General features: G+C 35.9%; 27 protein-coding genes, 1 non-coding gene and 2 pseudogenes across 35 annotated transcripts; 19 read left to right on the top strand and 11 right to left on the bottom strand.

Moving 5' to 3' along the window:
* Positions 1-4,402: 4,402 nt before the first annotated feature.
* On the top strand, positions 4,403-5,834 carry LOC141825435 (UPF0426 protein At1g28150, chloroplastic). 2 transcript variants are annotated; one of them, XR_012601509.1, is made up of 4 exons: positions 4,403-4,519; positions 4,609-4,734; positions 4,801-5,064; positions 5,560-5,834. XR_012601509.1 is itself a non-coding variant. In XM_074712819.1 (3 exons), exons 1-3 carry the CDS (start codon positions 4,481-4,483, stop codon positions 4,981-4,983), a joined length of 348 nt encoding a protein of 115 aa, XP_074568920.1. In that variant the 5' UTR covers positions 4,403-4,480; the 3' UTR covers positions 4,984-5,201. The 2 variants fall into 2 exon arrangements, 1 of the variants encoding a protein (XP_074568920.1); XM_074712819.1 differs by lacking the exon at positions 5,560-5,834 and having other exon boundaries at positions 4,801-5,201.
* An 8,220-nt stretch (positions 5,835-14,054) lies between these two features.
* LOC141824123 (uncharacterized) lies at positions 14,055-19,080 on the top strand. Its single transcript, XM_074711358.1, has 7 exons — positions 14,055-15,583; positions 16,494-16,584; positions 16,691-16,848; positions 16,941-16,992; positions 17,081-17,163; positions 17,266-17,359; positions 18,174-19,080. Exons 1-7 carry the CDS (start codon positions 14,198-14,200, stop codon positions 18,695-18,697), a joined length of 2,388 nt encoding a protein of 795 aa, XP_074567459.1. The 5' UTR covers positions 14,055-14,197; the 3' UTR covers positions 18,698-19,080.
* A 6,070-nt stretch (positions 19,081-25,150) lies between these two features.
* LOC141825161 (ABC transporter G family member 28-like) lies at positions 25,151-35,310 on the top strand (annotated as a pseudogene).
* A 942-nt stretch (positions 35,311-36,252) lies between these two features.
* LOC141824615 (uncharacterized) lies at positions 36,253-39,997 on the top strand. Of its 3 annotated transcripts, none has more exons than XM_074711934.1 (8): positions 36,253-36,626; positions 36,729-36,825; positions 36,908-37,023; positions 37,387-37,431; positions 38,208-38,233; positions 39,203-39,338; positions 39,427-39,559; positions 39,646-39,997. In XM_074711934.1, the coding sequence occupies exons 1-7, from the start codon at positions 36,269-36,271 to the stop codon at positions 39,528-39,530; spliced, it is 882 nt and encodes a 293-aa protein (XP_074568035.1). In that variant the 5' UTR covers positions 36,253-36,268; the 3' UTR covers positions 39,531-39,559; positions 39,646-39,997. The 3 variants fall into 3 exon arrangements, with proteins under 3 accessions (XP_074568035.1, XP_074568033.1, XP_074568034.1); XM_074711932.1 differs by having other exon boundaries at positions 39,643-39,997; XM_074711933.1 differs by having other exon boundaries at positions 39,627-39,997.
* Positions 39,998-40,746: 749 nt separating this feature from the next.
* On the bottom strand, positions 40,747-42,534 carry LOC141825000 (WAT1-related protein At4g08300-like). Of its 3 annotated transcripts, none has more exons than XM_074712361.1 (7): positions 42,329-42,534; positions 42,192-42,254; positions 41,992-42,108; positions 41,692-41,920; positions 41,455-41,613; positions 41,211-41,362; positions 40,747-41,104 (listed from the first exon to the last, which is right to left on the bottom strand). In XM_074712361.1, exons 1-7 carry the CDS (start codon positions 42,532-42,534, stop codon positions 40,906-40,908), a joined length of 1,125 nt encoding a protein of 374 aa, XP_074568462.1. In that variant the 3' UTR covers positions 40,747-40,905. The 3 variants fall into 3 exon arrangements, with proteins under 3 accessions (XP_074568462.1, XP_074568463.1, XP_074568464.1); XM_074712362.1 differs by having other exon boundaries at positions 41,692-41,926; positions 42,329-42,533; XM_074712363.1 differs by having other exon boundaries at positions 41,692-41,896; positions 42,329-42,533.
* A 7,547-nt stretch (positions 42,535-50,081) lies between these two features.
* On the top strand, positions 50,082-52,268 carry LOC141824755 (protein PSK SIMULATOR 1-like). Its single transcript, XM_074712088.1, has 2 exons — positions 50,082-50,439; positions 50,546-52,268. The coding sequence occupies exon 2, from the start codon at positions 50,602-50,604 to the stop codon at positions 52,261-52,263; it is 1,662 nt and encodes a 553-aa protein (XP_074568189.1). The 5' UTR covers positions 50,082-50,439; positions 50,546-50,601; the 3' UTR covers positions 52,264-52,268.
* A 4,428-nt stretch (positions 52,269-56,696) lies between these two features.
* On the bottom strand, positions 56,697-66,012 carry LOC141824717 (signal peptidase complex subunit 3B-like). Of its 2 annotated transcripts, XM_074712045.1 has the most exons (7): positions 65,924-66,012; positions 65,674-65,825; positions 64,676-64,723; positions 63,814-63,876; positions 58,578-58,631; positions 57,529-57,615; positions 56,697-56,946 (listed from the first exon to the last, which is right to left on the bottom strand). In XM_074712045.1, the coding sequence occupies exons 2-7, from the start codon at positions 65,797-65,799 to the stop codon at positions 56,821-56,823; spliced, it is 504 nt and encodes a 167-aa protein (XP_074568146.1). In that variant the 5' UTR covers positions 65,800-65,825; positions 65,924-66,012; the 3' UTR covers positions 56,697-56,820. The 2 variants fall into 2 exon arrangements, with proteins under 2 accessions (XP_074568146.1, XP_074568147.1); XM_074712046.1 differs by having other exon boundaries at positions 65,674-66,011.
* A 2,431-nt stretch (positions 66,013-68,443) lies between these two features.
* On the top strand, positions 68,444-70,348 carry LOC141822687 (protein SOSEKI 3-like). Its single transcript, XM_074710017.1, has 5 exons — positions 68,444-68,639; positions 68,719-68,788; positions 68,848-68,963; positions 69,071-69,839; positions 69,929-70,348. The coding sequence occupies exons 1-5, from the start codon at positions 68,444-68,446 to the stop codon at positions 70,191-70,193; spliced, it is 1,416 nt and encodes a 471-aa protein (XP_074566118.1). The 3' UTR covers positions 70,194-70,348.
* Positions 70,349-75,584: 5,236 nt separating this feature from the next.
* On the top strand, positions 75,585-79,125 carry LOC141824239 (ACT domain-containing protein ACR6-like). Its single transcript, XM_074711487.1, has 7 exons — positions 75,585-75,733; positions 76,173-76,218; positions 76,343-76,457; positions 76,560-76,627; positions 77,108-77,704; positions 77,904-78,008; positions 78,130-79,125. The coding sequence occupies exons 1-7, from the start codon at positions 75,660-75,662 to the stop codon at positions 78,442-78,444; spliced, it is 1,320 nt and encodes a 439-aa protein (XP_074567588.1). The 5' UTR covers positions 75,585-75,659; the 3' UTR covers positions 78,445-79,125.
* Positions 79,126-80,936: 1,811 nt separating this feature from the next.
* On the bottom strand, positions 80,937-85,244 carry LOC141822842 (uncharacterized). The gene is made up of 4 exons (XM_074710152.1): positions 84,888-85,244; positions 83,270-83,341; positions 81,363-81,452; positions 80,937-81,241 (listed from the first exon to the last, which is right to left on the bottom strand). The coding sequence occupies exons 1-4, from the start codon at positions 85,242-85,244 to the stop codon at positions 81,074-81,076; spliced, it is 687 nt and encodes a 228-aa protein (XP_074566253.1). The 3' UTR covers positions 80,937-81,073.
* A 2,683-nt stretch (positions 85,245-87,927) lies between these two features.
* LOC141823886 (protein MICRORCHIDIA 7-like) lies at positions 87,928-110,924 on the top strand. The gene is made up of 20 exons (XM_074711086.1): positions 87,928-88,353; positions 89,139-89,216; positions 89,303-89,337; positions 89,416-89,494; positions 90,371-90,463; positions 90,561-90,645; positions 94,095-94,170; positions 96,089-96,214; positions 97,807-97,905; positions 98,083-98,184; positions 99,700-99,861; positions 99,955-100,050; positions 103,386-103,437; positions 103,516-103,627; positions 103,799-103,869; positions 104,038-104,504; positions 108,654-108,760; positions 108,840-108,915; positions 110,014-110,136; positions 110,514-110,924. Exons 1-20 carry the CDS (start codon positions 87,975-87,977, stop codon positions 110,562-110,564), a joined length of 2,469 nt encoding a protein of 822 aa, XP_074567187.1. The 5' UTR covers positions 87,928-87,974; the 3' UTR covers positions 110,565-110,924.
* A 1,974-nt stretch (positions 110,925-112,898) lies between these two features.
* LOC141825100 (DNA polymerase epsilon subunit B) lies at positions 112,899-117,015 on the top strand. Its single transcript, XM_074712492.1, has 13 exons — positions 112,899-113,091; positions 113,182-113,359; positions 113,505-113,658; positions 113,760-113,891; positions 114,622-114,699; positions 115,201-115,305; positions 115,372-115,452; positions 115,534-115,664; positions 115,805-115,899; positions 116,043-116,142; positions 116,319-116,433; positions 116,511-116,621; positions 116,694-117,015. Exons 1-13 carry the CDS (start codon positions 112,923-112,925, stop codon positions 116,838-116,840), a joined length of 1,596 nt encoding a protein of 531 aa, XP_074568593.1. The 5' UTR covers positions 112,899-112,922; the 3' UTR covers positions 116,841-117,015.
* Positions 117,016-122,189: 5,174 nt separating this feature from the next.
* LOC141824762 (isocitrate dehydrogenase [NAD] regulatory subunit 1, mitochondrial-like) lies at positions 122,190-124,632 on the top strand. The gene is made up of 4 exons (XM_074712098.1): positions 122,190-122,690; positions 122,990-123,229; positions 124,105-124,183; positions 124,304-124,632. Exons 1-4 carry the CDS (start codon positions 122,190-122,192, stop codon positions 124,591-124,593), a joined length of 1,110 nt encoding a protein of 369 aa, XP_074568199.1. The 3' UTR covers positions 124,594-124,632.
* Positions 124,633-125,774: 1,142 nt separating this feature from the next.
* LOC141825668 (uncharacterized) lies at positions 125,775-126,847 on the top strand. Its single transcript, XM_074713053.1, has one exon. It carries the CDS (start codon positions 125,794-125,796, stop codon positions 126,613-126,615), a length of 822 nt encoding a protein of 273 aa, XP_074569154.1. The 5' UTR covers positions 125,775-125,793; the 3' UTR covers positions 126,616-126,847.
* Positions 126,848-129,786: 2,939 nt separating this feature from the next.
* Positions 129,787-130,662, top strand: LOC141824319 (uncharacterized). Its single transcript, XM_074711581.1, has 2 exons — positions 129,787-130,227; positions 130,303-130,662. Exons 1-2 carry the CDS (start codon positions 129,818-129,820, stop codon positions 130,424-130,426), a joined length of 534 nt encoding a protein of 177 aa, XP_074567682.1. The 5' UTR covers positions 129,787-129,817; the 3' UTR covers positions 130,427-130,662.
* Positions 130,663-132,131: 1,469 nt separating this feature from the next.
* On the top strand, positions 132,132-136,512 carry LOC141824318 (uncharacterized; annotated as a pseudogene).
* Positions 136,513-139,112: 2,600 nt separating this feature from the next.
* Positions 139,113-145,367, bottom strand: LOC141824558 (uncharacterized). The gene is given in 12 exon segments (XM_074711866.1): positions 139,113-139,548; positions 139,629-139,719; positions 140,443-140,471; positions 140,473-140,502; positions 141,388-141,503; positions 143,576-143,659; positions 143,736-143,883; positions 143,960-144,105; positions 144,437-144,556; positions 144,720-144,764; positions 145,110-145,154; positions 145,223-145,367. Coding segments are annotated over 12 exon segments (1,197 nt in total). The 5' UTR covers positions 145,338-145,367; the 3' UTR covers positions 139,113-139,320.
* Positions 145,368-145,663: 296 nt separating this feature from the next.
* Positions 145,664-159,296, top strand: LOC141824044 (26S proteasome non-ATPase regulatory subunit 6). Its single transcript, XM_074711276.1, has 8 exons — positions 145,664-145,886; positions 146,020-146,134; positions 148,742-148,832; positions 148,923-149,068; positions 149,144-149,363; positions 149,437-149,545; positions 150,224-150,392; positions 158,922-159,296. The coding sequence occupies exons 1-8, from the start codon at positions 145,751-145,753 to the stop codon at positions 159,094-159,096; spliced, it is 1,161 nt and encodes a 386-aa protein (XP_074567377.1). The 5' UTR covers positions 145,664-145,750; the 3' UTR covers positions 159,097-159,296.
* A 1,946-nt stretch (positions 159,297-161,242) lies between these two features.
* LOC141824056 (CMP-sialic acid transporter 5-like) lies at positions 161,243-170,598 on the bottom strand. Its single transcript, XM_074711288.1, has 16 exons — positions 170,393-170,598; positions 169,696-169,953; positions 169,268-169,384; positions 167,609-167,665; positions 165,911-165,988; positions 165,735-165,779; positions 165,053-165,112; positions 164,720-164,842; positions 164,062-164,139; positions 163,840-163,909; positions 163,100-163,207; positions 162,851-162,984; positions 162,700-162,776; positions 162,484-162,532; positions 162,344-162,406; positions 161,243-161,646 (listed from the first exon to the last, which is right to left on the bottom strand). The coding sequence occupies exons 2-15, from the start codon at positions 169,864-169,866 to the stop codon at positions 162,356-162,358; spliced, it is 1,218 nt and encodes a 405-aa protein (XP_074567389.1). The 5' UTR covers positions 169,867-169,953; positions 170,393-170,598; the 3' UTR covers positions 161,243-161,646; positions 162,344-162,355.
* Positions 170,599-173,105: 2,507 nt separating this feature from the next.
* On the top strand, positions 173,106-188,937 carry LOC141824068 (putative E3 ubiquitin-protein ligase ARI8). Its single transcript, XM_074711301.1, has 15 exons — positions 173,106-173,600; positions 174,795-174,919; positions 175,835-175,937; positions 176,077-176,167; positions 179,972-180,144; positions 180,301-180,405; positions 180,495-180,583; positions 183,332-183,439; positions 183,530-183,620; positions 183,718-183,807; positions 186,563-186,610; positions 187,342-187,413; positions 187,494-187,593; positions 187,674-187,800; positions 188,252-188,937. Exons 1-15 carry the CDS (start codon positions 173,439-173,441, stop codon positions 188,529-188,531), a joined length of 1,764 nt encoding a protein of 587 aa, XP_074567402.1. The 5' UTR covers positions 173,106-173,438; the 3' UTR covers positions 188,532-188,937.
* A 1,813-nt stretch (positions 188,938-190,750) lies between these two features.
* LOC141825204 (B-box zinc finger protein 24-like) lies at positions 190,751-191,723 on the bottom strand. Its single transcript, XM_074712589.1, has 3 exons — positions 191,483-191,723; positions 191,094-191,390; positions 190,751-191,011 (listed from the first exon to the last, which is right to left on the bottom strand). The coding sequence occupies exons 1-3, from the start codon at positions 191,663-191,665 to the stop codon at positions 190,766-190,768; spliced, it is 726 nt and encodes a 241-aa protein (XP_074568690.1). The 5' UTR covers positions 191,666-191,723; the 3' UTR covers positions 190,751-190,765.
* Positions 191,724-192,814: 1,091 nt separating this feature from the next.
* Positions 192,815-196,211, bottom strand: LOC141824481 (B-box zinc finger protein 22-like). The gene is made up of 3 exons (XM_074711778.1): positions 195,865-196,211; positions 195,523-195,792; positions 192,815-193,420 (listed from the first exon to the last, which is right to left on the bottom strand). The coding sequence occupies exons 2-3, from the start codon at positions 195,736-195,738 to the stop codon at positions 193,022-193,024; spliced, it is 615 nt and encodes a 204-aa protein (XP_074567879.1). The 5' UTR covers positions 195,739-195,792; positions 195,865-196,211; the 3' UTR covers positions 192,815-193,021.
* A 13,564-nt stretch (positions 196,212-209,775) lies between these two features.
* LOC141822688 (uncharacterized) lies at positions 209,776-218,430 on the top strand. Its single transcript, XM_074710018.1, has 9 exons — positions 209,776-210,150; positions 210,831-210,974; positions 211,065-211,202; positions 211,355-211,513; positions 213,829-213,921; positions 214,758-214,874; positions 215,027-215,101; positions 216,345-216,562; positions 216,834-218,430. The coding sequence occupies exons 1-9, from the start codon at positions 209,797-209,799 to the stop codon at positions 217,738-217,740; spliced, it is 2,205 nt and encodes a 734-aa protein (XP_074566119.1). The 5' UTR covers positions 209,776-209,796; the 3' UTR covers positions 217,741-218,430.
* A 1,256-nt stretch (positions 218,431-219,686) lies between these two features.
* Positions 219,687-219,759, bottom strand: TRNAR-UCU (transfer RNA arginine (anticodon UCU)). The gene has a single exon. It is a non-coding gene; the product is annotated as a tRNA-Arg (tRNA).
* A 2,137-nt stretch (positions 219,760-221,896) lies between these two features.
* LOC141824363 (fatty acid amide hydrolase-like) lies at positions 221,897-226,467 on the top strand. The gene is made up of 20 exons (XM_074711634.1): positions 221,897-222,073; positions 222,174-222,283; positions 222,345-222,405; positions 222,479-222,666; positions 222,766-222,895; positions 223,378-223,455; positions 223,523-223,670; positions 223,806-223,918; positions 223,996-224,071; positions 224,145-224,216; positions 224,307-224,355; positions 224,440-224,511; positions 224,648-224,728; positions 224,828-224,931; positions 225,017-225,109; positions 225,409-225,477; positions 225,569-225,633; positions 225,733-225,794; positions 225,856-225,951; positions 226,158-226,467. Exons 1-20 carry the CDS (start codon positions 221,974-221,976, stop codon positions 226,218-226,220), a joined length of 1,830 nt encoding a protein of 609 aa, XP_074567735.1. The 5' UTR covers positions 221,897-221,973; the 3' UTR covers positions 226,221-226,467.
* Positions 226,468-228,054: 1,587 nt separating this feature from the next.
* On the top strand, positions 228,055-233,613 carry LOC141824761 (uncharacterized). Its single transcript, XM_074712097.1, has 3 exons — positions 228,055-228,302; positions 228,902-229,399; positions 233,164-233,613. The coding sequence occupies exons 1-3, from the start codon at positions 228,096-228,098 to the stop codon at positions 233,344-233,346; spliced, it is 888 nt and encodes a 295-aa protein (XP_074568198.1). The 5' UTR covers positions 228,055-228,095; the 3' UTR covers positions 233,347-233,613.
* A 1,187-nt stretch (positions 233,614-234,800) lies between these two features.
* On the top strand, positions 234,801-237,423 carry LOC141824774 (putative carbohydrate esterase At4g34215). Its single transcript, XM_074712112.1, has 2 exons — positions 234,801-235,389; positions 236,726-237,423. The coding sequence occupies exons 1-2, from the start codon at positions 234,874-234,876 to the stop codon at positions 236,921-236,923; spliced, it is 714 nt and encodes a 237-aa protein (XP_074568213.1). The 5' UTR covers positions 234,801-234,873; the 3' UTR covers positions 236,924-237,423.
* Positions 237,424-238,608: 1,185 nt separating this feature from the next.
* Positions 238,609-248,064, bottom strand: LOC141824378 (RNA pseudouridine synthase 7). Of its 2 annotated transcripts, none has more exons than XM_074711652.1 (12): positions 247,854-248,064; positions 247,701-247,761; positions 247,549-247,615; positions 247,221-247,321; positions 246,853-246,940; positions 245,676-245,754; positions 245,428-245,510; positions 245,168-245,233; positions 244,602-244,658; positions 244,066-244,191; positions 241,360-241,595; positions 238,609-239,039 (listed from the first exon to the last, which is right to left on the bottom strand). In XM_074711652.1, the coding sequence occupies exons 1-12, from the start codon at positions 247,972-247,974 to the stop codon at positions 238,937-238,939; spliced, it is 1,188 nt and encodes a 395-aa protein (XP_074567753.1). In that variant the 5' UTR covers positions 247,975-248,064; the 3' UTR covers positions 238,609-238,936. The 2 variants fall into 2 exon arrangements, with proteins under 2 accessions (XP_074567753.1, XP_074567754.1); XM_074711653.1 differs by having other exon boundaries at positions 247,549-247,626; positions 247,718-247,761; positions 247,854-248,062.
* Positions 248,065-251,460: 3,396 nt separating this feature from the next.
* On the bottom strand, positions 251,461-251,976 carry LOC141822721 (uncharacterized). The gene has a single exon (XM_074710055.1). The coding sequence runs from the start codon at positions 251,898-251,900 to the stop codon at positions 251,694-251,696; it is 207 nt and encodes a 68-aa protein (XP_074566156.1). The 5' UTR covers positions 251,901-251,976; the 3' UTR covers positions 251,461-251,693.
* Positions 251,977-253,306: 1,330 nt separating this feature from the next.
* On the bottom strand, positions 253,307-265,718 carry LOC141823341 (agamous-like MADS-box protein MADS4). The gene is made up of 8 exons (XM_074710612.1): positions 265,534-265,718; positions 259,818-259,896; positions 254,419-254,480; positions 254,229-254,328; positions 254,007-254,048; positions 253,872-253,913; positions 253,537-253,682; positions 253,307-253,391 (listed from the first exon to the last, which is right to left on the bottom strand). The coding sequence occupies exons 1-8, from the start codon at positions 265,716-265,718 to the stop codon at positions 253,307-253,309; spliced, it is 741 nt and encodes a 246-aa protein (XP_074566713.1).
* Between the last annotated feature and the right edge of the window lie 2,421 nt (positions 265,719-268,139).

Genomic DNA, 268,139 nt, shown 5'->3' with positions numbered 1-268,139 from the left:
AGACCATCTGTAAAAAGATAAGTCGAAAAACTATAATTTTAAATTCTTCAAGCTAATTACACCTCCATTTAAAAAAACTATGTTCGTAAATCAGCATATATAGTCATATTTAAAACTTACATCCATGAATCCTTTATGATGAGCTCTCCATTGGTTCCATATGTTAGGACATATATGATCAATTTTATTATCGATCGAGGCATACGAGATCACTTATTCTTTCTCTCTCGATATATATCTTCGGACACATGCCATTAGAGAATATAATGTCGTGTGAGATCGCGATCAAAAGTAATCCCCTCTTGTATATTTTCATTTCATATCGACCATTTTTAATTTATTGATGGATTAACTCTAAAAAGGTCTTAATTAACAACCATCACTATCTATCCCTAAAACTTAGCTAATGAATTAGTTACCCAAAGCCACGCATATGAAATTAAAATTTATTATGCACGTCAAAAAGATAAACAAACTACATGTTCTCGTGCATTAGTAAACACTTCTCAAATTCTTAAATTATTGCCTCTAAAATTATTAAACTCTCATAACATGCATCTTGTATGTATCAATGATTGCTCGTAGGACATATTTGAGTTGGTTACAACGGAACAGAGTTGCAAAAATGAGCAAGGGTTCGAAAATGGACAAGGGTTCGAATATCTGCGAAGCCGATGCGCAAATCTCTGTCGTGGTCAACTACAACTTTTTGATTTGTCTCATCACAGATTGGTTATAACGAAGTATCGATCTGGTCAGGATGATGAATTTCACCTTTTGCAAAAATTGTATGTGTTAATGATTAGGGGACACTGACACTATTTTTTACAAATTCAATCTAAGGTATTAATTGAGAAAGAGAGATATTAAAAAAAAAGTTAGTAACAATAAAATATATTTAAATATAAATAAAATCATAGAATAGAGGATGGAAGTGCATAAGAGGCATTCATTTTTTTCCCAAATCATAGAGGGACATCCCATTTTAAATTTTTTATTCAAATGATATTCTATCCTACGGTTATTTGTATATAATTGCTCAATTATTTTAAGTATTATTTAATAATATTATCTATCATCTAAATCTTAAATTAATCAACGTATTATAATAACTACGATTTTATAGTTGTTACATATATTATAATAATTATAATTTTGTAATTGTTACCATATGAATTCCTATTATTAACAATTATAAAATTATAATTATTACAATGTAAATTTTTATCATTCACATTGTAGCAGTTATAAAATCGTAACTGCTATAACGTGAATTTCTATCAATGTTAAGTAGATTAAGTATGTATTAAAGTAATTATTAAATCATTATTAGAGTGCACTGATCAATTTAAAATTTATGAATACTATTTGAGAGCAATTAGATAATTATATATAGTTAAATAATAAAATAGAATTTTTTTGATGAAAAAAATGCTGTCCATGAATAAATATATATATTTTTATTTTTGCCCAGATTATATTGTGCGGCACAGAAGGCGTACTGCACATGAGCTCGTGTCGGCAGTTGATTGGACGTTTGCATGGACAAGCACATGTCCTGCCCCCAATGTGTGGAGGGAGCTAAATGGCAGGGATGGGGCTAAAAATGCCCAGCTGGGCGGGCACGTGACGCGGGCACAATGATTGACCGAGGCGAGGCAGGGCAAGCCTGTTCCCGTGAGCCCCTTTGGTTGCTTGCGGCGCTGGCAGCTTGGCGCCGAGCGAGTCGCACTGCTGGAGCGATCGCCAGGCCGCGCTAGCTGCTGACAGCTGCTGAGTTTCTGCCCCTATCTTTCTTTCTCGCTACACGCGCCACCCAATAATTGTACCCAACTCACTGGGACTTCATGACGGGGTCGGTGGGTCCGCAGCCCACTCTTTCGCATCGCCGTAATTACTAATAGCGTATTAAAATAATTATTATAATTTGCTTACAATTATTAAATAAAAAATAATATTATACTTATATGGGGTTTTAATTTTGTTTAATTAACTTTAAATAATTTTGATTAAATTAGTAAAAAACATATTTTAATATAATAATTTAAGTTGAGCTAATTTATTTCAATAAGGTGTAACAATATATGTTGTAGCAAAGATTTGAATAGAATTATGTATCCTTTTGACAAAAATAATAATATGGGACGTCTTTTTAATTTTGATGATTTACAATGGCTCAATCAACGCGAATTTAACTTGATCGAGACGGATGGAGGGCTACCGGTCAAGTTCGATCGGCTAATGTTGGCTTATGTATGGTATGGAAGATAAGGCTCTGCAAAAGTTGTCCCAAAGGTCCCCTCCCCTCTCCTCCCTTATGGTATTATAAGAAGTACATTTGTAGGTTGTGGCAAGAGTTGATGCCCACTTAATTGTTTAGAGCTCATCGTATGTAACGATTCATCTACCAATTTACTTGGTTAAATATTTTTTTTACTAATTTTGATTTATTATTTATGTTATTAGAGAAATAAATACCTTATTGGCAAATTTGTGGTTTTGATGACAAGCCGGTGGATTGGCCATTCAATTAGTTGTCTAAGGTTGATATAGATTAAAGCAAGCGTTCGATTCTCCTTAAAATAAATTGGAAAGTACAGATAAGTCTTGTCAGATAGTCCAATGTTATAAAAATTTCAAACTCCAAAAGTATAATATGCTCTGGTGAGATTTAAATTTTTATTGTTTAAGAAGTCTGTTTCATCTCTTACCATCACACGATAGCCCGGGGCCCTACTTATCAATTATTATTATTATTATTTGATAATTTAAATATTCAACTCTTACTATCTAATTAATCATGAAGATGACCGATGATCCCACATAAATTTTTCATTGATCACTAGAGTAAATCGAAAAGCGCAGATGGACTCCACGAAAATTTCTCACTCATCAATTGTTGAACTTACAAATCTTACTCAATTTCGTGGACCTTTCTAAGCAGGAACTTTAGTAGTTTCTGTGTAAGGCAGAGGGTGGTGGCCGAGATGGGGCGTGGAGAGACCAAGGGGGCTAAGGAGCCACTTGACCGAGAGACTTGGAGAGGATGAGCGATTGAGGAACTGAATTATCTGAGAGCTAGACTGTTGGGTTATCGAGCTATTGAGTAGTCGAGTATCGAGTGGCTGAAAGTTGGAGTGGCGAGTGCTGGAGTGGCTGAGAGTTGGCGTGGTCGAGTGGCCAAGTGCTGGTCTATTTTGTGTTGACTATTGACTTTTGACTCGACACATCAAGTTACTCCCCTGACTATCCCTATCATGTAAAACTAATTAAAATTCGCCATATCAGATAGAGATATATCAAATAGTTTAATTTTATTTGCTAATTTTATATTCATTAGATAAATCAAATTTATATGATTTTTTTTTTACAAAATAGATCATTCATATCCCACTCATCATTTTTTTAATTCTTGATGTATATAACTCTTACTCATGTGATCTGATTAATTCTAGAGGTAATTGACTTTATCTTATACAAATTTTATACCGACTATCAAGGTAAATCGGGAAGTACAAATCAGTCTTGGCGGACAATCCAATATCATAAAAATTTCAAACTTCGTAGGTGTAATATGCTCTGGGTGAGATTTAAATTTTTATTATGTAGGAAGCTCGTCTCATCTCTTACAATCACACCATAGCCCGGGACCCTACTTATCAATTATTATTATTATTTGATAATTTAAATATTCAACTCTTACTATCTAATTAATCCTGAAGATGATCGATCTGATCTCACATAAATTTTTCATTGATTACTAGAGTAAATCAGAAAGTACAGATGGGCTCCACAAAAATTTCTCACTCATCAATTGTTGAATTTACAAATCTTACTCAATTTATTACTTAATTGATCAGGGAACATGATTATATTTTGCATTTATTATTATTGAGTTTAGAGAAAATTAAAATAAGAAAAACATGATAGTTTTTTAGGAACGAAGATGAGTGACAAAAATAGTTTTGTCTTTCAATTTAAAATGAAATTTAAATTCAAAATAAGAAATTAGAGGAGCTTTGATTGCTAGCAAACAAGGGGCACTGCACTGCCCCTCCCCTTGCTTTCGCCTTGGCGGAGCTTCTTGGGCCTGCTCATTTGGGCCAATTTGGTGGGCCTTTCTAAGCCCATGACAATAAATACTAATTAATTAAATAAATAATTTTAAATAAATAAAAAATATATATACATTCAATTTATTAATATTCATAAATAATTTATAAATAATTCGTGAATAATACTTATGAATCATATTTTTCATAAAAAAATTACAGTATAAAATTTATTAATTAACTAAATAAATTTAAAATTATAAAAGTTTTTAATAATTAAATGCAACCCCGAATAATTTTAACCTCGATTTGAGCCCAACAGGCCCAAATCAGCATCGTTTAAAAATCTTCCCCCAATTTCCACTGCGTCGTTGGATAACGGCAGGAGGAAGTGAGGGAGAAGCGAACACGAAGATCAAATCTCGCTCATGGCTCTCCTCCTCAGCTCAATCCTCCTCCCCGCCAAGGTAAAACCAAGATGTTTGCTTCGGGTTCGAGCTTTTCGTGATCTTCGATCTCGTATCCATCCCGAAGTTTCCTTTTTTTTTGTTTGCAGTGGCAGAATAGATTTCCATCTCCTTCAACGATTTCTGCCATGGAGAGGCGGCGGATGAAGCCTTCGTTCTCCGTCAAGGCCTTCGTGAATCCCTTGGACGATCCCATTCTCAAGCAAGTCTTCAAGGTAACGATTCCGTCTCGCCCTCAAGGTGTTCGCTTTATTGTCTCAGCTAGTTTAGGGTTGGGTTAGGAGCCGGTGGCGTTCGTGGGCGGGGTGTTCGCGGGCCTCCTGCGGCTCGATTTGAACGAGGAGCCGCTCCGGGAGTGGATCGCCAAGACCGTCGAGGTCGCCGGGATCGACGCCGAGGTCGACGCCCAGGGGAATGCGGCGGAGGCGGACGACGAGGCTCCTCAGCAGATCGAGATCGAGTGAGGTTATGTGTGGACACTGAAAATGAACGAATGAATGCTTGATGGTAGAGTGAAGTGGTTCAAGTGCAAATCTCTTCCATAGGTACGTAGATTGTGGTAAATCTCTTCAGAAATTTAATAACAAGTTTATATGCACAAATGCACATTCTAGAGACGCAAGAAGAATTTTTTTTTTTTCCGAATTGCCAGAACATCAAGAGAGAAGAATAAGAAAGCTATTGAGGTAGAAAACAATACAAAGGCCTCATATGAAATGAACTTAAGAGTTTGCTAGAGGTGAGAATTTTCCATAGACTACTATTGGCCTTGTAAAATAAGGCATAAGCTTCACTATTTCTTATTATTGTTCATGACTTTTTTTTTTTTCACTTCTTGATAAGAATTTAAGAATTCCCTTGTTAGATATGTCATAGCTAGAAGATTTCTATATGAGCTAGAGTGAAGGCTATTTGTCAAGATAAGACATGTTCATGGAGGATAGTTGCAAGGGGGGGGGGGGGGGGGGGGGGGGATTGAGTTCATGCTTATGGATGATTAGAATAAACTTGCTTGCACTTTTACAATTATTACATCACAGGTGGAAGGGCAATTTGTGTCATCAAATAATTACAAACCAAAGATAATACAAAGAGAGATGCAATCAAGGTTTGGGGGTGTATGTATCATGCTAAAAGTTATATGTATCTTATATGAAGGTTTTAGAAAAGGTAGTGGGTGATTTCGAAAAGGCTTATGGTTATCTCCTAAGATGAATTGTGTTAATTAGTTTGAATGATGCTATTTCGTATGTACTTTCTCAAACTAATTGGAATTAACCTAACACATTTGCGTGGCAAATATTTTGAAGGATTATTCTTGATGGTCTTTCTAGCAGATGGGAACAAACTCATTCTTGTAGGATTTGCAATTACTAAAGTTGATTATGAGTTTGCTTACAAGTGGTTCCTTCGACACTTGAAAAGATTCCTAATAGTTGACCCAACCCAATGAACATTGTCTTGGTTAGACATCGTGGGATTCTATCGGTGGTGATCACAGTTTACCTAGAGGCCAACCATGCATACATATTATTTCTTATTGGATATTGGGATCTCAACGGACCAATACGGTTTTGTAGAAAAATCGTAGTGCCATCAATCGATGAAAGTCAAAATTGACTTCAAAATTGAAATCTACATTTCGCGTAGATAGATCTAGATTATTAATTTGTTCAAAATCGATTAAGGGTGAATGAGAAATTAATTGTTCAAAGTCAGTCCAAAACAACATTAATTGTTAATTAATGTTATATAATGAAGTGCATGAAAAATAGTCTCACATCGAAAAAATTCAGTGGGATTCCTTTTCTTATTAATGTTGTTGTGTTAATGGAGTTAATACAAAAGCTCATGGGATCTCTTCTCTTCGCACCTGTGAGCCCACGGCCCGCCACGCGCACAATGGGCGCTTTATTGACGCACTTTACACTTTGCACTTTGTACGTACGCGTTATCGCGAGAAGTTTAAATTTATGCTCCAGAGGACACGGCAGTGCCTACGTGGCATTCGGGTGACGTGTCAGACTCACATGTGATGTGACAGTGCCTGTGTGGCATCCACGTGGGCATGAAGAGATGACTGGACTGTTGATTGGGCGAATGAATGATAACCGTTGATCAAAGAGGTGTGATGGATCGCATGTGATGCGATTTGGAGTGTTGGATCGCGAAGAGTCGTGATCTGACTGTTGGTGATGACGCTTGATCTGAAGCGTCAGATCGAATGGATCATTGGATCTAGATATGACGGCTGATGATGAAAAGGGGATCTGAATGATTACAACCCTTTAGATCGAATGAGATTAAAAGGGCTATCTGAAGTGTTACAACCTTCTAGATCGAACAACCTAGATCGATCTTGTCCAAAGGTCACAGTCACTCACTAAAATGTAATTTACCATCCCTCCAGATACTGGAATCATCATCGAATCAATTCATCATTTAAGCATTCATTTCATCTTGAGCATTCAGAGTCAAAAAAAGTTTATGAAAAGGTTCGCTGGTCTCGGAATTTGAAATACTACTATTTCGAAACGTCGTCGTTGTATCTTGGAAAATGAATTGTTGCTATCTGTAAGCACCTATAACGGAACAATATCATTTTATAGAGATAATGTTGAATATTAGCATTGACAATCCGATATCAGTTTGCATCCTTCTCGGTAGCTATCGACCAACATTTTTATCATTTGTCTTGTAACATGGTTACTAATACACATGATCAAATTGCCTTGGGGTCCTTTTTGGGTGCAACTAGAGTAGACATGTCCATTTAGTATGATTGAGTTTGGTAGAGCATGCTAGAGAGGCATAAAAGGCGTATGAATGATTATAAGATGAAGATGCTATAAAATAGACAAATGTACACTTCCCTAAATGAAGATATACTCTGCTTATTATTAAATTGTTCACAAAGTTTGAATGTTTTGTTTTCTCAAGGATGCTCAAGAACATGATAAAATTATTTAGCGTTTGCCAAAGGGGGAGAGAAGATTGATAAGTCAGCCCAAATTCAATTGATTTACAAAGTGAGGTCATTGGATGCCTTGATTCTAAGGTTACATGAGTCATGTTAGGCATGCATGTTTATGTTGTCAACTCGACCGTTTTACAAGCCTAGCACAATAAGGACTTTGTTGATTAGTGGAAAATTTTCATTAGATCGAATCAGTTAATTTAAGAATTAGATATCTAGATTATTAAAAAAATAATAATTTTGGTTAGCATAATTTCAGATGTGCCATGTTGAGGTAGATTATGAATGGCCTAATTAACTTATTCTCACTATTTTTGAATTAAGTTTGGAAGGACATGTTTCACGTGGGAGGAAATGAAGTCGGCCGTTGCCTTCAACTATTCCGCTGTCTATTTATTAATCAACAACTTTCGAAGAAGATAGATTTGCAACACTTTTAGAAACATTAATTATTCACCTTTTTTTGTTTTTGTTTGTTATTTGTTTTATGTTTAGGTTTGTTGGTTAGATGGGTAGGCATTTTGTCTTAGCCCTCACTTCCCTATCAACCACGTTAATGACGGATTGGCCTACTTATGCCTATTAACACTTCTTAGAAACGCCGTGTCATTTAAGGGAGCTAGAGTCGATGGGTAGACTAGAATAACATATTAGTCGGCAAAAAATTAAAAGAATGTCTTATTATATATATATGTTTTATTGAAAATGTTTTTATTTTAGTACTATTTTAAGAATTATGATGTAATGTGTTAAAATAAATTATTATTTTTAATTTAATTTTATATAAAAAAAAATTATTAACTTGGTTGATATTATTTAAATTTGATCAGTATCATTTTTAAAAAGTTAAAATTATTATAGGGTGATTGCTATAAGACGACTAGCAATCAATTCGTGGTAGCAATCGGTGTGAATCCAGGACTGTAAATAAGTTGAACGTTTATGAATAAATGTGATGTTTGATTTGTCAAGAGTTTATTTATGATCAATTAAATAAATAAATTTAAATAATTTATTAAATTAAATAAATAAATTTGAACATATATATATATATATATATAATTTATTAATAAAATTTTTATTAATATATTAAATAAATAAATTTAAAATATCAAAATTTTAAATAATCAAATAAATTTGAATTAAAAGTTAAAAAAATCAGTTTAAATTAAATTTGAATCAAATTTAAATTCATAAAAAAATAATTAAATTAAATTTGAATAATTATTTTAATGATTTATAAAAAAGTAATTAAGTTTAAGTTGTTGGAATCAAGTTTAAATTCATAAAAAAATAATTAAATTAATTTTGAATAATTATTTCAATCACTTATAAGTTCCTGTTGGGGCTCTCAAGTCGCTGCTAGAGCAGAATGTCTGAGAGTTAGCTGGAGAAGAAAGAAAAGTTATTTCCTTCCCATTGCAAAATACAAACGTATAATTTACTTCAATGTTTACTTAATTGTGGAGTTCGGTTGCTTTTAGAAATATTCCTCTCTTCTTTTTTCCCCCCTTTTTTCCCTTTTTTTTAAAGTTTGACCATGGAATAATTTGTAACTTGTCTGCCGAAGCAATTGACTGGAGCATGCCAAAGTTGACGCCTTGACGGCCGGTTGCGTTTTCAAACCTGCACTTCCTACTCAATTGACTTTCTACGCCCTAAAGTTAAATTTGTACTAATCTGAAAAATAATATAGAAATAATATTATTTTATTATTATTTTAAATTTATAATTAGATCGTTAAAAATTTTACTTTTAAAATTTAAGAATTAAATTATAATATTAAATATAAAAAAATTTAAAATAAAAAAAATTATGTACTTACTAGATGTGCCAGATTTTAAAATTTTTTTATATTTAATATTATAACTCAATCTCTAACCTCTAAACATAACATCCTATATGGTTTAATTGTAAGTAAATAAAAATAATTATAAAACGAAGAATCCTGACTAAGTGGACTATCAATAATTTTAATATTCGATAGTGTCTCACATTAAATTGACCCCTACGAGATTACTTACCTCGAAAGTGATATTGGGTTAACGATCAGATAACATTAGGAGTACGGTCCAACGATTATCACCCTCGACGCCACTGGCATAGCTAGTACTAGGTTGCACTGGGCTCCAGCCCAGTGCAACCCAATAATTTTTAATTTAATATATTAAATTAAAATTTAAAAAAAATAAAATACTTTAGTTCAACCCTACTAATTGTTGAGTTGTAAGGGTGTAAACATAATCATACATCTAAAACACATGGAAAAGATCATGAGTTTAAAATGATGAAAGATATCTCCATTGGCATGAAACCTTTTGGGTTGAGTCCAAGAATAAAACCATGAGGGCTTAGGTCCAAAGTGGACAATATCATACCATTGTGGAAATATTTTAATTTCATCAGTTCTAACAAGTGGTATCAGAGCGAGGCCGCTCTTCACCGGACTAACTGCTAGAAGAGTCATGATCCAGATCTAACCATGTGGGTTGGACCTTAAACAAAGGAAATGATTGCTCCCGTGTCTCAATCAAGAGGATCAGACACCAGACAGGAAGTCCTAGTAGGTCGGATGGACCAAGGGGTAAAAAGTGGATTAAGGATTCGGCCATCAAAAGGAGGATTTCTGTAAAACACATGAAAAAGATCATGAGTTTAAAAGAATGGAAAATATCTCCATTAACTTGAAGCCTTTTGAGTTGAGCCCAAGAATAAACTCACGGGGGCTTAGGTTTAAAGTGGACAATATCATGTCATTGTGGAGATATTTTGATTTCATCGATTCTAACACTAATTAGCCCATAACAGTTGAGGATTTTGATTACGTCATTGCTTAATGCATCGTCTTGCTCGTGCGGCTCGCCAACGAGCAACACTTTGCTTGTGCAATCGTCCACACGACCTGCCTAGGACTCGCATGGTAGCTTACTTGGACCTTCCACCTCTGTAGTTATATAAGACTATGTGAAGATATGTGAAAATATGATTTTTCTTCTCTTGCGTGAAGGTTAATCCTCTTCTTCTTCTAGCTCTTTTGCTCTCTCGCACACATGCAAGTTTCGCACCACAACCTATCACTGGCTTGACTGTTGGAGGGGTCAAGCCGACAATGCCGCCCTCAGCTGATAAACTTTGATTCGTAGGACACTAGGAGCAGATCCATCGATCGAAGAAACGATACCATCATGATTATGAAGGAAAAGGAAGAGGAGAAGCTCAAGCGAACGAACAAAGACACCATTAGAAACATAAGGCAAAAGCAATAAAATTAACGACACAAGATGGTTCCAATTAAAGACTTTAGAGAACACAACATATAAGTCACCTTTTAAATTAAGCAAGTTTAATTTCATGTAGCAATTTTAGTCAAAAAAAAATATTATATGAATCTAAATGAATCAAAATATTAAAAGTTTCATAACATTTTTAGAGCAAATAATAATTTTAATCAAAATTATTACATATACTTAAATAGATAAAAATAAATAATAAAGATTTATAATGACTCTAGAGCTCAAGAAGATGGTCTTTAAAATTATATAAGTTAAGATCAATATAATAATTTTGATCAAAATTATTATATAAATTTAAAATAATTAAATTTTTAAAAAGAAAAGCATATGATAATTCCAAAAGCTCTTTATCTTAAACCGTCAAATTAGAAAAATAAAAATATAGAATGAATTAACAAAGGCTAAAGTGAAAACAACAAAAGATTCATTTTGAAAATTATTCATTTAAGTTTATATAATAATTTTGATCCAATTGAAATCTTTATTTCAAAACTGCTTCTATAATTTTGTTTAAAAAAATTCAGATATCCTGTTCATGCGATCTGATTATTTCAAAACTTTTTAACCACTAGATAAATCCAAAAAGTATAGATTGATCCTAATAGGCAATCCAACGTCATCAATGTTTCGAACTCGATAAACATTTAAAAATATCCAATGTGAAATTAAAATCATTATTACATGAGAAACAATCTACCTTTTACACCATAATTCGTAGACTTTTTTTTTTATAAAAGATCAAATTCATCATTTCAGCAGTTTACACAATCGATCCTACAATCATCTTTAAATCAGAAGCTACAGTTAATCACAATGGAGAAATGTATTATCTCAACTTCATCAAAATTCGCTCTTATCCACTTTTAATTTTACTCCGTCATTCTACCTTCTTGCTGAACTCCAAAATTATTTGTATGAAACAATAGAAGTTTACAAGGAGACAAAAATATAAAATACTTCAGGAATAAAAATATGAAATGTCGTCGCTGTCTGAAAATACTTTTTTTTTAAAAAAAACAAAAAAAAAAAGCTTGGAAAAACAAATCCCTCGTGCTCGGACTCGTCATTAGGATGCTGCCGGCTTAACAACTTGCAATGGTCGGCTCTTGACTTTTCTTAAATTAAAATTAAAATTGGAACAATGCCATTAATTGACGGGAATGATGCTACATATTATTTTAAATATATATTTTTTGATATTAATTAATGTTGGTCGGTCATTGCTTATGTTTGATCAAAAGCTAATCGTCATTGCTTATGTTTAAATATTGAAAGGATTATTATATATATTTTTAATAATCTAGATATTCAAATTTTTAAATCGATTAATTCCAAAATTTTACATTGATACTGAAGTTTCCATTCATTAGCAAAAAATGTTGAGAATTTACATGAAAATCTCAAGTGGCGCAAAGAAGAAAGTTAGAATTTTACCACCCGTTGGAACGGTTTCATAGCCAAATTTGTAATATGAAATTTTAAATGTGCAATTTAGTAAAATGAAATAGTAAAGCACTTCACTTCAGCAGTTTTACACGGTTGGCCTCATGATTATCTGTGAGAAGACAAATCAAGAAGTTACAGTTGATTACGGGAGGACATTGTCTCAGCTTCATCGAGATTCGACTCTTGTCCAATTCAATAAGTCTATTCCATAATGACCAACTCAACTATGCCCCGAAGACAATTAAATGTTGAATTTTTTTCCATCTTGTTTTATATTTGTAAGTGTTGTTTTTTTCCCTTTGTTTTTAAAAACTTTTGCTAGGTTTAAGCATAAAATAATTAAAAGTTTCAAATAAACAAGAGCAATATGTTTTTATTTTCAGAAATACATAGGGTGAATGTGTACTCAAGTAACTCAATCATTTTGCTAGGAGTAACACTATATAGGTCGAACTATATTCATTGCGTCTTATTCACCATATTCTTTTGGCTAGGACTGTAAATGAATTGAACGTTTGTAAATAAGTTTGGTGTTCGACTCAGTAAGAGTTTGTTTGTGTTCATTTAATATATATAAGATCAATTAAATAAATAAGTTTAAATAACTCATTAAACTAAACAAACAATTTTGAACACATATGAGTTTAGCTTGTTAATATTCATGAACAATATTTGTAAATTTTTTTTAAATGAACAAATAAATTTATATTATCAAGTTCAATAACTAACTAAATAAGTTTAAAATGTAAAAACTCAAACAATCAAACAAGCTTGAATTGTGAGCTCAATAAAATCTAAATGCACCAAGCTCAAGCCAAGCTTAAATCAAGCTTAAGCTCATAAAACAAATCAAGTCAAACTTGAATAATCATTTCAAAAGCTTAATTTTTATTTTAGATTTATTTTGACTTAACTTGACTACTATCAAACAAACTTGAACATCTTAAAGCTTGGTTCAGCTCGACTTGTTTACCGTCTTACTTTTGGCTACCAAGGTGTGCTTCACCTCGATATCCAACCTAACTAAGAATCCACAACTGCATCGCCTTAAAAAGTCAAATCTCTTGCATTTGCTTGTGTTTAAATATGATGCAAACATGTAATAGTCGTAGGGCTGTAAGTGAATCAAACATTCATAAAGTAAGTTTGATATTCTATAGAGTAGGAATTTGCATATGTTCATTCAATATATAGAAGATTAATTATATAAATAAGTTTGAATAATTTATTAAATTAAATAAAAATTTTGAACAAATATGTTTAGTTTGTTAATATTGATGAATAAAGATTGAAAAATTATTTACAAATAATATTCATAAATAATATTTATAAATCATATTCATCAATAATTTTTTTATTAAATTTATAAATAGATAAATAAACTCTCAAAATAAATAAATAAACTTGTAATATCAAATTTATTAACCAACTAAATAAATTTAAAAATTTAAAAAATTTAAATAATCAAATAAGTTTAAATTGATAATTCCAATACATAAAAAATTAAATTAAATCTGAATAATTATTTTAACAACTTAATTTATTCTATGCTCAATTTGTCTCGATATAATTATATTATTAAATAAATTTAAATAATATAAAATTTAATTCGACTTAATTCGTTTAACATTATTTCAGGAAAATGAATATTAGATATAAGCATTTATGTATTTACCACCTTTAAAAATATGTTTTTGGAGGAAAAATATTTAATCTTAAAAAATAAAAAAGTTTAAAAATAAATAAAAAAAAAAGAAAGACAGAAGGAAAGAGAGATAAAAGGAAACCACGAGGATTCCTCCGTCGTCCACAACTACGACCTCAGCTGACAACGAACCAGCAACTTCATATCGCCCCTCCTCCCTCTCTCTCTCTCTCTCTCTCTCTCTCTCTCGTCACGGCACCGCCGGCGCTGCTTCTTTTCCGCCTCTCGTCCTGGTGGCCCGGCGCTGACATGCCGGCATGATGCACTACAGCGCGGCGGTAGAGGGGGGAATCGAAGAGGAGGAGGAAGAAGAAGAGTTCCACGAGTCCTTGGACCGCATCCTCTCCTCCTGCTCCTCCGCCTCCGCCTCTGACGACGACGCGGATCGTCGCCGCCGCCACAGCTCTAGCTCCCTCCCGCCGCTCTCCTCTCTCGACATCTGGACCTCCGTGCCCGCCCCTGTCGCCGAGCGCCGCGTGCTCCTTTTCCAGCGCCTCGGCCTCGCTGGCGATCGCTCCCTCGATCGTTTCGATGACTCCCCCCCTGAGTCTGCCGCCTTCGGGATGATCCGATCCGTATCAGATGGCTCCGCCGAATCCTCGTCTGTAAGCAAACCCGATTCCGATCCCATTCGCCGGCCGTGCCGACACCACAATCAGAGGTCGATCAATTTGCCTGTTTCCCACGTGCCCACGGACCACCACGAGGTCTCCGAGGGCGACGTAAGCAGCTGCGGCGGAGACGGCGGGGAGCTCGGATGCCTGATCAAGAACCTCGACAACGGGAGGGAGTTGGTGGTGAATGGATTAGGGAAGGATGGGATGTGGAACAAGTTAAAGGAGGTAGGGACGGGGCGGCAGCTGAGTATGGATGAGTTCGAGAACTGGGCCGGTCGGTCGCCCATCGTTCAAGAGCTGATGAGACGACAGAACGTGGAGGAGGCCGCCTCCGGCCGTGCGCCGAGTGGTGATGTGGTGCCCAAGGAAGTGAAGAGGCCAAAGAAGAAAGGGGGATGGTTGACGAGCATCAGGAATGTGGCAGGGGCTGCGCTAGGTGGAGGGGACCTTAAGGATCGCCGGAGTAGGAGTACTGATGTATCGCAATCATCGGATACGGAAGCCAGGAGGCTGAGCTCTGCGACGGATGATAACCAGGAGAGGGCGCGTGGTCTCGACCCTCGAGTCAAGGTCCGGCAGCATGGGAAGTCCCACAAGGAGCTCACCGGACTGTACTTGAGCCAATCGATTCAAGCGCATAATGGTTCCATCTGGAGCATCAAGTTCAGCTTGGATGGTCGGTACTTGGCCAGTGCAGGAGAGGACCGTGTCATCCACGTATGGGAAGTCTCTGAAATTTCTGCAAAGGGATTTTGTTTGCTGAAAGCATCAGAGGAGAATGAGACACTGAATCCATTTGCTTTGGCAATCAGTAGTTACCCAACAGATCCAGGACTAGGGTTGGCTAGCGGAGAAGCAAATCACTGGGAAAAGAAGAGAAGAGCGAAGATGCCTGGTAGCCAGAGATCCGTTAGCTCCGACCCTCTTATAATGCCAGGGCAGGTGTTTTCTTTGTCAGAGAAGCCTGTGTGCTCCTTCAGAGGCCACTTGGATGATGTCCTTGATCTCTCTTGGTCAAGATCACAGGTAAAACTTGGTGAAATCACTACAATTTTTCATGTGCTAACTGAATCTTCAATTGGGAGATAAAGCAATGGGGCTTGCCTGCGAGATGGATAAGTTGATTGAAAATCAAACATTGTAGAGTTCATTTTAATAAACGGTTCAAACTTAAAATTACTTTTAGAAAGCATGGATAAATTAGTAAGAAATGCACATACTTATGTAGCCTCTATAAGTGGAAATATGCTGTTTCAGACATATATCTATAAGAAACAGAGTTTTTTTTCCTTGTAGCATCTAAAAATTATAATTCTAGAGCAGAAAAATGTTTTTCTGAATGAACTAGGATTCTTTTCTGATGTATGCTTTTGAATATGAGGTTCTATTCATATTTCAAGTCTACTTGAACAGTGCTATTGTAGTATGATTGATTTAATTTTCTAGTATCAAGCAATGACAAAGGTGTTTAGGCCTTTGTCCCTTGCCAAATTAATAACGCTTGCTCACATACTTATGTAGCCTCTATAAATGGAAATATGCTGTTTCAGACATATATCTATAAGAAACAGAGTGTTTTTTTCTTGTAGCATCTAAAAATTATAATTCTAGAGCAGAAAACTGTGTTTCTGAATGAACTAGGATTCTTTCCTGATGTATGCTTTTGCATATGAGGTTCTATTCATATTTCAAGTCTACTTGAACAGTGCTATTGTAGTATGATTGATTTAATTTTCTAGTATCAAGCAATGACAAAGGGGTTTAGGGCTTTGTCCCTTGCCAAATTAATAACGCTTGCTCAATTCCTTCTTCTTATCATCTTTACTTGGATGCATGAAATAATAATGTCAGAAATGGAGTTGAGTTGATTAAATTGGTTTGGGCATTTGATGCACTTAAACATGTTGATCATATTATTCCTTTGTTTGCTTTTCAGTATCTCCTTTCATCTTCAATGGACAAAACAGTTCGACTGTGGCACTTGTCTAGTGTTTCCTGCTTAAAAACATTTACACACAGTGACTATGGTAAGTTTAACTTGACTCCTAACTTGTTTATGGGTTTCCCTCTTCTTGTATGCTATTGCTGTTCTAGCCAATGCCTTCATGGTCTTTTTCAATTGTATCGATACAGTGACTTGCATCCAGTTCAATCCTATTGATGACAGATACTTCATTAGTGGGTCGCTGGATGAGAAAGTCCGAATATGGAGTATTCCTGACCGGCAAATAGTGGACTGGAATGATTTGCATGAGATGGTCACTGCTGCTTGCTACACCCCTGATGGGCAGGTCTTTTGATAGACACCAAATTGCCTACCTTGATTTAAGCATGACTCCGTTGAATTTTATGTCTAACTTTAGTAGTCTCTTTACCATTGAAGGGTGCTCTAGTTGGTTCGCACAATGGGAGCTGCCACTCGTATGATACATCTGGTATTGAGAATCGAGATAAACTCCCCTCATACATTATCTTTCTGTTTTATATGATCTCTTTGATGACATGATCTCCTACTGTATTTAGGTAACAAGCTTCTCCAAAAATGTCATATTGATTTGCAAAACAAGAAAAAGAAGTCCAGACACAAAAAAATTACTGGATTCCAGGTAATTACATGAAAACACTTCACATTTTAAAGATGTGGATCCTTATCTTATTTTAATTACCTTTACTGTGTGATCATCTTTTCTCACCAGCCTTGTTAACAGTTTGCTCCAGGGAGTTCCTCAAAGGTGCTTGTTACATCTGCAGATTCACGTGTGCGGGTCATTGATAGCAATGAACTAGTACACAAATTCAAAGGTTTGAGATTTCTCTTTAAAAACTTACATGATGCTTTTACTAGCTGAAAATGTGCTGATTTCTTTTTGAGGATGACGCCAAACAATATGCATTTCACAAGTATTGACGAAATGCCTTTTTTTATATGTTCTTATATGAGAATTTCGACATGCTCATAGGCGCAGATCTCCCTACTTATCTATCTTTTCAGAACATTGTGTGTCAGCTTGGTAGTATATAAAATAATAACCAGTCAAGAGGGACATCTGCAAAGTTCATTTCAGTCATATTTCTTTTCATTACTTCAATTAAGATGCCTTTTGTATTTCTAGTTAACCTTGTAATCAAATGACTTGTAAATCAAATATGTTTATGTTCTTGATAAGAATAATATTTTAATAATTTGGATAATAGAAATGACAGGTGATACGACTCTACTTTTCAACTACAAAAGAAGTCTTCGATATTGAACATTTTCTTGCAATTTGCTTGATTATTGAAATGAATGTTTAAAAACAAGGAATCTACCCGAAGGGCGGCACACCTTTAAGATATATCAATTCCCAGCTATATAGGAGACTCATATCTGTCATCTGTGGAACTTAGAAATAGCTGTGATTAAAATGAAATGCCAATTTTATAAAAATTTAAAATTTTGGACAAATTTCTTGCTTTTTTCCTTAAGCCAAGAAGTCCTATCACTGTGTTTCTTTTTCCTATATGCCAAATATTCTATCATAGCCCAATGAAAGTCTCAGTCTAGATGTTGATGTGATCTAGTACTGTCTTGCCGATTGCTATCCAGTTTATCGATGTTTTGCTATATTTTTTTCAGGGTTTCGCAATACAAGCAGCCAAATCGCAGCGTACTGGGCTGCTAACGGAAAATATGTTATCTGTGCTAGTGAGGACTCTCATGTATACCTATGGGGATGTGATGAAGATTCAAGGTCTAGGAAATGTAAAACTGCTGAATCTGTCACAGAAACTTACGAGTACTTCCGTTGCCAGGGTGTCACAGTGGCTGTGCCTTGGCCAGGCTCAAAAACCAGAGGGCTGGTCAGGAATCTCTCGAATAAGCAGCAGAATGAACTAGTCGGAGATTCTTATATTCTACCTCCTGTTTACCCAAGCAATGCCAGGCTTATTACAAACCAAACTCCCTTCAACGACAAGGTTTCTGCAACTTGGCCTGAGGAGCTCGTGGTCAATAAACAGACACCCCAAAGTAATGGACTTCTTTTCGGCCGGCAATCACCAACTCAAAGCAGATCAGCCTGGGGCCTGGTGATGGTTGCAGCAAGTCGAAGTGGTGAAATTAGAATCTTTCAAAATTTTGGAACTCCATTTCAAATGTAAATTGATTGTTTCGCAGAGAATGGAGGCAGCTCCATCAAAGATTGTGGCTTAAGAGCATTGCCACTTGACCTTCCACATCCCCAGATTGATGCTGCAGCGAATGAAGGGATTGAATTGGAAGAGAATGAAGCCAAAGTCAGGTGGTAATCATGGATATATACAACATTGCGACGATCGTAAACTGTACATGAACAGACAGCCAAGATGGTCACTGGGTCTGATCACTTCTCATTGGTATTTTTGTTTTAATTTTCAATCCTTTTTTTTTTGTCAATTTAATCATGTCTTAGGGGCCACGTTCTAAACTGCCCCCATTTTTTCTTTTACATGTTGCTGTAAGAACAGAAAATTAAACTAAATATTGATAAATGATAACTGGAATTGACAGAGGGCTTCTTCATTAGAGGCAAATTTTTTGTTTGGTTGATTGAGATTACATGTGGTTTAAATGTAGTTGGTTATGAATGTGGTCTATATGTATCATATCGCAAAATTTCTTCCAAATACATGAAACATACAGCCTGATGCAGTACCACTTCAAGTCTAGAAGAGCCCTAACACACACAATATTGTTCCGGTCGAGCCCTACCGGCCCTTGTGCCGCCTTATCGTCGTCAACTCCATCATCGATAAGGCCATATCATTTCCATATGGCTAGTGATCCTGAAGAAATGTAGGACAGTTCCGCGAAATTGGCTAGAAAATACTAAAATGTTTTGGAACTTTAAGTTCTGTTTGTTGTTGATACTTGATCATTAATTCTATTGCTCTACTTGTTTGTTTGATTCCCTCGCCTAGATGCTCAAGTAACAATGTGATATACAAACTTTTAATATGAATCTAATCGTAATATATTCTAGATGAGATTTGAATCTTCGTCGTCTAAAAAATTGCGTATAACTTTTTACTATCGCACTATAATCTTGGGGTCCATGATATATATTTAAATCAAATATAGTGGTCATTTGGTACTTTCTTTTTAATTTAATGGTTATTATTTTAAGAAACATGAACACATTGTACTATTATACGTGTGTATAAGGTGTGGAATTTCAAGTTAATCATGGAACTTTTTATATAGAAGAAAGAGAATGTGATCCAACTTGAGTTGACCTCGATCAACGGATAATGGTGAATAACAAATTGTTATAAATTACAAATATATTAAAATAACTTTAATCAAAGTTAGATCACTCAATTTGGTCAAAATTATTCTAAAATGATATAATTTTAATTAAAGTTATGTTAAAGTGGTCTAATTTTAATTAAAACTACTTCAAAATGAAGCATTAAGAAATATTTCAAATATTAAATTATAAATTAGAGATTATTTTAATATAATTTTTTTAAAAATAAACGCTCTTTTAATGATATAAATAATAATTAGGGACATATTTTTATGTGATAGAACTAAGTCATTCGATTCTTTAGCACACTTCTACGCTTATATTTGATTCCACTTGATGATTTTTTTTTAAAAGAAAGTATTCATGATACGGCAAGCTAAACCCTCAACTTTTTTATAATTTCAATTTATTTTTTAATAAATAAATTAGTTATTTAGGAGTCTCCTCCTAGCGATGAGACGGGATGTCAATTTGGATGGATCCAATGAATTCTGAAATAAAATATGAAATAAAATATTATTAAAAAATTTAACTTAAAATATTAAATTCAAATCCGATAATCTGACCAACCCAAAAAATCTGAATAATCTGAAGAAATTTTTTTTACTATTTTTCTTGATAATTCTTCATTTTTATCTTAATATTTTATTATTAACATACTAATATTACATACATCTTAATTTTTAAAATAAAATTTATTTTCAATTTAAAGGATGCTAAAAAGTCTCGCAAATCCTAAATCCTAAGAGATCAATAAAATTTAATTTAATCAAAAAAATCTCACAAATCCTAAATCCGAGTCAATTTAAATTCGAATCTGATCCAAATTTAATCTAATCCAAAACCATCAATCCAAACTTGAAAATTCTCAATCTTAACTTGATTTTTTTAGAATTGATTTAGATTGGATCCATTTTTTTTATACCTCTAGAATGAGGCCTATGAAGTTCCTTAGGATTTAGTGTGGTAGTAAAAGACATGATGTATTCCTACGACGATTGAATTAAGGACGATGTTGGATTATATTGTCATGTCAGAAGTTATCAATCATCATGCTTTTTGAATTTATTTGATGGACAAAATATAACACCAAACTATTCATCTCGGGATTAATCAATTGGCAAGAACCGGGATACTTGATTAAAAAATAAAAATAAAATAAAATAAAATGAGGCCTATCCAACTCGATTGATGAGATCCAGAATATAACTCAACAACTAGGTGACTCAATTCACACGCCTAGTGTTAATAAATTTCGGCTATATATTAAAGAATAAAAAGGATAATATATATATTTTATTTTATTGAGTCAAAACTTTTCTTCTGCATAAAAGTGGAATCTGCGACCTTAGCGGTCTTACACGATCGGTCCCACGACCATTTGTGAGGAGGTAAATTGGAAAACTGGAGTTGGTCATGACGCAGGAGGGTATTGCCTGACTTCGCCAGGATTTGAACTTGAGTCAAAACTCAAAGAATATCAAAGAAGCACGCAATAATATTGAAGGATTAATCAACTTGATCGATAAAGGACTGATAATTAATTGCTTGGGTAAAGAATAACAAATGTCATACTATTCTAAAAAAAAAATGGAATTTGTCTAATCCCGGGCTGATACCATAATAATTTTATCATCTGTCAAAGTAAATAAAAAAAATCCAAAAATTCTAATGAACTTTGAAATTGATCCCGATCATCTTAACAACCCTACATGGTTGGCCCCACCATCATAACAAATGTCATACTAGCCCGAGAGTATGGTGCAACGATAGAATCATGCATTTAGAGTACTACATTTTGATTGTGGATATCTATTGTAGATGGCCTCAACTTGAGGCCAATGAAAATTATTTAAGAATTTATTTTGATGACTAATGAAAATTTTATAGGGAGCCAAATCAAAATCATAATAATATTAATTAAATATAGTTATTTAGTGATAACTATTTTGTAATAATAATTATTCAGTGACGTATAGTTATAGTAATGTAGTAGCGTATAAATATTTTAAATAATAAAAAAGATTAGTTTGAGATAAATCTATCATTACAACTTGTAATATCTCTTTTTAAAAAAAACATTTAAAAGAGCACCTCAATATTTTTAATATTGAAATATCCTTTTAATTAATGCTATTACAGTAACTATAAAATAGTTACTACACTATAAGAAAATCACCATATACCCACAATAAAATTTAACTACGTATATATAATTAATTAGGATGAAATGCCAAATTGTTTTTCTTAATTTAACCAAAGGAATTAAAAATTAGAATATAATTTGGGAAGATTATCATAAGTTGTATGAATCTACTTTAAAAAATTAGCACATAAACACATTTTATGTCATTTGATTCATATTTATTGCATGTTTTACATTCCTTTATTGGTAAACATGTCATTTGGTTAATAGCCTCATATTTGGATAATAAGCATGTATATTTTGCTTTATGCAGACATACAGCCTTAAATTAAATGACTGTAATTTCAAATGTAACATTCCTGATTTGTACGGTGACAAGTATAAAGTTTAGGGGGAGAGGATTCTCCTTCATTTAGGGTGGCTAGATATTAATTATGCTATAAGATAGATTAATCACTTGCTGTTACTGATATCAACATTCTCGATGAGACTGATCTTTATGAAAAATAGGAGCGATCTAGTTGCCTTAGTGTGTTGTTCATAAGATTAAGATCTCTAATGCTATTTGTGGTTCAATTGATCAGTATGACAATGTTAGGACTTTATTGAAGGCTATTGATGAAAATTTGAGTCTTCAAACAAAGCAGTGGCACCCTAACCATAAAATTCTTATTCTTGAAGCTTATCAGTGTCTAGTTGTGCATGAGCACATTATGTAAATGAGGGATATTGCAACTCGGTTAAAGTGTTGATTTGAATGCATGTATTATCGAGCAAATCAAATGCATAAATTATCTATAAAATATAATTTTATATACTTATAATGATTTTTCGTCGAACTTGTTCTTTATGCTCGTCGTCTGAAGAATTATTACAACAAACGAACAATCCTTCTGGTTGCACAAATCAAAATCCCTTCGGCGATGGATGTTCCTCCTCCGAAGAGATTTTCGCAAGACACGTAGCCTCCAAAAATTTCTGCAGCATTTCCTCACACTATTCTTCTCTTTTTTCACTTGGACGCAATGATCGAATAAAGCATTTTTAAAGGCAAAAGAACCAACCCCCACATCTGCACAACGTGTAGACGTGAGCGGTTATCACGTTTGCACGTTGTGCAGATGTGACTCCAATATAAAGAAGCTCTAGCTAGGTTCTTTCTTTGTACATTACATTCTTAATATTCTTCTACATCAGTATAGATCCTTTAAGATATTCTACAACACACATAAAGATAAATGGTTAATCAATAAACTTACAACCATATGTGTTCAGGAGAGTTGATTAACGTTGGAAGTGAGAGAGAATATACATCTGAACTGTTGGGTTTTAATGCGAAAAATAAACACAAGCACAGTGGAAAACGAAATCCATCAGAGATCCATGCGAATATTTTCTCTTGTTGTGCATAATTTTTGCGAATTTGGAGAGTAAAGTCGATATAAGCGCGATGAATGTGTGCGCGCCTCTATGGTATCCATGCAAGCATAGTCGATGCTCGTCTCACGAGTAAGATTGGAGTATCACATAACCCACGCCGTAGTACTAGCTACTATTTATAATTGAGATTGAACCCTAACTTTTATGGTTGACACGATCTTATCATATAAGATCGTGTTCAAAAAACACTCAACTTCCAAGTCTTATCTAATAAGACACTTTCATGCATATCCAAAATACAAACGAAAATACAAACGTAGGTATTAAAATTGTGGACTTTATTAAAACTTAAATCCTCACATTAGATTAGCTCATTAACCCAATATGTTTAAGATCCATTTTGATTAACTCATTAATCCAACAAGTTTATGCCCACATTATTTTAATCGTGTTAAAATAAAACAAATTCCAAAATCGACACGCTCTGTGTGTGACCGAATAGGTTCTCGTAACATTGATAGTGACTTTAACATCTCATTTTAAAGACATAAACAATGAGTGACATTTAGCAATGCATCATGGCTACCCAAGTGACGAAAATGTCGTAGACTCGACCTAACCTGTCTATGACTACTTTATTATATAACTTAGTCTTTTTGTCCATGACATCTATATTAATTTCCGAGGCATAAGAATGTGTCATTCTTTCATCAATTTATGTGTTTCTTGATCTCTAAGTAGGCTTGCTTAACCAAATAAGTTCAATATCTCATATTGACTTATTTGAACATGATCATGCCTTTTAATAGTTCTACTTAATCAAAGGGTCCACAGACATCACTTCCATTATATGAAAGAAACAAATTTCATCTACATCACTTACATCCCTTTGCATAACTTATTGTATGCCCAGTGAATGACTTTATAATCAACTTTATTACAAGTGATGTTTGTCGATACTAAATTACACAACTCCTTATGTAGGGAACCATAGTGACTTCAGGTGAGATGACTGTTTATACCAATAGTCATTATGAGAATGTTTATGACACTCATATAACAATTTATGAAACATCTTATGGCGGGTCATTAAGTATATATTTTCTAATATATACCTATGTATTAACTTAATATCTCATATCTATGACTTGTGAAATTAAGTTATCAGTTAACTTACATGCTAGTCTCAATGCATTAATATTGTCCTTGCATATTAATATTTAATTAAGAATAATTAAGAGTAGTGTTTTTATATATTTATAGTCTCTCACAATTAATTCAAATAATTGATATTTCATAGAACAAAATCTATCACTTTAAGACATTATTCTATTTATAAATTTGCACATATATAAAGTAAACATAATAAATACAAATATTGCCTTTTTATTAAAATATGATACAAAAATATCAAAATCATCATCTCCTGATTGGCTCTTAGAGCTTACACTAACATGAACAGTTAAGGAAAGAACAAAATTCAAGTCAAAATATAAGGAAAAAGGCAAAATTCCTATTCAACCTGAAATTAAAAAAGAATCTAAGAGTTTTTTTTCTTGTAAAAAGAAAGGGCACACAAAGAAGAAGGATTATAAAAAAAATTCCAGAATTGGTTTTAGAAGAAAGCTAATCTCATAATTCTCATCCCGTTTGTTTGTTGCCATTACTCCAATTTTTTTAAAAAATATATAACATGGATGGTCAAATCATTCAAGTAGTACCACTGCTCTAATATTTGAGAATTTAAATATCTATACCTATGCCACTAATTCTAATCTTTTTCTTGATGAAGCCTGTCCATTGGGTGCATATTGCCCACTAGCCACCTTCAATGTAACTACAGGTCTTTGTGATCCGTAAGTTGATTGTGATTGTATTCCTTTACTGATCTTCATTTTTATGGTGAAAATGGAATATTATATAGTTTATTTTTGTGCAGATACCAATACCAGCTTCCATCTGGGGAAACAGATCATAGTTGTGGTGGCGCAGACATCTGGGCTGATGTTGATCATAGTAGTGATCTATTCTGCCCAGCAGGTTACTTCTGTCCGAGCACTGTATTGAAAAACAACTGTAGCAGTGGGTATTTTTCATATCCTTCATGCACAATGTTTTATTTGCACTGTTATCATAATGTGCAGTATATGTAATAGGTATTGATGTTTAATGATCTTCTAATTAAGGACTAAAATATTGTTTCGTACTGCAGTTTTGACCTTTGAAGGGAACCATTAGTTTCAGTGCCATGTAATATCAGTACTCGGCACCATTCTAAGCATTCTAAGATCAACTTAATTGGATTTTAATTCTAGAATTACATTCTAGTTAGTTTGTTTAGCTCCAAAAATAACCGTACACCAATATTAACATAAATGTAACAAGTATCTTAGTTAACCATTGAGATTTGGCTTGAACTGAGACAATTGAAACTAGAATAGGTATACCGTATACGTATAGAATACAGATATGAGTTGGTCTTGATCTGACACAATTTAACTAGAATAGGTGTAAGTATAGAATATAGATACACCCCAGGTTCTAGGACTCTAGCATTACTCCCCGTTTCTGTAGTTGGCGCTTCATTTGATGCATCTGCTCTTCCCTTCCCCTCTCTTTATAGTGTCTCAGCTTCTATATGTCATGGGAAGAGAATATTCTTATTTATGTGGCACTATCTGTTGGTGCTTCTTCTCTTTTCCTCCCCTCTTTTAGAGTCAACTCATACTAACATACAGAATCGAAGGATGAGATAGAAAAGGGAATATTCTTGTCTCGGTCAATTTCTGGTAGTACTAGCAGAGACAAGCGTGTTTGGTTGGTACCATTGAAATTGTATCGGTATGGGTGGCATTGACACAGTGATATTTATTCATATTGGCATAATATCAGTATCAGTCTCCAACTAGAATGATAGGTTTTGATCATGATGGCCAATACACTGCTTGTACTTGAGTATAAATGACTTTCCACCATGTTTCAGAAGAAACTCACTGTGCTTATGTTTTGCCTCACTTCCTTCAGCATTATGTATCGAGCTTTTTGTTTAATAATTGGAGGAAATGTGATTTTGTATCAGTTGTAAAAACCTTATATATTCGTAAATTAGAGTGAATTTTGACTCATATCCATTGTGTGAAACAAAGTAAGAAGATAACAGAGAATAGTCCTGAATTCCTGATTGTCTTTTGTTCACCTAGTTTTTTAAATCTGCATTAGTTCTTGCTATTTCGCTACAACTGATTTTGTGTTTGCATTTTACAGGCACTATTGCCGTATGGGGTCTACCTATGAAACAAGTAAATATCAAATTGTTGCTGTTCAAAATTTTCACACATTTCTAGAAAATAATTTACTGATATCGGTACTGCATTACTTGATATGCATATTTTCATTTTTTCCCATATTATATAGGTCATGTTCCTGAAAGTTGTTGATGGATAGCAATCTTAACTTATTTTCTAAGTGTAATTTGACAAAATAACTACAGCATTTGTTTTCTGAGCATCTATTGTTAACCTAAGAAAGATAAAACACTTCATTTTACTTAAGTTAAAGTGTCATTATAAAATTAAAGTTAATATTCCTTTTCTAGAGAGATAAAATTGGACCTTTGGATGTCATATTATATAATCGAGAAAATCAATCTAAAGCTCAGACTAGTTAGTATACTCAAGCATAAATAAGATTTGAAGTTAGAACCATGGTACTGTGAGGATAATCAATTTTAAGAGGCCTGATATATTTCTCTGTTACAATTGTTAGAATACATCAAAGCACCTAGATGCTGTAGAAGTAATAAGCCAAAGAACAAAAAGAACAGAGTTACAAGAACAATGAAGAAAGCAAGATCAAACAAGAAACAAGTTTTAGGTGGTTTGACAATCTTACCTACATACACGACCTCAAGGAGAGATTCTTATTATTTTTTGGTCAAAAGTACATCACAGTGTCACTACAATATGATGCATCACCAAATGGTTTTTACTTATGCTCTCAAAGATCAATCAGGATGTATGCAATATGGGATCATGTAATCGATGAATCTTAAAGTCATATCCCGTATACGACTTATTTAGCTTCTAGAATGTTGAGGTTGGGATCACTAGATCAGTTCTGCAGAGCTCAGTTCAGCTACCATCTTGTAGGATTGGCTAATCACCTAGCTGATTCTATTGAACACCTAGCAGGTTGGTAAGGCACCAGATTTGGCCAACTGAAGCAAAACTTGCCCAATGCACTTCTAATGAGTTCACCCAGGAACTTGATCCTTGAAACATTAGCATGATGGGTCATTCCAAATCAATTATTTTTATCAGATGTCAAGTGTATGTGGAAATTTTATTTTACTAGATCTCCATGCTCCGATGCTTCTCTACTTCTGTGCATGATAATGCAACATGCTTCTATAGATATGCTTTTATGCATATAATTATATGGATATTATGTCATTTCTTGAACAAAGTTAACTAACAGCTTTATTGTAGGTTGCTTCAAGTCTAGCTCATGCGATGCAAATTCCGATAATCAAGATATCACAATTTTTGGTGCTTTAGTGATGGTATGTTGTTTATTAGGCAAGCAAGTGATTTGGGTATATTCTTGTCTTCATATTTGGCCTTTAAACCTCTGTCTCTATCAACCGTGTGATGATATGACTAACTCTAAAGCCTTTTGTCTCATTCTCCATTTGAAAATAGCTTTGATAATCTATAGTATTTTCATTTCTCGACTGTTTGGGCTGATCCTTTACATTCCAAATGACCCAATGCAAGTGATTCCTTTAGTATACTTGTGGCTATATATTTTGTATTAATTTTGTTTTCATTATCAATGGTGCCTGCAAGAGTGCCTTATTGACTATTTTTCATTTCACAAGAAGATTAAGTCATCGAACATTGTTGATAATGTACTTCTACCATATGTCACTAGGTACGCAATAGAAAACTCATGATATTTTCCCATTTGTTAGCAATACAATAGACACAATAAAGCATTATAAATTAGGAGTAAATTAATTGTCTTGTTTTGGAATGCATTGCGATGAGTTAGGTTGTTGCAACAGAATAATTGCCTTGTTTTGGATTGCACTGGAATGAGTTAGGTTATTGCAACAGAAATGGATCAGTATAAAATTAGATCAGTTAACCAAAAGACATATTGCACATTATCCATTTTATCCTAATGTTCCATTATTGTCTGATTTATTGCTTATGAAACCTGGAGTGTGCATTACAAAGTGGATTCTTATATTGTACTATTCTGACCAGTTAGCAATTTACTTTTCTTGAATAGAATCTGATATACTTTATCTAGATACATATGTTAATGTTATCTAAGCACTTGCTTCTCTACACTAAGATACACAGCTAGTTCAATAGGAGTAACTTGTGGAATCGGTATCTTCTAGTCTATTCAATCCCTCCAATTTAGTACATTTACTAGGTAGAATCATTGAATTCCATTAGTGTTTGAGTTAAATCTAATGTAGGTTTGTTTGGGATTGGGTATCAAATTTTGGTGATAAAGTATGTGCCTCCCACACATACCTTGTGTTGATTGTTTACAAATTAGTTCCAAAAGTTAGTTTCTTATTAGCAATTAGTAACCCTAAGTTCTTAACCTTGCTAGATATTGGGGATGACCTTTTTGTTTTCTAAAAGGATTATTCTCTCATATAACTTTTTTATAAACGAATCATGAGACACACACAACTCATTTAACAACCTAGTTACTTAAATGGGCTTGGTAGGGTTGACCTGAGTAACCTTATCAGGTTCCAATCATGAATCTTGGCTCATTCATAGTTACATATATTATTTACCCTTTGTTTTGGATTTTCAGATGTTTGGTCACAAATGTAGGCTGAAAAAAGGTAACACAAATTGGTAGAGGAAAAAATTAGTATACATTTACAAATAATATCAAAGGAAAAAAAAACAAAAATGCAACCATTAGATTTAAACTGTATACATTTAAAGGGTTTAGTCATTTGCAATGATTAGTTCACCACAATTTTTCTTTCTTTTTTAAATTCAAAGCCATTGGAGTGGTAATCGTCTGCTTGGTGATTTTCTTTTTACAGAAATTGAAAATTGCTGTTCCAGTTGAAAACAAAAATGCAACCATTAGATTTAAACTGATACTCTAACCTAGAAAATGTTGTTTGCTTCAAGTTTAAAAGGGTTTAGTCATTTGCAATGATTAGTTCACCACAATTTTTCTTTCTTTTTCAAACATACACATTATATGCCATTGGAGTTAAAGAATTAAACATGTCTAATCGTCTGCTTGGTGATTTTCTTTTTACAGAAATTGAAAATTGGACTAATTTTTAGCTTCCAGTTGTGCGATCCACTTTTTCTTTACAGTGTTCTTTTGTGAGACAAACTGTAAATGCATGAATTTATGATATATTTTTCACAATGATATTCCTTTTTCTTTGAAGAAGAGCTAAACAGCTTTACTTGATTACTATCTCTTAGTCATAGTTCCTTTCTGACAACTGTAGGTTGCTTTAATTTTGCTGTTGTTGATAATATACAATTTCTCTGACCACATTCTCTCTTACCGGGAAAGAAGACGAGCTGAATCCAGGGAAGCTGCTGCCAAGGTTGCTAGACAAGCTGTGCATGCTCGTGAAAGGTGGAAAGCTGCAAAAAATGTTGCAATCAAGCATGCAGTTGATATCCAAAGACAGATATCTGGGACATTTTCACATAAAAGATCCAATGAACTTCAAGAGCCACAAAATGTTGTTGATATATCTAGGCGGTCTTCCGATGTATCAACATCAGAGATTGAGGAAATAGCTATTCTTCATAATGTGGCAAATTCATCAGAAAAGAACTCTGAGAAAGCTGAAGGTCACCATTCAAATACTGTGGGCAAAACCCCTAAGAAGAACACGATTAAAGAAAAATTTAAACATACTCGTACCCAAATTTTCAAGTATGCATATAGTGAAATTGAAAAAGAGAAAGTTGAACAACAGGAAAAGAAGTTGACCTTCTCAGGAGTAATCTCAATGGCAACGATGAATGAAGTCAGAACAAGACCACGTATAGAGATTGCTTTCGAGAATCTAACGTTAATTCTTAAGAGAAGCAAGAAGCAACTTCTGAAGAGTGTAACTGGGAAATTTATTCCTGGCCATGTAACTGCAATCATGGGTCCATCTGGTGCAGGGAAAACTACTTTTCTTAATGCTTTGGCTGGAAAAATATCTGGATGTCAAACAACAGGACTAGTTTTGATAAATGGAAAGGTTGAACCTATCCAATCATACAAAAAGATTATTGGCTTTGTGCCACAAGATGATATTGTTCATGGAAACCTGACAGTGGAGGAAAATCTTTGGTTCAGTGCTAACTGCAGGTAAGAGATAGACATAATGGAAAATAGGTAATTGAGCTAGTGAAAATTATCGCCTGCAATCTCATGAGCTACATTTAATGTCAAAATCTTTCTCTTTATGCTAGTTAGAACATGACTTTTATATTTAAAGATGTGCATTTATGGGAATATGATATGTCATTGTCATAATCAGAAGTCTGAATAACTATTGTAACTGACTGAAGCCTTTATACTCGTGCTTAAAGGCTGCTAGATCTTGTCAAGCATATCCACTTATCTTTTGCATTTTATTATCTCTTTTTTTCTTTTTTTTTTTGCATGCCTATGTCTAATGTTGCATGTATAAAATATTCTCGGACTTATTGATTCAAAAGTTGATCTACTCTATGTTTTAACACCTACATTCTACTTATCTTCATACTATTTCACTATGTTACTTGAACTTGGGTAACTATGCAACATGGGTGTAGATCCAAGTATCTGACACTACTACCATATCTAAAGCTTTTTACGCGTGATCAATAGAAATAATGAATGTCAACTTGAAGAATCAGTGTTTGTGTTGGTATCCGACCCTGTACAACATAGATTAACATCCAAGTACCAAGGCTATTTCATATGTCAGATAGATTGCATATATTCCTTGCATGTTTGTTGCTTCTTATTGAGATAAATACCAGCATTTTGGTTATGGAAACTATTCATTTGATTGAAAAAGCAAACATATTTACTGTTAATTAGTGCTTTCCATTACCCTCGCACTAGATTCCTAACTTGTCTTGGGTGCATGCTAACTAGCTTCAATCTTTGCTTAGTCAATTCATGAAAGTGTTCACATATTGTATTTTCTTTCTATTTAATAATTTTTATTTGGAAGGTTAAAGTCTCTTCTTTTTCTTTTTCTAATTGTATCATGACTTGTTTGGTTGATATATGTATGTCTTTGCCAAATAAAGAGCTCAGTACACCAATTACCAATGTAACATTTGTTTTTCCTTGTTAGACTTTCTGCAGAAATGCCAAAAGTTAATAAAGTTCTAATTGTCGAACGAACAATTGAGTCTTTGGGTTTGCAAGCTGTACGAAGTTCCTTGGTTGGAACAGTGGAGAAGCGTGGAATATCTGGTGGTCAACGAAAGCGAGTAAATGTGGGGTTAGAGATGGTCATGGAACCATCTCTTTTGATACTCGATGAACCAACATCTGGTCTGGACAGTACTTCATCTCTTCTTCTCATGAGAGCTCTTCGTCGTGAGGCACTTGAAGGGGTAAACATCAGCATGGTGGTCCACCAGCCCAGGTTCGTGCGAGAAAAATAGTGGTGCTAGAGCATGGTTTTAGTTTTCATCACTTATTGTTTCAAAGCATTTCTAGTAAAATCAATTGTGTAAGTTACATATAAGATTTATAAATGCATACAACATCATCATCGATCTTAAAACTGCCATACATCTTTGCAAGATTCAAATACTAGTCTGATATCATTTTTGACACTGGTTGATTTGTGTAAAGTTGTTGATAGATTATAGTCTTTAACTCATAATTTAAAATTTTGTTCTGGTTGTCATTGGTGATATGCACTGTTCTTCTTGTGTATCGAAACCAAAACCATGGAAAAGGGTAAAAATTACATGTTTCTCTTGTGTGGCTTATTTCAACTGTCCCACCCCATGTATTGTCTAGACTGGGTGATGCAATTCAGCCATTATGGAGCCAAACTATGTTAAACCTTGCATTTAACCTGAATTAATCCTAATTTACATCCTATTCTAAATAATTACTCAATTAAACATATAATTTGGATTTTTAACCAAATTATAAACAATTATGCACTCCATGACATCTTCTAGGCTCCAGAATGCTCTACTACTGGGAAGAGCCATAGTTGCTGCATTCACTAAAAATCATTCAAAAAATCCATTAGAAAAGGTTTGCTCGATGTTTGATTCCATGGAGAAGCTCTTGAGAGCTTCATTTATCGTTCATTGTGTTTTGAAAGGATTGTAATCTAACTTTTTTCTAGCATTTAGAAGATTTTTTAAAAATTATAAACTACAAATTTCACTTCCTCTTGATAGTTAGGCTAGGAAAAATTTGGAATTGAAACAGAAAAATTGTTGAATAATAGTGGATAGTACTCTGATCTGACTTTAGACCTTGAAGCTTCAATATTTACCACAACTTTATGGAAAGAATATCTAAGTATCCAACTTGATTTGGGAAGTTTAACTGTCATTTGTAATTTTAATAATAGTTCTGTAAAAAAAATCTAATTTTAATGTAGTTTCACTAATTGTTAATTCCTCTGAATTTAAAATTTTAAAAGTCATGCATTGTGATTATTTTCCATGAGAATAATGTGACTATTATATTTGGTGTTTCAGCTATACATTATTCAACATGTTCGATGATCTAATACTTTTGGCAAAAGGTGGTTTAGTTGCATATCAAGGGCCAGTTAAGAACATTGAAGAATACTTTGCAGGCCTAGAGATTAATGTTCCTGATCGTGTCAATCCTCCAGACTACTTTATTGATATTCTAGAGGGTATGGTAAAGTTGAGCACAAGTACAGGTATTAAATCTAGCCAGCTGCCAGTGATATGGATGTTACATAACGGGTATCCAGTACCCCCTGATATGAAAAATGAGCTCAATTCTGTCCATTCATCATTTAGAGATGGAGCAAACTCTGTTAACAGTGGCTCAGATGAGGTATCTGGTGCAATTGACTTTTGGGGAGGTGTAAAAGGTGCATTAGGAGAAAAGAAAGAACACTTGGAGAATGTTTTTTCAAAATCCAAAGATTTAGCAAACCGAAGAACTCCTGGTAAACTTTACCAGTACAAGTATTATCTTGGAAGGTAATTTCTTATCATTGAATAAAGTTCATGTGTTAGATTTATCATGAGCACAAGTTACTCACAATAATGCTGTAAGTTGTGATGGAGCATGGACTGCACTTGTGACTACAGGGTATCCAAGCAGCGATTGCGCGAAGCTACAGCCCAAGCTGTGGATTACTTGATCCTTGGTCTAGCTGGAGTTTGCTTAGGAATACTTTCTAAAGCGAACGACTCAAATTTAGGAGCGGCTAGTTACACGTACACTATTATAGCTACTTGTAAGTTGAATATAATTATCACTTCTTTGAACTATCATTTGTGAGTAAATAAAGTAGCCTTAAAATTTACAGACCATGATCACAGTTATTGGCTTTAATTTGGTAATATAGGAGTACAGTTCGAATTTTTAGTATACTCCTAAAGGATAAGGAAGAACATACAACTTCACCTTATAAGATGTAGAATTGATAATATTCACGTTTGTATTTTGTTTTATGGTTGTTGAACAACTATAGTGAACATTTATTTTAATGTGAAGCATTGGGGGAAAATGCTTGGATTGGAACCATTTTAAGGTGTATATGCTGATCATTAATGTGAAATTTACCATTGTCAATCATACATTTCTTTTAGCATGTGGAACTATTTTGAAAATAAAAATTAACTATCGTCTAGCTTGCCGAACTGTCTGCTAAATTAGTAAGTGAAAAAAAACCCATTTTTCACTATAAACTGTAATTAGTTGAGCTTTGTTTACTCTGTTGCAGCTCTCTTAGGTCAGATTGGTGCTTTAAGGTCATTTTCACTTGAAAAGCTGCAGTATTTGAGAGAGAAAGATCTGGAATGAGTTCACTTGCTTATTTTCTTGCAAGAGATACGATTGACCATTTCAATATTGTAGTCAAGCCAGTTGTGTATCTCTCAATGTTCTATTTCTTCAGCAACCCCAGGTCGACATTTGCAGACAACTATATCATTATGCTTGCCCTTCTCTATTGTGTGACTGGTATTGGATATACTTTTGCCATCTGTTTCCAACCTGGTTCTGCCCAACTGGTGCGCGTTTGCCATTTACTAATCTTGTTCTTTTAAATAATTTTATCTTTAACACAAAGCAACATTGATCATGCAGTGGTCTGCTCTTCTTCCTGTTGTGTTAACTTTGATAGCCACTCAACGGCGAAATTCACAAATACTAGCAAGTTTATGCTACCCGAAGTGGGCCTTGGAAGCTTTTGTCATTGTGAATGCAAAAAGGTATGTGCCTCATAGGAAGCCACAATAAACAAAACTCAATTTGGGAGAGATAACAGCCATACTTGTCACCTCTTCTCTACTCTCACTTTCTCTTGAGTGACTTCCAAACCAGTTCCTAATGAATTTTATAAATCAGTTGGAATATCCCTGATGCTCACCTATTCTACAGAATTGAGAAAGATATTGATTGTAAGCAATCAGAAGTCGTAAATGTAGAAAGAACTTGTAAATATGTTACATTGTCTTCCAACTGAAGTCATCAGTCTGTGGCCTACCGTCCATATCATACCAAAACATCAAACCTTGATTATTATGATTAACACTACTGCTGCTCTTCGTTGCAGGTACGACGGCGTGTGGCTTATTACGCGGTGTGGAGTACTTCAAAATTTTAACTACGACATCAATCATTGGGGGCTTTGCTTAGGCGTCCTCTTTCTATATGGTTTCACTTTCCGCTGCATTGCGTTCGTTTGCATGGTGTTGCTGAACAAGAAATGAGGAAGAAAGCTTCTCTACTTCTCCCCAATTCATCAGTGTACATGAGCTCATTAGCATAGAAGATGCTATAGTACATGTATCTATACGATAGCATTGTAGTCAAAAGAAGTAAATCGTCGTAAGAAGGCTCATTTTAATTCTTTAACAGAACCAGTGTGCTGTTGCAACTGATTTCACTTGAGTACATAGTAGACTACAATCGGTTGCATTTTGGATGGTTATAGGCTCTACAAATTCTGTAGATTGAAACCTCATAGACTCAAAGGTGTCTTACATGTTTGTTTATTTGCTAATTAATTTATCGAAAATATGTAATTTGGACTTTCGTTTTCATGAAAATATTTCAACTTTTAGTTTTCATATTCGATTGCCCTAATTGATGATGGTGGATATTCTTTAGTAAAAATAGAAAGATAAAAGAGTTATCTCGAATATAGTTGAATTGATTAGTGCGGGATAGATTTATTGAGGTGGACAAAGTTGAATCTCAATGAAGTAGATAATGTCCTTTTTTATAATGGTCAATTATAATTTTTCAATTTACTTTTTCATGATTATAGAATCGATTATGTGAAATTATTAAAGTGACGGATTCTAATAAAAAAAAGATGAAAGAGTTCTTCCACTTAAAAGAAAAAGATTCCTAAAATGAGTAGGATAAGGCTACACGCATATGCCATTGTTTAATTTTTTTGAACAATGTTAATGAATAATGAATATAAATATGTATTAATAAAAAAATTAATATAATAGATGAGTGATATATGGGTTATATATATTTTTAAAAAATAATATATATTAACATAATACCGATGTATTAAATTGGTATAAAAAAAATCGTGGAATTATCGTTTTCCATTTTCAGCTAGCGCAGATATTTTAGCCGATGTAGCAACGGCGATGAGTTAAAAGAACACACGCGACGGCTGAAGTATCGTTACCACTTTTATTTAGGTCAATGAGAGGGACGTTTCGTGTTGTCGCTCCGCTCTTTGCCGCTTCTTACGCCGCTTCCTCTCGTCTATTGCCGGTTCTTGCTCCTTTCCTGCCACGAAACCCTCCCTCACCTCTCCGCCGCTTGCTGTCGGCCTTGCCGCCGATGTCGAATCACTCGCCGGCAGCGACTCCTCCCTCCGCAGCCGGTTCCCTTCTAGAGTCTTCCTCGTTTAAGAAGCAGTTCGATGATTTCCGCGTCCAGCTTGAGGAGTCGGGCAATGTTCGGGAACGCATCCGGGCGGTCGTGATGGAGGTCGAGGCCGCTGTCCGGATAATGCATTCCAGTCTTCTCCTCGTCCATCACACAGTTCCCAACTCAGGTTCACTTTATCCACTGTGTGCATTAATCTTTGTTTTCTCTTTTTCCAGTAGGATTTGGAAGTGTTTCTGAAGATTTTTTTTATGGCTTTGTTGAGTTGCAGAAGTATTGGACAAGGCTAGGGCTCAGATCGAAGTGTTGAAGGGAGTGTTCCATAAGCTTACTGATATTCTGCGTGATTGCCCCGGACAATATTACAGGTGAGAAGATTCTTTTTGCCTTTGGTATTGCTCTTTCGTGTCTCATTTGAACGCCTAAAATGGGGCTTTAATTTAATGTTAGGTATCACGGTGATTGGAGAAGTGAGACACAAACGTCAGTATCACTCATCGCATTCCTGCATTGGTTGGAAACTGGCAATCTTCTTGTACATGCGGAAGCTGAGAAGAAACTTGGATGTGAGGCTTCTAATGTGATTCTATCTGATGACCATCCTTTCTGACATTCAATATTTTAGATTCTTGTGTTGTTGCAATGAAAAAATATGAGTTAACAGTTGAGACTAGAATTCCCTTGATGCTACTGCATATCAAAATTGTTTGTGGCAATTTATACAACACATTAAAGAAAAAAGGAAACAATTGTAGCATCTAGTGTATAAATCGACTAAAAAATTGATAGAAATAGCTTTTTTATGAACTATGATGAATATAGGAGTGCTACCACTGCCAATTTTTCTGTTTTATGTTTATCTGGTTTACAATTATTCATTATGCATGAAAATTTCTGATGTTTTGCATATGCTGTGTGCTTTTGTGTAGTGGACAAATCAGAATTTGGTCTGGACGTTGAAGATTATCTTATAGGTTAGTTTACTTTCATGACATAGTCTGCACATGTTTTCTTGCAGTTTGGTTATCTACATGCATGCAAGTTATACTGTTATAGGAACTTTCCTTTTAACCTAGCAACACAAGATGATCACACATGACTCTAGAATCTTTTCTCTCTATTTCATCTGTCCACTTTTTATGAATATCTTTTGTTTTTATGATAATACTTGTGTTTGATCAAATTTTTATTTTGATGCTTTTGGATAATGCTCCATCTGACTAGTGTGGTTGATAAGTGTGCATAAAGTAGCATCATTTGATGATGATTTTATCATGGTACAATACCTGCAATGTAGCATATGAATTATAGTTATCTTGTTTCAGTGAAGAAGTTAAAATAGATTTTTTGCTCATTTTGGTCTCCATATTCAAAGAAGATGAGGATGAGATGATGTAGGTCTCTGTCCAAATTTGTGAAACTGTTCCATTCAGTTGGGAATTAAGGTCAAAGTTCATGAGGTCAGATCTTAAAAAAGTGGAAGCTGTGACTTTCCAGAGATGCACCAAACATTGGCCATACAACTTTGGTTTGTTAAGAAAGGGCAGGAAACAAAAACTGCAAATGAGTTATTTATCTACTGATCATAGAAAATTACAGTTTCACATGATGGTTTATAATCTATTTGTTGCACATATGTTTATTTGTTTTGATCTGTGTTTTTACATGCTCTTGGTCAATTATGAATTTGTGTAAAAAGCTGACATATCCATCATACTCACACCCATTTTCCCATTTTTCATTGTTGCAGGATTATGTTTCATGTCCAATGAATTGGTAAAAATTCCTTTCCTTTGATTCAGTGAACTATATGCCTCATAGAACATTATTAATATTTTGAACTTTTATTCATATGAATGTTTTATGGGTTGTGGGTTTAGGCTTGCATTGGATGTTTTAGGTATAGGGTAGAGGGTTAAGTCCTAGATATTCCATGTAAGTTGTCTGTTGATATTAACATCAATGCAGTAATATTCTCCTCACATTAGCATAGTAAACATAATTAGTCTGTCTTCTTGAGTGAGGTTTTTCGTTGCAATCACTCTAAAGAAAAGGTCTATTCGCAGTCTGCTACATCCAAAAGAGGGTCGATCAAACTGTGCCATACATCTTCCCTTCAGATTTACTTGTCTTCTACTTGATATACTTGTACCCTATGAGACACTTTCTTCCAGTGCAATATCTGGCACAAAGTCTTTAGCAAGGGAATCCTCTTCTCCTTGACTACGATTCCCTGTCTATCAATGTGTGACCTCCATGCTGACCTCCAATGGTCGCTCTAGAACCCTTGTCAAGTGCTTTGCTTCTCTCCATCATCAGTCCCCCGGTCTGCTATGAACATCGCCTCAAGGAGAACTCATCCAAGAGATTGCCATTTGTGGTGTCACCTCATCCTCTGCTAGTATTACATTTCTGTTCTAATAATGGTCATGTCTTAGCTGTTATGGTCTTGTTTTATTAGTTATATCTTCTTCTTTTTGGTTAGACCTTTTGCAGTTTATTTAAACAACCTAGGCAAAATAGTTCCTATGCTCTAGTTTGAGAGGTAGTCATTTGATATATATATATATATATATATATATATATATTTTGTGTCAACATTCTACAAATTCCATTATCAATCAAGTGGATGGTTTGTGAGCAAAAGATGCAACTGAATTGAACTTTTGGAGTATTTTGCTCACCTTCAGTTAATTTTGTGTGTTGAGATGAATTTCAAGTACTGACATATTTATTCTACCTTAGCCAAGATATGTGGTCAACCAAGTTACTGCTGGGAATTATGATTGCCCAAGGAAGGTGCTTATGTTCTTAACTGATCTTCATGCTGCTTTTAGAATGCTTAACCTGCGAAATGACTTTTTGCGGAAGAAATTTGATGGTAGGTTCCTTGTTTCTAAACATTAGACATTTTCCTTCTGGAAATATAATTCCATGCATTTTCACTTAATCTTTAATGTTTTTGGCAGGAATGAAGTATGATTTAAGAAGAGTCGAAGAGGTTTACTACGATGTGAAGATCAGAGGACTGGGAGCTGAGGACTCGATACCGGAGCAGAACACCCAAACTTGATAGGCAAGTGAAAATGAAGCTGCTTAAAAGTGAGCATACTCAATCATTTCAACTTGTTCAAGTTCATGTTTCAGATGTTTGTATTTTGATAAACAGAGGTTGTTTTGGGCAGAAGAGCAAGGAATTACCTTTCTGGAGTTCTGAAAGAACCATTCGATGAGCAGAATCATCTCTGGGTCAAATCTAGTTCAAACTGTTACTTTTCCCTGTTTCTGGTGTTGTAAACTTCTCTTCTTTTAGATAGCAACGCAGAGAAGTTATGATATATTTCTATCATATTAATCTCACCTGGGAATGTGCTTGTGTCTGGCTAGCCATCTCATATTCTCAGTGCCAGGAGTTTCTTGGATGTAATAATTTGATGCTGCATGTGCTTTCTTCATTGGTAGCCTAAGGTCGTTTTGTTCTGTAGCCCGTGTTGGCAAGAGAAAACAGGAGAAAGAAAGGATGGTGAACAATTTTCCTCACTTTATGGTCATTTGGACATAATTCGAGTTATAAATTTGCTAAACTTGAGGATGATTCTTATGCTAATTGTATTATAGTGTTGTGAAAGAGCACCATAGATTTATAGTGGCAGCCTCTTACACGTTGATCATGTTTCCTTGGAGGTTCAGAGAACGATCCTATGGGTAAAAGGTGTAGCAGAAATATAAAGGAAGGGTCATCCTTATATTCGTACTTTTGTTCTGAATGCCAAGATTCTTTCCCTTTTTTTTGGATAATCTTGGTGTTCAGATTTTGTCCGATTAATCTTGGAGGTAGATGATATTTTCCTTTGATTCGTTTAGATGCTTTACAATATGCCACACTCAGATTGGATGATTGCCATGAGGAAGGCAAGGTGCTTGCAAAGACATCTTTTGTCTGTTTGGTTAGTGCGAATCTGCTCCGTTTCTCATAGATTTTTTCTGAAATAAATAGTTATTTATTTGATTGTAAGAATAATATTGAAATGTGCTTTCTCGCAGAATAGTAACTTGGTAGAAGCCTTAATATTTATTCTCACAGAATAATTTCTAAGAATAACGTTGATGAGCAATTCAACAAGGTAGAAGCCTTATTGAAGGTGGTTCAGGTAATCTTGGATATTTAGTCTGGTTTAATGTTATTTATTGTATTTTAACTTGTTTGAGTTTTACGTTTTTGTCTGATAAGAAATATGTTTACATTTTTCACTACCCAATAAATTGACACTCACTGATGAGTAGCACTTAATAATAGCAAAAACCATCTCATCTAGCACTTCCTTTTAGATTGTAATTGCAATTCAACTGAAATACATGAAACAACAAAATGCAATTCCTTATGAGGTTTTACATCATATATTAGATACCAATCTCAAAAGAATAACTGAAAATTTCACCATGCATTCTTAAACATCTTCATGTCTCTTCACAGGGTCTCTTTTGCCATCAGTGGCAGGACTGTCAGAAGAATCATTGCTCTGTTCTTTTCCTCTTCCATTAGCCACAAAAGAAGCCTCGTCAGCTCTCATTTCTTTTTCTTGATCTCTGTCTTTCCCCCAAAGCACCAAGTATAGTCCAACAATCACAATGATCCCCCCAATGATGCTACATAAATAATAATAAAAAAAAAAATAAAACTTAGATCAATTGATGATATTGTTATTGATTAAATGATCCAAATCCTCGATACTTTTAAGTCTTCAAAATCTACCTCCCGAGAAACAGTTTTTCGCCGAAGACAAAGTAAGCTAGAAGTGCAACCATGATTGTGCAGAGGGGATTGAACATGGTCACAAAGACTGGTCCCTTTTGCTCAGTGCACCAGAGCTGTATGTAGATGATTAAACCAGAGCAAACAACTCCCTGAAAATAAAAGAAAATGCGAAACTCAAACTTAAAATTACTGCATCAGAGGATGATCAAACAGATTCTTGTCTGTGTTAAAGGGTACTTACTGAATACAAGATGCTCCAGAGTTTAATGTCGAATCCAATCTTCCATGCAGCTGGTTTGTGCTGCACAAAGGCTGTGAAGATGGCTGATTGTGCAGCTCCAATAAGGCTCATCCATGCAGTCAGTGAAAGCTGTGCTGGATATCTCTTCAATGTCACTGCCTGCAGATTTTTCAGTTTTGTTCTCTGAGTAGCTGTTTCAGTGCTAGCTTAGTTCAGTAATGAGAGGGGATGAAATACCTGCATTATGTACCATATGGACCAAGTGATGCAGCTTGCCACTGTGAGAATTGATCCCTTCAACCAGCTCTCATGGATGGCATTTCCATGGATGTGGATCAGTGCTTCCCCAAAATTCTTCATTGCTGGTCCTTTGTAAAGTGTCATGACTGTAACACCTACCAATGACACCAGGGTGCCAACAGCCTTGGCCACTCCTCTGGGGCTTTTAATATCAAGATGCTCCAATCTGAACCTAAACTTTGTCATTGCGAGAAGAAAGAGGAGAAAGATATTTGTGTATATATCGTAAGATATTACCTGAGTAGAATAGCAATGATAAAGGTCATGGCAGCAATGGTATTGACCATGGAAGCAACAAAGGTAGGAGATGTGTATTTTAAGCTTGCAAAGTACATGTTTAGGGTTAAACTGACCCTGTAAAAATTACAAGAGACTACACCTCTGTTAGCCGAAGTATTCGAATGATATACACTGAAATAACAGGCTTATTTTCTCACCCTAGAAGGGAAAGCACACATAGCTCCAAGAACAATGCCAAGGTAAGCTTGGGTCTTAATTTCCTACATGGATAAACAGAAAAAAACTAGTAAGAAAGAGAACAATCCCCAGGAAATTTGAGAAAATTTCTTTGTACCTCTCAAGGAAATAAGCAAAAGGCCACATGAGCAAGGTCGAAACCAAGTGTCTGTAGGTGATGTATACATGGGGATTCAATCCCCGGTTGAAGGAAGCCTCGGTGATGAAGTAGAGAATTGTGTATCCTATCTGAACTATGGTCATGAGTATGTGAGCCTTAAACCTCCTACAAGTTCCTCTGATGTGTGTCATTGAGGGTGCCATGTTTGGGAGAGGAGTTCAGAAGTGATAGAACCGCCATGCCTATAAATATAATTAAGTGCTCCAATTTCTTAAGATCCTTTTGTTACATGTTGCATTGGAATCAAGTTCATCCATCACTTGCGACTCCATGTAATTGGAAGTGGATTTGTAGGTGGACAAAGTGGATTGGAATCTTCAGAAGTGGATTAGGAAAGAGCATTTGGGCACACTTTGAGAGTGTTAGTGCAATGTCTAGTCCATAAAGGATAGAGTTTTTGACACCATTTGAGTACATGTGGAGCCTTTTGAGAGAGAGGGTTATTTACTTGTTTTGTAGAATTGTTCTCTCTTTCGTCGAGCTACACTTTAACCATTTACCCTTCCACCATTCTCATCTATCAACTAAGCCCTCTAGGCCTTATCCTATGTTTTAAATTATTAAATTATGCACCAAGTTTTCAAAATAGTCCTGAGTCATACCCCTCAATTCTTCATCATCTACCTTCCTGTGCCCTCTGTTTGATCGGCACTTGCTTGAACAAGCGGCCAAGGCGGCCACGAAATCATGGCTAGGTGGCCGAACCAGCCATGAGGGTGACTGCTCAACAGCAAGCAACATAACAACCCCAAACCCATCTTTTGCCCCAAATTACCTTTGGAAGCAGTTTGGACCAAGGCAACCTTTCAATTAGCCATAGACAATGCACACAAGAATCAACAATCTTTCGAACCGAGGAGGAATCGATGCTAGAAACATGTCGCGAATAGTTATATTCCGCTTAACTTGTGTCAAATTGCAACTCAGTTGATGATGATGACGATGATGATGAGAAGTGTGTGCACCACTAAACACAAGTGGATCCTTTGTCAGATAATTCCCAGGTTATTTAGTTGAATCTGATAATTATTACAGTAACAGTGGCCTGATGAAGAAGAACACAAGCCAATATATAATATATGGAACATGGAACCTTTGTCTGGTGGATCAAGTAGGGCTGCCTGCCATGCCAGTTCATCTTGCATAGAATAATTCTTTCGAACATAATTTGATCTCCAAATTTGCAGTCCAATGAATTGGCCTGCATTACGGTAAGCAGCTTGCATGTTCCATTGGCACAAGATCTAAAACTAACTTGAAATTTGTTAGGAACGGTGTCCTTTTCTTCTCCATGGGTACTACTACTTTATTATCATTTTCATGCCACTTTTTTTTTAAATATCAAAATAGTGCATCCGTTATATTTCTTATCTCAAAAATATTTTCATATTTTTATTTTAGCATTTTCATTATAGCAACTACGATACAACTGCTACAACTTATTAAAGTAAATTGACTTAAATATGGAGTATTTTAATATTAAAATACACTTTTAACTTAGTTAAAATTTCACAAACTTGATTAAAATTATATTAATTTAATCAAAATCATCAGTTATACAATAGTTGCTATAATAATTTTAAAATAATTTTGATTCAATTGATAAAAAAAATTTAATATGATAATATTTCATGTATAATAATTTTGATCTAATTTTATTCTATGTTATAGCAACTAAAAAATGGGATCAAAATATCCAAATAATATATCTGATTTTCATATTTAATGAGACATCAAATAACAAAATAAAAGCAATAAAGTTAGATAACGTCATGAGCTGTTCATGATGATTTGGTTAGGTGTCTAGCTCAGCTTGATCTACCTTTTATCGAATCATATCTATCACAACCTAAATTGGTTAAGTTGCATATAAATGACAATAGTTTTCATTTTAATTGTAAGTTATCTTTTACATAAGTTTTATTTTTAAGACGACTAAACATTTATTACGAGCATTTATTTTTATCATTGTCAAACACATCCCTACTTAATGGTGGAATAAGACTTAATTGCTATTGTTATTACCTTCAAACATCTAATTTTTTTTTAATATTTTCTAATTTGAACATTTTGTCTAAAATAAATGAATCTAATTGTACTTATTTGTAAATAATTTCATTTTTAGAATTAGTGTTGGGGCTCATTTCCATTGTTTCAATTTTAGTAAGAATGCCATAAAATGTCACATAACATTGATATATTGGACAAGTGTCAAAGGGTCAATTTCTGTTTTAAAAATTTATGAATGCACCATCAAGGCATAAGAGAATGCCTCCCTCGCCAACAAAAGGCACGGACAAGCAATATACAATATATAAGAAACTTCCCAACTTTTATTATTTACAACAATAACAAAAGATTATAAGTGGAACATTACAAATTGGCTCACAAATTCCTCATGATTTTCCCTCACCTTGGCAATGTCCAACCTTACCTATTTATGATGCATATGCAACGGTTACATGTGGTTACATAGTGGTCTTGCCGACTACCTTTGGCGGTTACAGGGTAGTTTTGTCAACTACCTGTACAGAACTACTTGTCCACATCACCTTGCTGCCTTAGCCCCATACCAAGGGTCAACTACATGCCTTGTGCTTTGCTCTGTCATTCTGTTGCATTGGCACCGTGCCAAATGTATGCATGCACATCTTGTGCATGACTCCATGATTATTAAGCTTCAGTCCCATGCCAAATGTATATATGCACGCTATATGCATGGTCCAAGCTCGATCTCATGAACTTAGGCAAAACAACCCTTGATGTTTTATTTGTTGCGTTGTATTGCATGCACTTATCACAGATCATCGCTTGCATTTCTTGCAAGCCTGCTTGGTTAAATGCTTGAACCCAGCACGTCCAATCCTCGCATTTGTTCATCGCAATCCAAGTATGCCTCTTGCATGACTTGTGGTTTGACAACCCTACACATTGCCACATCTTTTGTTGTTATTTGACATGCCCTGCTCGCATGCTCTATTTGCATAATCACCAAGTCTGCCAGACTTGTGTTGGAAAAGATTCCTCGCACGTTGCCGCAACCCTTATGTTGATTGGCATGCCCTGCCTGCATGCCTCGCTTGTATGATTGAAGTCTACCTCCTACATGATTTGTGCTTGGGCAGCCTTGTGCACTATCACAAGTCTTTGTTGCTTGGCATGCCTTACGCACATGCTCAATAGACTAGAATAAAGGAGCAGCACCCCAATCCTTATACCTAGCCGAGCCTTCAAGTTAGGAGTCAAAAATACTTTTGCTTATAAGTGTAAGACATGGCTGATGGTTCACATCCGAATATGAATTTACTGATGCTTGGGATGGTGATCCCCCTCCAAACATGCCTTGCTCATGTGGCTTCACTCCCTGATGCTCGGCAACTTGAGCATAAATCTTGGTCCGCTTTGGTTGCCCGAGCACTCGGCTAGTGGAGTACCTCCCCTAGCCCAACAACTTGGGTGAACCTCCAAGCCAGCCTAGTCTCCTAGGCCATCCCCTCCGCTTAACACCTCGACTTAGGTGCCCCAAGCTAATCAATTCTCCATATCACCTTAAGTAACTTAACATCTGAGCTCCTATATATATGCTACCCTTCCATCCATTTGATTACCTCGGGCTCCCTGATCTGGCCCCAGCGCCTACCACAACCATCTTTAGGGATAGCTCCGGCAAGAATAATGGCCTTGTTGTGCATATGGTCCATGTCCTCGATAGACCCTTTGTTTGAGGGAGTTGCTACATTATACTAATAAGACAGATGAGCAACAATTGGATAAGCAACCCGTAGGCGGACGCCGCAATAAGGCAGGGGTTCGACCTATTTGAATCATCACTCTACAAGACTCCTTTTTAAAGCTCCAATGGCATAGCTAGGGCTAGGCCGCATTGGGCTCCAGCCCAGTGCCGCTCAACAATTGGAGCTAATACATTATTTTATAGTGCAGTCCAACAATTGGAGTCAAGACATATGCAGCCAATCCAATCTAGTGCAACTTAGAGCCCAATGCAACTCAACAATTGAAGTCAATACAACCCAAATTTAATAAAAACCCTACTCACATAGTTTAATGGAAGAAAAAAAGAGTTTTCTTTTATTTGTTGTTCGACGCATCGAGGAGCCGCTCAGTCTCATAGCGACAACAGATCAGTTTGGATCTATTTTTTAAGCCGTTCAATGTCATAAGTTCAAGATCATCTCCTTTCTTTTCTGATCTTTTTTTTTCAGTTTAGCAATTGAGTTTTATTTTATAACCATTTTCTCAGTTATAGCCGCCACAGCACAACTTAAGTAATAAAACGATAATTGTCGGAGAAAATAGACTTGAAATCAGTAATAGACGAGTTTTATATTCTAAAATCTCGTCGAGCACAACTTAAGTAGATATTGAAGTTTTTTATATGAAATTTGAACTCTGTAAAAGGATATTGGTATCTAAATATTATATATTTGTTAAATGTTCATTATACATGTATATATTATTATTTTTATAATTTAGTCCAGGGTAGTTAAAAATCCTGACTACGCCATTGTAGAGCTCATTAGGGATGATAATGGATCGGATTTAGATCGAAACACATATCCTCTGTCTACATTCCCACTTATCATATTCATCCTCATCATATCCCATCGGGTATTTAATTTTCATCTTCATCCTTATATCCATCGGAGGATGGATATCCACTTAATAATTTCCTTCATTTCCTTCAATTATTATCATTCTAAAAAGTAGATTAGAATTAATATCGTATCCAAAAATATACAATTCAATAAAAACAAAATAAACATCTATAAATTACGACGATCAATTTTCTTTTTTTTTCTTTAATAGATTGTCCATAAAATGAAAGAAAAATTCAAAGATAATGGATATATATATATATATATATTACTTAATAGATATTCAGGTATCAATAATTTTATTAGATCCATCTTTATATTCATATTCAAAAATCTCCATATCTAATTATCTAATCGAGTTTAAAAAATCATTTCATATCTTCCTCCGTTCGGATCGGATATCGAATCTTCAATCAAAAATTTATAATCCTAAGCTCGTACAACTGTAACATCCATTTTTGAACCAAAGGACACATCTTATAAAAGAGACAAAGTGATTGCGCGATGGTAGATTTCAACAATAAAATAAAATCAGAATAGTAATTAACAAGGAAAATGCCAAAAAGTAGACCGCCACCACATTTGTCATTGTGATTGTGAACAAGCTCCTAGCTGTTTCGGTCAACGACAAGCTAGCGATGTTAACTTTGTTGTTAATTTTATTTATTTATTTATTTATTTATTATTATTATTATTATTTTATCAATGGACAATGATGGATTCACATTAATTTAAACATTAATATATGTCATTTTTTCAAAAAATTTTTTTTATCATATATCTATTGTATTAATATTTCTTTTTTATTAATACACGTACATTCATATTCATTTTAAAATTAACATTAATTATTTATGAGTCTTATATTCATTCATCTTTATTTTTATTTTATATTAAATAAATATATATTTTTTCAATTTTAGTTTTGTAAATTCCATAATATTATTATTTTTAAATATATTTATTATTTAAAATTATTTCGTCTTCTTCTATAAGTGTTGTTTATTTATAAATAAAATTTATTATAAATTTGAAATGAAAGATTACAATATAAGAAAAAATACGCACTCGAATGAATTTTTTTAAAAATTTTATTCATTAACTAAGTTTAAAGAAGGTATTATAACACTCATCCACATTGATTGTAGTACCATTTAAGTATTATAACACCCACTTATTAATATCAATATGGATGCTTTAAATTAGCGAGTTATTTAAAGTTGCATAAATAATTTTAAAATACACTTTATTTTAAAATTTACTTGAAAGAGTACTATTTTATAAGTTTTTTTATATAGTCAATTTAATTATTGATTGATTTATTTTCATCCACTCACTAATAATCCATTAGATGTTATCTTAATCGACTAATAGTCATCAAGTTGACGGATTTACAGTCACTCATTTTTATTTTTTTAAAATCAAATAATGGTTTAATGAAATATTTACATATTTTCCCATATATGTATATATCACGCATAATCAACGTACGTGTTATTCTTAAAATTTATAATTGTTGTATATTTTTCATATACGCAATTTCTCATCTTCTCCGTGTAGCACAATGTCAAATACTTAACTAAAGGTGTTTAACCATTTATAAAGTTAAATAGTCTTTAAAAGACAAATAAACTTAAAGAAGCATTAATTATGCGGACACTTATACCAATTTAAAATCAATAACTCATTGCCAACTAGCCAATCTACTGTTGGCTAGAGAATTTATGACCTAATAAATAACTACTTATTTTCAATTTTTTTAAAGAAATTATATGATATTTTAGTCCTCATTTTTCTTTCCATAAAAATGATATATCATGGATAACCACTTATTGTCAAAAGTTTATTTTTTAAAATTATATAATTTATATATATATTTGGGCAAACATGAAAATGGCCTCTTAATTTTAGAAAGTCACTCTTTTATTTTTTTAAAAAAATCAAAAGGATGCTCCTTCAATAATTTTATTCGAAAATATCCTTAGATCTGATGCTATTACTAGTTATCGATAGTTGCTATAGTAAATAAATATTACCGAGTTACTGTTATAATATATAAAAGCTACTCAGTAGCTATAATACGTGTTTACGGTGAATTTAAGATTTAGGATTTATAAAAATTATCCAGTATCTGCTACAATATATTTATGATGAATTTAAGATTTAGTATTTAGAGTTTAAGGTCACATTGTTATATCAAAATATTGTTACTAACTTAGTTAAAATTATTTAAATTTTATTAAAATCATTTTAAAATAGTCGTAGAAGTTATTATGGAGCTGTTACAATCATAAATCCTAAATCCTAAACTCACTCTAAATATCTTATAGCAGTTACTTGAGTAGTTTCTAGTTATATGTTATAATAGATACTCGTTAATTTTCTACACGATGTAAATCTTAAACTTTAATCTCATTCTAAATACGTTATAGTAGCTATTGGATAACTTCTACCTATTATAGGAGCTACCAATAGCTAAAAGCATATTTTCGAAATAAAATCACTAATGAAACGTCCATTTATTTATTTTTTTGAAAAAAGTTTTTGCCTTATATTTTTCTTTGTGTAAGTATATAACCGGCACAAATCTTTTTAACTCTATAGATCTTAAATTTGTACTAAACTATCCTATTATACCTTAATAGTTAGATCTCTAAGTATATTTATATATATATTTTTAAAAATATTTAATTATCTAATCTTTTTAACTCTATAGATCTTAAATTTGTACTAAACTATCCTAATTATACCTTAATAGTTAGATCTCTAAGTATATTTATATATTTTTTGAAAAAAATATTTAATTATCTATTAGTCAACTAAATTAATATTTATTCAACTAAAAATATTTTTGAATATGTATAATTTGTACTTTAAATTTATTCAGTAAGTAAATTAGAAAAAAATATCTTTTTTAAAAGATTAATAGGGTAAAATTTAAATATTTAAATTATTAAAAAATATTTGATGATTTAAATAAAATAAAATAAATTTAATTAATTAATAATAAAAACAACAATAAAGGCGACGACGCTCCTCCGCCAGCTTTTCTGTCTTCCCCTTAATTGCCCTCCCTTCCCTCTGTCTACTTGGCCGGCCTTCTTCCTTGAATCCTCCTGGCCTCGCTGCTCCACCGCCCCCTGCTCTTCCCCGCCAACCACCGCCGCGGTAGCGGAGGGGACACGCCTCCGGTGACTGAGCACCGCCAAAGGAGTCCTCGGCCGGTGGATCCATGCGGTGGAGTTCGTGCTGTATGTAGGACGCCAAGCAGAAGCAGCAGCCATGGAGTAAGACCTAATCGTTTAAACTCACTGCGCTTCGCTTCAATCGATTGCCCTTTCTCTCTCTGTCGGAGGAATCTCGGTGGAATAGTGCGAAAATTTGGAGGCCGAGACGGGCGTCGATTTATTTGGGGCTGGACTTTCCGATCATGTAGAGTTTCTTGCTTTGTTTGATTTCTCTGCAAATTTGGTTTGTTCTTTGATGTTGTTTTGTGTATAATTTGATTTTGCTTCTTTTTTTGGTTGTTTTTTTGCAGATGAGAAAACTTAGTCTAGAGGGTATGCTCGATCTTGGAAAAACCAGTACCTGTTGATGGTAGCGGAGGCCTGTGATCACAAGATGAGGACCTCCGTCGCTACTGCCTCCGCCGCGGCGAAAAAGAAGCAGAAGAAGAATGGCATCTCCAAGTCGCCGCCTTCTCCCTCCATAGTCGGGATCCTCTCCTTCGAGGTCGCCAGCGCCATGTCCCGTGCCGTTAGCCTCTACCACTCCCTTTCTGAACCTGAGATGGCGCGGTTCCGCTCCCAGACGCTCGCGTCCCCCGGCGTTCTCCATCTCATCTCGTCCGACAACACCTTCCTCCAAACCCTCGCCCTCGCCGAGAAGCTGGACGATCTCAACGGCATCGCTGCCGTCGCCTCCCGCCTGGGCCGCCGTTGTGCCCATCCTGCCCTCCTGGGCTTCGAGCACGTCTACTCTGACCTCCTCGCCGCCCGCATCGACCCTTCCAGCCTTGGTTTCCTCTCCAAGGACATGGACAGGACCATACGCAAGATGGGGCGCTTTGTCTCCTCTACTTCTGCCCTCTATGCTGAGTTGGAGGTCCTCACGGAGCTTGAGAATGCCACCAAGAAGATCGAACAAAACCCGATTCACAATGAGAGCCGTCGGGCCTTTGACCAGAAAATCCAATGGCAGCGGCATGATGTGAAGCACCTATGCGATTCCTCACTGTGGAATCAGACTTACGATAAGGTCGTCCTCATTCTCGCCCGGGCTGTTTGCACCATTCATTCCCGGATATGCCTCGTGTTTGGGGAGACAATTGGTAGCTTGGATTGCCTGATTACTGACCTAAGTTGTCAGATTTCAAGCGGAATCTTTACCTCCACTCATCACCCAGTTCATTCAGGTTCCTTAAGATCAGGTTTTCTAGATAGCAAATCTGGGCAGCTTCCAAATTTGGCTCCTGATTCAGTCAATAGTGCTAATTTCAGGAGCGAAGGCCCCAGATTCAATTGTGGAGCTAGTCCCGGCAGGTTTTTCATGGAATGTCTAAGTTTAGGCAGCTCTGTTGAATTGAGAGAGGATAATGAGCAATTCGAGAATGAGAGCTGCCTCAGTAGGCCAACTTATGGGTCTTTGGTTTCATTTAACAGTGAAGTGTTGCAGAAGATGAGTAGGAACAGGTCCAAATTTGGCCCAATGACTAAAATAACAAGGTTAGCCGCACCCTCTACTGTAGGTGGTTCAGCTCTTGCCTTGCATTATTCAAACATCATAATTATCATAGAGAAGTTACTAAAGTATCCACATTTGGTCGGGGAGGATGCGAGGGATGATTTATACCAGATGTTGCCTTCCAGTTTAAGAGCTTCCCTTAGAAAGAGTCTCAAGTCGTATATGAAGAATCTAGCAATATATGATGCTCCTCTTGCACACGATTGGAAGGAAGCACTTGATGAAATTTTAAGTTGGCTTTCTCCCATGGCTCATGATATGATCTGTTGGCAAACTGAGAGGAACTTCGAGCAGCAACAAATAATATCGAGGGCTAATGTTCTATTGCTTCAGACTATATATTTTGCTGATAGGCAGAAGATAGAAGCAGTTATTTGTGAACTTTTGGTGGGGTTGAATTATATTTGTAGGTATGAACAGCAGCAAAATGCTTTATTGGATTGTACAAGTAGTTTGGACTTTGATGATTGTATGTCATGGAAAATGCAATATATTTCTGAACTTCAACTGTAATTTATCATTTTAAATAAGGATTTGGTGTTTGCAGTATTTTTTTTTATTATTTCTTTACTCATTATTTTAAGTTTCTATATCTGTATACTTGCATTGACAAAAAAAAAGGCTTTCTATTGGCTGTATGTCAGTTCATTATCAACATGTTTGATTCTTGTGCATATTCTTGCAAGATCTTGATATGTCATATTTCTATGATGTAGGATTATGCTTTTCATAGAAAATCTGAATACATGTAAGTCATATCACACTAGGCAAGTGTGCAATATAGTAAACTAAGTTCTTGTTTATGTAAATCAGTTTGCTTCTCTGATGTCATCTATGAATTATTCAGATAAAGTTTCGCGGTTGATTTTCAAACTTGTTGAACTGAATTATGTGCAGTAGTCAACATTTATATTCTCACAACTTATCCTTATTTGACGTTCCATTTTTTTCATTTATTGAACTTACCAAGTCCTTTGAGTAGCAGGTTTTGTGCCTACACTTGGAGCCCATCCTGCATATTATTCCATGGCAACTGTGTTATGTTGACATATTTCTTTGTGGTAAAGTATAAATTTCCTAGATACGCATTCTCAGTCAAGGAACATGATATTGGTGAAGATTCTTTCTATACATATAATTTTATCCAGAATTCTTTACAGGTACTTCATCATGAAAGAATAGGATAGATTATCTGTTAGATGTCCAGGTTTATGATTGCAAGGTTCTCTTTAGATATAATAAATATCCTGTCATTTTATCCTAGAGTTTCACAGAGCTATTTCTATGAATTTAGGTTTAAATTGCCTAGATTGTGCAACAGAGAAATTAGTGTGTATTGACTGTTAGTTTATTTTTCTTAAGCTATTCTACTAATGCATAAAAAGTTAATCTTATCAATTTATCTGAAGTAATTCCAATTGTTCTTTCTTCTCTCTTCAATTTAGACTAGCAATTCTATCTCACAATTTTGGGGAATTACCGGCTGGCAGTATGTCTCATCTCTTCCAACTTTTTGTGACACAATTTTCATTTATTCATAGTGTTATCCTACATTTTCCAATTATCGCTAATGAAAATTCAGTTGTTACTATGTACATGAGTGTGTGTACATGCAAATGCCAGTTTTCTGGTGCTAACTTTATCCTATCATTATCTTTGTTTTACAATTTATCTGTACTTGCCTATTGATGTAGTCACTTCTTAGGCATTGATGAGCATGTAAGAGGCCTTTTGTTCGATGTTCAGAAAGAAAGAATTTGGTTAAGCCTTAATTCTTGTTGAGAATTGGTTGTTCCTCATGATGCAAATTCTTCTTTTGGTTTTTTCTCAACGAACTGATGCACAGCTTTCTTATCACATAGTCTCTTGGTTTTTAACATGTTTTTGAGTTCATGGTCCTTGGCATTCTGTGAGGCCGTATCCTTTGATTGCAGTACAACCAGTAGGTGATAATTTTAGAGCAGTTTATTGTGCGTTTATTGCAACATAATCAGTTGGTAACATATGAATCAAGAGCAGTGTATTGTCTGCTGTTATGATTGTTGGGAAGCAGGCATTGAAAGGAGTTCTTAAGATCATTATTTATTTGTTTACTTATTTTTAAAATCTGTTCTATTTGTTCTGCTATTCTGATACATTACTAACTTGTCCTTTCTCATAAATTGAGAAAAAGCATGAAAATTTGCTGAGTTGTGTTTGAAATTTTACTTACTTGTTTGGCCATGTGGATTCATAGGAGACAAGGAACCAAGCATTTGCTCAGAACATTTAAATCCTGCTGCTCTTCTCCATTCAAAGGACTTAATTTGTGCCAGTTGCCACTGCCTTCAACTTTGATGGGTATTTATGCTGCTCCAACTTCCTCCCTCTGTGGGTAGGTGGACCGCGATTTTCAAAGCTTTCGTTGGTAAAATTAAAGATGGAGATTGACTAGTTGGCAGGGAGATTGGTATTCTCATGTGATTGCTCTCGATGTGGAATTAATGCCGCATTGATGTCGCACCGCTAGGCTCATAAAGGAGCCCGAAGTTTATTTAATAAGGTAATCGAGTCGAAGTTAAATCAAGTATAGAATGAATCAAGTGGTTGAAATGATTATTTTTTTAAAAAAAAACTGTGATTATTTTATGTTACAGGAAGAGGAGGAGAAATCTTCTTTGCAACAGAAAACTTCTCGAGATGGTTCCGTTGGTTGATCCAGCACTCTCTCATGATTAGCCTTGAGTGGAATCATTTCAGCTAGCTAAGTTTTTCACTACTCTCAAGCAGCGCCATCAATTGGTCTTGCTCTTTATGAATGCAGACCATTATGCATGCTCATGCCCTTGCTTCGCAATTTATCATCATCGCCTCCGGGCTCCGGGACTATGATGCGATGGTAAGAACTAAGACGGATTTTTTAGATAACGAGGATTCAAATCTCATCTAAAGCTATTATACTTATAAGGTTTGAAAATTTATGACATTGAATTGCTTATCAGGATTCATCTATGCTTTCTGATTTATTTTGATGGCTGATTAGAAATTTTTATGGGGTTTATCTTATGGATTGTAAGATATTGAAAAATACTAATTTGTTCTGGAAACTTTATTCCAAAAGCCAATGGATGTTGCTGGCGTTGTTGGGAGAGAGAGCAGTGCTTTTAGTCAGCAGTTGGCTTTTGAGGACTCTTGCTGTGCTTTGCTTTTCTGGGTTGAATCATGAGAAACATGCAAGCCATAGGACAGGCAGCTACAGTTTGGTGCTTGCAAAAGTGGGATGGAGTAGATTAATGAGTTCTGTGCAAAATATTTTATTTTATTTTATGAATTCAATAAAGCATAAGATTTGATAACAAAAAGAAATTCTAGAGAGGATTCAACAGGCTCTATCTGGCTAAAGTGCATTCTCAGAGCTCCTGGCAAGTTTGGAGTAGGATTTGTTGATTATATGGCAATTTTTTTTCTTCCAAATGGCATCCTTGGTTTTCTCATACTTTTGATTTATTTAAAGGACATCTTTTATCTAAAGAAAAATGGCCCAAATGCCTTTACTTTAAATGGCATTTTACAAATCAATCCATAAATTTTAAAATTTTAATATTTGGTCCCTACAAACAGGACTAGATGTATACTTCTAAACTGACTCTAACAAATCTAAGTTACACTTTGAAGTTCTGATTTGCTTGATGCTTAATAAACTTCATTGTTTGGTAGGATGATACTATTATTTTTGTGGCATGACTGACTACTTTTGGTTGGAACATTAAGTTTAAGGTCAACTCCCTAGTCGTGGTCCTCGGCTTGGCCCGACATGATCCGGTGACTCCTAGCATCTCACTGTCCGACTTATGTGGAAGTCAAGAAGGGCTCTGACAGTATATAGTCGATCACTTAGGTCTAGCTATTTTTGTGAATTAGTGAGTTGAATTCCACCTTTTGTCACTAGAACTTTGGGTAGTCAAACTTGGTGATGTTGTTCTACCATAAGATCTTTTTCATTGATAAAATCAACCTCTGCCCACTCTGGAAGTGATTGTTTATCTGTATTGACAACTTCATACCTCAAAGTTGATTGGAAATAATCTTCCATTGTGACTTTGAATGCCAAGTTTTGGGTTCTAATGTGATTTCATAAATTTCTTCATGCATTTCCCTTGGTACCAATAAGGCCTCCTTGGGGCGTAGGCATCTCAACTATGGTATGAAAAATGACTTCTTATATAAGATTTCATCGACCAAGGCGCACTAGACGAACCGAACTTGTCCCTCCGTGGAGTAAGCTTGTCACCCATCTTTGGGTAACTTCCCCTTTTGTAAAAAGTTAACGATTTCATGCATCTACATAGCCATTCCCCAACTTTAGTCGCATCTGTCTCAACACTGTAGGTTAGACTTCTTTGATGATGATGGTTAAGACTCGTCATTGTTTATGACCATAAAGCAAAACCTTCATGTCTCTACTGGTACCCCATCTAGGCTGAGTAGCACTATCTTCCTTTATAAGGAGAAAGGAGCCATCCATCTGTGTTAACTCGTCCCCAACATTGTTTTAAATGTCTAATGATTATCATTTCGACAATGAAATTGGTTAGTATCTGCCCTTTAATGGGCAATCTTCAACGGAAGACTAAGTCGAGCTCACTCGACTTTAAAGCAGGACCTGCAACATCAACCTTAAGTAGGATCTACCAAAGTGACAAACTAAAGAGGAAATTTTAAGAGTAACTTTATACTAACCTCATAGTCATGTTAAGTTACCAAAATAAGTGTGCTTTAGGCATCTCTCAAATCAAATTCAAACAAACAATTTCAAACTAAATTCTCATACGTCCAAGCGGCAAGCTTAAAAGAGACAGCGACTCAAACTTAAAAGCTATAATCCAAAAGGAGATGAGTGCCGAAGAAGATACCTAATTTTTGTTGTTTTTCTCAGAAAAGGTACAAAAGCCCACATAAGAGGAATAGGATAGAAAATCCAACAACATTAACTCCTACCCTTTTGCAAAACTTGCAGTTAGAATCGTACATAGTATCAAATTCTCGAATGTTTAAATTAAGTCAGCTAAAGGAATTTACCACAAGCATTTACTATTTGTAATCCTGAGGAAGGTTGTATCCCGTCATTACTATTTTATCGGTAAACATCTTGCCAGTCTTCGGCATGATATGCCAATGAAGCGTCAAGTTGTAATCCTTGCCTCTGAGGTTGTTGCCCTGCATGAAGTTGGAAAGGAAGAATTTAAGCTGTCAAGCATCAAACCAAGAATTGAGAGACTCAGGTCTTTGCTCCTGCTCGTTGTAAACAATGAAAGTTTCTTTCAAATTGGACAGAGAAACATTCATGCAGAGATGAATCGATAAAATATATAATGGAAGATCTGGATACAACTTTGGACAGAAGTTTCTTTAAAACATAGGATGAAAAAAACTATTAAAAAAAATCAAGGGTGAGGAAGGATGAGATGGATAGTCAGAGCTTAAAGCCAATGTAGTTATTAATCATGGTATGCAATGTATTAATATTTGAGACTCGCGACCTACCCCCACAAGTGGCCAGATTTTAAACAGATATGGGAAACAAGAATATATTTACAAATTTAAGAGCATTTGGTTGGTCAATAACCACTATGAATCCATGCATTTTTTTGCTAAATATTTATAGAATAACAGGTGAATACCATCTACCGAGTAACAACAGCCATCTATACTAGTAACAATATGGAGGAAGAAGTTATTGTGATGCACATAAGTAAACTTGTATCATATAAAATATAGAGGGAATGGACCATCTCTTGCCTGGTCGGTGAAACGGTACTTGTTTGTGGTATGAATCCAAAATTTAGCGTGCTCTTTTGATTGTATGATTCCGTCCCAAAGTGAAACCTGTCAGAGTGTATTTGAGGAATTTATGACATTAATGACTGCAAAGAACAGCACACATGAAAACAAGTTCACCAAATAAATTATTGTATTACTTGTGAGAAGATTCTAGAAATTAATACAACTATTAGGTGAACATTAGTGGGTGTCGATTATGCTACCTAAAAGTAAACTCAAAACTTGAAACGACAATAGAAATTTTATTAACTAAAAGTTTAAGTGAAACTATAGCTAAAAGTAAACTCAAACCTTGATCTCCCTCTACTCTCTGCACTTTCAACGCTAATTCAACTTAGCTAGCCGCTAACAGCATTCATATAAGTGAATCTACATGTGTTTCCCTTTTCCAATTTTTTCTGAAGTAAATAATCATGATGAATACCTTTCCATATTTTGTTTCCTCAATATGGATGTGCAGAATAAATTGGAAATTGGAGTTACTTTAAGGATTATGTAGTTTTTTCCTTCGAGAATAATAAGGAAGTGATAGAAACATAGCTTTCTCTCCTATGTGATCCAATCAGATTATCTATCAGTCCCAATAAAACTTGATAAGGAAAGCCAAGAAAATTAGGGAAATGATCAATACATTTCAAATATAATCCCTGATAGCATTACAGTTTTAATGAATTTCACTGACAAAAAATGGAAATAAAGACCAAGATAGGTTACTTCTAGTCATTCAACTTCAATGAGCTATATTCTTATTATCACATGATGAACCAACCCTACCTAGGCAACAAATACAAAAGATTCAAGAGACAATGTACCAAGATATGAGCTGGCTGTAAGAGTCAATAAAACACAATTCAAAACACAAGCCCATTGGACAATAATGCATAAATACATGCTTATTTCATTTTACCAGTCACAGTAGTAAACCAAACAGAATGATAAGAAAACATCATTCTTGCTCGAGTTATGGTGGAATCAAAGCAGCAATAAATCTAAATATTGGTGTTCACCTGATTCAAGGCATTCTGAGGTGTCTCATATTCAGCCGCTACAAAGACAAACACCTAGATATTGCAATTAAAAACCATAAGACCAAAGTCCATGAATTTCTAAACAAATCTTGCAATGGAATTGATAAGTGTTTTATTATGTACAGAATATGTAGATGGAATATGTAGGAATAGTCACATTGTTATTCATGCAATTATTAAGGTGTGTTGTGCCAAGAAGTTAATGTTTATATAGTTATGGATGAAGTTGTATTTGTTTGTACCTTGTAGTTACTATTAAGTTATCCAAGGAGTCAAGAGTCATGTACAGAAGTTTATAAAACAACGATTGAATAAGTTATTGTGGAAGGTGTCCAGGGAATCAAGAGTTGCGTAGAGAAGTTATATCATTCAAGTATTTCAGCCAACTAGTTCTCTTGTTTCCTTCTTTGCATCTTCTCCCAGTATTTATATCGAGATCATCTGTTCTTGTATCTCAAAGAAGGCTAAAAGATCAATAGGTTGTTCTCTTCAACTAGCACAGGTAATCTAGCTGTCCACCACCATTATACAAGGTCCAAATCCATAACATGTTCCCGCAAGAATATACACCTATATATTAATTGTCCTACATAATACCAGCTAGCGACGGTAACTTCTATAAGATAATTAGCAATGTGCACTATCTCCACAGGCAAACTATCATACAGGCAATGTGCACCTATATATTTCTATTAAAGTCCGTGGGTTTAGCTCCCCCTGCTCTCTGCTTGACAAATGACATATTCTTCCCAAGACACTTAGTTTCTTGTAAAAAAGGCAGAGATGATGCCCAATGCTGAATTGATCTCTTGTGGATATTTTCAATCATACTGCCGCTTACATTTCTAACAATAGAGCATCTAATCTGAGATCCATAAAAGCAAAGGCACTGCTAGTGCAACAGTCACTAATGCAAAGATAACAAGAACATCCTCTATACTCCGCAAAGGCCTTGTTCCTGCCGGTCCCTATATTTTTGTGGGCAAAGCATCCTCTATACTATGCAAAGGTGGAGGATGGTGGTGACACCACCAAAACCAACTAGAGATGAAGAGGCACGCCGTGAACTTGAAGAGGATGGTGAGGTGCTCCTCCTTGTAGAAAGGGAAGAGTGTCTTCAGTGCTACAACTGTCCAAGGTGAGCCTCTATTTCCTTCCGTTCCCAAACTTATTCCATTCTCCAGAGATTAAAAATATGGCTGCGAAAATTATGGTTAGAAATCACATGCGGTGTCAGGTGGTAATAATATCTCTTATGTCATGGGTATTGATCACAATGATGAATATCTTATCATACCAATACTCGATACCCTTTTGTATGTTTCAACATGCATAAAAATTAATCCAAAATGTAACTTGTTTCTAATTCAATTGTCAAATTATTATAGTCATATTTGCTGCCACAACAGTGCTGAAATTATACCATTTAGGCTGAGGACAGAAATATTTTAAAATACCCTAATTTCAGAATGGAATAATATTTTAAATCTTAAAGAAAATAGTGTAAAGAGAGACACAATTGACACAAGTTAGTCAATCATGTAGTGTTAGTTTGAATCTTAAAGCAATTGGAGAACTGAAGGTGGCACTAATTTGACAGGATGGGTCTATAGTTGTCATTTTCCATTAGATTGTTATGCATCAAAGTTGGGATTTAAAAAAACTCTAAAACATATACATGCTCTTTGTTAGTTTGAAAATTTGACTAAATTTACATGATTGAGGTTTTAATTTGAGGACGAGTATTTTTTTTCTATAGGCTTAAAGTTGTTATATGAAATAGGGAAGTGATGAACATAGGTTATATATAATTGTTAGTTTTATTTAACATTCATCTACTTGTAATTCATTGCATATTGTTTACTTTGTCACCACTTATTCCTTTATTATTACATGTTTTTACTTCTTTTGCTCGGAGATCTGGTCTTTGTATATTTTGACAAGATGTGATTCGAAGTTAAAATGATGCTTGATGGTGGAGCAAGGAGTGGAGAAAAGAGACTCACACTGGTCATGCTCATCATCACGGGCGGATTTCCTATGTAGCAAACACGAAGAAAAATAAAGAAAAAGAAACAACAAAGCAGTCAAGGTCGTGCCTCAAGGCACGACCATGCCTCCATTTTCACATGGCCATGCCTCGATTTCCACACGGTAGTGCCTCATTCCCTGTGTGCAAACAGTTCAAGGTCGTGCTAAGAGACATGGCCGTGTCTTCTATCTAGATAGTTTTGCAAACTGAAAGTAAAACGGACATAACTTTTGGCTCAGATTGATCCACGGACCGTGCAACTACCAAAATGAAGATAACTTCAAGATCTACAACTTTGCTTCAGAGTGTGTCGAATGATTCCTTCTTTAGGCCGTGTTAAATAACACAGTCGTGCCTCCTAACCACTGCCACGTTGGGTGCTCTGCTCAAACTGCAGACAAAACTTTGAACCAACGTAACTTTCAGCTCAGATGGAGTTATAGGTCGATCCACCCACCAAATTAAAGATAATTTGATGCTCTGCAACTTTAGTTCAAAGCCCAATTAAAAAAAATCAATTTATTGGGTGAAAAACTCGTTGAGGCAGAGCCTTGTAAACCAGAGAAAATCTGAGCAATTTTGGGAGAGTATAAAAGGGGGAAACAAACCCTTTCTTGAGGGAGGAAAGAAACAATTTGTTTCCCCTTTTATACTCTACCAAAACTGTTCAAATTTTTCCTGATTTACAAGGCTCCGCCTCAACAAGTTTTTCACCCAATAAACTCAATTTTCTTTAATTGGACTCTGAACCAAAATTGTAGAGCATCAAATTATCTTTAATTTGGTGGGTGGACCGATCCATAACTTCATCTGAGTCGAAAATTATGATGGTTCAAAGTTTGGTCTGCAATTTGGGAAGAGCACCAAGCGTGGCAGTGGTTAGGAGGCACGACCGTGTTATTTAACACGGCCTAGAGAAGGAATCATTCAGCACAACCAAAAGCAAAGTTACAGATCTTGAAGTTATCTTCATTTTGGTAGGTGGCACGGCCCGTGGAGTTAATCTGAGCTAAAAGTTATGTCCGTTTTACTTTCAGTCTACAAAACTGTCCAGATAGAAGACACAGTCATGCCTCTTAGCACGGCCTTGAACTGTTTGCACACGGAGAATAAGGCACGACCATGTGGAAACAGAGGCATGGTCATGTGAAAATGGAAGCATGGTTGTGTGACATGGTTGTGCCTTGGGGCACGACCTTGACTACTTTATTGTTTCTTTTCCTCCATTTTTCTTCGTGTTTGCTGCGTAGGAAATCCGCCCGTGATGATGAGCACAGCCAATGTGAGTCTCTTTTCTCCACTCTTTGCTCCACCATCAATAATGCATCGTTTTAGCTTCAAATCACATCCTGTCAATCAAAAACATACAAAGAGTAGATCTCCGAACAAAAGAAATAGAAACATGTAATAATAAAGGAATAAAGTGTGATAAACATATATAATGAATTATAAATAGATGAGTGTTAAACAAGGCTAAAAATTATATATAACCTACGTTCATCAGGAAGTAAGCATTCTAACAAAAGCTCATGTTTGTAGTTCATAAATTAAGGATGATAATACTCTAAGGTTGTGATATATACTCATTGGTTGTGTCAACAAGTCAGTACTCGGGGTCAAGCCATGCCAACCAGATTTTAGGCATGTCATGTCAGGCCTAGACAGCTCTAAACAGGTCATGCCTAGCATCAGCATGACACGTGGTAACTCAACATCCAGTTCAGCACAAAACAAAGCATGGTTGTCCCATACTGTGCCTAGACAGGCTTGTTAATTAAGAATTTAATAATTTCATTTCATCTCCAAGGTTTATGCGAGAGGTGGAGGTGAGACTAGCAGCCGAGCTCACTGACTTAGAGGATAAGGAGGTGTGGACAAGGGAGGCATCATCCTCATTGAGAGAGGACTCTTCAAGGCTGCCATCAACCAAAGGTTTTGGTTTTTTTTAATAGATCTAGATCTACTGGTTGGAATCTAATTTTGACAACAAACAAATTAATGCAATGGGATCATTAAATGTCCAATTACTTGAGATTTGAAGCAACTAATATCTCAAATTATATCATGTTAATTGATGTTTAAGTCAAATCGAATAGACTAACATGGGCAAGGAGACTCATGTCCAATAAAAAAATAGAAACAATGAGATTGTGAACGTAAGAGTCTTGGATTTGGCTTTCTAACTTAGCATGAAGTTATAATCTCCATTAACTATTGTAGACAAAACCCTTTCTGTGCATGTACATATATATACATAGATACACATTAGAGTTGTCAGCAAGCATTTTTTTCTTATGATGTTTACACAGAAACCTTATGCCTCCATTTGACATTGTTCCGAAGGTTGACCATGGCTCTTCGATGAGTTGCTACTGCCTGTGCATAGTGTCACCATAGCCACCCTTTGTCAGTTAGTCATAGTTGCCTATACGTTTCTTCGATAGAACTCCAAGTGACTGAATCTCCTCAATTGTGCCCTAAAAGGCACCCATTGTGGGTTGTGTCGATTCCTTGACACCCATGTTGTGGAGAACCATGGCATTGCCTAATGTCAAGTATGGGGCTCCGATTATGTGTGACTTATCACAACCTGTCTGCATCTTGGAGCTATCGGCAACACATTACTTCGACCTCATATGGCACAACAGTCACAGTGAGCTAAAGATCATTTTAGAGTTAAGAGTTAGAGATGGCATTTGACAGCGACGATTTCAAAAATACAAAATATAGGTACTCGCTGGTGTGTGACATTTTAGGCATCAATAAGTGTAAGACGAAGCTAATCTCAATACATTGTGTGGGTCCTCTTGCTAGTAATTGCCAAAGTCCATGGTTACAAATATGAGAGTGACATCTTCTCATTGAAAATAATTTTTAATAAGATACATAAAGAGGAAATGGAACTCTAATAAGCTCATTTCAGTTGCTACTATAACAACTAAAATTGTATTCCAATTAACATTAAGTTTTTAGCTCATAGAAAGAATTCTTAACGACTTCAAATTACAAAACAACAAGCTCTGTTACTTATAAGTAGTTTTGAAAGGACCAAACATACCCAACACTTGAAAATAATTAAAAGCAATTAGCCAAAAGAAATTTGACAAGTTGGATGATAACCTAGAGAAGTCAATAAATGGTGTCTACTAATTATCATAACTACTTATGGCTTATAAGGCAAACCTGCTTAGTATTCCACGTGAATAGAGATGAAAGATCTGCCGATATGTTCAGTGTTAAGCTGACCTAGAAAATATAACAGTAAATGAAGTTAGATTTTTCTATCAATATTTAAAGCAATATAATAAACATTCCTTAGCTCTCAGATATATTAGCAGTGACCAAAAAATAATTTAATAGTATACGGTGCAAGGACATCTTACACTATATTATCAGATTGATTAATCTAGTGGAATTTTCACCCAGATATGCATTCTTTCTCTCTCGAATATAGTAAATTTGAAATGGGTGGGTCTTCATTCTTATTGTTTCCTTAAAAAACTACTGCCATTGGAGATGTTAAAGTAAAACAAAATAGATATAAAAGCCAATAATTCTTTATGATTACTATAAGGGTGTTCTTTAAGAATCTTCAAGGAACTGTCTATGTGAGTAATGATAGAGTTGGTAGTAAGTACCAACTAGTTTAAGATTCCTTTAGAAAACATTTCAAATATGCACTCAAAGCTTCAATATTTTGGGAAAAAAGATGTGAAATTTTCTTTCAAGTAAAATCTCATGAAATTTCTCCACACTTCTCTTAGAAATTTTATAAAACTGAGCAGGTTGGTGTGGCATCATTGCTTTAGTCTGTTGCAAATCATACTTGCAAGCATTGTCATTTTTCCACATAATTGAAAGAGAGAAAGGTGCACAATTGTAGAAAGCTGATATGTAACACTTTGCACTGACACCAGTGTATAAACATACTTGCAAGGGCAAATGCTGTCATTTGTCCACAGAAGAGAATACAGAAAGATGTATAATTGTAGTGAGTTGCTAAGCAATATTTTTCATTGATAATAAAAACACAACGACAGCACACCTCATCATTCCCATTTGGTTGCTTCTGGAACCAATTTATATTAAGAACCTGAAGAAGAAGAAGAAGAAAAGGGAAAATATTGAGAAACATAGAGAATAAAAAAAAAGAGAAGCATGATACACTAGAAGTATTGACAAGTAGTAAGAGATATATAATCAGCTTTATTGAGAATAGTGTAAAATGATTACCAAAAACTAATATGGTGTGTCAAGGCACATATGAAAATACTACATTTATAGCTAATCATCTGCTTACTCTAGTCCAGACTTAACCATATAAAAAGCTCAATATCTTCAATTCTATCATTGATGTGTGCAACTCCTATTGGTAAATCTAGATATTAACCAGAGATAAGGGGGAAATGAATTAAGATGTGAATACCATCTAGGCCTATAGCTCAGGAAGCTAGAGGATTTCTCCAATTATTTTGAAAAGGAATTAGTTTCAAATGAAATAAAAGAATACTCTGATATGAAACACAACCCATTGGTCTTGACTAATTTCTGTTGGCAGTTCAGAGATCAAAAAATATTACACATGAAGCAATACAGTTATACTGGCACAGTGGCACTAACATTCTCTGGAACCAATTCCCATTGAGAAAGAATCGCAAGTCTATCTTAGAAAAGAATTTCTGCGAGAGTCTAATTCACTTCTTATTCGGATTACAGTGAGGAACATAGCCCATTGTAATTCAGTTATTGATGCCCTGAATTACTGGGGATTCTCAAACAAAATTATCTTTATTTTGATCGATATATAAATGCCAAAATTTTGTGATAACAGATTTACCATTCCTATTTATTTTAACAAACACAATAATATAGGACCGAACTACAATTCCATAGAATTTATAGTTCCAATCAAGATGCAAGCGATGCAACTGAATATATCGAGACACTGATCGGAAGTATGTATCAAAGACCTGAGGGGTCGAGGAAAATAAGGGCTTGATAATCTTCTAACGGCCTAGCCGGCAACCAGTCGGGAGTCGTTACCTTGACGTCGGCGGTGGGCGAGGGAGAATTTAAGTTGTCTGAGAGGGAGACCATGGCGCACATAACAGCCAAGATGGTGACGGCGAACGTCACCGCAGCGTTCGCCCTGTAGCCGAAAGAATGCATCGTTTCTCACTCCTCCCTCTTCCTCCCTAGGGTTTTGAACCAAGCACCAGGATCACCCTCCACGGCTTACAGGGCACGCGAAGCGGGAGAAAGAGGCGAAGGAGATAGGTCAAAGCAATTTTACCTCTGCAGCGTCGGAAAGTTCGCCGAGCTACCGCCGGAAACCGAGCCACGAGAGGAAGCGCTCCTGCGTGGAAGTGAGAGAGATCTGACGCCTGCCCTATTTCCGTACTTCGGACGTTTACTCGATCACTTATTTGGAAAGCAATGGCCGTATGCGTTTAAAATAATTAAGTAAATAAAATAATTTTTAAAATATATATATATTTTTTTGTTGAAAATAAATTCCGACACTGTGAGTAATCGAACCGAACCGACTGATTCGAACTTTAATTCAGCTCGATACATAATAAAAGTATATAATCCATAAACGATTTAAATTGGATTCGAAAATAATTTATTTAAAAATTAAATAATTTTAATTTGAATTGATTCATTAATTTATAATATTTATAATTCATATATAATAAAATAGATAAGCCTTTTAATAAATATATTTTTAATTTTTTAATTAATATATTTATATATTTCTAAATAAATATATTCGTAAACTCAAATACTATTAAAATTGATCTTATTTGATAATATTTTTAAGTTTAAAATCAAATTTAAAATTAGCTCCTTAATTTAATCCAACCAATTTAATGATTTTTTTTCTTCCTGTAGCAATTTGATATTTAATTTTTAAAAAAATTCATTTATATTCATACATAAAATAAATAAGTTGGAATATTAATAATATATTTTGTTTGTATAACAATTATAATACAATAATTATTATATTATATAACACTCGTTATCCTATATTAAATAATATTGCAATATTAAATAAGAAGATTAAATTAAAAATAATAAATAATAGTTAATAATAATAATTTGTTGCATTACTATTCTTAAAGAAAATTGCTTTTATCTACTTGTCATAATATTTTTATTTTTCACTCTCATATTTTTCATATTTTAGAATCTCATTCCAAAGAAATAAAAGCTTACCAAATAATTTCTAAAAACTTTTTATTTTTTAATTAAAATTGGATGAAAATGATCCAACCAAACTTGGCCTTTTCGATCCATTCAATTTGGGCTGATCTACTTTAAAGGAAAAGGAAGATTACTTTAGAAGAAAAGAAAAAAAATCATATATTCCCTTCTTAATTTCCCTTTTTATAATTCAGATATTTAGAATATTTATCTCATTTAAAATTACAATCAAATTTTTTTAATTATATATTAGTAATGAATATTTAAATCTCATCTAAGATTTATTATTTTATAATATTCTTCTGCAATCCGTCACCTTAACGGCCCTACACAGTGGGCCCCCACGACCATTTGTGAGGAGGTAAATCGAGAAACTGCAGTTGGTCACGACGTAGAAGGTTATTCACGACGCAGGAGGATATTATCTGGCTTCGTCAGGATTCGAACCCTTGCCCTCTTCTACAACTCTGCTACGTCGTAACCAACTCAGCTATGCCCCGGAGATTTTATTTTATAATATTCAATCGTTTATTGGTCGTGATTCAATTGTGCCTTTTGATTTATTTCATGATTGATAAAAAAAAATTTGATAACATTGAATCGATCCTCTCTAAAATTAATTCAACAATAAAAATTGATCAAAGAGACAAGGCAGAGATGGGATGAGGCAATTATTTTATACGTCAACAACATAAGTTAGAATTCGCCACCCAGTGACTCTACAAGATCGATCTTATATATGATAAGGTAAATTAGAAAATTATAGTTGGTCACTACGGAGAGAGCATTACTTCGATTTCGTTGAGATTTGATCTTTGCCCATTTCAATAAGTCACTCCTATAGTAACCAACTTAACTATGCTCTGAGGGTATTAAATGGAATCTATCACTTCAACGGTCTCACATGATTGATCTGATGATTATCTGTGATAAGGTAAATTAAAAAATTATAATTGATTACTAGGGAAAAGGACAATTATCTTATACTTCAGTAAAAAAAAAGATGAAATATATCGTTTTAACGGTCTTATATAATTGATTTCATGATCGTAAAAAATAAATTGAAAAGTTAGTTGATGATGAAAAGGAAAAGGCTAAATTTGTGATCAATTATTAAAGGCATCAAACTTTTCAAATAAATGGGCCCGACGAAGGCCTGCAACGGCACTGTAATCATTGCCGCCCGCAACGGCACGCAAAAACAATCACGGGAAAAAAGGAAACAATTTTTCTTAATAACATTAAAAAAAACAAATGTTAAAATAGCAACCTCATAATTTTTTTTATTTAAAAATATTTTTTTATTAATTAAAATTATCATAGCAGTCAGCTTGAGGACGAGCATGGAGGCAGCGTCACCATCAAACGTCAGTGCCGTGCTTCTCTGGTTCGGCAACGTGTTTTTACAGCAGGCCAAAATTTAACCTCCAGACGCCGCAGGCTTAGCCGTTCGGTTAATTCCGTTGCTGATCTTCCTGTTTAACTCTCGAGGGGCACCGTTAATGTCCTCCGACGCCTCTCTCTCTCGCTCTCTTGTTCTCTCGAGCAACGTAACTCCATCAAGCTCAGCGGTCACGTCGACGCCGGGAAGCTTGTAGTGGAGATGGAAGGAGGAGGAGGACGGGGACACGGTGACCTGCAGGGCAACCCGGAGAGTGCTCGAGCTTGGCAGCCGGAGCCGGCTTCGCCGGTGGGGAGGAAGATTCCGGTGGTTTACTACCTCTGCCGGAACCGCCACCTCGAGCACCCCCATTTCATCCAAGTCCCCATCTCCTCCCCTGACGGACTCTTCCTCAGAGGTCTCTCCCGCTAACCATCCTCCCTCCCTAATCGCCTGCGTTGCCGTCTGATCTCTGATTACGGTTTTTGGTTCGGTAGATGTGATCAATCGGCTCGACGAGCTGAGAGGAAAGGGCATGCCCGCCATGTACTCGTGGTCCTGCAAGAGGTACAGTGCTGCTGATCGTCGTTGCGCAACTCCACCTGCTGAGAAATTTGTGGTTGCAGGAGCTACAAGAACGGCTTCGTCTGGCACGATCTCGCCGGCGACGATCTCGTGCTCCCGGCCAACGGCAACGAATACGTCCTCAAGGGCACCGAGCTGCTGCATCAGTCTCCTTCAGGTGCTCCCAAATCAGCAACTTTCTTCTTCTTCTTGTTCGTCTTCTTGACCAGGAGACTGAAATTCACCCCCAAATACTGTCACGTGTGGTTGCGCTTTCAGTTTCAGATCGGATTCAGCAAGGCAATGTCAACTCCAGGTTGCCGATCTTGAACCTCCAGCAGCAAGAATGCGCCATTTTTTTAGCAGCTCAAGAAGCCGCCTCGCCGGTAATCGAAGGGCTGAAGGTGCCACCGTCGCCACCTTCGCCTCAAGGCGACGGCCAAAAGCCTTCCTCACCAGAGAATGGCCGGAGTTGCAGAGAGCGTCGATCGTGCAAGCCCGTCGAAGCTTCTGACGCTTCGACTCAGACCGACGAGAGCCCGCCTTCCACCGAATTCGATCCACCAAAGCAGCAGAGCAGCGACCTACAGTCCAAAGGCGGTTCAGGCGCCGGCGCAGACGAGAGCGCTTCATCCTCTGGCGGGAAGACGGAGACTTTGGAGTCTCTGCTCAGAGCTGCAGACGCCGGCAGGATCAACAGCTTCCGGGTGCTCGAAGAGGAGGAGGTTCTCTTCCACACAGTGCCAAAGCTGAGGCCAACGAGCGTGCTGATGCAACTGATCACATGTGGGGCGATCTCAGTGAAGGACCACCAAAGCTTTGGCCTAGTGGCGAACTACAAGCCAAAACTGCCTTCTCCCATGTTTTCAAGATCAACGATGCACGGGGAGCTCGATTGCCTGCCCGACCATCGGAGGCTGATCGCCCTTCGATTCGACGACAAGGAGTGTTTCAGCGGGAGCTTGGTCGAGACGAAGAAGCAGCACAGGGGCATAGTAGGGGAAATGGCGGCGGCCACACTCACACGCTCTTCTTCATACACTGCAACAGACAGGTAAGTTAGTTAACTCATGTGTCTTGCTTCCATTTACAGTATGAAGCTCACTGGACTGGCTAACAGCTGAAGGATTGTTCATCCCTCAGGACCCCCGATTCGAAGCAGGTTATGGCGAATCTGAAGTGCCTTCCTCGAGCAATGAAATCGGTGCCAAACAAACAATCTAAAGACGAAGCGATCAGGCTATCGTTTTCGGATGCCCCAAGGAAGTCTTCTGCCGAGCTGCACTGCAGGGAGTCATCGAATGAAGAGGTCCAGAGTATCACACCTTCAGGCAATGCACCATCCAGTACTGGCGTGGAGTCTTTGGAAGGCAAAACTGACAAGTTGATCAAAATTGAGGAAAGGTGAGGTTAATCTCTCCTTGAACATTTAGGAGATGGATTCCTTGGATCATGGTTGACAGTTCATTTTCGCATCGGCAGACTTATATCGGGAGCTCGGGTTACCATTCAGTCGAGAGCTCCATGTGATGCAAGTGAGGATGAGGATTCTTAAGCAGAGTTGAGAAGCTTGATATGTAATTTCTGAAGTTGCTGTAGCAGGTTCAGTCTTGTTCAGGTTATGTTTGTAACTGTTAGGTAGTTCAATTTCTAATCTTGCCAAGCTCCCTTTCTTTCTTTGGTAGTGTCAACAATAATAAATAAGTTTTAATTTAATTAATTAAATTTTATTCTATATTACATTCTTATTGATATTTAAATAAATTTTATTCTATTTGATCATTATTAACTAAGTCTTTTTTATCTATCTTCCTCTATTAATATACATGTTTATCATGACCTCACGTGACCTAATTAAATATTTATTGATTATATAAGTACATATTTATATCCAAATGTATCTCAAATTTCCCTTTGATAAATGTCATCCAACACTTTAATATTCTTATTTTTTATTTTATCTATTCTTATATGTATTTATTTTTATATTTTCATCTTGTGACTCTCATTTACTTTCCTAGTATATGTGCTCCCTTTATAGCTTAATATATTCACTTCATAGCTCAAACAAATAAATAAGAAATTGATAAAAGATTTACAACTGATAATAAAGAAATAGAAAGTTAGAATTAATGGTTATTATTTAAAAATTTTATATTTATTTTGATATACTGAAGAGGAGCATTAGTGCAATGATAAAATTAGTATTGTTCCTGTTGAGATCCGCTTCTGGACAGAGCGGCTAACTCCCTCTTCAGCACCTCGCCGGGCCCAACTGGAGCGTCCACCAGGACGAGGAAGAAGGGTCCTGTAAGAAAGAAGCACGTGAGATGGAGGGCCAGAGGGGATCCTCTGACGCGACCACTCCGATGCTTAAGTTAGCGGCCGGAGAAGAAGATGGGAGGTGGAAGATGGAAAAAAGTTTTTTTGGATTCGTTCTCTCTTACCTTCTCCGGCAAGATGCTAACCCTTTAAGGAAGGAGAAAACGTTGTGTCACATCCAAGACGTGATTTGGGGTTCCATCATCATTATAAACGTGTCCTGCGATGTGTCAGGGGTCGTGTCCAGAGGAATGGTGCAACTGGCAAGTATGTCTCATCGCTGACTTGCATTAAAGAAGGAGTCACATCAGGCACGTGCCCCCTTATGAGGAGCCGGTGAGAGGACACGGGGAACATTCATAACGAATGAGGGACGGAGTGGCCCTTGGGAAATGGAGAGATCTGAAATTCCTTCTCTGACAAGACTTGTCGAGTGAGGTAAAGATACCTGTGAGCGAGGAAGTTCAAGGAGCCTTATCTCCGAACCGAAAGGGAGGGTAGTTCGGAATGGGATTAGGAAAAGGGAGAGGCCTAAGCAGAGTTTTACTCCGAGCTGAAGTGGAGCTCGGCTCGGAGAAAGGCCTCGTTCCCGTACCGAAGAGGGTTCTAGTTCTGAAACCGAGAAGAAGTGAAATTCGGTTCCCAACCGAGGTGAAGTTCGGCTCGGCAAGTGCCCCGGTATCTAGGGATGGCAACGGGTTCGGGGGTTCGCGGGGAAGCCTTCTCCATCCCCGTCCCCGAAACCCAAACCCATATACCATCCCCATCCCCATCCCCGTCGGGTATCATAATTTAAATACCATCCCCGTCTCCGTCGGATTTCGGGTATCCAGCGGGTTTCTGGGATCCCCGCGGGTTTCGGAGTGGTTTTCTCCGCGAGTATTTCCATTGGTATCCCCATACCCATCCCCATCCCCATGCATCCCCATCCCCATCTTGTTTTTTTTAAATATTAATTTAAATATATATATATATTATAAAATCTTTACAAAATAACATTATAAAACCAAACATTACACCCTAAAACAAAACATTATCTCTAAAATAATATTCCCCGTCGGGTTCGGGGACGGGGACGGGGAATATTTGGAATACCATCCCCGACCCATCCCCGCTTTCCGAGATTCGGGGATTCCCCATCCCCATCCCCGCTTTCTCGGATTCGGGGATTCCCCGGTCAAAATGGGTTCGGGGAACGGATTCTCCATCGGGTCCGGGTCTAATTGCCATCCCTACCGGTATCCTAGTCGCAGTGGAGTTCGGATCACCGTGAGGCCATGGATCCGAGTCAAAATGGGGCTCGTCTCGACTTTGAGACAGTTGACGAGGAGAGGCTGTGGGACTTGGTATTTGTCCACAGGGGGTTGAATAAGTGAGTTACCAGAGGCTTGGGCCGAGGGTTCGCTTACTTCACACAACTCCTTGAATGTGGCTAACCTCATTGCCTCTTCTGACTTGGCTAACCTAACCTGAACCCTCACGCCCATAACAAGTATAGTGTGACTTTATGATCACGGATTTGAGTTGTGAAAATAATCTCTTACAATGTAAGTAAAACTACATACAATAAAAATAATGTAGTTCGACTCTTCCCTGTAACCCTATATCGACGGGAGTTTCATATACTATGTTGTCCTTTATACGTGTATTCTTACACACCTTAACCTCCCTTCTCTCTCAATTGTGTATTGTTATCACAATTATGCTAGTCTCAACTTGTCCCTCTTTCTCAAACAGAAGCAAACAACTTTAGTCGCTCAAATGAAGAAAATGCTAGATGATCCGGTTGAGATCAGGAGATGAATTGACTCCTCGAAGTCACAAGTCAAGTGCAAATTAGGTTGGCTCCTATCAGGTTGGCTTCTCTCGAGTTGGCTTTTGTCGAGTCAACTCTAATAAAATCGGCTCCAAGCAGGTCAAGTAGTGTAACAGTTCAGGGAAACACAGTTAACAGACATCTAGCTTCAATGAAGAAGTTTTGATGACGACAAAAGTTTCAAGAAAATTAAGAACACCGAAAAAAGTTAAAAGGGAGACCAAGACGTGCGGCTCTTAATGAGATCCTCCCGATGCTCAAGTAATGTCTCAACAAAAAAGGAGAAGAAGTAGACAAGTAAAAGAAAATATACCGTGCATGTACATACGTCTACGTGAGCGGACACCTTTTATATTGTCCTAAAAGAATGGGGATAGTTCTCATTAAGCACTTTACGTACTTCATGTGCATCGGTTCACATTTTTGGAAAATGTCTATACCACGTCTTGCACGTCTGCACCACGTACTGTGAATGTATGCGCCATGTTTCCACTTGCTCACCTGTCGGGCTGAATCTCCTGTCGAGTCTAGGTTAGATCAGACTAAGGTTACGTGGCTCCACTTTTCGATCTAGTAGCTTGATCTGAACTTTCTCTTGAGCTTGACAGGATTGATTCGAGCTCAAGGACTATGAGTCGGTCTATAAGTTTGACTTGAGCTCACCATTAATTGAGTTGACTTGACCCGTGCTCAATCTTAAGTCGATCTTAAACTCTCCAAGTCGCCTCTGTCATCTCCGCCACATCATTAGACAAATTTTATGCGACTTTTACGAGATAAAAAAAACTAAGCTTGTAAGAAAGAGAGCATTAACATAAAAATTGAAAATACACACCTAGCTACGCTAAGAAATTGATAGTTCCAAACTAATCTATTATTTAAGATTATTCACCCATTCATCATCATTCTAAAACTTTAATTATAGTTGTCAAGCTAAGTAAAGAATACGTGTGCCTCATCTTGATAACCCTACCTAAGCTCTACTAGGCTTAACTTGTTGCGGGTCAAATCGGTCACGTGATTTTATACCATATTCTTAGTTGATTTAATTCATTTCAGCAAAAAATGAATTTAATCATGTTCAAAAGTTTCACACGGTCAATGTCATGATCATCTGTAAGAAGATAAATCGAAAAACTACAATGAAGAAGAATATTATCTCGACATTGAGATTCAACTCTTTAGTCGATTTAATTCATATACTTTATAAGAATGCATGACCTAAAACAGATTAAAGTCTCAGAATCTCCTTTCTTTTCGTATTCCCTTATAATGCTGAAAAATCTCCATCAGTCTAATTAAAAAAGAAAAAAGAAGGCTTTAGAAGTGTGATAAGCATTTAAAAAGAAGTGTAAAAGAATAAAGATTCAATTTAATTTCTGAGAATAGAAGATTCGTTCTTTTAATTAAAGTGTCAGTATTTGGATGAGAATAGAACAAAATAAACGAGAATTTTTTTTTAAAGATGATCGGAAAGCATAAAACTTTATTTATTTTTATTATTTCTTAGTAAAATAATGTATATCTTAAATTTTTATTAATAACATCCGATTGTTTAACACCCTCTGTATTGGAAGTTAATGAATCAACGAGACATTCTACACATATTATAGATCGACCTCATCCGCACATAATCCCATATATATTGTTATTATATATAGATACCAATATGTTAGTTATTATATATAGGTATGATATTGTTCTAACATTGACTCTACTCTCATCTTAACAATCTACCCCTGAAACAAAGAATCATTAGAAGTCTTTCTTTAACGGTTTCAACGGACCCTTTACTAGGAGTCACTCAACTAATCATTCTTTTGTGATCCTCACATGGCATCACATAGACATGCTTTGATACTACTGTTGGAACAGAAAAATCCACATATATCTCCAAAACGATATGATATTGTCCACTTTGGACTCATGTTCTCATAGTTTTGTTTTTGAACTTTATCCAAAAGACCTCATACCAATATAGATATATCTATCTTATAATTTCATGATCTTTTTCATGTATTTCCAATATTAGACTTTGATTGTATCCCAATATGTCAATCTGTGGTTGCAATAATACAACACTACGTTTATTGTTGTCTCTACCCTTATGCCAATATTGTCCCGGATGCAAAACCTATGCCATGGAGGATCAAACAACAATATGCATCATTTTAGATTAGTCTGGATGGACCATAAGAGATTTTGGATCGTTTAACACTTGTACATGTATGGGGCCCCAAGCACTAAGTATGATAGTATTCTCATTAAATGGGAGCATTCAATAACTTGTATGCAACGATTTCTCTATCGAGATTCCCGTACTTAGCGCTTCTTCAAGGACAATATAGTAGGGCTCGAGAGGTGCATCTTAAGTGCTTGGTTAAATTGATATTCGACTTCAATTCTGGATGATCGGGCAGACATGTGTCGTTATGCATTTCGCCCTCAACCGGGATGCAACGAGCCGGGTCACGATCGGGACGGGGCACATTAAGACTTGTGGTGACGCATGCCATGACCCATTCGAAACAAACCCTACATGAGCATCAAATACAATTTCGGAAAATTGAAGGTTTGAAATGTAAAAGCGTCAAATGATAATCGTATTAAACGGCGCTTGTCTGTTTGTTGTTTGTTTTTTTCTCTGACGATGCAGTTTCCTCTGTTGGCCTCTGGATCTGTCCATGTATAAATAAGCGAGCGGCTTCCCCTTCCGCTCGGTGTGGGCTGTGGGCGATGAGGAGCTATCCAGATGTGGAAGTGGACGAGGATGAGTTTGCCAAGCTCATCAGGAGGATGAACCCACCAAGGTGACAAGATTGCAACAGCCTTTTCTGATTTTTCCCCCTCTGTACCTGTGTAGATTTTGTTTCTTATGATTGATTGTTTTGGCTCGTCTTCTTGGGATGTGTGGATAGTATGTCGGGGCTTTATCTCTCTCTCTCTCTCTTTGATTACAGATGGAGTTTGATCTGGTAAAAAGGTAAGTTTTTGTCTGGAAGAGATGAGCGATCTTTTCATGCTGATACTTTCTTTGAAGAATTGATTTTATGATATTGCTTTGATTGATGCCTGTCTTCAGTTAGTATCCAAAATTTTCTTAACCCTATTTCTCTCTGATATTCCTTTCCAGTTTAGTTCTGAAATCAAGATGCTTTGGCCTTTTCTTTTTTCTGGATTATATATTTACTATTGCTCCTTTTCCCTTTCAAAATCTTATCTAATGGTGTTCGTGGTCATGTAGTGCAGGGTTGTGGTTGATAATGATTCTTGCTATGATGCCACAGTTATCAGAGTAAGAGAATACTTGAATAGATAAAGCTTAATCCACAAGTTTTCTAAAGCATCTTTATGTGATGGATGCTCTTGTTATTGGGCCACGCTTCATGTATATATATTCTTTGTACTGGTTTTGTTAGGTGGATAGCGCGAACAAGCAAGGGATTCTCCTGGAAGTAGTTCGAGTCCTCACTGATCTGAACCTTATCATCAGGAAGGCCTACATATCTTCGGACGGGAGTTGGTTCATGGACGGTATGCCTCTTTACTTTGGATTGAAATAATATTGCAGGAATCATCTCTGCTTCTCTCTATATTTTTGTTTGAGAAATATTTGTGCTTTTGTGTTGTTTTCAGTATTTAATGTGACAGATGAAGCCGGAAATAAAGTGTTGGACGGAGAGGTCATCTCCTACATTCAAAAGGTTCTTGATTTTTTTCATTCTTCAGCTGTTCTTTTGCAGTTGTCTTATTTTGCTGAAATTGAATAAATGTACAAGTAACTTATCATACTTGACAGTGCAGGAATTACTCCAAATGATTGTTTGTGCTATCGTAATCCCAGAATCTTTTGATATGAAGAAATGGTCATGATATATAGTTATGGTCAGACTAAAAATAGGATTCAGAAGATAGCACAAACCAAAAGATTATATGCGAAATAAGTCTATTCATAAGCAGCTAGAGATGCTGAAACATTTGGATAACTAATCCAAAAGTTTTGGCTTTCAATTAAGAATCTAAATTTGTGTATTTGTGATTGGGAAATTTCATCTAGCTCCTCACTCTTAACCACTTTTGGTCATTTTCTTCATCTCCCACCCATTTTGAATATCAGTAAATAGTTGACATCTTAAATTTGATAATGATTGATAATTTTTTGTTGACCATAATTACGTGTGCAGTCCATAGAGTCAGAAGTGTACTTCTTCCCTGAGCTCCAGAATTCAATAGGTGCAATGCCCTCCAAAGAACACACTTTGATTGAAGTAACAGGCTCCGACAGACCTGGCTTGCTATCTGAAATATGTGCTGTACTTGCAACCCAATTGTGTCTTGTTGCGAAAGCTGAGCTATGGACTCACAACGGAAGAGTTGCAGCAGTACTTCATGTCACTGATGAGTCCACTGGTGGAGCGATTGAAGACCCTGAAAGGCTTTCTACAATCAAGAAGCTTTTATGTAATGTTCTTAGAGGTAACAGTGACTCTAGGATAGGAAGGATGGCTATCTCCCTGGGGCTTACCCACACTGAGAGAAGGTTGCACCAAATGATGGTAGATGATCGTGATTATGAGATGGTTAGCATGAAAGGAGACGTAGATGATACAGTTAGAACTCACGTGGCTGTGATGGACTGCTTGGAGAAGGATTATACTGTGGTCATTTTAAGATCTAAGGACCGGCCTAAGCTTCTTTTCGATATCCTCTGTACGCTCACAGACTTAAAGTATGTTGTGTTTCATGGGACCGTAAGCTCAGGAAAGGAGGAAGCCTATCAGGTAAATGTCAAATTAGCGATAATTTATAATCAGAGAATCATATCAAAATCGTTTTGATAGAAGTTTTGAATGCATGAGCTGTGCTGTCATCAAAAGCTACTGATATTAGAAAATTAGCCAACGTCTATGTTTATGATCTCACATCTATATTGATGATGTCAAAAGGCATGCTTGATATGTTAATCTTGTATGTTTTCAGGAATACTATATAAGGCATACAGATGGCCTCCCCATAAACTCAGAGAGCGAGCGACAACGCCTGATTCAGTGTCTCAAGGCTGCTATCGAAAGAAGAGCATCAGAGGTAGAATTGAATTTCATAAAATTTTAGTCGTTGTATTGTTAGACTAACTACAAATAAGCATTTGGATACAATCAATAGTGATTATGTGTTTCAATGCCTTCATTTTGTTTGTCGCGTGTAGGGTTTAGAATTGGAGCTGCAAACAGAGGACAGAGGTGGTTTTCTCTCAGAGATCACAAGGATATTCCGCGAGAATGGCTTAACAATTAGGAGAGCAGAGATCTCAATATCGGGAAACGATACCTTCTATCTTTCAGAAATGTCTGGCAACCCAATCGATCAGAAAACAATTGATTTGATAAAAGGTCAACTTGGAGACACAGTACTGAGAGTGAAACAGAAGCTTAAGGTTCCACCAAAGCCTCCTGAGATGGTTGGCAGTGTCAACTTCATCTTTGGCAATCTCTTCAAGGCCTCATTTCAAAGTTTCAGATAAGGCTACTCATAACCTTGAGTAGACTGTGCAGAGATAGATGAACATAGTTGACTTTATTTTGGTTCTAGGAAGTGAAAAAGGTTCACTCAGTGGATGAGATTGCTCTAAAACATCAAAGTCAACTGTGCTGATCTATCTCATTATATTATATTGATGCAAGTTTCCTTATTTGTTTGACTCTTTCAGTAGGTTGAAGTGAGGCCTACTCACACCAAACCCTATCCCAAGCTTCATTGCCATACAAAAGAATCCACCACCCACCGTTGACCGAGAAAAGGAGTTAGCACTATGGATGAAGGATATGGTTAGACATGGAGACAAAGTGTTCCAAGTTGCACTAGGAAGCTGCCGAGTCAATAGCCAAGTCAAAGCAGTGAAATGAAAGTAGCCGACAACTCATCTTGCTCAGATCCAAATCAGAAGAATATTTGGTTCAGCTTCAAGCTCAAGTTCCAACTGACCTAACTCGACTTTACGAGCAGAGTTCCAACTCTGCTAAAAAGAATGTAATGTTGCAAAGGAAATTTCATAGTTACCATCGGCATTGTGGACAATGATTATGGTGGCATAGCTTGATTACTGTCTTTGGCTCTGCTATTAGCAATGTCCTAACCGAATCCTTTATATATCATATATTCAAGTTATGAAGTAGATGATCATTAAGTAAATTTAGAAAGTGAGGTTGCTCATGACAGGGTACTCCAACGGCATTAGTTGTTCAAACACCGCATGCATGTGCTGCTTATGAATTTTGAATCCTAATTGTTTAGATAAAAAATATCCTATCTTATACCACCACACTATGCCTGGGGGCACTGTGTACTTCATCCTTGTGTCCATTGGAAGTGTCTCTCTATCCCTATAAAACCTATAAAAGAGACTCCCTACAAGTATTGCAAGTGGTACCCAACTCAAATAATGTACAATTCCACTTGAGTTTTCTCTTCTATTCTCTCTAATTCTTAAAAGAGTTCTAAGGTGGTTGATGGTTTATTGAGTCTCAAAAATTATAGTGTTTCTATTTTAAGACGAAGATCAGTACATTTTAAAAGATAATTTTTGAGTACTTAAATGAAACAAATATCATTATTTATTTTAAAATAAAACTAATTCTTATCTTGACCTAAGACAAACTTGCAATGGCATTGTTGTGCCCTCGATCCATGATACCTACTCGAATCGCCAATGCAACGACTCGCTATTGACACAACAAACTCACTGAGGAAGAGTCATCTTTCTCCAACAATTTTCCAATGATATTAAAATGACCAGGACCATGAGTCTATCTCCTGTCGAGGAGAGGTAAAAGAAGTTATTTGGGAACAATTTTAAATGATGATGCTAATTAGCAGAGTAAGTTTTCAGAGATTATAATTTTTAATTTGGATTGAATTATAAAACGTACAATTTATCAAATCGAAGTTCATTCAAAAATTTATAGTTGAATTACCATATGTAATCGGTAACAAACCAATTTCAGATCCAAAAAATATCATTTAAAGTCTTTTCGAAGATCCAGAATATTTTATCTTTTTTTTATTAATTTTGCCTTGTTCGATCTATTTTTGTCTTTACAATATTAAAGTTTTGAGTCTATTTAAACACATGTTTAGTTGCTTTTGAGATAGTTTTTTATTAATAAGAATTTTCAATTACGACATTCTTTTCCTCAAACGTTAAGTTTGATTGTCTTTTCCATATATTCTACAGAATCAACAGAGTTTAAAAGATTATTTATTTAAATCATTAGAATTAATAGCTTACGCCGCATCATTGAGCTTAACTAAGTTCTTGCTAGAAGGTGCTCTCATCACGTACGAGGATGATCTTTCCTACTAGAAAAGGCTAGATTATTTCCGATATTTATATTTGAATCATTAGAATCAATAGCTTATGTTGTATCACTGAGCTTAACCAAGTTCTTGCTAGAAGGTGCTCCCAACATGTATGAGGATGATCCTTGCTACTAGAAAAGGCTAGCACGGGAGCAAAAGAATTCATGAAAGAACTATATCTTTCCTACTAGATAATGTGCATAGCCTAGAAAAGGCTAATAAGACTTGAGACTCATTAAACAAAAAATCATTTGTTTTTCTTTGCTTCTCTTCACTTCTCTAATTCCTAAAAGAGTTTTAAGGTAGGTTCAAGAACAATGAAAGTTGTTACATCTTTACATCTTAGGAGATGATTATCAATACTATTATATACACAGGTAAGACAATATCGTCTTAAAGGACAAAGGTCCAAGAACCTTTCGACGACATTACTAAGCCTCCTATCCAACCACTCGAGCCACCGGGCCACCCTCGACACAAGAAGCTCACAACGAAAACTCAACTTTCTCCTACGGATGTCATTAAAATATTGACTAAGTTAACATCCTTAGGGTGCTTGCTTATGTGTGAATGCCATTAAAATATTGACTAAGTTAACACATTCTGAAATTGTATTCAAAGTATCTTTAGCTTGAATCAAACTCTCATTTGCATCGCAACCCGGCCAACCTTTCAGTAAGCAATTGACAGAACAAGATACAAAGAAGAAGAAACATGATACAGAATTATGCTTGACCATGCAAGATTATGATCACCATTGAAGTACCAAAGGCATAGAAAGATCTATGTCCTATTTACTCATCCACTGGTGGTCCTCGAATTCCGAAGCCCTCCTCCTCCAATTTCTTGTAAAATCCCCATGATTTTTCGGCATTCTCAATCAAACTTTCTAACTCCTTATCACTCCCAGTAAGTTTTCCTTGTCGCAACTTCTCCACTGCCAATGTCAAGTTAAGAATAGCCTGGATACCATGGTAACAAAGGCACATGATTCACAAGTTATATATGTGCAGTTGAGCTTGGCATCAGTAATGTCGTAAGCAAACTAATGAAATCTCATCTTGTAGATGGAGAACAACTGACCTCTATAAGATGCAGCCTCGAGCCCACTCCACTATGTTCTTTGAAATTCTGAATCCTGCTGTTGATAGCTTTAGCTTTCTCATAGTCTTTCTGCATGGAACTTATGGACCATAAGTATCTGGACACTGGAGCTATTAATAGTCTTAAGAACGATGCATGTCTTTTGTCACAAGATCGAAACCCCTTTTTCCAAATAGTCAAGAGAATCTAGGACTACATGAAGTCTGAGTTCCTATGCAGCAGTTGGGCCATCATCAGACAAGATGTATGACAATTGTTTCCGAGTTTCTATGAAGGTAGCTTGCATCACCTTGATCCCTAAAAAAGTCCAACTAACTAACGATTTCAAGCTAATTGCTCTTGAAACCATTAGCATTAAACGAGTTCTAGAGGTCTAGGCAAAAGGCTGCAAAGCTACATCAGCTCAATGATAAGTGAGTAGAAAAACAAAGAAGGTGCCAAATATTGCTTTGTGGCAACCACTGAGACGTTGAAGTGGTGCTAAGCTTGCACCAATCAAGATAGAATTATGAAAAAGCATTTGACAATGTGAACTAGGAAGCATTGATCTAATTCTTGAGCTACATGAGTTTCCACTAGGGTGGATCAAGGGGATTGAGGAAATTGCAACTACATCCCACAGTCCTAGTAAATGGAGCTTCTGAACCATCTCATAGTCCTAGTAAATGGAGCTTCTGATGAATGTCATCGAGTAGCCCGGCACAGATGTATCAGGCCAATGCACTATGGAGGATTGGGAATTATAAACTAAGAAATCAAAATTAGGCTCCACATAGAACATGGTGGTCTAAAATGATCAACAGGAAATAAGAATTAGGTTGGCCAGAGATCATCCAAATCAAGCTTGGTTGTTGTTGTAGAGATCGTCCAAATCACACAAATCAAGCACTGGCACTATTCAAGGGTTCAGACGAACAACAACTTGTCCTTCACTCAGAGACTTCATGGCACTGAGCATCTATATCAAACCCAAGGATGGCAGTAGAACACACTAACGGCTGGCCAATTGGTCATCCTTCCCATTACTGTGCAATGAGTCACAGGTATGCATCAACAAAGAAATTAAGCTGTCTGAACTCAACTTTCAACAAATTGGCATGGGTGTTGGACTATCAGAAACACAAATTGAAGCATTCAGAATTGAAATGGAGGTGTTAAACAATACGATGGGAAGCACTCTCATTGCCTTAGGGAACATGGCTGATGAAATATGGTGGATGCAGAACCCAAAATGTAAATTCAGTGTCAAGTCAGTCTATCAAGCACCAACCAACCGAGATTGGAGCAGAAAGCTCAATCACTAGCCACCTTGTGGAGCTCTTTTTCTCCAAAAAAAAAAAAGTTTAATTGTTGGGTTTTTGGTCATGAGGGGATTAAGACAGAGTCAGTTGGTTCAAAGGAGAGTGCATTTGGTCAAAATATAGCCGATACAAAGTTTCTTGTTTGGCCTCTAAAATCCTAGATCATAACACTTCGACTTAACTAAAAAAATTATATTATTATATGTAAAATTATGAGCCCAATAGTCAAGTTTTTATTATATCATATGCATTTATTATTACTATACTTCTAAATATGACAATCTTGGGCTATGGAAATTATATAAATTAAATGTAGAAACATTAGAAATAAGATCACAACAAATCCAAATCTAACATGTTTTGGAGTACAAATTGCAAAAACTAGATCTGAAAGTGACAACATGATACAAATAAGAAAACATATATGAATCAGCTAGTTCATCAAATTAAGTAAAACTTTAATAATTTTATGTCTATATCTAAATGTTTTCAATAAAATTAATCAATGTTTTATTATTTTATGTGATTTTATACCAAAATGACAGTAAATTAACAATTAAGAAATGCATGAGTGTATGTAGTTACCAGATTGAAGTATACTTGGACTAGAGCTAATAAGGCATTGTACTCTTGGTGCCCGATTTCTAAACCCTGGAGCTAGAGATAAGCAGAGTATGAGTTACTTGTTATGCAAAACTGAAATATATCTTAGTTAATTTGTACAATTGAAATAGATTAAAAAAAAGAGAGAGAGATATGACAATGCAATATGTGATATATATTTTCTATAACTGATATTCATTATGATTATATATATGAATGATAAACATGTCAAATGATGTAAGTATGAATTGACAAATCCTCATGTATGAACAAAGTAGTATTAACTAATGCTAAATTTTTGGCTATCAGTATCATATAATATTATTGGCAAAAAAAATCATAAATCTTTTGGTATTTGGTATCATATTTTTTTATGTATCACTTATCAAATCTATTGTTATGAATAATTTTATATAAACTTATTTGAGTGAGTGAGAAGTTTTGTTTACTCTCCAAAACCATTTAATGATAATTTACTATCTTTAGAATTTGAGAGATTATTGGTTTGTCAAGCTCCTATGTGCACGAGGAAAGCATAAATAGTAAACTCACCAACAAGAATTGCAGTTTCCTATTTATTTCTCCATGTGAAAGAATGGGAGTGATTAATATTATATTAAAATATTTTTAATATCGTAATGGTTACTTAAGTTTTTGAAAGAATAAACATATTGTGTTCTTTCCTATGTCTTAATTTTTATACACTGATTAGGAACTTTTTCATTTCGCATTCCTTTTTTAGAATTTATGCAACCTTTTCAAGTTCTTATCTTCATCAACAACGGAGAGGCATTTTGAGGTGGGAAAGCATGATGGAGCAAAATTTGTTATGGAGCTGGATATCAAGAAGGCCAAATGGAAGAAAGCTTGACAGAGAGAAAGCCTCAAACCTTTCATGCAAGGAGGCTACAATGGAATCTTCTAGAGCAACTATTTGGACATGGAAGATGGCAAAGACTGGTGGGTCAAAGAGGGTGAGAAACCTATATACATATGTTGTCCATCTCCCAAAATATGAGATAAGGAGGATGCAAGTTTAATAAATTCACACATAGCATTTGCCTATGTTTGTTTGCCATGGGTGGGGTTTGTAAGGGTGGGGTTTGTAAGATCCAAGTGCAATGGAGTTTTTCCCTCATTGCTAAAATACGAGGGCTAAAGATGAACTTCAACCATCTAAAGGAGACACTGAAGGGAGAGTTACACTGATTGACATAGGAGATGTAGGTGCAATGGAGTTTCTCCTTCACTACAGAATACTAGGTCGAAAGGAGAAACTCAAATTGTTATGCCATATTTTCTTTTTTTTTTCCCTTCTAAATTCTCATTTCTAGAAAAGAAGTTAATATCCAAATATGAAAAGGAAAAACAGAGAACACTAGTTCAAGCCCTAGAGTTTTGGTTCTGCATTCAAAAAGAAAATCATAAATTTTACAGACAATATAGAGGATTCGCTTTTACTGAAAATAGAAGATTATATTGTGTATGCCAATGTGAATCTTACCACCAAAGCTACCAATTTTCTTAACAGGATGGTGTTTCTACTTAGTTTTCTGAAATCTGAAAAAGGGAGGAGAAAAAAGGTTTAAAAAAAAAATACCAGTTCAGAAACAGGATCCAACAATTGGACCTCTAGCTTGTTTGGCGGAGCAAAGATATGATCAAGCAGCACCTCCCATGGCTCCATCCACGAGTTGTCCACCTCTGCGATAGGTACAGCCCTTTCCTGATTATCATCCTGATCGCCGTCGGAGCCCTCCGAGGGCGTAGTTGGCGTATTAGAAGTCGGCGGTTTCACGGAGCAGCTGCACAATGGCGCCCTGCTGAAGGGGCCCGTCGATCGGGAAAAGCTGAGACTGCGGCAGCGGCCGAGCAAGCCGAAGCCGGCGCCGATGTTTGCTTTGGGAGCGCAAATCACGGCGGGCACGGCAGCCTGAAGGCAGAGAAGCGCTTTCATGGCTGAGCTGATCTGATCTGATCTGATCTGCGCCACGACCGCCGTCTGCGTGGGGATCGATCGCCCTTAAATAACGCGCGCATGGGCAGCCTGCGGGGAATGGAATAAGAGTTCCTTGTCGTTGTCGGGTCTTCATCTTTTCCTTTTTTTGGATTCGATCCGCAGACACAGATCCGAGGAAAGGTATACAAATAAGGAAAAGCAATATGTGCCCTTCGCCCTTCAAGTAAGGTATATCGCCCAAGGATGGTCCAAGGAAGGATACATCATATGGAGTAAATTTTATCCGAATGACTGCAAATCTGGTGGAAGGTAGACTCCCGGGTATTAATTAATTTTTTAAAAGAATTTTGATGTAACGGTAAAATTATTATCTTACGACTCCGATGTGATCGTGAATTCGAATCACCAAAATAGGTAGGACTAGATATGAAGAATTTCAAGAGGCCTCCCAATTTTATCCCTGTTTTAACATATTAATTCTCAAATAATTTATTTAACTTAAAATTTTTAAATTTGAACACGACCTTTTCACTCAATTCTTACATCAATAAATTTTTATAAAAATATACATAAAAATACTCCTTTGTCGTATCAAAGTATACAGATTTTATATTTTACATGTTTATTGTATGTCTACTCATTATTTTTTTTATTTTTTTATTTATTTAAGTTGTAAATATTTATATTTGATTTCACAAGGTAGTTTTGAAAGAAAAATCTTATATTGATTTAATGAACTATACATATTTTTTTATATGTAGATTTATTTTAATAGTAATGGTATTTTTGTAATTTCATACATTTAACCTTCATTCTCTTTCCTTTCCTCTCAAACAAGATAACATATATTACGTTAATGAACATTCCTTTCCTCCAAACAAGATGAACATAAATACTTCCCTTTCCCTTTCTTCCCCTCTCTTTCCTTTTTGTTAATGAACATTTTCTCACTCCATCCAAACAAGCCATTAAGGTTTAACCATCTAGAGGGACTTCAAATTTTTTATAAATTAATTATAAATTTTAAAAATTAAAATTAGTTTTTTAATTTTAGATAATCTAATTAAAAATAACCACTCACAAGCTATAAAATAAAATAGGTAAATTTATTTTAAAAAATTTATAATACAGACATATCTTGATGTAGTGAGGACTATGTGATGATGCTGATAATAAGGACAGCGGTAAGGGTTTTAGTAAAAGAGATGGAGAAGTATAATAATGAAAGACAAATGAAAGTGCGAATAAAGAGTGATAACACAACTGTTTCTTTATGTAAACATATATCTTTTGCCTTTCACTATAAAATTCATCCCTTCTTTACTAATAGATGATGAATCGATGATATAATCTATTATTTTAATAATTTGTTTTTTTCGTTTGATCGAGATATTCAAATATTTTTTAATATATATTATACTTTTATTTGACTCTAGACCTACTTTTTGTTTCATTTTTTATAGCAATATTTTATTTCTTACCTAACATATTCAATCTTGGTAAATATTATGAGGTCTATGAACATTTTAATCTGTTTCGCTTGACTAATGATGTATTATGTGTATTTTATTTTTGATATCTTTTTTATTACTTAATTAATTAATTTGATCGTATATATATTAATTTTTCTTCTCAGTATGAATTCAAAAAATTGTGTAAAATTGTTATATTATTGTTTGATTGACTTGAGAATGTGCAAGAATATTTTATGAAATTTAATTTAGTACTCAGATTTTTTAAAAATCATAGAAAAAATTAATTATAAATTTTAATTATGTATTCTAATTACTTTAATTTCTCTTTTATGTGAAGTATATGCATCATTCATTTCATTCATATATCTATGTACTCATATTTCTATTTAAATTAATTTTTTATTTATGTGTTTTAATATATTTTTAATATTTTACTTAGATATGATCAATAAAAAATGACTATTAAACATTTGTCAATTTTTCAAAAGAGGAAAAATAAAAAAAAAATATTAATTTAAAGGTTAAGTATGTGATATTGTTCGAAGAGGAGGGTATTATCTGACCAGGGTTTATTTTTTTTCGAACTCTATACAAAGACTATTACAATACAAGATCTATTTTTTTCGCTATCGTATCGCATAGGATTATTTTTATAATCTCAAGGGACAATAGGATTATTTTTATAGCTATGATAACTACTTTAATATATAATATCTACTACTAATAACTATTACAAATATTTTAACATGATTATGATTAATTTAAAGTGATCGTGATAAAATTTAATTAATTTAGATTAAATTGATAAAGAATATTTTGATATAATAATATTTAAAATTTAAAATTTTAAAAATTTAAAAATTAAGATTTAAAATTGTATAGCAACTACTAAGTATAATTAATACAACGTAAAAAATCATCTATTTCAATTAAATTAAATTTTAAATTTTAAATATATTATAATAGTTATAGAATAAATTTTATATATTATAATAGATACTCGATAATTGCTATAATAATATTAGAATAAGAAATATTTTCAAGATAAATATAAAATAAGGAGACAATTGATTTTATGGATGAATAATATGTTTATCCTTTTAATAGAAAATGGATTAGATAAAAAAAAAAATTGTGTAAATATCCTGATTTATTTTTACCCTAGTGCCGGAAATTCAATTTCAAGTCTTCCTTTGCCATTTCGTCGGCCTTCTCTCTGACGCCAGGCCTGCCTTCTCGCCTTCCCTTGGCGATGGATTCCGATTCCGTCGTCAAGGACGAGATCATCGAATCGGTGGAGCCGCTTAGTATTGGCGAAATGTCGGTGGCGCCGGCGCCGCTGCGGCGGAACGCGGTGATCGATTTGAGCAGCGGCGACAGCGATTCCGAAGAGGAGGGCGACGGGGAAGCTTGGCATAAGCGAGGCTCTGACAGGTTCGGGCCACCGGTAAAGAAGGCACGCTCGGCCGCTGCGGGTTTGCCCCCTGGTTTTCTTGACCCCCTCCCGCAGGCGAAGCCGCTATCGCTGCCGCCGCCGGCCACGAAGCCGCGGGCGTCATTGCTCGCATGCAGACAGTTTTGGAAAGTGGGGGACTTCGAGGAGAGCCAGAACCCTAACTCGCTGACCTCAGGTAAGCCTTCTTTTTTATACATCTATTTTTCTCTCTGTCAGTGAGCTGTCTAATTCTCAAAATCCAATTATTCATTCTCTTAAGCAAGTAATGTGCAATGTTAATAACATTTTTTAAAATTAAAAACTAGGCGAACAGTCTGCCAAGTCTTTATTGGTTCTTATACATCAGCGGGGTTGAAGCTTTCAGTTCCTCTCTGTGCACTTAAATCAACATATGCCTTACATTTATATTTTCCATAAGCAAACATAGTGAGCTGTTTAGTAAAATGATAAACAGACATTGTGGCAGATCTCTAGTCACAAGTCTAGGATAGGTAATGAAGAGTAGAGCTCAATATTTTGACTATGAATACCTACAAGATATACTGCATTTTGCTTGATCTAATAAACTACACCTTAAACATAGATCTGTATTTTTAGATAAGCTATAGCCACACAGCATACTCCATCTCATGTAGTGTAAATAGACGATACCAATGGAAATTCTATTTCAAAATTCCTAAATGAACTTTGCTCAAGTGACCTAATTGTTTCTCTTGATATAATCTAGACAAACGAGACTATTGGAAGTGGCCTAAAAAATTTTGAATTTTCAGTGAGAATATCCATTGGATAGATTTTTCTATTACAGAATATGTTAATATCTATTAGAAATGCACAAAAGATTAAAATGTCATAGCACATTAGGTCACTAATTTGTAGGAGCTAGCGTTATCCTTTTTTGCATTAGTCTCCCTCTGGTTTTTCTTGCATAATTTGCCACATTAAGGTTACTCATTTCAGCTCTCGGAATGGATCATCTGAGAGTTCACCCGAAGTTTTTACATTCAAATGCTACTAGCCACAAGTGGGCACTTGGAGGTAAATTCAGAGCCATTTTGACATTGTCATCTATGGTATATTCTGAACCTTTTATTCAATTTCGGTAATTTGAATTTGATGGGCAGCTTTAGCTGAGCTTTTGGACAATTCGTTCGATGAGGTATCTAGTGTTATCTTCATCTATGCTGATCAGTTCTTGTTTGCCATCCCTTTTATGAATACATTATGATCTCAATAGGTTTGTAATGGAGCTACATTTGTGAATATTGACATGCTAATAAACAAGAAAGATGGAAGCAAAATGTTGCTAGTTGAAGGTATGGGCTTTATTTTACATCATTCTTGTCAAACATTGATATGTTTTTTTTTGTCTTCTTTAGAGTTGGCATAAGCATATCATGATTAAAATTTGGACGAGGGCATATTGAAGTCTTTAATGGTTATGCGTATCTTTGCTCCAAGGATGTTAGTTTCTTTGCTTCCTCCTTGAATTAATGACCACACTGCATATTGTCTTTCATTCTGATGCGTATACTCTGATTATTTTCAAAAGCAAAAGATAGATTTTTTGCTTTAGCCAACTAATGCATTTATGTTTTTTCCTCTGAGATGTATCTGACTTATGTCAAAAAGTGCTTTCTGATTGGGTGCATTATTCTATGATTTTGTCTGTTGAAATCATTGCAATTGTTTCACATCAATGATGAGTATGGTATGCTCAATGAAACAACAAAATCATTCAGCAATCAATGATCTGAAATAATTTGCTCACAGGTCGGCAGGGTACTTATGTTATGCTATGGTGTGACACTACTTGGACCCAAGTTTTTATGCTATGTTGTTTCCTAGTGTGTCTAATCCGGACTTCACTCAATTTTGGGCTGGAGGGCTTGCACCTCTCTGCACTGTTGAGCAGACATCTTGTGCCATTTGCTTTCATAATATTTTCTTCTGTGGTGGGCGGGATATTTTCACTTTCATAATATTTTCTTCTGTGGTGGGCTGGATATTTTCTTTTCTTTTATGGCATTTATTGGGATCTGGATTTGAGGTCTTATGTCCATGAGGATAATCAAATTAGCTTTTTCTGTTTTGTGTTTCTAGCTTTCACTCGCGTAACCTTTCTCCTTTGTTTATTTAACACATTTATTTGACAAAGGTGTTCAACTATCTTGTTTCCTTGTATTGAGCAGATAATGGTGGTGGAATGGACCCTGATAAAATGCGACAATGCATGTCACTTGGTTATTCTGTCAAGTCCAAAGTAGTGAACACTATAGGACAATGTGAGTTCTTTCCCATCAAAGAGACATCAGTTGATAAGTTCCTTTTCCTTTTAGATGCTATGGATTGTTTTATATGTCAATTTTTTACATGGTGTAGATGGAAATGGCTTTAAAACAAGTACCATGCGACTTGGGGCGGACGTTATTGTGTTTTCTCGTAGTCGAGGAAAAGAAGGAAAAAGGTTGGCATTTGTTCCTTATTTCAGATATGATAATATGTAAATTTATGGAAATATTCGTATTGTTGAAATGCATGTTTGTGGTAACATATGTGCACATTAGACCATGGTTTAAAATTTGAGCCGTATCAAAATTTCAGTTTATGACCAGAACGATATGGTTTCATGCCATGCCGATATAGTTTTGGTATTTTAAAATATAAAATATATTAATTAAAAATATTTTTAAAATAAAATATTTAACCTTGGCGCAATATTAAAAAAATAAAAAATAAAAAAATAAAAAAATATTTTTTTTTAAAAAAAGAAAAAATATTGGATTACGGTGCCTCTGCGACCTCGTGGAGGTCGACGCGAGATAGCGGTGACCCATGGTGTCAATGTTGGTATTGGTGCTAGGTAGTAGGCGTAATAATACATTTTACCTGTGCAACCTAGTACGGTACAAGATTTTAAACCTTGCATTAGATATCTCTTTACTTCTAGCCAAGTCTGTTGCTTCTTCACGGACTGACATTTTTGGTTCAGTATTAAATATGGCAGTGTTTTGTTGGCACCGTTCAATAAATGAAATAGAATACATAGGTGTGCCTGTTTTTCATGTCCCTTTTCAGGGTATATTTTTATTTTTTGATGTGTTTATCATTTAGACAATCTCCCCTCTCTTAACAGCTAGGAGGGAATTGAATGGAAAGGATGATTTCTTTTGATTTTACCATGGGGAGGAATAATATATTAATATTGATGTTATTGGCTCTACCTGTACTACTGGATGCTCATTTCTCTGAATTAATAGAATTTGCAAATATTTACAGATTTATTCTAGCATACTATGGCACAAATGCTTTGTCTAAGTGAGTGCTTTCTGATGTCATTTTTCAGTGTTAATGAGTCTATATCTTCCACTCCATTCAATTAAATTCTGTCAATTACAGAATCAATTGGTTGCCTTTCAACATGTTCATAACATTTCAATTTATTTTCTCTTATTTTATTGATTTATTAGAGGTATACCTAGTCAGATTCTCATTTTAATATCTTATTTTCTCATTTCAAGTATTAACACACGTTCATGGTAACCTTCTTATTTTTGTTTAGTTTTTTTACATGTTTCTTCCTAAAGTATGATAGGTCATACGATCTTTTCTTTTTAACCTAAGAGGTATATGATTCTCACAATATTCTAAAATTCTTTCTCCTTTCCAAGCATTGATTCTTTATCATGTTAGTCATATCTACATTATGTGTGTGTGTATATATATTCAAATAGATCTAAAAAAAACTGAAATCATTACTTACAGGAATTTCAGAAATATCATTTCCATGTAAATACTCCCTTTATTTTTTCTTATTGAAACTACATTTTTTAGATTCATTGTTAATCATAAACTCGAGACCTATCAATTCTAAAGGATTTTTCCACAATCAATTTAAATTATAATCTATTTACATTATATCATTTGTAACAATGTAAAATGACAGATTTAGAGAGCTTACTTGATCCAAACTTTATAGTTATAGGAAAATCATTTGTTACTCCTAGTAGTTACTGTAGGGAATCCTATGCGATAAACAACAAATCGCAACGGAAAAAGGATCCCTTGAGCGATCTATGCGAAAGAAAACTCATACAAGTTAGATCTACATGCTCTTATCTAATAGGGTATACCTTTAGAGCGTGCCCTTCGCTTATCCTACTCGTTCAAAGCTTGTCGGATCTCTTGCACGTTCAAGTGTCCGTGCCTCTATGCGTATCTACACGAGCACTCACCTTTATGGAGAAAATTTTTGGTTGTGCTAGCAACCCATCTTGTAAGGCTCGGCCAAGAAGAAGAGGAGAGAAGAAGATGAACATCCAGCATCACTTTTGGGAAGAAAAACTCTTTTTATACTCAAGCCATGAATACCAAAGGTTTTTAGGCTTTTGGTATTTTCTCATCAATGCATTATTAATCCTATTAATCATGCATGATAACTTCCTCTTCTTCAATGTATGATTAATCCACATTAATCATGCATGATGAATCAACTTTCATTCATCAACTTGGTTTAATTTGAGTCTAACTCAAATTTAACCAACTTGAGTCTAACTCAAGTCTTGGTCATCCAATGAGTTTAATTGTTTCTTTAGTCAAATTAAAATGAACTCATCTCCAAAATAAAATGTTATTTGTGTGTGACTCAATAGGTTCTTGTAACGTTTTCAACGTCTCTAAAATCCATTTTAAAAACATAAGCAATGAGTGACATCTAACAATGCATCATTGCTACCCAAGTGATAAGAATTTCGAAATTTTACATAACCTTCGTGACTATGATAATGTACGGCCATGTCCTTCTATCCTCGATATCTAGATTGATCAATGAGGCATGGACTGTGTCATCCTCTTATCAATCTTTGTGTTTCTTGATCCCTAAGTAGACTCACTCAAGCAAATGAGCTTAATATTTTATATTAACTCATTTGAGCATGACCATGCATTTCGTGGTCCTACTTTATCAAGAGGCTGCAATATATCATTCTCGTTATATGGGAGGGATAGATCCCATCTACATCACTCACATCCCTCCGCATAATTTGTTACATACCTAATGATCACCTTTATAGTCCATCATGTTATGGGTGACGTTTGACGACACTAAAGTACATAACTCCTTATGTAAGGAACCGTAGTGACTTCAAGTCTAAGGACTATTCATACCAATAGTCACATGAGAAAGTTTATGACACTTATATAACGATCCATGAAACTTTCTCATGGACGGTCAATTCAGTATACATTCTCTAATGTATATCCATGTGTCAACTCGATATCTCATATCCATGACTTGTGAGATCAAGTCATCCAGTTGACCTACATGCTAGTCTCAACGCATTAATATCGTCCCTGAATATTAATGCTTGACTAGGAATGATTAAGAGTAATGTTCTCTACATCATCTCACTATCGACTCAAAATAATCGATATGATGTAGATTGAAACTAGCTACCCAAGGACATTATTATACTTAATTATTTGACACAAATATAAAATAAGCATAATAATAAAAAATCTTGCCTTTATTAATAATAAAATATGATACAAAAGTCCCTAGTCAATCATTACATAATTGGCTCTAGGGCTACTACTAACAGTTACAGAGTAGTAACTATATCATTATATATATTCTTTATCACATCAATAGAATTCATAAATATTCCTCCTCGAAAACTCATCAAAATAGTTGTCTTGAACTGTATCAAAAGCTTGTGCTGAGCTAATAAAATTATATGTAAATGCAAGTCCTTCTATCCATTATAATTATTTCCTCCCATAATAAATTTATGGCGAAACCTATCCAATATTAATATATTTACTTCTGTCATGTATGCTATGTTTTGTTATTTTGTTTTACTTTCTGTTTTCCTCTTTCTTTCTTCAGTAGATTTACTTCTCTAACATGGTTTCCAGACCCACACAGAGCATTGGTATGTTGTCCTTCACTTTTTTAAAGAAAACTGGGAAAGAAGATATTGTAGTTCCAATGGTATGTTAAAGTTATGCCATTTTGGCAATTAAATGAAATTTTATGTAAAGTTTTGGATTATATGTATATTTTTCTGCCTTATCTATCAATGATATTTGTTTGCATGATTTTTGTTATTCTATTAAGTAGTCATAAACCCACACGTTAGGCAATTGCCAAAAATATGTACTTAAATAATTTTTTTTGAGAATCTTAGAAGAATATTCTTGTGTATATATTGGGATAATTAGATAATGTTTTAAGTTATATAGTCTCTATTATTGGTCAAGTAGTTATATAATTTTGAACTCAATAGAGTTGAATTTGGTATAATCATTATTTTAAAAATAGGAAGCTTCAACGCACCAAGAAGAAGAATTGCATTTAAATTTAATTCTAAAAAAAAATGTCATGATAAAATTTGTAAAAATAATTGTTCAATGAAAAAGTTACAAGCCTTAAGAATATTTATTATAGGTAACCTAACCTCAAATTTATTTGTTAATTAGCTTCAAATGCATATAGTCAAAATGAGGAAAAGTTGACCTAATTAAATTTTCAGACAGATTTTCAATTTAAGATCCTATCCATCCTAAAATTCTCGGTAGATTTCTTATTTGATATTTTTGTACATAAACTCCTAAAATTAATATTGATTAAATATTAATGAAAATGTGTTAAAATATTGTTCATGTAATAAATTTCATCAACTACATCCATAATGTTGTTTATCATGTTGAAAGTATACTTAATTAATTTATGAGAATCTATTTTTAGAAATTATTATGAATTGCTGCTATAAAAGGTAAAAATATATAGATCAAATTAAATTCATTTGTACTAATTAAAGAAAGGGTGCTGTAAATTTGTTGAAAACAATTATTAGATTACATATATAATTTAGTATAGGAAGTTTGAAAAGTTAAATTAATTATTAAATTTATAAATAACTTGTACTATGAATTTGAGTCAAATTTATTCATTCAACCATGGAACATTATGTATGAAATTCTAGATTCATTCTTCGAAACAATTCAATGACAATATATGCAGTAGTACCTACCACCTTATCCCTTGTGTTTCCCCCTTTTTCCTATTTCTAGGGGTTCAAACAGTAATTGGGAACCTAATAATTTCTGTTGAGAATGTTTTCTTTGGCCTGACTTTAATGACCTAAGATGACAACAATGAAATATTTTCCAATTTACTAAGGTTGTTTTGTGGAATGCTAGCCTTATGGGGCACGAGGCATTGCTGCTTAGTTGTTTTGATACTTAGTTGCAATTGAGTTTTGTCAAATTCTAGTACTTAATCCTTTTTGTACATTATATGTATTAGATGGTTTACTTGATTATTGTATATATTCAAATGACAACTTAATGGATCCTTGTGAAATGAAGGATTATTTGTTTTCCATACCAGGCATAAAACCAAATAGAGATTTCTAGGTGCCAAGTGCAATATTCATTTGTATGGAACAGTAGAACTCAACCTCAGCTGTATGTTAATTGCTATTGAACTTTTCTTGTCTGCAATTAAGTGGTTCTTTTGAGGATAATTCAAGCACATTGAAACTCAACTTTATGATGAGTTGAATGCTTAGGTGGACTGCATCCTGAACCCAAATTGTTTGGGAGGCATGGTTTCATGATTACATATGCATCTCGTTGGATATAAGTTTTTTCATCTAATGAAAACTAATATATGATTTTTATGGGATTATGTAACAACAAAGTGATTTACGTAAAGTTTTGATGCCCTTTTTGAGTATTGGTCTTCTCTTTCTAAACCTACTTATTCCACTGGGCCTTTGCCTGGTCATGTGACATGTATGACAATGAGGGTTCCAGTGTCTTTTGTTTTACATTATTAATGTCAGGATATTAATGTTAAGAACAGATTCCTCTAAACTAAATTTATATTGATGTTGCATTTGCAGTTTGATTACGAGAAAGATCAATCTTGGAATAAGATTGTGAGATCAAACTTAGCTGATTTGAATAATAATATTGACACCATCATCCAATGGTCTCCGTATTCAAGTGAAGCAGATCTTCTTGAGCAGGTAATATATATTGAAAGTGCCTTGACAGTTACTTGGAAGCCATTTTTTTTGGAATAAAATTGACACTTGAGATTCTTGCCACTTGCCGTGGCAAATTAAATATCTTCATTGAAAAGTTTATTTGTTAGGATTTGTATTGTATCTGGCTTGGAATTTTCTCTTTTGCATTGGTGTTCAAGCTTTGTTATTTTTCTCTAACCTTTTTTTTTTTTTTTTTTATGATATGCCAGTCTTTTGTCATGCCCCAAGTTTCATAGCCATTGATATGGCTAGAAGACCATGATGACCGTGCAACATTCTCTTTGACATTTGCTTTGGAAACAACCATACAACCATACAACCATAGTGTACATCACAAGAAATATTTTAATATTAGCAACCATATTCATTAAATTGAACCATAAAGAATTTGCTAAGTAAAAACTCAAACTACATGGAAATATCGACTATCAAGTTCTTACACTATCAAAAAGGTAGATAAATTGAAACACGAGCATTAAAATATATATATAGCTTGAGGAAATAAGATCACACAAAGTCTACTAAATCATAGCAAAAAATCAAGTCAACTCACTACATATCTAAACATCCTCTTCTTGTGGCTTTTGAAAATTCACAATATCCGTTGTACGGTGCTCATCTCCTGCCGAATACCTAGCCAAGTGTGCACTTTGGTCCACAAGGCCATACTAATTGGGTAGCTGAAGAAGAGATGCTCGTTGGTCTCATCTTTCCCCTGACAGAGGGGGTAGGTCTTGCAAGGCAGTCTGCCCTTAGTTTGTAGGTGCTTCGGCATGATGTCCGACCTCCAAACCACTGTAGTTCAAGATGGCTGCTGACCCCTCTGCCGAAAGAAGTCATATACTCCTAGTTAGTTTACATGTTCCAGTCTATGAATTTTGGGATGAACTCTTTCGTTTCTCAAAGTGTTTGCTAAGGTTTGCGCATTGTCCGTTTCTGCTGGAAACTCATGTTACATTGAAGATTTCCATGTAATTAAATTGACTCTTGTGCGACTAGCAAGGTAGGTCTTCACCTCAAGTTCTCTTTAAAATGGCAGGTGATAATTGAGCTGAATTGAGTATTGCTCTTTCCGTCATTTCAGTGTAATTAACATAACTCATCTGACATAGATGTAAGGGCCCCTCTGTGTGGTTGCTGATCTGCCAAAGAAAAAATGGGAATACTGAACACAGAAGCCCCCAAACAGCATGTCAAGTTAACATTTTGTTTGACTGATTCACTCTTTGTCTACCTAGCACCACTCAGTGGTTAGTGACAACTATCGATGTGGGTGTTGTAGCCTCTATTGCAGGAACAAATCTGAAGTGCTATTCCTTTTATTGACCTTTTCTGTAAATATCAAAATGAGACATCATTAAGAAATATCAAATTACTCATTCTGATGTAGTGCTGTGGTGTAAACAACCAAGTGGTACAATTTGTTATACTAGTTAACTTTTTTGATAATTTGACTGTACCTTGGAATCCTTTTTTTAGAAAATAATTATATTGATCATTGATGTGTTATATTTGTGGAAGGTCCTACTTGAAAAGATTGAATATGCTCACTTCAACTTTTAATGGTGCAGTTCAGTTACATAAAAGATCAAGGAAGTCGAATTATCATATACAATCTGTGGGAGGATGACCAAGGGGAGTTGGAGCTTGATTTTGATGAAGATAGACATGTCCGTTTGTTAATTATTACTATTATGTTAATTCTCTCTCGATAGCATATTAAATAGGAAATTTACTGTCGATATTTTTTCTCTTCAAAGTTGGATATCTCAGCAAGCATATTGTTTCTACTTTTCCACTATTATATATTATTTCTTGCATTTGACTTTGATTATTCTAGTTGACAGGACATTCAAGTTAGAGGTGTTAATCGAGATGAGAAAAAGATTGAAATGGCCAAGAAGTTCCCAAACTCCAGGCATTTTTTAACATATCGGCATTCATTAAGGGTACTCCATATGCTTTACATGTTCTCCAAACTTCTTAGTTTGGTGGAACATATTCATATATCATTTTCATTTTATTATTTTCTTTGCTCATTACCTGTTTATCTAACAGTCATATATGTGATAAACTGTTAGTTTGAAGAGGTATCTTTCTTGACAAGTGTGACTAGCAGAATGCTGAAATGACTTAATCTGAAGAATTTTTTTGTATACAAATGAAAAACTCAACATGAGCTTCTGATCCAAAATGCTACTTGAACTAGGATGCATTAGTCTGTTACAGCTTTGGTGTATAATTGAATCAAAATACAAGTTACAGTAAGTATCATATTTTAACTGAAGAACCAACTCCTGGACAATGTATTATTTTTTGAACGGATATACCAACTGCTCAGATAAAATTTTTCTGAATGCATATTTACCAAGATTTCCCATAATATTTCATGGATTCGAGGAAGTATTAATCTTAAATTTTAACAGCCTCTCAATTGGATAATTAGTTGGTTTAGTGCAACTGGGTTGCTAGATTCTAGCCTTACAGTGGTTCATTTCTGGTTTTCCAAAACTTCATTCAAGAGCTGATACCAGATCAGCTGGGGTTTGATTGTTGGCTTTCCTTTCTCAGTTCCAGTTTACACAACATTGTGAGCCTAATTTACAATAGTTCCCAAACGGAATAATCAAATGATGATGAAAGGGGTTTTTTTCCTAATATTTCTTGAGTTTAATAGTCTTATGGTTGACACAGTCTCAATTCCTTGATGGATACTTTTCTGTTCTCTCACATGTTCATGTCTCTATGCTTTCCTTTTTCAAAATATTTGGCATATGGCAGTAGTGAAAAAAATGAGCTTTAATTCAGTATTCTTTGGTGGCAAACAAAATTAGAATATTTCCCTCTTCCCATTATCTTATCCATAGCAAATGTTTGAAGTACTTGCAGTCTTATCCTCGTTCTGACTGGTGCATGCTAATGTGCTATGATAACTATAATACCAAATGTTGGGCTGTACTACTCTGGTAAATGGATTTATTTACATACCATTCTTTAATAACACCAACTGCCTTAGCACAGGAATTTACTCTGGTAAATGGATGTAAAACACCAACTGCCTTGGCCCAGGTGCATCTTTTAATATCACTGGTCATGTGAAATTGTGAACTTTGTATTGATAAAAGGCTATGTTGTAGAGGCAATGTAACTAGTCAGTATTTGAACTGTCTCTAATTTCTTGTTATAGTTTGATTGGTAAACATTTATCCTTAAGGTTTAACCTGTTGGGAAATGATAGAAATTGTAGAGTTATGGTTCATTGGTAGTCTCTCTGGATGCCTCATTTCATTCTCAGTTTTAGTCGTTTATTTGATTTCTATTTTTGCCAATTTTATTCTTTAATGGTTTGCTGATAATCTCCCATGACTATTATTCTGCTTTTATGGTCCTTATTATTAGCTCTCTGGATAGTTGGTAGTTTTAAAATGTAATTATTCCTGATTATAATTTTTTTCCTTGTGTAGAGTTATGCCTCAATTTTATATCTCAGGCTTCCATCCTTCTTCAGAATGATATTGCGTGGCAAAGATATTGAACATCACAATATTGTGAATGATATGATGATGAAGCAAGAGGTCACATACAGGCCTCAATCAGTCTCAGAAGGGTTTCCAAAAGATCCTAATGTAATTCTCTTTTGTTGTCATCTTCTATTTATTAATTTTGGCATATTTTTTTGATAGACATTTGACAGAAATTTTATCTCAACCTTGTATCAGATGGTTGCAGTTGTAACTGTTGGTTTTGTGAAGGATGCAAAGCATCATGTAGATGTTCAAGGGTTCAATGTCTATCATAAGAATCGACTGATAAAGGTACTTTTAAAAATTTTTTCCATGCTTTATGAGGCAAATAAAGATATTAAGTTTTAAATTTTTGAAGATTTTATTTGGGTAAGATCTTCTCTTTGGGAGAACAAATTTTTAAGAAAGTGTTTCGAGTTGGTATTTTTCTTATTTAGAATTGTAGAGAAGTTTTGGTACCATTATGCATGCCGATCAACACTAAAATCATTCGACACCAGCACCGGGTGGAGTTGCGAGGCGGCAATCGCCTCGCTAAGGCTTCCGTGAGGTTGTGAGGCTACTATTTTTTTCTTTCCTTTTTTCCCCTATTTTCATCTTTTTCTTTGCTTTTTCGATACTTAATTCCTTTCTATCCGGTAATTTCTTTCCCTCTTTCATTAGTTTCTTTCCTTCATCCGCCTACAAGGTAAACAAAGACTAAGGATTGTTAGTAAAGATTTCTTTCCCTCCATTCGTCTACGAAGGTAGCAGAGACTAAGGAAAAAAAACCTCTTAAGGATGAAGGTGGAGATGAATTATTAGGAAAAGCATCTAAAGCAATCAAATATTAATAAAAATATTTTTTAATTAATATATTTTATATTTAAAAAGTTTCGAGATTGTATTGGTACGACACGATATGGTACGAAAGCCGTATCATTCTCGTCATAAACTGAAACACTCTGACACGGTTTAAAATTTTAAATCTTGCTTAACCTACAAAAATAATGTTGTTGCTTATGCAAACATTTATTTAAATAAATACAAATTTGCCACATGTTTGCTTTTCGAATGTTGAACACCTTTTATACGTGTTAGAACTTTTTTTTTTTCAATTAGTTGGCTGGTGAGTTCCTATTTCTTGTAAAGGAGACAAGTAGAAATAGGTAGTGGAAAGTAAACATGTAAAAAGGGGAAATTAAAAATTTTGTAGTTTGTTTATCGAAATTAGGAGATGATATGAGATATATAATGTAAACAGTTGATGGTGATATGAGACCACCCGTCAAGTAAAAGTTTTCTTTTAGTGAATTTTCATTTGCTTTCCGCCCCTGAAATTTAGCTTTTCTAAAAAAACCTATCTTTTAAAATTGTTAAATATAAAATATTCTAAATTGAATATGTGCCTATTGCTGTCAAATACTAATGGATCTTTTCAAGGTTAAAATTTTGAGCCTTGTTAGAATTTCGATTTATAATTGGAACAATATGGTTTTGGTATCGTATTGTGCTGTGCCAATATAGTTTTGATACTTTTTTAAATATAAAATGTATTAATTAAAAAATATTTTTTATTAATATTTGATCGCTCTTAGATGCTTACTATTGAGTTATTTTTGAGATGTTAAATGATGAGTTCAAGTTTTGATATTATCTCGTGAAATGTTTAATGTGTATTGAATAAAAGTCGATTTAGGATTAGTTGAAGTCCATCAATTAGACATGGCTGGATCATGTAGATTTAGTTTAAAATTAATTTAAATTTATATATAGAATAACTTAATTCATTAGTAGTAGTATATTTTATAAAGTAAAAAATTATATTGTATTTATTTTTTTTGTCTTTCCTAACAATATCTTTCCTCCCTCCTTGAAAGAGTTTTTTTTTTCTGCATGTTTACTTCGTGGACAGTTGGAGGGGAAAAAATTAACCACCTTAAAGAGGTTAAGAGGTTTTTTTTCCTCTCTGCTCATCCTTGTGGATGAATGAAAGGAAGAAAAAACATTAACATATGGAGGAGGAAAAAAAAATTAATAGATGGAGTGAAAAAATTTGCAAGGAAAATGGAATTAATTGTGAAAAAAATAAAGAAAAAGATGGAAATAGGGGGGGGGGGGGGGGGGGAAGAAAAAAAATGACGTCGGTTGCAGCGACTTGTCACCACGAGGCCATGACCAAGCTCGTGAAATCACGACGGGCTCTATGACCTCGTGGAGGCCCGCGCCTAGGCAAGGCCTCTCACGGTGGCCTCATTTACCCGCGAAGCCTTTGCAAGGCCATTGCCGCTTGCGGCTTTGACTCAGGGTTGGTCAGGGCTGCTTAGTAGACGGAATGCTAAATTCCACCTGATCTGCACTGCTCAACATTTTATTCCTTGGATCTTTTTTAACAATGGATAAATAAGTACAAAAATTATATCAGCACAATATCATATGGTTACAAAATTGGATCTTTAACTAGAAGACTAAAAATCCGATACAACAACAACAATGATCAAGTCTTATCCCACTAAGTGGTTCGCTTGAAATTTAAATCTTTTATAATGCACCTATATCATGTGCTACATACTATTACTTTAGCACAAAAGCATTTTGATTACCATTTTTTCTCTTAAAAATAATTTTACAGCAAAAGACCTAAAATGCAAAGTAATCTAAGAAGGTGATTTATTAGGCGTATGTAGGAATACATGAGAATCAAAGTTAATATGCACCTCTTAGGGTGCAAAATCATGTATTGAGCAATAACATGATTTTTATACAAAATCTGAAAAACTTGTTTGTGTTTCGAACCTCTCATGTTCAGTGCTAGACAATGATCAAATCCATACTATGCCCTAACTTCATTGTAGGGATATACATGCAAATCAACATATTAGAAAACACTGAAACATGTAAGTATGCTTCGGGTAAACATGTTAAATTGCCAATATAAATATTTATATATTTGAAATTACATTTTGAAACTACCTGCATATCGTAATTTGAGACAAACCTTAATGTTCGCCATAGAAACATCTCAAATAAGCTTGTTTTTGGTTGCACATTGAGCACTCACATCTGTACTATTTATCTTTTTATAACATCACCTTGATATTGTGAGTGATTAAATTTGATTTTCAAATTTCTTAGTAAATTCTGAAGTTTACTAACAAAAGATATCCTTAGATATTTTGGTTTCGAAATGCTTAACATCAAGGCCTTTATATTTTTCATGAACATGATCTCTGATGACAAACAGTATCTAGTTTCCTCATTCACAACTAGGTTAAGGAATTTTCAATTTTGAGGAGTTAGTCATGTGAAGATGTGCTCAAGCGTCTGACTAAGTAGGATTTGTGCACCCTTAAAGTATATTCACAAGATCCATAGAGTATAACTAGTCCTATGCATTGAATTCTTGACTAACTTGATGATGGCTACAAACAATCTCCTACCATAATTAAGGTGGTGATCTTTCATTTGTCAAGTTATTGAACATTGCTGAATGGACATAGTTAAAGTCAGACATGATAGCATTCACACATTGTCTTTTCTTTCATTATTGTGGACTTATTGCATAAGGGTGACTAGTCCATATTTTCCTGATTTCATTTCATATTTGTCAAGTTTGTAATTTGTATTATCTGGTAAATATGGCTTAGCCTTTCTGGAGAGTGTGGACCGTTGCTGGAAGTGATGGACGAGGAGTTATAGGTACTTCTTTCAGCTGCCTTTTTTTCATATATTCTCCTGAATATCTGTTTCCTTTTAAATGTTTTACAATGTCTATAGGCGTCTTGGAGGCAAATTTTATTGAACCAGCACATGATAAGCAGGGCTTTGAACGCACGACCATTCTTTCAAGACTTGAAGCAAAACTTGTTCAGATGCAGAAATCATATTGGTTTGTCTCATTTGCCAACCTTTCATTAAAAATGTGGTGTTTTTCTTTTCATAATTTTAAAGAGGTTTCTTAAGTTTTAGTTGGATTCCTCATTGCAAAGCACGTTTTATTCCAAAGGAGTTGGATATGATATTGATGTTATTGTTTCTCCTACACTAAATTTGAATTCAGGGCTACAAACTGTCATAAGATTGGTTATGCTCCCAGGGTTAACAAGAAAAATAATGAGTCCGGAGATAAAGGTAATGAAATCTTATTTTATTTTGATAAAAACACCTTGTCATTTGATTATTAATTTTTTTACACTCATTTTTTCTACTTTTGAACTCAATTTTCTCACTCTCTCAAGATCCGTATAATCCCAGTATACATGGTATTTATCTAATATGGTTGGTGATCATCCTTAGCAGACAGTTCTCCAGAGCCATCTGCTCATCAGTTATCTCGGCATTCAAAGAAGGCTAATTCTCCAAATACTGATATTGGAAAATCTGGTGATTCACATAAAAAGGGATACAAGTCTATTTTAAGTGGTAAAACTGGAAAGGCCGATGAATCCAGCACCCAAAAGAGGCAAAATTTGGCCAGTTCCATAGGCAGCAAGAAGAAAGGCACTAAGAACCTAGAACTTCAATCAAGTTCACCTGGAGCCCGAGATGTCAGTGATGGAAGTGATTCTGAGACTGAGTGTGTTCCTTTGGATAAAATAACATACCATTCTAGTGTTTGCAAGAGCTCTCCTCAAAAAATCACTGGAAAAACTACAGATTCGATTTTGTCTTCATCCTCCTATTCTTTCAAAAATGGAACTCATGAAAGTCATACAACCAGCGGAATTGTTGGAATTCAACGAATTACTACTAGATCACAAGCAAAGGTAAATTGTTTTTCTATAGTTAAGAACTCTTCCACTTTAAACTCTGCCAGGTTGATAGCCATAGGATATCATGCTACAGTTCACCTCTGATTATGTTGATATGAAGTGTATTATTATTGGTACATCGCTTCCATCAATTTCCATCCCATCTTATAGAATTTAAGGAAAGAAATATTTTATGATACCATCATGATAAAACTCTAATCTAGATGTACTAATGTGGAACTGAATCCACTACACTCAATAAATCCAATAGATTCAACACTTCGCCCTTAAGCTGAAGCATAAAAGTAATCAATATCTGTCTTGTTACATGAACTAGAAATGTGGACTAAGACATCACCATATTAAAATCAAAACATAATATTCGAATGCAAGGAAAATAAAACTTAGGGAGTTAACAAAGCATGCGACTGATGCTCCCTTCAATCACTAATTTTTAAACCTATAATAATAGGTGGAGCATATAGGCAATGATATCTTCAATCTTAGACCAACTAGCACTTTGATAAAAGGAGAACAAAGGATGAAATGAAGCCATGGCTTGAAATCCCATCCTGTATTGGGTGACATGGTCAAAATGTATGGTTCTGCTAAATTGTTAAAACTCAAGATGGTATTGATTGGCACAGGTAATCTATCATGTGCCTCCAGAGTATCTTGTTGTGCCAATAGTTGGCGATCCTTGACACACTATAAGATATGTCAAGATGGATTCAAGTAATGTTTGGTATTTCTTATAGCTTATTTCTTAAATATTCTAATATAAATTTTCTAATTCCTAATTGTATTTTATAAGTGACTAAGTTAAGTAAAATAAGATTATAAGAGGAAAATTAATATGAATTCATCTCGATATAGAATGGAGTAAAATTAAATAATTTTTTTTTACTTCAACTACTAATTGATATAACTTAATTAAAATTAGAACATCTAAGTGAAGGAGAATTACATAAGTAAACCTCATCTAAAGCATTTTGGCATGCTTTGACCATCATATGCTAAAATGTGTTAACAATCAATACCCTATAATACCATACAATTTAATTTGATTCACTGTTAAAAGCCAAAACTCTAACACGACTTAAGATTTCAAACCTTGTATTAAGTAAGGATAGCAGGAGTATTTAGGAACAAGTTTCTCGAGTGGGTTTCTCGTTGAAGCGGAGCATATAAAATGAAACTAAGATGAAAAGTGATCTTAAGAACAAGTATCTCGAATGAACTTTTCCTTAAAGTGGCGCATATAACATCATACAATAGACTAAGGGAATAGGAAATAACTCAACGGTCTTGGTGAAAAAAATGAATAACATAGTTCAACACTTGTTGGGAATAACAAAATGAGAATAAGCTATTTTATATTCAAACCTTCATTGGAGGTGGATAACAATGCTTCATCCTTTTTTAGATGTTGCAAATGAGAATATTACATTTTTGTTTAGGTCTTCATTAGTGATGGATAATATAGCTCGAGGCCGTTGTCGAACATTGAAAAACGAGAATTGAGCATTTTCTAGTCTTGACTAGAGATGAAAAACATAGCTTGACCCTTTGCTATAAGTAGCAAAATGAGGATATGAGAACTTTCTCTTTTCAAGTCTTCATTAGAGATAAATTGCTACCAAAAAAATAAAGAGAGAAAGACAAAATATAAGGATCAGAACAAGAGGAAGATGGATAAATAAGTATCGATTTTAAGTCGTGCTAGAGTTTTTGTCTTTGATCGGAATAATTTGATTTTGGTATCATGTTGACATGTTGTGTATGATGCTAATGGCGAATTGGAAGTGGAAGGAAGAAGAAGAAGAAGAGATTACAACTATATAGTTAATAGTAAGATGTAAAATAATATTCCTCGCTGGACTTTGTATCTATCTGGAATGATTTAAAATAACATTTAATGTTGCACTTTTTATCCATTTGGAACGATTTAAAATAATGTTCCATAATGGACTTTTTATCCATCTAGAAAACTTAAAGCAATTCATGTCGGACCTTTTATCCATCTAAAATGGTACAAATTTGACATTGTGTTGTATAGATATAAATTATAAAAAATAAGAAATATTACTTGAATTCATCTTGACATGTGTCATTAGCATGCCAAAGAGGTATTGAGTTGGCATGACATGGTCCTTATCAACATGATCCACACAAGTGACACATGAGAGATTATCGTTGTCAATTGGTGTCAAATTTTGATAATTTTCCGAAATGGTCCAACACGATATTAGATTCTAAAGCATTCCAAGATATGACCCAATAGAAAGGGCTATAGGATTAACAAGGACAAAACTGAGGGATTGTATTAACAAGGAAAAGGATTTGGTTAGGGAGCATCATAAGATGAATATGTGTATGGTATCAGCAATCAAGAGAGAGTTCACTACAGAGAAGACAAGAGGATCAACATCATATATGGTGGCTAACTGTAAAAGTGGCCAAAAGTGACACTGCTTGAAGTGAATCTAGAGGCATTGATGAGTCGTGGCAAGAGGATGCTTTGCCGCTCCATGCGAGCTGACGCCAATCAATCCTCCAATGACTATCCCTAATGGATGCTACTATAGAAATAAGTAGAGGGAAACCTAGTCCCAAAAGAGACAAAGGCCCGTGTCTTGGAAATCTGTAGACCAAGTAAAAGGGTGAGGCACGACTGACAGGTGCAGCTGGCCATGGTGCTGGAATCGAGAGTGGCACTATCTTGGCTCCACTGATATCACATGTGAGGAAGTGATGGAAGGAGACACGGAACCTAGTACCAAGTGCAAGAATGATGAGATCTGGATCTTCTCTGTCGCTACAAAAGAAGTGGGAGATTAGTAGCTTCGCTGGATCTGCAGCTGCAGGACGAAGTAGCAGACACAGAGATGTTCCTAGAGGACATCACTAGATGTGGGATGCTGGTGTTGTTGGTTGATGTTGATGGTGGACAAAGATAGCTACACCAACAGAAACACAGCACAAAGGATGCCCATTTGTGCTAAGTAGACGATGGCGAATCAGATCCAGGCTTCCACATTTAGCAGGTGGTGGCAGATATCTTGAGGTGTTGCAGTCAAGTATCATGGGTGGCACACAAGCAGAGGAGAGTGCGTAGTCAACACATCACATGGATGACAAGTTGCGGCTGGGTTTTGCATGGTGGGATATAGGTGAGTGGGTGGTTGCACTTTAGGAGTTCGCATAGAGAAGTGATCATACCCAAAGCAGAACACATAGGACAAGGGGAGGAGAGTGGATGAAGAGACAAGGGGAAGTCATTACCAGTGGCGCTGGTGGCCTCCCCCTATGGAAAAACATAATGATAGAATATGGTTCTAATACTATGCAGACTTTAAAGAAAGAAATATTGTAACACATCATATATGATAACCATTACATGCATGGGTATATATATATTAGTATATATAGACATAATAAAATCCTAAACATAGAAAGATTAATATGAGACGAAATCCCACTACACCTAAAATTTTTATAAGCTCAATACCTTTACCATCACAATTAGGATGACAATATTTTAGCCGCTTAGCCCTTTGGTAATTTTGAATTAGTGAAAGAGTGAAATATCGGGAATTTCCTTCAATTTTGTTTTGAATTTGGCAACTAATATAGGCTGCTTCATTTTTTTAATTTCTATAAATGCCCTTCTTCCAATTGAAGGATCATCAAACAAGATAGAAATGAATTTCTATAATTCCTTTGACATTTACTTAAAGAGGAAAGGGCAGCTGAAGGAGAATCCTTGGGCAATTTCGGTGTTAACATATGGAAAGACTTTCGTCGTAGAGTTGTGTTCCCCTTGCTGCAAGATCTCATGTTTCAGTCAAGTTAAATGTTACAGTGAATTTGTTCTTTCTGTTTCTAGTTCATTAAACTGCCTTTCTTTAATGAATTTATTCACATCTTTTTACCGGACAATAATAGTTCCATGATATAGCAAAGTCTGATCTTATAGCTACTCATGCTGCTCATCCTAGATTATTGAGTTGTTTCATTTTCTTCTTAATAGCCTAGAATATGATATATATATATATATATATATATATTATTAAAATTTTCTTTAAACCTGTGCAACATCCTTACTAAATAGTTTCATAAAGTTGTATGAAAAAGACTGATTTTTTTTCTTTTCACTTACAGTCTGTTGAACAGGTGTTGTCCCCTACCATCACTGGCCAAAATGAGCTAAATATTGAGAACTCCATTATTGAGCAACTAAAAGATGAAAATGAGGAACTGAAGATAAGGTATAGCTAAATATCAATAGTTTATCAGTCTTGGGATGTTTTTGTTGTCATAAATTAATTCCAGTAAGTCATCTTTTAGAATAAAAAAGATGGAGGAATCAACATCTCAAGAATTGCAGGATGAGAGGGACCGTAATAAATCCTTACAGGAGCAGGTATGATCCATCCTTTTTTAAGTTACATGCTTTCGTTGCACTGCAAATTGAAATAATTGCCTGATATGGTGGCTGAGAATGGATGATATATGCTTAGGGAGTAGATACGATTCAGCATAAATGCATCTAAAAGAACAGAAATTGATAGATTTTCCTTAAACCCTGGGCCAATTCAATTCTGTATTATTGGTTGAACCAAACATGCTACTTGTTATGTGGGAATGATTTAAATTTTCTTAAACAAGTGAACTACAATTGCAGCTTCTACTGGGTGGACAGAGTAATTTTTTCATCATGTTTATGCACTACACAAAAGGGCTTCAATAATATATTTGTGTTGGGAGGATCTATATTTAGGATCTGGATGTACAATTTCTTCTGATTGTCATTCCTCTTGTCAAATTAAAAGAAAGCCTGCACGTAGTTAGTGTGCTTACTATGGGGTTTTATGATGTATAGGTATTATTTGCAATTTTCAGTAGTCTAGTAAACAGAATTGTGAACCATTCATGCAGCATCAGTAATTTATAATAAATAAACATAGCCCTTCATACTCCTCCAACGATATGTATTGCACTTAAGAAGATAAGTTACTTGATACAACAATAACACAACAATAACAACCAAGTTTTATTCTACTAGGTTGGGTCGTCTAGAAATAAGTTACTTGATGCGGTCTAAAATTAGGTTTTAGATTAGAAAGTTTAAATAGGAATTTTTTTATTAGAAAGCTTAAATTTTATAAATTTTTAGAAGTCATAAGGTTTTATTTTGAAGTGGGCAATTTATATTTTATGTTAACAAGTTATTTAGGGATTAGTCATATATTCACTAATTGTTTAGGGAATATGTTATTTTTTGAAAATAAGTCTTCTTTTCAGTCTTTAAAAAGGGCTCCAAAACCTCTTCTAAGATATTAAATTTTAATAAAAATCATGGACCATGCTAAATAAATCCTCTGTCATTCTAATAATATCTATATTTATCTGGTCATAGGTTCCCGTATATATGCAGATTTTTGTTGTACCTATCTTCATTTGGCGTATTTGTGTGGTTTTCCCTAAAAGCTAAGAGGCTTTTGCTTGAATCTTGTACCAGCTGGAAGAAGCAAAACAAAAGTTGGAAGAGGCAAACAAAGAACAAGATGCTTTGATTGACGTATTTGCCGAAGAAAGGAACCGAAGAGTGAAAGAAGAAGAGAATTTGAGAAAGAAATTAAAGGTGAGGGGGAACAATTCAACCTTTAACTTGTTTTCCTTTGTGTTAGTTTTTTTTTTGGGTTAATTTTTTACACTATTCATAATAATAAAATGTTTTGGTTGTCACTGTTCCGCATTATATTTTTCCAGCAATTTTTGATGAAAACCATGTTTGAAAGGCAAACTGGATTCCTTATTTACTCGCCCTGAATTTCTAGAAATAGGACCTTGTTGGCCTTACCTCAAGGCCAAAACTCTCTTTGGTCATATTAATTAATTTTATTTTGACGATAAAAGAGTAGTTTGATTACTTTTTTTATCTGCCAAATTTCTTTAAATAGGGTCTTTATTCTTTTTTATCTCAAACAATCATCTTTCATATTCATCTCTTATCTGAAGGATGCCTCTGAAACCATACAAGAGTTACTGGAGAAGATGAGCAAGAGTTAAGACAAATAGTCACAAATGCTAGGATACAGACGGTTCTCAGTAGCTTCGAGATCAACACAACCGTTCATCGAGCAACCAAAATTGTGCAAATTTTGTGTACCAAGTTTTCTTTCTTTAGGCTCCTAAATCCTCTCAGGTAACACAAAATAGTAGGAATATGGTCTGTTTTCTTCTGCGAGAGGAGAGGGAAAATAGTTATAAAGCATACATAGATGACACAGACATGTTATATCCCAAAAATTTGACTAAAAGCAAACAACTCAAGAGAACAATGTGCTTGATTAAAATGGGAAGATAGCTATATGATTGATATATGTGGAGCTCTTAACTGTTTCTATTCTTTAGCAAAAAATATTTCACTCTTTTCTTTAATCCAGTTTGTACGTTGTGATCATATTTTAGAGTTTTTTTTTTAAAATTATTATCTCTTGTTCTAGATTGGTCATCAATATATTTGCATAGCATTTTCTTATGTCATATCATTAGAAGCCATATATTTTAGTTGAGCTATTGGGTTAATCTGTAATAATATTATTATAAACCATAACCACCGAGCAAACTTTATTTCTTGGTGGGCTTAAACTCAGCAGCGCATAATATGATTAGTATAATTTGTTTAATTATTTATTATTTTTATGTTTGTCCGCGTAGGTTATCAAGCCAAGCATGGGTTTCATTTTTAGATTTTAGATAATCAAGAATAATAAATCTAAAACAACTTTGTTATTGTTATGGTTGTAAATGAAGTAATTGAATAATATTATAAATAAAAATTATGAATTATATTCATCTTTTAAAATAAATAAATAAATTTATAATATTAAATTTATTATTTAATTAAATAAGTTTAAAAATATAAAAATTTTAAATAAATTTAAATTGAAAGATCGATAATATTTAAATAAATTAGATTTAAGTTAAATTTAAATTAAATTTATAAAAAAAATTAAATCAAGTTGGAATAATATTTTAGTGATTTAATTTATTTTAGATTTAATTTAGCTAGATTATTTTATCATATAGGTTTGAATAATATAAAATTTGAACTCGATTTGATTTATTTAGTGTCTTAGTTACCATTAACGATATAATTTTTCATCAAAATGATATTTTAAATCAAAAATGATTAGTAACATTTTTACTACTATTATTAACAATGTTTTTAATTTTTTTCGAACGTTTTTTAATCAACATTGTTACTAAAAAAATGATAGGAGAGGATTTATGAGAATCTTAATAATATTTCACTTTTTTAGTTTTTAAAAATATATATTTTTATGTTAAAAGAAAACTTTGGTTGAAATTCAATGATGCCTAAAAAAATTATTTTGAAAATTTTTCGTTCTCCCGCGCTGCTCCGTCCCTGCGATTTCTCTGGAGCCCTCTCTCGGTTGCCCTGCTGGTCCCGCCGCCTCCGCACATCGTGCACGTCGTGGCTGCTTGCAGTTGTTCGGGAATCGCATGCCGCCGTCCCGTAGTTGCTCCTCGCGACCTATCCGCGTTCCACAACCGTCGCTGGTGAGCCATTGGTTGCGGCCGCGCATTGGTAGCCGCGCGCAGCCACCTGATCGACCCGATCTCGCCGCACATTGTCTCTGCGCAGCCGCTCACTGCAACTTCCCAGCCACACCACTGTCTGCCGCTGTGAGCAGTAGCGAAACCCTATTTCTGCTCTATACTGAGAGGAAGCAGTAAACGACCTTTTTTGTCCCTTTGCAGCAGTCTGACTTTTCTGCTGCTCTTATTTATGTTATTTACTGCTGATTTTACCTTATTGTTTGCTTGTAATCGTTGATCCCTCATAAACCCTAGTCGTTTTAGAAGATTTTGGGCATATTGAGTGTTGACACGGTACTCATCTAAATATATATCAGCATCTAATTGAAAACTCATCTAAATATATGTCAATATGCTTCAAAATAGCATATTGAGTGTTGACACGGTATTCTAGCTAGGGACCCAAAATTCTACATGGAATGATATTTCAAGCCTTGTGGTACTGTGATCCCTTTTCATATGATAGAATAACCAAGGAATCAAATCAATCCAAAGATGACATATAATTTTTGACGCATTTTGTTGCTTTATCATCTCTCATAGTTCATCTTAACAATTTGCCTCTTCATTATCTTTGTGCTTTGCTGCTTCATCATGTTCATAATTTTTTTTACTTATTCTTTGTTGTCTCCTTTATGATTGCAGATGCAATTCTTTTCCTGATATTGCTAACTGTCCTCTTCTGTAAAGCCTTGCTGTCACTCATTGTTTTGCATTGCTGGTCATTTAAATCTCCACATAGGGAGAGAGAGAGAGAGAGAGAGAGAGAGAGAGAGAGAGAGAGAGAGAGAGAGATTCCATATGGTGGTCTCTGGTAGAACTCGGAAGAAGGTTCAACACAAGTTCAAGCTCCGTGGCTTCACCTTCAAGGTTGATGCCATGGAGGAGGTCCTTGCTTACCTTGCTCATTTTCCGAACGACGAAGATGAGGCTCTTGACCTCCTTATTGATGAGATGTACAACAAATCTTGTGGGTTGCTTCAACCTTCTGCTTTTTTTAATTTTTACACCCTCAATTCCCCTCTGATTTTCTTGTTCTGAACTGAATTGAAATTCACAGTGCATTCATCAATTTTGGATCGTGAGGTGATACATGATGTGGTTGCCTCTCTGTTAGAGGGGCATGCTGACCCTGATAATAGTGCCAGAAGCACTAGTGACCATGCTGTCCTCCGGGTTATTGATGTATTCAACATCCATCGATTTCATTATGATGGCATCAAGAAGGTTTTCTATGAGTATGCAACTTCAAACATTTCTCTGTTTTATTCCTAATTTGCCCTTTTCTTTTAATTTTAATCAACAAGTTTCTAATTGCTATGGTTTATTTGATGTTTTGGCATCTAAGATAATTCAACAATTTGTCTTTTGATTTATTTCTAGGCACACTGGTAAGCTGCCTATCCATGGTGATGCTGTCGATAAAGCTGCCCTGTACAGGGATAGATACCAGCTTTTGTTTCAGAGGATCTCTCGTGATAAGTACTTCTCAAGACCTGTTTTTGCTACTGAAATGACAGAATCTGAGAGCTGTGAGGTATTGTTTTCCCCTAAAAAATTTCAGGAATGATATATAGCAGATGCACAACAGTATGATGTACACCACTATCTATTAGTTGCCTCATTATTTATTTGCAGATTACTTCCATCCAGTCACTGATTGGATGCACTGGAAGAAGATGGATCATGGGGGTGATCTCCCAATTGGAAGAAGGTCAATTCTACTTGGAAGATCTGACTGCTGCTGTGCCGATTGATTTATCAAATTCAATATCCTTTACACAGCTTATATATCGTTTATTTTCATGTAAATTGTTTTAATTTCTGATGCAGTAAAGGCAGTGTCTTTTTGACCATACAAGATTCTTGGTTGAAAGCTGTCTGATGATATATTCTTATATCACTTGAGGAGATCCAAGGTTAGTCTCCCTTGGGATTTTCGCTGGTGAATGTGTCATGTATGCAAGTATAACTCTGATTGATCATGACTTGCATGACAGCCTGCCAAATGAAGGCAATTGAATTATTGAGTTTTACCAAGCTACTAAATTGTTTACTTGTGAATACTCTGCGATTGTCCTTGGATGGAAGACTTTTTTTATTGTTATAATAATAATAATTATTATAATAATTTAAAAATATAGAGCAAGAACAGAAAGGCTTGAAATTGCCACTTGTAGTTGTAAATACATAAAATGGTGTTTTTATCTAGAACAGTTGCTTTCAGTTAGAATATGTAATTAATTTTACATAGGATGAATGCCAAATACTCATAAGTTTTGCTTCCTGTTAAGCTTTTATATGTTGAGCACCAACTGGAATTGCCTCTTAGGGTATAGGATAATAAGCATGATGCTCCATAACCAACAAGCCATCAGAATTTAATTTGATGACCTTCAAATTGATATTTATTTATTTTTATATCGTTCTTTCTAATATGCATAAAGGATATAGAATGTAGGAAGGTTAATATTACTTGGCTTTCCTTAATATATATTACAGAATCACAGCAGGATTCCTTGTTGAAAACACTGTCATTGTTGCAGAGGGAGAATTACTTCCTAATGGAAATTTTCAGGTCATTGTTCCTTAATTTCTTTAGCTATTCTATTATTCTTATAGTGTTATTTTAAAATTAAACTCCGTGGCGACATCATAACTTCAGTTAGAAGAAGAGCATAAGTTATAAACTTATAGCATAATGGTTATTCAAGCTCATAAACAATGGAGACTCGCTGATATTTTGTCAATCTTGACCAATTAATTTATGGAACTCAGAGCCATGGCCACTTGTTTGGAAGTTTTGTACTAGGAACAAGTTTTTCTATAATATTTACAATCATGACTAATATGATAATAGGTTAAACCATTAAAGTACTGATGAAAGAAAAATCATTTTAAAACTTGACTTTTTCATATATGAACTCAATCAAAAGTTTATCATTTTCATAATCTTTGAAAATTCTAACATTATGATTAGGAACAAACTCTTTGTATAGTTCTGCTTTATGACCATGTCAAATTCATGTCACATCTCCATGAAAAAAAATAAACCTCATATCTTTTGTTTGGTTTGTAGGTTAATACATGTGGATTTCCACCATTAGAGGATAGAGAAGTGTCATTAAAATTACTCATGGGTCTTGACTTCTTTGGTGGAGGAGTGCTATCAAATGAAGAAAGGGTATGCATCTGTACACTGTTTCTATTTTGTTGTCAAAGTTTGACAAATGTGTTCTATGTTGAACAGTTCAGGCTATTAGAGATGGAGAAGGCGGCAGTGAATCACATGTTTGTGATCCTATCAGATGTTTGGTTGGACAATGAAGAGGTACACTCACTAGGTCCTAGTTCCCCCAATCTAATCGGGCAAAAATATTACTCAAAATGATAACCTTGTTTGATGAAAAAGACTATGGAGAAACTTGCCGTGGTCTTTGATGCTTATGAAGGTGTTGAAGTGGTTCCTTATCTGTTTATCTTGATGGGGAATTTCTGCTCACGGCCAGGCCACTTTGCTTTTCATTCTTATTCAAGCCTCAGGTTAGCTGTTATACTATTTCAAATGCACTACTAAAGGGAATATGCCATTGAAGTTTTGATAATTACATGATTTAGCAAGCCGAGCTATCTTTGCTAAAGAAAGCAAATGACAGTGAAAATAACTACATAAAAAAATGCAGAATGCAGTTTGGGAAGCTTGGGGAAATGATTGCATCTCACCCAAGGCTTAAAGAACAAAGCAAATTTTTACTTATCCCAGGTCCTGATGATGCAGGTACTGTAATTCTAAACTCGATCATTCAGAATCAACTTGTTAGACTTACATGTTATCCATCTCAAATTATGTGCAACATAAATGCTAATCTAATGTTATTCTAGAATAGTTCACTATCAAATTGATTTAATTTTATGATTTAGGTTCATCCAAAGTACTTCCCAGGTGTGCTTTGCCAAAGTATCTCACTGAAGAATTTCAAAAACACATTCCAAATGCTATTTTTTCAAGCAACCCCTGCAGGTAAACCGTTACTAATAAAATTTCTTAATCATATCAGTCAAGTTAATCGTATCTTTAATATGGACAATTTCACCATAATATCATCGTTGGATCCAGATAATATGACATTCCCTCATGCATGGACTGATTTTCTATTGTTAAGTAATATATGTTATCACTCATCTTGCAATTTACAGAGTCAAATTTTACACCCAAGAAATTGTTTTTTTCCGGCAAGATCTGCTTTACAGAATGCGTAGGGCTTCTTTGATTCCGCCACCAACAGAGGAAACAAATGATTACTTTGAGCATGTGAGTTATATTATTTATGTATAAGACAATCATCTTACTCGTCGAGTTTCCAATGCTCACTTGATTTGTCCTTCCAGCTTGTAGTGACTATCACTCATCAAAGTCACCTTTGCCCCTTGCCTTTGACTGTGCAACCTATCATTTGGAACTATGATCACTGTCTGAGGCTATATCCAACTCCCCATATGGTATGAAGATTTTTGTATTCATAGAAGCATATTTGCCGATTCTGAAACATAAAAAAAAATGGTGTTTCACAGATAGTCTTGGCGGACAAAAGTGAGCAGAAATCCTTCAAATATACTGGAATTACTTGTGTCAATCCGGGTTCTTTCTCTAGCGACAATTCCTTTGCGGTATATCGCCCGTGCACTCAGGAGGTCGAGTTGTCTGCCTTGGATGGTTAGGAACTACGCTTCGACTTCTACTTGGCTGAGGGATCTGTAATAGACCAACAAACAAGATATATCCTGTCAATGAGAAAGTGGGGGATTTGTATAAGTCGAAATGTAAAATTTTTCGAACTATAATCTTGAGATATGCATGCCCTTGTTCAAGATATCGATCTGATATGCATCTAAGAGGTGCAAAATTATAATCACTCCATGTATTACATGTGTTGCAACCTGTTTAAATTATTTGTTCTATTACTGGTTCATAACATTGTTAATGAATTTGTTTTCTCATGAGAGATGGTTTTGAACTAGTGCAATCAGATTAATCAGCTTTTTTTTGGGGACGATTTGACACTGGCGGATTATTGTTTATAGTTTGAAATTTTCTGTTTTTTGACATTCTTGGGATCAGAATATGTAGGTTATAGTATTCTAAATTGTGGGTTCTTCTAAATTTCTGATCAGTAAATTGAGGAAATATTTCTTATCAAACTTTGTGATAAGGTGAGAATGTTAAGGTTGTTAAAGAGATAGTTGCAAAGATGAAGATGTGTAAGATAGATGTGTGGACATATAAGAATGGATAAGATAAGAAATAAAAATATTAAAGAGAAAATTAGAATTATACATATTGAAGAAAATTTTGAGAGACAGTATTTGTAGACAATCAATAGATGTTTTAGTTAGGTATTGTGAAATTATAATAAGTATGTATATCAAATGAGGAAGAGTAAAAATATTGAGATGAGAATATTAAAATGGATGTGTGAATATATAAAAATGAATAAAATATAAAATAAAAATATTAAAGAGAATATAAGAATGGATAAGATAAAAAATAAAAATATTAAGATCTTAATGATTCTAAAAATAAGAGGTATTTTTTTATTTTTATCTAAAAATATATAAATATATATAGGGGTTTGTTATCTTGCACATTCATATGTGAGTATCTATTATTGTTTTTAAGTTTTTTACTTCCTTTAACCTAAAGATTAAATCCTAAATTCTAAACCCTAAAAAAAAATTAAAAAAATAATACTAGAAGCTCACTAGGTGCTTAGGTGCTTACGGATGGATGTGTAAGGTAATATTTCACTATATATATATATATATACACAAAATTGATATGTTGCACATCTTTCCGTGCATATAACGTCTATGACTGAGTACGCATCAGGGTGAGTCAGGACATTCGAAAATGATTCAGGTGTCCCGTCCACCTAATCGCGGACGGATATTGCACACGGAAAGATGCACAATATATCTCCTCTGTATATATAATTAAAAAGTATTTTTATAATTTCATTCTGTTGTCTTTGTTTCCGTTGTTTTTAAAACGGTTTGTCCCTTCTGGCGTTTTGCTTAGCAGATGCCTGGCCTTCTCTTTCCTTTATCTTTCTCTGTCTTCCTCGAGGCTTTTCTGGCATAGTCGTTTGCCTTGCTCTAGTGCAAGGCAGTGGCGATCGATGGGGAATGTGTTCGTCAAGAAGCCCAGGATCACAGAGGTGGATAAAGCCATCCTCTCGCTCACTGGCGTAGTCAGTGGTGGGCTGCACTGGGTTGGAGCCCACTCCTTCATGTCAATTTACTTTCACCTATAATTATTATATCAATTTAAATAAAAACTAATCATATAATTAAAAAGTATAGTTATTTTTTATTAAAGACAAAAAATGATAAATTTAAACTCCTTTGAGGTGATTTATCAAAGAATGTATGTAGATTTGAAAAATTCTCAAATCATGTATCATATTTCAAAGAATGATCAAAGGAATATTGATTTGCAGTAACCTTCTCATTCTATCTCTCTTGCCAATCGTAGATTTCAATTCCTACTTTTAAAGCATTCGAGCCACATTCAAAATATTAGATATAAAAATTATTTCTGTGGGTTGGATGCATGTAACCTCAACATCTCTATCCCTCTCTCTCTCCACTCATGGAAAGTAAATATCTCTCTCCCTTTCTTTCACTTATCGATTTATATAACTCAAATTTATTTTTTTTAATTTAACTACTAAAATTAAAATCAAGATTTGACACCAAACTTTACTCTTTTATATGGTTGCAAATTCGCAAAAATTCAAATAGTCTAGATCCATTAATAGATTTCAGTCAAAACCCACTAATTGACTTAGAAAGCTTCAATTGCACCTATTCTAAGTTCTGTGAGTTTTTGAAATACTAAGGAGTTCAAATGTGTCCTCTTTTACTATTTTTGAATTTCCCTAATAGTGTTAAAGAGAAAAAACTCTTCAGCTAGAATACTTGAACTTGGTCTCTGGAGACTAGGACCATGTTGGGGCTGATCTGAGAGTATATCAGGACCAAGTTGGGCATGGTCTCACGATGCCAAGCCCAATTTAGTCTTAGTTTGCTCTAAGATAAAGCTCAACGTAGTCTCAGTTTTCAGGAGAGTAGGTCCAAATGTTCTAGCTGAAAGTTAACATAATATTGAAGCACCTCTGGAGAACTCGAAATAAGTAATGAAGGGCACCTTTAGACTCCTTGCGACCTCAAAAACCCATAGAATCTGAAATGAGTGTAATCTGAGCTCTCTAGTTAATCAATGGATTTTGATCGAAATCAACTGATGGACTTAGACTATTTAAAATTTTACAAATTTGTACCTCTAGTAAGGTTGAGTGAGAGAAATTAGATATGGTGTCATACCTTGGTTCTAATCAAGGAATATTATGAGCTAAATTCTAAAATATTTCTAACTAAAAATTATAAGAAAAGGTAATTCAAAGGAAGAGAAAAGACAAAGGTTATAGATATGTTGAAATAATAAGAAAATAAATGTGGTCTTGGTATTTAAGTAGACTGGGACCACTATGGGCTTTGTTTCTCCACATCAGGCTCATAGTGTTTCTTGATTAGAATTAAGATTTGACATCATATTTTTCTTCCTTTCACTCAATTCTATCAGATGAGTATAAGTTTGTAGAAATTCAAATAGTCTAGGTCCATTAGTGAATTCGTTCAAAATCTACTAATCAACCTAGAGAGCTCAGATTGCACCCATTTCAGATCTTATGGATTTCTAAGGTCTTAAAAAGTTCAAAGGTGTCTTTCATTAGTTAATTCGGGCTCCCAGAGGTATTCTAGTATTATGTTAATTTTTAGCTAGAATATTTGAGATTTTTTTCTTGACACTACCAAGGAAGCTCGAAAACAGAAAAGGGGAGGGGGGGGGGGGGGGGGGGGGGTATTTGGACTCTTTTGACATTTAAAAAATTCAAAAGACTTGGAAGCTTGAACAGTGAATTTTGACTAAAATTCACTAATGGACCTAGACTATTTAAATTTCTGTGAATTTATAACCACATGCAAGAGTAAAGTTTGGAGAAGATAGATTTGATATCAAATTTTAATTTTGATTTTAATATTTAAATTTTAAAAAATAAATTTGAATGGTATAAATTGATCGGTTAGAAGAAACGAGCGAAATTTAGGGGGCGTTTGGTACGAGTATTTTCCGTTTTCATTTTCTATTTTTCAGAAAATGAAAACAGAAAACCTGTTTGGTTGACGTTTTCATTTTTATTTTTTAGAAAATTCATTCTCATTTTCTGGAAAATTGGAAAACGATGAAACATCGTTTTCTAAAAAATGGAAAATGCGGGGGTTGAGAATCAGAAAACGTGAAAACGCGCTTCGCTTCGCTGCCTGGTGTGGGGCTAGGCATAGAGACTCTTCCTCCGTTGTCGCCTCTGTTCGCCGTCGCCAACATCCAGCCGCCACCATCTTCAGTTGTCGCCAGCTCGCGAAGAGGAGACAGCAACCGAGGAGCTCCGCCGCTCCGTCGCCGTCGCACGCTGCCACCCCCTGTTCCGCCACCCCCTACACGAAGACACCGCAGCCCCCTCTGTTCTTCTTCTTCTTCTACCTCTGCTCACCGTCGCAGATTGGCCGTCGCCATTCGCTGCCCTTCAGCCGCCTGCCGCCTGCGCTCAAGACGCCGCCCACCAACGCCGGAGTCGCCGCCGCCTGTCGACGCCGCCTCTGCAGTCGGTCCAAGCTACGCGAGAAGTTGCCGATGAAATCGGTAAAGGAAACTTTACCGATTAGTTTTAATTAATTGAGTTAATTAATTATTAGATTAATTAGTTAATTAAATCATTAGTTAGTCAAATAGTTTAATAACTGTTAGATTGTTAATTAATTGAGGATTAATATGTGTAATTAGGTAATTTGATAAAAGATTAATTGATGAATTTTCTTAAGGTTAGTTAATTAATTAAAACTCGTGGGATTAGACAAAGGCGGTTGGATTAATTAAGATAATTAATTAAAACTCTAGATTTTTATTTTAATAAAAAAATAAAAAATATAGAAAATAGTTATCAAACCAAACGTGTTTTCCAGTTTTCTATTCTAGAAAATAGAAAACAGCATATCATACCAAACATATTTTCTGTTTTCTGAAAACTAGATCAGAAAATAGAAAACTAGAAATAGAAAATGAAAAACAGAAAATGGAAAATATTTTCCAAACCAAACGCCCCCTTATTTTCCACAATTGGAGAGAGAAGTGGAGAGAGAGATGTTGACATTGATTCGGAAATCGATGTGTGAAAAATTAATATTAATGAGGTAGAATAAAAAGTCACTATAAATAAGTGCGTCTTTTAATCATTGTGAGAGTAGGTAGAATAGAAAAGTCACTATAAATAAGTGCTGTCTTTTAATCATTGTGAGAGTATGATTTAAAAAAATTTCATATATACACCCATAAATCGGCCCACCACTGTAAAAAAGTTTCCTAAATATAATGTCCGCTGTTAACGCGCGATTACAGCGCGTATTTCTTAGTAATTGTTTGATTGAATAAAAATAATTTTTATTCTTTAAACCATTTTTTTTTAAACGGACGGATGGGCCCCGGCCCAAGACATTCCTACTTTGTACGACCAATTCAAATATTTTTAATTTAATAGAAAAAGAATATAAAAAGGAATATTTTGCCTCCGTTTCCGCGAGCATCCTATTCGCCCTCTCCTTCCTCGCTGTGCCCTACTTCGTAATTGATTCGCAACTAGCAAGCGCCGCGTACGTGCCCAAATGACCAAAACGCCCTCCTGATCTATTTATTTTTTATTTTTATTTTTATAATCGGATATTTAATTTTCAGAATTTATTTATATTTTATCTATTAAATAAATTTAGAAGTGCTCGATCATCCGTTGAAACGATCGATTCTTAAATTTATTATTCTATTAAAAAAATCATATCATAATAATTAAGATCTCTCCTGATCTATTTATAGTGCTCTGACGGATCCAAGGATACATCGGTCTTTTCATCTGCCTCCTCCTCCCTTTCGGTTTCCGGAGCGCGGCACCTCTACTGGCGATGATGCGGCGATCCCCTTCTCTTCTCCGCCGCATCCTCCTCCCCCGCGCCGATGGGCGGCGATCAGTCACCTACATGCCCCGGCCCGGCGACGGAGCTCCCAGGATCGTCACCCTGATCCCCGGCGACGGGATCGGGCCCCTCGTCACCGGCGCCGTGCAGCAGATCATGGAGGCCATGCACGCGCCGGTGTTCTTTGAGACGTTCGAGGTGCACGGGGATATGCCCGCGTTGCCTCCGGAGGTGATCGAGTCGATCCGGCGGAACAAGGTGTGCCTCAAGGGCGGACTCTTCACCCCGGTGGGAGGCGGGGTGAGCTCCCTCAACATGCAGCTGAGGAAGGAGCTCGATCTGTACGCCTCGCTGGTTCATTGCTGCAACCATCCCGGGCTGCCGACGAGGCATGAGAATGTGGACATTGTGGTGATCAGGGAGAACACGGAAGGCGAGTACTCGGGCTTGGAGCACGAGGTTGTGCCTGGCGTCGTTGAGAGCCTCAAGGTATGCCGCATGATTTTCGGATCCATTAGATTTTTTTTTTTTGAACAATAAATGTTACTGATTTTCTGAGTTTATCGTCTATGTTAAAAGAGATTCAAATGGTTACGAACTATAAGTATAATAGCCCCAAACTTCTCAGCAAGATCTATCATTGATTTAGGCTAGCCATCAAAATTCGATGTTGAACCTATCAAAATCATCACTTGCTATTTTCATGAGTGGCATGAAGCCATACTGTTATTGCTCCTCTATGTTGGATATTTTCTTATTTCTTATTAAATTCTTAATTTTTTGGCTAGGTAATAACAAAATTTTGTTCCGAGCGCATTGCGCAGTATGCTTTTGAGTATGCTTACCTTAACAACAGGAAGAAAGTCACAGCAGTGCATAAGGCAAACATTATGAAGCTTGCTGATGGGTTGTTCTTAGAATCTTGCCGTGAGGTTGCAACCAAATACCCAGGGATAAAATACAATGAAATCATAGTTGACAACTGTTGCATGCAACTTGTGTCAAAGCCTGAACAATTTGATGTCATGGTAAGCCTTCTAATGCTCAGCCATATTATTAATTTCTCCAATTTTTCACCTTCCAGTGAAAGAGTACTTCAAGTTGCTACAATTGAATTCAAGACCATAATTTGTTCGCATGTATGTTCCAAGTGGTTGAACTTTAAACATCTTTTTGATCATTCATAGTTGAGAATTGATTTATTGTTTTTTATTTTCATTTTTTGTGTATAAAGTAGACCTCCTTCCTATTTTACACTACAGATGGTGAACTGGCCAATCAAGAATTTGTGAGTTAATTATCATGTTTGATAAGTGCTTGTACACTATTTTTGATACTATATTTAAGTACTGAATTTTCAAACTGTTTATCCTATTTTTGACAGCATTGTTGGTTAGCTTGTTATGTTTTGTTTGTAGTTAGCATCAACAGTGCTTTAAAAAATAATGCATATATCACTTTTCAGGCAGCCTTTGCATATGCAACAGAGAACTGGGAAATTACCCATTTCATATGGAGACCCATGAAAACATTCAAATAGAAGCAATCTAACTATTACTGGCATTAGCCCCTTCTCATTTCATATAGATTTATGATTTTTTTTCATTATCCTATACAGGGTTACTTAGTTATTATGAAAGGATTTTAGCTTATGAATTTTTTGGTACTAACAAAATGGTCTCACTTTTGTTTTCATAACACTGGAAATCTTGCCAACACTGTCAAAAAGAGATTTACTATTATGTTATTTTGTATCCATTCCCGTGCTTTATATCTCAATCGTCAAGATAAAATTAGTTTCTACCGCGATCTAAAACCTAATGTGTAACTTGATGAGATAAGCTCTCTGTTCCTTTCTCCTAGTAGATTCATGAAGCTAACGTAGTTGGTCTTTATTTTGCAGGTCACGCCAAATCTTTATGGCAATTTAGTGGCAAACACAGCTGCTGGAATTGCTGGAGGGAGTGGAGTTATGCCAGGAGGTAAATTGTTCTTGGTCATCTGATGTGCATCCCACAAATTACAAAAACTAATATGAAAAAAAGTGGATTATAACAGTCACAAACAATCTATGAACCACTATGCTCACTTTTGATTGCCAGGAAACGTGGGCCAGGAACATGCAGTGTTCGAGCAAGGTGCTACAGCAGGCAACGTGGGGAACCAGAAGCTGGTGGAGCAGAAGAAGGCAAACCCAGTGGCGCTGCTGCTCTCTTCTGCCATGATGCTGCGGCATCTGCGGTTCCCGTCGTTCGCCGATCGACTGGAGACTGCCGTCAAGAGAGTGATTGCAGAAGGCGAGCGCCGGACCAAAGACTTGGGAGGAAGCAGCACCACCCAAGAAGTCGTCGATGCAGTCGTTGCAAAGCTCGACTGGGTGAGCCGCCGCTAACTTCTCTCCGCTCGTTCAATATTCAGGAATAAGTTTAAAATATTCAGTTAGATAAGCAATTATTTATATTGAATAAGGTTTTTAAATAACGTTTGTCTAAATTATATTATCAATAAAAATTATTATTATTGATAATAATAATAATAATTTATTATTGAATAAGGTTTTTCTAGATAAGCAATTATTGAATAACGTTTGTCTAAATAACGTTTGTCTAGATAAGCAATTATTTATATTGAATAAGGTTTTTAAAACAATGTGTCTAAATCATAAATCATATTATTAATAAAATTTTTATCAATATGATAAATAAATATTTTTTTAAAAATAAATAAATAAATTTATATTATTAAATTTAATAATTAATTAAATAAATTTAAAATATAAAAATTTTAGACAATCAAATAAATTTAAATTTAAAATTTAATAACAAATTAATTAAGCTCAAGTTAAATTTAACCAAATTCAAATCAAATTTATATTTATAAAAAAATTAAGTTAAATTAAATAATTATTTTACTGACTGAATTTATTTTATTTTATTTTTTAAAAAATGATTCATGTATAAATAAAATAAGAAAGGTTAGACCCCTCAAATGTACAATCAAAAAACCAACATTATAGTCTAGATAACACTAGCTGTTGAACACACACATATGACCTATCACACAAGAAACTACATCAAATTCATGACACCACCAATATCAAAACACCATAGTCCCTACATGTCCATACATCACAACATTTGCATGCTTATCTACAATCATACAAAGCACTACAGACCATAAAATCAATCTCATCTTAGGAACAGAACCATCGACAACTTAGATGATTCTGTGATTTGAGATTTACAAACTGATACACATGAACCTGCATATTGTGAAAAATTCAATTAAAATATGGAATAATGCCTAGATAATGTTTTTGATTTTGTGCCTCCTATATATAATATATTAAACTAAAGATGTTGAAATAGCATGTCTTGATTTTCATCTCTGTCATATTAATATTATATAAATATTATTTATTTTTTTAAAAAATTATAAATTTGATTTAATCCGGATCAATCTGAATCTGATCAAAACCCTCAATCCGAGTTCGACTTGAATTCGAAAACTTTCAATTCCCAAAGCGTCACGAATCGTGTAACTCCGTGGGTCATCCCCCGTAACGTACGGTATCAGCCGCGGGGTTGCAGCAATGCCGTTCCCAGACGTCGACGCGGCGGAAGCCACCCTCGAGCTCACCATCTTCCTCCACTCCGCCGGCGGAAGCAACCGTTTCAGGGGATCTTCCTCGTTCCTCCTCCCTTCCAAGCCCAAGACCTTCGCCGTCGCCTGGATCGACCCCGCCGCAAAGCGATCCACCAAGTCGCTCTCCCTCGACGACCCCAGTCCCAAGCTCCACCTCCCCCTCTCCCCCCGCGTCCTCCGCGACGCCCAATCCACCCTGACCGTCCAGATCCTCTCATCCCGCTTCCCCTTCGGCCGCGGCGGTGGCAGCGCAAGGCTGGAGGGCGCCGCCGTTGTCCCCCTCTCTTCGCTGCCCGCTGCCGCAGGAAAAACCCTCACCTTTCCCCTCACCCGCTCCTCCAGCCGTTCCGAGGGTTTCTTCCGCATCTCTACACGCGTGCTTTGGAGCCTCGGTGCCTCGCCGCAGGCCGCTCCCCGAGTAGAGTGCTATGATTGGCTTCCCGAACACGATGCCATGGCTCCGGCGACTAGCGGGCAGTTGGGATTTTACAGAATAGAGCCGAATGCGCCGCCGATTTCGGAAGAGTACGGCAGGCAGCCGCCGAATTATCTTTCCGAAGAGAGCGCTGCTAGCCTTCCGTCATTTATGGCAAGACCAGACACACCGCCGATGCAGGAAGAGAACGACGGCAATCTTCATCCACCTCCATCGGAGAAGCAACGGAAACAGGGAGGGTTCGCCGGTGCATGGAGGAGTTTCTGGGTCGGATTGGCGAGCGGTGCGGTCGCGGTTGCACTGATCGGAGCAGCTGCCTTCTACGAGGGCTAAAGGAAGCATCTCGGTGAGTGGTTGATTTCACCCTTCAAAGTGCAATTTTTGCCTAAATTTCTATGGAGAATTATACAAAGAGTGAATCAAATCGTTGAAACTAAGAATACTTCTCTGGGTTAGAGTCTCCTATCCAGCATTTGTTGTGATCATAGCACTTGCTTTAGTATTCTTTTCTAGATCACGAAGATATGCCATTGAATTGTAGATGAACTGATCAACTGACTGCTAAAACTACTGCAATAGAATATTGTTTTCCTACAGATGCACGATTTCGATTTCTCATCCATGAAAGTGTTTTCAGTGTTCATGCTTGCTCTTGTATAGTGGCACTTGGTGTTCAATAGCTTATCTGGTTATTCTCAAGCCAAATGAAGTCCTACTCATTGAATGCATACTTGTTTTATGATTGCTAGTATGCATTTGTTGTGATCATAGCACTTGCTTTAGTATTGTTTTCTAGATTACGAAGATATGCCATTGAATTGTAGATGAACTGATCAACTGACTGCTAAAACTACTGCAATAGAATTCCTACAGATGCACGATTTCACTCATCCAAGACAGTGTTTTCAGTGTTCATGCTTGCTCTTGTATAGTAGCACTTGGTGTTCAATAGCTTTTCTGGTTATTCTCAAATCAAATGAAGTCCTACTCATTGAATGCATACTTGTTTTATGATTGCTAGTATGACCAATTGTGTTTTTGTTTATGAAAATAAAAGAATCAGCTATTTTGATCCTTGGAATGTTTATACTTTATGAGATGTTCATTCATGGTCAAGCATAGAATTCTAGATCTATTGTTTATTACAATTACACCAGTAAAACTTGTTTGTTTTCTTTGTGATGGTGTTTTGTTACATTTTGTTTCTTACATCAAGAGAATAGGTCAGATACTGTAATACATTTAGCATGTTGAGACTCTGGAATAGCTTATGGATGATTTAAGAATCAACTAGTTTCCTAGTTTGCAATGGATGTTCAGACCTGGATTGATGAATTCTGATAATGATGCTGATAGTGTTCGAAAAGTAGTAGGATCATGCCGTAGAATCCGGTGAGGAGAAAAAAGATGAAAGAATTATAATTGTCTGAATGGAAAGCAGTAAACAGATAGTCCAGTAACTGCACAAGGGGCTGAGTTGTTGCTCCAATTTAACAAAATCTGTAGTTTGATCTATAGCTACATAAGTAATAGTAGTAACAACTTCAAGTATTCTTTGTGATCGTAAAATACCTTTAAAATTGGAAGTTTTACAAAACGATTTGTTAGACTTGTTATGTTATATGGAGTCGAACTTTGAACTATGACTCGAGCATATAAGTAGAAAATGGAAGTCGTAGAGATGAAGATGTTAAAATAGATGTGCAAACATATGAGAATAGGTAGGATAAAAAATGAGAACATTAGAAAAAAAGTCAATATTGCTACTATTGAGGGAAAACTCCAAGAAATACATTTGAGATGACACCAACATTATTTAGACAACCAATAAATGTACTAATTAAATTATATGAAACTATGACAAATACATATATTAAATGAGAAAGATCAAAGAAAACTTGATTAACAATGATAAAATAGCTAGAATAAAATTTATTTAAATTTAAATATAAATAATGATATAATGGGGAATAATATCTAATAGTGTAGGAGGATCTATATAGTCGACTCCACCTAGTGAGCTATATCTTTAATTCTTTCTAATTATGCAAACAAAATATAAGGGAAAATTCATATTTATAAAAAAAAAAAAGGCAAAAATTAAATGGGCATCCATCATTTGCATTTGGGCCCTCATTTGACTTGAATGGCTTGAAATGTCTTTACAATTCAGTAATTTTATATCATTTTAATTTTACTTTATAATCTAATTAAAATAATCATTATCTAAATTATTTTAAAAATCAATTTCGAATGTGTTGAGTGAATTGAGAAATTAAATCAAAAAGATTAAAAATTAACATGATTCATTTTAAAAAGAAAAATAAATAAATAACTACTATTGAAAATTTTAGTCTGATGTCCGCAAACCAATCAAATTTGAATAATATAACAATATTAATATTTAAGTTTGAGTTTAAAAAATATATGTGATATTTAAATTTGATTCGAAGCTCACAAATATAAATAATTTTAAATCGAACTGGATTTTAAATATAATTTGAGCTCAAATTTAGTTTGAATTGTTTGAATCTTGATTCAAACTGAATCGAATTATAGTTTGAAATTACTTAAATTTGAATTCGGTTTGATTTATTTGGATAAGTATATATTTAAATAAAAATTAAAGGAAAAAAATTAAAGGGCGGTCTTTTTTTTTCAAATTGTCAAGGGGTATTTCACTTTGATTTATTATAGTGGGCGCCTTATCCTTGTAAAAGACACAATTATTCTCTAGTATTATTTTCAATTTTATTTCATCTATATTTTTTGTTTAAATCCTAAACCAATCGAGTGCGTTGTAATAGTTGCGATTTTAACTCGAGTCAAAAGTTATAATCTTTCAAAATTTATTTGCCCGTGATGATCTCTCCTTATTCTCTAAATCCTACGTATATTATAGCAGTAACGATTTCATAACTGCTACAATATGAATTTAACTTACTTAACATTCACATTATAGTTATAGTAGTTATGAGATCGTAGCTATTGTAGCTATATAATAATTACGATTTCATAGTTATTATAATGTGTCCTCAATTTAATGCAAGTGTAAGAGGCAAACAGTATATCGAATGATATTTGGGTCATTTTACATGGGGTTTAGATAATTTTTTGATAAAAAAAATCAAAGTATGGCATCATTTGATGATTTGAAAAAAAAAATTATCATTTTGATTTTTACCTTTAATATTATATAAAAATAATTATAATTCGATTCGAATTTGACACGTGGATGGCTTGTGAATAATCAAACAAATTATTATAGATCCGAATTCATCATAAAAAAATTATTAATATATTCAATTCGATAATTTTAATTATGAATTAAATATTTTTTTAAAGCTGATTCAAAAAGTTCCCGAACGGCTCGATTCGTTTGGACCCTTGAGATGAACCAACGAGGCTCAGATGGAATTATACCCGAATTAGTATGCGATTCAGACCGTTGATCCATGAGTCCCGAAGCTTCGGCTCGATCCGTCGCTCGCTAAAAACCCTACCGCGAACTGTGCGACGACCGAAAACCGCGGCAATGCCGAAGAGAAAGCGAAAGGAGGCCGGTGAAGGAGCCCTACCGCGAACTGTGCGACGGCCGAAAACCGCGGCAATGCCGAAGAGAAAGCGAAAGGAGGCCGGTGAAGGAGCTCAAGGCGAAACCCCTAATGGAGTCGATCCGAGGAAGAAGGGCGAGTCAAAGAACGGAGGCGCCGTAAGGGAAAGCGGAAAGGAGGAACAGAAGGAGGGCTTCTTCCACCTCGGCGATCCCACCTTCGTGGACTTGGGTAACGGGAGAGTGCGCTGCGTGGAGTCAGGGCACGAGCTGCTCGCCAAGGACAAGGAAGCCTACGGCCGCTCCAAGCCCTGCCGCCTCGCCCTCATCGACGCCGCTGTTGCTCGGCAGATGCCGCTGCTCAATATGTTTGAGCCGCACCCCACCTCCAAGTAAGTGGAAGCCATAGTAGAAGGTTAGGGTTTTAGATCAGAGCTTTGTTTACTGTAGAAGCTATCTCATGGCAGGTCACAGCTGGTGTGCAAGCTGACTAGAGATGAGGTTAACAAGACTGAGGATCACATCTGGAAGCACCTCTGCGGCAAAAAATTCCAGACAGTGTTTTCATTGTTCAGGTTCGCTCTTGTGTAGTAGCACTTGGTGTTCAATAGCTTATCTGGTGATTCTCAAGTCCAATGAAGCCCTACTTATTGAATGCGTACTTGTTTTGTTCTGGTGATTCTCAAGTACAATGAAGCCCTACTTGTTGAATGCGTACTTGTTTTGTGATTGCTAGTATGAACAATCGAGTTCTTGTGTATGAAAATGCAAGAATCAGCTATTTTGATCCTTGGTGACGAGGATACCAGTAAAACTTGTTTGTTTTCTTTGTGATTTGTGATGGTGTTGTGTTACATTTTCTTTCTTATATCAAGAGAATAGGTCAGATGCTATATAACATTTAGCATGTTGAAACTCTGGAATGGCTCATAGATGATTTAAGAATCAACAACTGGTTTCCTAGTTTGCAATGGATGTTCAGACCTGGATTGATGAATTCTGACAATGATGCTGATAGGTGTTTCAAAAAGTAGTAGGATCTTGCCATAGAATCCGGTAAGGAGGAGGATGAAAGAATTATAACTGACCGAATGGCAAGCAGTAAAAAGATAGTCCAGTAAGTGTACGAGGGACTGAGCTGTTGCTCCAATTTAACAAAATCTGTAGTTTGATCTATAGCTATGTTAGTAACAGCGTAAGATGATTCCTTGTGATCGTAAACTATCAAAATGACGATTAGTTCTTTTATGTTATACCGAATTGCACGTTGAGTTATGCTTTGAGCACACAAATAGAAGATGGATGTTAGGATGTTAAAATGGAGATAGAGTTGTCAAACAGTCTAACTTATGATGGGATGGACTAATCCGTCAGACACCTATCATATGGTGGGGTGGGATGGATCAGTCTATCAATTAATCTAGTCCGTCAAAAAATAAAAAATATTATAATTTTTAAGTTTGGATTGTAATTTAAATATGTTAAGTTAAATATTTTAAATTTGGATTACGATTTAGACAGGTCAAATTCACTCATTCATTGTATTTTCTTTTTTAATTTTAAATTTTTTTAAAAAATAATTTTTTTCAATTCGTGGATCAATCCACGTGGGTCGTGGGTCAATCCACGTAAATTGCGGGCCTAGACGGATCGATCTACTTGAATTTATCTTAAAATGGATTGATAAAATTTTAATCTAATCTGTTTAAATTGTTTGATGGGGTAATCTAATTTCATGGGTCTAATCTAAATTGACGATTCTAAATAAAGATATAAAATTGAATAAGAAATGAAAATACAAGAGAGAAAATATTCGGATTCATCCAATTGTTAGAAATATAATCCGTGGCCACGCATTCATCTAATTGTTATTTAATTATTATAATATTTAGGGTATTTTGTACTATGGTATTTGAAATAGTAGTTAATCATGACAACTTCGGAATAATTTGAAATATTTATAGAGAAATTATTTTTTAAAAATAATTCATTATTATAGAGAAATTTATTTTGAATTCTACAATACCTTTTTTAAAATTATTTTTTAAATCAATTTCGAATGTTTTGAGTGAATTGAGAAATTAAATAAAAAAGATTAAAAACTAATATGGTTCATTTTAGAAAATTAAATTAAATTAAATTAAATACTATTAAAAAAATTTAGTCCAATGGACCGACGAGCTCAGATGGAATTGATACCCGAATTAGTATGCGATTCAGACCGTTGATCCATCTTTCCCGAAGCTTCGGCTGCGATCGGTCGCTAAAAACCCTTCCGCGGTCTGTGCGACGGGCGAAAACCACAGCAATGGCGAAGAGAAAGCGAAAGGAGGCCGGTGAAGGAGCTCAAGGCGAAATCCCTAATGGAGTCGATCCGAGGAAGAAGGACGAGTCAAAGAACGGAGGCGCCGTAAGGGAAAGCGGAAAGGAGGAGCAGAAGGAGGGCTACTTCCTCCTCGGCGATCCCACCTTCGTGGACTTGGGTAACGGGAGAGTGCGCTGCGTGGAGTCAGGGCACGAGCTGCTCGCCAAGGACCAGGAAGCCTACGGCCGCTCTAAGGCCTGCCGCCTCGCCCTCATCGATGCCGCTGTTGCTCGGAAGAAGCCGCCGCTCAATATGTTCGAGCCGCACCCCACCTCCAAGTAAGTGGAAGTCATAGTAGAAGGTTAGGGTTTTAGATAAGAGCTTTGTTTACTGTAGAAGCTATCTCATGACAGGTCACAGCTAGTGTGCAAGCTGACTGGAGACCACGTTAACAAGGCTGAGGAGCATATCTGGAAGCACATGAGCGGCAAAAAATTCCAGAAAAGATTAGGTAACTCTTTCTATAGTATAATAAGTGTTTTGAGTTACTCCTTGAGGATCAATCTATTCTCTCCTTCGAGGTTTTTGAGCCTGGCCGGACCCTATTTGGTCTGATGTTCATTCAGGAAGTGGTTCTCTAGGGGATTGATAGGCAACTTCATCCCTATTAGTAAGGAAGGAGAGAAAACTTATATGGAAGGGAAAACCCACCCAGATCATCATCTTCTTTAATTCCCCCGACTTCCTTCCTTTCACCAATACAGTGAAGTCAACATTAAATTGAGTTGGGTTCAAATATGCATTAAAATTGTAAGAGAATGCAACACTTATCAACAATTCTTGCATGTGAACAGGTTGACAATCCTATTCAACTATTCCTATAATGACATTTGTGATAAAATCTTTCATCCCCTTTCAAGTTACTCGTTTCTTTCATTTTTCACTTAATATATCAACTCCTTGGGAATTTCAGCAATGTGAACTGATCAACTCTTGGATAGCTGAACCCCTGATCTACACGTGTAGAAAGAAATTCAACATGCAATTCAAGCTATTCTAACAATGGTACACGACCTTACAGGCCCTTTGAAGTTACAATTTTCTTTCACTTTCCGGTTAATATCTGACCAACTCGTTGGGATATCCAAAACCTCATCTACCCAACAAAAAGACCCCAAAAGTGTCCTTGGTTCCATGCAATTATATAAAGAATCACTTCGTTGATAACAATGCAAATTGGTCATCCCTTGAAGAGGTCCACAACCTTGACCTACTCTTTGAAAGATCCATTACCTTCTCTTACATTGGGGACCCACAATTATGGTTAACTCAAATGAAGGGTTTCATCATATTGTTTATTTATCCACAACTACCCAATAATAACTTGATATGTCTCAATGACATGAGAGGGCTTGCAGATAGAGTGGGAGGGATGTTTTTACATCGGTGCATTGCTTTCCTCTAGTTCCTCCCAAGGTCAGGTGGAAATAAATCAGGTTCAAAATTACTTTGCAGTATAGAAAACATCTCTTTCCGCTTGATGAATCAATACCAATGATTGACGGGGAGGGAGAGCCCACACCTCTTTCCCTCTCCTCCTTTATGAATGACTCTCCCTTCAGTCAAGTAAATTGGCCTTAAATTTATGTGTGCATTTCTTAGCATGATTTTGGTTTGATAGATGGGATTAGCAATCCTCCTTCCTATGTCAATATGACATTTGTATTTGTCAGTTCCGTTCCTTGCTTTTAAGTATGCATACAAGAAATTGCTCTCAAAAAGCTTTTGCAATTGTGGAATCAATCGTAGATAATTTTATAAAATTTATGTCCTTGGAATTTTACTTGGATTCACATTGATTCCCTAATGATGTTTGTGTATTTAAGAAATTTTTCATGTGACATTAGAAAACATTTTTGAAGGTCAAGTTTCATTTGATAAAGACAACCCCTTGTATTGATTCAAAAGCTTTTCATGTCTCTTCTAAGTTGCTTGTATTGCCTTCCAACGTGTTGCTATTTCTCAACACATCATTGATGTGTATCTATATTATGCCCTAATTGATCCTGGAACAAATGCTTGATGGCCTGGAACAAATGCTTGACCAGCCTATGGTATGTAGCTTGCATTCTTCAATCCAAATGCATGATGCGGGAACAATAATTTCCATCATTTGTGGCCCTCCAATATATGGCATACAGTCAATATGCTATCTAGGTAGACCAATATGTGGGTTTTATATGGTGTTGAGTTAATAAATGAGTTAAAACCAAATTGATTGGGTCAAATGCAATATATAAAATGATGACTTGAGAAACATGAAGAAATAACTTATAGAGAATATTTTGTAAGATAATGTTTCACTTTGAGAATCTCCATACTTGTAAATTCTTTTATATAAACAATTCATAATTTTGCATTGTAAGTGTTAAGAGTGAGCATTAGATACTTTACTATTCATATGTAATGTTTTATGAATTATGTGATAATTATAAACTTACTCTATATGGATCACTAAATGGATTAATTTCGTATGGTGCTTACTCTTAGATAAATTTGATGTATCCATGTAAATTTTCCTTTTATATGGATTGCTTAATTAATTAATTTGATATATTATTTTATTATATATATATATATATATATATATATATATATATATATATATATATATATATATATATATATATATATATGAATATATATATATATATATATATATATATATATATATATATATATATGTATGTATATATATATATAAATTTATTAATGCATGTGCTTTCATAGAGTCTCAACCATAGACAAATTACATATACTTTATAGGCTCTTGATTCTTTTTATCTTCCTGTCATCATTAAACCAATCTCATCTGCATTGTCTGGAAGGTTGTGGCCTTATAAAGGGAAATATGAATAGTAACAAATATGTTTATGAATTTATAGTTTAAACATCATGTGCGAATAGGAAGAATAACCAATATGTTCTTGAAATTGTTACTTTTAGAATCATGTTTATATCTATGATCAACTTTCTTAGAATTGTGCTGTGTTCTTATTGCAGAACAGAAGGAAATCGAGAAGCATACCAGTGCAGCAGTAGGAGAGAAAGAAAAGAAACAGTCAAGAAAAGAACATAAGGAAATGGAGAAGCAGGCTGGTGCAGTAGTAGAAGAGAAAGACAAAAAACAATCTAAAAGAGAACGGAAAGGAATAGAGAAGCATGCCATTGCAGAAATAGTAGAGAAAGATAAAAAACAATTGAGGTCAGATCTTGGTGCTTTGAGAAAAGATCAGGTAAAGAACACCCATGGGAATCAAAAGCATAGTAAGAAAATAAAGCCAAACAGTGAGATGATGAGGAGCCTCATTTCTGGGAACCTCCTCCTGGAAGTCGTTGGGATCTTGATGATGGAAAAGGTCGCTGGGACTCGAATACAAACTCAGCTGATGAGGCAAATGATGGTAGGTTTCTAGGCGATGTGAGTATCTTTTATGTTTTAGTAAATATAATGGCTCTATCCTCGTGTTCTGTTTTTCTTTCAATAATGTTCTCGAAGACAGAGCAGATTTGGAGGCCGTCAATAAAATCCCAAGGGAGAAAAGAGGAAAATTCTACTAAATAAATTTGCTTTGCTTTTCTGGTAGATACTTGCATGTGGTACAAATTATATTACTTGCTTGTGATACAATCATACTGTTGTGAATGTCATGCAGACTTTAGTAGATAAGCTTCGTGTACATAGAAATGCATTCTATTTGTTTTTAATTCAAATATAAAGGCCAAGTCGTGTAACGTTAAATCTCATTTTATTGATATAAATTGTCTTTTTAACAGATGGAACGGCTGAAAAAGATGATTCTGAAACAGGGGAACCTATTATGAAGTATGTTATGCTTGCTTGCCTTGTTTATATATTGCTTCGTTTACAATTGTGATTGTATTTCTTGAACTCGGACTGACAGGTCAAAACAGAAGAAGTCAGCCGTTAGGCCTGACCACCTTGCCTCGAAGAAGAAGAAGAAGATCAAGAAGTCCACTAAAAAGCATTCCAAGAGTAGGTGAAGCGACTATGAAATGCCAAGTTGAGTTATGAGAACATCCAAAACGCTCCTCTTTCTGATGCTCTATCAAGTTCCCTGTCTTCAAAACTTGCGACGCAATTAATATGTCCCATTTTACTGCTTTTGATGCCTTTCAGATTATTTTGAATGTGTCCGGTTAAATAATTCATTTTTGAAGATCGTTTTCATTTTTATTTAACCTGCTCTTTCTCATTTGTCGTAATGTTCAGAAACCATTTTGTTATGCCGAGTTTCTGACATGTCTATTCCTTGCAGTGATTGTCAATGCTGGTGAATGGCACAGGTAATAGGAGAGTAAAAGCTAAAGGCGCCTCTTTTTATTTTTATTGGTGTCGTGGGCATTCTTTTTTTATTTATTATTAAAGTGATGTTTTATTTTATTTTTAAAAATATCTTTGTTTACTAGTATTGTACTAATTATAAATTAGTTGCAATATCATAGTGATTTTAACTCTGAATTATATAGTTGTAGTAATTATGGAATTATAATAGTATTAGCATCTTGTTTAGTACTAGTCGAGCTTATCGCATTTTGCATGTCAATTCTATTAAAATCTAGAACTTGGACCTTATGGGCAATGACTGCTGTAGCAATCCAACAAGCTCTCTGGCTCAAGAGATTTTTGAGCCACCCGGGGTTCAAAGAAGATGAATAAAACTCAGTGCTAGTGAATTATGCAATTGCGTTCATAAAGATCTCTAATATTATTCAACGATTAAACATGTATTGCATATTTTTAATTATGATATATTTGTTTGAAAACAATTTTATTCTTGGTTTTACTCTGTGTGTGTGCTCGTGAGAGAGAGAGAGAGAGAGAGAGAGAGAGAGAGACGCTAAAACGAGTTACTCATGCAAAGCATACATTAAAATTTATGTTTGGTAGGTAAATGAAAAATGTAATAAGGATTTGAGATTGGCTTTCCCACAGCTAGCATATTCATCAGTGATAATCTTAATTAAGATGAGATAATTCTAAGTTTAATTATGTAATAATAATTGAACGTTTAAGTTGCACAGTTTGTATATTTGAGTTATAATTTGTACAATATTAAAATTTTGGGCAAAAATAAAAGGATGTTTCAAATAAAAAAATCAAATGGGTATTCCTTTTTAAAAAATTTTGAGCTACAGGTTACAATGTTGTTTTTTATCTTTAATGTTATTATAGAAGTTATGATTAATTATTATAATATATATAAATTATTATGTATTTATTATAATGTATAATATTAATATAATACTATTATAGTATTATAGTGGTTATTTAATAATTTTTATAATTATTTTTAAGTGATTTTGAGGAAGTTTAAATAATTTTAATTAAATTATAAAATATATATTGATATAATAGTGTTTAGAATTTAAAATTTAGAGTTTAAAATTTTAAGATTTAAAATTTAATTATAAATGTGTAGTAGTTGTTATAATATGAAAAATCGGTGGTAGCTGATATAATAATGTTAGAATAAAAAATATTTTAGGAATAAAATGATGAAATATTATTTTGACTTTTTTTTTATGATGAAATATTATTTTGACTTTTTTTTTTTTTAAAAAAGTATCATTTCTATCAATTTATAAGAGCTCCGCAACGCGCTGTTAATCGCGCATTAACAGCGGACATGAAAGAGCGAGGAAAAGACGTGGAGGAGTGAGGGAAGAGCGAGGGAAGAGTGAGGTATTTAACGCGTTCAGAGTTCTGAACGCGTTAATCGGTGGGCCATAATTTTTTTTTTATTTTTTAATGTTAATGCCAATCGTCAAACGCCAAACCTGAGTGGTGGTCGACCACGTGGTCGATCACCATATAGTGGTCGACCACTGGTCGACCACCACTGCCAACCACGTGGTAGTGGACCCGACCATGCGCATTAACGCCAGCTGCGTTGCAAAATGTTATACGAAAGGAAAACCTACCTCTATATGGCATATTGACAATAGCATATTGATAGCTCATGTTGAAATGTTAGTGTCAAAAATGAATTTATCTGTCAATTCGATCTGAGTAGATTTGAAAATTTTTTAGTTCGGATTGGGGTTGAATTGAGCTCGGATCGAGTTGATCTGAAATTAAGATTTAGAATTTTTTTGAATTAAATTAAATTTTATTTTAAAAATTAAAATATTTTAGTAGAATGTTAGTATGATAATAATAAAATATTAAAATAAAAATAAAAAATTATCTAAAAAAATAATGAAAAATTAGTTTTTCTGGATTATTCAAGTAATCGATTTATATGAGTTCAATTTATATGAGTACGGGTTTAGGATTTTTAAATTGAATTCGAATTCGAATTGAAAATTTTTTAAATTATTTTTATTTTAATATGATCCATCTGAATTGACATCCCTATAAAGGAACTCGCGTCTTTTCTTGTGTGGCTCATCCGTGATAGAAGATTTCGAATGTCTGAAAGTGTTCCACCCTCGAAACAGTAATAGTATTATTTTTATTATTTATTTATTTTTTTAACTTACGATTAAATTATTTAAGATTTTTTTCTTTAAGATCTAGGGATTGAATTACAATATTAAATAATAAAAAATTTAAAATAAAAAAATTAATTGCTCAAGGAGTATATAAAATAACAAGTGCAAGATAACAATTCGACACACTCCATGAGCAACTAATTTTTTTTTTCATTTTAAAATTTTTTTATATTTAATACTATAACACAACCACTAAATCTCAAATGATTTAACCATAAATCATAATAAAATAAAAATAAAAAATAATACCGTTGTTGTTTCAAGTGAGCTCTTGAAGTATAAAATCTATAGAGATAAAAGTGAATTGATCACACCCGAGCGAGTGAGATTAAGATAATAAATGAGATTTGCCCATAAATCCAACAAGTTGTAGTTCAAATAAATAAATGCTAATTGAACAGTGAAGGCATACATATTCATATAATGTGAAACAATCTTTTGATTCTCTCCTCCTTGTTTTCTCTACAACCATGGATACTTGAGCTATAAATAAGGTCGATTGACTTCACCTCCCACATTATGTTGTATCATCAGTACCTTTAATAAGCTTGCATTCAAATATTTTACAATATGGAAAGCACAAGCTACATATTGATAACTTCTATTTAAACTCTGCGATTGCGAAAACGCGGGCTGTGCCATCGTCTGAAACCGAGACGAGAGAGTTCCCGTCGGCAGAAATAGCAAGAGATTGGATGGTATCAGTATGGCCATTGAAGGTTCTGATACAGCCACCTGAAAGACTGTCCCAGATTCGCACCTTTCCATCGACACAACCAGATGCAATATACTGAGATGTGCCCAACCATGCGAGGCTCGTCACTCCTTCCTGTCCAGTGAAGAACAATCAAATGAGTTGAATGCTAAAGAAAAGCAAGGTACAGAGGTGTGCATTAACAGAGTTTCAACCTCGTGATCACATGTGCATCGCACTGAAGAGCGTTGCAGATCCCATATAATGAGCTTTTGATCCATCCCACCTGTTGCTGCCCAATGTGCACTGCAAAGAGAGAAGACGGTAGCATTTGAGCCACATATCGATGACATGGAACTATCAAGGTGCCAATTGCCACCTATTTGGTAGTTTTGTTTCTCTATAAATTATCGTAAAGTGCAGAAACTTTTAGAGCTGAGAATGATTGTCTAGCAAAACCAATTATGAACAAAATTGCATCTACACAAAGCTTCTTCGGAGTCATGACTTGGGTGAGATTGTTAGGCAAATTTGCTAAGATGTACAGACACAGCTAAACACTAATGCCTGCCCCATCCTTTACACAGTCAACAGAGCTGGTTCAAGGAAAGTAAAACCAACTCTAGTTGCTGCTCAGAACAATGAGTCCATGGTTCAAAAATCAAAACTAGTTACTTGCATCATGACCTATGTGTTTTATCCCATCTCATCCTCATTTAAACAAATTAGCAGAAAAATATAGAATGCCTTATTAAGTGAAAACAAAAGGCAATTATACACTAATCATTTGTTTGTTTATGCACAGTGAAATGGGTAAGGAATCCGTATCACTGTCCCTACACTGCCTAGACCTGTATGGCTCGACCCGCCTAGCATCCCATACAAATAGTAAAGTAGGTACACTCTGGCTCAAGGTGCATCATTGGTTCAGGTTGAAATTGTCATCACAAGGTTGCGGGATGTTTTCTAGTGAATTCTTCAGTATATGGATATACATTTAAAAATTCAACTGGGAGGAAACGAGCATACTTTGGTTTAAGCCCAATGCACTCCACGGAGTTCGGTGTGAGAACTTAATGAGCTGATTACCTAGAGAAGAGAAAATTGAAACCAATCAGTATATCCAAAGTTAATGTTCACAAATGTTCACGTGAAAATAACTTAAAAGTTCAAAATTCTTGAGAATTACAGAAGATAAACAAAAAATATGTTTTGGCATCAAATAACGTGATAGTTGTCGATTCACTTTAAACTTTCTCAACCACTACTAGCTACTCAAAAACAGGAGAAATGGGCTGCCCAACCACGATTTATAAAATAAATGAAACTCCTGTTTGTCGGAGATAGTAGCCCTCTAGTCTACCTATTGGCAACATCAAGGCCATACCAAAGTCAAAAAGAGATCTGTAGAAATAAAATGGAGTTTAGAACGTTGAAACAACAAGCATTGACACTGCTAATCTGATGCCAACATTGCATCCCAGAAAACTTAAGAAGATTCTGGTTGGTGAATGACATGGTCCAGACTGTTTGTAGCCTAAGCTCAAACAAGCAAGCAACTTCGTCAACAAGGCCTGGTTTACTTGAATGGAAATTAGAAGGGAGAGGGGAGTAACAAAAAAAAATGTATACAAGTTAAGCATGTGCAATCTTATGATCCTTTACTTTCTCCTTCCCCTACCCAACCAAGCCTAAATCTCTTTTGACTAAAAAATGGAAAGACGTACTATTTACCCCAAACTTATAGAAAAGATAGGTGTGATAATATACCTAAGAAAAAGGACTATCATTCACACCATGATTGAATTGCATATTAGCTCTAGCAATAAAGAAAAATCTAATCAAAGTATTTTAGAAATCAGAAGAAACAATTATAACAAGTCCATGCACTTAAGTTTGTGAAGTATCAAAAACTCTACAGTTGACAAAAATTATGCTCACATGGATTAACATAAGGGAATGAAATTAATTTACCCGTCCAATTGTTATGTTCACCAAGTGAACAGAGCCATCCTTTGAGCCCGTGATTGCAATAGTAGAATCAGAGGTTATTGATAAGCATGTCAATCCATCAGTGTGGTATGGGTGCCCTACAAACAGTTTTCAGTGACATGGTAAAATTGTAATGACTCGAACCAGTAAAATGGCAGTCCAATAGTAAAGAATTGAAGTTATGAATAATTTCAGGCCAGAAGATATTATTTGTTCCAGCATCCAATATGAATACATATTTCCACATAGCTGATGCCCAGTGATGACATGAATGGAAAAGACAAATACTTGGTCTGCCATTACAAGACAATTATTGCATTCAGGACTTTCACATAGGTTGTTGGCTAAATTTTGATCATCCAATAAGGCATTATCGTTATGTGTGTCAACAACGAGTATTTCTAGATTAGAATCAGACAATAATATGCTATCGGGCAGCAAAACAAAGGGTGAGATGGAAAGATTTTAGAATAACTAATTACAATTTTCTATATTTGAATTAGGTGAGTTGAACTAATTCTTTACAGATAGCTAACCACAAAAATGGATAAAGTGTAATTACATTATTTGAGTGTCTCTTAGTTAAAATTTTATCAGCATGGGTTTGCTTTACAAATAAAACCACAAACTTCACTAAGAAAAAGCAGTTTACAAAATTATATGCAAGATAAAAGATGGTGCACTAAAGCTACTTGTACATTGAAATTTCTGACTATATCTCTATTATTTTCTTAATTAATCAAACATTCATGTCTTATATCAAATCTATTGAAATGTCACCATCATCCAATCTACAAATTCATATTAATCCTGCCCAATGTTTGAAGCATTGTCTGACATGCATGTCTTATTGAGATCAATTCGATCAAATGAGTTTTAATAGTTTACTTCCACTTAGCTTATTTACCTCCACATAAAAGCCTAAAGCAATTAAAAGGTCAACAAAATTAAAATTATAAAGTGACAACAAACATCTCTTGATACTACCTTATTAATAACAAAATAAGTGTCTTCTATATGAGACGCATTAGTTCTTGTAGTATCCTACTGATAGATGCATTAGTTCTTGTGGTATCCTAGTGGGACAACCATTTAATTTTCCAACCCCAAAATTAAATAATGCTCTAGAACAATTTATATTGCAAGTAATTTTTTCATGTGTCCATAAATACATCTCAATTAACAACTGAGAATTTGGATTTGAGCTGGTACAATTAGAACTAGAACAACCACAACCAAAGGATATAGATACTTCTTAGTTTGCCCAACTCTAACATTATTCCCTTCTTACTGAATTCGTACTCTATGGTACTTTCCCTTCCCTCCCTTCCTTTAAGAATGTTCTGTCTCTGTGATTGGTAAGGATGAGTCAAGAGAAGAGATCTCTCTTTATCGACTAATTCAGAATGATATTCTTTCATATATTTCTGAAGTTGATGAGATTGATATTGAAACATTACTTCATAGAACACATTAATTTGATTCCATAAGCAAATCCACCAACTTATAGCATGTTACCACCAAAAGCAATGGAAACCTATATTTCTTTTAGAAAATCTCTTGTCATGTTGGTAAGTTATTGCTTTACCAACAAGCTAATAAGACATGAGTTCTTCAAATACCATCTTTGCTTCTCCTAGAAAATATGTTAGACACGAGTTCCTCATATACCATCATTGTTTCTTCTCCAAAAAAATATGTTCAGGACTCGTAAGCCTTTTATCTCCATGAAATATTGCTCCCACAAGCTTTCACCGCTTGATGAAAATCCCTTGAATTGAGACAAGTCCTATTTCGCCTGGTACCACTAAAACTGTGTCAACAACATAGTGGCATTTGTCCATGCCAATGCAATCCAATATCAATCGGTAGTTGAAACAATACATTTCTACTGTGTTGGCTTATACTGTCATCACTTGAAACCATTCTCTTGCCACATAAAACCATTAACTGCACGATTCTTTTCAGAAAACTAATATCACCAAAGGCAACAGATAAATGGTCATTTCAATTTCTTTATCGGCTTCATTGGCAAATTCAAGTAATGATGCTTGAAAACAAATTTGGATATTGTAATAAAATTCAAAGTATGGTATATATCTCCCACTCAGGACCGAACAGAGAAAAGTAAAGAGAGCTTATCAGATTACTGCGAAAGGAAAAGGTATACCTTTAACAACATGGATACACTCTCCAGTCTTAGGGTTCCATATCCTCAGTGACGCATCATCAGAACCAGTACAAATGATCTTACCTTAAAGCACAAAGTATTCAATGGCCATCTTCCAAAATTATAAAAGCTCAGATGTTAAGCATAAAAATTTCAGTACCATCAGGAGTGAAATCACCACACGTAACAGTGCTTCCATGACCAGAAAATGTATTGAGACAGACACCTTTGTCAGCATTCCACATCCACACATTTGCATCTACTGAACCAGCTATTAACAAGTGTCCTCTTGGGTGCCATTTAAGCCACTGAATATTGAAGATAAATATAAGTAATAATTAAGAATCAAAAGAACATCACAAAAACCAAAGAATTAGAGCTCACCTCAAAGCCTTCTCCAGAACCTTCAAGTGTAAACTTAAGACTACCTGAACTAGTGTCCCATATATGAACAAGCCCATCAAAGCTTCCAGTTGCAAATAATTGCCCATCAAAACTGAAGGCCACAGTAGAAACAGTATCTTGATGTCCTGCACAATGGAAACTCCAGATGAGCAGATTAAAAATAAATCATTGAACTAACGTATAGCATGTCGCATTCCAAGAATCTAGAAGAAATTAACACAACCATGCAAGATCAATGGTATTTCACTGAACGATACAAAGTGGATATTTACTGACAAAGGGATGAAGCAGAATAATAGAAGTATCTCCATTCGTTCAGAAACAAGGATAACCAAAATAAGCAAGTAGTGTATGCAAATAAAGGTAGCATTTTCTGAATTGGGAAATAAGCCAGCATGCAAAATGGATGTATGAACAAGATGAATATAGACACAATATATCACATCATAAGCATACCTTGGAGCTCTAGACTGGCATCTGCTGAACCAATTTTCCAGAAAAATCCTCTATCATCTTTACCTCCAGTCACAACAAGAGATGGATCTGTTGGACTGCATGAAACAGTATATAGTTCGTCTGCACCAATTAAATTCAGCAATATGATCTCAGAAGCCTTGGAACAATTTATTAAAGGTCAACGACAACAATGTGAATCAACTACGATAATGTTGCTTTCTATTCTAGAAATCCATAAACGCAGTATTGAACTCACAGGTAAACAAAATCAACAGTTAATTACCTGAATGACCCCTGAAGACAAATACAGAATCATCTGCTTCTTCTACTGAAAAAAAAAACTCTTAGTAATGTTAAGCAAAAAAGCTGTAATGATCCAAATCCACGAGATATGGGATGGCTAAAAGAGACATCTGTAAAACAAGTCCCTCGGAGAACTCAAGAATTTTTCAAAAAAGAAAACCACCCATGAAAACAAATCAAATACTAGAAAAGGAGAAGCAAATGGTTGAAATCTTCAATGAATGGAAAGTTATAATTTTTTTTAACAAGGATCCACAATTAACCTCGTCCCGAATTTTTTTTTAATCGCAAGACATGCCCCGACGACCCAGGCACCTAAAAAATCAAATAAAAACTCAATAGCCCAAACACTTCGACAACGAAAACTCACCCATACCACCGTCCGAGTCCACCTCTTCATCCTGGTCGGGAAGATCTGCTCAATAGCACAGACGAGAAATATGAGGGCGAAGTAAAGAAGGAGCCGGAAGAGAGCCGACATACCTTCCTCGTCAATGGGGATCTCCTGGATGATATCGTCCTCATCCAAAAACACCTCTCCTTCTTCGTCAGACTCGTAGACCCCGCCGCCGCCGCCGCCGTCTCCATGGATGCTCATCTTCAGCTGTCAACCGCAGCTTCGCGTGGGGTTTTGTTGTCGTCAAATAAACACGCCCAGATTTAAGTAAAAACCTGTTTTCATCATATCCATAATTTTAAAATAAATTATTAATTTTTTATAATTCAATTATATGGGACAAATTAAATGCCTTGTGATTTTTTCATGAGAAAAAAGAAATTACAGGGGCGTTAAAGAAAATCAACCAAATATATAAATTAGGTCGGAACCAATCGTAACTCGAGTTAAACCGGACCGCACCTTGAACCCTATGCGGAAGCGATATAATCCATCCAACGGCCCACATCTCGTTGGTTCATCATCACCGCCTTGAGCTGCAAGCAACAAGCGAATCACAGAAAGGAAAGGAAGAAGGCGGAAGCGGAGGAGCAGGCGAAGCAAGGGCGGCGGAGATGGAAGGGGAAGAAGGCACGCAGCAGCAACACCTCACCCTCGCTCACAAACTCTTCCTCCTCTCCCATCCCGATACCGAAGACATCGAGAAGGTCCGCCTCCGCGGCGAGGTCCTCGATGCCGTCCGGGCAAACGGTAATGGGTTCCGCGTCTGCGAACGTAGAGATCGTTTTTGTTCAATCCGTTTTCGAAGTGACGCACTCCTTCGCCTTGTTTTGCTTTCTATCTGTTTTTTTCTTCACATCTTACTCCATTGTTGCCCTAACAGACATGGCCTCCCTCTATGAGTCGCTCGCCTCCGCCTCGGTGCTGGAGATAGACGCCGCGGTGCTCGATTCAATGAGGAAGAAAATCGAGGAGGAGCTAAAGAAGCTTGATGAAAAGTGATATATTTTTTTTCCTTGTTGCTCTTTAATATTTGATTTTTCTTCTTGTTATCGTTTTTCTACTAATTGTACCCTGATGGAATCTTTTAGATGTTTTAACTTTATCCTTGAGCTATATGCTATATGATTTGGGGAACATTGACCAGATCGATACTAGTTTGATGATATTTAGTGTCAGAGAACAGGTAGAAGAATTTTTAACTTAAGCAAGAGAAGCTAAAATCATAGTTTGCAGACAAACATCCACGAGATTAAACCTAGCCGTTTCTAGCAGGGAGATATCATCTTCGTCTCATCCGATTTCTGTCTGACCATTCTCTTGTGGCTTGACTGACGTTAGATACCTCTTCAGACGCTTATCTAGATTTGTTTTTACTGTTAATACTGAAATAGAGACAATTGAGACATTATTTTCTGCCTGAGCTTTGTTGCTTGAAAAAGAAAGCTAAGAGCAATTGAAAAATATACGGTGCATCAAGAAAATATCAAATATCATTAATCAGATCTAGTTTTGCTGCATGTTTGACCTTCTGTATATTACAGTAACTATCCAATAATTGGACACCATGTAATATGGGCTTTGGATAACTATTCTGTGTAAAGGTGTTATTTGAATCTTCATTTAACTTCAGCACTCCCCGTCTAGATATTATTGTGTTCATTTCCCCCTGTTAGTTGTAATGAATTAATACACTTGAGGTAGAATTTGGATACTCACAACTCAACTCCCCTGTTAGTGGTCACATAAATTATATAATATTCTTGTAAAAGAATTTGGTTACTGAAAGTTCAATTCCTCTTCTTAGTTGTCCCATTCATCATCATCAGCTATGATTGTTTCAATTATTTGAGATTGATCACATGAATTTTATTGTCATTGAGTTCTATGCAATGTCATGTCATTACTAATATTCAGATTAATAAAATCAGTTTTATTAAATTGTCTAGTATTTTCTGGTCTCACTTGCCCCTCAACCTTCCATTTTAATAAATTCAACGTATCTAGTTATAAAATCTACTGGATATCTTTAAATATACTCATATAATCTCAATGTATTTTCTCTCATTTTTTTACCTATTGAAGCTACATTTGACAACTCTCAAATATTAGAATCTTTATTTTATACTTTCTAATAACCCCACGTGTCTATCTAAGATTTCTTTATGTATTGCATTAATTTATTCATGATTTTGTTTAAACAACCTAACACACTGATTCAAACTTATAGTGAATCGTACTGTATATATACTTTTCTTTTTGACCTAAAGGGAGACAACAATCACATAAGACTCAGGAAGCTTCTCTCTATTTTAATTACTCAATTTTTATCCCGTTAATTATACCATACTCTGTGCCCTGTTTTTGTTGAAAAATAAGTCTGAGATACACAAATTCTTTCATGGGTTTCATATCCATCCATCTTGACCATTTCATCAATTTTCTCTTGCTTCCGAAACCAGAGTTCATATATTCAATTTTCATTCTACTTATCTTAAAACCTTTTGTTTTAAAACTTATTTTTCACAATTACAATTTCAAATTTGATCTAATTACATTTGGATCAATCAACATGATATTGCTTGCGACTTATATACACTAAGGAGGTTTAGATTGGTTAGTTTATTTAGTACTAACGTGAAGAGATTTATACTTTGAGTTGGCCTTTGATTAAATCTACAACTACAGAAAAAAATATTTGTCATGCTCCCGATGCTTCTAACACTAGTAACAACATTATTATACATGTCTTTGTCATATCAATATAATTATCGGATATTCCTTTCTTCTCTAAAACCTACCAAATTGTTGTCTATGGACCTTGTTGCAAGTTTTATCTATATGAAAACAATCATAATATTTTTGATACTTGCCCCACATATCACATATGTGCTATGTAATGGTTGATTGCATACTTGCACATACTTTTAGAAAACCTAACATAATACCTACTCCATTTTTTTATATTTAGCCTTTCTAGCTTACATTAAAACCTATATTACTGATTTTTTTCTAGTTATTTCTCCATCCCATTTTGTTTTCTATAAGAAAGTTACACTATTTGTTTTCCTAGTCATGACATATAGTAATTGTAGTCCCTTTTTTTTCCAAAAAATGCCCTATTTTGCAAGTTGCTAACCTTTTCGTATAATAGACATTATTTACTACAATAATGCCAAAACACTTAGTTATTTTGCATCACATCAGGGTATTAATCTGATGAGTCACTTTTTTGGGCAATCTCCTAGTCCATACTTTGAATATGGAGGTACCTGGGTGTTGAAGGCCCTTCGCTTTAGTTTTAGGTGACAACCTAACTTGACAATAGGTTCGTAGATTTAGACAAATTTGACACCGATTGTCTAGGCATAACACAAGTCTCAACCTTTTCATCTGAACTTGGGACCGGCATTGAATGTTTTTCTTAATATATATTTTTTAGTTGTCCTATTATTATACAATAATTCTTAAAAGCAGAATTTTGTCACTTGCACTCTTGCCCTTGTTACATATGTAATATTCTTAAAGTAGGAGTAAATTTTTGTTTCTAATCCATTGGGTATGATATAACATGCCAATAACATTGTGCTTTTATTATGAGAAAGGATTGCTGATGCTGAAGAGAATCTAGGAGAAAGTGAAGTACGTGAAGCTCATTTAGCTAAGTCTTTGTTCTACATTCAGATTGGAGACAAGGTACCTTATGGTTATGATTTTTGAATGTGAATTTGTTATTGAATGTTACATGTATAGTATTAAAAAATGATGTTAAACTTTTAACTACAGGAGAAGGCATTAGAACAGCTTAAAGTAACTGAAGGAAAAACAGTTGCTATTGGACAAAAGATGGACCTTGTCTTCTATACGTTGCAACTTGGTTTCTTCTACATGGATTTTGATCTCATTTCTAGGTCAATTGACAGGGCTAAGAAGTAAGTTATCAATTTTCTAGTTCTAGTTTGATCTGGAGAAGCTTGAGTTAATTATACTGGACATAATTTGGACAGACTATTTGAAGAAGGTGGTGACTGGGAGAGGAAGAACCGATTAAAAGTATATGAAGGTTTATATTGCATGTCTACCCGTAACTTTAAGAAAGCAGCCAATTTATTTTTGGATTCAATATCAACCTTCACAACTTATGAGCTATTCTCTTATGATACATTCATTTTCTACACTGTTCTCACAAGCATTATATCATTGGACAGAGTATCTCTTAAACAAAAGGTATTTGCACTGTCAAGGAGCTTTACTCGTTTGCTTCTTGTATTTAGCTAAAATTTCAACGAATAATCTGCAGGTTGTTGATGCACCTGAAATTTTAACAGTTATTGGCAAAATTCCTCATCTATCTGAATTCCTCAACTCCCTTTATGGCTGCCAGTACAAGTCATTTTTTTCTGCATTCTGTAAGTGGATAAATTATTGTCTTCTAAACAGTATGCCAAAGATAACTCAATTTGATGTCTTGCTTGTATTATTTTGCACATGCTCATGGTTTAGTTCGATTAGCATCTAGCCACATTTGGACAGTGCTCACCAAGTTCATCTCTTGGAATTGTTGTTAATTTTTGACAATCATTCATCTTGTTGCTTGAGTTACTAGGTAGATATATTTTCTCATATTTTTCGTCTACACATGTGGCCTTCTAATGTTACTATTCAGTGTTCACTACCCCAGCCATTCTTTTCGTACTGTGATTCTGGACCTATTGATTGTTGAAATTAGAATTTAGTATATCCAGTTATTTGCAAAGGTGGTGCCAAATTCCATCCCTTCAAGCATTTATGCAATTTCAATTGAATCAGTAAACCTGACTCACTTAAAGTTTAAATTTTTTAAAAATAAAGTTGTTTGTTTGTTAAATTTTATAATACAACTATGTTGAAGTATTTTCCAAGTCCATAACTCATCAAATTTTCTTCAATTTCAGTGGGGAAAAAATCTATTAAAATATTCACATTGTTGATCACAAAAAAGGAACATTGCGGGCTACATTGACAATGCTTTCCTTTTTTTTTAGTATGTTTCTAACCATTTCCTCCTTCAACCAATACTTATTTGATTATGATCATTTGCTTCTCAGCTGGACTAACTGAGCAGATAAAGTTTGACCGGTATTTACAACCTCATTTTCGGTATTACATGAGGGAAGTTCGCACGGTAGTTTATTCTCAGTTCCTTGAATCTTACAAGAGTGTGACAATGGAAGCAATGGCAACAGCTTTTGGAGTATCTGTTGATTTCATCGATCTGTAAGTGATTGTTCTATTCTTTGGTGATCATGGCCTCAAAATTTACATTTTATACTCTATTTTATGATGATGTTAGATAGTTTCTGTTTGTTCTTCATAGTCTCATTTGGTATTTTGCCACGTTAGACTTTTACTCAACTTGCCCGATGCGTTATCACTTTGTGCCTCAATCACGTTTTTATGAGGTTCTTGACATAACATTGTCAGGGGAAATTTAGATTAATTACCAAAGATAATCCTCTCTATCTATTTGGTAATATTAATCAAAGTAAACATTAGCCAATATTAATGGTATTTAAATTTAGGCCCTAGTTTCATAAGACTCCCTCATGTTGGTTCAAATATATTATGAAACCTTAGCTTGTTACATGTATACTTATGATTTGGTAGCAAGTGTGCTTGCGAGTTGACAAATGCTGTGATGATCTCTTCCAATTGCACTTTCTCTTTAATGAAGGGATAATCTCTCTTTATCTGTTTTATTCTCTTATGAAATTATGGATTGGAAGTGTTATGGGTATTATGATCTGGCCCATAAAGACCAGTCTCAGATCGGGATACGTCAGACAAAGATGACTTATCCCAACACGTGGCACAGGCAGAGGGTCTCCAGTCTCAGATCGGGATACGTCAGACAAAGATGACTTGTCCCAACACGTGGCACAGGCAGAGGGAGACCCGTTTGGTGCGGTTGACTTGATCGGTTGATTGGACTTAATCGGGCACGTTCGATCCATTTATAATCCCTACTCGACCACTCGAACCCTGATCCATCTGATTGGGCTGTCACCATCAAATCCAATATGTCTCATCACCACCGTCAAGCAGTTATGAGACATGACAACATATCTCCAGATAATATTCTCCTTAATTACCGAAAGACGTCTCCTCTGACAAAATCATGACATAAATATTCTCCGTAATGAACGACTGTGAGGGGACATTCCATATCGCGGAGGATCGCGGCAGGATATTCTCCATATACCCTGACAACATATCTCCAGATAATATTCTCCTTAATTACCGAAAGACGTCTCCTCTGACAAAATCACGGCGTAAATATCCTCCGTAATGAACGACAAGAATAGCTGATATCATTCTCTCCCCTCTCCGTCTATATAATTCCCTGATATTTCATGCACAGGTATGCAATACCAAGAGCATTTACTTCTTTTGCAACTACTTTTCTTTTGTCGTCGTCTTCTTCTTCCTCCGGTAACTGACTTGAGCGTCGGAGTGGTCGAGCCAGGGATATCCTTGGCCTTCTCACGGTGTTGATGTTTGTAGGTCCTGGTGTTTATCATCTTCTTCCTCCTCGCGACGTCCCTCGTGGTGTTGCGTGGCGGGTGACGCGTCCACAGGCGATCTCAACAGGAACATATTTTAGCATCGTCTGTGGGAACTTTTTTGTCCTGCTTTGAGACGTGTCCATGGACGATCCCCCTAGACCAGCCCTCTTCGCTTTAATGGAAGAACTCAACCGCCTGTTGGCAGTTGCGATTCAAGCTGCTTCACAAAACTAGCCCTTCGTCCCAACTCCGCCCTACAGGATACCAACACGATCGACGGAGGCCCCTCAGATTCCCACGCGAAGACCTCAAGTTCCAGCAGAGGCACCATGGGCCCCTCTGGTAAGGCCCGTTGCATCCATGGAGTCAGCGGCGGAAAGAACTCCTCCTAGAGACCCGGTCAGGGGTAAGAGCCCCACGGAAAGAACTCCTCCCAGAGACCTGGTCAGGGGTAAGAGCCCTCGGTTGGGGGACAAGGGTGCCAAAGGCGAACCTGACAACTCACCCTTCACTAGACGAATATTGGAGGAGGAGTTGCCTCGTCATTTCAGAGCTCCTGAGCTAGCTGATTACACCGGTACTACTAACCCAGAGGATCACATAGGGTGTTTTGAGAATGCGGCCTTGTTACATCAGTACACTAACGACATTAAGTGTCGTGTTTTCCTGACAACTTTAGCCTGGGCGGCTTTATGCTGGTTTAATAGACTTCCTTCCTCCATCTCCTCTTTTGTTGAATTCAAGACCTCATTCTTGCGACACTTCGCTACCAGTAAGACCAATCGCAAGACGGCTATGGATTTTTTTGCTATCAAACAGAAGCCGAAGGAATCCTTAAAGGAGTATCTGCATCGCTTTAATCAAATAGCACAAGAAGTACCTTCTACAGCCTCGGAGGTGCTGGTAAGTGCTTTCTCTCAAGGATTGTTGGAGGGAGATTTTTTCAGGTCCTTAGTCAAGAAGCCCCTTGAAGACTTTGACATTTTATTGAGTCGGGCAATCAAATATATACATGTGGAGGAAGCTCAATCCGCTTGTCGAAGGAATCTTGACATTAATCAGCATGTCGTATTAAGTCGTAACACTTCTATGGTGGGTCGGGCTGACCGAAGACTGCCACCTCAGCTTCTGAGAGAACCCGACTTGGGAGCTCGTGCTACGTCCTCCAAGATTAATCATCAAGCCATCCAGACGATGGAGACGCGACCTGCTCATCCCTCCGGAATTGCTCATTGGCCACCTCGCTTCTGTGCCTACCAACAGTCCAGAAGTCATAATACCCATGAGTGTTATCAGTATGTCCGAGAGCTTCGCCAAGCGGCTGAACAACGTTGGAGAAGACAACCTCAGTTGAGGCCTCGACAATCGTCTGTTGGCCGACCTCCTCGGAGCTCACTGCCGCCCTCACCTTGGCCCACCCATAAGCGGGACCGATCTCCTCGGCGATCTACTCCTCTGGCTCGGCCCGGAACCTCTCGAGGGCCACGACAAGCAAAACCTGAAGGTCGGGAAGGCAATCAAGGTTACGCTCCCCGAGGTGACATTCACATGATCACCGGGGGAGCTACAGATGGTGACTCTCATCGAGTTCGAAAGGCTCACAGTCAGCAGTTCGAAGTTGGTGGAGTTGGCACGGGACCGAGGGAGGGCAACCCCATGATCGGCTTTGGATCCCAAGACTTGGAAGGAGTCGAGATCCCGTATGATGACGCTCTGATCATCCACACTACTATAATCAACTATAATGTGGTCCGGGTCTTCGTGGACACGGGCAGTTCTGTCAATATTATCTTCAAGAAGGCCTTTGATCAAATGCGAATAGACAAAGCCGACTTACAACCCATGGCAACTTCCTTGTTCGGCTTCATAGGACACGAAGTGCGCCCCCTTGGGCAAATCAACTTTGCCATATCTCTCGGCGAGGAACCCCTACGACGGACTCGGCGCACCTTCTTCATCGTCGTGGATGCTCCTTCGGTGTATAATGTTATTCTGGGGAGACCAACTCTGAGTGCCTTCTCAACAATGGTTTATATTTATCATCAGAAGGTAAAGTTCCTCGTCGGAGAGCAGATTGGTGAAACTCGAGGAGATCAACTCACTTCTCGACGATGCTACGTGGATATGGTCCAAACTGAAGTCAGAAAGCAACAAAGTACCCAAAAAAAGGAAATACACTCTGTACAAGAGGCATCGACCTCCTTAGCCATTGAAGACAAGGAGTTATTGCAAGTTTGTCCTGATCAAGCAGAAACGATGGTACAAGTAGCTGCTGACCTGCCTGTAGAATTAAAGCAAGAGCTCTGCGCGTGCTTTTTTCGGAATCGGGACGTGTTTGCCTGGACAGCTACCGACCTCACAGGTGTCTCCCTTTCTGTTGCTGTTCATCGCCTCAACACGCTTCCTGGTGTCCGGCCTGTCAAGCAGAAGAGGAGGCACTTCGGCCCCGAGCAGAACAAAATTATTCGCAAGGAGGTCCGTAAGCTGATGGAAGCAGGACATATTCGGGAAGTGCACTTCCCGACCTGGTTATCCAACGTGGTGCTGGTGCCTAAGCCGGGCAACAAATGGCGGGTTTGGTGGACTTTCGGGATCTCAACAAAGTCTGCCCCAAGGACTACTATCTCATGTTTCGAATTGACCAGCTGGTTGATTCGACGACATGATGTGAATATATATATATATGTTAGATGTCTATCAAGGCTATCACCAATTACCTCTGGTTGTAAAAGATCAAGACAAGGTTAGCTTTATAACAGTTGATGACACTTTTTGTTACACTGTGATGAGGCAGCTCCTCCTCCAATATTCGTCTAGTGAATGGTGAGTTGTCAGGTTCGCCTTTGGCACCCTTGTCCCCCAACCAAGGGCTCTTACCCCTGACCGGGTCTCTGGGAGGAGTTCTTTCCGTGGGGCTCTTACTCCTGATCGAGTCTTTAGGAGGAGTTCTTTCCGCCACTGACTCCCTGGATGCAACGGGCCTTACCAGAGGGGCCCATGGTGCCTCTGCTGGAACTTGAGGTCTTCGCGTGGGAATCTGAGGGACCTCTGCCGATCGTGTTGGTATCCTGTAGGGCGGAGCTGGGACGAAGGGTTGGTTTTGTGAAGCAACTTGAACCGCAACTGCCATCAGGCAGTTGAGTTCTTCTTCCGTTAAAGCGAAGAGGGCTGGTCTAGGGGGATCGCCCATGGACACGTCTCAAAGCAGGACAAAGAAGTTCCCACAGACGGCGCCAAAATATGTTCCTGTTGAGATCGCTTGTGGACGCGTCACCCGCCACGCAGCACCATGAGGGACGTCGCGAGGAGGAAGAAGATGATGAACCCCGGGACCTGTAAACATCAACGCCTGAGAAGGAAGACCAGGGATGTCCCTGGCTTGACCACTCCGACGCTCAAGTCAGTTACCGGAGGAAGAAGAAGACGACGACAAAAGAAAAGTAGTTGCAGAAGAAGTAAATGCTCTTGGTATTGCGTACCTGTACATGAAATATCAGGGAATTATATAGACGAAGAGGGGAGAGAATGATACTAGCTTGTCTTGTCGTTCATTACGGAGGATATTTACGTCGTGATTTTGTCAGAGGAGACGTCTTTCGGTAATTAAGGAGAATATTATCTGGAGATATGTTGTCAGGGTATATGGAGAATATCTTGTCGTGATCCTCCGCGATATGGAATATCCCCTCATCGTCATTCATTACGGAGAATATTTACGCCGTGATTTTGTCAGAGGAGACGTCTTTCGGTAATTAAGGAGAATATTATCTGGAGATATGTTGTCATGTTTTATAACTGCTTGACGGCGGTGATGAGACATATTGGATTTGATGGTGACAGCCAAATCAGATGGATCTGGGTTCGAGTGGTCGAGTCGGGATTATAAATGGGTCGAACGTGTCCGATTAAGTCCAGCCAACCGATCAAGTCAACCGCACCAAATGGGTCTCCCTCTGCCTGTGCCACGTGTTGGGACAAGTCATCTTTGTCTGACATATCCCGATCTGAGACTGGAGACCCTCTGCCTGTGCCACGTGTTGAGACAAGTCATCTTTGTTTGACGTATCCCAATCTGAGATTGGTCTTTATGGGCCAGATCATAATACCCATAACAGAAAGCTATGTGCACAAAAGCCTCATTGGCATAGTAGTCAGCTTTACAGGAATGTGTCCTAATCCAGTCAATCAATTGTTTAATGCAGATAAGCTCATATGCTATTAGCTCTATGACTCCATATCTGCCTTGCAATTGATCTGGCTACAAGAGTATGCATATTGTATTTCCAGGAAATCAAGTTGCCTTATAGAAGAAAGCAGTAGCTTGATTTGGATTGCCTATCATGCTCCATTTACATTACTATACCCTTCAATCTAACGATGATCTTGATTCTGAAACAAGATGACGCTCTTTTTAGAGCATTTTTTGAGGTGCAATGGAATTTTTAGAGTTGCTTCCTAATGATCATGAAAGGAAATGTGTAGGTCTTACTGATCCTATCCTACTGACTGTAAATGAGAAAGTTTTTTTTTAACGATGACTGTAAAGTAGTTTAGTGCTCTATCAGGCTTTTAAAGATCAATTAGTGAGTCCTTTTGACTTGGTATAAATATGACATTAGGATGCATAAGAGTGCCTCTTAGTTTGGTTCACAGTATACCAACTTCTTCAGTATGAAATACATTCTTCTGCTAAGAGAGAAATTTCTTTGTTTGAACAAGCAACCTTTATACTATGGAAGCACTTGAGGCCACTGAACACTTTAGTCTAAGAATGCTGATAGAGGGCTTCTCTGTTGTGTGATCAAAATGGAATCATTACCAATCATGATAATATTGAAGACAATAAGAAGGATGTCTTCCTGAATGAGAAATGAGGTAAATACTTAGTGGTTTTTTGTGATTCTGGTCAAGCCATATCAAAAAAGAGAAGAGTTAAATTTTTGAATTAAGCACTCATAGATTGCTTTTTAATTCATGCAATAATTTTACCTTGTACACTCAGTCAGTCTCCTCTGAGTAAAAAACTTTCGAGATTGCTCCATATTAGCATCATCACCATGAAGGAATAGGATCTTATGTTAAGCTAATGAAGGAGTGACAATTGGTAAGGTTAGAAAGATGCAACCTGAAGATCTCTTGGCTATTGGAGAAAATGTGTCCAGATAATCTGCACCATAAATCTGACAATATCCCTTGACCATCAGAGAAGCATTTAACTGTTGATCTACAATACATCAAGAGCATTTAAAACTCATTGTAAACTTCCCTAGAGAGTAAAAACAAGCTCCCAAGTACCATTACAGTGGCACCTCTATCTCATTGATAGCTTGGCGCTAATTGAGATTTGAAGGGCCATAATACCATCGGAAGTGCATTTAAAACCCCACTTACAACCCATTGTGAGTTTCCCTTGACGGAAAGGAATAAGTTTCTGAATACTGGTATGGGGGAGAGCATCTATCTCATTGATAATTGCTCAACACCAACTGACATGCAATTGGCCGCTGAGACATTTTTATGAAAAGAGGGAAGCTAAAGCGACAGAAAAGTAGAATTTTTCAAGTGATAATGAAGCATATGATAAATAACTATAAAGTAAATGCGAACTTGGACTCTTTCTAGTGCCTTTGTAAAAATGATGGGGAAGTCCAAATAAAAAACAGGATCGAGGAGGAAGAAATAAGCCCATAGACTATTTCTAAGTCTCGAAGCAGGTGAGTCGTTGGGAGATGCTTAACAGGTTAGGATCAATGGATTTTCAGAGTAGTGCATAAACGGAGCCAGTAATTCACTCCTATGCAGCTCTGTTTGACCCAAAAAATCTCAGTTGCTTGAGCAGTGAGGTGTTCTAGTTGATCTTGATCCATAAACCAAACTAACTGTTGCAACTGCTCCAACCTATGAAGTGCAGTTCTTCCAATTCAACTTCACTGTGGCAATCATTGAGCCAAATGGCTCAAAAAACCATAATCTGAGGCATCGAGGAGGTAGTAGATGAATTAGACATTTTATTTAAAGAAAATTAGAGTTTTGGAGGATTTACCAAACAAGATAGTACCAAGAAAATAACCTTTTTATGTTTTTGGGAACAAGTTATTCATGCAAAAACCTGTTGCTTTCTGCTCCTTATTTGCTTAGGGGTGTGACATTAACAGCCTTTGCAAGCAGAGGGTGAAGTTTCTCCTTACATTTTCTTCAGCAGAATCTGCACCTTAAGGAGCAAGCTTTGAGGATCCAGCATGATCTGCTCTCTTGGTCGGTTTGCTATGAAAAGTGGTCGCAATTTGGTCATCGTTGGCAGGATACAAACTGGGTGTTGCATCACCAGAAGAGTGTTGCATCATCAGAAGAGAATAACACTGAAGCCCTGTTGTTGGCTACTTGTTGGAATGGAGGCTCCAATCTGCAGAGGCAGAGTTGTCTTGCTAGCCAGGGACGTCCATATAGAGGTCTCATGATCATGGGCAGTGCTTCTGAAGTGTGTCTTGCATCTTGAGATGATGGCATTGATTCCTGGACAAAGATGCGTACAGTTAGATGTTTGTGGATTAAGTTTGAGACGTTCAGGCAGTGGTGATGTGTCTGCTGAGGTTAGATGTGGAAGATAGAGGTAAGAGCTCAGAGTCACAGTGGTATGTTTGTTTTGGTATTCAGGATAAGTCAATGGACTTGGCATGGGTGACGGGGGCTCAACTCCGGCAAGGAAGAGGATCGGTGCAATTAGAAAAGGGGAGAGATTCGATGAGATACCTAGGGTTTACTACCACTGTCAAGGGGAAAATTGGATTAATTACTTTAGGTAGTTCTCTCTCTATCTGTATATATTATTAATCAATATGCACATTACAAGTAGGTTGTATTAATGGTATTTACATTTAGGCCCTTGTTTGCAACAAATATTATCAGTCAAATATGTGTCAGTGTACTTTGTTGTTCGTGCATGTGACATTTTTATCTACATCTGATGAAGACTATGAATGAGGGCAGTGATTAGTGATTGCAAACCTCCAGGCTCCAGTCGATATTGGATAACCTTTCAAGAGCAAATTGAAATGTTCCCTACTGGATAATGTTTTTTGTTTAATTGAGAAGGAACCTGTGTATACCTCGACAATATTATTTGATGAAAGTTCATGAAGATATTTATTAATTATGATGCCTTTTGCTGATGGTTCTCTATGAAAACACCAGTTTAACTTCCACTGAGCATGATGCATTTTGTTTGTTCCCATTTATTTAGGGAATTATCTCGTTTCATAGCTGCTGGGAAACTGCATTGCAAGATCGACAAGGTTGCTGGTGTTCTGGAAACCAACAGACCTGATGCTAAAAATGCACTCTACCAGGCAACTATCAAGCAAGGGGACTTCCTATTGAATCGTATCCAGAAGCTTTCCCGCGTGATAGACCTGTAATCAGTTCTTTGTGTTGGTTCCACCTCTTTCGAACTTCTCTTATTACCTCTTTATTCATTTCTACGACTTTGGGTGTTCTAGCACTTCGAATTACCAGATTTTAGTTGTTCCTGTTAGTCTTGACTTTTAAATTGTTATCGACAAATGAGCTTAAGTTTGTTGGAATACTTACATTTAGCTGGTTGTTTTATTCCCTGTTACTTTTTATCAGCATAATTTTTATTTCCTCATCAACGCTATAATGTCTAATTGGCTTGTTGTGTCAATTAGAATGTGCACTGATAAACTACTACACTACGGAAACAAAGATGGCAATATGACCGTTCCAGGTGAGTAATTTAATGATAATGTGATCATTTTCTGCAATTTGCTTTTCTTCCGATTATATTTTTGGGTTGAGAAAAAATGAAAGCTCGATATATAACTTGTTGCAGATCTAGTTAGATTAGAGCTAATAACATGGTTAAGTGCAATTTATTGTGTCTCTGCAATTATTTCTCTTCCAACTACACAGTTAGTAATGCCCTTATTGTAATTCCCAGTATAGAATAGAATTTCCGCACTATGAACATAAATGCCTTTTTTTATAGAAATCGCCCTTTAAAAAGTAAACAGTTTGCTGTGAGAAATGATTGAAAGAAAAGAAATATTACGTAACGTCCAAAATCAGATAACGATCTCATGGATGTTCTTTGAAAATTCTCTTACTGCTCCGGGTATATATTAGAGATGGACGATTTAGTCTCTCATTCTATCCGTTAAATAAATTTAGAAAGCTATATGGATACAGTGGGTTATGGCCTTGATTAATTGACTAGTTGAGCAAGTTTTGTTATAGTCAATCAAAACTTGATTGTTGTCATCCACTTAAAGTTGATTTTTGACGATATTGAAAAGAATTTTTTATATAATTTTTGGAGATTCCTTTTATATAAATAAGTCGCCATTCCTATTCAAATATAGTATTATGGAAAACCTCACGAGGTTTAAATTGTGTAAACTTTCTTTTAAATTGCAAAAGTTGCCTCTCTATCTATTATTTGTTTATTAAATTTATTTATTGAGATTTTATATATGCTCTCCATGAGCAGATCTTGTCGATCTAAATGTATGAGTTGAGATTTTTTTTTTATATTTACTTTTTTTTTATCATTTAGGGGGTAAGAATTTCACCCATATAATGTGAGGTAGAGATTATCATATTTTTGTACTTATTCTATGTCATCATTAGCGATATTTTGTACTTTGTATCACTCAATATAAAGGTTTTTAGGAATGCGGACTCCACATGGAATGCACATCTCCCTGTGTTAACTGCGTGTCATGAGACGAACAACATCATGTCGCGCAAATGATGTCTAGTGTGGTGTGGTGTAAATCGAGAACCGCACGGACGGTGTTCGTGCATGTTGCAGGTCGTGCGTCGCACGATGGATGTTTCTGCACGCTGGCCACACACACAGACAATGTCCAGGTGGATGGCGTGTAGGCGTGCGCTGCTACCAAGGGACTCCATCACGCCACTCCCTAGCAGTGTCTGCCCAAGACAGCTAAAAGTAAGAAAATCTATAATGTTCATTTTCTAGTGGTGGTGAAGAATTCTTTTGTAGAAGGCCTATTTAGGCTACATGGTATGTCCAGATCACTCAATCAGATATGCTATTATATGGAATCGCAAGGAAAATGAACAAAACGATGCTCAGGACTTTCTAGTATAAGTCCTTACCACCTATTTAACTATCAGACATTGATATGGAGACTTTCTAATATGTCCGCCAATCACGTTCAAAGTAAACACAATCACGTTCGAAGTACAAATTTAGACTACGTGTGTGTGAACCAATTTAAGGACTTGCCATTTTAAGATTTGGGAAGATTTCTAGCATCTACACGATTCGTCAGATCTAATACTCATTCTGTCAGTGTCAAACAATAGAAACCGAGGTTCTTATTGCAACATGCACCAAACAAAAACACTTTCACAAGCTCCCCACCTGGTGAGGAAAATGAATGAACATTCCGATGCAGAAAAGACTGAACTGACAGTGTTCTTGGTAGCAGAACAAATCGATAAGCATTATAAAATTGGCACAACAAACGATTGTGTCCAATATAATTTTTACTGATCCTCAAAACACCCCAAGAGAGAGCAACAAGCAGGGGTATCAATTTAACATCAATAATTATTTTATTGAACAAATAGAGAAATAAGGTAAGGAACGAAATATCAAAATGACTAGAGAGGGAATGTAATACAGAATAATGACAGACCTGTGAGGTTTATGGAAAATGATTTCTAGGGAAGTCTAGTTATTGAAAATTACACCATTATAATTGATGTTTGGATCCACCTGTACAATTTCTTTAATACCATCCTCTGCAGTTTCAAGTAATGGCTGCTACCTTCCTCTTTTTCTCAAACCAAACATTGATCACAGAGAAACATGACCATCGCAGATCAAGAATTCCTTTTTTCCACATTTGGATAGTTATTTTCCCTGTTGGTGGCTCCTCTGGGTCTAAAGTTAATAAAAAAGAACTCAAATATACCTGTCGCAAAAAATAGGTAAATTTGCTGTCACTATAGTTGACTTAAGAATTTGACCAATATTAATGTAAATGTAGGTGAAAGGATAGGACAGGTATTCACAAAAGCTTCACAAGGAATTTGAGCAAGATTAGAAAATATAAAATCATCAGCAAACTTTTGGAAAACGTAATATAAGAAACAGGGCTAAGGAACTAAGATTGCCTAATACATGGTGGAAGAATATTACCAAGTTAGCATTAATTATCCTCTATCAGACAATTCTACTCAATGAGACTAATGTTTTTCTATACTTTTCCGGGCTAGAACAACCCACTTGTCAATGAACAAGTGAATCTACCTATGAAGAGGATAAAATCTCAATAAATTTGGCAGAAAATAAACAGAATGCAAATTTCATTGATCAATATTGTCAAATCTAGAGTGACACAATATGTATTCAGGTACTTGACTTTCATAAATGATTGTTAAGAGAATGCAAGAACGAGGTCTGATAAAATCCATATTAGGATATTATTCTTCAGCCTAGATACAAAAAAATTAAATTTGATAAGGTTAAGAGAATAGACTAGTAACACTATACCAAGGCAGAATAATTAAACATAAATATCTTTTGAGTATATATGAAGGCTACAGATTGAAATGCAACTTTACTTATCAGATAATGCATCAAATAATAATCAAGGATTTGAGTAGTGCCTCAAAGAAACATTATATGGGCAAAAGTGGTTGTCTCTCATCGTGTCCAACGTGATGAGCAGCCTGAAAAGAAATAGTTTTTATGTGTAAGAATATAATAGTTCAACCTAACGCAAGAAATGTGTTTCACAGCATCTTACATCTTCAGCAGCACCAGCAGCCATGTTCGCAAAAGAATCATCTTTCAACCTGGAAAGAGAGACAACCATACAACTAAATTTAAGTGATGAACCCCTTTTAAATGATTATATAAGATAATATTTGATATCTTTGATTTTTTTCACACAAAAAAACTAAAGATCAGAACCAACATTTTAAACTACACAAATAATAACAAAATTAATTTATGGGATAACCTGGCACGTTGAGGTTCTACCATCTCTAATGATCCAACTGGTGCCTCATCTTTGATTTTGGCCATGGGAGAAAAGAACTGATAGAAAAGGAACAAGGCTATCATGGAACTGAACGACTAGAATGGTTTTAAGAACCTAATTCATCAAATACCTGATGCATTGAAATAAAGACTATTGAAATCCCCAAGATAAAATTCATGGTCAATGTATGGCCGAATAAAGCAGCAGATGCAATCCCAGTGAAAATTGTAGCAACAGTAGATGAATACTTCTTCAAGATGGTGTCTGCCAGAACCATTAGAGCAGTCGGACAAAGAGTAAAAGGAAGAAAAATATCCCTAAGATTCATAAGTCTTGATAACCATCAAAAGTCAAAAATAACAGAGTTATGATAAATTACCAGCATACTTAAAAAAGAATGATGACAATATGCCCTGCGCTGCATTGTTGCATATCAAAAACATTGTCGCTCTTGAGTGCCCTTCGAGGATATTGAAGCTACTAGGCCCTGTAGATGATTTTGAGAATTTTTTATACAAAAACAGAAGGATACAACTCAAAGAACATAAACTATTGTGACCTCTTTCCAAATTAAATCAAAATCAAGTACAAACAAAACAAGGTTACAAGACCAATGGCCAAATAGGCTTTCTTTCTATCTGTAACATGTATTCATGAACCCTGCATAGGGATAAGCATTTGTTTCTTGACATGGTTTTGTCATATCATTTTGTGTCATCATTTAGTATCAATATCCACTGATATGATGATACAAAAAAAATAACAAAAAATATAATGTTCCTATAAAAAACATAGGATATTGAATTAGTAAAGATTCCTAATATGTTAATTTATGACATTATATCACTCAAAGTTTCTCTAAAATAAATTATTTATAATCATGTCAACTAGTGCCACATCATGATACTCATGCTGCATAGCATCACTTTCATATCATTGTCTAAAAAAATTGTGTTTGCTTAGTGTTTTATTATCTTGTTTGAGTCTAAATTTGCTAAAATTAATCATACAAAAATAGAATGTCATTAGCACAACAAAGTAAAATAGATAGTGATGAAAAACACAACAGCTATACAGGTATTTGGTATATTATTTGAAGTCAAGAGAAAGGATACAGACCTTTAAAGATGGCAGTTCCTATAATGCCCAAAAAGTTGAATATTGCACCATAGCCATACAAAAATAAATTCTGAAAACAAAAGGAGGGTGGTAAACTGTCATCAGTATATGGGCTGGCATAATTCCCAAATACATTCGAAGGGAAAAAAAACAAACAATATAGGTAATGTGTAAGTTATTCATTGACCGAAAATGTCAGCTACATTCATTATAAAGAGTCACCTGTAGATAGATACTTGTATCAAACTGACTCTTCAAAGCATATTCATTGTACACAGAAGCCAATGAGGGAACAGTAACCTGGAATTACACAGTGCTATGTGAGCTTATGGATTAAATCAAAATATCTATACTAAAAGTAGTCATCTTTATACTAGGATTCACTTTATCTTGCAACTTGTTAATATTTCATTAAGTTCTCGTAAAAGAACTTCAACTAATATTTTCTACTTGATGAGCAACCGAGAGGAAAGAAATGCAAGGATGTTCATGTAAGACTGTCATGTACTCAAAAGTACCCATCAAAAGTGCAATTTTTCCACAGATATATAAATTAATATTTTATTTAGAATTAACTCTTGGATTGAAACAAGCTTACATTGTGGTTTAAAGATGTTATTTAGAGATGTTAATTTAAGATGTTAGATCCATCTAATTGATTATATGACCAAGTTTGAGCCTTAAAGGCAAACAAATACGTAGCAGAAGTTATAGCCCATTGACTTAATGAAAATAGTTCAACAAACATATAATTTATGTATTAGGAAGAAAAGGTAAATCTGCAATTTGAGTATTGGGTTAATCAAGGGTAGGAAAAGAAATTTCAATGCAAAAGAGGAACAAAAACAAAAAATATGAAAACAAGGATGATAAAACTTACAAAAACTAAGGTATAGACATAAGCAATCATTGTAACTGGAAGAGCAAGAGCTGTGGATCCCTCAGGGAATGACTTAAGCTGATTTACACTTATCCCAATCAACAAAAGTGCAAGAGCTTCCCACTGTAATCAACAAATAAGAAGGGAGTCAAGGTCAATATAAAAACATTACAGCCCATACCATGCAATTTCAAAAGTAAATTGACTGTGTAGATAATAGTCCAGTAAAAGAATATTATTTCATCTGAGGCACAAGTATTCATGACTAGGTAAGTACATAACTCTTCCATAAGCAAATGCACATGATACAAACTTATTTTCCGTTCAACATACCTGAATTATGGAAAAACGCCTTTGCATTATGATCTTTAGTAGGATAGCAATAACCAAGACCTACAAGAGTTTGAATAAATAAGATAAATATCCACGATATGCCTTGCAGACTGAGTTTGTCATCATCTTATGATTTGTATGAACAAGTTATGTAAATAAAAGAAGAGAGGATAAAACAGTGAAAAACACACACAAAAAAAGCTCTCTATTTAATTCTAGGTTTACAGGTCATCAACAACTCTCTTAAACTAATATAAAAACAGTGAAACATGATTTCTTTTTATCTAGCCCATTACTTCCACAATAACTCAACACTAGTTGATCATAAGCAGGAGTCTTCCAAAGGCAAATTCACGCAAATTAGCTCAATTGCAGCAATACAAAAAAAAAAAGGTTATTAGTGTTGCTAAGATGGTAAACTCCAGTGTGTTTCATCAAGCAAAATCTGTATATCAGATTGAAAATGCAATAGAGATAGCTAAAGAACGACAAGTTCAAAAAAAAAAATTGCATGAACAATTGCCAGTATCTTCTACTTAAGTGCAACTTTTCAATAGGCTATTTTATCCATTACAAAGTTAGATTATAAAATGCCAATATTTTCCATTTTAAAGACATTATGTTGAAATAAATGATTGGAAAAAAAAAACTATATTCAACCTAATCTTTATAAAAAAAATACCTTCAGGTTACTCATCATTTTCACAGTTGCAGGATTGAAGTATAACTGCAAAGAGAAGAGAAATTAATGAGAATGGCAAAAATATTAACAACCACCAGGGGTATCCAAATAAGTAAATCAAGCATTGGCAAATGTAGATAACAGCTTTATTATGACAGATACAGATACAAATATACCTGCATGATAAATTTTAAGTAGTTGTTAATTGCATACAGAAGAGCAGGTACAGCCAAAAGGACATTATTCCGAGCTGCCTGAAAATGAAGGGACAATCAACAGATTATAGAAAGAATATGAGGTTTTTGGAGTACAGAATTTGATAATAATCTTATATGTGAACATACTACAGTAGCACTGAGAACTAAGGGGAAAAGAATTAGATAATGACAGTCACAGCATCGAAGTACAGAGAAGACAAATAGACAATAGTGTTATCAGAGAACCTATCGTACTTCTTTCAAAATAAAAAGAATTAGAACTCCATATTGCATTTATTGATAGCTCAGCTATCACTCAATTATAATCAAGCCTAAACTCGTTCAAAAAAGACCATGCAGAAGTCATATCAACCTTTCACAAAGTATGCCTCCATACCCTCCAAATTTCACCGACACAATACCAACTTACCAAGGAACAAATCAAGAGAACCATGATTCTATGTTCACCCACCATTTATGCCTGTGTTCTTTAAGCAAAAGCATTGTCAACAATGCTTGGACAGAAGGTAACACCACAGATGATTCTCAGAAAGAAAACTTTACCAGAATCACTGATTCAAAAGCCAGTGTGTATTGTACAACATAGCTTAGAAGGCAGAAGACAACACAACTCTATGTGGAAATCCATCTTATGTTGTATCAACATGTGAATTAGTTAAAAGTGCTTCAGAGGATGAGACTCTTCAGGCCTGGGAAGAATACATGTGGCTATGGAGCTGCAAAGTAGGGTCTGAGGAAAAGTTACTGCCCTTACACATGCTAGGGCCAGGTCACTAGCAACTATGCTTTATTTTGATCTAACTAATTGGTTGATATTGTAACAACTCTGGAGTAGACTAGTAGTATGTGACCTATATTCAGTTTAAATACAAGAATCCATTGAGTGAACATACTTAGTTCACTCCTATTGATTTCAAAAAAAAAGGTTGAAATGCTTCAGAGGAGCTAGAGTAAAGGAAGGTGAGCAACAGAAAGTGACAGGATATGAGAACTGAAGGCAATGTGCTACATGAAAGGCCTTGATAACATATGCTCTCAAAATCAGGGTGTGTAAACTTGGAAGAAACATTTATGGAGACAATATATCATCTGTAACCTAAAAAATCCTCCGAGTTAGACCCACATGAATCTTTTCTTTTGTCCATTATCTTTGAAGAGTTTTAATCAGGACTGTGGATAGGCACATTTGTGACAAAATAATTGCCATACTCTCCCAAATGTAGTTTCATACTAGGTTAAGCAAAATCTTTGGTAGTGTTCGTATTTCAAGCAAACATTTAATAGTGCACCCCATTCCCATACACTGGGAAATTGTTATGGAAAAGCTACAAATTGGACTACCAGAAGACTTCAAATATTTAAGAAGCAATGTTATTATTTGGAGTTCCTATAGAATTTATATTATAAAACAGTTAAGCTAGTCAGTTGGCATCATTAAAGCCCAAGGTAACAAAAGGATCATTTCAGCTGCCACTAAAAGGCACACATGAAAACCAAAAAAGGAAGAAATATTATCCCACATAATAATATAATTAAGAGTTAATCAAGACATACAAAATAAGAAACCAAGAAAAAATGTTCAAAAAATAAGCATTTTCATCAGTGAACAAGCTCAATGACCATAATATATTTTGAATGCATAATGAGATGCCATACCTGTACAAACGTGGAAATTGATAAAAGGGGTTTCTCTCCAACCTTCTGCTTTCTAGCCTGTCAACAGTACAGATATAAACACATGACACACCCTCCTACCACATAAACTATGACAATGAAATAGAGAAAAACTCCTGCTGCAGGTTAGATCAATTACTTATCAACTATGATTAGGAAAAATTATAACTTAGCTCAGTAAAACAAAACAGTATGGCAAGCAAAGGATGGTAGTTCAAGTTCAAGAACCAGATAATGGAATCTAAAAGATCATTCAGGGTAGTAAGAAGAAACTAAATATAATGTAGAAGAAAAGAGAGGCAGAAAGTGTCAGCATACATAAAGGACTAGTTATATAAAATACTACTAGCCTCCTTTGTTTTTCACTGAATTAAGCAAAAATTTGGTAGACTTTTCTATGTTCTAAAGCCTAAGCTTCCTCCTCAAGAACCATAACAAGAACTTGCACCAGGAGTGCAATTCTGTACTACCATATGTGTAGCCAAAGACTTGCAATTTGACATCTTGAATAAATACACCAATCATATCATCTCCAATAAACTCTACCTTACCTGAGTCTCCAGGATCACATGTATTAGGAATTTCTTTCTTATTCTTTCACAATATACATAAATTACTGAAGTACCTTATCGGTAGTGGCTTTGTATTTTTCTGGTAGTTAGTCCTAGATTTAAAATTACAAGCATAAAAATGATAGAGATAAAAATTGGCTGATTTTGTTATCAAATTAAACACAAAAGGAGTCCTTTTATCCAAGCCAAGTGGCATACCAAATGATGAATTATACTATTTAAAGAGTTAAAAACGAGGTCTCCCACTTCTTTTAGTAAAAGATCTAACTGAACTTCTTATATAGCAAATTAGCATAGCTAGTTTACCAGACATTCTTGATGATGTTCACATAGATGTATTATTTACTACTACCCTCCTCCCCTCCTCCATTTATGACATAGTGAATATTAGTGCATAGCTATAACAACTATCTGACCTAAAAATGGTACATAAAGTTTACTATTTATATATACTAAAAATTGCAAGTTATATGATGAATAGCCTAAAAATGCATGTGAAAACACTTTAGATACTAATAGTATACATGTCATATATCATCTAACCTATTCTACACTGTTGAATAATATGATTACTATATTTCAAGTATTTTATCTTGTATGAATGACATACATATATTTTTCTATGTGGAAGAATGAATTGGATGTGTTAATTAAGATATTTACTGAATATATTTTAGTTACTTTGTCCATATATTTTTTTGTTAAATATTTTTAATAAAGGACATGCCCTAGAATTTGCACTTACATACCACATATGCACTAAGCAATCGTTGACTGCATACCATCAGCACATATGTTTTGAAACCTTAGTTCTGAGTAGCATTTAGACTATTATTGAGACTCCAAACTCCTATAACAAGGCAAAATTAGGCTATAAGATTAAGAAATTGTACTTACAAAAAAGTTAATTAGCTGAATAAAAGCCTTCACTATCAGTTATATTATTAAACAATGTAGAGTATCCAACTGTTATAAGCTAATTTTGAATTGGAAAGAGATTACTTAAATCATAAAATACATTCTACATAAATAAATTAAATTCTAATATAGAAGATGTTGAACAATAAACCTGGATAATTAACATGGTGATTGCAAAGAGAACTTTGGCAACTTCTGTCAAAAAGTTCACACTGATTGGACTAAAGTTGAACTTCCCATTCACCTTGGACATATAAACTAATATAGGCTGCAAAAGAAGTAACAAAATCAGGTAAAATACAAAGCTGAGTTTTTACAAGTATCATGTGTGAGACAGAGAAAGATGAAACAAGCAGCCATAGTTTTAACACCCAATGTAACCAACATGCATTGGTGACTAAATGTGATTCAAATTCATACACCTAGTGTTATGTCAATCGGGAAAGAAAAGGTACATAAGTAAAGTTTCGATAGAATCTTTAAATGAAAAACATAACTTAGAACAAGTCAGCATAATATTGGCCCAAAAGAATACTCAAATGACTCTGAAGTTAATGCATAGAAATCAATGTAAGCTACCTGAAGGCCAACTAAGATGCAATCACCAACAACAAGAAGGAAGTTGAGAGCTCTGTGTTTGGATGACACTTGGCTCCTGTGCTTGTGATATGCTCTTGATACAGATCTAGGACTAGGTGCAACCAATTTGGAGCCGCAGTTGTTGCATTCGATCATCCCGTTCTTTGGCATTGAAAAAGTAGATATTATGGAAGCGATAATTATGAACTACACAGCCAATAGTTCCTCAAGGTGGTTGAGATGACAACAGTAGCAATTCTGCAAAAGTGAGAAGCTACGATTGGAAGGTGAAAATTTGGGAATAAAACCATAAGAGAGAGAGAGAGAAGAAACAACTGCTGGATCAAACAAATATACCAATTGCCATATGTAAACTCAAAACGAATACAAAGAATCAACAAAATTCTCAGGCGGATCTTGTTACTCCATTAACCAGCAGCAGACGCCTTTTAACGTCCAAGCCAAAACAAACATCAGTTAGTTTCGGATTTAATCTAAATTCCCTACCGACATTCTATCAACGCAAGAAAAAGTGCAATAACAAAACAAATTAACAACAAATAAGCTCATCTCCGCCACTGTTATTCTGACCAAATCTCGAACAATCCACAGCGATATTATCTACCCAAACCAAACGTAGAAGCCATCTGCCGGAAGAAAACAAATACATGGACGAAGTTTCCAGATCTAGACTCACCTAGCTTAGCTTCAATCGCATTCCTCCCTAAATCAAGTTTAGGATATCAGATCTGACCCGCCCGAGACGAATCGGAAGCAAGATCCAACTCCGATCGCCTTCAGAACCCGGCGACCGCAAGGTAGAACGATTTCTCTCCGCGATCTACGGCTCTTCTAGATCCAGATTCAAAGGAGGCGGAGAGAAGCCGAAGAAAACTACCCGAAAGCGGGAGAGGAGGCAAGAATGCGGTGGTGCGGTCTTGGATTCGTTTTATAGAACAAGAAAGGGAATACTCCAGACAGTGACAAAGCGATTACCCAACGCAGCGGAGTACGCGGGGCCCAACGGTGAAGGGCAGCAGTCTTTACTCCCATTGGGATTTGCAAACGGGTGTATTATGGAGTAACGGACGTCGGTAGGTCGAAATTCGAATGCGGTTTGATGGGAAAATAACGTGTTTCGGTGCCGTGTCTCTTTTGCTTGTAACTCAAAGCAGTGGTTTGTGTCGGGCGCTACAAAGCCTCCGCAGGCGATTGGCCTAAATGGTTGGCCCCACATCGGAGTAATTTCGCAATCTTCTAAGTATTTGCCGTATTATTTATGCTTATTAAATGTAAATGTATCAGAGAAATTAACGTCAAGCAAAAAAGGCTTTGTGTGCCTTTATTGTATCCCAATTATCACTCCATTTCGTATCATAAACAAAATTATTTTAAATTATTTTAAACAAAACCCATTAAAATATCTTTATTTGCTTTCTTTATATATATATATATATATCCTCATAAAAGTTTTTATTAGTTACTTTGTTAAAATTAATTAATTAGTGATATTTTTTTAATTCCTCTTTAAATTTATGGTTTTTTTTATATCTCAGTCTCCCATCAAGAGTGAATGTGTGATTTTTTTCCTAGTAGCAAGCACATATTGAGATTTCTCAGATAGTTAAAGTTCGAAACACAAGGAGTATAAAAAAAAATCACTTTTCATGTTGAACCATTAGAACTGTTGGGTCATTGTATGGATTATCATTTGCATTTTTAAATTTATCTTGATATCTGATAAAAAATTTTAATAGGATTAAATCAGCCACCTCTAAGATTAATCAGATCGAAAGATTTAAATATCTAGATTATCAAAAAAAAAAAATTAAAAAGAGCTATTTTGTTGCATTCAAATCTATCATATATTTATTTATGTATTTAATTTTTTTACTGTATATTCTTATGCTTAGTTTAATTTTACTCCTGGAGTACGGATAAAAAGGAAAATAAATCAATCGCAAAAAATAATTTTAAAAAATTAAATGGTAAGAGAAAAGAACGAAGATGGAAAGAAGAATTACCTCAGGTGGTTATGATTAGAATGAATTGAATCTATTCTAAGTGGTAAGTATGAAGATATATGTTGTTTGAGGTTTTGAGTTCAAATCATATATGTATTTGTTGACTGAGGTACTGTGCGATTCAAGTCTTAGCAACATATATTTGTTGGTTGACAAGTGTCTAGAGGGAGTAAATCAGGACGACCATTTTGACCTTTTTCTCATCATGGCTAGCGCAGGGGAGGGATCAACCCTAAGCCTCAATGTAAAACTGCTCTTATTTGTGCGATTCAAGTTTTTACAACATGTATTTGTTGGTTGAGCTGTTGAGACAGTATGCTCTTATCAACCTAGTGGTACGGTGCCTCCAAAAAATCTTTTAGGGGGATTTTCTGATATGGGACCGTTTCGACGGTGGGGTCGGTTACTTATAAAAAGTTTACCCCAACATGCCCCCGGGGCATAGTTGAGTTGGTTACGACGCAGCAGACTTACAGAAGACCAGGAAGTCAGGCAATACCCTTCTGCGTCGTGACCAACTGCAGTTTCTCGATTTACCTCCTCACAAATAGTCGTGGGGCCGCTAAGATGGCAGATTCCATTTTTTGCAGGAGAGTCTATTCAATTTTTTGAATTGATTTGAAAAATATTTAATTTATATTTAAAATTTTAAATTTAAGTTAAATTTGAACATGTTTAATAATTTTTTTCAGTCAAATTTAAATTTATAATAATTTATTTAATTATTCAAGAATCGATTACGAGCTAAACTTAAATCAAATTTAATTATTTTTATATAATTTTAATTAAATATATTCAAATTAAAATCTGAATAATTCAAACTGAATTCAAATTTAAATTATCTTGAATTATAATTCCATTAAGATCCTTAAATTCGAATTATCAAATTAAAATTATTTATATTTTTAAATATTAAATTGAATTTAAATATTATATATATTTAAAATTTAAATTTAAATATCTATATTTTCATGCTGTCGGCATTCTTAACTATGACTCGTAGTCAAACCATGAGCTTGCAGCCGCCACGATTCATAATAGGCCATGAGCTCTTCCGATAGGTTGCGATTATTTTCGAGGTTACGACTCTCGCTTTTTGAGAGTTTGTGATTCACAGCTAAAGTAAATAAAATTCTAGTCTTGAGCTGTCCATAGATTATTTTTTAAAGTAAGTAAATAAAAAAACTATATTAATTTTCATACAATCTCTCTTTTTTTCTTATCACCATTGAAAGTAAAAGAGCATTTTTTAATTAGAATAGTAAAAAAAAAAGTGTGTTTTTTAATTAATAATAATAAAATTAACGTTCCATCCATCGATTTTATTATCCAAATTATCCCTCTTTAACGAATATCTTTTTAATCGTGATCCATGAAAAACGATTTAACTACTCTAATGATTCTCCCATCTTAATAGTCTCGTCGGAAAGGGACGAAGCTCCGATCTCTCTCCCCCACCGGCGAAGCAAATCCACCGCACGGGGACGCCCTCGGTCCTACCCACCCGGCGATCCAAGCGGCCCCTCCCGGGCCTCCCCTTCTCTCAGACCCACGCTGTGCTCGCGTTTCCTTCCTTCCTTTCATCCGATTTATCCTACTCGCATTTTGGATCGGTTCGGGGCTCAATCCAGCCCGCCCCCGGCCGCGATCGTTCCCTCCGGCGGAATTCTAGGGTTCCTGGTGCGACTGGGCCGGAGAGCTTGGGGCTTGGGGGCGGAGATGGACTCCGAGGACGACATGCATGACGCCGACGACCTAGACTCGTTGGACGACCATTTCTATAGCGGGGACGCCGCCTTGGGCAGCGACGACGGCGACGAGTACGATTTCGTCGACAACGTGTCGGATGGTGCCGAGGAAAGCACCTCGCATCGCCAGCAGGTGAAGGAGTAACTTAGACGCCTTTCTGTTTCTGCTTTTCATCAAGTTTGGTGCTTTGATGGGTGATTTTGTTTGTGCTGGATTCGAAAGTTACTCATCTTTGTATTGAGCAAGGAAGGAATTTTTATTTAGCTCGGATTGGATAGGCGGTATACTTGTGCTTGGATCCGATGGAATTAAGGATTCGCGGTGTTGGATTTGAGGGTTTGAGTTTCTGTATATCACATCATTTCCCACTTTAAGAATGGCTTTCTTCATTAAACATGTTTAAGGAAAAAAGTTTCTTTTCTGGTTGCAATGTATTGGTACTTCATGAGATTTTGGTGGAAGTAGAATTGATTGTCTGCTTAGCTGAAGGAAATTCCCATTTATGCTATTTACCAATTTGTGTTATGACTTGACACTTTAGATTTTCTTTAATTTGGATTTCTTTTGCCTCTCAGTTTTTAATAGATTGTTGGCGTATTCTGTATTATATAAATACTTTTTTGATGAAAGAAATTTACTTTCCTAGAGATTATTATTTATTTATCACTGGTTTATGTGTCTGTTTAAATGTAAAAAATACCACTATATTATATTTGTACCTGAAATAATCTTTCACAAATATACAATAGTTGAAATATCAGATAGTCAAACATGTGATGATTTAGCTATAAAACTGTTGGAATGTTTGCATGCATTTTCGAAGGAAGTTCCTAATAGTGTCTGATCTTGATTTCTAATGTTATTTCAACATTTCATAATTTTCACTGTCTCGCCACATTAATGAAAAACTTCATTTGAAATTAACTGGATGGTGCAGCTCCATGTCATCTTACTGGTACGTTCATTATCAATCAGGATAAGTACTGGAGGCTGGAGTAACCATCAGGGCAGTTCAAACTTCAAACAATACATATTCCCCCCTAAGCTTGAAATAAATTAGATGACTAACATGTTTTTTAAAAAGTTGTGCCTTGTGATTAATAATTTTCTCTTGGACATTTTTATTATTTTCGTGTGTGATACCTTGTCGTTTTTAAAGTATTCATGTTTCTAAAAGTAAGTCAAACATTGTGGTAGAGTTTACTCTTTAATCAATGTATCAAAGGAATTCCTTTGAGCCTATCCTAACTTTTATTAGTGTATTTTTCACCATTTTTTTACTAAAATTATTTTGTTTTCTCATAACTCTTTCTTTTACCATCACAGCAAAATTATACTATTTTAAGTGAAGCTGACATAAGGCTGCGCCAGGAAGAAGACATAAGTAGGATATCAACTGTGCTTTCGATACCAATATCTGAAGCATGCATTCTTCTACGCCATTATAACTGGTAATGAATATCTTTGTTGCTTTTTCAAATGTTTCTTTCCAAATGTTCCAAACATAAACTCTAGATTGACAATGCTCCCATTAAAAGCAACAAAGATTATGTGTATTATTGTCAATTTTGAGCTGCATCTTTCATCTGTGTTTGGTGAAAATTCAATATTCTTGTCCCCATGTATGATGTGTCTGTGATTAAGACACTTCATCTTGAACTAAACATCCATTATCCTACTTGATTTTATTGGTCACAAAAATCAATTTTCAATAGCATGTTAACTTTTAAACTGTTCCTCTGACATTCTTATCTTTTAAAGTAATATTAGACTTAACTTAATCTCTCTCAGTATTAACTTTTCGCTTCAAGAGTAATGTTGGAACCTCCCTAATCTATCTCTTTAATTTTCAACTTAATCTCGCAAGTCATCATATCACATCGGAACTCTATAGAATCTGTGATATGTTCAATTTGAGGGCGAGTCAAGGAAAAAAAATCATATCATCATTTGAAGATTGTCACCATCTTCATCTTTTGAGGATATCTTTCTTGTAGATCTACATGAACTACAATCCATTCATCACCAACTTCATTATCAAGTTCCTCGATCATTGTAGTAGGACGATTGTCTTCACTATACTAGTCCAATGTCTTTTCATTCTTTTATGAGACTCTATTTTTATATAACAAGTTGGACATATACAATATCAATGCTCTAATTTGAAGTGAGTGATAGAATTGTATTTATTAGTGTTTATATATATATGGTATAATAGTGCTATTTGAATGCATTGCAACAATACAATATATTATTCCTCTTAACTCTTATGATTTAATTTGTGATATATATTTTTCATCACAAACACTTCTATGTTGTAACTTCTTAGACCTCAATTTTCATCTGGCTATGTATTGCATGCACAGGAGTGTTAGTCGGGTACATGATGAATGGTTTGCAAATGAAGACAATGTTCGAAAGGTCGTTGGTTTGCTGGAAAAGCCAAGTGAAATGCAGAATACTAGAGAAGTAAGATCAGTTGACCAATTTATATTATTTCTTTTAATAATTGTCTGTTCAGGGTGGATTTTGGCTATTGAATGTACAGGTGCAAATATTTTTAACTTACCTTTGCTCACTAGTCTGGATCATTTTCTTTTTGTGGCAGCTTACATGTGGAATTTGTTTTGAAAACTATCCTCGTGACAGGATGACTTCTGCTGCTTGTGGTCATCCTTTTTGCGGCACTTGTTGGAGAGGTAAGTATTGTTCCATGAGAAGTCGTAGGTATATAGCTTTGTGTACTGGTCTCCTAGTTTCTTCCTCGTCTCATATAATTTTGTACCATAATTTTCTCTATGATTTTAAGCTAAAGTTTATTGCTAACGTACACTGATGTCATTCCCTTGTCCATGCCTTTGTATTCTGTAGTTTTCATCACTGATGATACTTGAACATCTTATTTTGGATCTTACGGCATATACCTTTGAGTTTGTAGCCATCATATTTCTTTCTAGTTATGAACTCAAACATATGTCAAATTGTATTGAAAATAGAACAAGGAAATTCTGTACTTACTGTCTTCAAGTCTTGTGGTCACATTGCCTGTACTTCTATGAGCGCCTCTGTGTTATCTCTAATTTCTATCTATCCTGGATAAAGGTTATATGCAATTGGTATCTAGTATCATATCATACTAACTAAGCAGCATTGTGGATAATGATGGTAATAGTAGTTATCTTATTTTTTGAAGACTATAAAAACTAATAATAGTACACATGTTCTTGATAAGATATTCTCAGAGGCAACACATTTCCTTGTTTTTTTAAATAACAATTAATTCTTTAAGAAACTTGCTACGAAACAAACTACCTTCTACATCGACACCACAACCCTTAAAGCAAACTTGGCGACCATATGTGCTTCCCTATTTCTACTCCTAGGGATATGAAACCAACTACCTGGTCTGCTCCATCATTCTAATGTGCTCCACTAAATACACAGCGTAGGAGGCAAGTCTCTACCTTCAAGATATTTTACAGAGATCCAAGAGTCAGTAACAGCTACAATAGTACCTATAAACTTCTCTAAGCACCTTGGTGATATTGCCTTGATGGCTGCTCACTTGCTATGGACAACTGATGATCTGCTAATAATCTTACCCAATACAGTTAGTCCGTTACAGGCTTACACCAACAGAAAATTCTGCTATTGAACAAGAAACAGTTGCGTCCTCATTCTTAGATATCCAACTTGCATCATATTAAACTAGCAAATGATTTTTGGAGCTAAAAGAACCATTCTTCAATTGAACTACAGCAGACATATGCTTGCCTTTACAAAAACCAACTAAAATCAATAATTTCAGCCTCAATAATTTGGATAAGCTTTTAAGATGCATATCGTTTCTATTCTTCCAAATGTGTCACAATTGCAATAAACACCCTTAAGAGTTCAGCATCCTCATTCCTCTTTATTTTGATCAACTCCCTCCCACAGTCATCTCCCCTTCTAACACTCACTCTTCAATTGAAAATTTCAGCCTTTCACATGACACAAAAATGGTCAGAATTTTGCTGATCAATTCGTCAGGAAAGAGCTCCCTAAGACCTAAACCAACATTTCAATCATCTCCAATAAACAATTCCATAACTCCAAGATTGACCTTGGAAACTTACAAGCCCACAAAGGTGTTTTCGCTTACAACTTTTCATCTTATTAAATTCAAAGATCTACACGCATCTCCATTTTCATAAAAAAAAAAATCTGAAAATGTTTGATATCATGTCGTTGACCAAGTCATTCACCCAAACACTACCTAGAGAGTATACAATGAATTTACAACCAAGTCAATTAGGACAAGCTTACTAACTTTTGAAATGTGCCTTTCGTTCAAGTTTTTAACTCCCTCAAGGACCTTTTCCACAAGTAAATTATGGGCACTTGCAGGAACCCCTGTAGGAGAAGTATAAGCACCACGACATTTGAAAGGAAAATACCCTTCTTTATACCTAAGTAGTTACATACTCTTATCATCGTCCTAGCACTGCTACTAGTAATTCTCAGATTTCTCCAAAATTACCCTTTGATTAGTGAATCTGTAAAACAATTCTATTACCTCCTTGAGCTCCCTGCAAGAATTACTATTATCCTTGGTTGTGATAAGAAGGTTATCAACATAAATATGAGAAAAAATCACTCCTGTCCACTTGGTTAGATATCTTTAGCAGCAGCATCACTAAATTGAGTTTCTTAACCAAAATAAAACAAAGCTTAGCAAGAAGGGGTATTCAGAATAGAGCCCTCATGAAGAAGACATGCTAGATTTTAGCAAAACTCCATCCATGGTTCTGCGTTAATGTCTCACTAACTCCTTCCTTTTAGCCATACACTGTCTGGAAGGAAGCAAGGGATTTTTTCTGCCATACTTTATTTTTGACACCAACCTTTTTTCAAGCTCCTATTTCCCTCAGAGCAATTAATATTCACCAACACCTCATCCTCCAAACTATTGTCTGCCACAGATCTAACTCATTGACTTTCTAATTCGATATCATCCTTAGAAAGCCAAATTCAGCGTAAGAACAGCAGCAGAAGCAGAAAAGACGTAAGGTTCCATCTATGTATCGGCCCCATCAACCCTTCTAATAGGAAGAGGCTCCCACATAATAGCTCCCTGTACATCCATTCCCACATTACTATCCACCTCATTTGACCCTGCTACATTCACTACTACATTCCCTACAACATTCCCACTTGAGCTAATATTTACACCTTCCCATAAGTCTAATGCTTGCTCTTAACTGAAGAAACTTTAAACTTTCCAACTCCATAGTTGTATGCATATCCATAGTTCCCACCTCAAGAATATAAAAGAGACTATCCACCCTTTTGCTATCACCGTTCACAGCCTTCCCAAAACTTGCCTTCTGTGCCCCTCTAGCCTTTATAAACATGGATCCAAAACCCATACAGTTTGCTAGGACCACAATCACCATGCCCATGTATCTTTGAGCCCTCCAATTTTCCATCTAGTTCTCTCCCCTCCTTTCTCACACCATCGTTATCTTGCACCCTCTTTGACCAAACATCACTTTTGTGCTCCACCCTACCACAAGAATAACAAAAAATAATCTCATTTTTATATGCTATAGATTGAAAGACCTTTACTCTCCAACTTAAATCCTCAGACCCTGTGACATAGGCTTCTTCTTGCAAGCTTAGCCTTGAACCTCGAGATGGTAACCTGATAATTTTTCACCCAGCTACCTACAATAATAGGAACTGGAGGTAATATTTTTTATGAATTGAATCTAGAGGAAGCCTTCACAGTTGAATTCAAGTGACACTTCATCAATGTGCTCTATTTAAGGTCCTATAAAAGGCCTTCAAGAATCAGTGATAGAGGAGCATCATCAAGAAACCATAGACCCCCGAAGAAAGGCCTTTACACTCACCCAAATCATCAAATAAGAAAAATACCAGAAATTAGATCAACTATGCACACTCCCTGCTTGACTCCCCAATTCCTCAGCATCAAAATCTTAACCATCTTCAAAGGTGGAAAAAATTACCGTACAAACGTGCAGCATAGTCTGACTGTCTTCCCCAGATCATGTCAGTTACAACCTCAGTAAGTGAATTTTGAATCTTCTGATCCTATTGACCAGACCAGATTCTTCTCCCTCATGCCACAGTGCTGTATATCAAAAAGACTAACCTGTGACAACAAATGTCTCATAGGAGAAGTGCTAACAAAAGGGTTCTGTGTTGTTGCTATCTCTCCTGCTATCAGCAGATCTCAAATTTCCTTCCGTCTATATCCTAATGATGTTTGATTATAGGTCATATTGAACTTAATTGCAAAAACATTAGAAGCAAAACATCTTGATTGTGGAAGTGATGTTCTAGCTTATTGCTCATTTGGTCTATCTACATGAAAAGTAGCTAAAAGGCTTGAATATATTCTAGAAGTTCATATTTAGATGGCTGGAAAAGTTTTTTTCCCGAATGAACTGTCATTAATCTTGCCAGATTTTAACTCTCAATTACCTGTTCTTCAGGTTACATTAGCACATCAATAAGTGATGGCCCTGGATGCTTAATGTTAAGGTGTCCTGATCCATCCTGTGGTGCAGCTGTTGGCCAAGACATGATTGATCTCTTGGCAACCCATGAAGATAAAGAGAAGTATTCTCGGTATCTTCTAAGATCTTACATTGAAGACAACAGAAAGGTACACTTATCTTACTGCCTTTCTTATCAAATGTAAATATCATTTACAGAGACAACTAATTTAGGAACATGAAAACTTTACTGAGTTCTTGATTTGCAAAAACATCATGAAATCTTTATGGGTGATTTTGCATTTTCTTAATTTTTCCCTGTGCAGACAAAATGGTGTCCTGCTCCTGGTTGTGAATTTGCAGTTGAGTATATAATTGGCAGTGGAAGCTTTGATGTTTGCTGCAATTGCTCATATGGCTTCTGTTGGAATGTATGTATTCCTTGAGTATGTACGATTATGTTTTATTTATCTAGTTTCTGTTTGCATTAACTTTTGAGGTTGGTCAAATGCTAACACAGTGCACTGAGGAAGCTCATCGACCAGTTGATTGTGATACAGTGGCAAAATGGATACTGAAAAACAGTGCTGAATCTGAGAATATGAATTGGTAGGTCTTGGGAAGAGCAAAATTTTGTTTCTCTATGTTTTCAATAACTAAAGTTGATTAGTTGGGTATTTTTACTCTCTACAATTTTCTTATTAAACTTTTTTAAATCTTCTAACAATTGCTTGGTTTAGTGGTAATACCTCTGGAGGAATTTCTACCAAAGATCATCTGTTTGTATCTATATAATAGCACTCCCACTATTGGGAGGAACTTAAACTTGTTGTTCCTGCTCTGAGCAGGGAATTGCCTTACAGACAATGTGGTGCAGGGGCACTTCATCGTCAAAGGCGAAAAAAAAATGCCACATCTACCTCTTAAGATATAAACATCAATCTTGGAAGTCTTTGAGTAGATTTACTTTTCAGGTTAACAATCAAAGGAACACAATTTTGAAATCATTTGTCGAAGCTCAGGAGGGCTATCCATTTCCTACCAAAATATATATGCATTTTGGCACCCAGACCTACTTTACCATGTGAGAATAAGCAATGTTGTGTAATTCTCTTGCTTGCTTGCTTGCCACGCTAGTGAACAAACCAAACTTTGATACTATGTAGACGTTAGTAGGACAACCTAATCATGTCCCAGAACTTCATAGGAATTTAGAATGAGGGCTTGATACTTACACGTTCCTATGAACTTCCTACTCTACCATGTATGAGTATGCCATGCCTAGTGTCACACCTTGCCTGGGGTCCATCTACCAACTTGTAGATGTTGGTCATTGTCTAGATGTCATCCTTCTCTCGTGATATTAAAATGGACAACTATTAGTGTCAACAAAAATAACTAACATCATACACCTCTATCTGGCAAATAAAACAAGTTCCAATGGATAGTACAATTAATGTGACATCTACCCTGAAAATGAAGGCAAACAGACAATGGACCTTAATGTGCAAAGTAGGAATACAACAAAAATAGGAAAGTAAGTATAAATAAGGCTCAACAACAAGTATAATTCACTAGCAGTTATGCATCATCATATATGCAACAATTTGAATTGCAAGCTCATGCAACAGCTAGTTATGTAGCCATCAGTATAGTTACAAGTACATTGCGCTACAGCAGGTTGTTACATGAGAGACTGCTATCAAATAGCATATGTGCGGACCTATAAATATTACCCTCTCTCTTTCACATGCAACTGAGAGCAGTACCTCATATTTTATCCTGTATAACTAATGATAATAGCTATTTAAATGTAAATATAATTAAATAATATTTGGTTGTAAATTAAAGATGATTAGTAACATTAATAATATTTCAAATTAATTATAAACATGTTTTTTCGTCTAAATTATTAGTAATATCTAATTTTTTAAAAAGTATTATATTATCTTCAAAAATGGAATATATTTTTCACAATATATTTATTATCTAAAATAAATTAGTGGTATTATTAATGTTATTTAACAATGTTCAGATTGTTAATTTATTCTTAATACTAATTTAAGTTATTTAATAATAATTAACAACTTATTGATGATTTGATTTATCTTAATTATAAACGTATTACTTTTATTAAGATTTTGTTATGATATATCAATTTAAAATGATATTAATAGCAACTAATTATATGTAACCTGTTAGAATATTAGTTTAGCTTAGTTAATAATAAATTAATAATTTATAACATTTAACCTGAATCATATTCGTAATATACCAGTCGTCATATAGTTACTTTTACATAAGGTAATAATTTATACTTGTATGACCTAAAAACCATAAAACTAGTTCATGGTTTAAAATACGTACCATACTGAATGACATGGACGAAATATATCATTTTGGTAAATTATCAAAACTCGACACCAAAAGACATAGGATAATTTCTCTTACGTCACTTGTTCCAATTGTACTAATGAGTATTGGTGTTGTGTCAACACGTTGGCACGTTACGACATGTGTTAAGAGGAATTCAAGTAATGTTTATTATTTTTATAGCTTGTTTCTTTCAAATTCTAATGCAATTGATTATATAAATTTTTACTTTTATTTTTATAAGTAAATAAGCTAAAAAAATTAAATTACACCCCATTTCCCTAAGAGAAAATGCCTAAAATAGCACCTTTAATTGCAAAAAAAATGAACAAATAATTTTATTGCCTGAGGAAAAACAATATAGAAATCGGGTTGACAGTGCCAATTTCTGTATTGTCATTCCTCAGGTTCCCCCAGGAAAGGCTGCATACCATTTGGCATTGTTGACGCAAATGGTATGGGGGTATTCCCTAGGGGGGCGCCAATTATTCGTTCATTTTTTTCGATTAAAGGTGCTATTTTAGGCATTTTCTCTTAGGGAAATGGGGTGTAATTTAATAAGATTATAGGTGTAAAACATATAAATTCATCTTGACACACATTGAAGTAAAAAAAGAATATACCTCATTCTAGACAAAATCCATGAAATTATGTTCTCCATTTAAGTGTATAAAAATGACAATAACACTGATACCATTGATATTGTTAATTAACTTAACTAGCATAGGCAAAATTGGCTCATCCAATCTGAAGATATCCCTTAACTTTAGATAAGGAAAAGACTACAAAAGTTTACAGATAATGATTATAAATGGTATTTATTCCTCTCGTTATGATACTTAAGTTGTCCAGATTTTTTTTTATGAACCTTGTTTCATTTTGGTGTTGAATCATGCCTTAGTTTGTTTTTCTTTTCTCTTACACATAAATCTATTATCTCATTTGCTTATTTAATTTTTCATGTATCTTTTCTCTCATTTGCAGGATATTGGCAAATTCAAAACCCTGCCCAAAGTGCAAGCGTCCAATTGAGAAAAACCAAGGATGTATGCATATAACCTGCACACCTCCTTGTAAATTTGAGTTTTGTTGGTAAGAATCCTCATGTTCAGAAATCTAGCGTACTCATAATGTCGTCATTCTACCTTGTTCATTTCTTCCACATGATAAGTTTTCTTGTAGGCTATGCCTTGGCTCATGGTCAGAACATGGAGAAAGGACTGGTGGCTTCTATGCATGTAATCGCTATGATGCTGCTAAGCAGGAAGGAGCGGTATATTTTTTTCATCATTTTACTTGCTTTCTTGCAGCAGGAAGCTTTTAACATTCTTGACCATTTGTATATCTTCTTCCTTTGTGACTGCTTTCAGTATGATGAATCTGAAAGGAGAAGAGAAATGGCTAAAAATTCTCTTGAGAGATACACCCATTACTATGAACGATGGGCGACTAATCAGTCGGTATGTGAGCTTTCAACTCTTCAATCCTTTCTATTAGTTCTGTTCTATTACATTTTTATTTGACAGATCTCCCAAAAGGAGCACATGAGTTTGGGTTTTCCCAAATAGTGCAGCATGTTCTATTTTTTCCAAATCATGTACCTTCTCTCTCCGCATACGTAAATTTCTCTTCCACAGAGAACTAAACCAGTCATTCTCATTTGCTATTATTCTTATTGTCAAAACTTGCCCATCTTTTTTTAAAAGTTTATACCACAATGCAGATTTGTAAGATCGAGAGGTATACCAAAATTTTATTTGAATTTAAAACCAACTATCAAGGAGTTCTTGAAAATGTCCTTGATGATCCAAATCATATTATTATCGCAAGAAAGTTATATCATAGGTTTTCTATGAATCTCAAGTAGATTCCATTCTTTTTAAACTCATCATCTACTTTAGAGTCTATAACTGAGGTGTTTTTAGTTCCAACACCATTGTCAGTTCTACTACCTTCTCCTACAATACTGTTAATACCAGAACATTCACCATTAAGGACCTACAGTAGACAACTACAAGACTCTAATTCTTGCCTAGCATTAACTCTTGTTCTAAATCTAATTTGGATCCTTGCATTGCATTTTAGAAAAATGCTCATAATTGGTTTACCTCTTATCTCATTTCCCTTTCCCTTCATTTCTTCTTTGGCTTCATATTATATTCTTAAGGCTATCTCATAGGCACTCTTACATCCAGTGTGAGGACAAGATATAGTTGAGGAAAGGAGATGGGATATTATATGCATATGCTATATGGAATTTGGTACCTTTTTCTCCTAACAAATCCACATAGGTTACAAATGGGTATTTATAGTAAAGACATCATCTGCAGACATTGTGGATTTACTAAACTTGAAGGCACAAATAGTAGCTAAGGGATATAACTAAATTTGTGGAATGGATTACATAGACACTTTTCACCTTTATCTAAGATTGCTTCAGTTTCACCATTCCTTACTTTGGCAATGTGTCATCCTTTGCCTCACCTCCAAGTTCACTTTGATATGGACCTCTAAGCCACCAACCACAATCCAACCAACTCGACTGCATCGAGTTATCCAATGTAACCAAAACAATTTGTTTGCGTCAAGTCACCGAGCTCTCTAAGCTTCTATGTGCACTATACTAAGCACATGTATGCTCGATGCATATTTCAGAAACATGGGTTGACCTTAACTTGAATCTTTGCCAAACACATCAAAATCACAAACCTAACTACTCGAGATGATTGTTGCACCAACAAAAGATATGTTGGGAAACTGAATTATCCTACAGTTGCAAGATTGAACATAGCATTGACAGTGAGAGTGATGAGTTAGTTTCTTGAAGCTTTATGTTGTGATGGTTTACAGTTCCCCTTAAAATTGTAGGCTACCTGAAGAATGCTTAGGAAAAAGGTCTCTTGTATCAAAATTGACAACACCTTTAGAGTATACACTGATGTGATTTAGCAAATTCTTCCACAAATAGAAAATCTGCATTAAGCTATTGCATCCCTTTGAGAGGTAATTTGAGACAAGATTGTTGTTGTCGGATTGAGTGCAAAGGTGGAGTATAGGGTGACTATCTATATATGAACTTATCTGGGTTGAGCAACTAGGGTGACCAAGTTGGTAAAGTCTCTTATTGAACTAATGTGTATAACTTTCCATGCATGTAGCTTCAATTTTAGTGCTCTATTAGAGAACAAAATCCCATAGATTGATTGTCACTTTGTTAGTGTGTGTGGCATAGTTCAAAGAAATCATCATGTTATTTGTCATCTCTAATGATCAATCAACATACTTGCTAACTAAGTGCTTGAGAGGTTTGAGTAGTGTAACAAGTTAAATTTTCTTCATACAACCATCTTAAAAAGTGGTTGTCTACTGGTAGCTTGTGCAAGCAAGGCTGACAGGGTTGAGAAAGCTAGCTAACACATTGTGTTGCTTGATAAAGAAGTCATTAGAAGTTGCCCAATTGATGTTTCCTTCTCTAGCCAAATATTGTGCTTCTACCTTAAACTTTAATTTCTCATGAGAAGTTAAAGTTTATATTTCTTGAATTTTAAATTTGAACTGGCAAAATAGCATTGTGATTTCTAAAGTTAGTTATTTAACACAAGGAAAATAAAAATCAAAGCAAATTGACTCTTGCATTTCTTGGTGTCTTCCATCCCAGGGATATGAACACCTATGCATTTCCACAAATGATTGCACAATGAAACCCTGTTGTCAAGTTGGTGTTAGTTTTAAAATATGGTTTTGTATCTGTGGTTGCATTTTATCTTTTGAACCAAGGAAAAGATCTCTGAAAGGCGAATATATTCTGCCACTGTCATTTTCTTTCGATAACTTGAGTTAGTTTGAGAAGCTTAACCAATAACATATTCCATAATCTTCTCAGTGGTGTTGGGCAGTATATTTTCTGGAATTGTGATACTGGAAAACTTATCTTCTCTACTCTCAAGAGAAGCCTTCTAAGGAAAAGCACATTTACTGCAGATAATAGATTCTGTAATGCTTTTTTTTAGATTGGACAGTTTGGATGTTTTTCATTCTTATGTTATGTTGGCATCATGCCCCATTAGTTTTAGCTCCAAGCACTTAAAGATTTTGTATTCTCGTGGATTTTAAGTCACTAATTTAGTTGTCTCTTTTTATGCCGGTTCCAGCTCCTGGAAAATAATAAAATGCAGTTCTCTATGTTGTTCTGTAATAATTTTCCTTTATTTGCAGTCAAGGCAAAAGGCACTTTCAGATCTGCATAGCATGCAAAATGAAAAGGTAAAGATTTGATTGCATTTGTGGGGTTCTTGGAAAATTTACTTTCTGCGCCTATTTGTTACCATGCATGCCTACTAAGAGCATCCACAATGGATGTTCTAACGGGGTGTTATAACACCCCATTGGTGTTAAACACCATTGTGGAGGGGTGTTATAACACCCCTCCAGTTGAACGCGTTCAATTAAAAGTGGGGTGGGCCAGCCAGGAGGTTGGCCCACTCCACGTGTATTTTTTTTATTTTTTAATTATATTTATTAAAACGGTTAGTTTTAACGGCTATTTTAAAATTGAATAAAATTTTATTAACGGTTAGTTTTAACTTTTATTAAAAAGTTATAAATTTTAAAATTAAAAATTAAATAAAACGGTTAGTTTTTTAACGGCTATTTTTAATATTTTAAATATTTTTAAAATATATTTATTTAATATGATATAATTTTAAGATGATTGAGTGGACGGTGGGACCCATAAATAATGAGTATTAATGTTAAAAGGAATATGAGTGAAAGAGATATGTTGTTATAACGAGTATGTGGCAGTGGACCCCATACTTTTTAATGAGGTGGAGGGTGTTATAATGGGAGTGGGTTGTGGAGCTCTAAGAGCCAGGGGGCCCAGCATGACTTGGAGGTGTGGAGTATGCTAATAATTTTGACCTGAAGGGCTGGCTTGCTGTAATACTAATCTTTCTGATGCGCCAGTATCCTGCTAACAGTTCCTCTTGTTTCAGCTTGAGAAGCTTAGCGACCAGCAAAGCCAACCAGAATCACAGCTCAAGTTCATAATAGAAGCCTGGCTACAGGTAGATTGAGTGAAAAATTGTATCCTTCTGGTTCATTCATCTGACATTCTGACAAAGAGAATTCTTGTTGCCAATATTAGATAGTGGAGTGTAGGCGGGTGTTGAAATGGACGTACGCCTATGGGTTTTATCTACCTGAGCATGAACATGCCAAGAGGCAGTTCTTTGAATATTTGCAAGGTCCATATGCTTCTACCTTTTTACTTTGGCTGCAACAAGGCATGCCATTACTGAAATAATCATGTTTAATTCCTTTTTAGGCGAAGCTGAGTCTGGACTGGAACGTCTTCATCAGTGTGCTGAGAAGGAGCTCCAAATATACCTCGATGCACAAATTCCAATGAATGATTTCAATGATTTTCGTACGAAGTTAGCTGGCTTGACCAGGTACATTTGTTTTAACCCTCATTTGGCATGATAAGGAATTTGGAGTTTGGCATTGGCCCAATTTTTTTATATATTCTTATATAGCATAAGCTATTGTGAACTTAAGTTGTCTACTTGTAAGTAGTTAGATTTTGTGATACTTGCCTCATTCATGATGTCTTGCAAGCATGGGATTGTTGCATAGAAGAAATTTATTACATATACTAATTGCAACAATATTAGAACAATGTATCATAGGTCAATGCAATATAGCTCATCTCCTATCCTGTGCATAAATGGATCTGAAATAGATCCCAAGATTTCCTGTAAATCCCTTTCCATGAATTTGTTAAGTTTATTCTAAGTTGTATATTGCATAATTCACTAAATTCTATAGTACTGTTTTCATTTTATATTTTACTTCTTGCATGACCTCTTGATGTAAGATTCATTTTTTGCCTCATGATGTTAGTGTGACCCGCAACTACTTTGAGAACCTAGTTCGAGCCTTGGAGACTGGTCTAAAGGATGTTGGCTCTTCCAATAACCAAGCCACTTGCAGCAAGAGCTCAAGCTCTAAGAGTTTGGGTTCGAAGGCAAAGGGAGGCAAGTACAAAGCCATCGGAAACAGCTCTAAATCAGCTGGTCCCAGCCGCAGCTTGGATGACAGCAACCTCTGGTCTTGTGATCACTGCACCTATGCCAACCCCAAATCCGCCAGGACATGCCAGATGTGCGAACATCAGCGATAGACCATTATTCGTTGTCCCTCAGCATCATTTTCATCTGTCTATAAAGAAACATTCCGTAAGCCTGTTCCACTGGCCTGTGCCATATTTGGCAGGATCTAGCTTTACGATATGGCAGCCAGAAAATATTCAGTGATATTCTAAGTTATGTGCCCATTGCAAGGTGTGTGAAAGAACAGAAACATGTTAGAAGAAAATTGTAGAGGAGTTTATAGAATTTCCTCTTCTCGCAGTGATCTGTTGTTAAATTATGGACAAGCGGATAGATTCATCTCGTCATGGTGCCCATTGATTTATGTATATCTTACGTGGAACTGATCCTGCTTGTTTTGTTTTCAATCAGATATTGTACACCTGACTCTCTTCAGATACAAGGGGACCTGTAATAGTAACGTTTTTTTTTCTTATAGATCTTGATTACATTATAAATTCCATGTCATAAATGAGTACTTTAGATTCTTGTCTATCAACATGGTAAAGTAGCTGAAAAACAAAGGAACCATGTGAATGTATCATGGTCCACAGTTTTCTGGAGATGAGAAAATAATTGTGTTTGGTGTGTCTTTCATCCCAAAAGCAGCACATCATTGAGTTAGGATTGTGAAAATTCAGGTTTTAATTTTTTATTTTTAAAAAACAATTTAAAGTTTTTAAAAAATAAATATTTATCATCAATTTTTTTAAACATGTTTCTATAATATACTTTTATAGTATATGTGATGCTTCAGTTTTTTTTTTAAAGAAAGAGATGCAGTATTTTTTTTAATTGCATCTGCTTTCAAGTAAACAAACTTGCATTCTTCATTGTCGTTGACAATCAAGATTTGAGTACACCAATTGTATATGAGGTTTCAACGTCAAATGTTGTCCCTAGGGCAATGGTACAATGGTAGGATATCCGGATTGTGACGCAGGGATTCGCGGTTCGATCCCCAGCTACGACGTATTTGTAAGAATTTTCTTCCAAATGGGGAACGCAATCAAAGGATGCTGGGCATCTGGATTGGCCGCTGTATGTGTTTCCCGATTTACTTTGGTGGTCGATGGGAAACTTCCGTAGGACCGAACCGGCCACCCCCAGGGATTGAGTCCATGAGACTGACTGGGATTTATCATTTTTTTCAACGTCAAATGTTGAATTATCTTTCTTGAAGTCCATTCATAGTCATTCTTTATATATATAGATGATTATAGACCAATAAATTGCAATGGCGGAATAAGATAAAACACAACTAAAGAAATTAACCAACATATCAGTGCAAAAAGAATTCAAAAAGCTTCAACTATTGAAAGTTTATGCCGGCATTTGCCAAGGCCAAGGCTTAATTCAACTATTGAAAGCTTGTGCCGGCATAACTAACTAAATCCAATCCTAAGAATACATATCAAATTTGGGATATGGTCGATATCTATAACTTTGGTTCGGGAGCCTTAATAAAAGTCTTATTTGTTCATGGGAATCTCAACATGTTGAGGAAGAATATCAATGCGTTTTAACTCTAAAAGTGTATTCTTGAAATGAAAGTGTGAGAAATTCAAATTTGGTCTTAATTTTAGTTTTAGAGTGCAGAAATTGTTAAGGTGTTTGGAACCAAAATATTTTGATGACAAAATATTATTTGACAAAATATTGTTAAGGTGCAGAAATTAACTTTAGTTTTAGGAGTTATATTATTTGTTATTTATGAAAAATACATGATAAATTTACTAAAATTTAGATTTAGCAATTAATATTTCAAAAAGCAATTACTTTTTCAACACCCAAATTAAATTTGTTTCATATTATTAATACTAGGACTTTTGATGTCTTTATATAATATTAGTTAGCAACAAGATCAATTAAATAAATACATTTAAATAATATATTAAATTAAATGAATAAATATATTTTTTAATATTTATAATTATTCATGAATAATATTTATAAATAATATTCATAAATAAAGTTTATAAAATAAGTTTATCAACAAAACTCCGCTCAACTCATAAATAAATAAATAAAACTTTTAAAACAAATAAATAAGCTAAGTTTATATAATATGAGCTTATTAGCTATTCAAACAAATTTGAAAATATAAAAGTTCAAACGGCTAATCAAATTAGAATTAAAAACCTAGTAACATTTAAATGAATAAAATTCAAACCAAATTTAAATTAATTCAAGTTCATCATCGAAACTAAGTCAAACTTAAATATTTATTTATTTATCTCTGCTGTTATCATCAAATAAATTTAGCTTAAACCTTCCCCAGATCAGGGACAGTGAAGAACTCATCATCCTCATCGGACACTTCCATCCTGGGCCTTTTGAGCGCAATGCTGCCTTTGCTGTTCCTGCAGTAACCTGCAAAATTTGCACCGGAGTTTGGGAGCTCAGGGACTTGAGCCGCTGCGCCACCGCCGCCGCCGCCTGAGATTTGAGCATGCAGAAGACCAAAATCGGTAAAAGGATCCAACTCCCCGAATCCAACTAGAGATTCCTTCTGCGTTCAGAAATAATTTAGCTTTTGAGCAATCGTTCTCGAATCAGGTTAACGCCGATCGCGGGAGGAAAAGCACGCTGACCTTGTCGCCGGACTCGTAGTCCGAGAGCTGAAGGAGTTCGTGAACTCCCCACGGCGAGGGGTGCAGGAACGAAGGGGCTTCCCTGACGGCCGCGGCGGGGCGAGGGCTCGGCGGCTCAGGGGGGTTCGTGATCTTCCGGGGGTCTTTGCTCACCGAGCCGCTCGAGGCCACGCGGATTCCGGTGGCTAAGTACCGCTGGTGCTCGCCGGAGAGCATGCCGGCGACGTGGATCGGCTCGTCGCAGTCGCGGCAGAAGAGCGCCCGGTCTTCGACGCAGAAAATGAACGCCGCCTTCTCCTGCCAAATCAAAAATCACGACGAGAAAAGAATTAAGAAGAAGTAATCGAACAATAATCGACGACCAATCGAATCTGAGCTTCGGAGTTCACTTGGCAGATGTCGCAGCGAGGGAGCCTGGCGGCGAGGCAGTCCAGCAGGAGCCTCTGGTGCTTGCTGGCCAGTTTGTTGGCCGCATGGACCTCCACGTCGCAGCGGCCGCAAAGCGCAGCCTCGTCGGCGCAGCATATCACCGTCGCTGGCGCCTTCTCGCACACGTCGCACTGGACCTTCATCTCCGCCGCCTTCAGCCTCCAACTTCTTCGGAGGAGAAGAAGAAAGAGGAAAGAAAGCAAGATACGAGGAGAGAGAGAAGGGAGGAGAGATACGTGGAAATCAAAACGAGTGATCCAATTGGCTGCAACGCCTCTGCCATTTGTGGCTCTTCTTCCTCCTCTCCTATTAAATTCATCTGATAGGCGAATTAAAAAAAAGAATATCTATCATCAAAATTAATCGTGTGAAATTTAAATATTTAAATTATTTTTTTTAAAAAAACTTATTAGATAAAGTAATTAAATTAATTAATCTAGATTTAAGCTAAAATGAATTAAGTTTTTGAGATTACTGTTTCAATTTTTTTTAATGAGTCCGAACTTGATTTAAATTTACGGTTGGCTTTATAAAAATTATTTATATATTTGTAAATTTAATAAGTGATTTCTTGATGAACATCATTCAATATTATTCACCAATATCATAATTTTTATTTCATTAATATTAATGAGTTAAGCGGATATTTGATAAGTTTATTTATTTAATTTAATATGATATTGAAATTTATTTATTTATTTGATTTTATTTTTTATTATTTTTAATCATTTATAAAGCCTACCAAAAATAACTAATAATATTTAATAAACGTCATTGATTATCGTGCTTCAAATAACATCATTACATATTCTAATATGGTGCAAGAGTCAAATAACATACGTCGTGATCAACTGCAATTTCTCGATTTACCTCCTTACAGATGATCGTAGGACCGACCATGTGGGGCTGCTAAGGTGGCGGATTCCACCTTTTGCAAAAAAAAATAGAGTCAAATAACATCATTACATACTCTAATATGGTGCAAGAGTCGTTTAATTTGTACTTTGTCCCCGATATAATTGAACTGATTACGATAGATCAAAATCGCTAAAGTGGATAAAGATCAAATCTCGACGAAATCGAAATAATACCCTCAACCATCACAATAGAGTATATCCACCTCCGAGATTAATTCCTGAATTTATGTATGTTCAAATAACATCGTCACAAGAGAGTTAACCGATCCTTTTCCTTCGGTCGACCTAACACCGAGCAAAATACCTAGCCTAGGGTTTGCCCGTCTAAGTTGACCTACCTCATTGTAGGTGACCAAACTTAGTATAGAGGGAACAGAAACAAACGATATATAGATGCTTCATAATTGTCAATTGTCATCATTTTTAGTCACAGACACCGGTATCGACCATGAAGAATCAGCAAGATAACGATGTTAAATAGAACAATCTCAGTCGAACACTTCAATGTGCCTGTCGCTCGACTATCATTCTTATTTTACTTGCTGAAGAAGACCGAGGAATGAATTGTTCCCCCAACCAGTTTCAACTTGAGGAACCGGGCTCTGAAAAGCCATAAGGATCGAATTCAAAGTTGTCGAGAAAGTCGTTCCATGGCCATTGCGACCTCGAACCCTCCTCCAGAGTGTACCCTGATGTGGCCTCCGGAAGCTTCTTGTCGGCACCGGAATCGGCTGAGGCCGAAACCACTGATGTATGCGGGATGCTGTTGCTGTTGCTGTTGCTACTCATGTTGTTGTCATTGCTGCAGCTGCTGTTCTTGTTACCGTCACTGGCAAGATGGTGTTCGAGTGCAACTCGCACGCCGGTGATCAGTAAACGCTGATGCGATGACATGTAGGGGCTGGCTGTGTGGATGCCCACGTCGCACTGCCGGCACAGCAGTGCCCGGTCCTCCAAGCAGAAGAAGTACCCGGGTTTCTCCTGCAATGCGATACCAAAGGTTATAGTTTCAGTGATCAAAGCCAAATGTTCTACTGATACAGTGACAACTACCAGAATTGCAAGAAAGTTAACAACTAACAAATGAAGTATCAAGGGGAAGCAGATGACTAATTTTTTTACTAGTTCATAATTGTTAAAATTATGGATATCTAAAAGACTCTAGTTTATATAAACTAGAATTTCCTTTGGTCTCCTATGTCTCACATTGCCTTTAGTTGATTCAACTTATCGATATAATGTATCGGTTGCATATTTCAACATGGCCATACCATCTCAATTATTTTCTCTTATATATCATCGATTGAAATTGCAGTAATTGTTCTTTGTTCGTAATATCACCAAGAAAACCAATTCATAGCCACCAACAAATCTAGTAAAACATTTCCTAGTGTTTAGAAGGAAGAAAAGTAGGTAGAAGATAATCAGCTTGGTCCTTAAGTCAGTGGAAGTGATTATGAAAAGCTCAAGAATGTACCTATTATTCCGAAATTGGAAGGTAATGAAGTTATGCTAGCTTTTATCGACGATATTTATGAAGGCTTATTTCTGCCAGATGCCTGTCTAGACAATGGACAGTATTTATGAAGCCACTTGCTGTCATGAACAGCTTTAATAGACCCTTATTTTCCTTTTCTTATTTTATTTCTGATTAGCTCATCTAAATTCGACATGTCACAATGAACTTTTACTGTCTTAGTTTACAGCAAGTTTCTGCCTGAAAACAAAACCAGCCTAAATAGGTTTCCTTATATGTTATCAGTAACTATCTTAGAAGTTCCATAAGCTTAATATCATCACGCAAAGGAACTCATGTTTTCCTTTCAAATCTCAGTTTAGTGAACATAAGGGGAAAATATTTAGATCTTAAAACATCAAGGCTGATTGCCTTTTTGCATCGAACGAAAAGAATTGTACAATAACAAATGGAGTAAAAAGTGGGGGAAAGCTCTTTGAGGTTTAAAAGGAGACAGAGACCTATCAATCAAAGAGGCTAGGCAAATGGCCTCTTACCTACCATACCAAAATGAAGTGACCTAGAAATAAAGAGCATGTAAAGAACATGGGTGAAAATCCTGATCTTAGCTGATAAATATTGAACTTTACACGTCCTCAAAGACGAGTTGCCTAACATTATCAAGCCAATGGTCATACGACAAAACATCCATCCAAGTAAATTGGATAATTAAAAAAAGAGAAAAGAGGAAAAATATCAAGAATGAAGGCTGAAGTTTTGCAAAAGATGGAAACATCTAAGTTTTTTTTTAAGGAATATATAAATACATGCACTGTCACACTAAATAAATTGTTTCTTCTAAAAAAAATTAAGAAAAACTTCAACTTTCTTAAAAAGAAAACCGAAATAAAATGAGAAATGCAACATATCAAAATTCTAAATGCTGTCTTGCCACAAGTGCAAGATTAGCACATACAAACACTTCTGACCCACATGACTAGTGGGGCATGATGAGACAGAGCAAGAAAATTTAGTGGAGCTAAAGAACTAGAAATACTAAGTTACCTAGAATTTTATGAGCAAGTCATGCAAAATGGGATAGGGCAGGGTAAAAAATATTCACTCCATCTCTGCCCCACCCCACCGACGATTATGATTATTACATCCCATCCACTTCGTGTGGGTGGCATGGGACAGGGTAATGTGGGTCTCTATCGAAGTAATTTAAATTGGTACAACATAACTCTTTGCCAATGGATGTCCAAAGGACCATTAAGCATTACTAGAGGAAAAAGTCTAACAGGGATGATATGAATCAATGAAGTTTAGTTAAGCAAACTTATCACTTCAAGGAAAGAAACCAACAGAATTTTGCTTTAAGAAAAAAGATATCAAACTAAAAATATGCAATGAAAATCACCAAATTAGCACTTGCCAAACTAGAGAAAACTCTGCACGAAAGGCACGAAGAATAACCATTGATCATTACTGTGGCAAATAATTTTTGGATGATGTGAACATATAAACTCCAATAAAAAAGTCCAAGAACCATTTTTTTTCTCAAGAGAACAAAATTCCTAGACCGCTTCAAAATGGCAATTAGCAAAATATTGAGAGATAAACCAACCTGACAGATATCACAAGTCGGGATTCGCAAAGGTGAATTAGAAGAAGACAAATCAGAGTTGGAGCTGGAGAAGAGCAGAGGCACTCGCTGGTGCTTCCCGGCGAGCTTGTTAGCGGCATGAACCTTCTCGTCGCAGTTCCAGCAGAGCGCTGCCTCGTCCGCGCAGCAAACTACTGCCGCGGCCGCCCTCTCGCACACATCGCACAAGACCTTCATAGAAGACCACTCTCCTCCTCTTCCCCTCCGCCCGACCAACCAAGCATCACCTTCCTGGCGATCGACGCTTTCTTAGCCTGACCAACAGGCAAGTAGATCCATAAAAAATAAAAATGATTTTTTTACCCGGATCAGCAGATAAAAATACGATTTTTAGTTTCCGTTGCAAGAATCCATTCACTTTGGAAATAATCTTTCAACTGAAAAAGAAGCACAAAAAATACAAAAAACTAGCAAAGATATTGCGCCTCGCACTGCTCTGCTGCTCTTCCTTCAGCCATATCAAACAAAGCAAGCAGGCCTCCACAACTCAAGATCACAGCTCTGGTCTGCGAGAACTCCAATGCCTCCGACGTCCCACCGTCAGCCAATACCCTCGCAGCGATGTTGGCGAGGCCGGGCTAGGGATTGGAAGAGAAGAGGCGTTATAGCGTCGATTTGGGTGGGGAAGGAAGAGAGCGGCGGCAGTGAAAAGGACGCGACAAAAAAGCAAGAGATTTTTTCGGGCGACATGTGAAAGTAACGGTGGGAGCTGGGCACCGATGCCGTTTTTTCCCCTCGCTTTATATTATTTAATTAAATAATTAAAATTACAACAGCATTTTCTTCGCTTTATTATTTAATTAATTTTCTACAGAATCATTGTTCTTTTTTAAATTATTAAAATAATTTTCTTACCAATTTTAATTAAAATTATTTAATAAAATAAACAAGATGTTTTTAAATAGTAAATTTTAAAGAAAATATTTTATGATAATCTAAATATTCAAGTTTCATAGTCTTCTTTGTCTTCATTAAAAGCTAATTCAACGTGAGAACAATAAAATGTTAATATTTTAATAAAGTCACCATGTGATTAAAAAAACAGTGCATTACTATTACTATTTCTCGCGGAGCACGTTTTCTTTCCAAAATTGGTAATAGGTAATTTTTTATTTTTCATTTTCATTTTCCTCTTGTGAAAATTTTCATATAAATATAATGTCTTACACCACTTCATCACACGATTATTTTAATAAAATAATTTATTAAATTAATAAAAATAATTTTTTAATTTTATCTTTTAAATTTTAAGATAAATTTATAAATAATTTATTAAAATAATTCATTAAATTAATAAATATAATTCCATAATTTTATTTTTTTAAATTTAAAACAAATTTATATTTATTTTAATAAAATAATTTATGAAAATAATTAGTTAAATTAATAAATATAATTTGATAATTTTATTTTAATATAATAATTTATTAAAAATAATTATTTTAATAAAATAATTCATTAATAAATATAATTTGTTAATTTTTTTAAAATTTAAAATAAATTTATATATATTAATAAAATAATTATTTTATTCATTAAATTAATAAATATAATTCTTTAATTTTATTTTTAAATTTAAAATAAATTTAGGTAAATTATTTGGAGCTTACAGAAACTATAAAAAATCTCCCTTCCCCCTCCCCCTCCCCCCCCCTCCTCCTCTTCTCCTCCATGCCTCGCAGACTGCGTCGACAGACCCTCTGTCGCCCCAATGCCACCGCTTGGGACGCCGCCCAGGCGGCTGCCGACGCCGCCCAGGCGGCTGCCGACGCCGCCCAGGCGGCTGCCGACGCCGCCCAGGCGGCTGTGGACGCCGCCCGGGCGGCTGCCGACTTCGCCCAGGCGTAGGGGTGAGCAAAAATTCGGTTAAATCGAATTAACCAATCAAACCGAACCGAATTTTTAATTCGGTTCGGTTATTTCGGAAGTTCGGTAATTTTTTTAAAAAAAATCGATTAATTCGGTTCAGTTTCGGTTTTAAATTTTCTTATTCGGTTAAACCGAATAAACAGAATTAATTAAATTAAAAAAATAATTTATAAATTTTAAGTAAATAAATATATAAATTTCTAATTTATTAGTAAAATTTTTATAATATTTAAAAAAAATCGGTTAATTCGGTCGAAAACCGAATTAACCGATAAAATTTCGATTCGGTTTGTTCGATTTTTATTGGGAAATTCGATCGGTTCGGTTGGTTCGAAAAAAATCGGTTTATTCGGTTTTCGGTTCAGTTTTAACCGAATACTCACCCCTACCCAGGCAGCCGCGAACTTCGCCCAGGCGGTCGCCGATGCGGTCGGCGCTGCCATAAGAGCACCGCCGCCTGCGCCTGCAGAAGAACCACCGTCGCCGCCTGCGCCTGCAGAAGAACTTGTACCGCCGCCGCCAGAAGAACCAGCGCCGCCGCTGCCGCCAGAAGAACCAGCACTGCCGCCGCCTGGTGCACCACCATCGCCGCCTGGTGGGTAGGGGTGAGCAAAAATTCGGTTAAACCGAATTAACCAATCAAACCGAACCGAATTTTTAATTCGGTTCGGTTATTTCGGAAGTTCGGTTATTTTTTTTTAAAATCAATTAATTCGGTTAATTCGGTTCAATTTCGGTTTTAAATTTTCTTATTCGGTTAAACCGAATTAATTAAATTAAAAAAAATAATTTATAAATTTTAAGTAAATAAATATATAAATTTCTAATTTATTAGTAAAATTTTTATAATATTTAAAAAAAATCGGTTAATTCGGTCGAAAACCGAATTAACCGATAAAATTTCGATTCGGTTTGTTCGATTTTTATTGGAAAATTCGATCGGTTCGGTTGGTTCGAAAAAAATCGGTTTATTCGGTTTTCGGTTCGGTTCGGTTCGGTTTTAACCGAATACTCACCCCTACCCAGGCGGCCGCGAACTTCGCCCAGGCGGTCGCAGATGCGGTCGGCGCCGCCATAAGAGCACCGCCGCCTGCGCCTGCAGAAGAACCACCGTCGCCGCCTGCGCCTGCAGAAGAACTTGTACCGCCGCCGCTGAAGAACCAGCGCCGCCGCTGCCGCCAGAAGAACCAGCACCGCCGCCGCCTGGTGGGTAGGGGTGAGCAAAAATTCGGTTAAACCGAATTAACCAATCAAACCGAACCGAATTTTTAATTCGGTTCGGTTATTTCGGAAGTTCGATTATTTTTTTTTAAAAATCAGTTAATTCGGTTCAATTTCGGTTTTAAATTTTCTTATTCGGTTAAACCGAATTAATTAAATTAAAAAAATAATTTATAAATTTTAAGTAAATAAATATATAAATTTCTAATTTATTAGTAAAATTTTTATAATATTTAAAAAAAATCGGTTAATTCGGTCGAAAACCGAATTAACCGATAAAATTTCGATTCGGTTTGTTCGATTTTTATTGGGAAATTCGATCGGTTCGGTTGGTTCGAAAAAAATCGGTTTATTCGGTTTTCGATTCGGTTCGGTTCGGTTTTAACCGAATACTCACCCCTACCTAGGCGGCCGCGAACTTCGCCCAGGCGGCCGCAGATGCGGTCGGCGCCGCCATAAGAGCAACGCCTGCGCCTGCAGAAGAACCACCGTCGCCGCCTGCGCCTGCAGAAGAACTTGTACCGCCGCCGCCAGAAGAATCAGTGCCGCCGCTGCCGCCAGAAGAACCAGCACCGCCGCCGCCTGGTGCACCACCGCCGCCGCCTGGTGGGTAGGGGTGAGCAAAAATTCGGTTAAACCGAATTAACCAATCAAACCGAACCGAATTTTTAATTCGGTTCGGTTATTTCGGAAGTTCGGTTATTTTTTTAAAAAAATCAGTTAATTCGGTTCAATTTCGGTTTTAAATTTTCTTATTCGGTTAAACCGAATTAATTAAATTAAAAAAATAATTTATAAATTTTAAGTAAATAAATATATAAATTTCTAATTTATTAGTAAAATTTTTATAATATTTAAAAAAAAATCGGTTAATTCGGTCGAAAACCGAATTAACCGATAAAATTTCGATTCGGTTTGTTCGATTTTTATTGGGAAATTCGATCGGTTCGGTTGGTTCGAAAAAAATCGGTTTATTCGATTTTCGGTTAATTCGGTTCGGTTTTAACCGAATACTCACCCCTACCCAGGCGGCCGCGAACTTCGCCCAAGCGGCCGCGGATGCGGTCGGCGCCGCCATAAGAGCACCGCCGCCTGCGCCTGCAGAAGAACCACCGTCGCCGCCTGCGCCTGCAGAAGAACTTGTACCGCCGCCGCCAGAAGAACCAGCGCCGCCGCTGCCGCCAGAAGAACCAGCACCGCCACCGGCGCCGCCGCCTGGTGGGTAGGGGTGAGCAAAAATTCGGTTAAACCGAATTAACCAATCAAACCGAACCGAATTTTTAATTCGGTTCGGTTATTTCGGAAGTTCGATTATTTTTTTTAAAAATCAGTTAATTCGGTTCAATTTCGGTTTTAAATTTTCTTATTCGGTTAAACCGAATTAATTAAATTAAAAAAATAATTTATAAATTTTAAGTAAATAAATATATAAATTTCTAATTTATTAGTAAAATTTTTATAATATTTAAAAAAAATCGGTTAATTCGGTCGAAAACCGAATTAACCGATAAAATTTCGATTCGGTTTGTTCGATTTTTATTGGGAAATTCGATCGGTTCGGTTGGTTCGAAAAAAATCGGTTTATTCGGTTTTCGGTTAATTCGGTTCGGTTTTAACCGAATACTCACCCTTACCTAGGCGGCCGCGAACTTCGCCCAGGCGGCCGCAGATGCGGTCGGCGCCGCCATAAGAGCACCGCCGCCTGCGCCTGCAGAAGAACCACCGTCGCCGCCTGCGCCTGCAGAAGAACTTGTACCGCCGCCGCCAGAAGAATATCAAGTGGCTCAGTGCCGCCGCTGCCGCCAGAAGAACCAGCACCGCCGCCGCCGCCTGGTGGGTAGGGGTGAGCAAAAATTCGGTTAAACCGAATTAACCAATCAAACCGAACCGAATTTTTAATTCGGTTCGGTTATTTCGGAAGTTCGGTTATTTTTTTTTAAAAATCGGTTAATTCGGTTCAATTTCGGTTTTAAATTTTCTTATTCGGTTAAACCGAATTAATTAAATTAAAAAAATAATTTATAAATTTTAAGTAAATAAATATATAAATTTCTAATTTATTAGTAAAATTTTTATAATATTTAAAAAAAATCGGTTAATTCGGTCGAAAACCGAATTAACCGATAAAATTTCGATTCGGTTTGTTCGATTTTTATTGGGAAATTCGATCGGTTCGGTTGGTTCGAAAAAAATCGGTTTATTCGGTTTTCGGTTAATTCGGTTCGGTTCGGTTTTAACCGAATACTCACCCCTACCTAGGCGGCCGCGAACTTCGCCCAGGCGGCCGCAGATGCGGTCGGCGCCGCCATAAGAGCACCGCCGCCTGCGCCTGCAGAAGAACCACCGTCGCCGCCTGCGCCTGCAGAAGAACTTGTACCGCCGCCGCCAGAAGAATCAGTGCCGCCGCTGCCGCCAGAAGAACCAGCACCGCCGCCGCCTGGTGCACCACTGCCGCCGCCTGGTGGGTAGGGGTGAGCAAAAATTCGGTTAAACCGAATAAACCGATCAAACCGAACCGAATTTTTAATTCGGTTCGGTTATTTCGGAAGTTCGGTTATTTTTTTTTTAAAAATCAGTTAATTCGGTTCGGTTTCGGTTTTAAATTTTCTTATTCGGTTAAACCGAATTAATTAAATTAAAAATTAAATAATTTATAAATTTTAAGTAAATAAATATATAAATCTCTAATTTATTAGTAAAATTTTTATAATATTTAAAAAAATTCGGTTAATTCGGTCGAAAACCGAATTAACCGATAAAATATCGGTTCGGTTTGTTCGATTTTTATTGGAAAATTCGGTCGGTTCGGTTGGTTCGAAAAAAATCGGTTTATTCGGTTTTCGGTTAATTCGGTTCGGTTCGGTTCGATTTTAACCGAATACTCACCCCTACCCGGCAGCCGCCTTCGCCCAAGCGGCAGCCGCGGGCGGCGCCGCCATAAGAGCACCGCCGCCTGCGCCGGCAGAACGCCGTCGGCCTGCGCCTGCGGTGGCATTGGGGCGGCGGAGGGTCCGCGACCAGCGGCCTGCCTCCAGGCATGCCGCCGGAGAAGAGTAGGGGTGAGCAAAAATTCGGTTAAACCGAATAAACCGATCAAACCGAACCGAATTTTTAATTCGGTTCGGTTATTTCGGAAGTTCGGTTATTTTTTTTAAAAAAATCGGTTAATTCGGTTCAATTTCGATTTTAAATTTTCTTATTCGGTTAAACCGAATAAATCGAATTAACCGAATTAATTAAATTAAAAAAATAATTTATAAATTTTAAGTAAATAAATATATAAATCTCTAATTTATTAGTAAAATTTTTATAATATTTAAAAAAAAATCGGTTAATTCGGTCGAAAACCGAATTAACCGATAAAATATCGGTTCGGTTTGTTCGATTTTTATTGGGAAATTCGATCGGTTCGGTTGGTTCGAAAAAAATCGGTTTATTCGGTTTTCGGTTAATTCGGTTCGGTTCGGTTTTAACCGAATACTCACCCCTACCTAGGCAGCCGCGAACTTCGCCCAGGCGGCCGCGGATGCGGTCGGCGCCTAAGAGCACCGCCGCCTGCGCCTGCAGAAGAACCACCGTCGCCGCCTGCGCCTGCAGAAGCCTTGTACCGCCGCCGCCAGAAGAACCAGCGCCGCCGCTGTGGCATTGGGGCGAACCAGCACCGCCGCCGCCTGCCTGGGAAGAAGTGTAGGGGTGAGCAAAAATTCGGTTAAACCGAATAAACCAATCAAACCGAACCGAATTTTTAATTCGGTTCGGTTATTTCGGAAGTTCGATTATTTTTTTTTAAAAATCAGTTAATTCGGTTCAATTTCGGTTTTAAATTTTCTTATTCGGTTAAACCGAATTAATTAAATTTAAAAAAATAATTTATAAATTTTAAGTAAATAAATATATAAATCTCTAATTTATTAGTAAAATTTTTATAATATTTAAAAAAAATCGGTTAATTCGGTCGAAAACCGAATTAACCGATAAAATATCGGTTCGGTTTGTTCGATTTTTATTGGAAAATTCGATCGGTTCGGTTGGTTCGAAAAAAATCGGTTTATTCGGTTTTCGGTTAATTCGGTTCGGTTTTAACCGAATACTCACCCCTACCCAGGCGGCCGCGAACTTCGCCCAGGCGGCAGCCGCCTGCGGTCGGCGCCGCCATAAGAGCACCGCCGCCTGCGCCTGCAGAAGAACCACCGTCGCCGCCTGCGCCTGCAGAAGAACTTGTACCGCCGCCGCCAGAAGAACCAGCGCCGTTGGCTGCCGCCAGAAGAACCAGCACCGCCGCCGCCTGGTGCACCGCCTGGTGGGTAGGGGTGAGCAAAAATTCGGTTAAACCGAATTAACCAATCAAACCGAACCGAATTTTTAATTCGGTTCGGTTATTTCGGAAGTTCGATTATTTTTTTTTAAAAAATCAGTTAATTCGGTTCAATTTCGGTTTTAAATTTTCTTATTCGGTTAAACCGAATTAATTAAATTAAAAAAATAATTTATAAATTTTAAGTAAATAAATATATAAATCTCTAATTTATTAGTAAAATTTTTATAATATTTAAAAAAATTCGGTTAATTCGGTCGAAAACCGAATTAACCGATAAAATATCGGTTCGGTTTGTTCGGTTTTTATTGGAAAATTCGGTCGGTTCGGTTGGTTCGAAAAAAATCGGTTTATTCGGTTTTCGATTAATTCGGTTCGGTTCGATTTTAACCGAATACTCACCCCTATCCGCAGCCGCCTGGGCGAAGTCGGCAGCCGCCTGGGCGGCGCCGGCAACCGCCTGCCCGCAGAAGAACCACCGTCGCCGCCTCGCCTGCAGCCGCCTTGGGCGGCGTCCATAAGCGGTGGCATTGGGGCGGCGGAAGCGGTGGCATTGCACCGGCGCGGCCTGCGACCGGCCGTGGAGGCCTGGTGAAGTAGGGGTGAGCAAAAATTCGGTTAAACCGAATAAACCGATCAAACCGAACCGAATTTTTAATTCGGTTCGGTTATTTCGGAAGTTCGGTTATTTTTTTAAAAAAATCAGTTAATTCGGTTCAATTTCGGTTTTAAATTTTCTTATTCGGTTAAACCGAATTAATTAATTAATTAAATTAAAAAAATAATTTATAAATTTTAAGTAAATAAATTTATAAATCTCTAATTTATTAGTAAAATTTTTATAATATTTAAAAAAATTCGGTTAATTCGGTCGAAAACCGAATTAACGGATAAAATATCGGTTCGGTTTGTTCGGTTTTTATTGGGAAATTCGGTCGGTTCGGTTGGTTCGAAAAAAATCGGTTTATTCGGTTTTCGATTCGGTTCGGTTCGGTTTTAACCGAATACTCACCCCTACCGCAGGCGCCGCGAACTTCGCCCAGGCGGCCGCCGATGCGGTCGGCGCCGCCATAAGAGCACCGCCGCCTGCGCCTGCAGAAGAACCACCGTCGCCGCCTGCGCCTGCAGAAGTCCTTGTACCGCCGCCACCAGGCAATCAGGTCGCCCGCTGCCGCAAAAATTCGGTTAAACTGAATAAACCGATCAAACCGAACCAATTTTTAATTCGGTTCGGTTATTTCGGAAGTTCGGTTATTTTTTTAAAAAAATCCGGTTCGATTTTGATTTTAAATTTTCCACCACCGCCGCCGCCTGGTGGGTAGGGGTGAGCAAAAATTCGGTTAAAATTAACCAATCAAACCGAACCAAATTTTTAAATTATTTCGAATTTTTTTAAAAAAATCAGTTAATTCGGTTCAATTTCGGTTTTAAATTTTCTAAAACCGAATTAATTAAATTAAAAAAATAATTTATAAATTTTAAGTAAATAAATTTATAAATTTCTAATTTATTAGTAAAATTTTTATAATATTTAAAAAAAATCGGTTAATTCGGTCGAAAATCGAATTAACCGATAAAATATCGGTTCGGTTTGTTCGATTTTTATTGGAAAATTCGATCGATTCAGTTGGTTCGAAAAAAATCGGTTTATTCGGTTTTCGGTTAATTCGGTTCGGTTTTCGGTTTTAACCGAATACACACCCACTACTAGAAAATTAGGCTTTTGAGACATAACAAAATCTGTCTTAAATTATAAATTTACTGTCTCAAAATGTTTTTGAGACGGTGATGAGACGGTAATGTAGCCGTCCCCAATACAAGCGTCTCAAAAAAATATTGAGACAGTTGCACTGTCTCAAATACGATTTAAGACGGTGTTGAGACGGTTGTTAAATTGTCTCAAAAATATTTAAGACAGTTATTTTTTTGTCTCAAATGTTTGTCTTATCCTGTGAAAAAGCTAGAGACACCAGATTGAGATAGTAATGTACTGTCTCAAATAAAAGTGAAGACAGTAAATTACTGTCCCTAATGTTTTCATTTGTTAGATACACCATTTGTGATGAAATTTAATAAATACTTACTATACAAATTAATCTAGATCAGAATTATTGAATTGTCATTTCAAAATAAAAGGTTTCATACTGACATTTATCAATAATAAAAATGTGTACATATCCATCATTAATTTGATAAGAAAAAAACTACTATTTCAAAGTTACACAAGAGAAAGCTTAAAGAACAACTCTTCATGATCTGGAGATAACTTCTATGATCCTTCTTCATCATAATCCTGAACATTAAAAAAAACTCTTTTTAGAGGTAAAGATATTTTATAATATATAAGAATATAAAGAATCCATTTACTCAAACATAATTGATTCAACATGAGACATATATGTAGATTAACAATAAAATTTTACATGTCTAAACATATAAAATTGAGGTCCACATAGAAATAGTCAATTTAACAAAGCTCATTGAATTCAAGAAGTGTGCATAAGAATTATTGTTCAGAAATAATAGAAGACATATATTGTTCAAAAAAAATTAATAAATAGAACTTTTCAATAAGAAATTTCATCATCTAACATGTATATAATCCTCTTTCTTGCAACTATATATATTAACATCACCCCTACCCGCCGCCGCCGCCTGGTGGGTAGGGGTGAGCAAAAATTCAGTTAAACCGAATTAACCAATCAAACCGAACCGAATTTTTAATTCGGTTCGGTTATTTCGGAAGTTCGATTATTTTTTTTAAAAAATCAGTTAATTCGGTTCAATTTCGGTTTTAAATTTTCTTATTTGGTTAAACCGAATTATTTAAATTTAAAAAATAATTTATAAATTTTAAGTAAATAAATATATAAATTTCTAATTTATTAGTAAAATTTTTATAATATTTAAAAAAAATCGGTTAATTCGGTCGAAAACCGAATTAACCGATAAAATTTCGATTCGGTTTGTTCGATTTTTATTGGGAAATTCGATCGATTCGGTTGGTTCGAAAAAAATCGGTTTATTCGGTTTTCGATTCGGTTCGGTTCGATTTTAACCGAATACTCACCCCTACCTAGGCGGCCGCGAACTTCGCCCAGGCGGTCGCAGATGCGGTCGGCACCGCCGCCTGCGCCTGCAGAAGAACCACCGTCGCCGCTTGCGCCTGCAGAAGAACTTGTACCACCGTCGCTAGAAGAATTAGTGCCGCCGCTGCCGCCAGAAGAACCAGCACCGCCGCCTGGTGGGTAGGGTGAGCAAAAATTCGGTTAAACCGAATTAACCAATCAAACCGAACCGAATTTTTAATTCGGTTCGGTTATTTCGGAAGTTCGATTATTTTTTTAAAAAAATTAGTTAATTCGGTTCAATTTCGGTTTTAAATTTTCTTATTCGGTTAAACCGAATTAATTAAATTAAAAAAATAATTTATAAATTTTAAGTAAATAAATATATAAATTTCTAATTTATTAGTAAAATTTTTATAATATTTAAAAAAAATCGGTTAATATGGTCGAAAACCGAATTAACCGATAAAATTTCGATTCGGTTTGTTCGATTTTTATTGGGAAATTCGATCGGTTCGGTTGGTTCGAAAAAAATCGGTTTATTCGGTTTTTGGTTAATTCGGTTCGGTTTTAACCGAATACTCACCCCTACCCAGGCGGCCGCGAACTTCGCCCAGGCGGCCGCGGATGCGGTCGGCGCCGCCATATGAGCACCGCCGCCTGCGCCTGCAGAAGAACCACCGTCGCCACCTGCGCCTGCAGAAGAACTTGTACCGTCGCCGCCAGAAGAACCAGCGCCGCCGCTGCCGCCAGAAGAACCAGCACCGTCGCCGCCTGGTGCACCACCGTCGCCGTCTGGTGGGCCCATCTATGTGGAAATACGAGATGATTAGATGATTTCTTTGTGTCTTTTTTTCGAATTTCTTGGATGATTTCTTTGGCTTCTAAGATTCCCAAGACATACTTGCGACCCTTGGGTCACCCACTCCTTGGGTCACCCACTCCTTGTCAATGCCTATTAGGGGTGAGCAAAAATTCGGTTAAACCGATCAAACCGAACCGAATTTTTAATTCGGTTCAGTTATTTCGGAAGTTCGGTTATTTTTTTAAAAAAAATCGATTAATTCGGTTCGGTTTCGATTTTAAATTTTCTTATTCGGTTAAACCGAATTAATTAAATTTAAAAATAATTTATAAATTTTAAGTAAATAAATATATAAATCTCTAATTTATTAGTAAAATTTTTATAATATTTAAAAAAATTCGGTTAATTCGGTAATATTTAAAAAACCGAATTAACCGATAAAATATCGGTTCGGTTTGTTCGGTTTTTATTGGGAAATTTGGTCGGTTCGGTTAGTTTGAAAAAAATCAGTTTATTCAATTTTCGATTTATTCAGTTCGGTTCGATTCAGTTTTAATCGAATACTCACCCTTACATATAATAACATTACAGCTAAAATTTGATTGTGTGGGCCCACTTTTTTTCCTCGTGGGAGATATGATTTCGTTTTCTTCCGCTTCACATTTGTCTTTGAACAGTTATAAAAAAAAACCTTTATAATTGATGTTAATTTTTAAAAAAAAGGGAAATAAATACATTTTTTAGAATTTAGCTCTTTCTCTTTGTGACGACTTGTAAATTAGTTAAAGTTTATACGAAAGGAGATTTATGAATATATATAGAAAGAATTCGTTAACTTTAATAGAAGATATATAAATGTTATAATTAAGTACCTGACGGAAATGATTGGTCTGTAACACTGCGATTTCATTATAATAATTAAACAGAAGTACCTTGGATCAGAGGTTGGGACCATCATATTATATAATATGGGCACTATGACAGTGCAGAATGGGCATGGGTGTTTCTTGGAGTTAAGGGAGATCCTTTTCCTAGAGAGGGACTGGGACTGGGACTGGGACTGGTGATGAGGCATGATCTTGGTGCACTGTCAAAAGAAAGCTCCAACACTTCCCTGGACTGCCTGCCTCCTTTCTTTGTGTGGTTGCTAGGTTTTGCATGCGCTAGGGGTTTTCTTGGATAGCTCACAATCTTTACCATTCCATTTGTCTATTCTGATTTGATCTGTCTATCGAATAAATTTAATATATAATTTATACACATTTAGAAGTCGATGTTTAAGATATTAATCTCATTTAAAATTTAAATTTAATCCTTTTATTATTTATCCGAGTGTTTTAGGGTGCAAATTATGATTTTGCTATGTGCTACGCACAAGCTATGATTGTTTTGAAGTTAAAATCTGTCAAAGAATGTTATGGGTCGGTATAACTTGGTCCAAAAGGTCAAGATTAGGTCCTATTAGGTGACATGTCGGACAGAAGATTGGACTCTAAGACTGACTAGCTTGGTCTCGTGCCCCGACTTCATTTCATACTCACGCTCCTGACTCTAGAAAAGTGGTAAGGCCCCGACTCGACAATCGGTGCAGATCGGGATCCAATGCTTGACTCGACCACCGATGCAAATTGGGATCCAATGTCCAACTCGACAACTAGCATAGCTTAGGACCCAGCACTCAACTCGGCATTCAGCTCAGCTCAAGATCTCACATCAGACCTCTCTCAAAACTCAATTCGATACTCGATTCTGAGCTCCGAGTTTGAGCCAGGGCTCCACCAAGTCTCCTCCTGATCGTATCATACCTTATCTCGCCCCCAAGGCTCGTTTCAGCTGATTTTGGCTTGAGACTCTCTCTGTCGCCCGCACTCCACCTACTCAGTGCCTTCCACCATGCTCAACCAACTGTGCCCTCTTCCTTTCCTCATTTAGCTAGACAGATCAATGATATATGCAATCATATGATATCTTTGGTATCTACCCGATTAATGCAGCATACTAACGTAGTCTGATGTCGTATCAAGCATGGATAATATATAAGACTCTTCACTACTGCGGTGGCAATAGGATATTCTCCTTATCCATATGGAATATCTTTTCTAATAAGATTTCCACTGAGAGATATTCTCCTTAACTAAGATAAAATAGTTTTCTCATTTTTCTTTTCATAAATGTATATAACTCCTCCTCTAGTGGATACAAGTATGTATACAGAATCAACAAATACTCATTCTCTCTCTGCCTTCCTGCATTTTCTTCTCTATTTTCGGGCGAGGGTCTGACTTGAGCATATCGGAGCGGTTGAGTTAGGACACCCCTGACCTTCGTTCTCATCCTCTTCTTCTTTCTTACAGTTCAGTATTTAGTGGCATGCAAGAGTCCATCATCGTCTTCCTTCACTGTTTGTGGGGATCACCTTAACCATCAACCTACAAGTTAGGTAGCCGACGACTCGTTCAGAAGGCGATCTCAAATCGGAATAAAGAATTTAAAAAAAAATTATTTTGAGAAAAAAAGATAGGATACTAAAGAGGATTCATCAATATTATATTAGAGGGTTGAATACTTGTGATAATTTATTGAACCATATAATTTGATTTTTAAAAACTCTTAATTTTCAATCTAGATGATTAAATCTAAATAAGAGAGCATATATAATTATATTTAAGAGATTTTTCAGAATATAATGATCTTACTTTGATTTTAATTAAAATTCATTAAATCCTATACTAAAAGTTGGATTTCTGAATTAAAAAAAAATAGAGAACATTTCTAGGCCCAATTAAACCACCAAAAGGCTGGATCGGCCCATTTAATGCCCAAAGGCTGGCTCGGCCCAATTAAACTGCCAAAGGCTGGGTCGGTTCCATAACAAACGGACAATCATCGATCTCGGCGAGCGACGTTCGTACCTTCCAACCCTACCCGGTCGATCTCTCGTTGATCAGTCGCCACCGATGGCGGAGCGGACCGCCGGCACGGGATCGGCGGTGCTTGATAATGCACTGGCATCTGCGAACTGCTGTCAGACGAGGAAGGACAGAAGGAAAACCGTGAAGAAGCTAAAGCGGAAGCAGTTGCGAAGAGAGGCGGCGATCCGGGAGAAGGAGGAGGAGGAGGCGCGGCTCGCTGATCCGGAAGATCTGCTCAGGTTGCGCCTCAGGGAGGAGGAAGAAGCTGAGATAGCGGAGAGGGAGCGGGCGGTATTCGAGGAGAGGGAGAGGCAATGGCTGGAGGCCGCCGCCAAGAGGAAGACGGCTGAGGAGGAGGAGCAGAGGAAGAAGCTTCTGGATAAAGCGCATGAACAGGAGGTTTTTCTTTTCTCCATTTTATTTGGTAATCTTATGCTTTTAGATTCTGCTTCGGCTGGAGACCGTGTAAACTTCTTTGGACTGCTTTGTTTCTAATTGTTCGGTTGTCTTACTGCACCATACTGTGTTCAATTTGTTTATCGCTGCACGCCCAACTGAATTCAAGCTGTTACCTACTCAACTAGAGGAAAGTGATACAAAATAGTTAGCCAAAAGACATTAAAGAAAATTGAAACCTATCCTGTTTTTCTATTCGTTGAAATCATTGCTTATAGTTTAGACCTTGAGAATTTGTCTGTAGATTTTTTTATTGTGAATAATGTGTCCTAATTGTACAATGCTCAAATGGACTTTTATAAACTGCCAAATCAAGTTATTAATCTTTTTGTATATAATTTTACTATGAAGAACTACTTGAGTGCCCTTTTTATACAAGGCTTTCTGAATTGACTATGTAACTTATATGATTTGATGTATACATTTGACTAACATATCAAACTTCAATTCTATATTTCACACTGTGCTGGATTGTTAAACATGCATATGAACAATCGTATAAATGAAAAACTACACTTTTTAAGACTGTAAGAAGTTATATTCATGAACAATGTGGGCCATGTGGCTAAAATTTTCTTAAGAATTTTATAGTATACTTGTAAAATAATCATCGCTGTGCACAGGAAAATGAGTTAGATGAAGACAATGAATGGGACTACATTGAAGAAGGGCCTGCTGAAATCATTTGGCAAGGAAATGAGATCATAGTCAAGAAGAAAAGGGTTAAAGTTGCAAAGGGAACTTCTTACAAAAAGCAACCTGAAGAGGTTAATGACTTAGTTTATCTCCAATTGTTTAGTTAGTTTGCTGTGATTGGTATTACTGGTTATGTTTTTGAAAGCTTCACTATATTATAGGATGATAACCGACCAACATCCAATCCACTACCACCACAATCTGTGGCTTTTGCTTCATACATGGATGGCTCATCAGTTTCTGCTCAAAAAGTGCTTGAAAAAGTTGCCCAAGAGGTTCCAAACTTTGGTACAGAGCAGGTATGCATGCTGAAACTAAAGATTTTAATTCCCTATGGGTTGTTCAGCATCTATTAATTTCTGAAAATAATTTATAATTTTTTTATAGTTTATATATGGATTTGACTGTCATTCTGAACTTAGGCTTTTTTTATTCTTTTCTTTCTTTCTAGGACAAGGCTCATTGCCCATTTCACCTTAAGACAGGGGCTTGTCGATTTGGGTCACGATGTAGTAGAGTTCACTTTCACCCTGATAAATCTTGCACGTTGCTCATCAAAAATATGTACAATGGTCCTGGACTTTCCTGGGAGCAAGATGAGGGGCTAGAGGTTTGTAAGATCATCCACTCTTGTGGATAATGTGGTATCCTCATTATGCTATTTATTCGATCGTCAAGTTATCATTTGCTACAATTTCATAGTCTGTTTCTTTTATTATCATAGCAGAATAGTTGGGAATAATCGCACCATCTTTTACATGTTCTAACTTGTCTAGTTTGTTATCCATTAATGTGGCAATTAATTTGTCCTTGGATCAGTTAATACACATCTAGGAACCCTTCTTAGGCAAAAGGCTGAGAAGATTTTACCAAATTAATAAAATTAGTATCTGTAAATTATTTTCCAATAAACAGTGTGAGGTATTTTCCCCTTAAAAAGAATTAATGCCATTGTTATAATATTTGTTGATGTTTTCTCTTTTGTATATCTAAATGGCTGATTTCTTTCTAGTGAGTGTGGTAAATCCATTATCTTTTTAAATATATAACATGATTGTATTCTCTTTGACGATATCACATCAGAGGTTCATCTTGATGAATGCTTGAATGGAGGTTCAAGGTTATTACTTTTGTTGAAGCTGGAAAGCTTAATTGTCTTCTGTATCCTACTTCACTGATTCGATAGCTATTATTTCATCATGTTCTATATTTTATCACACACTGTGTATTCTTATCTTCAGGACTTTGTGACCCATGCACACCTTCTCTCATCTGTTTATTTTTGCGATCAATGCATGTATTGCCAAATTTATTTGGTACCTGATTAGTTGACTCCATGCATGCGCATCATCCATTTCTTATATTTGATCCATTCATGTTTGGTTGAAGATTTTTCAGGATTTTCTTTGCAGGTGATGATATCCTTTTTTTACATATAGTGAAATTTTATTGTTATTAACACTTTGAAGATTCTCAGAGTATTAACTCCTAGTAGAGTATTAATTCATAGGTTATAAATGCCGCAGGTGTACTTCTGATTCACTTGAAATTAATATGCCGAATTTGTGAGTCTGATAGGAGTAGCATTGATTGTTAATAATGAAAATTTTGAGTTAGAATGTGTATAAATAATCAGTATTTGGATATTCAATTGCCACAAAGATGATACATAAATCTGAATACGTAATTTTTTATTTAACATATAAATTTGAATGTTGCTTTTGCATAAAAGTGAGATATCCTTGGTCAGATTAGTTGGCTTGGTTAAATTTAACTAGCCATCACCCTTTTCAAGTGGGTCATGCATTAGGGGGTGTTTGGTTTTAAGTTGTATTTTTTCAACGGAAAGTTGGGGTTGAAAATATGTAAATGTATAGTTGGGGTTGAAAAAAGGTTGAGAAAATGTAAATGTAAATGGAGTGTTTGGTGAATATGAGGTTGAGTTGTATTTTGGATACCCATTTACTTATTTACCCTTATTAAAAACTCGAAAAAAATCTTATATATTTTTTACAAGGATAGATGTGTAATTTGAACTTTCAGGTTGGCAAAAAGGACCTATAGGTCCTTTTTGCCAACCCCCAATTTCAGGTTACTCCAACCCCATATGTACATTTATCATCTAAATCCAAACACCCATTATTTGTCCATTGCACAAATTTCAAGAACTCAATGGAACATTTACATATGGAGAACCTAAAACCAAACACCCCCTTAGTATGGTGCATTATGCTGTAACATAAATACATCAAAAGTAAAGAACTATAAATAAATTTTTATTCATACAGATTTCCTACATGTGGATATGAGGTGTCATCCTTGATTCTTGGAGATTAATCATTCTTTTTATTGACTAAACTAAAGATAAGTGTCGTAGACTGTTTGATGATTCAGAAGAGCCATATTTGTGGGGGAGCATGTTGATTTTGAATTAGTCCTATAAACGAGCAGGAAAATGATTTTTTGCAATTCTTATTTGTGAATGGTCAAGACCTGGCTGTGACAAAACCTAAAAATGGTGTTTGGATTAAAATAATTGGCACCTTCAATTTATGTAGATGACCTGGAGTGTTACTGGTGATAGGGTCTTACATAGAATTAAAGTAGAAATAAGTTTCATGTAGTCGACCCTAAATTGTCAGTATGCCTTATGGTTGTTTTTGCATGCTGTCAATTTGTTAGAATGAAGTAGTGTGAGAGTTTCATAAAACAAAAGAAACAATTATTCCTGTAATTTTATGAATTATATTAAAAGGTTTATATTTTGAGTTTATCTAGAATCAAGTATGCAGGAGTTTGATACATGTTTGTTCTGATGTTTTGTTCCATTCTATAGTTGCTTCTCAGGAAGTAGATTTTTGTGAATAATTTTTACTTAATTGTCTTGTGACCTTGACAATTTACCTTAACTTATGCATATGTCAGTATACTGATGAAGAGGTGGACTGTTGTTACGAAGAATTTTATGAAGATGTACATACAGAGTTCCTGAAGTTTGGTGAACTTGTAAATTTCAAGGTTGCCTGATGCCTTTTTTGTCTAAATTTTTATGCAAAAGTTTTGTGCCCATCAGATTAATGTTCATAATTGTGATAGAGAATATAAAGGAATTTATGTAAATACTGCTTGGTTCAGTTGCATCCTGCCTACCAATATAACCAATACATTTCATCAGTTTAAAAAGTCTCAGTCAGATTCCCTATGTTAAACTTGTCTTTCAATTTGAATTGGCATAAGACAAGCTATTTTCACCCATGTTAATGAAGCTCCTTAATTTTTATTTTTCTGCTAGCAGTATTGAATTGTGTTAGTTATTCTATTTATATTGATCTTTTCAAATCTGCAAAAAAGGTGTTGCTAATGCATAACGATATGTGCCTTGGTTGGTGGTTGCTGTATTTTTCTGCTCTGGCCTTTCTTATATTTAATTCCATCTATGCAAACTACTCTGCAATTACTTTTGGCACTTGTCTGGATGCAATTTGCAACATTGCTCTCATAGTCCAATTATCATTTCTATATGATCTTTAATACCAAAAAATATTGTTGTTGGAGATTTCTCCATTTTGTGCAACTAAATATAGTGGTTTTATGGCTTTTGAATCCATTCACAATCCTGCAAACTGTTCCATCTTTTGCGCTCACTGTACTACATATGTAACTTAATAACACTTGAATATCATTTTTTAAGAATTTCTTTACCTTTGATTCTTCACCATCTGCATTCTGCATGTTTGCCAGTCACATTAATGCCTATAAATATTTCTGTGATTTTAGTGTTTAGAAATTGCACTTTTTGCTTGTTAATGTTATCTTAACCAACCAAGTTCTTAAATTTTTTCCCCTATGATTAGGTGTGCAATAATGGTTCCTATCATCTGCGTGGGAATGTATATGTGCACTACAAGTCCTTGGATTCGGCTGTACTTGCATATAATAATATTAATGGTCGTTATTTTGCTGGAAAACAGGTACTTGCCTAGTCATTTGGCTCGAAACCTCATGTTGGGATAGTTTCTATCTTTTTTCCTTGGGAAATCAGGGAAAATAATAAATTTTGTACCCAATCTTGTATTCTTACTGATACTTAACTGTCAAAGCTCTAACATGGTTGTTGAACTAGGTGACATGTGAATTTGTCAGTGTTACGAGATGGAAGGTTGCTATATGTGGTGAGTACATGAAGTCAAAGTTTAAGGTATGGCGATATGTTTATCTTTTCCATCAGTGCGCACCCCTATACAAGCAAATATCATATCACTTATAATCTATATCAATGATTGATTTTTGTATTTTGCCACAAATTTTGTTTGTATATCACATCCCTACAAATTGAGCTCCCAAATGTCTTTATAGTTAACACTCATTGTTTCATTATTAGCATAACTGTCACTTAGCAATAGGAAAGTTGCAAATAAATATGGTAAAGTTTATTAATAAAGAATATAAATATTTTCATTATTTATTATTATTTCTAAGACAGTACTTATTATGAGTAACTTCAATTTTTATTAAGTTTATTGAAAATAATGTAAGTTAAATTTTAACTTCATAAATTATATATATTACTAGTGAAAAGCATATTAAATATTTTATTGTTTAAGTATTACGATAATAATTGGCATGCATTTTAGCACTTACGGCATTGTGGCATATAAGATCAATATGAAATTTACATATATATGCAGAAATTTATATTTTAGCATATAATGAATTACCACTAGTGGCATATATAAAACATTTAAGAAATTTTTATCATAATGGATGTGGCCTACCACTAGTGCCATATATAAACTGTTAAGAAGTTTTGAAATTATTTTGGTATGACATAGTTTTCTGACTATGGATTAATTTTTTGTGGGTGCTACCTAATTTGGCAGTATGCACCTTCTTGATCTTTCACCTATTACAAACCTGTGTATATAGACACTTGAAGTCCCTATGATCGTGTAGAAAAGCTTTTAGAAACAACTGTTATCATACTTGGGTCTGCACCTATGTCAAATATTGGCACCTGGCACAGCATGCATGACACACACAAGGCATGGAGGTGGGACCCAGACTTTGTGTGTGTCATTGTATGCAGTCTATCATTTCTCGTCTTTGTAATATAGGTTCTGCAAGGCATCAGGGTTGAAATCCAAGTTGGCATGGGAAAAAATATATTTGTCTAAGCTGTGTGCTGCATTAAACCAGTTATGTGTTGCAAGCATCTGTCTTGACCAGTATCAGTTAAAATTGAGTACGATGACAAGTAGGTCCAATGACTACTGTCCTTTAGGAAGGGAGAAGCAATATAGTTGATGATTAAACATATGCTGAAGTTTTCTGCCATTATCATAATATGTGAATGTTTTTGGCTACTTATGATATTTTCTAGTTCATCTGACCAGTCATAGCATGTTGACTCATCCTGTTTATATCTCCATTACTTTATTCAGACATGTTCCCATGGTACTGCTTGTAATTTCATTCACTGCTTCCGCAACCCTGGAGGAGATTATGAATGGGCGGATTGGGATAATCCTCCTCCCAAATACTGGATTAAAAGAATGATTGCTTTGTTTGGTCCTTCAACTGAGTACCAGTATGACAAGCAGGTCGATTACACAGAATCCGAGAGGTTTCGGCGTTCAGATAGAACACCAAGCAAAAAAAGGTATGTTGTTTCATGTCTAGTAACAAAGAAGTTATGACTAAAAAATATCCTAATATATAGTGTAGGCAAGTAATTCGATAGCACTGACACAATAGTTTATAGAGGGACTATTGGATTCCTTTTGCTTTGCCCTTTGGGATCCTATCATGAGTAGGCATACTTGGATCAGAGAGAATGATTGCATGCTTTTATGCTGTACCTGTTAAATCTCTCTATTTTTTTTTTCAGTTGCTGGTCCACAGCTAAGTTTTTATTTTTTTTTTAATACTAGGTTCCACTCTCGAAGGTCTGACAGTGGTGCTTCTCCTACCAAAGAGTCAGATATTACAAGAGATCTATATAGTCATAGTTCAAATAGGAGAGAGCAGTTCAGTAGTAGGAGAGAAGAATATTCAGCTTTAACTGAAAAGCATGACAGATACAGAGGACATGGCAAATTTTCCAAGAGAAGGAGAACACGAAATTGTGATTCTGCTGAAGGTATCTACCAGGAGAACAACAGGGTCTCTCTGAAAAACCATCATAAATATGAAGATAACTATTACGATGATCAGGAAAAGCACAAGATGAAACACAAGGAATACCCATTTAGACGAAAGAGAGGGGAAAATTATTCCAGTGAGTATGCAGAGGATAAATCAAGATTTCATGAAAAGGGTGATGTGCAATCTTCAGACTACACTGATGACGAAAGACAGTTTAGTGATAACCAATCCACTAGCCTTTCGGGTGAGAAGTCTAGTCACAAGGATACTTTTGATGAAGAACGATACAATGGAACTTGTGAGCAGGCAAGTCGTAGGCCTAGTATGGATGAAGAACATTACGAAGGAAGAGATCCAGATGATCTTGGTTCCCATACGCAGCACAGTCTGTGCACCTCTAAAAGGGCAGACTATGATAAGTACAGGTCATCCCGATCTGATCTACATGGTGACAGTCGAAAAAGGAAACATAAAAGTAATAGTAGAAAGAGAACACATTACCACCAAAAGGATGATAACAGTGATAACAGCTGTGAAGAGCTTAGCAACTTAGAGTGTGGTCATGAAGAGTTAGGCAGGGGGAAGCACCAGAGAGACATGAGCCGACATGCAAGTGATGGTAGTAGTAGAAAGAGACATTACCATCAAAAGGATGATAACAACAATAGCGGCAGCGAAAGCTTAGCAACTTAGAGTATGATCATCAAGAGTTAAGCAGGGTGAAGCAACGCAGAGACGCAAATCAACATACAAGCAGTCGGAGGAGGGAAATTGGTTAATCAAAGTAGTTAAGATTCACCACCATATGCCTTCTTAATCCTAAATGCAAAGATGGTTCTCTTTGGCCTCCAATCTCCGTATCATGCACATCTTTCCTCTAGTACTTGCTGGGAGCTTCAGAAGTTGACTGGGGTACTGTCAGAGTGATTGGATGACTGGATCGAACTATTTGCTTTCGCAGACTGCTTGTGTTAACAAGTAAGGTTACAGCCGTTTATTTTGCAAGGAAGTTCATATTTAGTTGTGCATGTAAACAAGCTCAAAAAGGCAATCTTGGAGTTTTGTGTTTGGAGAAAGCTTTCATGGTCTTGATGGACGGTATAAAAGGGCCTCAATTTGCTCTGCCGACATCCCAGCACAAAAAGAAAACTACACGACCATCTCATTGTCAAAAAACTGGATTCCATCTTTTTGAAGAAGTGCTAGGTGTTGTTTGTATTTTGATGATCCTTCATGTTGTGTTGTATCATTGCTGAACTTTCCGATCCGCCAATATTCAAGATCATTTCCCGTTGTAGTTGATAGTGAACTTCACTTCCACTCTAAAGAATTATAGAAATATTTGGTAGCACGATAACTTAGATTGTAATATGACTTTTGATATGGCTCAAAATGTTTACTTCCGTAGTAGGCATTGTTGTGAAACATAACCGATTGGTATCAAACAACTTACAAGAATGTTGCCCTCGGAGTTGCGGTACAGTGGTAGGGTACCTGTGCAGTTTTTCAGGTATCTAAGGATCGAGTTCTAGATATGGTGAATTGGGTAGTTGAATGTGTCTAGGAAGAGATGGTCCGCGCCAAGATATGGTCGGCCGTGAAGAAGCACCAGATCTTCTAGGGTTTGATCGACAGAAGATATGACCATGGAGCACAGGGACAGTATTAGATGTGAGGAATAACTCAACAGAAGTGAATCATTCTATCTATAACCTTAGCTTATTCAATCTGGATGAGTTTCAAAAAATCTCGGCGAAGCCGAGGTAATATTCTTCTCCGTCGTGATCAATTGTAGTTTTTTGATTTATCTTCCTCACAAATGATTGTGGGATCGATCGTGTGGGATTGTTGGGAGTGACGGATTTCACCTTTTGGTTGAAGTCAATGGATTTCAAAGTAAGAGTGAAACTTTGTTGGATGGAGAGATGACTCAAAAAAAGAAAAAAATAGTGAAAAATATCATCACAAATACGACATCATTATGGAATATTGTTCAACATCATTACAAATATGGCAATGGCATCTTTAGTGTCTGCCAAAGCCAAATGGAACAAAAAGGATCCGTAAACTTAAGATGAAAAGGGGGAATGTAAAGCCAATTACATATGAACTAAGAACCAAATTTGTACCTCCAGGGCATAGTTGAATTGGTTACGACGAAACAGAATTGTAGAAGAGAGCAAGAGTTCGAATTTCGACGAAGTTGGCAATACCTTACTTTATCGTGATCAATTACAGTTTCTCGATTTACCTTCTCATAGATGGTTGTAGAGCCGACCGTGTGAAGCCGCTAGAGTGACGGATTCCACCTTTACAGAAAAAGAACCAAACTTGTGAAATAAATTTCACATTTATAAGCAATCTGAAGAAAGATTTTTAGTTGGGAAAATAATTGAGCCACCCCCATCCGGCTTGACCCACGACACAGGCCAAGCTCAACACAACATAATTGTTGTAGTATCGTGCTAAACATGATTCAGATTGTGTTAGCTCAGATCGGGTCACAGACAAAACAAAAAAAAAACCTTTTAGATTTTAGTTGAACCATGCGATCCTTTTTTTCTCCATAATTTGATTTATAAGAGGCAAATAGTATATATCTATACATATAATAAAGAATTAGGATAGCAAAACAAAATCACGCCCGGTGGGACTCGAACCCACAATCGCCTGATTAGAAGTCAGACGCCTTATCCATTAGGCCACGGGCGCAACACTTTCCAGTGTTCCTAGTTTTAAATTCTGTATCAATCTCGCCCTACAACACCTTAAGCCATATGGCCGTCTCTATGTTGGTTTTCGGATGTATCCAAATCGATAATTCATTCATCTTTTTTTTTCTTTCCTTCTTTCCTGTTTAACAAAACACATCGACGTCATCAGAATCAACAAAGAGAAACCTCTGAGACATCGAGTTTAATCCATCCAAACAACTCGATCGCATCAAGTCACCAAGTTCCACAAGCTCCACGCGCACTCAAGTCAAATCTAATTCAAATCGATTGTTAAAGTTAGGAGTATCCTTGCATCAACAAGATCAACTATGACCAACACTCATGTGATAAGAATAATTCAAACAAGGGCAAACTCATTTTGCGAAGCATCAATTAGACCACAACTCTCCATAGAATGTCGACGGGCAACCAATCGGAGCGAGACCTTCGTCGGTGTTCCGGTCTGAGAACGATAAGTGAGTCCATTCTCATGAAATTTGGTGCGGTTGACTTTTGTCGAGCCTAGTCGGCTTCTTCAAATCAATTTCGAGCGAGCTTTCTCTCGGTAATGTGATCGATTCTTGTGAAAAATAACACCCGTCATAGGACTCACTGGGAGATATTTCGGTGAGATTCCTCTGATGTCTAAATTATTAGGAGCCTTAAAAAAAGTATCCAACACAAAAAGTGATAAGAAATATAGTAAAAATAGAGGATAAAAAAACGGATGATCATGATCATAATGTAGATACCCCTAGAGGGTCCTCCCTCATCACCTTTTATAAGAGTGTCATTGTAACCGCCGTATCCTTTAATATTGGTAATCCCCACATGCCTGGAGCTTAGAAGGTCAGGATGTAAGCAGGTCGGATTATCGAGAAGTCGGTAGTTAGGAAGCTAAGCCATGAGGTCCGGAGAACCGGAGATCGACTGTCCTACGTATTAGTTGGCTAGTTCCACTTTCTATTCGAATGAGAAGGACGGCAAAACTAATTTGTGAGTACGCATTGCACTGTTGTGTGTTTCTAACTCCATACTTTTGGCCATGGCAGAAGTTACCTCTAACCTAACTAACTTTTATACAACAAACTCCACACACAACAGCTTCACCTCATTCAGGGTCACCACGTTGCTCACACGTTTGCAATCACTATTATTTTCCTTTCCTTTCCTTTCCTTGTATCATTACTTCTCAAGTAAACAAGGGCAAAGTAAATTAAATAGGCACCCACCCTCATTATCATTTTTCCTTAAAAAAAATCAAAATAATATTCTAATATATTTTTCGTCACAATAATATTCTTATTTTACCATTGTGTTGTATCACTTGCTATTTAGTTGTTATAACTAAAGTAGTGTATCAATTTATTATATACCTAGAGTATTGTAGTGGCTATGTAACATTTGTTATATAGTTGTTATAATAGTTTTAATACTATTCTAATAAAATAAAAATAATTTTATTTTATGTAATTATATTATAGTTGTTATAGTTATAATTACTATATTAATATTAAAATAAAAATATATTTAGTATAAGAAATATTTAATAATTAAGGGGACGCTTATGATTTTCACCCAGAAACCTGAAGGCCTTAAATGGCCGTTTTTATTAGCAAGCAAATGGCCGCTGAGTGACATTAACCCTCCACCTCCAAGGTGGGTGGGTGGGGCCCCTAAATTTGTCAAGATTCGGATCCTGGAATCTGGTACAGGGCCTCGAGGTGGAGCAATCAATGGCGACACCGCGGACGGAGCAAAGCCTTTTGCACACGAGGACTCGGCAGGAAACCGATCGATCGATCGAGCTGCTGCATGCCTTGGCTCGCCGATCATGGAAGCTTCCGTGGTCTGGAGGAACAGTAGCGAATCAGCTGCAACTGTATAAAGTATACGATAATTCGATGGAGACAAAGTTTCTTGCCCAACTCCAGCTCTCGACGTGAAGAAAAAGGAGATGTATGGTTTACCGTTGCACTCACGCATGCAAACGACAAGAACTAGGACCACCTGTTTTCCCTCCCTTCTTCCTTGTCCACCTCTCTTTCCAGCTTTCCTCCTTCACAAGAACTCGACAATTCGCTAGCTTTTGCTGCACCGCACTGCAATTTAACCACCCTCTATAAATCTGCACGCACCTCGGCACATGCCAAGCAAGTGCTGTGGCAGCTGGCTTAATTCAGTTCATCGACTTGTTGGTGGCAATTGAGCGATGGGGATCTTCAGGGACGCTGGGAAATCCTACAGGCCGGTCGCCGACGTCGATCTCGGGCCGAACAGCGACGAGTTCTATATCCTTGCCGACGTCAAAGGTCTTCACCCCGCTTGAATTTTTTTTTTTTCTGTTTTCCTTGTTTTCTTCTTCTCTTCTTCGATTGGTGAAGTTGCAAGGAAGAGGCTTTCGATCTGCAGCTCCGCGAGTGGCTGGCCTTCTGGTCAAGATATTCGTGTGGATTCTGGAGTCGTGGATCCTCGGCCCCGTTGTGATCTACTTCCTCAAGAAGGACAACAAAGTTCAGAGGGTAAATTTCAATCAGAATTTTGAGTTTTTGAACGACACTCAGTGTCGTCTTTCTATTGCAGCTCGTCACAAACGCTGAAATTCAAGAGCCGCCGCTCTTCACTCCTGACCATGATTACCAAGGTTTCATATCGTCTTCTGCAAGCAATTCTTTTAAGAACTCATCCGTGTTCTCATCCGCCAGTGACATTTTCAGACGTCGCGGAGCAAAGCGTTAGCCCAGTTAAGCCTAATCTGTCGCCGGCCGAGCGGGTTCAGGAAGCTGCAGGCTGCCTTCCTGCAAGTTTGGAATCCAGTTTGCATGATTCACCTTGCCATTTCAGACGTTGGACTATCCGAGACTTCGCGAGAGCTTACAGATCAGGAGAAACGACTCCTCTTGCAGTATTGCCATCTCATTAGCTACTTTGTGTTCATCTTAGTTTTTCTTTTTGGCTTTTGAACATGAGTTCAGTGATTAGCCTTATCACCATGCATTCGAAGGTTGCAAAGAGGTTCTTGGCTGCTGTTAAAGAGTCTGAAGACCCCAAACTCCAAATGGCTTTCTTCATTAGCTTCAGCCCTGATGATATTATCAGGCAGGCAGAAGAATCAGCACAAAGATATCAAATAGGTATTCAGATTGTTTTCTAACTCAAGTAGGTATTCAGATAGTTTACATGATCGACCCGGACCAACCAACCAACCAACATAAATAATTTTCTAGCCCATTTCCTTTGTGTCTCAATCATTGAATTGCTTCAATATTCCCAATTCTAGAAATCAATGACATGTTATGTTTCTATAAAAAAGGCACTTCACACAATCAAAAAGCTTATAGGAAAAACTCACCGTAGCTTTATATTCAATTAAGACAAAAGGATCACACAATGAGTGGTTTCTCTCAGTTGACATCTTCACTGCCAACATCTGTCAGATCTATCATGTGACTCTGAAGATATATGTCTCACTGATAGAAGAAACATAGATTAAGAATTTAACTGAATTACTTGTAAGAAACAACAAAGTTGAGGAAGCATTGTTTTGTTGAAATTAAACTGCAGATTTCGCTTTATCTTTGTTTCAGACTAACTTATGCATTTGGATCTGTCATAGGCGCTCCAATTTCGATCATGGATGGAATTCTTGTAGCGATAAAGGATGAGATCGACTGCCTGCCCTATCCTACAACTGGTAGAGTCTCTAAGTTTGTGTCTGATTCATCTCAAGAATGGTTGAAAGGAAAATGACCCATGAGCAGGAGGGACTACATGGCTGCACAAGTCCAGGCCATGCATTGATGATGCAAGCTGTGTGAGGCAATTGAGGTCATGTGGTGCCATCCTTGTGGGGAAGACCAACATGCATGAGCTTGGAGCTGGGACCAGTGGCATCAATCCGCACTACGGGTAGGTGCTCCATGTTTCACTCTTGTTTTCTTGCTCTTGAATTTGGTTTTCACCTTGTGGGATCACAGCTGTAGAATTTGAATTTGAATTTGAAACTGCAATCTGAGAGTTCTTTCTCTGCATACAATTTCAAAGTGCTACGAGGAACCCCTGCGACATCAACAAGGTTTCTGGAGGTTCATCGAGTGGATCGGCCGCAGTAGTGTGTGCTGGATTGTGTCCTGTTGCTCTCGGAGTCGATGGAGGGGGTAAGAAGTTGAGCTTCTTCATCCATTGTAGTGCTTGATCATTGATAGCATTTGAAACTTTTAATCCAACTATTCAGGGTCTGTTAGAATGCCTGCAGCTTTGTGTGGTGTTGTTGGATTCAAACCAACTTCAAGTCGCTTATCGAATTCAGGGTAACAACTTAGTCTTCTCTAGTTTTCTTTGCTGTTTGTACCAAATCTGAATACATTTACATTGTTTTATCAGGGTTCTTCCATTGAATTGGACTGTGGGAATGCCTGGAATATTAGCAACGACCGTAGAGGATGCTCTTTTAACGTCAGTTTTGTGAATAAATTTGTATGCATTTTCTAGTTTCCTTCATCTGTTATGAGATGAAACTTAACACTGGTTTTATTCTTGTTCCAGTTATGCTGCTATTTGTAGTGATCCTCCAAATAAACCAACACTTTTACAGGTGAGAAGATGATAATTTGCTACATTTTTAATAGATTGAGATAGAAAATGTAACCTCTTATACATACATTCCTTCTGATTTCAGCCTTCACTCAACTTTCCCCTACTCAACTCGGCGCAGCCACTCACCGGCATAAAGTTAGCCAAATCTGCCAAGGTTGATACATAACATAGATATGTTTTTGACATCTTTTCAGTATTTTTCTCAAAAGTTAAAATAGACTCTTTCACCAAACAAATTGTTAAGTTTCATAGTTTCTTTCTCATATTGATTCCTTAACTTTGTCGAACAGTGGTTTAACGACAGCTCAATTGATGTAAGGAACTGTTGTGACCAAGCCATAAGGATGCTATGCAAGCAGTATGGATGGAAGGTAATGCTGACATTCACTTTCCACACACAAATGAATTCAGTTCTAGCTCCAAATGAGATTACTTAGTATCGAAATTGTTTTGTTCCTCTGTAAAAAAAGGTTCTGGATGTGACCGTTCCCGAGATCGAAGAGATGAGGCTTGCTCACTATGCCACAATTGGATCAGAATGCACTGCTTCATTGGCTCCTCATCTCTCAAAACTGTAATCAGCTCACACCAAAATGCTTAATCCAGTTCTCTCAGATTTTTCATTCAGGCTAATTTTATAGCTGGTTGCTTTAAGGTAGTGATCGTGCCGAAATAGGCTGGGATGCACGAGTTGCGCTTTCCGTGTATGGTTCATTCACAAGCAAAGACTATTTGAATGCGCAAAGAATCAGGTTACTGAATTGTTTCAAACTCCATGACATAGTGCAGCAAAACCTCTCTTCTTTGCATAAGAGTTGGTTTATTTATCTGAACATTGTTAAAAATTAGCATGTCGAGAAACTAGTTGATCTTGATTCGCAAATTTCTTTTTGCATCATAAATTGCTCTCTCGAAAAAATTAAGCACCATATCAAGTTATCAAATCACTTCTAGTTTCACATCTGATACAATGCTAGTTTGCTGAAACATTGAAATGCTAGTTTGCTGAAACATTGAAATGCTAACTAACACATTCTTTATGTACTTACAGGAACCGGCAAACACAGTTCCACAGAGAGATTTTTAAGAAGGCCGATGTGATTGTCACACCGACCACCGGGTATCGAACTTTACCTTCAGTGACATTATCAATCAGATGCCACTGTTTGCATTGGCACCAAGTATTTTAAGCTTGCTCTCTTTATTTTCAGTGTCACTGCATACCCATTACTAAGTGATGCTTTGAGCACCGGTGAACTCGACTACATAAATGGAGGTTGAAGGCCTCATCTCGAATTATTTTCTTTCTTTATTTCTTTCTTTTCGCCAAGTTTGCAATGTTTGTACCCTTAGCATCCTTTTTTCTTTGTTGTAGCTGCACTTGTGAGATACTCCATAGCAGGAAACTTCCTTGGATTGCCTGCAATTACTGTCATGGTCTGATTCTTTAACTAACTTTATCTTCTATTGGATTTTCCTGAAATTCTTGAGTTAATAGGTTGGCTATGACACTGGAGGCTTACCGATCGGGTTACAATTTATCGGAAGACCATGGTCTGAAGCAACTCTACTCCATTTAGCATTTGCAATGCAGGTAGAAGACAGTGTTATGATCTAAATAAGCATGCTATCAAAAAAGGATTCTTTTAAGTAGTTACATAAATGATCAACAAAGTATCACAAATCTGTTTCCAATAGATCCCCCCTTAGCTTTTTTGTTTCAATTGGATCAAACTTTCAAATAATTACTTGTTAGTAATTTGGTGGAAACATTCTACTGATTGGTTGCTTTGATGGCAGACAATTTGCATCACAAGCTACAAGAAGCCCCAAGTGTTCTACAATCTCCTCGAGAAGAACTAAGAAGATGAGACAATGTTCTTCCCCGTAGAATCTATGAAGGTTCCATCAACACTTGCATTGGATACTTGTTTGGAGTAAAACTAAGATTGATTGTCGGGATTAGAACCGACACAAGGGGCAATTCAATGGTAGCTTCGCAAATGTATCAACTGATATCATTGTGTATCTTGTTACTAAGAAACTTCAATTCTAATGTCTTTGTTGTTCAACAAATTGCTTCTTCCCTCACACTCGATCTCTTTGTTAACTTATATATGCAAAATATCCTTTGTGCCTTCAACAAATGTCAAATAGCTAATTTGTGTTGGCTAGTCGAGCTAGGATAGATTTGTAGTTTAAAGGTAGGTAAGTAGTCCAATAGAATGTATGTGAAGGTCAAGCGAATTTGGACTCGAGGATTGACAATCCAAATTGAGAAAATGTTCAGAGTACTCAAGTGAAGTGAACCTAGATCTAAGAAAAGTTTGATGGATCTAAGTAGGGGTGTCAAAAATGGATTTGACCCGCCAACTCGACTCGATACGGAAAAAATCAGGTTAGGGTTGAGGGTTTTCAAGTTTGGGGCACATTCGGATTGGAGATTTTGGATTGGATTAAATTCGGATCGGGTTCGAGTTGGCTGAGATTTAGGGTTTAGAGGATTTTTTGGAGTTAAATTAAATTTTATTTTAAAAATTATGATGTTTTATGTAATATTAGTATGACAATGATAAAATATTTTGATAAAAATTATAGTCGTCAATTTCGATTGGGTCCGCCGGGTTGGCCCACCCCACCAAGCAATTTAGGCATGTTGGGTTGAAATTTTATCAACCCATTTTAAGATGGTTTGACCCGCCTAGGCCCGCGGTGAGCTTGAGCTAACTTGCAGATTGAGAAAGTTTATTAATTTATTTTAAATTTTAAAATTAAAATAGAAAACTCAATAAATTAGTAAACTTGATCCTTCTAAATTACAATTCAAGTTTACAAATTTTAACTTGATCAATTTAAATTATAATCTAAACTTAAAATTTTTATTATTTTTTTATTTTTTGACAGGACCATGGGTTGGTCCGCCTAACTCGTAACTCGCTTTGAGTTGGGTTGGATTCGATTGAAGATTTCCCAACTTGCCAAGTTAGTGGGTCAGGTTAACCCGTTTGACAGCTCTAATAAAAATGAAGACTTATCGAAAAAAAATAACAAAAAAAGAATCTGAGTTATTTGTATTTTTCGGATTGGTCGGGTTATACAGGATTTGGGTTTGAGTTTAGATTTTCGAGTTATATTTTTTAATAATATTTTATTTTAATTAGATTTGAATCTATCCGAATTGACACTCCTATCTTTATGGAAGGCTTACAATGAGTGACTAAGAAAAACTACTAACGATTTAGATTTAGATGATAAAAATATTAATGGAAAGTTTTCAGTCATTTGAAATACTTTTCTTATCTGTTAAATATAATATTTTTATTTATCTAAAATTTAAGTTTGACATGATATTTTTGGAATTTTAATAAAATTTTTAAATGAATGAAATATGGTGATGTAATACAACAAGATAAAAGGAAACAACTATTTGATATTAATTTTTATTTTGATAATTAAATATATATTTAATCAAACGTTTATCAAGTACCAAACTATATTATATAAATTCTAAAATCATATATGAGATTTTAAATCAAGAATACAATTTATGATCCTATTTTTTCTATTTACTTATTTTTTAAAAAAATAAGAGATTTTTTAAAATAGCTTTTTTTAAAAATAAGTTATCCTATTTTTATTTATCTTTTAAAAATTATAACCTCAATAAAATGGTAGAGCATTCGAGAAAGAGAGAAGCCCTCGGAAGCCGCCGTGTGCGCTGGCCTATCGTTCTTCGCCATGGCTGCAAGTGCCAGCCCCTCCCTCTTCCCTTCGCTCCGCCCCGTTACCTCCTCAAAATCTCTCAAAACCTCCAGATCGACATCCGTCTCTGCCCTCCGGAACCCTAACGCCAATTTTTCTGCGATCTCCACTACCCTCATCTCTTCCTGTCCTCCCCGGAGATCATTTAAGGGGCACGTCAATGTCGCAGATTCAACCTCAAAGGTGTTACTTTTATTTTTTGATTATATATATACACCTTCATCAGTTTAATCCCCGTCTAAATCGACTCTTGAATCTAATATACTGCAAAAAATTAAAAAATAAAAATCAGTTTTTTTTTTCTTTGCCGAATATTTCAGTCATGATGATGGTCCAAAGTTGCTTTTGTCATGAATAACTCTGCAAGCTTGGTTTTGCTTTTTCCTAGTTGATTTTAAGTCATAGTTTCTTGACTTTTGTTGTATCTTTTGTCCAATTAGGTAAAATTCTCTTCTCTTTTTTTTTTTTTTTTTTGTCTGTGAAACTACCCTCATTATGGCTGAAGTAGCCTAGTTATCTTCATCAAATGCTGGGAGCTGAGTTGCTTCTAGGTTAGTAATTAGCTGCAGAATCAATGAATGTTCTTAGTTGGTTTCCTAAATGGTCGTCTTGTCATAGCTGCCCAACTATTGCGCTTAGTGTAACAGTGTGTGTGTGTGTGTTAGGCTCGTGATTTTTTTCCTTGTTTTAGCCCAAAAAATGTTTGAAATCCTAGATTACATAATACCAATCCTACTTATTGAGACAACTTATTATATTATTGTTGATATAATTTTCTTCAGACAATTAGTGGGGAAGAAGAGAACCAGATATCGGAAAGCGTCAATAAAAAAGACCTGCCATCTATGGGGACTCTTATCCAAGCTTATAAGGAGGCTATCATAGCAGGAGATGAAACAAGGGCTCAAGAAATTGAGACTCTAATATGTACCGTGGAGAATGAGAAAACTGTTCTGTCGGTAAAAGTTGCAGAAACAACAACTTTGTTAGCAACTGACAAGGACCAACATCTCCGGCTGAAAGCTGATTTTGAGAATTTTAGGAAAAAAACTGAGAAGGACCGCCTTAACTTTACATCAGATATTCGAGGGGATGTAATAGAGAGTTTATTGCCGATGGTTGACAGTTTTGAGAAGACCAGAAAGGAGATACAGCCAGAAACGGAGAAGGAAAAGAAGATTGAGATTAGCTATCAGGGCATATACAAGCAGTTTGTGGAGGTCATGAGAAGCTTCGGTGTATCTGTAGTAGAGACGGTTGGCAAACCATTTGATCCTTCTGTAAGTTGTCAAAATGCTTCCTTTCTCAGATTTCCTTTGCTTGCTTGTTTATTTTTCATGATAAGCATGGCAGAACAGAGGAAGAATATTTGGCATAAAGTTTTGACCTTTTCATGTAGCCGTTGGAAAAACATAATTAATAAGTTGATTAAAAGTTAATCCAAGCATGTTGTATGCGTTGAAACTTATTAAGTTTTGAGACTTCTTCATGTGTTTTTTTTCCTTGAAACTTCAAATAGAAACAATGATTTTTTACCTTCTTATTATATGAATATCTTGCTGAAGTGACAGATGCATCCTTTTGTTTGTCATAGAAACAAACTCCATTTTTTCATGATATGTGGCGGTATTTGATTATTGTTAAGAGTTACTGGTTATATCATGTGTATCCGTTGAGTCTCAAATGGGATATTTAGTTGTACCATGTCAGGGTCCTATGTATGTAGATGTATACTTTGTTGCGATTATAGATAATTTTTCCTATCAACTTCATTCTTTGCACTTATATAGCAGGCTCTGCCCTAGGGTTAGAATCTTTGTCTTCCCAAATCTCTTGAGGAAGGCATCTAGTTGAATGTAATCCAATCTCCCCTCCTCTCCTATACTCTTTTTAACCAAGAACTAACTTCTCTTCACCAATCTCCTATTGCCAATCACAGCTTTCTTCTTCCTTGTGACCCTCAACAACCAAAGGGGGCATGCACTGGCCCCTCCTTTGGTAGTATTCCTTGCAGATGTTTATCATTGTTTAAAAAAGTGGATATGCAAATGTCTGGGGTCCTATCTATATCGGTAAATGTTCACTTTTGATTAAAATAATTTTTCCTCTCAACTTGATATTATAGTGAAATCTCCTCTATGGTTAGAGTTTTTGTCTTTTCAAACCTTTCCATGGAGTTTTCTCATTCAATGTATGCAGTCTTCCCTCTTGCCCCACACTCTTCTTAAATCTTAACTACTCGTACTAACTTCTCTTCTCCAATCAACTACTGACACTTACAGCTTTTTTCTTCTTTACAACCCACAGTAGGCCAAGGGGCACCTTGCTGACCTCCTTTCTTGGTAGTTCTCTTTCATGCATTATCATTGTTCAAAAACTGAGTATGCAAATGACTAGGTGTATGCTGCAGAGAACCACATTACATAAAGCTTATTCGTCCCATATTTATGATTGACTTTGATATGGAGGAACAAATGGTTTATGCAGCCATATATATGGTTTCTATGACCACATGAGGCATATGTGATCAACATATGCAGATAATTGAAATTTGAAAATTGTTCTTTATTGGAACAAAGCTTGATCAAACCACATCAAATAATACTTACTGCATCTACCACACGTATGACGCACATATGTTGGCAAACAACAACAACAACAACCAAGCTTTATCCCACTAGGTGAGGTCGGTTGTATGGATCCTTTTACGCCATTGGGCTCTATCCCCTATTATATCATCATCTATACTTAAATAAATTTTATCTTGTTTTATTGTTGCTAATTAAGTCTTTTTTGTCTTCCTCTTCCTCGTTTGATGTGCGTATGTATCATAGTTTCACATCATCTAACTGGAGCATTTATTGGTAGTCTAAGTAGATGTCCGTACCATTTTAAACGTGTCTCTCGGAGTTTTTCCTCAATAGATGCAATTCTGACTTTCTTTCTAATACTCTCATTTCTTATTCTGTCCATTCTCATATGCCCACATCCACCTTAACATTCTCATCTCTGCCACTCTCATCTTCTGCTCATGTACTTGAGTCATAGCCCAACATTCAACATCATATAACATAGTAGGTTTAACCGCCGTTTTGTAGAACTTCCCTTTAAATTTTAGAGGTACTTTGCGATCATATAAAACACTCAACGCTCTCCTCCATTTTAACCATCCTGCTTGTATTCTATGTAAGACATCTCTCTTAACCCCTTATCGTTTTGTAAAAATGATCCTAAATACTTAAAGCTCTTAGTTTCAGACAACTCGTCATCTCCTATCGTAACAATTGTTTCATTATGTTTAATATTGTAAATTTAAATTTCATATATTCTGTCTTTATTCTACTAAACCTAAAATCTTTCACTTCTAGTGTTTCCGTCAAAGATTCTAGTTTAACATTTACTCCTTTATGTGTCTCATCTACCAAAACAATATCATCTGCAAATAACATGCACCACGGTACTGTGTCTTGAATGTGTCCAGTGAGTTTGTTCATGATTAGTGTAAAAAGGTCCATGATGTACCACGGTACATATGTTGACAAACAATAAACCAAATTTGTGGTTCATTTGAACAAGTTTGCATTGAACCAAACCAAATAAATAACCTGCATATTAATGGTACTTGGACTCTTGAGCTACTTGTTTGCACCCATGTCGAATGTCAACACTCTAACACCAACACTCCATGTGACAGTATCCTTATTGGTCATGTTTAAAATTTAAAAAATACATGTGTCACACATTTGGATCCACACACATTTGGAATCTCGTACTTGGGTACGAGTAATATATTTTGAATAATAAGGGATTTTATTATGTGTTTTCAGGAGAGCATTAGTTCTTGTGACAACACTTAAGTTATGCTTTGGGTGCTTGTAAGTATTAATTTGAACGCTCATCTTACAATTGTTCTGGTATATACATGTTAATTATCTTATATATTTTACATCATCAATCATAATTATTATATAATACATGTTCTATTTTCCATTGTAGAATTACATATATTATTTTTTAAAAGGAAGAATTGATTGGATATATTACTTAGTGTACGTTGTCATATTTATTTTAAATATTTTTGTCAATATAGACTATTATCAAAATTTTCTTTAATATGCCCTCACATATTGCATATGTGTTATGCACTGAGGTAATCAGATATCGCGTATATACAGTTTTCAAAACCTTGGCAATAAGAGGATTTTTAGTATCACTATTGCATAAATTTTCAACGTTTTGTTTTGCTTCATCCTTTATCTCTAGTGTTCTGAAATGTGATCTAGGTGGGCTTATATGAACCCGCCAAGGCATTTTAGAAAAGGCAGCATATATTGCTAAGGCAGTTGAGTGCCTAAGTTGCCTAGGCAGGCACTTAGGGAAGTCAAGTAGGTCGCTATGATAGCTAAGTAGGCCTTCTTTGTTGTTAGAAGGAAAGAAATTTGTTTGTTTATGTAATGATAAAAAAAAGGACCCTTGTGATGCTTTTTCCACTAAACAAGACAAATTCTTATGATTGTGAAACAATAAACAAAGTCTTAATGTGTAGCACATAAACTTGTGAATGTTAACTTAAATATTTGTTTTGTAAGTGACAAGCACTTTCAAGTTTCCATTTTTTAAGAGGCGTAACCTTAGTTTTATTGATTATCTTCTTTAAGATGCCATCAATAACATGCTTTTATCTAATTCTCACAAAAGCATGTTACAACAATACTTATTTTCTGGATGCTATGCGTTAATCAAGCAGCCAAGTTCTTAACTAATAATAAGTGTTTTTTTATTGTTATAGAAAGTAAGATGTAGGGTCTCATGTTTGATGGTTAATGGTGTGAAATATGAAAGATTCATCCATCTGTTATCAACTGTCTTAAGAATTTGTGAAAATCTCTGGTAGGAAGTAAACTAGCTGTAGAAATGAAAGAATCATTATTGTGATAATTGTCATGCTTGTTCATTGGAATCTAGAATCTTAGGATCACATTCCTTTTGTTAAATCTTTTGTCGAAGTTCTCAATTTCTTTCTCGTCTCCCTCTTGTTTTTAAGATTCATGAGGCTATTGCAAGGGAAGAATCCCAAGAGTTTCAAGCAGGCATTGTCACGCAAGAGCTTCGTCGCGGATTTCTTCTCGGCGGCCAACTCCTTAGAGCAGCCACTGTCAAAGTGTCAGCAGGGCCTGCCCAAGTGAAAGCCAATTCTGACCAAGAAGTAGAAGTTAAAAACACCTGAGGACCTCACCCCAGCAGCAGACAACAGCGACTAGATTTCAATTCACCAACTACATAGTCGCATTTCGAACTCCTCCCCAGGCATTTTTTGTTCATTGATGTAGAACAACAGTCAGATGCCGACTACTCTTAGCCCATGGCTTCTTCCCACAGCTATTGTTCTATTTGAAATATTTATTCAAAGAAGAGATTGCACAATAGAATACATTCACAGTCTCAGAGACTAATACAATGAATTGTTATATCAAAACTAGAGATGTTTGTTATTGATCCTGAATCACCTGAAAGATTGAATTGTATCATTTCTTCTATGTATCTGATCTTTTAGTAGACCAGTTTAAGTCCAGTTTAATTGTGAAAGGCTGACTCCTACCAAAAGTGTTCTATGGATTCCTTTTCCCTTTGTAAATGGGTTTCTGTCCAGTTTGGTTGAGGCATATTAATGAGTTTGATTTCAATCTGTTTATGAGTCAAATCAATTATGAAAAGTTTTTTTTTGTTAATAAGATGCATTTTTATCATTGAGCTTTATTTATAAAATTTCATTTTTAGGATTTCATAATATGGTAATTTATTTAACAGGCACAAATAAGATTTAATTACAACATGGCAATTTAATTGTGTATTAATAGTAACATCTTAGAATTTTTTTCTATTGAAAAATATGTTAAAATATATTATAATTAAATTTGAATCATGAATATTTAAATAAATTATTATACATCTTGCCGTTATATCAAGCTGTCGAGTATTCGTCTAGTGTAAATTTTCTTCTGTAAAAGATAAAATTTGTCACATCAGCGATTTGACACGGTTGGTCCAACGATTATATGTGAGAAGGTAAATTGAGAAACTGTAGGTCACGATTGGTCACGATGGATGAGAATATTATCTCGACTTCGTTGATTGATTAGTTCTTTGCCTAAGAACCAAAGGAAGCTCTCACAATAGAGAAAACTCTAATTTCATTCAAACTCAACATGCCTTAGTCAAATTTGAACTCTTGTCCAACTTTGTTTCGTCGTAATCAACTCAGCTATGCATGAGAGCAAGTAAATTTTTGATTTATCTCTTTATAGATGATCATATGATCGATTATGTAAGATCAACGACAAATTCCTACTTAAAAAATGATAATCCCAATTAGTCGCATTGACTCAATTCCTGGAAGTGATCGATCCGGTCCCATAGAAGTTTCCCATCAATTATCAGAGTAAATCGGGAAGCACATGTAGCAGCCAACTCAGATGTCCAGCATCCTTTGATTACGATCCTCATACAAATTCCTACTTAAGAGTATTCGTCTGGTGTGAAAATTAAATTTTGATTTATTTTTTTTATTTGTGTGCATGCTTTCCTCTTACGGAAGGTAAAATGAAAATAAAAAAAAATAAAGAGGAATTTCTCGTATAATTATTTTATTTTATTTTTGTGAAATGGTGTAAGAAATTCGGAGTGAGAAGAAGCGATCGAATCGATTCCCCAGCAGAAGTAGGTGGAGGAGGGCGATCGACGTCAACGCTCGAGAATGGGGAAGCAGATCTTCATCCTGTCGGGGCAGAGCAACATGTCTGGCCGAGGCGGCGTTCTCCACCGCCGCTGGGACGGCGTCGTGCCCCCGGAGTGCCGCCCCAATCCCTCCGTCCTCCGCTTCGCCGCCGCATCGCTGTGGGAAGAGGCCCGCGTCCCTCTCCACGCCGACATCGACGCCGCCAAGGTGTGCGGCGTCGGCCCCGGAATGGCCTTCGCCAATGCCCTCCTCCCGCGCCTCCCGGCCGACGACGTCATCGGCCTGGTGCCCTGCGCCATCGGAGGGACCCCTATTCGGGAGTGGGAGCGCGGGTGTCATCTCTACGAGAAGATGGTGCGGAGAGCGCGGGAGGCGGCCGAAGGGGGCGGAGGGGAGATCAAGGCCGTGCTTTGGTACCAGGGGGAGAGTGACACGTCGTCGCGCGATGTCGCTGAGGCGTACGGGGCGAAAATGGAGAGCTTGATTCGGGATTTACGGTCGGATCTCCAGTTGCCTTCTCTGCCCTTCATCCAGGCAAGTTCGTTCCTGGCTCATCAGCATTTTCTTTACCGAACCATGTCAATTTTGTTCCTGCTCTTCAATCTTCCAAAATCGCTGTTCCTGCCAGTAAAGCGAGTGAGAGATTTAACAGCTAAAGTGAAACTATATTTAACAAAGCTTATTTCTTGCAGCTGTTTGTTTATCTACTCTTCTCAATCTTGCTGAAACATTGTTCTTGGTATAATTTAAAGCAAGCGATTGAACACATCAGAAGAAAGTGAAGAAGGATTATCTCTAGAACTTGTTTATCTAGCTACTAGTTAATCATTTCGACTTACAAAATTCCTGATAACTTTGACCTGCTAACCATTTAGGCAATCAAGCGTAAGTTTGGTAGTCAGTGAGAAGAGGATTTTTAGTAAACAAATGCTGGTTACAACAAAATTCTGTTTGTATTTGATATTTCTAGAGATGTCTTGACAAAATGTTTTATGGGTATTTTGTTGGGACAGCTGAAAAGAAGAATTTGTTTGTGAAACTCTTTTTGAAAGCACTTCCCTTTCTTTTTAGGATACCATGTTCCGATCTCTTATATGCACCTACCTTCTTATGTGACTTTGTGTCGAATCATTTACTTAAGATGCAAGAAGGACAGCGAGGGAAGCAATGGCACACAACCTTAAAGCCTTTCTCGTTTTCTTTTAGGATGCCACCACTTTTGGCCTGCAACCTTGTCCTCCTTAAGTGGAGGGTTCTTTCTCTTTGTGCTAGAGTGATGTGGAAGAAGAAAATCCTCTTCAAACCCAAATCGATCACGGGCAATGAGCAGCTTCTGATCTTGATTCAAAGTACAATTAAATTCAAGCAGATTTTATAAAATTGCACCACTGGTTGTAAGTTCTATCAATTAAACACGCGATCATGGATATCAAATGACTCAAAGTTTAAATCATGTTTACATTGGCATTTTCTATTTTCTGACTCTGATGGTTGTGATTATGGAACTCTTTATTGCACTTGAGCACCTCTAAATTTAATTATAGAACTCATAACCCCAGCTTCACGGCTAGCTAGAACCACCATCTTAACATGCACCTACCTTCTTTTCTGACTTAACGTTGAAACAATTACCTGTGATGCTATCTGCAAGCGGTGCAGACGTAAAGTTTGTATCAGTGTTGAGGAAGAATATATATAGTGTTTAAGGTTTCATCTGACTCAATGTTGTACCAGTTGATTTCTCCTTTGCACTCAAAATTTTGATCTGGTTATTCATTGTAATTTGTAAATGCCTCAGCATTCATGATTCCATCACAACATGACATGGCGAAACCTAAACTGATTTAAAACCTCAAGTTTGTGCCTCCAGGTTGCAATTGCATCAGGTGACAAACACTACATAGATGTGGTAAGGGAGGCTCAGCTGCAACTTAATCTGCCAAATGTTGCGTGTGTAGATGCCATGGGCTTGCAGTTGAATTCCGATCGCTTGCATCTGAGCACTGAAGCCCAAGTCTTGCTAGGCGAAATGCTTGCGGAAACTTATGTCAAACACTACCTGACATGAGTTGCTTCTTACAGGCTTGGAAATGTTGTTGCCATGTTGTAAGAACTAGAATTCTTGTTGATGGAACCTAAATAATTTAACTCTCATGTCCCGGTACTGTCGATTCATATTGCTAGGCGAAATGCTTGTAGAAACTCATGTCAAACACTACCTGACATGAGTTGCTTCTTACAGGCTTGGAAATGTTGTTGCCATGTTGTAAGAACAAGAATTCTTGTTGCTGGAACCTAAATAATTAACTATCTCATGTCCCGGTACTGTCGATTCATATTGCTAGGCGAAATGCTTGTAGAAACTCATGTCAAACACTACCTAACATGAGTTGCCTCTTGCATGCTTGGAAATGTTGTAGCCATCTTGTAATAACTAGAATTCTTGTTGCTGGAACCTAAATAATTAACTATCGCATGTCTGTCGATTCATATTGCTAGGCGAAATGCTTGTAGAAACTCATGTCAAACAATACCTGACATGAGTTGCCTCTTACAGGCTTGGAAAGGTTGTAGCCATCTTGCAGTAACTAGAAATCTTGTTGCTGGAACCTAAATATTTATATCTATGTTATGTCCCAGTACTTGCTTGTAGAAGCTTATGTCAAACACTACCTGATATAAGTGTTTAAATTTATTTATTTATTTTTTAAATTTATTCAAACTTATTTGTTAAAATTTTATCAACTAACAATGTAAAAATTTATAAATTAGCATATTCTTATATATTTACTAAAAATTACAATAAAATTTTATATAATTTAATAAATTTATTTATTTATAACTATTTATAAATAAAGTTTATGAATATTAGTAATGTTAAATTTATTTATTTAATATTATTTAAGATTATATATATAATGAAATGTTATCCTTCACATCCATTTGTGCCTCTAATATTAAATTTTGTGTATCTGGTATTAATTTTTTTTTAAGATTTAAGATTTAATATTTAGATTAAAAGAGTTAATATGTTACATATCTGGTGAGCATTTAGTGTTTTTTTTTTAAATTTTCACTCCTTTTAATTTAAGCATTATATCCTAAATCATAAATCTTAAAAAATAAAAAAAATAACACTAAATGTTTACAAATGGATATTGAACATATTATGATGCACATCTATCCATGAGCATCTAATATTATTTTTTTAATTTTTTTTTAAATTTAAGATATAATATTTTGAGATCAAGGTATAATTTTTAAATTAAAAGAAATAAAAATTAAAAAAATAATATTGAGTACTCACGGAAAATAGATGTGCAATATATTAACCTTATATATATATATTATTCATGAATCTCAATAGAAATTAATATTTTAAAAATCTTTAAATATGTATAAATTATACTTTAAAATTAATCAGTCGATAAATTTTTTTAATCTAGATATTTAAATTTTCGAACCAAGTATGATCAATTCAATTTCATAAAAAAATTTCACCGAATATAAGAATAAATCAGAAAACCCAACGTTTTAAAATTATTTTCTCACTAAAAGTGCATCATAATTAAAAATCGATTCATAAATATCTAATTAACTACAAAAATATTTTATCATAATATCTAATTAATTACGAAAATATTTTATCATTGCACCCTAATCTGAAATCATTACTATAACAATTATCTCCGTGGCACTGCCAGTCATTTCATTAAAACAATAAAAACATTAACTGAACAAGATTCTACTTAATACAAAAACAAGTGATAGATGCAACTTTACTGTCTAATTGATAATTACTTTAGTCTATCAATATACAATGTAAAAACAACTAAGAATCTTCAGAAAAGATGTTTAGGACTGCAGTAAACCGTAACATGGTTTCAAAGCTTTGCAAAGGGTATTCTTCTCGCCACTCTTAAGAGTTAAACTAGTGAAGCCATGCTGAAAAACTGGCAGTGATCTTCAGCAAAGAAAATGTTCTTCCAAGACGATTGTAGAGAACAGTGGAACCAAATAACTGATAAGGCGCCCCTCAAGTATGTGGCAGTTGCAGCTCGAGTTCGACCAGTGTCGCCGGTCAGCTGAGATGAGCCCACTCAGGGTAAGGGCATTCATAACTCCAATCAGGTCCTGAATACCGGACGCAATGTAGCCACAGGCCCTCCTCATTTCCATCATATCTGCAACAACGAATAGAAGGGGAAAGGCATCAATGAGATAATTCGATTTAGAGCAAAAAAGGTCATCTGATAGGAATTTTGTTTCTTGTTAAAGGGAAAAAATCATAATGGTAATTCATCAAAATTTGCCTGCTAAATTACAGCCCTACAGATCCCCTCATATTCTAGGATATAACAGTAATAAAATCTTCTCCCTAATTTCTACAATCGCTGGCTCGACTGCGGCAGTGGCATACTCAGCAGCCACAGGTAAACAAGTCGATAGTACGAATGTATGTGTGATAACATCTATTATGCCAGTAATGTCAATGAACCCAATACTTGTAATTGCTCAAGACAGCTTCTTTTAGCATCTAGGTATACCTCTTAGTTCAAGATCTCTCTTACTAACTGGAATGAAATAACAAGTAGACTTATTCCATCCGAAATAGGAATGGGCTAGGGAAATGAACTTATAATCATGGAATTGACTCAATGGCTTCATTCCATACTAGACCGGAAATTTCGAGCATAAGTAAATAGACACTATGTATTGGGGGTTTCTATTGAATCGAGAAATAGTTTTGGTTATATATAGCATCATCTGTGAGGGCTCTACATATAAGTTTGATGCTTCCCCACTGGAAAGAGATCTGTTCTCCAGCAGCCACATCTTCCTAGAATAAGTTCTAAATTTCTGTCACTTATATTTTGAACCAAACAGCTATTGCCCCTTAGTTTATTCGGACCAACAACATTAGTGAAAGTTTTTTCATTGGATAGTACTGCTTTTGACCCTACCATGCCATATCCTGGTTTTGAACTATGACAATCATATTACTTCTTATGATCATAAGCAATTTAGACAAGTCGTCGACCTTCTTAACTCATTTCAGCAATTCTCAGGTTCCTGCTTTAGGTGCTCCCTTATAGGTGAAAATTGAGGTTCAGTCAAATGTGGTAACCTAAAGATACATAGTATTTGCAGAGAAATTTTCTCCTCCATGGCTATAGTACAAGTCTATCAACTATCATTCCTTCCCTCTCTCTACTGCTCCTGTTAGATAAATATTCTGAATTAGCTAAAGTATGGCCATTGAAATTCTATAGGAAAATGCATTAATTATAAGATTAATGAATAACATCACAAATAACATTCAGTCCCTGAATCATCGCTGAGGATAGATTTAGTTACTCCAAGCCCTTCGTCCTTAGACAGACATCAATACACACCAATAGATTAGGGCACACTCATGCTACATATAAAGGTTCAAAACATAATAAACACCTTGTCCATTACAAGCACGTGACACATTGATTTTCTGAATTCTTGCCAATAGATTATTGAAGATTGCTCCAGGAACTTTGATCTCAAGCCCAAGGTTTAAAATCTTGTTCTGATCTGGGGTTTCAATCCTGGCCAGAATGACATTGTTTCATGTTGTTTCAATCCGTGCCAACAAATAGAGTCGGTCACTCCGATGCGAAGGAGAGGAAAGAATAACAAGAGGAAGAGTATGAAACAAGAAAGCTTACTTGGGGTGGAGAGATCATCAATGTTGGAGAATCGGGAGTTGTGAAACACAATTTGGTGTTGGAGAAACATGAGTAGCCTGTGCTAGAAGAGGCAGCTAGGGTTTCAACCAGAGGATGGTTCGACATAGAGGAATTGGTGGCGGAGCTTCTTGCATTGTGACTTTTGGTGTGAATAAGCCAATGTGGAACAAATCATAATGCGACAAAGGAACAATTCAAAGCTTCTTATATGAGCTTTCGATTAGGGAAGCAACACAACAAACTATTTGGAGAAGTCGAAGCCTCCCGCAGAAGATGTCGACAAAGAAAGCATTTCAACATGATACAGGCAGCAATGAGAACAAATGCACTTTGATGGGCAGAATGAGGAGATGAATCCTATAAAGTGCCAAAGGTGAAATAGAGAATTATTCCTTGACCCATCTTAATTATAAAATGGGATGATCCACAAGTTAATGGGATGGAAAGGCAACTCCACTCACAGTTTATCATTTTAGAACAATGGATCTCTTGCTCCATTACACACCCTCTATCGATAAACACCCAAATTAGTTTGAAGATATGGGACCGTAGACACATGGAAGCACAATATTTTGAGTCAAATTTCAAATGCCAGCATGGCAAGAAGTGATTTTAATCCTTGTATCAAGTAGCCCACTTTCCTAAAAACTTTTTTGGCAAAAGGCAAGAAACTTCTAATAATTTTTCAGGAACATTTTCATACATAAAATTAAAACGAAGGAAAGTAGGCAATCAAAAAAAAATGTCCTAAATTTGCAATGGCAAATACATCAAGATACTATACCCATTGGGAGGCAGATTTGGACAGTTAGTGCACATGGGATCGATGCTGAACTCTTCACCAGAAGCATCTTCAGCATAAGGATCATCCTTAGCAGGCTCAGATATTGGTAGTTCACATGTTTCTATGGCAGCTCTATCTGCACCAACTCCTTTGGCAGAACGAAGAGGGGCATCTTTGGAGAGGTATAAGCCATCATTAGCTATAGGATGGCCTGCATGTTGGAGATGTACACGAATCTGCATAATTTTGATATTATGTAGAGAACGAACAAATATCTAAGTGTGAAACAGAATGATAAAAAAAATCTAGATTACTTGCTCAGATCAGGATAAAATAAACACATGAACTATTAGCATCCAATGAGAGGAATTCTCTAATATGTTGTTCCAAATTGCAGGTATGTAATCTATTTTTATTAGTCATATGTTTGTAATACATGACAACTGAAAAGGAGAATTTAAAATATGGCAATACTTGGGTAGCAAGCAAAGAGTGGGAGGAAAATGTTGAAATTATACAGAGAAATATATGATAAGGAGCTATATAATGACCGGCCCCTATTGTTAAAAGGTACACCTAGACACTAAGACACTATGTGCCACACCTTGGGATGGATATTCCTTTTCATAAAGTCCATGGTACCAAAAAGACACACCAGAAAGGATATTACCTATTGTTGGGCCTTCCATATGCATGTAAAAGGTAGCTAGCGTTGTGCCTTGGTGTTTCCTTCATGATCCATGACAAGACAAAAGCAGAGAGAACAATAAAGTTAGAACGTTTAAGCATGGATTAAAAGGTTATGTTGTTTCAGTCAGCATGGCCAAAACATCTGTGTCCACCAACTGATTGAAATAGGCAAAGGCTCAACAGAATGAGGGAGAATAGCAACATCTCGTTCTAGGCTGTAGGTTACATCGGTTCTAACTAGGATTTTGGATCACATCTTCCTTGTCAAGACAAAATGCAACACTTGATTCTTCTCGTCATTTTCTTGATGCAACAATTGCCAGCTAGTAGCATGTGATCCTTCTCCTCCTCAACTTCCTTTTCAAAACCAAACATGGCAGTATCAGATCACTAGCACACCAATCTTTTCCAGTTGTCTTCCTCTTCGAGACACAGCAGCATGGGCAAGTGAGACAGATACATCTTTTTCACATCTTCCTTCTCCTCCTCCAACTCTTCTTACAATTTTTTCTTTATCCCTTGCTACTTCGTCTTCACTCCTTGATTCTTCCACCTTTCGATCAATGTCGACTAGCACCATGAGCACCAAATATTTCCAACTGAGGACAAAACTTGGGCACAAAACAAGACTTTAAACCTTGCATATAAAGAGTCTAAACTTTCGCCTACTAAGGATGATAATCAATTATTTCAGATAGTTTAAAGTTTCAGTATTATATAGCTGATTGTGGTGATACTTGTGTGTAGTGACATCATATGATATTTGTAGACATTGTTATATTATTCAATGTAATTATGTAGTTTATTTATTTTATAATTATTTACTTACAAATAACTAGTTTTGTCCTGCATTAGTGTGCTTTATGGGTTACAATTAGATGTACCTCATATATGCGCAAACAAATTATATAAGCTTGATTTATGCATGTGTGTGCCTTCTATGTGTGCCTGTGCCTATGATCTGCAGCCCCTGACTGCCTAGCTACATCTAGTTCCTTTAAAAAAAATAGAGCAATCAACAAGTCAAAGGGAAACTTTATGATAAGTGCTTTGAATGTAACTTATTGTAATTTAAAGATCATTGATGATTCCACCTAAAAATACTAATTCCTAATTCTTGTCACCATGTCTTGTGAATCAATTGTAGTTTCATAATTGAAGGTGCAAGGATATGGGAGTAAAAAAATAGACAATTATAATCTAAGTAAACAAAGTACCACTAGAAATGGCCTTAGAGATCAGTGGTCACAATGCAGCTTGTTCTTGTTGTACTATAACTTTATTCGTGGTGAGCCCAAATTACTGGGGCCCATAATTTGTTGTACTATAATTTGTCTTGTGGGATTTAGAAAGGTAAACATTACACTAAATCAATAGTTGACTGTAACCTTTATTCTGTTTCTAAAAAATGACCACTAGAATGTTGATGATCTAATACAAAAGGAAAAAGTTTAGAACGCCAATGATATTGGTCTGTAAATAGGTTTTGACAACAAGCACATTAGAATAAGTTCTAAGTTTCTTGGATGATGTAGATGAGATGGTAATTGATAGGCATCAAGCATTATTCCCTGTTGGATAATGTCGATGCATTTGCACTTGTTTGATTGTGTTTGGAAACTTATATGCCAAGACTACTTGTATTTTGTTTACATTATGCTACTCTGTAGGCGCGAGTAACTCTTACTCTAGTTTCCTTTTTTCACTTCATAACTATTAAAAAGAAACAAGGTAGAAGTACATGCATGCATTTAATTACAAAAAACCAAAGAGTCAGAGATCACACAAGTTATGCACTAGGTCAAAGTATAATAAAAAAAATGAATAGAAAATTTCTCTGAAAAAATCATCAACATTCAAGTAGGCATTAAAAAAAATCCACCTTAAAAGGAATAAAAAATCATGCAAGTAAAATAATAGGTTACTTATAGTAGCTCCAACAGGTGAGATGATGTTTACGCTTACAGTTACTAGCATGGGAAAAAAATCCCTATATAAAAGTTGACTACCCAGTACCTGATGGGTACGTCCAGTAACAGGTTTGCACAAAACTAGACTATATTTCCCATTGGTACCGATCCGTGTAAACTTTGTGCATGCAGTCTTTCCTCTCAAAGCTTTATTAAGATGACAATCATCAATCTGTGCAAAATAATATTGACATATTATCCCTACCTGAATATTCTGTACAATGTCAATGTTAAAGACAAAATGCAAGCGAGCACAGAAATATAGACGGGGTACAATAGAGAAACTACATAAGCACAGACAATATTATCCATACCTTGGAAGTTGGAAGCATACTCTATCTTATCTCTTTTACTTGCAAGCTAATCATGTATATCATATTGATTATTGACATTAAATGCATTAGCTAGGGGAAATTATCTGTCAGTTTTCATTCACAAGCATTATAAGTCACAAACAAGATATTAGCAATCAATAGAAGAATAACAGAACACTTTTGGTGACCAGGGAATGCACAATAGATCACAGAGTTTGTTGTATATTGGATCAAACAAAAACTCCATTGATGGAAAAGAATGTCATACTTCCACATAACTCCTCCCTTCTCGTGCATTATAGCTGATATTTGCATCAACAACCACCTGAAAAGAAAAAACAAAACAATTAGAAAGCATACCATTAACCAAAAGATTAAATAAAGCAAAATGTTTACTCTGTTAAACTCATCCCGAGAATGGAAATTATGTTTATTACAATAAAAATTACATGCGGTGAATCTCAATCTCCTTTCTTAATAAGTATTAAATTAGTATAAAATCAAAAAAAGGTAGATTTGAGAATTTTCTTCAGTGGAGAAACTGATGATCTTCTCAAAAGCACTTGATGACATTCTTTATTGAGCTTGTGTTACAAAGGCTTGGAAGCTAATGAGGAGAAAATAGAAGTTTCAGATAGATAGAATAAAGATAGATAGCATAACTAAGAAAACATCATTTAATAACAAAAGTAAACATGAAAATCAGATCTCTATGGTAAATTGAGTTTTCCAAAAAAACAATCTGCCATACTCCCATTAACATAAGCAATAAAATTATTCTACCTTCCTTAATTTTTATAGCTACAAATGATGATGGCAATTATCTTGAAGTACCTCTTCGTTGGGAAACACACCAATCACCTTAGCAATATACTCTTTTCGTAATAACCCAGCCTCAATCTATAAGACAAACAATGGTATTAGACATCTAGAGAGGGAAAGTTCTTTGATGATACTCATGAATGAGCAGCAAACTTTCCAAGGTATGGTGATAAAAGGAATCTGGTGTTTTGCTTCAAAATGAGAGAAGACCGCTACAAGTATTTTTAGCTAATATACACGACCAGAAGCTTTAATAAAAAAAATCAGACCACCTGTTGTCTTAAGCAATCTGCTTTATCAGCACTTTTTGCAAAGATAAGAAGACCAGAAACAAGACGGTCTAATCGATGTACAGCTGTCAAAATTAGTCAGTTAGTCAAGGAAAATGGTGAAATGTGCAGAAAAGAAGTCTTACCAAGTGGCATTCAAGCATCAAACTGTACAAGTATAGACAAATAAACAAGACTGAGAAATTTCAAATCAATTTAGTAGAAAATATAAAATTTACAATCAAGGATACGGTACAGTGGTGTTAAGTTGTGTTCAGCCTGCAGTATGCCAACAATGGTATTCTTGCGATACTGACCGCATGGATGTACCTGTATTTTAAAAAATTTAAGAAATATTTACCTACACTTGTTTAATTAGAAAAACTAGCACTTTTTTCAAAGTCAAAAATATAGGAAGAAGACAACTCCTAGGATCTGATGGAATTCAAACGAGTCCAAATGTAGAAACAAAAGGTGACAAATCCTAGCTGCAAAATGCAGAACACGATTTAACAACTAGAACTAATACACCAAATTGTAATTCAAGGAAAATCACGTATCATACTCCAAGTAGCTCTAATACTAGTCATATTATGATCATATGCATCTTTTATCAAATCAACGCAACTACTATATATTTATTTTTTCTAAAAATTCACCATAATCAATGTTCTATGGATTTTTCATAAACTTCACTAAATATAAAAATCATAAACAAATCTTCTAATTTTCACTATATTTTTTTCATTAGTTATCAAATAAATAACATCTATGGTTGATCTACTAAACATAAAAAAAATGGACTTTGGAAATTATTATCTCATCTTTTATTCTCCTCTTAATTATTCTCAAAGATTTAAGGTGTTGAATCCTCAACTTGATGCCTGTATAATTAGAAGATTATATATCACTTTTATTTTTATAAATAGATACTAAAAACTTTCCTCTATTGTTTGGCTTAATTTTCAAGATAGATACCAATTTTAATAGAAATGGCATCCAAACCTGCATTTTTCCTTACCTTTAATTTCTTTAAAGCTTGTTTAACTTCACTTGATCTAATATTGCAAAGAACTGTATAATTCATAAATCATCCATAATTTTTAATCTCTAAAACCAAAATTTCTATAGTGCTCATTAAACAGTTTATACAAATAATTTCTCCACTTTTCCATGATTGCAATATCATTAATAAGAACCTTTTGATTTTCATCTTTTAAAGATGTAATATTTTTAAGTCTCCACATTTTCTTTGAATAGCTTTTGTAGTCACATAAATAGGACCAACATTGGTAGTCACATACATACAGAAGAAAATTCACACAATAAGATTATGCGCAAGGAAGACATCAAAACCTTATTAGGTGAAATAAACAAATTAAGCTGAGAAAGATTAGCAAAAAACATTGAAGATCCAAATGTACTTGCCGGAATTGATGCTGGCTTGCAAATTGTTACTATATCAGTTTCATTTTGCAGGATTTGTACATCTGCAGCTAATACTGGTGGCTCATGTCTGTACAACAACTTTGTCATTAGTTACTCATCAAATAATTGTAAAGAGGCAATTGACCCGTGCACCAAGTTTGACTTTGATCAAAATTGTGATGTACGTACCAAATAATAGTTTTTAATAAATTCAAATCGTACACAAGATATGATTCTGACAAAGTATATATCAGCTTAGCTCTAGATCAATGTAGATGAAGAAAACAGACAGTACAAAGAAGTAACAAAATCTTCCTCGATTCCAAGAAAGAGTATAATGCAACCAGAACAATACTAAACAGGCATACCTATGAAGAAAGTGGCTAATCTTTTGAGACGACTGCACAATATATGACGTGTTGACCATCTTGTCATCCACTTGGATCCTTCCACACTTCACAGCATTTACCTATCCAAAGTAAGCAAGGTTCACACCTCACCATGAAAAATCATAATTTATTGCAGTAGAAGAACAAACGCTTCCTCATCACCAACACTGATCAGGCTTCACAAAATTTAGTCACGAACCCTAACTATCAGTCAAAAAACAGAAGGAAACTAATTCTGCTCATCATCATCAGAAAGTCACCGCACGTATAAGAACAAGAAGACAAAAAAAAGTTTTTTGCGACATACATAGTAGTCGTAAGGGCGCCCTTTGAACTCCTCCGCAAAGAGATCCACAATAGTCTTGCCGGCCCACCTGTTCTTAACCTATATTGACTCAAGCGTTAGCATAAACTTACGTGAAGCATCGAAATGAATGAATCGAGCGAAGAAAAGGAGACCGGTCTATGTTGTTTACGTGGGAGATGAACTCAAAGTAGTAGGGCCTCACGTATCGCTTCCCTGTGTCGAAGCTCCCGATCAATTAGGCATGTCGAAGCGCGAGGAAAGCAGACGAAAATAGGGCGAGGACTGCAGAAAGGTGTAGGATTTACCTCTGCGGAAGATGTAATCACTGGCTTCGGGAGGATTGGCTGGGGTTTGCCACACTATCGCCTCCATATCCACTCCGTCGCCGCCACCGCCAACGCCGTCGCGTTTCCTTTTGCCGCTCATGGATCATGCCCTCTTGCAACGGCCATTAACCCGGGCATAGATTGGTACGAACTGCAACAAACAAAGTAGTAGGGGGCGGCAAGCTGCCCGGCCCACAGGCGGCCTGGCCCCGCACGGCCATAGGAGGCTGTTTGCGTCGTTCCTGGGTAGCCAACCCTGCGGGCCGAGCTGGGCGGCAGTCGCTCGGCCTGTGGGCTATACCAATCTCAGCTGGAAGGTGACCTAGAAGAAAGGAGAGAGAGACCTTCCAGAAGCTTCCACCTTTCCACAAGGTAAACAATTATTCTTTGAAATAGATGTTTTCTTTTTATTTTTTCACCGTAGAACAATATCCAAATTTCACAATTTCGCTGTTATATTTTTATTGAGAAACTCTAATGTTTGAATTCAAACTAGTTTTTTTTATTGTTGTTTAATTAATATTCGGCTTGATTTGTATTCAGTCGAGTCATCTCATCCGATTAATATATATTTAAAAATTTTAATATATATATTTAAAAGGATATAAATATATATTTAGACATCAATAATATAATATATTATAAAATTATCATAAATAAAATTTAATTAAATATAAATAATTATATAATAGAGCATAAGATAAGACTTGATTAGGTTTTTGTTTACATCAAATAGCAGGCGTTAGGGTTCTCATCACTGAAAATATGAGAAAACACAGTGGCGGGATCTTCTTGAGCAGGATAGAAGGACCCTCCCCCTCCCCCACACAGAGGACACACGTTGGGCGGATACCTCGTCTGACACGATGAACACGGTCGGCAGCACTGCTTCAACGTCGCTTCTTCTTCCACCACCTTCGTCGCTTGCACCCTGATCATCTCGTCTTCAGCTTCCTCTTCCTTCTCTTGTCGTCCCGTCGCCTTCAACAATGGCGTCCTCTTCCTTCTCTTGATCTCCTGATAAATTAGCTCCGTCGCCGCTTTCGTCCTTCTTCTTCGCGATCTTCTGAGCGCAGGCTTGGCAGTGCATTTGAAGCTTGAATGAAGCTACAACATTAATCTTTGCCGGCGCAAGGAGCAAAAAGTTTAGAGAAAAGGAGAAGAAGAGATCGAACAGAAAAAAGAGATTAGCGGATTGAGCATTTTGCTTAGGAACCTCTTCTTTCTTGTCTGCTTCTACTTCTTCTTCTTCTTCCTCCTTCTGCTTCTTCTTCAGCTGATCTTTTGCTTTAGGTTTCTTCTTCGCTGGCTGTGGAGGTGGTAGAGGAGTCAGTAGCTGCACTTTTTTGTCAGTTTCCCTCTCGAGATGCTCCACCACCTTCAGAGGACTCGCCGCGGCCTTCTGCCCCTTCACCACCACCTTCTGGGCTCTCCAGTCCGCCGCCACCTCCGCCACTCCTGCCGCCATGGAACATCGATAGTTTTTAGATGTAGGAGATGTTGAAGGTCGAAGCTCATTGTAGAATCGTCGATGTACCTTCGTATCTCTTCAAGATGCATCTGATCTTCCTGGCGCAGCCCTCACAATGCATGGGCACGCTTAGCTCGATCTCCTCCGGAGGCGACGGTGGTTCCTTCGTCCTGTTTTCCTTCTCGCCGTCGCCTTTCTTCTTTTCCTGCTTGCCCCCTTGCTTCTTCGCCTTCTTCCCATTCCCTCCCTTGGGCTTCTCTTCCGCCGGAGGCAGAGGCGCCGACGGCGCCGCCTCTTCCACTTTGTTCTCGCCGTCGCCTTCCTTCTCCCCCTCCCCGCCATTGCCCTCGGGCTCCTCTTCCTCCGAAGGCAGAGGCGGTGACTCCACATTTTTCTCGCTTTCTTCTTCTTCCTCCTCCTCCTCCTCCTCCTCCTTATCATTCCCTTTGGCCTTCTCTTCCTCAGGCGCCGCCGCCGGAATCCTTCTCTCCCCCTCCGGCTTCTCCTCCTCCTGCGTTTTCTGTAAAAATCAATCAAAATTCTTACCGGAACACAAACAGAATCTTCCAAACATTTTAAAAAAAAAAAAAACTCATCAGTTTTGGACCTCCCCCCTCCGACCTCGCCTCTTGGACTTGAACCAGTCGCAAAATGAAACCATTTGGAAGGCGCGCGAAACTCTAAGATCAGACAGGAGCTCCTCCTTCCCTGCACAATCCGACGGAGCTGCGCCGCCGGAGCTACCGCTCTACGCCTGGCGTCTTATCACCCCGGAAAGAAAATCACGCGCCAAGGAGGACGGCTCGAGGTTCTTCCCCTCCTTGAATGGATCGAATCTAGCGTATTTATTGACATTTCCCACCGTATCTGCCTACTCTTTTGCTGTTGTTCTACGAGAAAGAAATGCAATGCATGCTCGATGGCATATCTACTTCGTATCTTATTATATATACTGCAAGATCAGTGTCTTCTAAATTTGGCTGGTTCAATGTATGTTCCTGATTTTCATCAATTCAATTATTATTAAATATATTTAATTATTCATTTAATAGTTTTCTGATCTGAATTTTAAGTTTCATATGTCGATCAATGTTTTTTTAAGTGAGAGAATATATTTCAGTAAAAGATTGAATCCGTTCCTAACAGTTTCACACGATCGATCTCATGAATTCTGATGGAGATAAATTGGCTGCAGTTGGTTACGACGGAAAGATATTATCTCGGCTTCGTCGAGATGTCCACTTCAGCAACTCTGCTCCGCCGTATAAGCAATTCAACTATGGCCCGAAGGTGAATGCTTAGGTGAATATTTAGTGTTTGATATGGTTTAGGTGAATGTTTCTACATTGAGGTGGTTGGATTTGTCTAGTTCAATGTTGCATTCCTAATTTTCATCTATTTGTTTATTATTAATTATTTACTTTATATTAGAGAAATTTTAAAGATTATCTAAATTTTAAAAGGTGACTTTAAAGATGAAATTTAACATTGATGTTTCAAAGTTAATAATATTTATACGCGAGAATTAGGTTCAAATTTGCGTTGGGGGTACCTTTCTCTTAGAGAGATCATGTGCACCTTCGTTAAGTTGTCGACTCTTCTTCTTTCTTCTCGTTTCTTTCATTCTACTTGGAATGCCTCTTTGTGAATTAAGAAGTTGGAATTGAGTATGGATTCGACTTAGAGGTGTTTCTAAGTCATACTTTTCCTTGATGGATCAAGTCTAAATTTATTTTTTTTGAAAAAAATAAAAAAAAACACCCTTTTATTCATATTGTCAAAAAAGGTGTCTCATTTTTTAAAATAATTAAAACAATGTTTCACTACTCAAAACACCTCTATGTGCTTTACTTTTATACAAAACAACTTTAAGATAGTGTTATTTTGATCAAAATTAAATCAAAGTAGCTTCAAGGTGGAGCTTTTGGAAATAGTTTTGACCAAAATTGAGTGCTCCAAGGTGAAGTTATTTTGATCAAACTAACTATAAGATTGAAATTGATTTCTAAAGTAAAAGTGGGAGCCTTATGTTTTTTGTGCCAATGTGTGTCAATGCTAGATCTTATGGCAGAGATCCATATATATCATGATCATGGGCACAGATAGATAGCCATGAGTGATTTTTGAAGTCTTACCATTACATCTCATCATTATCGATCATCATACAAAAAAGTAGCCTTAATTTACATCTATCAAATATGAGCATGAAATATGAGTAGCAACCAATTCACTAACACTATAGTTAAAGGGACATAATTAGAATGCAGCCTTGCTTAGGACTAGAGTGGAGACCTTTGGAAGAAGAAGTATATATACCTGCATGTATGCAGTTTGTGCCCCTTAACTAACTAAACATAGAGATGAACCTTCAAGATGACAAAGAACAACATGAGAAGCAGGCCAAAGATGAGAGCATGAGCCAGAACGGAGACCAAGCTGGTCTTCATGTTCAAGAAGTCGACCGGCCACCGCTTCCCCGGCAGCTGCAGCAGCACCCCAGGGCTCAGGAAGGCAAACAGAGCTGTGGCTATGATAGGTGGAGCCCAGTCCTTCATCCTGATGGCTGAAGCAGAGGAGGACCAACGATATGGGGTTGCCCTTGCTTTGCTTGGCACCTTATACCTCTGGCCTCCTGCTTAATTCAAGTCCCCCAAGGGGCTTTTAGCTGATGATGGTGGAAGGAGGAGGTGAGAAAGATGCTGATAAGGAAAAGGCACCTCGGAATCAGATGCGAAGACACTGATTTTCTGTAAAGAACGTGGAAAAGTTTGTGGAACACTCATGGCCAACCACTTTTCCTCTGTTTTTTATAAGCGGTCGATGCAGATCAATTAGGATTTGCTATGAAGACTAGCACAGGAAGAAGTGGCTTTAAGTCGAGGACATAACTCTACATTTTGTGAATGGAGTCATTAAATTCAACTGTAAAATCTTTAAACAACAATGGTGTTAATATTAAAGGCTACTGAACTACCTAATAATTTTGTGATGGAGTGGAGTGGAGTGACTGAAGGATTTCAGAATTCCTAAATTTCCATAGCATTCAAGAGAAAACATACTTCAACTGTTCCTTATGGGATAGTTATGCGTCTAGTGACAACAAACAAATATTAGTGGACGATATGTTGGAAATTTGAACGGAAATAAAAGGTGGTAGAAGGAAGATAAGCTCCTTTGTGAATGAGAATATAGTTCTACATTGGAAGTTTTAAAGCATAGTTGTTGGTTTATATTGTGTCACAAGCATTAATATTGTAAACAAATGCATAGAGAGAGACTCTCTCTTATGTGTGGGTACGCAGGAGGTGTAAATCTAGGGCTCGGATTGTATTGAACCAAGAGCGACTTGTGTACCAACGCGACCTGCGCATGTTGAATGTCGAACAGGTCAAGGCAATTAAATTTGTCCAAGTGAATGAATCAATATTTTACCACTTGAAAATATTTTCTTTTTGCTCAAATGATAAGTATACAACTAATGAATGCATAAATGCAATTTAGTGATGCATGAACGTATGGATGTAAGTTGAATATATGAACATATGGATGCATGAATGCAATTTAATAGCATGAATACAACTTCAACGTATAGATGAGAAACTCTATATAAGACTCCAAGCCTTGAGCAAAAAGAAAAATCCGAAAAAAGCTAAGCAAATCCATCATCTTTCTCTCTCTGTCAAGTTTATCTATCGGCTTGAGAGAATCCTGTGATAGCGTTCGGGTACTATCTCAGTTAGCCGAGATCTGCCTATGCTTGGTGGTCAGCATGGTAAAGAATTTAAATTAAATTATCAGTTCAAATCATCTCTACAAAATAAGTTAAATTGTCTTGTAATTTTAATTCAGTAAATAATTAATCTCTCCAATAAAAATTGTCCAACACGATAAACCACCGAAATTTGCAGTAGGAACGAAGGTTTACTGACATAGAGATGCAAGTTAGATTTGGCAATTGCTGTCACACAATCCATCCTGACATGTAGTTGCTCACGCTTGACCCAGGTGCTGCTGCAGCCACTGTTGCAATTTGATCAGGATGATAACTGTGACAGAGAGGAAACCAATATGCATGAACTTAAACTATCAAAGGTTTAGAAGTAGATGATCAGCCATTGGTCATACAAAACATCATTTACTCTCAAATTGTGATGTAGAAAGAGATTAAGAAATACATTGTGCATAAGTTACCCGATTTGAAGTGTAGGTTCAGATTCGATCGGTTGAACAATGGGTTGAAAGAATCCATCGCCCTGCGGCTCAGTTGGTGGATGGCCATAAGGTACACCATGAGTACTTGGATCCCACAGTTGCTGATTGGCTTTGCTTTCGTCCAACTGGGTTTCACATATACATGAAAACCATGGCAAGTTTCTCTCAGTATGATTCATATCATTATGTAGCTATTAGTAATCTTCTCATTAGAGTCTACGCTAATACAATACAAAATCAATAAGATTGTGTTTTTGGACAATCATATGAGTATCTTATATAATGTCGATAAGATTGTGTAACAAGATACTTACTCTTCTCTTCAAAGCCTTGTTAGCTTCGCAAAGCATCTGCTCCTGTCATGACCAACAATCTTGTTACTAATTGACATGTAACATAGGAATTAACTATATTATCTAGAGCAACTTGCATATTTTGCTAATTATCACCCGTTTTTGGAGATCTGTGAGTTGATCAAGCATGAACTGTGTCTGCAAACAGAAGTTGAGTGTTAACTATATGTTTCAATATATCCAAAAACTCATCATGGATAATAACTACAAAGAATTCACAAAAATATATAAATCAGCAATAGGGAACTAATCATAATCAATGAAAGAATATTGCATATTAGAAAATAATATCTATTTATGCCATAAGGGAGAACTTGCTCTTGTTGATCTTATTTGTCGCAATGATACATCAAGTTGTCGCTCAAGTTGTTCAACTTCCTTGATAGTGAGTGGCCCCAAATCCTCACCTAATAAATTTCTGAAATCAAAGAGATTTTATTGAGAAACAATATTGAAAATGGTAAGACCATATATAATCATGTTCATAACTAAGCTCATAGTATTTCACCTTTGGGATCGTTGCAAAGCTTCAACACGTGCCTTGAGTTTCATATACTCCTGTTGTCTACTCTGTTTGCCAATACAAATATAAGCATGTTATAGATCCAAAAGATAACTAAAAGTTAGGAGATAAGAATAGGATTAACTAAATTCAAGCAAACCTTAAAGATGGTACACTTAAGAACTTGCAATTTTATCCGCCACATAAATTGAAGTCATTTAAGTACTAGTACCTAATTATGATCTACCTACAACTTAAACGTGCATATCTAAGCACACCAATATACAATTCAATAGGTAGCTAATGGATGCTTAAATTTGACACAAAAATTGATACGGGTACTTAAATAAATATACAATAAAAGTATAACAAAAGCATCAAATTAATCTCAAGTAATAAGTAAAAAAATATCCTCATTTGCATTAATATTACCTTAAATAACAATAACTAAAAGAATAATTTAAATTTTATATTTATGTTATATTCCATACCCAACTAGATAAAATATGAACCTAACGCACTTATATTAATATAATTACCTTATTCAACTTAAACATAAGAGATAATTCTCTAACTCTTCGAATCGATTAATCTTAAATTAAGTTGATCAATCTCGGATCCTATGAAATTTTTTCACCGACCACCTAGGATAAATCTGAAAGTGCAAGTGGCGGGCGACCCAATAACCCAACATCCTAGATTTTTCATCCCACTAAAAAGGAATTAATGCCCTACATTGCGTCATAATTGAGAATCAAATCATGCATGTTTGAAAGACGAGACCCTACCATTACATGTAGCCCGAGGGCATGTGTTGTTCATTCATTATAGCAAAAAGGTGGAATCTATAACTGCAGTAGCTCCACACGGTCGGTCCCATGATTATCTGTGAGGAGGTAAATCGAGAAATTGTCGTTGGCCATTATGGAGAAAGACATTTTCTCGACTTCACTTTAGTCGAAATTCGACATGTGTTGTTCATTCATGAAATCTAACCGTGGTTATATAACTAACTAATATTTCTATTTTCCTATTCATTTGACCCACTTGTTATTTTCTAAACATAAGTCCTAATTTACTTATAAATTTGATATATTTAAATAATATAATTATAGAAAATGATCCACGGATAATCTTAATTATCACCACATGCTATAAAATTCTTTTTTAAGAAAACAATAAAAATAATGTAATATATTCTTAAATGCTTTGCGCATTAATCTAAGTAATGGTTGGGCTAGCTAGGATGGAGTGCAACTTGAGGTAAAGATGAATTAGAAAAATTAAACAGCAAAAGGGCAACTATATTTGTATACTCTAACGTGATAAGTTTATTTTCAGTGATTTTATCCGTTGTAATAATTTTTAATTGATAGTTAATTCCTCAATCTACGTGTGATTAACAGGGTATTATTGAACCAAGACATATTAAGGATTAAACAGAAAAACAATAGTTATGCTACCCTTGGTCATTCATTCATTTATCTTGGTCATTCATTCATTTATTTATTTTGAAACCCTAAAGCAAGAAATATGAAAGTAAACATAACAAAGACTATATATATCTCTATACGATTTGTGTGACATTAAAAAAATATAAATTGCTCGAGAAATAACTAGGTCCCTAACCTTAAATACATAAACATTAACTCGAATGTTTATGAAATCAATAAAGGATATAAAATTAACTAATTGATATGATTTAATAGATAATTAATTAAACTCAATTAATTTAATTAATTATGCCTATATATTTAATTGATTAAATTTCAAAAAATGATTATTTTAATTGAATAAAAAATATTTTACCTGTCTTTTTTACCCTTAAAAGAAAATCCTTCATTTTTGTAAAATAAACTTGATTTCTTTGGCTTAAGTTAGGCCGTTCTTAAATTGTAATGTTTCCTCTTAAATTCTTTTCACTCTCTAAAGAGTTTTAAGGTTTTGAAAGTTCTGTCGTCACCGGTAACTCCGGGAGTACGCAAACTGATACGGATCGTCAAGGCTAGTGTTCAACATTATCTCCGTAAACGATATTGCTCCGCTACGGTGCTAACGGATAGCAGCAATTCGTTCCCAAGATACAACGACGAACGTCTCAGAATAGTAGCACTCCAAATTTTGAGACCAACGAACCTTCTCGTAGACTTTTTAGACTCCTAATGCACTAGATGAGATGAATGCACAAGGAAAAGACGAATCAAAATTTCCAATCTGGAGGGATCTATTTATACCAAATGAAGAGGTTGAATGCCCTTTGGGTGAGAGGATGTGTTCTTTGGACTGGATCGATCTGGATCGTCCAATCTGAAGGGTTGTAACCCTTCACATAGCCCACTTTAATCTCATCTATCAGATCTGAAAGGTTGTGACCCTCAGATCTGTTAGTCCGGATGGAATTAAAATATCTCCACAATGGCATGATATTGTCCACTTTGGGCCTAAACCCTCATGGTTTTGTTCTTGGACTCTCCCAAAAATGTCTCATGCCAATGGAGATACTTTCCATCCTTTTAACCCCAATGGAGATACTTTCCATCCTTTTAACCCCATGATCTTTTCCATGTGCTTTAGATGTGAAACTATGTTTGCACCCTTGCAACCCAACAATCCCCCCTCAAACGGAAAACCTCCGTTTGATGTCTGAATCCTCGACCCACCAGAACTTTTTCACCTAGCCGCAACTAGGACTTTTTGCCCCTCGGTCCACCCGACCTACTAGGACTTTCACCTAGTCGCAACTAGGACTTTTTACCCCTCGGTCCACCCGACCTACTAGGACTTCTCACCTGGTGTCTGATCCTCTTGATTCAGACACGGGAGCACCCACTTCCTTTGTTTTAAAGTTCAAAGCACATGGCTAGATCTGGATCATGGCTCATCCGGCGGTTAGTCTGGTGAAGAGCGAGACGAGCGGTCTCGCTCTGATACCACTTGTTAGTCCGGATAGAATTAAAATATCTCCACAATGGCATGATATTGTCCACTTTGGACCTAAGCCCTCATGGTTTTGTTCTTGGGCTCTCCCCAAAAGGTCTCATGCCAATGGAGATACTTCACATCCTTTTAACCCCATGATCTTTTCCATGTGCTTTAGATGTGGGACTATGTTTGCACCCTTACAACCCAACAAGATCTCTCATCTTGTCATCAGCCATCGGATCTGGATCTAATGATCCATTCGATCTAACGCTTCAGATCAAGTCTCATCCCAAGCGGTCAGTTCGTGACTCTTCGCGATCCAACGCTCTAGATCGCATCACAAGCGATCCATCACACCTCTTTGATCAACGGTTGCCATCCGTTCGCCCAATCAACAGTCCAGTCATCTCTTCTTGCCCACGTGGATGCCACATAGGCATTGCCACATCATATACAAGCCTGACACGTCACCCGAGTGTCACGTAGACACTGCAATGTCATCTGGAGCATAAATTTAAGCTCCTCAATGCTCTTCGCGACGACGCGTACGTGCGAAGTGCAAAGTGCGCCTACAAAGCGCTCATTGCGTGCGCGCGTGGCGGGTGGCGGGCTCACAGGTGCGAGCACCTGTTCTTTTTGTGTTAACTTCATTAACACAGCATCATTAATAAAGAAAGAAAATATATCAAAAATTTTCAATATGAGACTATTCTCCCATGCATTTCCTTATATATAACATTAATGAATAATTAATGTTATTCGGGTCGACTTTAAACAATTAATTTATCATTCACCCTTAATCGGTTTTGAGCAAATTAATAGTCTAAATCTATCTACGCGAAACGTAGATTTCGATTTTGAAGTCAATTACTACTTTCATCAATTGATGGTATTTCAATTTTTCTATAAAACTGTATTGGTCTATTAATGCTCCAATATCCAACAAGTTCATCAAAATTTAAAGTCAGAGTGTTTCTATTTCAAATTATAGATAATTGTAGCTTGGAAGACTATTACCAAGCATTTGAAGAGGTAATGCCTTGACCTTAAATTCTCTCATCCAAAAAGATAAGTTGACCTAATTAAAAGGATATATCAATTAATATTTACAGAGGTGATTTAATGACCAACATTATTAAATTGATGTGATTCAATGATCGATATTATTAAGTTGATAGCTGACAATATTAAATTGATGGCGATATTACTGGAAGAGATACTTCTACCATTCAAAGAGGTACCTCGACAATTGTAGGAGTGTTTCAAGAAATTAAAGAGGATATGATCCACATCCCTATGCTGACATTCCACATGTTCAAGCTATTAGCTTGTCTCTGTCATAAGTTGACTAATTAAACATAAACTTATTAAATTAATCTCATGAATTGAGAGAAATTTTATTAAGTCAATTAAGTATTCTCAAATTATTAAATTAATTAACAGGGGAATAATTGGAGGTAATAATTTTATAGCCTCTTTACAATTTTTCTATATAAAAAATCATATGAGGTGTTAATCCACATGCTATGATTGTCACCTGATGGATTCAACTTTAATCTAAGCACAAAAGTAGAATTCAACTTTTGGATATGAGAAAGTCTTGCTATAAAAGTGAGAGGAAGTAGTTATATAATCTTTTACCTCAATTATTTTATATTCATTCAAGAATATCAGTGAAATAAATGACAATCCATTATTCTTATTTTTTATAAGCTTTGTGGAAATAAATAAAATAGTGATATGATACTTTAGTTGTAAAATGTGAGTGCCTTTATGTTAATGGTATATATGAGTGTCATAAGTGTCTTTATGTCCTAGAGTTGTGGGCGTTTAAGATATCATTGACAGCAAAAAAATTTTGAAGTTTGAATTAGTTATTCTCATTTGGATTAATCATATAGTTAGATATTCATAATGTAATTAATTAAATTATGAATATAGTTAAGCATAACGTAATGTAATTATATAGTTAAGAATATAAACTATTAATATTAACTTTTGTATAATACAAATATTGTTTGATTTACTATTTAGTAGTTTAGGAAATATAAATAGAATGCTTATTTGATTATAAAATATCACAATTTTTAAAAATATTTTTGTAGATACATACACAATTGTTTAAAGCATGAAAGTTTGATATTCATTACATATATAGTACTTATAGTTATTATATATATAATTGAATGAGAACTTGTTGAGTTTTAAATACTTTTCATAGTAATTATTTGTCAAGGAGAAAATAGAAAATAAAGGGTTTTTTGGCCAGTATGATTAAGGGCAAGAACCCACAATCAATATTTTACTTTCAAAATCTAGATAGATACTATTAAAAATAAATTGAAATAATACTAATTACTTGAATTATAATATTCTTATTAAATTATAGTTTTGTACTCCTCTAGATGGTAAAGAAAACATATATAGAGAACAATTAGTACGTAAATAAACAGTTCAATAAAACTTATAATGCCTCTATTTACTTGAATCTCCCTTGATGTTGTATTTGCCTCAGGTGCCCCATAATTACATTTTTGATATCTCTCCAATGTCTTCAACATACTACAAAAAGTAATAAAATAATTCCATTAATTATAATATTAAATAATATGAAAATATCATTACAAATTACATAAATTATTCTAAATCAAACATAAGTGCTGTTTTTCTTTCATGGTACCAAAAACTTTATCGAATTTAAAAGAAACAATACCATTAATTGCACTTTCTTGCATATTTTGGGTTATAATTCGATGTATCTAGTTCATCCCATCCCAACACAGTATTTAAATTAATTTTATTCAGTATAAACAATCTGCAAGGCATCAATTACTAATTACCAATTTGAATTATATTGAGCTTGCAAAATTCTTTATTGCATGAACAATAGATAACAATCCCTCAACAGACTAATAATATTAACTATAAGGGGGCGATTGGGGGTTATCATTGATAACCTTAGTTATCTATCCAAGGTTATCAATGATAACTTTATTTGGTTTAGGTTATGATCAATTTCCAAGTAATGCAACATCACCGTCGTATCAGCAAATGAGTTATATTCTATAAATATGATTATCTTGGTAACTTAAGTTTTTTATAATTTTGAAAGTTAATAAAAAAAAATTGTCATGATTACTCTCCGATTTTAAAATTGAAATGTATCATAAAACTTAATTGAAACTAAGTTAATTAATTCAATAAACTTTAATTTAAATACTTATAAATTTAAAAAAAGATAATTTATTTTAAATTAAAAAATAAAATTAATAAAATATATTTATTAATTTAATGAATTATTTTATTAAAATAATTATGTTAATGAATTATTTTATTAAAATATATAAAAATTTATTTTAAATTAAAAAATAAAATTAATAAATTATATTTATTAATTTAATAAATATATATATATTTATTTTATATTTAAAAAAATAAAATTATCAAATTACATTTATTAATTTAAGGAATTATATTATTAAAATAATTATTTTATTAAAAATATATAAATTTATTTTAAACTCAAAAATTTATAAATAAATTATATTTATTTTTTAAATATTATCAATTTATTATCATCATTAATATTATTAATTTAATTTAATATATTCTTTAAAAATTAAATTAAGAATAATAAAATAAATATTAATTTAGTTATATTTTATTCTCTACAAATAAATAAATTGAATCAAACAGCATTAGATGTTTTATAATCTCATAACTTTACACAAAACTTTGATTGTGTAAGAGTAGTGCTTAAGATATGTGAAATATTTTCTATAAAAAAATGATGAAATCAAGCTTCCATTACAAAAAATAATCTAGCAATAATTAACATATATGTGCAACTGAATCCTTCATGATCGATCCAATAAATTGGTTCCTGTGCATGAGCCGATATTGCATCAATTTTAAGGTACTATCAAGCTAATTAAGATGAATGCTCTGTTGAAATATCTATTCCTTTATGAATTAATTTCTTGGATGACAGAAGCAATATTCACAAAATGCCCTCTTAAGATTCTTCATCAATTTCAAATATGGATTCGTTAAACAACTGCATCTAACAACACGAGACATGCATTCATCATCTTTATGATGATCTTACATTGTAATGCTGAAAAGGATAAAGAAATTTAGATAGAATAGCGATTATCCTGCAGATTGTATCGATTTTGTTGATCAATTATGAATGTTAAAAATCAATCTTCTAAAATCTATTAATTCAGAAGAATACCAAGAAATAGAAAAATACATGGTACTACTAAAAATATTATTGGTCCACAAAAAAATCTCTAAACATCAACTAAATAATTATTTAAATAGATCTAAAATCCTAAAATACAAAGAAAAAAAATTCTAATAGAAAAGGAAAAATAAATCTTAATGAACTCAGAATCTTATAAATCCTAAATGGATTTAAAATCTAAAAATAAAAAAAATAGAAATTATCAAAAATACTCTAAATATAAAAAAACTCTAAAATTATCAAAAATAATAATAAAAATCTTTAGATCCTCCTACATCACTTGAATTGAAAAAAATTTATTTTCTAATTTAGAGTAGTGTCAAATGGTTACCCAAGCAGAAAATCATGTGGCACTAAATTAGTAAAATCTATTAACAATTGTTAGATTGATTAGTGTTGTCCTTGTAAGAGATATTTCTACTCCCATGATTGTGATGGCGGATTCATGTGCTGCCTTCCATCCAAGTGACTCAGTAGCCTTCGTTGTTGATTGGATGAAGCTGTGAGAACAAGCATCTGGTGATGATGAGTTGTCATTCCGGTCAAAATAATGTCTAAAAGATGAAGAAGCTGAAGATAGGTTTCATTCCGCATTTTGAAAAGTCAATTTCAACAGGAATAAAAGTGTAGAGGTGTCCTCATCCCCAAGACGATTGAGATCCAAATTCCACACCTCAATTTTTGAACCAACTTGGACACAATGAATCCAAACATTCAAGACCTGGTCCAGACCTTTTATTATTCTCTTCATTGGCCTTTGTTCTCACACCTTTCAAGAGCCATCATAACATTATTGACAGATTCCTCTTGAGTAGATAACCAAGGATCATTAATATCATTAGGAATGCTAGCATTGACAGAATGATCTTGAAAAGTAATACTGAGATCTGCAGTTGGCATGGACTCCTCGATTTTTATCAAATGCTTGTCCGACCCATAGTCAACAATCCAATCCACTTGCTGATATTCCATTACCTTTGATGCAGAAGAATCAGTATTGAAAGAATCCAATTTGGATGAGATAGTAGTAGGTTCTATAGATAGCAGTAGGTTCTATAGAAACTAGAGATGTTTTTTTATTGGGAAATTGATTGTCTACACCCTTACTAAAACTCCATCCTTTGAACTAGTTGATTTCATATCTTGGTCTTTCTCTTTGCATTGAACAAAACCGAAGGATGAAAGTTCTTCCTCATCAACTTTTCCACCAATGGTGCCTTTGTTAGGGGAATTATCAAAACTTGCAACACACCATCATCAATTTCATCGACAACTTCATCCACCTCATGGTTGTCATAAATTGGATCATTACTTGTCACGATCTTGCCTTTCATGAATTTTGTGAGGATGGCTAGACAGAACACAAATCCTAAGGGCGAGCTGGCCAACGATTTTGATTGCCTCTAATCATTGGCTTTTAATTCTATGACATTTTACTAACTAGGGCACGTTAGAAACTTGCATCCTACCTCCAAGTATGAAGTTGTTGAGATGGAGATTGAGTGTATGCAAAAGAAAGAAAATGACTTTTCATCTTATTTTTCATTTTTCCCAATCAGTAATCTTAACTTGCCTTGTTTGTCTCGTAAGCGTCGCAATTACTCTGACCATGCCAATGCTTGCCCTTTGAGTTTGATTGCAACCAGTTTGACTTTCACACGATCAGGTAATTCCTCATAATAAAAAATTCTCTCCACTTTATTAAGCCAATCAACGAATCATTCATCTTGAAACGTACCAGAAAACTTGAGAAGATCAACTGAAAATATGATATCTCCATACTGTTCCTGTTGACTACGACTTTTGCGATTGTGAACGGATTTTAAAAATTGAAATCAGAATTAGGATAAGGAACCTTACAACCTTCAAGATCTTGCACTGTCAGACACTGAGTTAATTTTGTGATTTTTCTCTGTATATCAAGAATCTTGTTTTAGGTGTTCCGATCACGGTGCGAGACTTCCTCAGCTAGAACATGTATGTCACGATCACGATCATGACCACGATGACCATCTATCGGATCTGATAAATTCTGGTACCAACTGACGTTGAACGAGATAGTGATTATTTTGCAGGTTGTATCGATTTCGTTGATCGACTGCGAATGTCAAAAATCAATTTTCTAAAATCTATTAATTCGAAAGAATACCAGGAGATAGAGAAATAAACGTAGGAGTGTCAATTAGGGTGAGTTCGGGTCGAGATGAAATAAAATATTATTAAAAGATTTCAACCCAAACTCGAACTCAACTCGAAACACTACAAGAAACAATAAAAATAGCGACAAAATATTAGCGACGATTTTTATTTTCATTGTTAATGTAAATATTTACGACGAAAAAATAATTTCGTCGCTAAAACAAACGTTTTGCGACGAAAATGATATTTCGTCTCTAAATATTAGTGATGAAAATGATAAAATCGTCGCTAACTCTAGTTTATTATTTTGTTTGCGGCGAAAATTGGTTTTCGTCGCTAACATTTAGCGACGAAAAGGCTATTTCGTCGCTAAGATTTAATGTTTGCGACGAAAAGGCTTTTCGCCGCTAACCTACGACTAAAATCCCTAACCCCCCGCTATCCTCATCTCCGCGCAACTCCTCCTAACCTGGCCGCGATCCTCATCTCCGCACGCGACTCCCTTCTTTCTCCGACGCCTCCGCCGTCCGCCCGTCCGCCGTCCGCCTTTTGCAGGTGCTCCTCCTCCGATCCTCATCTCCGCGCACCTACGACTAAGAAAACCCTAGTCCGCATCCTCATCTCCAAATGGTTCACAAGCCTGGAAACAAAATATGACAAAATGTGGAGAAGACTAGACGTTATTAAGATATAAAAAAGACTTATTGACCTCAAGCACAAGGCTACGGAACGAAAGACCATAACAAAAGTCTCCATAAATAAAGTAAACAACGTTCCATAATAAATGAAATTGCAGATCCATCCAAACATGCATGCAAGGTTTATCGTGGAAATTGGAATAGAAAGACAAACTATATATAGTTTGCAGGAAAACTTTTGTCTTAGACTGATTGATATAAGATTGTTTCTTAAGGAAGAAGCTAGAACCCAGAGTGGTTTTCCAAGAATGACAGATATGACGGGCCTTACCAGCCTTTGAATTAAATATACTTCCTTGGTTGACATCTGAAAGAAGATAAGATATATATCCCCTTCCATTCAGCCTGATATATGATGGTCAGTCGGCCGAGGATAATGAGACGGATATATAGGAACCTTGGGATTCTATCTACCGACGATTTAACTTTTCTCTTCGACAACCATGGCGAAAGAAAAGTGTAATTAACTAGTGTTTTCTTATTAAAAAAATGAGAAAATAGACAAACGATCTAAGGGATAGATCTTAACCCTTAGCCATTAGTACTGTGACTAAATTTCAAGTTCCCGTTACCCTCACAGCTCCGGAGTAAGGGCATTGATGAATAAGGCAGGTGGGGAAACCTACTTTTGTGACTATCTTCTAATTCCCAACTTCATAAGGCTTCACACTAAGAAAAAAAACTGACTTAGTTCGATCAAAATGTGGTTATAATATTCATGAACAAAATAAAAAAAAACCCTATAAAAAACAAAAGAAAAAAAAGTGAATAGGCGGGTTTGAAATTTTGTTAAATTCCTGAGTTTGTGAAAACAGAAATTTCGGCGTGACATTTGGATGTCTGAACCATTGCATCGTAACCATTCAGATCTATTAAGTTCCAAGGACAAAATAACTAGAACTAAATCTGAAAACAGAGCCTCTCTTTGCACCATGTCGTGATATTCCTCAAAAGATCCAGTCAAGTTTCCCACTAATTTCTTTCACGAAACCGGAAATCCAGCAGATCATATATAAGTCGAAGATTGAAAACAGATCAAAGAGAAATTTGCCACACAAGTGCACAACCAAAAAGAGAAGAACGATCCTACACGAAATCTTTCTGGTCAGGTACCTCGATCTGCTGGAGAACTCATAGAGCTTCCCGCGGTTGGAGAAGATGATGAGGGCGACTTCGGCATCGCACAGAACGGAAAGCTCGTAGGCCTTTTTGAGCAGCCCGTTTCTCCGCTTGGCGAAGGTTACCTGCCGGTTGATCTTGTTCTCGATCCGCTTCAGCTCCACTCTTCCCCTCCCCATGTCCTCCCTCACCAGATCAACGACGCCAAAGAGCACAAACCAGAGAAAGCTTTTCGCCCTTACGAAGCGAAGGAACCAAACCCAACTTGCTATTTATAGGAAAGAGGAAGCCGAAAGCCACCCCTCATCGCTCTTTTAACCCTCGGAAACTCCACATCCCTGCTCGTCCGCACGGTAATATCCGTGCGGTCGAGTTACAATCAGTGATATGAGTTGGGCGGTAGCTTTCAACGTCGGATGTGAGCCTCGTACGGGCACATTTATGCGCCGACGCGCAGAATAGCTTGCAGGATGAGTTGGCTCACTGACACAGAGCGGTGGCAGTGGCAGGGAATTGAAGGCGTTGGTTGGTACGAAGCTGCTTACGTGGCTGGATCACATGAGGCACACAACCTCGTACCGGTCCGTTATCGCTGAAAGGAAGGAAGGACGTCTTGCGATTGCGCGGAGGAAGATGGTAAATTCTTGGTGCAAGTGAGCTTGCCAAGCCACGCTTACAATTCTAATGAGAAAAATTATCACAAATAACTTTAATTATTAAATGAATGCAAATCCTGAAAGCGTTGTCTTACTTTCATCTTAAAGACCCTCAAGTTTGGGTTGGCGCGATGACTCAATCCAAGGTACTTCTAAAGGAGAATTATCTAATTAAACAAAAGACATAATAATAATAATTAGAATATATCCATTCTTTATTAATTAATCAATTGATTGAGTCCTTTTAAAAAAATTGATAATCCCAGTAGCCACATCTCTGAGGGTGGTCGGTCCGGTCTCACGGAAGTTTCCCACCGACCATCAGGGTAAATCGGGAAGCGCATACGGCGGCCAATCCGGATGCCCAGCATCCTTTGATTGCGTTCCCCATTTGGAGGAAAATTTCTACAAATACGCCGTAGCTAGGGATCGAACCGCGGGTCCCTGAGTTACAATCCGGATGTCCTACCGTTGCACCGTTGCCCCGGGGACAAACTGTAGTGGGTAAACTTTTTATAGTGACCGACCCCACCGCCGAAACGGCCCCATATCATAAAACCCCCTAAAGGATTTTTTGGAGGCACGGTACCACTAGGTTGATAAGAGCATACTGCCGAAACAGCACTTTAGCCGAGCTAACACATGAATCGCACAACACCTCAGTCAACAAATATATGTTGCTAAGAGGATTCGAACTCGAAACCTCAAGCAACAGATGTCTCCATGCTTACCACTTGGGATAAGACACTTCAACAAATTCATTATATATTGTACCATTGACATAGGATTTAATGACTAAGTTTATTATTCCTCTATTATTTATCTCTTCCGTATTCCTTGCAATTATATTCGACTCAACTTAGTCTCTCAAGTACTATATCTCCCGAACTTCCTGATTCGATAATTCTATCCTCACTTCTATCAACTCATGTGCTCCTATGTGCTATTGCAAAAGAAATTTTCAAAAGCAAATCAAATTAACTACTCACGAGTGTAGTAAAGAAAGCATCATGGAACACCTCTTCTATCCATTGGCTCATCGTAATCTAGCTCCATAGAAACACCATTTTCATAGGAATAGGATCGTAAACGAGTTAAATCAAATTAAACTGTATGATATATGTTCCTGTTGAGATGCGCCCTCGGACTGGACGGCTAACCCTCTCTATATCACCTCGCCCAGGACCCGTTTTCTGGGTAGGTCAAGAGCCTGCAAGGAAGAACACGTGAGATGGAGGGCCCGGGATCTTCCCCGGCGCGACCACTCCGATGCTTAAGTTAGTTGGGGAAGAGGAAGAAGTGCTCCGGCCCCCCTTAGAGCAAAAGAGGAAGAAGTGTCCTCCTTCTTTTACGCACACTCCTTCTTCTTTAAAACACTAATCCTTTTAAGGAAGTCCGAAGATTTTGGAATGTCTTGTCTTAGACTTGACACGGAAGGTTCCGTCAATGCTAGGACTGTGTCTTAAAGAATGTCTAGAGGCATGTTGCAAGGCATGGTTCGTTCAGTAAACACGTGGCCTTGTTGACTGGCCAGGAAGGAGTAGTCCCCTCAGACACGTGTCGGGATGGGATAGGAGAGAGAACACGTGGGATCGCCTTAACTAATGAGGGAAGGAGTGGCCTTTGGGAACCAGCGGATGAAGAAAGGGGTACAGCTGTCCCGAGATGGATTCTAGATTGCCACCCCCTGACCTGCTGCACGAGGAGGGAGAACGAGAGGGGGGGGCGATCGAACTATAGCGCACTTCAGTTTGCTCTCCGTAAGAGTGAGCGAGGAGAAGGCGGGCGTGCCCGAACCGAAGCGGACTACAGTTCGTCTCTTAGAGGCGCGAGTGCGGAGGAGGGGGGCGTGCCCGAACCGAAGCGGACTTCGGTTCGGCCCCAGAAGCGCGAGTACGGAGGAGGGGGGCGTGCCCGAACCGAGGCGGACTTCGGTTCGTCCCC

This window comes from Curcuma longa, chromosome 3, assembly GCF_044706935.1.
Source record: "Curcuma longa cultivar G26 ecotype Majalengka, Jawa Barat chromosome 3, ITB_CL_G26_1.1, whole genome shotgun sequence".
Taxonomy (NCBI): domain Eukaryota; kingdom Viridiplantae; phylum Streptophyta; class Magnoliopsida; order Zingiberales; family Zingiberaceae; genus Curcuma; species Curcuma longa.
The sequence above is the reverse complement of the archived record's forward strand: the minus strand, read 5'-3'. Positions and strand labels throughout refer to the sequence as shown.

Bases quoted from the DNA above. Each gene is read 5' to 3' on its own strand.
- LOC141824044 (XM_074711276.1), top strand. From the start codon at position 145,751: ATGGAAGGGGAAGAAGGCACGCAGCAGCAACACCTCACCCTCGCTCAC. The intron at 149,364-149,436 runs GTATTTGCACTG...AATAATCTGCAG, and splicing joins GAGTATCTCTTAAACAAAAG to GTTGTTGATGCACCTGAAAT. The intron at 150,393-158,921 runs GTAAGTGATTGT...CCATTTATTTAG, and splicing joins TCTGTTGATTTCATCGATCT to GGAATTATCTCGTTTCATAG.
- LOC141824068 (XM_074711301.1), top strand. From the start codon at position 173,439: ATGGACTCCGAGGACGACATGCATGACGCCGACGACCTAGACTCGTTG. The intron at 183,808-186,562 runs GTATGTGAGCTT...CTTTATTTGCAG, and splicing joins GATGGGCGACTAATCAGTCG to TCAAGGCAAAAGGCACTTTC. The intron at 187,414-187,493 runs GTAGATTGAGTG...TGCCAATATTAG, and splicing joins TAATAGAAGCCTGGCTACAG to ATAGTGGAGTGTAGGCGGGT.
- LOC141824363 (XM_074711634.1), top strand. From the start codon at position 221,974: ATGGGGATCTTCAGGGACGCTGGGAAATCCTACAGGCCGGTCGCCGAC. The intron at 222,074-222,173 runs GTCTTCACCCCG...TTCGATCTGCAG, and splicing joins TATCCTTGCCGACGTCAAAG to CTCCGCGAGTGGCTGGCCTT. The intron at 222,667-222,765 runs GTATTGCCATCT...ATGCATTCGAAG, and splicing joins GAGAAACGACTCCTCTTGCA to GTTGCAAAGAGGTTCTTGGC.
- LOC141825204 (XM_074712589.1), bottom strand. From the start codon at position 191,665: ATGAAGGTCCAGTGCGACGTGTGCGAGAAGGCGCCAGCGACGGTGATA. The intron at 191,391-191,482 runs GTGAACTCCGAA...TTGATTTGGCAG, and splicing joins CTCGCTGCGACATCTGCCAA to GAGAAGGCGGCGTTCATTTT. The intron at 191,012-191,093 runs GTCAGCGTGCTT...TTCTGAACGCAG, and splicing joins ACTACGAGTCCGGCGACAAG to AAGGAATCTCTAGTTGGATT.
- LOC141824761 (XM_074712097.1), top strand. From the start codon at position 228,096: ATGGCTGCAAGTGCCAGCCCCTCCCTCTTCCCTTCGCTCCGCCCCGTT. The intron at 228,303-228,901 runs GTGTTACTTTTA...AATTTTCTTCAG, and splicing joins TCGCAGATTCAACCTCAAAG to ACAATTAGTGGGGAAGAAGA. The intron at 229,400-233,163 runs GTAAGTTGTCAA...CTTGTTTTTAAG, and splicing joins GCAAACCATTTGATCCTTCT to ATTCATGAGGCTATTGCAAG.
- LOC141824123 (XM_074711358.1), top strand. From the start codon at position 14,198: ATGATGCACTACAGCGCGGCGGTAGAGGGGGGAATCGAAGAGGAGGAG. The intron at 16,585-16,690 runs GTAAGTTTAACT...GTATCGATACAG, and splicing joins ATTTACACACAGTGACTATG to TGACTTGCATCCAGTTCAAT. The intron at 16,993-17,080 runs GTATTGAGAATC...TACTGTATTTAG, and splicing joins CCACTCGTATGATACATCTG to GTAACAAGCTTCTCCAAAAA.
- LOC141823886 (XM_074711086.1), top strand. From the start codon at position 87,975: ATGGATTCCGATTCCGTCGTCAAGGACGAGATCATCGAATCGGTGGAG. The intron at 90,646-94,094 runs GTTGGCATTTGT...CATGGTTTCCAG, and splicing joins CGAGGAAAAGAAGGAAAAAG to ACCCACACAGAGCATTGGTA. The intron at 97,906-98,082 runs GTCCGTTTGTTA...TCTAGTTGACAG, and splicing joins ATTTTGATGAAGATAGACAT to GACATTCAAGTTAGAGGTGT.
- LOC141822687 (XM_074710017.1), top strand. From the start codon at position 68,444: ATGGAAGGAGGAGGAGGACGGGGACACGGTGACCTGCAGGGCAACCCG. The intron at 68,789-68,847 runs GTACAGTGCTGC...TTGTGGTTGCAG, and splicing joins TACTCGTGGTCCTGCAAGAG to GAGCTACAAGAACGGCTTCG. The intron at 68,964-69,070 runs GTGCTCCCAAAT...TTTCAGTTTCAG, and splicing joins GCTGCATCAGTCTCCTTCAG to ATCGGATTCAGCAAGGCAAT.
- LOC141824774 (XM_074712112.1), top strand. From the start codon at position 234,874: ATGGGGAAGCAGATCTTCATCCTGTCGGGGCAGAGCAACATGTCTGGC. The intron at 235,390-236,725 runs GCAAGTTCGTTC...TTGTGCCTCCAG, and splicing joins CTTCTCTGCCCTTCATCCAG to GTTGCAATTGCATCAGGTGA.
- LOC141825100 (XM_074712492.1), top strand. From the start codon at position 112,923: ATGGTGGTCTCTGGTAGAACTCGGAAGAAGGTTCAACACAAGTTCAAG. The intron at 113,092-113,181 runs GTGGGTTGCTTC...TGAAATTCACAG, and splicing joins TGAGATGTACAACAAATCTT to TGCATTCATCAATTTTGGAT. The intron at 114,700-115,200 runs GTCATTGTTCCT...TTTGGTTTGTAG, and splicing joins TTCCTAATGGAAATTTTCAG to GTTAATACATGTGGATTTCC.
- LOC141822721 (XM_074710055.1), bottom strand. From the start codon at position 251,900: ATGAAGGACTGGGCTCCACCTATCATAGCCACAGCTCTGTTTGCCTTC.
- LOC141824717 (XM_074712045.1), bottom strand. From the start codon at position 65,799: ATGCATTCTTTCGGCTACAGGGCGAACGCTGCGGTGACGTTCGCCGTC. The intron at 63,877-64,675 runs GTGTGCTGTCGT...TATATTTTCTAG, and splicing joins AACCAAATGGGAATGATGAG to GTCAGCTTAACACTGAACAT. The intron at 58,632-63,813 runs GTTTGCCTTATA...TGCAATATCTAG, and splicing joins TCACGTGGAATACTAAGCAG to GTGTTTGTCTTTGTAGCGGC.
- LOC141824239 (XM_074711487.1), top strand. From the start codon at position 75,660: ATGAGGAGCTATCCAGATGTGGAAGTGGACGAGGATGAGTTTGCCAAG. The intron at 75,734-76,172 runs GTGACAAGATTG...CATGTAGTGCAG, and splicing joins AGGAGGATGAACCCACCAAG to GGTTGTGGTTGATAATGATT. The intron at 76,458-76,559 runs GTATGCCTCTTT...TGTTGTTTTCAG, and splicing joins CGGGAGTTGGTTCATGGACG to TATTTAATGTGACAGATGAA.
- LOC141822688 (XM_074710018.1), top strand. From the start codon at position 209,797: ATGGCGGAGCGGACCGCCGGCACGGGATCGGCGGTGCTTGATAATGCA. The intron at 211,514-213,828 runs GTTTGTAAGATC...TGCATATGTCAG, and splicing joins AGCAAGATGAGGGGCTAGAG to TATACTGATGAAGAGGTGGA. The intron at 215,102-216,344 runs GTATGGCGATAT...TACTTTATTCAG, and splicing joins ACATGAAGTCAAAGTTTAAG to ACATGTTCCCATGGTACTGC.
- LOC141824319 (XM_074711581.1), top strand. From the start codon at position 129,818: ATGCCGAAGAGAAAGCGAAAGGAGGCCGGTGAAGGAGCCCTACCGCGA. The intron at 130,228-130,302 runs GTAAGTGGAAGC...ATCTCATGGCAG, and splicing joins GAGCCGCACCCCACCTCCAA to GTCACAGCTGGTGTGCAAGC.
- LOC141825668 (XM_074713053.1), top strand. From the start codon at position 125,794: ATGCCGTTCCCAGACGTCGACGCGGCGGAAGCCACCCTCGAGCTCACC.
- LOC141825000 (XM_074712361.1), bottom strand. From the start codon at position 42,534: ATGGCACCCTCAATGACACACATCAGAGGAACTTGTAGGAGGTTTAAG. The intron at 42,109-42,191 runs GTGAGAAAATAA...TAATTTTTACAG, and splicing joins TGTGTGCTTTCCCTTCTAGG to GGTCAGTTTAACCCTAAACA. The intron at 41,614-41,691 runs GTATTTCATCCC...AAAAATCTGCAG, and splicing joins CCATATGGTACATAATGCAG to GCAGTGACATTGAAGAGATA.
- LOC141824762 (XM_074712098.1), top strand. From the start codon at position 122,190: ATGATGCGGCGATCCCCTTCTCTTCTCCGCCGCATCCTCCTCCCCCGC. The intron at 122,691-122,989 runs GTATGCCGCATG...TTTTTTGGCTAG, and splicing joins GCGTCGTTGAGAGCCTCAAG to GTAATAACAAAATTTTGTTC. The intron at 123,230-124,104 runs GTAAGCCTTCTA...TTTATTTTGCAG, and splicing joins CTGAACAATTTGATGTCATG to GTCACGCCAAATCTTTATGG.
- LOC141824056 (XM_074711288.1), bottom strand. From the start codon at position 169,866: ATGCCAAAGAACGGGATGATCGAATGCAACAACTGCGGCTCCAAATTG. The intron at 167,666-169,267 runs GTTTATTGTTCA...TACTGTTGACAG, and splicing joins TCACCATGTTAATTATCCAG to GCTAGAAAGCAGAAGGTTGG. The intron at 165,989-167,608 runs GTATGGCATCTC...CTTCATTTTCAG, and splicing joins CAATTTCCACGTTTGTACAG to GCAGCTCGGAATAATGTCCT.
- LOC141824615 (XM_074711934.1), top strand. From the start codon at position 36,269: ATGAGAGGGACGTTTCGTGTTGTCGCTCCGCTCTTTGCCGCTTCTTAC. The intron at 37,024-37,386 runs GTGAGGCTTCTA...GCTTTTGTGTAG, and splicing joins AGCTGAGAAGAAACTTGGAT to TGGACAAATCAGAATTTGGT. The intron at 39,339-39,426 runs GTAGGTTCCTTG...TGTTTTTGGCAG, and splicing joins TTTGCGGAAGAAATTTGATG to GAATGAAGTATGATTTAAGA.
- LOC141823341 (XM_074710612.1), bottom strand. From the start codon at position 265,718: ATGGGGAGGGGAAGAGTGGAGCTGAAGCGGATCGAGAACAAGATCAAC. The intron at 254,481-259,817 runs GTAAATAGAGGC...ATTGGCAAACAG, and splicing joins CAACATCAAGGGAGATTCAA to AGTAGACAACAGGAGTATAT. The intron at 254,049-254,228 runs GCAAGTTCTCCC...TTCTGTTTGCAG, and splicing joins GACAAATAAGATCAACAAGA to ACACAGTTCATGCTTGATCA.
- LOC141824378 (XM_074711652.1), bottom strand. From the start codon at position 247,974: ATGAGCGGCAAAAGGAAACGCGACGGCGTTGGCGGTGGCGGCGACGGA. The intron at 247,762-247,853 runs GTAAATCCTACA...GCTTCGACACAG, and splicing joins TGATTACATCTTCCGCAGAG to GGAAGCGATACGTGAGGCCC. The intron at 244,192-244,601 runs GTATGACATTCT...TATTTTGCACAG, and splicing joins AAGGGAGGAGTTATGTGGAA to ATTGATGATTGTCATCTTAA.
- LOC141824755 (XM_074712088.1), top strand. From the start codon at position 50,602: ATGGTAGCGGAGGCCTGTGATCACAAGATGAGGACCTCCGTCGCTACT.
- LOC141824481 (XM_074711778.1), bottom strand. From the start codon at position 195,738: ATGAAGGTCTTGTGCGATGTGTGCGAGAGGGCGGCCGCGGCAGTAGTT. The intron at 193,421-195,522 runs GTTGGTTTATCT...ATCGCATTGCAG, and splicing joins CGACTTGTGATATCTGTCAG to GAGAAACCCGGGTACTTCTT.
- LOC141822842 (XM_074710152.1), bottom strand. From the start codon at position 85,244: ATGAAAGCGCTTCTCTGCCTTCAGGCTGCCGTGCCCGCCGTGATTTGC. The intron at 83,342-84,887 runs GTATTTTTTTTT...GCTTATCTCTAG, and splicing joins TGGATCCTGTTTCTGAACTG to CTCCAGGGTTTAGAAATCGG. The intron at 81,242-81,362 runs GTCAGTTGTTCT...CATGGTATCCAG, and splicing joins CGAGGCTGCATCTTATAGAG to GCTATTCTTAACTTGACATT.
- LOC141825435 (XM_074712819.1), top strand. From the start codon at position 4,481: ATGGCTCTCCTCCTCAGCTCAATCCTCCTCCCCGCCAAG. The intron at 4,520-4,608 runs GTAAAACCAAGA...TTTTGTTTGCAG, and splicing joins CAATCCTCCTCCCCGCCAAG to TGGCAGAATAGATTTCCATC. The intron at 4,735-4,800 runs GTAACGATTCCG...GGGTTGGGTTAG, and splicing joins TTCTCAAGCAAGTCTTCAAG to GAGCCGGTGGCGTTCGTGGG.